This window comes from Cupressus sempervirens, chromosome 2, assembly GCF_028749045.1.
Source record: "Cupressus sempervirens isolate cs-2001-9-10 chromosome 2, ASM2874904v1, whole genome shotgun sequence".
Lineage (NCBI taxonomy): Eukaryota > Viridiplantae > Streptophyta > Pinopsida > Cupressales > Cupressaceae > Cupressus > Cupressus sempervirens.
The window spans coordinates 221,937,023-222,225,380 of NC_143119.1; the positions used below are offsets into that span (position 1 = coordinate 221,937,023).

At 36.3% G+C, this 288,358-nt stretch overlaps 1 protein-coding gene across 2 annotated transcripts; it reads right to left on the reverse strand.

Annotated features, from left to right (window-relative positions):
* Positions 1-35,545: 35,545 nt before the first annotated feature.
* On the reverse strand, positions 35,546-205,306 carry CYTC6A (Cytochrome c). 2 transcript variants are annotated; one of them, XM_089813264.1, is made up of 7 exons: positions 205,056-205,306; positions 204,907-204,967; positions 204,705-204,821; positions 192,407-192,504; positions 192,210-192,241; positions 36,189-36,252; positions 35,546-35,902 (listed from the first exon to the last, which is right to left on the reverse strand). In XM_089813264.1, the coding sequence occupies exons 1-7, from the start codon at positions 205,104-205,106 to the stop codon at positions 35,768-35,770; spliced, it is 558 nt and encodes a 185-aa protein (XP_089669390.1). In that variant the 5' UTR covers positions 205,107-205,306; the 3' UTR covers positions 35,546-35,767. The 2 variants fall into 2 exon arrangements, with proteins under 2 accessions (XP_089669390.1, XP_089669391.1); XM_089813265.1 differs by lacking the exon at positions 36,189-36,252 and having other exon boundaries at positions 205,056-205,281.
* Between the last annotated feature and the right edge of the window lie 83,052 nt (positions 205,307-288,358).

A 288,358-nucleotide genomic window follows, 5' to 3' on the forward strand; every position in this document is an offset into this window, starting at 1 on the left:
GATTCTAGGAAAGCCAGGGGGATCAGTTGCATTTCCCCCCCCGCGACCCAGGAGGAGGAGGCCATCCAAAAGGAAAGTGACGCTGCAGAAATCTTGCAGGCAATGGAGAAGAAGGGACACTAGTCTGCCTACCAGGCTCGTTTCCTGGCCTTTGTTTCCCTGGCTTCGAGCCTTTTTGATTCTGGCCTTCTGAGGCTGTTTATGTTTTTTTTGACTTTTTATGCTTTAAAGTTTTTTAATGCTGAAAAACTTTGGGTTTCAGGATCCCTGTAAAACCTGTTTTCCAAATCAAAAACTTTGAGCCAATTGAACAAAATGTGAAATTCCCTTCTCCACTACATTCTAGGAGGCAAATACTTCTGATGTTTCAAATCTGATCTCTTGATGAATCCTTTTGACTAGTTTTCAAATGTAATTCCATTTGCGATTTCTAAAGTTTTACTGGTTGGCATAATTGAAAAACTGTTGGAAGGCATGTTCGTGAGGTCATAAATTTGAAACCATCGTAGATGATCCTAAAATTATTTTAACCCTATGTTGTACACTAAACATACTCCAAGCATTCCAGTTTGAAAGTTTTGATGAATCTATCTGCACACTTTTCTAGGTGCATTCCATTTTTAAGAATCTATGTTTTACTAGTTTACTCAATTCTACAATTCTTGGAAGCCGACTTTGCATAGTTTCCAATTGCACCTAGTTATTTTTAATAAGCCAAAATCATACTTGCATACTCTCCATATAAAAGATAACCTACATCCTAAGTTGTAGATTCCCAAGTGACCATTTGACTGACTTTTGAAGTCAAATCCAAATGCAATTATTTGTTTCTGACATGTTCACTTACAAGATAAAATAAAAAGAGAAACTTTGATAGCTAATAAATTTTTACCCAATAATCATTAGTGGAAATAGTTTGCAAACAAGATCTCTATAGAATAGAGAATATATGTGCTGAAAATTGAGCTCACATCAGGTGTTTTTCTCAAATTTTAAGGTCATTTTTAGGGCCTGTAAGCACAAGTTTGGCACCTTTCAGAAGAGATGAAAAATGAGATTTCAAGAATGAACTAGTGATCAATTTTATATTCAATCAATGTGAGGAGTTCAATGGATTATTTTGAAGGGTCAAGTTAGGGAGTTTGAATTTTTTTAACTAGGCCATTATGTGACCCGACTTGCCATAATGAAATGTTGCATTTTCATTATAAATAGTAACATTCGGTTGTCTGAAATACTTTGATGTAAATGGTATGAGTGATCATTAAAGGGTCGCAAAAATAATCAAATAAGTGTAGGGATTATGCATACAATGAATGATAAAGGAAGGAAAGTATTTGGATAAAGCAGATGTGCATAGGAAAAGTATATGAGCTTGTCTATGTGCCTTGACCAATGGAGGTAAGGTCAAAATGAGAATTTGGTTGACTTAGGTGAACCTTTATAGATTTATAGTAAAGAATTCTATACAAGGAGATAAAAATGAAGAAAATGGGATTGATTATTCATTATGAGAGGGGGTGATTTTTCAACAACAAAAGCATTAAGGAAGATAGGGGCAACTAGTGTGTGGGATTATAAGTAAAATAAACAATAAAGGAGGTAATTAAACATAATAGGGAGGTCCCACGATTCATGGCATGAGTTTCACTTTAGTAGCGGCTCAATCATGTAAAACGATTGCCTAAGACATGAGACGATATGTTGTTGGCTCTTCATCAGTGGGATGAAATGTCTGTAAGATTGTGCTAAGCTTGAAAGTAGTGGAGCTACATGAAGGAGAATATATTTGTCTTAAAGGTACCATGTGTTGTCTCCAAATCAAGCAAGTGTTATAAGTATGGAGGCATTAGTCAATTGATTGGATGCACTTTTTGGGTGCATGCAGTAGCATCACCTTACATTTTGAGAATATTATTGTTTTGCATGTGACACCTTTTTGAAAAAAGGGATTATTTGAAGCATATGGGGGCTACCAGTGTAATGAGATAATGTGTTATGAACTCTTAATCAATGGAATGGAGTTTAAAGCCAGACAATAATTGTGCTTCACCCTTATCATGACAATAACTAAATGTAAAGGAATCATTTATTAAATCTCCTTTCCAATGTACTCTACACCAAAATAGGAAGGCAATTGGACTGTTTTAGTGATCTACATGATGATTTCATTAGCAGTGTCAAGCGTTTTCAGCACACTAAATGAATTAGCACCTAGAATTTGCATGTATTGTACAAGTGACATTAATGGACCCAATACTAAAATAGAAATATAGTAGGAATGTGAATTTATGCATGGGTCCATTTGATAAGGGGGCACTACTCTAATTGAATGCCTATATCATAGATCAAAGATGAATTCACAATAAAAACATTTTTCAATGAGGACTTGGACCAATGACATGAGTAATGACGTGGAATTGGAATGATGGCATGAGTAATGACGTGAACTTGGACCAATGACATGAGTGATGACATGGACTGGACAAAAAAATTGGAGATCACAACGTGGCACAAGTTTTGAGGAGGCCAGCTGGACAAGGGTTACACATGGTGATGTATTGTGATGGACTGATGACGAGTGATGTCGTGGATTGGACCAAAAGATTGGAGATCGCTACATTGCACAAGTTTCTAGGAGGTCAGATGGATAAGGGGTACACATGGTGACGTATCATGATTTTGTGAGGAAGATTATTAGAGGCCCAAAAATGTGACAAAGTGCCATGTGGCATGTGGGACCTGGATGATGATGATGTAGAGAGATGATAGGTGGTACAATTTCATATTTTTGCGAGAGTTTGACAACATCTTCTAAAAATACAAGATGTTTCCACATGACAAAGTGTGCTTGGACTAGTTGAAATGCATGCACTAAGGTGGCATCTAGTGGCACCTAAGGTCTTGTGATCAACGAGTGGAAACTTGACACATGGTGCAACCCCGTAGATGATGGCATCATCATAAGTGACAAGTGGACCAATCTCACATTTTTGCAAGATGTTGGTATCATACTCACAAAAATGTGAGGAGCTGACACATGACACGATGGGCCTGACAAGCATGTAGGCTAGGAAGTGAGGTGGTAGTGAGTGTGCCTCTTAAGAAAAGATCCAAAACCATTATTTTACTATTGTAATACTTTGGTGGGCTTTTTAGCTGAGTTTTTGTAGGCAGTTTGGTCTTTTCCAATAGGGGTTTTATCATCATCATTTGGAAAGATATTTGTGAGTTTGCTGCTGAAAGGATGAGATTTGATCTGAGTTTCCATTTGAGGAAAGAGGAGACAAGATTTGTCTTCAATGGAGATGAAGAATGAAGGTGACATGTGGCATCATCAAATCAGATATGACCCTTCTCCATTCTCCTATTTCTTCTTCTCTTATTTCTTTATGGGGGTTGGTTCCAGCTGATTGGACAAGTCTTTGTTGTTGTGTTTCCACCATTTCTATCTTTTTTGTGTGTGTGAGCAACATATTGTACATATTTCATGAGACAATATGATGAATATGGTGTTAAATCTTTGTGGGTCTTTGATTTTTGAGTTTTAATGGCATTGTAAATGAGGAGCAACAAGATTTTAATGAAAATATATTTTGGTTTGGTTCTCTCCAATGTGTTAATCAGTTGAGTTTTAGGATGAAATGAAACAAGGTTTCTTTCCTTCATTCTCTTGTTATGAGATACACACTTGTCTTTCATTCTTCAATCCAAGGGATTGATCAATTTTTTTGATAGATATTGGGGATTTGTTGATATAACACATGGATCTAATAAGTAGGATAAAGTAGAACTATTACTGTGAAGTATTTTAAGTCAGTATCTCATAGATATGAAGTCATTTTATAAGTTGTTATACAATGGTTTAATTTTTATGACTCCATGCCCACATTGATAAGGTACTGATCTTAGCTACGTGATGTGCATCCTTTGTTGTTTCATAAGTGGATCTTGCTGAAATATTTTATCAAAATGACCATTTCCCTTTCATGTATAACTTATTGTATGTTATTTCCAGCTCCATCCTCCACATGTGAAAGGCAGATATGAAGGTTCTAAGCCAAAATATTCTCATCTTTGGTGTGTTGTAGTTGAATAGTGGTGCTACCTACTTAATTTATTCCAAGAGAGAGGTGAATGCATGAAAATATTATGGAATCAAGGAATCCCCCTAGGTCTTGTAGGGCCCGAAGTGTAGAAGGTTTGTAAGAAACCTTGTTAGTTGGTCCACCCCCATTTCATTATTTTCTCATTATTGAGTTTGGCTAATTCAATGGGTTTCAACTAGAGTGTAGTGGTTTCTCTTTTGTAGTGTAAACTTGGTGCAATTTCAAGAGCCAACAACAATTATTATAAATTTGTGTCCATCCAAGGAGAGGGGAGTGATCTTAGCAATGAGGTCAAGACCACAACATGAGAAAAGCCATGGTTGTGCAATAGGTTCTAGACGTTGTGTAGGAACATGTATCATAGTAGCATGATATTGCCACGAAAGGAATTTTTTTACAAACTTGGAAGAATCCTATCCCATTGTGGGATAATAGTATCCCATCCTTAGCATCTTCTTGGCTAGGACCATACCACTCATGTGGGCACACAAAATCCCATCATGTACTTGTAGAGCCAAAGAGGCCTTATTTGAATCTAAACATATAGAGAGGATTCCATGATAGCCTCAACAATATATAGTGTTAGCTACTAGAGTATAGTAGGAAGTAATGTGACTTAGGTTCTAGCATTGTTTGTTTGTTAGGTGGGGGGTATAATGAAATTATTTAGATAAGCATGGTACATGGTACCATGGGGATTGGGGTCTAGCCAAGATGCAAACCATTTCAAAATCATGGTTCACATAGGAGGATGTGTATAGTTTCTCAACTAAGAATTCATATTGCATAGCATCCTCATGGATTTCAAGGAGTGGTCTGATGGTGGCCATAGAATTTGAAACCTTGTTATTCAACTAAGGAACCTAGGTGAACAAAATCTATAGAAAATGTTCCTTCATCTTATCAACCATCTCCATGTATGGGAACAACTTATCATCATTTTGTTTGGTATTCATCTAGGACTTTCTTGATGATGATTTGAGAGCCACTGAAGACTTGTAACTTAGTGATATTTAAGTTGATTATCATTTTAAATCCTACAATAAGGGCTTGATATTCTAATATTTTGTTGGTACACTAAAAGACAAATTCGAATGATTTGGGAATATAGTCATCTTGAGGTGTGACAAACGTTATCCCTACTCTTGATCCATTAGAAGTGTATGACCCATCAACGTATAGTTTCTAAGAAGGTTGTTCCTTTACCATGCATAGATGTTCATCTAGAAACTCCATGATTAGTGGATATGCATCAACTAAAGGAGCCTTTTCTAACTAATCTGCAATGGCTTTCCCTTTCCTTCCTATCAATATACTAGATGTAAAATTTTCTTAGAAGCATAACCCATTTAGCCATATGATCTATGAGAGTTGTGTTGAGAGCATATACTTAATTGGATCTACATTTGATATGAACTTCACTATGTGACTCTATTAGAAAGTAAGGCCCATCAATACAATTAGGTGGGAGGTGAATCAATTGTATGCTAACTATAACTTAAGTCTAACTCAATACAACTTCTATAATCAATAAAGTGAACAATTCCAAGAGCTATAACATTTACAATAACAAATTGATTTGTTAACCAGGCAAACCCTTGACCAGTGGGAAAACCCTAGTGGTGATGAATTTCAAAATATGATATACTAATATAAAAGTTCATTGTGAAAGGATATGACCCTTTTCAAAACCAAATTCAACACAACCAGTCAATATAGTCCTTGTTAGGAGACTTCAAATCTTTGTCAAAAGATTCTATCCTTGTTAGGAGCAATCAGGAAGACAACTAAACCCATTGTCCAAATTCCTTCAACACTGTTACACAAATAGATCTTTAGGATAAGACATCCAATTATTTAACTAACCAAACCTATAATTCAATTTCCAATATAGTTCCTTTGAATTTCTCAAATAAATCTCAACTTAATCCTTTGTTCTTCTTTGATCAAGTTTGCATCCTCAGACCACATCCACATCAATACAACACTATATGACACAACTACCCAAGAAAAAAATCTTTCCTTTGTACCTTGTTCAAATAACTAATTGAGTCATCCTTTTGAGATTCCCTAATGTACAAATAATTACATAGGACTTCATTGAGATATTACAATAAATTTCCACACACTACATTACACTTTACAACTTTCAAAATAAATTCCAATATGAGAGTCGATTGCCAGTGAACATATCAACAGTTAAGCTTTAGCAACCTCCATATAATGATCTCTATTATCTACTAACATGAACATAATGTCATGAACCTGTAATCAACCATGATCTAAGATCAGACACCTTAATTCTACCTCTCTTATCAATTACACCTAAAATATCAATAACTTGTTTTATGCACACTGGCTTGCAATCAATCTTCACTAAATCAACTATAATTGATCCAATCTTTCATATTACCATGAAAAAACATAGATGTGGTATCTAAACACATCCTTGAATATGAATCTAATACTAGATAGCTTAACTTGTCATATATTGACCTCGATTATCAAGCCAACCTCAACAATGTACATAAACATTTTTTGATATAAACTCAAACACATATATGTTGACATCAATAAAAAAACCCATCATGAGTACAACACATAGACATTCAATCCAAGTACCAAACACTTCCCTTAGTCCAAATAACCTCCCCATTTGGAATTGATGGAAACATATGTTGAAAAATCATAAATGCCAACTATTATTAGTGGTTCAATAAAACTTTAACAATCTCCCAAACATAAGCTGATGCAACTTTTTGAATATTGCATTAATTCTATTTTGAATACTCTCACCCATAGGTGTTACTATCTGCCATACATATACCATCCATATATAATTTTTTCACAAATTATTGTCCCCCATTGACAACAATGATAAAGGTGTTATTATGACAAACTAAGAATTTGAAGTGCTTTCATTATTTACTTGTCAAACCAAGTGCCAACAGACATTGTTGTACCAATTATTTTTACATAAGAGTTCTTGAAAGTCAGTATGAAAAACTAAGAATTTGAGGTGCTGTCCTTATTTACCTATCAAACCAAGTGCCAATAGACATTGTTGTACCAATTGTTTTTACATAAGAGTTCTTGAAATAATTTTCCTAAAACAACTACTCCCCCAAGGAGAAAGATCAAGCATCTAGTCCAAAATGAATAGTGCTATAATTATATTGGACTAATGCAATCCTTGCATCAATTACTCTAAATTAGGTGGGGAAATTACTGCAATCATGCCTCTAAGGTACTCAAATGTTCCACACACTACATTACACTTTACAACTTCCAAAAGAAATCCCAATACAAGAGTTGACTGCTAGTGAACATATCGCAAATTACACTTTAGAAACCTCCATAGAATGATCTCTAGAATCTGCTAACATGAACATAGCATCATGAACATGTCTTCAAACACAACCTAAGATTAAACACCTTAATTCTACCTCTCTTATTAGATACACCTAAAATATTAACAACTTGTTTCTTGCATAGTGGCTTGCAAACAATATTTACTGAATCAACTATAACTAATCTAATCCCTCATATTATCTTGCATAAATACACATGTAATATCTAAATACATCATTGAAAATGAATCTAATGCTACATATCTTAACTTGTCATATCCCAACCTTGTTGATCAATCCAACCTTAGTGTTGTACATAAATGTTGTTTCACATAAACTCAAACACATATATGTTGACATCAATGACAAACTTGTCATGAGTACAACACATAAGCATTCAATCTAAGTTCCAACCACTTTCATTAATTCCAACAAGGTCCCCCTTTGGCATTGATGGAAACATATGTTGAAAAATCATAAATGCCAACTGTTATTGGTAGTTCAATAAAACTTTAAACATCTCCCAAATATTAGTTGAATGTAACTTTCTGAATGCAGCATTAATTCTCTTTTGAATACTCTCCATCATAGTTGTTACTCTCTCCCATACATATTTGATGTATTAATCTCCCCCATTGACATCAAAGATAAAGGTGCTAGTATGACAATCTAAGAATCTAAGGTGTTCTCATTATTTACCTATGAAACCAAGTGCCAATAGACATCATTGTACCAAATTGTTTTACATAAGAGTTCTTGAATAGATCTTCCCAAAATAACTACTTCCCCAAGGAGAAACATCAAGCAACTAGTCCAAAATGAATAGTGCTCCAACTGTATTGGACTAATGCAATCTTTACATCAATTACTCAAAATAAAGTGGGGAAATTACTCCAAGCATGGCTCTAAGGCACTCAAAAGTTTGACACACTACATTGTAGTTTACAACTTCCAAAATAAATCTCAATACAAGAGTCAACTACAAATGAACATTCACAAGTTACACTTTAGCAACCTTCATAGAATGATCTCTAGCATATTTTAACACAAACATAGCATCAAAAATATGTCATCAACCATGATTTAAGCTCATGAACCTTAATTCTACCTCTCTTATTAGATACAAATGAAATATCAACAACTTGTTTCCTACACATTGGCTTGCAAGCAATCTTCACTACATCAATTGTAACTGATCCAATCCTTCATATTATCATGCACAAACATAGATGTAGTATATAAAAACATCCTTGAAAATGGCTATAAGCCTGCATAGCTTAACATGCCATATACCAACCTCATTTATCAATCCAACCTCAATGATGTACATAAACATTTCTAACATAAGCTCAAACATAGATATGTTGACATCAATGAAAAACTATCATAAGTACAACACATAAGAATTCAATCTAAGCTCCAACCACTTATCTTAATCCCAATATTCCCAATTTTTAATTGATGGAAACATGCATTAAAAAATCATAAATGCCAACTATTATTGATGGTTCAATAAAATTTTAACAATCTCCCAAACATCAGCTAAATGTAACTTTCTGAATACTACATTAATTCTCTTTTGAATACTCTCCTTAATAGGTGTTACTCTCTCCTATACAAATGCTATAATATTTAGAATAATTGAGGGGGGGGGGGGGGGGGGGGTTGAATTAGTTATTCAAGGTCCAGATGTACTAATTGAACAAACACACACTTAAATAATTTTAAATCTTATTATTCCGTAGCTCAGTCTCTATAGTCAACTATTAGCAACATCAACCAACTATCCACTATCCTAAATATAGAAGACTTGAAAAATGTAAACATTAATCAGTAAAACATCACCATAACATCTACAGAAGTTCAACACTAGGAATGTGGAAACCCAATTTGAGAAGAAACACTAGCAACATGTCACTAATTTTGACTCTTCTAAGTGAGCTTTGCTAGAGCCAACCTTGTTAAAGGTTACAATACACACTTTTAAATTTGACCTTGTTAAAGGATTTAATCACCCTATTAGGAGTGGCCTATTAGAGGACTTTAGAATATTCCCTTAGAATGTCACCTTATTAGAGGATTTACATATGAGTGTTAGGTCAATATGATTGTTAGGTCAACCTTGATTAAAAGATTTCAAATAATGTTTACAATGGTTAGAAAGTAACACCAAGGTTTTGCTTTGTTAAGTACAACTCACTTTGTACGTACATATCTCTATTCAGCTCATAAATTAATTCACTGTCTGGCCTCTATTGTCATCTTTTTCCTTTATTTGCTTGGCAATCCTTCAAGGAATCACACTTCACTTCTTCTCAACTCATCTCAGCCTTATGCTTTGATTCACTAATCAATAACATCAATAATTGATCCAATATTTCAAACTCTTTGGAACATTACTCTAGAACTCATCAAAACATTACCCTTGTACCTCATTAAATAGGTAATTTTGATCTTTTTCCACTTAACCATCATCGTAGATCTTAGGGTTTATGATTAGATTTGTCACATACAATGAATCTGATTGCCATCTTGTTTATCCTTTTTATTTTCTAGAAATTTCTCTTGGAATCCATCCCTTTAGTCATCTACCTAATCCTCTTCTGATATTAAATGATCCAACTCACCAATCCTTATCTTCAGCATGCTTTCCATATTCCAAGAAATCAACTTAGTCAACTAGAAATTGTGATTTCTCATAAATAGTTAAAATGTTGTTCATTAGCCAACACTATGTTCTGACACTCAGTCAACATTGGGTTACTCGATCACTACTAAATTTATTACTCAACACATACATTGTCACTTGATCGATACTAATGCTTGGTCAACATTAATTTTCCTCAGTACTTACTATGGCTCAGTTGACACTAGCATTACTTAACATGTACATCAAAAAAATTTAGTCTACTACTCTATTGCTTAAAAAGCTCGTGCATTTGATCTATCTATGTTCACACTTTCAAGACTTGAGCATTACAGTCTTCTCCACATGTAACATGATATAAACAATCACTTTATCTTGTCAAAGTCCAACTAATCAAATGTCCATTTTTAGTTTCCTCTTCATAACTCAACCTATCCTCTAGATTCTTTTGTTATGAACAACTTTTGAAATCCTCTTCATTAATCAAATAGATATGACACTTAGATCATATAAAAAATTGTCTTGTCAATAGGTTTGACATCAATGACAACATAACAATTATTTCAATTATAGTTTCCAATAATCTCCCTCTTTGGCATTGATGGAAACACTTCAAACATCTCAAGTTACCATGCAATACAAAAATTGTATTATCTCGAGCAGCACCCTCAATGTATCACATCTTCATTAATATCCTTAGTTTCATTCTGATTCTCATATATAACTCTCTTTTTATCATATCATATCTGGAAACACCTCAAGTAAGTCTTATGAACTCCCTCTAAGTAATCTCTCCCTCTTACTTAGATATCTCTACCAACTTTCATTTTCTTGTTTTTGTGATAACTAGATAATCTCTCACATAATCTCTTGTTGATTACAACATAGGTAACTGCTTCAATATTTTCCCTCTTCACAATAACTGAAATACATCTTCTCCCTCTTTGACAACAATTCCAAAGACATTATCTCTATCTCACGCATCTTGATTATGTAGATATCTTTATGTCAATTCTAAATTCTTCATTTTTCATCTTTGTATGATTGATCCGTCATTCTATCTTTCTTCCTTACTACTACCTTAGACAACTCCTAAAGTAGAACTGTCTGCATCAATTTGTATGATAATCTGATCAACGCATTTGATATAAAGCACCATCTTTTCTTAAGTTTCTTTTTCTAGGAGAATCACCCCTTATTTACCTCTAAGATATTTATGAGCATCTTTAGGTAAAGATTTTGTAAATATGTCAACAATTTTCTCTCTAGTATTTACATATTCCAATTTCACTTCTTTATCTTGAACTAGCTCTCTCGAGTAATGATACTTGATAGAAATATGCTTTATCTTTGTGTGCATTACATGATTCTTTGATATGTTAATAGCACTAGTGCTATCACAATAGATAACCACTGGATCAGTAATTTCTTCCTTCACACCTTTCAACAATTGCTTGATCGATATGATATTCAAACAATTTACTGTTGCTACCACATACTCAGCTTCAGCTATTGATTAAGAAATGCAATTTTGTTTCTTTCTTGTCCATGAAACTAGTCTCTTTTCTAGAAAGAATGACATCCACTCGATATTTTTGTGTCATTAACATTTTCTGCCCAATCAGAGTCAATGAATAACTTTAGTTCAAACCTATCATTCTTCTTGTAATACAATCCATAGTCTTATGTTCCTTTCAGTTATCTCAATATCTTTTTCACTACCATAATGTAGTTTTTTTTAGGACTTGCAAAAAATATTGCAACTATCCCAATTGCTATTGCAATATTAGGTCTTCTATGAACAACATATTGCAGTTTTCCAAACATTGATTTGTATTGTGTTTGGTTCACATAAGTAGAACCATCATTCTTAGATAACTTATGTCCACTAGACATAGGTGTACTCACTAGTCTTGAATCTTCCATCCCAAAAGTTTTTAGTATCTCCTTGATATATTTGGACTTAGTAATGAAGATACCTTGCTTCATTTGATATACTTGTAAGACAACAAAGGATTGGACCTCACATTGACATTTCAAATTCCTTCTTCATTTCATCAACAAATGATTTGCATAATGCTCCCTTGCCTCCAAATATGATATCATCAACAAAAAATTTAGATAACAATACCTTGAATTATTCTTACTAGTCTTAAAGTATAAATTGATGTTATCATTTGTTCTTGCAAAATCAATCTTCCCCAAATAGTTATGCAATCTTTCATACACTGCTCGAGGGGCTTGTTTCAAACCATATAAAGCTTTGTGCAACTTACACACCATATTTCTTGCTAGGACCCATAAATCCTTCAAGGTTCTCTATGTATACTTCTTCTTCAAGTATCCCATCCAAAAATGTAGATTTGACATCCATTTGATATAACTTAAATCCTTTATAAGAAGAATATGCAAGCAAAGTTCTAACTCCTTCCAGTCTTGCTATAGGGGCAAATGTTTCCCCATAGTCAACACCTTCTTCTTGTGCATATACTTTGCATACTAGTCAAGCCTTGTTCCTTGTGACCTCACCATTTTCATTCAACTTGTTCCTAAATACCCACTTTGTTCCAATAACATTTTTGTCTTTAGGTTTGGGTACAAGTGTCCATGTTTTATTCTTTTCAATCTGCTTAATTTCTCCATTCATTACTTGTATCCAATCTTCATTCTCCAAAGCATTTTTTTACATATTTGGGCTCAAATTCACAAAGTAAGCATCTATCACTTCTGAGTCTTTTTCTTGTCATAATACCAAATTTTTTATCTCCAATGATTTGTTTCGGTGCATGGTGTCTTCTCACATATTTTTCTAATATAGGTTTTGGTTCATGTTTTGTATGCTCAAGATTTTCTTTCTAATGTTCGGCTTCCTCTGTCTATGACTCGACATCATTTCCATATTTCTTGGCAACTATAGTCTGTAGCTCGACAATTGGTTGTTGCAACTTGACATCCCTAGTCTATCGAGGATCTATAACTTTGTTTTCTTTTTCAGATGGAGTGCTAGGAGCACTATCATTCACATATATGAATGAGTTGTAATCTTCAAGTTCTTTCTTGCATTCAAATTCATTTTTCTCTATATATTCATCAACTTTCACATTTGTACTTTCTACAACTCTATTAGTGTTAGAGTTCAAACACTTATAAGCTTTGCTCTTGGTGGGATATCCTAGGAATATATCTCCATCACTTTTAGCATCAATCTTTATCTTCTCTCATCCTTGTCTTCTTTGTCAAGACATCTAGCAGCAATATGACCAACCTTGTTGCATTCAAATAGATTATAGGAAGTTTACCTTTGTATTTTCCTTTGTCTCTTCCAAGTCTTCTAGCAATCAGTGCCTCAAGTTCATCAAGTTCATCATCAGAAGTATCACTATCACTTTTCACATGTTTTCCTTTTCCTTTCTTGCTAAGAACCAATCATGATTTAAAATCAGATTCAACAGTAGCGGAAGTGTAATTATCAAAATTAGACATCTCAAAAGTAGTAAGCCTACCAATTACACCTTCTAGATTAAGGTCATTACCCGATGTACATATCAGTTCTTGTATTGCATAAACCCTAATAGTATAGATAGGAAGTACAACTCTCAATACCTTTTTTATTACTATTTCATCCTCACTCTTTCCATCTTCTCCTCAAATAGCATTGACAACCTCTTTGATTCTTGCACAGTATTGAACAATGTTCTCATCTTATGTCATTCTCATTTCATAAAACATACCTCTCAAGATTCTTGATTTAGCTCTCAAGACATTATCATTTCCTCCATATATAGTCTTCAATTTTTCCCACATTTATTTTTCATTCTTGCACTCTTTTAGGCCATCAAACTCAGCATAGCTTAGGGCTAAAGAAATCTCTAACATTGTCGAATTCTACTCTTTCTTTTCTTTTAGTTGTGTGTTTAGAGGGACTGTTGTTATGTTCACATATGCATTGTCCATAAACTCCAATGCAACATCACCAATACCAGCTACATGTAGCCTCATCAACATTTTCCATTTAGGAAAATTCTCTTTGTAGTACATCATGATCATTAGCTTTGAGTACCTTTAAAATTTTCTCTACAAGCACCAATGCTCTGATAACAATTGTTAGAATATCTAGAATAAATGAAAGGGGGGTGAATAAGTTAGCCAAGGTTAAGATGTACCAATTGAACAAACAAACACTTAAACAACTTTAGAGCTTATCATTCCATAGCTTAGTCTCTATAGCCAACTATTAGCAACATCAACTAGTTGTGCATTGTCCTAAATAACAAACAAAAACTTAAGCAACTTCAGAGCTTATCATTCCATAGCTCGGTCTCTACAGTCAACTATTAGCAACATCAACTAGTTGTGCATTGTCCTAAATATAACAGACTTGCAAAATGTTAACATTAATTAGTAAAACGTCATAATAACATCCACATGAGTTTGACACTAGGATTTAATGTGGAAACCCAATTTGGGAAAAACCACCAACCACATGTCACTAATATTCACTCTTCTAAAGTGAGCTCTGTTAGAAGTCAACCCTGTTAAAGGTTACAATATACACTATTAAATGCGACCTTGTCAAATGATTTAATCGCTCAGTTAGGAGTGGCCTTGTTAGAGGACTTTAGAACATTCCCTTAGAATGTCAACCTATTAAAGGATTTACATATGACTATTAAGTCAATATGACTATTAAGTCAACCTTGATTAAAGAATTTCAAATACTCTTTACAAATGTTAGACAGTAACAACAAGGTTTTGATCTATTAAGTAAAACTCACTTTCCATGTATAGATCTATGTTAAGCTCATAATCTGATTCACTCTCTGGCCTCCATTGTCATCTTTGTCCTTGATTTTCTTGGAAAACCTTCAAGCAATCACACTTCACTTCTTCTCAACTCATCTCAACCTTTTCCTTAGATTTGCCAATCAATAACATCAACAACTACTCCAATCTTTCAAACTCTCTAAAACATAAGTCTAGGACTCATCTAAATTTTTCCTGAGTGCCTCCTTAAATAGGTAATTCCAATATTTTTCCACTTAACCATCATCATAGATATTAGGGTTTATGATTAGATTTGTCACATATAATGAATCTGATCACCATCTTGTTTATCCTTTTTTCTTTTCTAGAAAGTCCTATTAGAATCCATCCCTTAGGTCATTTACCTAATCCTCTCCAGATATTAAATGATCCAACTCATTGAACCTTATCTTCAACACTCTTTCCATATTCCAAGAAATAAACTTAGTTAACTTGAAATTGTGATTTCTCATAAATAGTTAAAATGTTGTTCCTTGGCCAATACTATGTTCTGACACTGGTCAACGTTGGGTTACTTAGTCACTACTAAATTTCTTACTCGACACATACACTGTCACTTAGTCGATACTGATTCTTGGTCAACACTAATTTTTCTCAGCACTTATTGTGGCTCGAATTACACTACCATCACTCGACATGTACATCAAAATTATTTACTCTTCTTCTATGTTGCTTGGTCAAGCCTATGCATTTGATCTATCCTTGTTCATACTTTCAAGACTTGAGCATTACTGAATTATCACCTTGTAACATGATTTAAACAATCACTTTATATTGTCAAAGTCCAACTTATCAAATGTCCATTTGTAGTTTACTCTTCATAACTCAACCTATATTCTAAATTCTTTTGTTATGAACATCTTTTGAAATCCTCTTCATCAATCAAATAGATATGACACTTATATTAGATAGAAAACTGTCTCACCAATAGGTTTGACATCAATGACAACATAATAATTATTTCAATTGTAGTTTCCAACAACATATACCCTCCATATATAATTTTTTCATGTATTACTCTCTCCCATACATATACCATCCACACATAAGTTTTTCATGTATTACTCTCCACCATTTACATCAATGGTAAAGGTGTTTGTATGACAATCTAAGAATATGAAGTGCTCTTTGTATATACCTATCAAACCAAGTGTCAAAAAACATTTTTGTACCAAATGTTTTTACATAGATTTCTTAAATAAATATTTCCCAAAAAAAATTTCCCCTAAGGAGAAGTATCAAGCATCTAGTCCAAAATGATTACTACTCTAATTGTATTAGGTTCATGCAATCCTTGCATCAATTACTCTAAATCCTTCTTCAAAGTCAATTTCTTGTTGCTGAGAGTATCCTTTACATACCAACCTTACCCATTTCCTTACAACTTCACCTTGTTTATTCATATTGTTCTGAATACCTATTTAAAATCAATATAATTCTTGTCTTTAGGTCTAGGAACTAACTCGATAGTGTCATTCTTCTCTATCTAATGAAGTTCTTGTCTGGTAGATTTTATCCTGTATTCATCTTTGCATGCTTCATCCGTTGTCTTTGGCTCAACTTGTGATATCAAAAAAAATTCTTCTCTTACTTGGCTTCTTTTCAATACTCCTTTGTTTGTACTTCCAATTATCTACTTCTCAGGATGATTCCTTGCAACATGCAATGATGTTCTATGTTCTAGTGTCCTTTTCTCTATCCTATTTCTTGTTTAGGTTTATCTCTAGGTTCTTCAATCTATACCTATAAATCATTATCTATATCAAGATTTAGTTCCACAACACATGCCCCATTCCCTACTAGGAATGGGGACCCCCTACTTTTTTTTTTCGGATCCCCGGACTTAGAATTAGGGATCCAAGAAAATTCAAAAAGTCAAAAAAACTAAAAAAATTAAAAAATCAGAAAATAAATAAATAAATATATATAATAAATAAAATTTGGAAAAATATAAAAATTAAAAAATAATAAAATAAAAAATATTAATAATAATAATAAAATTGAATCGACTAAATGTGCACCCACACACCTCACAAGGGCCACAGGAGAATGACCCACCTTGGGTGGGGTGCAAAGCGTAGCTGTGCATTTGCGCACCACCCAAGGTGGGTAGGGCTATATATATGCCTTGACCCCCCTCCTCTCCAACCATTTCAATTTATTTTTGGATCAATGAAGTGTTTTTTTGGTGCCTTCTGAAGTCATAGAACACATTGCACTCATCTTCAAACTCTCTGCCATGCACTCAAATAGGTGTGCAAAATGTGGACATTAAAACACGTGGACTGCACCACGCGCAATACTGTGCCATGTGCACAGATCCACCAATAGGATGCAAAATTTTATGCACACCCCACACCATGCACATCACTGCACCACACATTGTGCACACTTCAACTTCGTGAAACCCTCATGTTGCTGCACTCTGCACTGTCCATCGCACCGCATGCACTTCGCAACTCTCACATGCTGCGCATATCACCGTGCATGCACCGTAGCACTGCGGGTGCACATCATGCAGTGCTCATTTCCTAGCTCCATAGACCTAGCCTGCACCACAATCTCCACACTCATGGTGCTACATGCCCCTATGCACTACGCGCCCTTTCTGTATCACGTCCCATGTAGCACACTTCACCCCACGCTGCACGCACTCGCACCCATGCCACTGCTCTGCTCACATGTCGCTCATTACCCACGCTTTGCTCCACTTGTGCACCACACATCCTCATCCCCGCTGCGTGCGTCGTATACCCTTGCGCTGCCCCTCAAAAGCTGGTGTGTACCCATTGCATTGTGCATCCATTCACCTGCCACGCAAAACTCTGAGTGCACCCACTCATGTTGCGGCGCACACTATGCATCCGCCACTCCGTGCACACTAAAATGCACCACGTGCACTAACATGCATCATGTGCTCCACCTTCAATGCACCACACACCCCATTCAAAATTGTGTCACTTGTACCAAAATGCGTACCTCCATCTTGAAAACCCTAAAAAGTTATAAAATCAAAAAAGAAAAGAAAAAGAAAGAAAGCACCTTATTTTTAAAATTATTTTTTAATAAATAATTGTAGAATAATTGAATGCTTTTGCATTTTTTATTTTTAGGTTTTAATTAATTTTTTTGGACTAATAGATGCCTTTCTTGTGTTGTCTAGATATAATGGCATCCACATTCAGAGAGAAAATGGCACCCAAGCCTGCCGTGTTCAAATTCCAAGGCATGCCATTGAAGTCAAGATTTCAGGATGAATACACAAAAATTAAAGATATTGATTTGGGACATAAAAACATGGGAGAGTTCCTAAGAATCTGCAATAAACCCATAGAGAGATCTGCCTTGATATCTTCTTTGATCAGATCTGGGTTGGTGAGCGTAGTTTCGCATCTAGTATCAATACAGTCAGCGGAGTTGATCATTATACTGGCACAACATTTTGTTTCTGAAGAGAAAGTGGTTAGAGTGTAATTGGAGAAGTTTTACTGGACCTATGACCTAATAATATTGAAAGGGTCTTTCATCTCATAAGGACAGACCAATTCATAAGACTCTCTTATGAAGCAGTACAAAGGTGGTATAGGGAACACCTGAAAGAGGCAACAGAAATCATTCAATCATCTTACCTCATTGAGAAGCCTCCTTGGGGTAGGATAATAGGAAATGTGGACATGTCTAGGGGATACATGAAGGATGATATTGGCTATTCTATCATTCTTCTGAGCAGAGTCATGGGTCTACCAACAGCTGGCCACCTTAGTGCTTTCATGGTTAATTTCATTGAAACAATCAAGGTAGAGATGCCATTAGAATGGGCCAACACATTAAGTGAAAACTTGTGTGAGCAATTGGGGGTAGTCAAAGACAAGAAGAGGTTCTATATGAATTCTTACATGGTATATTTACTTGTAGCAAGGGCTACAAACTACCCTAGTTTGTACAAAAGAGGCAATATGTAGGATCCTAATGCCTCACCCTACATTGTCTACCCTCAGCTGGTAAGGAAGAAGCTCTTAGCATAGAGCAAGGAGTATATAATCATGAATGACGCATTCATCTTTGCAGTCATCCGATTCATAGAGGTTATTTGATGAGGCAATAGTGCATATAACAACTCTCAGGGCCTATTACATCTAGTTTAAGACATTTACATTTTTGTACGTAGCTGGTGCATCTGTCAACCCTAAGAAGCTCCCTAGATATCCAAGTGATAAACTAGTTTTGTTGGAGATTGCATGAGAGATTGAGTTTGCCTATGACAGGGTCAAGAGGCAGCGATGACCATGTTGGACATGGCCCCTAGTCATAGGACCATACCAGGTGAAACAGAAATAAGATATTTTGTCCTTTGAGTGGGAGTGGGAACATTATCCCTTAGATGAATACAACTCTCCCCGACCCTATTTTGATAACATTGGCAAAGTGGAGAGTCTGGCTAGTAAAGAATTTCATCATGAGGAGGTTGTTGAGGACCATTAGATGAATGCAACCAATGACTATGATGTCTATTTAAGGGACTATTGTAGGATGACTTTGTATTTAGCAGAGAAGGCTCTCAAATTGAACATCCTAGAGGAAATAAGGCAACAAGATTCTAAGGAGCTACTGGACCCCCTATTCAACTTGAACAAAATTGGAGAGAGACCCATCATGAATGCCAAGGTTGACAGGGAGGAGGGTGATGATATTAATCATTGGGCAAGGCATGTCATTAGAATGACAAAGGATTGGATTAGGAAGCCTTTTCAACTTGATCCAATTCTTGACATTATGATCTTTCATGCTCAAGCCCCCCTAGAGAAAGGTAGAGGGAAGAAAGTTACAATTCCTACCTTTGTAGCCTAGTCTCCCATTAGGCATGAGACAGTATACCAGCTTGACCGCCCGGTTGGATACTATCATCCTCTAGAGAGGAAAGGAAAGAAAAAAAGGAAGAGGACCTCCCCTCAAAGGATTGAAACAGAACAGGGTGAAGTGCAAGCATCTTCCCAGCAATAGGAAGAAGATGTATAAGGGTCCGAGGATACTGGAGCTACTCAAGTTAGTGATGACCCTCAATTGCCTCCTTTTGTGCCCAGCCAATCAGAAGAGGGAGAGAGTCAATAGGTTTCCATTCCTCCTTCACAAGAAAAGCCAACATCCCATTCTACCTCTACGAAACAAAAGAGGATTAAGATCCGAATGAAGAAGAGGCAAAGGGTGACTAAGAGAATGGTGCCTTTTTCGTCTATTCCCAAGACCATTCCAGAAGAAGAAGAAGAAGATGAGGAGGAACAAGTGCCCCTGTAGAGAAGAACCCACCTAGCTAGAGCCATAGAGAAAGAAAGGAGTACCACGGGCACATCATCATCCACCCAAGTAGGACCCTTGGAAGTCTCTTCTTTGGAAGATGAAGTACAATAGTGAGTGGATGAGTAGAGTGAATAGGGCGATGACATTTTCAAAATGTTAGATTTTGATTTTATGCCTGTGGGAATAGAGCTAGTTGGGGACAAGATCAAGGATACCCCTACAGGTGAACCCCAACAAGAAGACTAGACGCAAATGTCACCAGACTCACAGAGTCTCGATCTTACTCCCCCATCTCTAGCACAAGTCACGGTGGTAGATAAAGGCTTAGTTACTCCTCTACCCCAAAGTTTAGAAGAGGAACAGGTTCAGAAGAAACCATCACAAGAGAAGGAACCAGAACAAATGGCGACTGATGAAGTGTCGAAGAAGGAACAAATGGTGGAATATTTTCAACCACCTTCCCAAGACATTGAGGTGCAAGCTGCAGGGTCTACTGAAACAAAGGCCACAGAAGAAGAGCCCTCACAGAGGGAAAGTAGTCCAAGGAGGAGTGATAAGGGAAAGGAGGTAGCTGAACATACTCCTTTGTCCTCAAGAGGCAAGTCCACCAAGGAACGAGTCCCAAGGTGGCTCAAAAAAGAAATGATGAGGAGAACAAAGCCTCAATTCCATGCCAATGAGGAGGATCTGATTGAATTGGTAGAGGTCCTAAACAAACCTGAGTCCCCAACACATGAGGCAAGACCATTGGCATTTATCAACAATACACGAGACCAAGAGTTGTTCACAAAAGTGGTCGTTCCTCCTGATAATATAGTTACAGAAAGCCTTGATGCACAAGATTATTAGATCAAAGAGGTCTTGCTTGGGAAACCCACCCGGGATACAACTCGATTGATGGTGAGCAATGGAATCAAGGAAGTATTCAGGAGCATGGAACAGGAGGAGGTCAAACTTCGAACACTTCGATGAAAAAATGAGATCCTATGGGGATATTTGGCTGAAGTGGTTGGTCCTCTTGATCCTAATCACCCCTAGGATACATTGAACACCATTCTCAGAGAAGGTGGAACCGTACATGTGGATCCATTTTTGAAAGCCTATCAACAGTGGGGGGAAAGTTTTGAGGATAAAGGAATTTTGATTATTGAGGGGAACTTAAAGTTACTGCACACTACACAAGAGAACGTGAATAAAATGGTAGTGATTTTGAAGCAGTACTTTAGCATTATGGATGAGGTAAGGTCCTGGACCAAGGACTTAAAAGTTTTGTAGGCAATAAAGGGGCAAAGGTACAGAGTTTTGGTAGATGTATACATTGCGAAAGAGTTAGACTTAATTGATGATTGGATAGAAAAGATTGCTGATAGTAATAAAGTAATGGAAACATTACATGCAAAAATTCATAGGCTAAAGGACCAAGCCTGAGAGAAAATTTTGGAAGCAAAGAAGCATTACAACGATGCTTGTTTGGATATTTTTGAAGATAAGGAACGAGATAAGTTGTTGCATGTAGAGGCAGTAGTAGAGAGTTTTAAGAAGATTTTTGTGGAAGTTGCTAATGATGAAGATATCTGGCAAGCCTTCAAAACATAAGAAGCCTTGTTAGAATTGGATACCAAACTCAGGGATTTTGTTGACACCTGAATTGAGGCAAACAATTACAGAAAGAAGGTCAAGGAAAAATATGAGGCTTTAAATTTACTAGATGCGACAAAAATCACTAAGATTATAGATAAATTCAAGGAAAAAATCCAAACATAGCTTTAGGATGAAGGGGAACAAAACTCAGATGCTAGAATTTCAATTTTGACACTTAGTAAATTTTTGAGATTTTGGACCATTTTGAGCTTTGTAGGTCTGCAAGTACGCAGGTGTGCAAGTCCGCAGCTCCATAGGTGTGCATTTCCAAAAGCTCCGTCGACAGTTAACTGCTAGTTCCAAAAATAGAGCTTTTCATGCATCGAAAATGCATTTTGACGATAGTTTAACTCTGACAAACACCCAATGTAGGACCAACTTCCATTTTTAGCACTTACAAACACTTCCACTTCGACTCAAAGCTTTCTAATTCTTTCTTCTCTCATAATTCTTTTTTTTTTTAACATGTAAAGGCTCATGCATCCAATTAATGAATAAAAAATGGATGAAGTCCTGCTTAGCACTAGTTAGATTGTTAGTTTGTATATAATTAGTTTGTTTTATTAAATTAAAAGCATTTTATTGCATAAAGATATCTCTCACTCTCAATAGAAATTGAGGAGACAATTTCTTATTAATACACCATTGTAATATGTAATTGAGGCCAACATTATTTTGCAATAAAATTTATGCTTTCGGTGCTTGCATTTGGTGTGTAGTGATTCTTGCCTAAATGTGTCATATTTTTGTGAGTTTTGTTCATGGAATTGTGATTGAGCCAAAGGTTTATTTCTTTGTTTCTGGTTGTGCGATCTTTTAGTTCTAGTTATTGTTACGGTTTGACAAATTCTGCTAATATATCTATCATTGAATTGTGCTTGCATAACTCTCTGTCTCACATGAGCACACTTTTCGTGGCCTTGCAATTTGATGAAGAGTGAAATATCATATGATTACTAAGTTTCTCACTGACGATTGCATCAGGGAGATTGAGGAAGCGTTGCTCCTACTTTCATTGGTTACCTACTGATTTCTTTGAAAGCTTAACTCACAGACGTGTTGTTTTTTGGAGCTTATGTCTGCTAGGGTTTCAATTTCATGTTATTTGCTTTAAAGTTCTTGTTATTTTCTTTATTAACCCCATTGTTAGAATAGGATTTCATACTAGCTGCACCATTAGGTTGCATCATAAAAAAACATAAAAATACAAAAACATAGTTCTTTTTTTAGTGTTATTTTTGAATCAGTGTGCAGATTCTTCATTTCATCCAAAATCAAAATGAACCAGCAAAGTCCTCCTCATGAACATTCACATTTATCTTCAACTGAGCAGATTCTAGTAGGTCGCAAGATTGCCCGGAACCTTGGAGTCAATTCACAAAATCAGCTTTTCAAGAGAGGAGTTCACAAGAATGCCATTTAGCATCGTGTAAAATGATAGCTCAACATCTCATAGAATAGTTCATGTTATGCATTATGACTATTAGGTCTTTGATTTGTGTGTGCTTCATTATAATCATAATCAAGAATTCTTTGTTGGATCTTGAACTTCTCATCATCTTTCACATTTTTAGTCTCAACTACTATTTTCAATCTTTGATTATAATATCTATATGCTTTACTCTTCAACGAATAACCAAGAAATATACCTTCATCACTTCTAGGATCAAACTTTCCTATGTCATCGTCTCTCTTGTTATAATATTTCCTTCCAAATATTCTAAAGTATTTCACACTAGGTACCTTTCCAAAGTTCATAGAGTGTCTTACCAGTACCTTTCCTTATCTGAACTATGTTCATAGTGTAGATCACATTAGTATCTGCTTTTGTCCAATAGATATGTGTTATATTTCCTTCAAGCATCATCACTCTAGCTATTTCACTCATGGACTTGTTCCTTTTTTCCGCTATCCCATTTTGCTGTGGTGTTTTATGAGTTGCAAGTTGCATTTTAATTCCATTGTCTTTAAAAAAATATTTTAATTGATTTGATGTAAACTCTCCTCCTCTATTAGATCTTAAACATTTAGTTCTCAAACATGATTAATTCTCAATTTTAGCCTTTAATTTCTTAAACTCATCAAAAGCTTCAGATTTATCTCTAAGAAATGTTACCCACATCATTCTTGTAAAGTCATCAATGAAAATAATGAAATACCTTTTAACATAAAATGATATTGTCTTTGTAGGACCACACAAATCTGTATGAGCAATATCCAACTTCTCTGATGTAGTGAATAACTTTCTTAGAAATGAACTCTCCTTCTGTTAAGACATCACACATTCCTTGCATACTATGTTAGAAGGTTTCACAATCTTAGGAAAATCTCTTACTGTAATATTGTTATTGATCTTCACAATATTCTCAAAGTTTATATGACAAAATCTCCTACACCTCAACCAATTTTCATCAACTCTAGCAACCAAATAACTTACCTCAATAGGATTCAATTGTAATACATAACCTCTAGTTTTTGTGCCTTTTCCAATCTATTTACCATCTTTTTCCTTTATTGTGCACGTTTTCTCAGTGAATTGCAAAAGATATATCTTGTCAACAAGTTGTCCAACACTCAACAACTTATGTTTATATCTATAAACAAAGTAAACATCCTTAGTGCTATTTTTACCATCAAGTGTTATAGATCCTTTTCCCTTCATTAGAAATAAAGCATTATTACCAACTCTAACTACTTCACCATCATAACTCTTAAATTCAACAAATGTTTCTTTGTCAACAATAATATAATGTGAATATTCACTATCTATAATCCAATCAATATGTTTTTCTACATGTGATACAAGTGTTTTCTCCTCTTCTACAAGACTTTCTTGTTACAAGCTAGAGTTTTTGTTGCACCAAAAGATTGACCTATCAATGCTCGATACAACCACTAGACTTATAGAACACAGGAGGTGGTTAAGCCATGTCACGAATCTCGAAGGGGAATGTTGGCAGTTAGTCCAACAATCTCCTCCTTAGTGTTACCTGAGGAGATTCAAACTTGTGACCAAGCTCTAACACCAGTTGTTAAAAGCTAGAGTTTTTGTTGCACCAAAAGATCGACCTATCAATGCCCGATATAACCACTAGAGTTATAGAACACAAGAAGTGGTTAAGCCATGTCACGAATCACGAAGGGGAACATTGGCGATAAGTTCAAGATTTCTTCCTTAATTGCAACAAATCCCATTTCATCTTCATCGTAACTATTAGCATAAAAGCAATCCATTGGATTTTTTGATGTGTAAGGTTCTTTCTAAGTTTCACCTTCTTTACTCTCTTAAGACATTGATATGAAAAATGAGAAAATTCTTTGCAACACCAACAAGAAAAAAAATTCTTATCTTTAATGTTCCTTTGCAATCAATGAAAGAGCTTCATTAATCTTTTTTTCTTCTTCACATATATCTTCCCATTCTCTAGCAAAATCAGCACTGATACTTGCACTTTTGGTTAGTATTCTTTTATGCTTTTGCACACTATTTCTAAAAGCAGTCTCAGATCTAGGGTGGTTAGATTTCAATCTAGATTCATAAGCTTGCAATTTTCTAATCAATTTCTCTTTATTAAAATCCAGCATAATTGTTATAATTTCTTCAATATCTAGCACCTTAGTCTCATAAGAAAAAGTATGTGATCTCAAAATTTTGTAACATACCTCATCTTCTGTTAGAGTTCCTCCACAACCTTTAATGCTTGCAAAAATCTCAATGATCCTCTAAGAAAATGTTCTGATTAATTCATCTTCCCACATTCTTGCATTCTCAAGCATAGTTTTCCAATTATGCAACCTAGACTTCTTTGTATGTACACCTCCTTCATAAACTTTTAATAACTGTCCAAATATGATGAACAAGATGTAGCCCTTTTACCTAAACAAATTTAGATTCTAGAAGTACAAAGACCAATGCTTCTTTGACATACATATTGTGAATGAATTGTTTCTTCTTCTCAATGCTATAAGTGGAGATATCTTTTTCTTCCACCATAGTCTTCTTGTCCTTTCAGCTATCATAGTTTTGTCCATAAAACTTTTAGACTTTCCTTCTTGAATGTCATGGATCTACTTAAGCTACAAAGCTTCTTGATAAAGGATTGAATGCTCTAATACCAATTGTTAGAAAGTAAAGTCCATCAATACAAAAGAGAAAGGGGTGAGGGTTAATTAGTTGTATGCCAACTAAAAATTAAGTCCAACTTATTAAATCCAACTTCTATGACCAATAAAGTGAACAATTCCAAGAGATCGAACATACACAATAGCACAATGCTTTTTTAAACTAGTGAAAGCCTTGATCAAAGGGAAAAAACTCATCGGGATAAAACCAAAAATATAATATACTAATGTAAAATTTCCTTTTGAAAGGATATGACCCTATTAGGAGAAAAATTCAATACAATCATTACATATAGTCCCTATTAGGAGACTTTGAATCTTTGTTAGAAGATTCTAGCACTGTTAGGAGCAATAAGGAAGACAATTGAACCCACTGCCTCAAGTGTCTTAGATTGGTTTTCACCATTCAATACATGCTTTGTTTTCTCTTTTTATATAGTTGAAAAAGCACCCTAGTCACTAAAGAACTCTAATTTTTCCCTTTGTTTTATATTTATATTTTTTATTTCATTTTTGCGATTAGAAACTTCTTCCTCCCCAAAGTAGGCCTTTAGGTCTAATTTGTAGATGTAAGTAGATGTTGACTCTTTATGTTTGTGATTTAGTTCAACTCCCGTGAATCTTAGGAGCACAACCTCATCTTGGAATTTCTCCACGTGTACAATACTAAGTTTTCCACCTCAATGAGTTCAAGATGGATGAAAGGGAGGTTAAATAGGTTAATGGATAGTTCAAAAATGATTGAGATTCCTAAGTAAAATTTATACTCAAAAATACCATTGTAGGCTCTCTTTTCCTTCTCTACTGAGATGTCTTCAACTTCCATGAGTTCACCTTGGAGGTTTAAAAATAAAATGTTAGAATTGTTGGTGCCCCCAGTTGTGGGTAGGCCAAATACAAGGCCCCAATTTCTTGGTTGTATGTATGCCTTAATAGGATATCACATGCCACTTTCTTTATGGCCTAAGCTGCCTCCTTAAAAATTCCATTGTTATGTGGCTAGTCGATGTGATTTTGGATACTTTTACTTGAAGTACCCAAGGAGATCTCCATCCCTTGGTTGGGGATCTCTATACAACCAATTGTTAATGTTAGGGTCCACCTCCTTGTTGTTCATGATGTCATTCGATAAGAAGGTAGAGGAATCAAGGTGCTTAGGTTGGGGTTTCATCTCTTTTGGTGTAGCTTGATGGGTAGGACATCCTCTTGGATGTGGATTGAGGCGTACGTCACCAATTACAAAAGCATATGTTAAATTGTATTCACCACAACCATGGTTATTGTTCTTCACTAATGAAAGAGTGGATGTGAGGATAGTATGGGGATCGTGGAAGGTTCCTTGAAACTGGAGCCAGAAGTGTCAATGTCAATTCCAAGACAATGATTTGTGTGGGGGTACGAGTCTTCCAACACGACATTATGTTAAGGGTTGAGGGTTTTCCTAAATGGTGATTTTAGTGCCATGATGTGGAAACATATGCATTAGTAGATTGTGGAGGGATAAGCCTTCATCAAATGAGTCCAAGGTTTACCAAGGAGGTTGTTGTAGGGTAGGTCAAGATTAACCATCTAACAAAATATTCTTTATGTGGTTAAGCTCGCTTTGATAGGCAACATGATGGTACCTCCTAATGTTCTTTCTAAATATTCATTTGCCTTGATTGTAATGATGTCTAGCATGATGAAATCCTCAATGTACCCCATCAATTTGATGAAATTCATGGCACATAGGTTTAGGGACGAACCCTTATCTATCATTACCCTTTTGACAACAAATTTATAGACCATTACTATGATACAAAGTGGCGAGTTGTGATCTAGGTCGATGGTAGACATGTTAGCTGATTTGAAGGATAGTTTGCATGAGGTGGCTAAGTCTCGATGAGGGTTTGGAATTCAATGGTGTCAATATCAATGGGGACATGTAACTCTTGAAGAGCCTTATTCAAGATCTCCTAGTGAGCTGGGGATGTGCAGAGGACGTATAGGACAGAGATTTGAGTTGGTGTGTTCCCTATATGCTCCATTAAGTTGTAATATTCTCCCAAAGAGACAAAAATGGTAGCATCGACAACAAATATCATGCTTCTACAAGTGACAACTACACAATGTCTCTTTTCACCTTTGACACATATTGTTTGGATTGTGGGCATGACTTAGGATATGCACCCACCAATTTTTTCATAAGCAATATGTGTTGTGATATGGTTATTTCCATTAATGAAGTTTCCCTGTTTGTGTTTAGTGTCGTTGGATGTGGATGTGTTATTTTTTTCTAGAGTCTTGCATGTGTTGTGTTTAGGAAACACATTTTGATTGATTTTCATATGAGCATTCAGGGAAGTTTGTGTGGGTTGGTCCATAATTATCTCCTTGTGGTTGATGAGATTTTATACATAACGTTTTAGCATCATGCACTTGATGATTGCATGTCCTTTAATGCCGTGATGAGCACAATATTCATTTTCTTTGTACCACATTGGTTTGGGTTGACTTTTGTCAAATGGTTGCATTTGTGGTTATACCATGAGGTTTGCTTTAGCCATTCTGTCAAATATGGCATGTAATGGTTCATTGAGGGGGATAAATGTTCTCTTTCAATTGTTTTGGATCTGTGGCTTCTATCCTTGTGTCACCGATATGGAATTGTTTTGATTTATTGGGGCTAGTTCTTGAATGGTGGTGTGCTTAGTTGATAGGTTTGTTCTTGTAGTTGCTAATAGTTGGTTTGTGTTTGATAGGGCTATTGTTGTTGAAAGTGTGGTTGTTGGTAGTTTTGATTTTGTAGCCTTGGTGCAATAACTACCACATGTACATTTTTGGTGTCTATAGCACCATCTATCACAACATTCTTATTTGTATTCCAACAATGAGGCCTATCATTGTTGTTAATGTGGGCTCTTTCCAGATGGTTTTCCTTGTATAACTAATGACTCCATCTTCGATGAGTCCTTTTCCTAGGTCCATTCCCTTTTCTCCAATGTCCTTGTAGGTCTGAAGATAGTTCATGGACATATGAAAGATGAGTTTTGTGTGTGTGTGTGTTGTCTATGAACATCTTGACAAGGTGCTTCTTCACTAAATTGTTGGATACATGTGTTGTTAGGGTTTTCCACCTTTGTGAGTAGTTGGAAAGGCTTTTGCCTCATTTTTGTTTGTGCAAAGTTAGAAATAATGGAGTCCTTGTTTTGGCTAATAATAGCTCTTATGAGTTAATCATTGCTTGGTTGGTTCATAAAGGCTTCCATAGTACTTATTGATATCTCTGGGTTTCTCATTCTTGTTTATGTTGATTTGGGGTGGGTTAAACATGGCCATAACATTGTCTAGATGGTATGAACTAGATGACACATCTACCTGATTGTGATTTATGCCTTTTTTCTTCTTTAGACATGTTTGGATTGGCATAAAATGCAAATGATCCTAAGATATGATATGAATGGAGTTTCTAGAAAATCAATGTAGTTGTGAGGATGATAATGCAAGGTGGAAGTGATACTAAGGACTCTCTAAGGGTTTGAAGATCTTCTGACCATAGAGATGTGAGATTTCCTAAGATCTAAGGCTATGTAACGCAAAAGAGAGCAGAAGAAGAAGACGAAAAAGAAGAAGAAGAAGATGATGATGACGATGATGACGACTCATCATGATAATGATCATGATGATGCTTGATTGGTTCATAAAGGCTTCCATAGTGCTTACTGATAATTTTGGGTTGCTTATTCTTGTTTATGTTTGGGTTAAACATGACCATAGCAATGTCTAGATCATGGTATGAACTAGAAGACACATCTACCTAATTGTGATTTATGCCTTTTTCTTCTTTGGACATGTTTGGATTGGCATAAAATGTAAATGATCCTAAGATATGAGATGAATGTAGGTTCTAAACAATCAATGTAGTCGTGAGGATGATAATGCAAGGTGCAAGTGATACTAAGGACTCTCTAAGGGCTTGAAGATTTCTGACCACATAGATGTGAGATTTCCTAAGATCTAAGGCTATGTAACACAAAAGAGAGAAGAAGATGATGATGATGATGATGACGACAACGATGATGATGTTGGTGGTGGTGATGGTGGTGATGATGGTGTTGATGGTGCTGATGGTAGTGGTGGGGGTGGTGGTGGTGGTGGCGGTGGTGGTAGCGGGGGCAGTGGCGGTGATGGTGATGGTGATGGTGACGATGATGATGATAACGACAATGACAACAACAATGACGATGACGACAGCGGCGATGGTGGTGATGCTGATGGTGTTGATGATGGTGATGATGGTGTTGATAGTGGTGATGGTGGTGATGGTGATGATGGCAGTGACAGTGGCAGTGGTGGTGGTGGTGATGGTGGTGATGACAGTGACAATGATGTTGATGATGGTGACGACGACGATGATGCCGATGATGGCAACGATGACAACCACCTTGTAAATAGTCTAAAAGTTGTATGGGGTGATAAATGCAAGATCTTGGGATAAGGTGTCTTGAGGACCTATAGATAACTAGGTGTCAAATGATGTGAGTTATGTCCTAATTTAGATTTGGATGGGGTAAATTGTCAACCTAGGATAGACTTGTGATCTTTGGAAAAAAAAGGATGGTCAAATGTAAACCCAACCTATAAAACAAGGTTATGAGGATCACAAATTATGGGATTAGCTACCATAGACATCGTTTAGATAGAAAAAGTCATAAAAGATGGATGTGTAAGATGAAGGATAAATAGCTCAAAGGATGGTGATACCAAGTTTGGTATTGTTTTTTCTATTTTTGGATGAGGGATTGATTGGATTTAGATTAAGGTTTTGCTAAAGCATGATCTAGCTAAGGACAATGAGTCTAAAAATACCTTAAGGATGACTCTATATAATGGTCCTAAACAAAGACTCTATGACGCAAAGGTGTGTAGAAGAGAGAAGGTAGATCTAGTCATAAATCGCAAAAGTGAGCGAAGTCTAACTTCACACTTGGTCTAGTTCTGTACCAATCAACTTTTTCTTCTAAAGTGGCTTTGTCTCTAATAGATTTCAAAGGGGGTTTGTTCTCTTTCAAATTTTGTTTGTTGTTTTCTTTTCTTTGTAAGCAAGTGGTGGTTCGATTTTAATCTATTTGAACTTGGACTTGGTTTTATCTATCATGGTCTTTGAATAAAGTTTTTGGTTCACTTTTCAGCTTCTCATATTCAGTGGATATGCTAAGTATGCCCTAGTTTTGGTATTGAGACAACATGTTTTAGGGCAAGTGAACAAGTAATCCCTCAAAGGTCAAAGCAACCTTGAGGGAGACAAACAATGGATCTTTTTTGGCAAAATGATTTCAATAACCAATTTTCAATTTATACGTTCAACAAATGTTTTACACAAGGTCATGTCACAGAACACACTTCCCACACTCTTTAGCTTAAGGTCAGGTTGGTTTCAATATATTATTCATACACATAGGGAGGAGCCCAAACTTGGTATTCGTGACTCTCATACATTGTGTCCCTCTCAATCTAAGAGGTAAGCCAATGCAGAGATGAACGGCAAAAATTATATGTGATAGAATTGCCAAGGTCATGGAAAATAGAAGCCCCCTTTTTGTGGGGTTGATGACTCTTGGAGATGAAGCCCAAACAACCTTTTATGCCTACAACCAGGTGTAACAAAAATCATGAGTAACTTCATAGGACGACACAATCCTCTTGCACTATGAATGGTATACCAAGGCTAAAAGGGTGGAAACTAAGTTGGTTTGCAAGGAGATCTATATCATCTTTCCAAATGGTTTATAGGCGCATGAATCACTTAACAACCTAGTTGACTATGCTAGCTTCTTAGGGATAATTTACCCGATCCAGGTTGCTATCAAAATGCATCATTGAGCTTGGGGAGATATGATGAGAGTTTACTTAGCACCTTGCTTATATTTTAATCAAGGCGATATCAATTTGCTGTCATCCTCTAATGGGGAAACACACCTACTAAATAGGTCTCTCTAGAAGAAAACCAAACAACTTGATCTTTCTCATCACCCAAGATCCACGGAGGCTAGGCAAGATGATACACGTACAAGCTATTTGTTTTACATCACTTAAATTAATGGATCTAATTCAAAATTTAATGTAGTTCAAGAAAGTGTTGAAAACCACTCCTTCAAACACAAACATAGACTCATTCTTTCTAAATTGAAACTTGGATTTATACAAGTGTTTTCTACTCGAAAGAAAAAGACACTTGTGATTAAACATACAAGGTTCACTTTGGAAAATAAACTTCAATGGTTGAAAGGAAAACTTGTCAAAAAATACTACAACCTTTAATCATTCAAGACTTGTTTTGAGACAACATTGCTCTTTTTAAGCCCAAATCAAAATATTATGTTTTCCTTGTTTAATTCCTTAAAGCATTTAAGATTGGATTGTGTTTGTTTTAAATCTTAAATGAAATATTTGGTTGTTCGTTCGTCCAATTTGAAGTGTGATGTGAGGTTTGACATACAAGATAAGTTTTAACTCCAAAATGAAAGCGTGAGTAAATTCTTTTTAAAACAAAAATTAATAGAGTGATCTCGCAATCACAAAATTGCAATCATGCATACCTGCACAAAACCAACGGTAGAACTTCTAAAGAGGTGATCCCATAAGCCATATAGGCAAATCTATAGGCTGACAAATAAAACAGAAAAAATTGAGAATTAAAACAAGTGATAGAATACTAAAAGTTATGCCTACAATCCCGTAAGGTCAACTAGCATTCCCCCAGGATCAAACATCAATCTCACAAACACAAGTATCGATGAGAACAAACAAAGTTTCTCTCGTGATTTTTTTCAACTAGCCCTCCTGCCAGCTATGTAGAATAGAAGACAAAGTCAAGAAAAAAGAAGTTTTGGGGGGTCGAGAGGTAGAGGTTGTAGGAATGTGTTTAGCCAGATTTCATGGTTTCGTAGGTTGTTCAAAGATCCCCATAGGTGGACATTTTTGGAGCAGTGTAAAATTTGATCACAAGAATGATAGCGTCCCAACCTCACATTTAGCTTTTCAAACTGTAAACAACAAAAAACCACCTTGCAAAACACTCAAACAACAAAAGACGTAAACATTTCGCTAGCTTTACAAGAAAAATATGATTAAAAAAAGGATGGATATATGATCCTAGAAGTGGGTCCCATTGGGCGTGTCGAAATGTATGCAATACAATATAGTACTAGGAACGTAAAGCAATGCTAAACATTGAACAAAAAAAACATTAACAACATATATGAAAAGGCTATAAAAGAACTCAAAAACAATGATATGTAAACCTTGCAAACCACAATTAACTCCTTTGTTATGTAGATTTGATCCAATTGATGGTATGTGTGCTAAAAGTATGCTTATGCTTCTTCATGGACAAAGGTTTGATGAACAATGGAAATGGGTGAGGACTTTAGTTATGAGAGTGTGGAGGGATTTTGGCATATTAATGGTAATTTGGTAGTTTTTATGCTCTCAAATTGGTATTATGACTTTGCATAAGAAGGTGGATGAGTTATGAAGGAAGACGGGTTCAATTTATAGGCAAAGGGAAGGTGGAATGGACAATGTTGATGCACTCTTGGAAAAAAGATTAAGAGTGGTTAAGATGCATTTGAGATAGAGCATGTGAATTGTATTTTCTCAAATGGCTCTTAATGTGACAAGTGTCATGAGGAGAGGGCTGAAATTTGGGAAGAATGTGACCATTTTGAAAAATGTGAGCCAAAAGTGTAAGGGATGTGTGAATGCATTTAAGGTTGACATTTATTGCACCTAATTGGGGAGTGGGAAGATTTGACATGAGTTGACTTAGGTTTGGATTAAGATTTCTTAATCCTCATGCTTGGGTTGTGCAAATGATTAAGGTGAGATTAGGTTTGGATTAGGGAGTGATTAGGATGCAAGTGGGAATTTATAGAGGATGCAATTGGGCATCTTAATTAATCAAGGTTAACTAAAATTGGGCTTAGTATGGATGAATGGGTTGGTTGAGTCTAAGCCATGGTGCAAGGTTTGGTTATGGGTTAGGTTAGGGTTGGGATTGATTAAATAAGATTTATTTAAGTAAAAAATTAAGAATTAAATTAAATATGATTGTGCATTTATTTAATTTAAAGGAATGAGAATTTAATTTAGAATTAGATTATGGGTTGTCATATTGATAATTAATTGGATAATAGTTAATTAATTGAATTAATTAACTATGAGAGTGACATAAATCAATTAAATATTTAATATTTAATTAATAATGTCCTAGAAGATAACTAAATAAGGTTACTTAATTGTGTAATCAGATTTAGGTGTCTACACCTACAGTCTTCTCAATGACATCTAACTTCATGTTCAATGTTGTGCATTTACCATTTATCATGTCGCAGATTTTGCAGTAACATAGTTGTACACATCCACTCTTTTCCACAGGTTAATGGATAGTAGTTAGAAGCCCATTGGAGTTAAAAAATTATGTGACATGTCCAACTGATGTCTTCCATGTCTCTTTGATATGCTTTTACATTCAATTCTACCATTAAAATAACATCAAAATTTTCTCCCTATATGGTAGTGTTCATGCTTTCACAACTGACTTGCATCACACAATGCCTATCTCCTTTAGTAATTCATTCGATCCATGCTCATTGTCAAAATTGTTTGAATTGTATTCCCTATATCTGGGGCACCTTCTTAGTTATTTTTTCTTGATTAATCAGCCACTACATTATTTCCTCTTCGCTTATCCAAATGGGGTATTATAGAGCCCTTTTCTTTTATTGAACTACTCTCTTAATTTTTTCTCATTTCAGAATGTGATCTGCATGTCACAGTGTTGTAAATCAACTGATGGTATTGCAAAAATGAGAGAATATTCAACTTATGCATCTACAGATCAATAATCATGTGAAATTGAGATAATTAAACTAGTTACATTCATGAACTTAATTTCATATGAAGTTAAGGTCTTCATTAAGGATGTCTTGTTAGCTTCATTTGTCTCTGGAATCATCTATCACTTTAATCTACACCCTAAATCATCAATCTAATAATCAAATGATAATCTAACAAAAGAACAAAATCAACTCATGCACCATCACCCAAAGGCTTATAGCATGTTATCATGTTGCTGCAGTCCTATAAGTATGATTATGAATAATTCAATAAACTGTAAAAGATCTTTGCGAATCTGATTGGTCTCATTTTTGACAGCAGATGCAATGTCAATGTTTGGATTACTGGAAATGATGCTTTAGAAGAAGACTGTGAGCTCCTCATGGAAAATTTGTCGTCCATCCAATAAGCATTTTCCTGTTTGCAGGACAGAATTCCCCTTTTGATATATGAGTAAATTCTGTTGTGGGTGTGAATTTAGCATAAGTGGGTAGGTACACTAGAGGTGAAGTTCAAGCTTACAAGCTCAAGATTCAATTCAATTGCTTACTATAGCATTAGAATAATTAAATTCAGTCCTCCCAATTCTAAATGCTATAGATATCGATCTGAAAAGTAGGTTACTTTTAAATATTGTATTAAAAAAAGAGATTGAAAGAGAATAAACAACTCAAACATTCACATAAAGGTATAAGCTTTAATAGTCAAACTATTCCTCGGACTTCATCCAATAAAAATATATATAATGAAATAAAAAATACCAAATGGAGCGGCGAAGAATTTAAGGGGGCTATGCAGTCCTGAAAGAATAAGAAAACCACATCTCTGAACACACCAAAACATTGAATCCATTCCTAAAAGCCCAAGATGTGTCTTGCAAAGCAATATAAATGAAATGATTATGTACGCTCCAGTTTTGGCCAACCTTGATCTGCTTGTGCCTTTACATATTCAGCCAGCAACCGAATGTCTTCATCACTAAGCCGTGGACCAAATGTACACTGCCCCCTAGGTGTACACTTCTCTCCAAATCCCTGAAATGTGGTTATTGAAAAAATGCTCTGAATTATTGTGAACATAAGAAATCATAACAATTACAACTATTAATCTTATGAAAAATGCATCCTCAATCAATGGATCTCAAATGTGACAAGGAAAGGTTATTGTTGTAAGTTATAAAAAACATATTCTATATTGACATAATAAAAATGAAGTAAATTTGATTTCCTACTGCAATACCAATATTGTCATTTCTCTAATGAAAGGTACTTAAAATATTGTGCTCAGAATATACTGGAAAAAGCATAAGGTGAAACTTACAGGCATTCGACCTTTCCCATAATATGTTAAGTTGAATATGTCTTCTACTGTTGCAACGCCATTTCTACAAAACTCACATGTAAAACATTTTGGATATGGCCCAAGAACCTTGAGGGCACAAGTCAAATTCACACCAATGCATTGTATTTTACAAGAGCATAAAATGGTACAGGGTGAACAATGTTTAAAATAATGCCAGAAAATCCCAAGATATTTACCTGTGACCTCACAACAACATATAAGTAGGCTAAGAGAGCATTCCATGATGTATGATATGTCCCCACTTAATCAAACTATAAAAAAGATATTAATGATTACAAAAGACATCTGAAACCCCAAAAGCATAACTGAAATAAGAGTGCATGAACTCACAAATTCTGCATCAAAAGATAGAATAACAGTTACACACAGACACGAAAAAGGGAATTAAAATTGTTTGCAAAGATAAATTCCCACTCACTTGTCAATAAGAAATCATGATCACTTATGGGCATATTTTCTCTACATAAGACAGTTGGTGCAGCCTACAAGAAGTTGATAATATATTTATAACAGTATATATTCTCATATATATAATACTGGTAAACTGAATTGATTTTCAAGTTGTTGAACCCCTTATTAAAATGATCTCCTCAATACACTATCCGCTTGTAGATATGATAAATTGTATTTTTTCCTGGACATAGCAGCTCAATACTAAATTTTGTTAAGCTGGACTTGGTTCAGCCTGCTTTTGGGACAATTTCTCTATCTGCACATGGAGTAGTCACCCTTCTTTCAGGACCTCTGATATGGCTTCAAATACAATTCTCCTATATGTAGGTCGTAAATTGGATAGTTCTTTACATCCAACAGGTGGAAAAGGAAAAACTATGTGAGATTGTGATTCACCAACTTACTCATCAATCCAAATACTGCTTATTTATAGTGTAAGCCAATGAGGCATATCTGCATTAACCCAGGGAGTTCTGTGACGATGAATCCCGGAAATAACTCCTGTTGTAAATAAGTGCTCAACTGAGTCCATGATGTAAGAGGACTGGCTTCATTGATTTCATTGATATAAAAGAGGTGGTATATATACCAGAATAGGATCACACTCAAGATAGGAGGGTCAGTTTTCAACATGAAAAAAGAAAGATACTTTGATCTTTCAATATAGTAAGGTCACCTTCAATTTTGGGATTAAAATGCCTTTGTTTTCATTGTATAGAAAGGTTGACTTTAATTCCACAAAGATGATTAGCACAGAGGAGGGTCTAGTTGTTATCTCCTGGTCCTGATTATTCTCTATTTGGTCTCTCATATTTACTAGATTCAAATATATGCAATTTGCTTTGTAATTTGAATGAGTTGAGTGAAAGTCCAACTTCCATTCGGAATACAATGAACATTAAATCAAAATGGTGCCCATTGATGACATATTTCATATGTTTTAATGATCATCTTAGCTTCTTGCCTTCCAGATTCCATTTAAAATCCCAGAGTACATTGAATATGTAATAGTTTTGCTAGTTGCTAATCCACCATGTGCCAATTCAGATACACGGAGTGCACTTTGCAACAGAGTTAGAGCACTCTAATCGATAGAACAATGAGGAAGTTTACATGCTTATTCACTTTATACAAAAAGACTAGAAGTCAATGTACATCCTTTGGACATAAATGTTCTCACTCATGACCATACAGAAATCCATTGAAAAATTAAACACTCACTCCAAAAGCAAAACTAAAATCATGCAAATACCTAACATGTAGATTTACTAACTTATAATCCTGCATCACTGTATTTTATGCTTTTATGGTTGCTTAATTAGCATTGCTAAATTCCGAGTGTCAGTTCTCCTTTAGAGACCAATAACTTTACATCATCCCATATAAAACATAATAAGGAATGCTCTTGGAATGTACTAGGATTGTTAAGTCTCATAAACTTGTGTCTCCTTTTTCTCACGGAGTGAACACTTCAGATTCAGGCTAAGAACTGTTTTTTCTTTTTGATTCTCTGGCCCCTGATTTGGCTTCCTTCTATTTAGGCACTGCCAGTACTGGGAAGCAACTTTTCTTATACCTTGACGGTTGACCCATAGTTACCAGCATTGGAAATCTGGATTTGTTTGAGAGGGGGAAAATATTTAATTCCAACTCCAGAAAAAGTTCCAGAAGTTTGGATCCGACAAAAGTACATAATATGCCTTCAAAGTAAAAATATGCAAAAATTATTTTGTTGGGATAAGCACAGCATATTGGCTGGTGAAAAAAGTTTGAAAAGAATTAAAAAATTGGTTTTTCAAAAAAATAATAATAAGAAAATGTCTGGATCAGGCATGACCAATTATTTGTCTGGAAAAAGTAGATCAGAAGGGATCTAGAACAGACTGTAATGTTCCTGACCCCGACGTGGCTTGCTAAACACCCCTCAGGGTTCAAACTGGCCATACACTACTATTCAGGTGACTGTACGGTTGGAGAAGGTGAGCAAGTTGGCCGTATGGTCTGAGGGTGGAAGAAGTGTTGGCCATATGGCTAGTTAGAGGTTGTATGGTAGGGTGACTGATGGTCGAACGGCAGTTGGGAAAGGAAAGGCCATACAATGCTTGTAGGGTGGTCGTACGGTTACGACTTTGGAGGCCGTATGGTCAGAATGGAAGTCTGTACTGTATGGACTGGGTCGTACAATGATGATGGACAGCACAGGAAGGGCTGGAGGCCGTACAGTGGTTGTGGGATGTGGGTACGGTGATGGATTGGAGCGGAAACAATATGCCGGAGATAGTCAAATACACACATGCCAAATACACAAACAATTTTATATATATACTAAAGTAGTCCGAACATGAATATATTCCAAAAGTTTTGTAACTTGTAAACAATAATGATGCTCCGATTTGCCAGATCCGAGCCAAGAAATACAGTGACGGAATAGGGTGAGGGTTGAATCCCACCGAAACTGCAAGAGCCAAAGAGGGAAGATCTTTCACTTCCGGAATGGCAAACAATCCAAAACTCCAACAGGAATTCGTAGTACAAAGAAATAATCTAAAACGCATACCAACTACTTCCTAAATGCCATGCTTAAATACCCTTCGGAGGAACTTCCTGAGGGTTACAAATATAGCTAACGAACAAACCTACGGAAACAATAAAATAAAAAATGGGTCCGAGATAAACTAAATCAGTCGGCCTAAGAACAAGGGTTTGATTAATTAAATATTTTATGACAGGAACATTACATCTAGAAGGGTTTGGTAACAATAATTTGAGCCCTTTGTTTATTTTGTTTAAATTTTGATCAGGTTTAGATCAAATTGTGACAAACATATTGTTCTAACAAATCATCTTTGAACACTGTAGAAATGGTGAGCAAATGGCATATACAAATTACAACATTTTTACAAAATGAGAAAGCAAAGTTATATATAATATTTATTGATTCAGAATTCAGTTTTTTACAACTTGATAACACATTATTTTATCTCACCTAATATTTATTATTAATCTATAAAAACTAAACTAAGATGTAATTCAAATATTTCACCTATTATTACATCAATCCAAACGAAGGATAGAACACAACACCTCCGCCAAATCTCTACACTCACCCAAAACACACTAAACTTCACCCATCCTACAAATGTCCTGATTGTAAAACCTACACATACTCCAAACCACAAGAGACCATCCTCCATGGACTATGAGAGAACAAATCTTATTCAAAACTCCATCACTTCTTTAAATGTGTTAAAATCCCTCCTCTAGTGATATGAGAGAGCAACTCTGAAAGTGCCAATATTCCCCCTCCATAGCTATGAGAACCAAATCACTCCCCCAATAATATGATAACCAAACACCTCCTTTAATGTGCAGAAAGAACTGAATCATTGTAGATATACTACCCTAACCCTTGTTTATAGATTACACTATCCACAAACACTGCCAAAAATTGTGTTACATCCCTTCCTTTTGGACTTCTTAAATAACTGTTTCACTAGACATATGATGTCAATACTGAAATTTGTTTGTTATGAATACTATTGAATAATGATGCTTTTGAATGAATAATGTGATTACGGATGCATGAGTGGTCAACCTTGGAGGACAAAGAGTATCATAGGGGAGAGGATGTAAGTACATAAAGAAAGGTCAAAATTTCCATCCAAGTCAAAACCTATAGATAGGTATCTTGGTCAGATGACCTGGTGTTAGGGTTAGGTTGGCTGTTGGTCACCTGTGTCGGAGTGGGGATAGGAGGCCCTCTCCTTGTTCATTGTTTAAATAGAATGTATTAAATTTATCCTCAACATCTCCTTATCAATTTAAATGCAATAACCTCACAATTTGCAAATAAATATGTACATACAAATGCATACATACATACATACATACATACATACATATATATCTATATATATATATATATATATATATCTATATATATATATATATATTTGTGTATTTATATACTTATGTATGTATGTATGCATAAACTGAGTACCAATTGCCACGTGTATGCAAATGGTGAACTATACATGTACACACAAACATATTATCATGAATTAATAAGCATATATATTTATGTATCTACAATGTGTTTATACACCTATATGCAAGGGGATATGAGAATTGACAGCAAGCTTTCAAAAGCATATTCATGAGTGTTTGTGTGTGCGTGTGTCTAATCAGATATACAAGTATCAAAGAGGAAAGTGCTTACCATATCATTAAATCATAACTCAGTTAATAATATCCCTAGCCATGAGTTGGCTTATATCTTTAATAACTTAAGGTGGCAAAAGACAACTCCTTGCCACCTAAGGAGTTAGCTTCTTGCATGGAATGTTTTGGGTTGGCCACACCTTCCTTGGACAACATGCTTCTTAATAAGAATGTCAACTCTCTTTTGGGAGGTTACGATGCTTAGCTTGAACTTTGACGTTCTACAAATTACAACACCTAATACTATTTCTCTGCAGAAGGAATCTGTCTTGAGCTTGGAGTATTGTGTTTAGCTTTGCATTCTCATCATGCAAGGAATAAGGGATTTGATCCCTGTTTGCTGCCCATTCTTCATTGATTGACCAGGCAAGCAATCCTTTTGTAATAATTCTATGTAATGTTATTTTAAATAGAAGCTATGTTTCTCAATGAAATAAGTATTCAGATAAGCATGTCTTGATTGATTGGAGCAATGTATAGGATCAGTTTGTTAGCATGAATGCTGATGATATTCCTATGGGGGAGTATCCTAGCATTGTTGGAGCAATGGGAAGATTGTTAGCATGACTGTGTGTTACATTCAAGACTACTTTTGTCATTGATGTCAACATACTAATGATTCTGTGAAGACTAACAAAGCAATAAACAGAAATAGAGATTGTACAATTCAAGGATTGAAGATGAGATCAAACGAAGTTGAGGACATATTCTACACAATGTCCTGATGATGTAGCTAAGAGAGCATGCAAAAAGATGAAGACTAATAATAGTTATTCGAGATTTACAAAAGACAGTTTATAGACAGAGTTTCTGAGAAGTGGTTTCTGGTAATCAAGTCATATCTCCTAACAGGGATAGAATTTGGTTGAGCACAGTTAAACAGAGATAGAAGACATCTAGATTATGACGTCAGTGAGTGCGCAAAGTCTGAGGTCGCACATGTGAAAGATTTGTAAAGACTGTGAGTTGACAGTATTATGTAATTATGAAAAGATGTATTGTAGTGTGTATTGTTTTATCCTAATGAGGTCCCATTGTAATTGTAATTGGGAAAAGCCTCAAGGTCGACTCAATGAATTATTTTGAGGACTTTTGTATAAAGGAAGGTTTGTTTCCTTGGTTGTAGTGTGAAGTTGAGTATGCAACAAATGCGATATTAGTACATGTGAGTAAGCAATCTAAGGGATCAGTATGATGTGAGTTTCCGGATCTAGTATTGAGATCTGAGAAGTATTTGGTGCAGCAGAGGCAAAGTGAATGAGCGCAAGGAATATATTTGGTAGAGAGTGCTAGTGGACAGCTGATCAATTGCTATTGTTCTGAAAGGAATAATACAGAGTCTAGTTGGAAAGTGAGTTCGATGGTCTTGCCCCTGAAGTTGTTTGGACAATGGGTCCTTCTGCCTTCTACAACTCCTTAAAGGTTGGAATCTCCTCACAGGGATTCAACGTCTCCTAAGAGGGACTGATATGTACTAAATGTATTTCATTGTCTCCTAACAAAGAGTCCATCCTCTTACAAGAAACTTATATATTAGTACATCATTTTATGGGTACCATCCCCATCGGGGTTTTCCTTTTGATCAAGGGTTTCCCTAGTTAACATATATGGTGTTATTGTGTATAGTTATCTTCTTATGGTTGTTTATATTGATCACATGTTTGAGAATTAATAAGGTTAATAAAAGTTGTATTGATCAGATAACTGATTCACCCCCCCCTTGCCCCCACGCTCTTAGTTATCATGGTGGACTTTAATTTCTAATATGGTTGCATTATGAATGCAGTCGTTGTGTTGCATATACGAAAGGAAAACTTGTATTGCATATCTTTACTTCTGCATCACATATCTATTCTTTGCATCGCATATTTGAATTGATCCCGGATAAGTCATTATAATGCATTTGACATTTTTCAATCACAGACTCACATGTAGAGCTTATTTTGTGTTAGCAAGCTTGTTCAGTGTATCCGAATAGAAGAAATTTACCCATCTTAAGCATACTAAATGTACCTACATTCCATACATGAAACCAAATATCATTTGTAAAATCAGCAATTCTGAAAAGAATCAGCTTATCGTATGAGATTCTACAATCCAATTGTAAAACCACATATCATCTATAATCTACGACTCTAATATGAAGTTTGCATGTCTTGATGAGCTATTTTTCTATTTTGGAATCGTATATCTTAGGAAGCTGCACTTGAGATGTGACTTTTGTACATTGAATATGAACTGCATATCAACTATAAATCTTTATATCAGACATGATCTGCAATTTAGATATGAATCTGTAAACAGTCATGTCACATCCCTTTTCAATATCACTATATTTCATGTCTCATTCTGCTTTATGTCCTCATTGATTTGCTTTTTATTTTAACAATGGTTTTATAAATGTGCCCTATGCGGGTTGAAGTACTTTAACCGTGGTATCTAAGTACTAAGTGGTATTGAATTTATACTATACAGTGGTTTAACTCTTGCGCCCTAAATGGTTTATGCAGACTAACACATGGTTTTGCAGGATTGTACCCTAAGCAGATTCTGGCTTTCGGATTCAAGGACACTGTGTAATTGGGAACTACATGATTTTTAATTTTGATTCGATATGTTAATAATTGTAATTAAGTTACTAATGAATTACATTGGATCAAATGATTTAGTACCGGTTATAAACAATTATTATTTAATAAAAGTAAATCTTGACACATGGTGAAGTATTACAACTTGGATTGATCGTTAATGGTCTAACCACTCCTTCATTTTGGAATTAGATACAAGAAATATTGTGGACAATCCCGAAGGGGGGAGAGGTATCAATGGGAAAGGGGATGATAAATGATTGTGTTCAAACACACATATAAATGACTGGTAAGATTTGATGCCACGAACATATGCAACTTTGCAATCACTTTCATTAGGTCTTGACCTAGACATGTCACCCAGTCATTAGGTGCCAAAACACTTCTATTTTATTCTATTCTATGACTACCTTCTTCACTATTGGCACTGAGAATCATAATGCTTAACGTAAAAGGGAATCAGGGAAATAGATATTAGAGACCAACTATATTTAAATGAATGACTTAATTAAGGAAAATAAATAATGATGTCTTTATATTTTAGCCTCACCATGTTATCCTAATCCTTATTTCACTAAGATGTCCACCTAATCACTAGAGGTGAACCAAAATGAGTATTATAATAAATTGAAAACTATATCCTTAGTGTAGATGGAGAACTTTCTTTATCAACTTATATCTGAATTGTGTCGTATTATTAACCTTCCTTATAATACTACCTTGGGAATCCTTGGGGTCACAATTATACAATTAGAATACCCCTTAAACGTCCATGTGTTCTTGGGTTAATATTGCAAATATGTATACCTAATAAGGAAGAGTATTTTACATCTGAGATACACTACTTGGCATGACAGAAGGGTGGCAGAATTTGAGTGTAACGTCATGTCGATGAATGGCTAAGAGAATTGAAGTTGCACAAGTCGGAGTATGGAAGCGGGGGAAAGGAGTTCTGAAAGAACGAACTCTAGATGGAGATTCATTCTTTTTCCGTGCTAGATTTTTCTTGGCAAGAACCGGTATACACCTTACCAAACACATTGAATCCTTTCTCCCTCTTTGTTCCAAATGTAACACTCACAGTGTGGGGGTTTCTCTTGAGTGAGCCAGAACAATAGATAGCCTAGGTTTGAACAGGTTCAGAGGCAGTGTCTGTTAGGAAGCAAAGAGTCAGACAAAAGCAATTAGTGTTCAAGAAACTGAGCGAACTCTAGCTAACAAATTACTCATATTAAGAAATTTCCCAGGCATGTGCCCATACTCTTCCCTGAACCAGATTCGTGTGTCTATTCTCAATTGATAAATTTCATTCAGCCATCTAAAGTAAGAGTTCGTAGTTAGTTTATCTTTATTGATCTTGGCATTAGAATATTGAAGCTGTAGTTAAAAGATTTCAAGTTCTTATGTAAGAGTTTGTTGGGATGGTAGAAATATTAGAAGCCAACGTAGCAAAAAACATATGGCCACCTTCTTTTCTTATAAACACAAGATGGAAGTTTGTGTGATTTCTTGCTTTGCAAATTCCTTAAATGAAGAATAGACCAAAACATCTACAACATTGGGAACTAAATATTTTGTAGTTTTTAGTCATGGTTATGTTACCAAAAATCTATGTAGAACCAGTCTGAGAATTTAGTTGGTTAAGAATTGCTCTAACTTCTCTTATCAACTCTTCCAATACCCCCATCAACTCTTGTTGCAGACTCCAAAGAAAATAGTTCTGATATATACTGACAACTTGAGACTAGCTCCTGCCTCGAAAGATTAAGTCTTGAGAAATTGTCTTTACAGTTCCATTTCTAGCTTGCCTTATCAACCTTCCAGGCCAAATGGGAAGGGTTTCCTAATACATTGCCTTATATCTCTATTTCAAAGGAAACAAAATAATGAGTGACCAAGGACAGTACTAAGTGTTATAATAGTTTAAAGCCATCCTTGATAACTTAAGTAAACTTATTTGCATTGTAAGCATTGACTCAACCTATATGTTGATACTCTTGGATTTAACTCTATTAAACAATGCCAATTCTTGCCCAATTTTGTTACTTTCCAAGTTAAGAAGGGAGAGGTCTCTTCCTCTATCGTATTTCGTCAGCTACACTGTATGACAGAACAATTTACGGTTAGTTTTTCCTTGACTGAATGAAGCTAGTTGTTATTGGAACATTGCCTCATCTTATTTCCACAAATTGCACATATACGACAATTACATAGTAACGGATAGTAGTTTTGATTGTTCTTCATCATCTAAGTAAATTCAATCACTATTGCATGGCAACATTTTACTTTAAGAAAAAATTAAACTGCTTCCACTGGATTAGTTTAATGGATTATTTCAACTGCTTATTTACTAAACCCTTGTTGATAAGATCCTGAAATCGGTAACCTCAAAACTAAAGAGGGATTGATTTTTACCAGTTCATCAATAACATCTTTCAGTACGATCCAAATTTGTAAATTATAGTGACTCAGTAACAAAATTAAATGAACTTAATTCAATTGATTTAGAACTATATCAAGAGGTAAACAACAGTCACAGACTTGTTCCTTTGTGATGAATTACATAGGGAAGAATTCCTTAACCAAGTGTCAAGTGGGAAGGGTGAGACGTCAACTCCAACTTGATTAAATCCTTGGCCAAGGTGCATATTAAATGATAATCAAAATGAGAACACCGGATATAACTGTAGTCAGGCGTCATACCAAGTTAGTAGTTGGCCATAGGGTATGACTGACTAAGTTGTAGGTATTCTTACACCAGATCCCAGGAGTCTTGACACTACCATTTACCATTCCTCATAGAGGATCAGGTTTGCTTCAGGTAATGAAGTAGGCAAGGGGGATCAAACATGATCCATGATTGGGTGGATAAATGCCCTGGTGATACCTTTTCCCTCTTCTGCGACAAGGACAAGAACTACAAGATATACACGATATGCATGACCTACCAGACAGCCAGTCACCATTCACAACAAAAGATTGTGAGTACACTTACTCTTTTCTCTACTTCTAGTTGTATAATACAATAACATAGATAGATCTTCTAATTGGATTTACACGATTTCATTTCAATTTCCTAAAATTTATACTTGTTATTGTTTCTTTCATTGAATGGATTATTTTCATGCATGTACTTGTCATATGTGAATATTGTACTAGATAAAATCTATGATGTTAGTTACTTTTAAACAACAACAAAAATATATATATCCTTAGAAATTAGTTGTTTGTTCTTGTTTGAAAACTTGAAAATCATACGTAGAAAACTATCTAATGTTTTCATGTCAGAAAACTGTAGTTACATATGGTATCAAAGCTCCGGTTCGGCACTGGACCTAGGCTCACCCAACAGTTTTAGCAAAAATTGAGACAGGCATTTTGGATGTCTCCAGGGTGCACATCATCATTCACACTAAAAGGAAGAGAACCCGCAATCCTGCACAAATAAAGATAGCCAATGCTCTTGGCAAGGACTATGACTACTCCCAAGTTGAATCCCTGGCAGACCACGAGACTATTGTTGAAGCCCTTAAAAGAACAAGCATCAAAGACATGCAAGGGCACCTGAGGTTAGAGCTGAAGTTGAGATCACCTTACTTGCAGAAAATAAACCAACCCTGATACCTAAAACTCCAACTGAAACCCAGCATGCAACAAGCATATCAATTACGAAAGAGAAGAACCAGGAAGGGCCAATCGAAACTGTAATAAAATGATTGTCGTTGATGTCAAAGGATTTCATGGAACAAAACTACAGGTGTGAGCATCATCAATGTCAAATGCAAATGGAAGATACCAATTGACCGTTTATCATATACACAATTAGATGGAAGTCAACAAGAGGATATCATGAAAAATACATATGCCATGAGGAAGATATAAACTCCTATACCATCTATTAGGATAAGCAATAACTTGATTATCTAAAGAAAGTGACAGGCAACGATAGGTACATTATAATTATTGCAAGGATTGATGAATATACTAAGATGGAGCCCTATATTTTGAAGTCCAACGAAATGCAAAAGTTGTGGCAAGGATAACTCAATTCTTTATAAAATAAGATTTGAAGTTCCAGCGGTTATGTAATGAAATGGAAAAGAAACTTGCAGTATGAGAAGCAGATGACATTAATACCTATGTGATAAATATCAAGTTACAACAAATTCAGACCAATAAATTAAACAGGTTCTCTGCACCTAGAAATTAATGTGAAAGTTTGATGTAGACAGCCAGCAGAAGTATTAGTAATATGGAAAATCATATGCTTAAATTCAAGATTTAAACATTAAAGAAGACAAACATTATTATATATATGGAGCGAACTTCTGAAGAAACAAGACAAGATGAATATAAATACCACAAAAGACATGTTGATGCAAATCATCTTGCTTGGTCAAAGAAACAGTGATTTCATATGAGTGATGAGAACGCACTTCTTTAAAACAACATACTCGATCAGCAATAATATGTGGTTGACACTGATTTATCAGAAACCATCTATATAGGAGTAACGTGAATGGTTCCAATGTTCAAATTGAAGATAGCGATTAGAAGCATGAACAAACGTTGATCAAAATGGCAGAGATCAAATCAACAAAATACTTCTAAGTTCTCTCGACAGGAGCTCGAAGCATACAAAGGTTACAATAAAAATGTTGACGCCAGCAGTCAGGACAGTAGACAGCAAATAAAGAAATAGAATTTGCTTATGGTATGAAAGGAATCGACGTCCAGCAAGGAAAACTGCGATGTGTAATGTGGACTGTATGGAAGAAACAAATATATATTTTGTCTGATTTGAAGCAGCGGTTACTGCAAATAGAATATTGTGTGATTTGTAAAGAAGAAATAAATTATTGACTGCTGGCAATAGCAATAGGAAATTGGACAGAGAGGATTCCACATCACTATTTGAGGGAACAAGACTTAGTTTGGAATTCACATTGATAAATATTAAAAGATAATCAGCGATAAGGTTATTATTAGTCCCTGCCTATTATATAGGCAGGGTACTAATGTTTTTGTTTAACCCCCTCTTCTATTTCTTTTTTTGAAAAAACAATCATATTTCTAATTTTTTTTTTAAAGTTTTGATCAGTATATTTATAAATTCATTTATAACAACAGAAATCCTTTTTTTTTATTGGTCACATACTATTTTCCTGGCCTTAAATTTATTTTTTGAATTGAAAAATGTAAAAAAAATTCAAAAAGATAAAGATGTATTTAATGTTCTTCTCAGCCAAAAAGGATGTATTTAATGTATTTAAAGTCCTTTTCATGACTTACTGCCCACTAAGCGGCAAAAATACAAAATTACCAAGATAAATGCGGTCTGCAAGTCTGATACATCGATTTCCAAGCCGACATGCATCGGGATGACGGGGCTCACGAACTTTCTCATTATTACTTGATAAGTAGAATCCAAACAACAGGTGTTAGAATGATACCGGTTTCCCAGGGTTGAAGTCCTGACCACGGTTAAAAGGGTTGTGGTTAGAGTTAAAAAATTACACAAAACGGGAGATGGGTGAGAGACGATTCTACGGAAATAGCTTTTGTACGGGGTGCAGATGTCAGAAAAAATGATGATGATAATGAGAGAAAGGAGAGAATAAATATAGTGCTCAGGCAGAGTTTGTTGCAGGGAGATCGTAATTAGAAGCCAGGACGTTAGAACGAAATAATCATTCAAATTCAATCCCCCAATCAATTAATCCCCTCGTTTCAATCAATTCACGAGTTTCAACGCGATATAATCCTCTAGAATTGGAAGCTTCAGCGCAGTTCCAAGGATCTGATTACGAAATTTGTGGAATTTTCAGTCTGCCTAGTTTATATATAAAAGAATTTCGTCTTCCAATGAGCCTTTAATAAAAAATAAGAAATGCATGTAAATTTTGAAGAAAGATTGAAATTTTACACATTCAAGCATCTGCACAACGGCATGTTGAATTACCAGAGGCAATTTAGCCCAAACAAATTTCAATATGGTAAACAATTCTAAAATTCATTGATTCAAGTTTGAGTTTAAAATGATTTAGAATTTCGTCTTCCAATGAGCCTTTAATAAAAAATAAGAAATGCATGTAAATTTTGAAGAAAGATTGAAATTTTACACATTCAAGCATCTGCACAACGGTTGAATTAACAGAGGCAATTTAGCCCAAACAAATTTCAATATGGTAAACAATTCTAAAATTCATTGATTCAAGTTTGAGTTTAAAATGATTTACGTGAAAACAAAATTTCACCTATCCGTTCTCCCTTATATTAAAGAATTCAATTTCTTTAAAAACTACAACGCTTCTAGATTCAAGAATACGTGGCTTTTAAAACAATTATTAAAGTAATGATTAATGAAAAGAAATTAATGTAATGATTAAAGAAAAGAAATTAATTTGTATAATTTGAGTTGACTTAGAATATTTAGATTATAATTAATAAGATATTTATTAAAATTTAATAATTTAAAAAAAAAAATTATTTTATCAAATTTTTAAAAATCAAATGTTATAGTAGAAGATATTGAAATAATTTTAAATAGATAATTTTTTATTAAAATATTTTTCTTTTATTGTCACAATCATATAAGAAAATAATTGAATTTGATATTTTACATATAAGATGGAAATGCATTCGTAACTAAGAAGCTTGTTTATTGCATTTAACTATAGTACTTTTAAAATAATTTGTCATGCAATAAATTAAAATAAACACACACATATATATATATATATAATTGAATACTTTAAAATTTGACTTAAATAAAAAATTTATTCACAAGAATTAGAAATATGAAATTTTTATCTTATATGATTTTCCATTCTTTTGAGTTTTTGTATCTAATTTTCTATCATCTTCTTGATTGGGTTAGATATGATATTTTTGACTTATTGACTTTTTATGTTTTTAGTCATTGTGCAAGGACACATAAAAATATCTTCTTATGATCATTTATTAATACTAATATCATAGTATCAAGATTTACTTACAATTTTTACTTTGCAGATGTGTTAAAAGTAGAAATATAATTATATACTAATATAAACTATTTTTTACAATTATATTACAGTTGTAGAGCATCTATATAAATTTGATGATGTGGGAAGGCATATTTTAATAATCAAATAGTCATTATCTATTAGTTATTTTTCATACACTATGTTGTGATATCATAATGTCTAATAAAATTTCCACATAATTTATTTTATCAATTTAGTTTGGTCCTTCCTGCAGAAGTTATTTCACCAACATGAAATAATTTATATTCTAAAATAAAATTGTAAATATTAAAACTAAAATGTACATATGATGTAATCTTCATTATTTAACTTACAAATGTAATCTTTTTGTTCAATTTTTCATGTTTCCTTAACAAATCATTATCAATTTTATAAATTAATTAATTATAAAAATGTCAATTAAAATTATTTTTTTACAAACAAATTACGCGCCGACAACTATAACTCTATTATTAATCCAAAAGGGAAGGACTCCAGCTCACAAAGAGCTCTTGTTAGAAGATATTCTGCTCAGTGGCGAGGAAGTCACGAAGACAAACCAATACTATTTAAAGAGAAAATGGCAATAAAACAGATTATAAGGAGTGGGACGGCGAACAGAAATTAATTATTTATTGAATGCTATTAAATATCAAAGCAACTTAAAGACTATCGGCAATGAATAAAAAGAATCTACAAACTCTTATTTAGTTATCAAAGGTCACAATTTGTAATGTTTGAAAAGTCAGGATTGAAAACGTGTGATTCTTCAAAATATTTTGACTATATAAATAATAGTCGAGGGAGGAAGAAAAAATGAGGACATGTGTAGAGGTCAGCGGTGGTAAATAAAGTGTAGGAAAAAAATTGGAAACATGGGCTGTGAAAAGATCAGAGGAGTATGAAGTGGGAAATTTTATATATATATATATATATAGAAGATTAGAAATGTCAGCGGTTGAAGAATAAGAAAGAAGTAAATCAGGGAATAGAATATGCATATATTCAGATTTAATCTGATATATAAATACAAGTAAAAGCAAAAGTGTAATAAAATAATATATTATATAATCAAATTTATAATTTGTTATTTATATATATAGAGAGAGAGAGAGAAGTGAAAGTGAAGTATTAGCTGACTTCAAAGTTAGAGGAGTTTCAAAGTTTCCATCATCAGTTAGTTGTAAGAGCAACCAAACAAGGTGGAAGAAGATAAGTTTCATTAGTGTGGGAGTAGGAGCTCCCAGTAGGTCAGAGCCTACAAAACATTGTAAAAGAACAGCTTATATAAGAAATCATTTATTTGCCATGGTTTCTCTCACATTGGGTTTCCACGTAAATTCCTCTGTCATTGTGTTCATTGCATAATTCTTTATTTCAGCATTTAAAGTTATTAAAGCAATTGTTTGGATAAAAAAATTATATTGATTCACCCCTCCCTCCTTCCCCCCCCCCCCCAGTATGATCGTGTGCTCTTCAAACTGTAACAGCAATAATAACATTTGTTACCCCACAGCCAAGGTTCTGACTTGTACCTTCAGACTTTGAAGGCCAAGAAGAGCACATCACTGACAGTGAGGGCAAAGATGATTACAGGGGGTGTACCTAGAAGGACACCAGAGAAAGGAAATACAAAATGTGTGAATGCACATAAAATTTTGGATGTGACCCATTTGAAATAATAATGTAAAAGAAATTTTGTAGTACTACATGAATAAAAGAATCCAATTTTGTAGTGTAACTTTTGTCAAGCTCTATTTGCTTTCTATCTATCTATATAGTATAGAATCCTAACAAACTAAAGAAAACCTATATATAAAACAATAATTTTGTTATTCTAGGATAAATAATGGGAGGAAACCAATACAGATTATCTAACTCGCCTTCCTAGAAATTGAATCAATTATTGTTGATGATGATGGAGACTCAGAACACACTGATCATCCTTGAAGAAAAACTTCAGACTATTGAAGGGTCGGGGCATGAAGGTCAGAATCTAGACCTTGTAGCAGAACAAAATGTTCACATCATACAAACTCCTACAGAGATGAACAATACCAGAGTGAGGCTCATATCTCAAAGGGTAACCCTAGATTGGGTCTGATATTGGAAGATATAAAGTAGATCAAGCCTCCCCAATTTGACGATTTTGCATCCAGGAATGCAGTGGATGCATGGCTTACAGGCATGGAAAGTACTTTGAAATTAGAGATTATTTAGAAATTCAACAGGCAGTGTGGGGTTCATAACAACTGACCGGGGAAACCGTCAGTTGATGGGAAAGAAAAAAGGCAGAGATGAGATTAACTCCAACTACTGTTATGTGGGCTAAATATGTCTAACTGTTTAGATAGAGATGGCTTCCCTAGCAATTTTACAAGCATAAACTGAATGAGTTCCAAGAACTCAAGTAGGGGTATAAATTAGTGCATGAGTACACCAAGGTATTTAACAGACTATTGAAATATATTCTAAAACTCTAGGATAATGAGACATTTCGACTTAGGAAGTATATTAATTGGGGAAGATGTGCTCTGGCTACCCCAATGGAAGCTTATGAGAAAGTTGTTCATCTGGAACTCAAACTGAAAAAGACAACTCTGTAAGAGAGAAGAGTTGGGGAAAAGGGAAATGGAACCAAAACTCCCAATTCAACAAACGGAAAATGAATAGAGGAAAACCAGTCTAGAGGAGACAAGAAGTTTAAGGGAAAAAAATATGAAAACAAATTCAACAATAAGGAAAAAGTTGGAAAGCAAAAGAAGACGAATTCAACAACAACGACAGGGGAAAAGAAGAGACCACCAAGTGGATGTTTCACTTGCGGAGGTGGACATTACATCAACCAATGCTCCACTTGGAATTAGAATGGACCAACACAGAAGAATCCACTGCCCAATCTGCAAATCGCCTTTCAGCAAAGAATACCCGCAATAGTGAACGATAGGCAAATTGACTTCCAAATTGCACCCATTGAAGTAATAGGTATGCTCTATGGAAATTAAGTGTCTATTTTAATTGATACGGGGGCTACAAAGAACTTTTTAAGCCTGAGGGTTCTTAGTCGATTCCCTAAAAGAGCTGGATTTATGGGACATTCATGGACTGTAGAATATGCAAACCGGTATAGAGCTCGGATAGAGAAATGTCTATCCAAGGCTAAGGTAGAGTTTCCTAAGTTGATAACCGAAGTCAACCTATATGTTGCACCTCTGGGGTCATATGACATAATCCTAGGAAATAAAATGGCTATGGCAACATAGAGCTCGCATAGATTGTTTTTCCAAAAGAGTTGAATGTTTCGACGACTCGACCAATGCAGTATGCATCCAAAGAATAAAATGGGATATAAAGCTTCGAAAACTCTCTGTGTCTCAACTTAGGCACAGTAAGAAAAAGGGGTGTCAACTGTTTGTAGTTAAGATGGAGAAAATCCAAGAACCTCCAAAAAATACTCACCTTGACGACTATCTGATATTTAACATGGAAAACTTAGAAGACCAAGAATTAGAAGAGTCTTGTGGAGAAAAGTACCCTTAAAAGACTTTAAAGATGTCTTCCCTGGGGAACTACTAGATCTACTACCGAAATGGGTATTTGATTTTTCTATTGACTTGGTACCTGGAGCTGAATCAATTTCTAAGGCACTATACAAAATGACTACCATTAAGTTGGTAGAACTGAAGGCTCAACAATAGGTATTGTTAGATAAGGATTTGATCAGACCTAGTATTTCTCCTTGGGTTGCACTAGTAATATTTGTTAAGAAGGATGGAACATTGAGACTATACATCAACTACAGGATGTTGAATGAGGTAACCATAAGGAATAAATATCCCTCACCCAGCATAGACGATCTCTTCAATCAAATATGCGGGGCAGCAATCTTCTCTAAGATTGACTTGTGGTGAGGGCATCACCAGTTGAGACTGAAAGATGAAGACATCCACAAAACAGCCTTTCAAACTCGTTATGGTCCTTACGAGTTCACAGTCCTTCCGTTTGGGCTAACCAATGCACCTACTGCATTTATGACTCTGATGAACGACATCTTCTACGGCTTCTTGGATAAGTTCATCCTAGTCCTTCTCCGTGATATACTAATATATTCAAAGGATGAAGAGGAACAACTCCACTATGTCCTTCAACATCTTCAGGAACACCAGTTATATGAAAAAGTGCCCAAGTGCATCTTCTTTGAGAAAGAAATTCAGTATTTGGGAAGTAGACCCGTCAAAAATTAAAGCTATAGCAAAGTGGCTTGGGCCCATAAATGTTCAAGAGGTCAGAAGTTTCATGGGATTAGCAGGATATTATAGGAATTTCGTACTCAACTTCTCACAGATCGCCTTTCCTATTACCTCATTGCAATGTAAAGGGAAGAGGCTCAAATGGACAAGTAAATGTCAGCAAGCCTTTGATTTACTCAAAGAGAAGTTGACTTTTGTACCAATCTTGAAGGTACCTGATCCAAAGGGGCAATTTCTTGTAGTGACGAATCAATTGGAGAAGGGCTAGGGGCGGTACTTATGCAAGATGGACAAGTAATAACATATGAATCACAAAAGCTTAAAGATTACGAGGTAAATTATGTGCCTCATGAGCTAGAGTTGGCCGCAATAGTACATGCTCTACAAAATTGAATACATTACCTAATGGGAAATACTTTCAAGTAAAGGTTCAATCATCAAGGTTTGAAATCTATTTTTACCCAACCCAATTTGAATGCATGTCAACCGCGGAGGCTAGAACTGATTTCTGACTATGATTTTGAAATTAGTTACATCAAAGGGAAAAAAACCACAGATGGCATATCTTAGCAATGGCTTCCATCCAAACGAACTTTAGACAGTATTTTCTTTCAAGTTCCTTGAATGACAAAAATTATAACCAAGTTAGGGAGGCACTGCAAGAAAACCCCTAAGATCATAGATATGATGGGTTTCGTTTTGAACCGGACGGTCTACTCAGATTCGAGGGGCGAATGTACATACCTGACTCACCAGAGATGAGGAACTTAGTTTGGAAGGAGGTCCATTCAATTCCTTACTCCAAACACGGGAGTTACTAAACTCCTAGTTGATGTTAGACCTCTGTATGTTTGGAAGGGCATGAAAAGAGATGCAGCCAAGTTTGTAGCCAATTGACTTGAATGTCAACAAGTCAAAGCTGAACACCATCACCTTGTTGGATTACTTCACCCACACACTAATCCAGAATGGAAGTGGCAGGTAATTAGCATGGACTTCATCCAAGGTTTGCCCATGTCACGTAATAAGCACAATGCAACACTAGTGGTTGTCGATAAGCTCGCCAAAGTAGCACATTTTATACCAGGTATCTTACCGGATAGAGCTCCAATGATAGCACACAGATTTGTGCAAGAGGTCTTTATATTCCATGGAAATCCTAAGAAAATCATCTTTGATAGAGATGCTTGAAAGACATCCACGTTTTGGCAAGGCCTCCTCTCAAATTAGGGACACAACTAAATATTAGTTCAGCTTACCACCTTGACACCAAGGGTCAAACAAAATGGATTAATCAAATCCTCAAGGACCTACTCAAAATGTATTAAATAGATCAGCAATACAAGTAGGAGGACTATTTTCCTTTAGTAGAGTTTGCTAGTAATAATACCTACCAGCCTTCAATCAAGATGCCCCCTTTGAAACATTGTATGGTAGAAAGTGCATAACTCCTATTAGCTAGGATAAGCTGGAAGATAGGATCGTATTACGCAAAAAAATGTTGTTAGAGATGGAGGGATAAGTCAAATTGATCAAATAGAGGTTGGCAGAAGCTACTGATTGGTAGAAGAGCTATGTCGATGCTACACGAACACCTCGACACTTTGTAGTTGGGGAAAAGGTACTCTTTAGAGTGAAATCCTAGAAGAGTGTAACATACGGATATAAATAACTACCTACTTCACATGATTATGAAAGAAAAATCTGTTCAATCTAACGGTTATGAGCAAATTTAAAATTAGATCAAAAATTGGGATGTAACATACCCTCCCCCTTAAATTTTTCATTGTCCCCGATGAATATCACAACAAAACTTAAACAATATCTATTCAGATTATTTCAAGAAAGCAAAGGTTCAGGTTCTAGCCCTGGAGAAAAGTTGAGGGTATTTTTGAAAGATTTCGTGATAATCTTCACAGGTGGCATTATCTTTTGCATACTAATCCCATTGGACCTTGCATTGAGTCACCTCTTGATTTCATAAGTGTAGCTTACGCACCTCGAGTATTTTGAGTGGTTCTATTTCCACCACCCCTGGTTCTCACACCTGTAATAAGTTCCAATCAATTATATGATCATGATTAGTGATGTATTTCTGTATGACACATGGAAGACGTCATGTGTAGTGATCCTTACTATAAAGGCCACTAAAAACCCTCAATGCTGAACTGTGACAATCCGTCAAACACTTGGCATGCAACTGATTGTTTGTTTGAAATGTAGTGTTTCAGGGTTATAGTTGTTGAGCAACAAATCCACAAGATGTAATTGATATAACTATACCAATATGCAATGAAATACAATTAACAGTACCAATAACAATATTCAAAGAATTTGATTACAATATGCTATTACGGACTAATTCAAATGACTGCATTCTGAAAAGTATAATGAATTGTTACAACTATGACCATTTCAGATTTCAATACAATGCACTATGGTAATGACAAGCCCTAACAATATTCTTTAACTAGAACAATCCAATTGAAAATGATGAATAATAGTGACTGATTCAAGTAGATACTAGACTGTTATGACAAGGACTGAACATATGCAAATTTATACTATCTTTTTTTGACATCCAATCAAACAACAAGAACCTGGAAATCACTGTCTCTGTTTGCTGACAAATGCATGATGTATTGGTGTCAGTTCTGCACTCCAAACAGCAGCTCTGTTCCCTGCCGTACAGTATGGCACCTGTACTGAAATTTATGCAAGGTAATAGCTGCCGAAAATACCCTAAGCAGGGACGCCTAGGGTTGTTTAATGATCTCCCAAAGGAATAAATTTAATCTCTGAATAGTTTGTGAGATATGAGCAAACTCGTGACCCAAACCCTGGTACTGTACTGTCCTGTATGACCCTGCTATAAAATAATTTGCTTAATATTGGGTGCTGAAAATGGTATGTTCTGAAATGCCTAGGGTTAATATATAACCCCTCCAATGCATAAATTCAAACTCCAGCGGGATGTGAAGTTATGAGTGGAAATGTGAGTCCAGGCCCTGGCTTGAACTTCTCAGGAAATGCACTGAATGACCTCCAAATTTTGCTAAACTGATTCTCCAATGAGATGATGAATTCCAAACCTTTTTGCAATCAATTTCAAACCCTCAAAATCAATTCTCAGATTAATCCACCATGAAATGGCTAAATACCATCTCCAATGAGCAATCTTTCAGAAGATATTTCACTCCCTCAGTTATGCAAATCCAAGGGAGTTTTCATTCCCAAAGATCTAATGAAAATTTGCAGACCAAATGACTACAAATTGCTCCAATATGAATAGAAGTAGACTCCTCAAATCTGCCCTGTCCAAATGGATGCCCCAACCCTCAATTTATTAACTTTTCTAAGAAGTCACTAGGAACTTCTAGAAACATCCTTTATAAAATCTCATATAATGCACTTTATTATAAAATAACTTTATAAAATAGAAGTGCAATCTCAACTCAAAATTATAACATGTAGGCCCAACTCGACCAGATGTAGGCTCATCTACAACTCTCCAAGAGCAATATACGATCAACTGATCAACAAGATGACTATCTCTCCAATATCATTTGCCTACGAGAGTCGATGATAGGCAAATCTACTATAGAAATCATGTCGCTAGAAAGGGGACATGACAGTCCGCCCTTCCTAAAATTGCTTGCCCTCAAGCAATCTCAATGTTGTATGCTACAAAATCGTTTCACTCTCCCAAGTAGCATCTTCAACAGGTAGATCTCTCCACTTAACCAAATATTCTCTGATCACTCTCCAACGAAGCTGCTTCTCCCTGCTATCCAAAATGGATTTTGGCACTAAGATCGATTTCCCTTCATCATCCAAGGGAGGTAATACTACAGAAGGTCCCACATTCTGACCCAATGCCTTTTTGAGGCGCGACACATGGAACACATTGTACACTCTGCTATCTACTGGAAGCTCAAGCTCATAAGCCAATTCCCCTACACGCCTAATGATCCTGAAAGGCCCATAATACCTAGGCTTAAGCTTCTTTGATCCACTCTTCTTAAGAGTAGATTGTCGATATGGCTGAAGCATGAGGTAAACCATGTCACCAACCTCAAAGCTCCTCTTTGTCCTCTTTTGATTTGCATACTGCTTATACTGATTCTGTGCCCTGGCTATGTTATCCCGGAGAGCATCAATAATGTCCTTACTCTCCTGAATCAAATCCCCGGTACGTGGGACCCTAACATCACTCAATAGCAAATCAACAAAGCTTGGTGCATCATACCCATATAGAGCTCAAAAAGGTGTCATCTAAATAGACATGTGAAAGGTGGTATTATAACAATATTCACACAAATAAATCCATCTCACCCATGCCTTCTGCTGATCAGCCACGTAATTCCTCAAGTAGCCTTCCACCCACTTGTTCACTATTTTCGTCTGTCCATCAGTCTGCGGGTGATAACTAGTGTTGGGTGTAAGCTCAGTGGCACATAATCGGAACACCTCCTGCCAAAAATGACTCAAGAATCTACTATCTCTGTTGCTCACAATACTTCGAGGTATCCCATGTAACTTAAAAATCTCTCTAAAGAATACCTCAGCTACCTGTACTACTGTGTAAGTAGTAGTGATGGGAAAGAAGTGTGCATACTTCGTCAGTCTATCCACCACCACATAAATGCAATCACGACCCTGGGCCTTGAGCAAGCCTGTAATGAAATGCATGGATATGCATTCCCACTTCTAATCAAGAATGGGAAGTGGCTGTAGGAGTCTTGCTGGGAAGGTGTGCTCTTGTTTATTCTGCTAACAAACAAGGCATTCACGAACATACTCCAATACATCTGTCTTGAGCCCTTTCCATGTGAATCGTTCCCGCACCTGTCTATATGTTTTGAAGTACCCGAGATGACCAGCTATAGGTGAATCATGAAGAGCCCTCATAATAGACCGCTTCACCTTCGATCTTGGGACTAAAAATATCCTCTTCTTGTAGATAATCAATTCATCCACTAGTGTATACTTGGTATCAACAATTGTCCCATCAACTATCCCAGATGCCCAAGAGTCTCTAGCATACTTTGCAACAATCAAATGCTTCCAATCCTCAGAGATCTCAACCATCGCACTGAGATGTGGCCTGCCTGACAAGGCATCTGCTACCACATTCTGAGTCCCCCTCACATATGATATATCAAAATCGTAAGCCTGCAACTTACTCACCCATTTCTGCTGTCTATCATTGAGATCTCTCTGACCAAGGAAATGTCTCAAACTGTTGTGGTCAATTTTTATACAAAACTTACCACCTACTAGATACTGCCTGAACTTAGCCAATGCGTGCATAATGGCTAACATTTCCTTATCGTAAATGCTGAATGATCTCTCTGGCCCACGGAGTTTCTTGGTCTCATATGCAATAGGGTGCTTGTCTTGCATCAAAACAACACCAATACCATCTCCTGATGCGTCACACTGAAGCTCAAATGGTTTCGAGAAATCAGGCAATGCTAATACCGGACATGAAGTCATGATCTCCTTAAATCTGTCAAAACAAGCCTATGCCTCCAGTGTCCAAACAAAGGCTCCCTTCTTCAGCAAATCTGTCATAGGAGCCGCATGTCGTGAATATTCACTAACAAATCTGCGATAGAAACCACATAAACCTAGGAACCCTCTCAGCTAGGTCAGGTTCTTAGGAATAGGCCACTCCACTATAGCACGAATCTTATCAGGATCCATCCGTACTCCTCCACTGATAATATGTCCCAAGTATAATAACTCGGTCATACCCATATCACATTTGGACTCCTTGGCATACAAGGACTCTGCCTGCAAAGTATTCAATACTGTCTCCAAGTGCTCTATATGCTCATGCCATGTCCGACTGTATACCAAGATATCATCAAAGAAAACCAACACAAACTTCCTCAACTGATGATGGAAGACCTTATTCATGGTAGACTGAAAAGTAGCTGGTGCATTGGTCAAACCAAACAGCATGGCCACAAACTCAAAGTGCCCACAATGACATCTGAATGCAGTCTTCTCTATGTCCTGCTCTCTGACTCTAATTTCGTGGTAACCGGACCTCAAATCAATCTTACTAAAGTAGCATGCCCCATGTAGCTCATCTATCAACTCATCAATCCACGGAATGGGATATCTATTCTTAATGGTCTTCTTATTCAACACCCTGTAATCAATGCACATCCACAATGAACCATCCGTCTTCTTTACCAGGACTACTGAAGAAGCAAAAGGAGACTTGCTAGGTCTAATGTGCCTCATTGCAAGAAGCTCCTTGATGGTTTTCTCTATTTCATCCTTGAGCCTCTTAGGATGCCTGTATGGAGTAATCATCACTGGTTTAGCACCCTCTTCTAACTCAATGATGTGCTCAATCCCTCTATCAGGTGGAATATTGCTAAATACCTTGTGATACTTTTCTCTCAATATCTGAATGTCTGAGTGATATTCTATCTTTTGCTGTCCCTCTTGTGTGGGCATGAGAGTACACAAGGCTGCCCATCCAATATCATTATGTCTCGCCAATCTCTCCAAGCGCCTGAAAGAAATGGCTCGGATGTCACTATTCCTGATAGCTCTCAACACATGTTGTTTCCCATCTACCTCAAACTTGATCTCCATGTCCTTAAGTCTGAAAGTGACTTCACCCAATAATTGCAACCATTTCATACCCAAAACGATATCCAAGTCACCCATATTGACCACATGGTAATCTGCTTTGAACTCATAATTATTCAGTCGTAAAGGCATGTCTCTAACCATCCTGTTACACTTAAGAGTGTAACCATCAGCAACCTGTACTCAGAGACCCTCAAACTCCTCTGTCTTAATGCCACGACGCTCAACCAGTCGTGCATCAATGAAGTTGTGCATAGCACCTGTATCAACCAATGCGATCACCTTCTGTCCTGCTAGAACACCACGTAACCTAAAGGATCCCTCCTGCTAAATACTAGACAAACGTCCTTGCTGTAAATGTAACTTAGGTTCCTCCTTTTGCTCTGAAATCTCTGTCTCTCCCTCAGGCTCTGTATCACTGTGATCATCCTCATGTGCTGTATTGTCAGAATCTGATCCCTCATAATATGCCCACATAACTCTGTTGGCCTTTCCCTTAGGCCTCAAAGGACAATCATGGTCCCTATCATATGGGCCTTTGCAATAGAAGCATAGCTTCCTCTTGCGCAGGTCGTTCAGTGCCTCTGCATCCAAGGGTGTAGTGGATTTACCCTTGGTATCAACGTTCTTCCCTTTATTCTTATCAAACTTCTTATTATCTCTGAAAGAAGTACTTCTGGAAGTGAACCTGCTAGAAGGTGTTGTAAGCTCCATACTCCGTGCTTTTCTCATAGCTTCCTGTAGTGTCGGTGGATCAAATGCCTTAATCCAACCCTTGAGGGGTTCAGACAATCCCTCTGTGAACAAGATAACCAACTGCCTCTCAGACACATCCTGTACCATAACTGACAACCTCTAAAACTCACTAATATAAAGCTCCAAGCTGCCTGTCTGTCTCAACTGTGCGAGGTCACGAAAATAGATCTCCGGATCCTTCCTATCAAAACGCTCAACCAATCTATCCACAAAATCCTGGTAAGATGTCACCTGATTGTGCTGCAAAGTAACCATACCGTGTGACCACCAATCATGAGCTGTGCCCTCCAAATGCAAGGTGGCGTATCTGATGTCATCTATCTCTGACATAGGCCTCAATGCTAGGAAAGTATCCAACTTATGAATCCATGCCTGTGCTGTCATCTGACCACTGCCATCAAAAGATGGTAAAGTGAGTTTGCCAGCAGCTCGCTGCAACTCATTATCATGACCTCCTCTAGGCCTCCTGTTCTGACGACTACTCCTCATGTGCTCTCTCCTCTGGTTCAGATAGCGATCAAAGTTCAGCAACTCACGCACATGTGGTGGTAATGCCTGCCATTCTGCAATAGCAGCTCTCAGATCATCCTGAAAATCATCCGGCAAATCACTTTCTCCTGTCTCCTGAGCCTCCTTCCTGAGGAAAGTGGAACGAGTAGGCCTATCTGCTGTCCATGATCTGTGCCTAGGAGCAACCTGTGAGCCTGCCACACTCCTATTATCATGATCTGGTGTACCTCTACCATGTTCCTGAACCCTGGGCTGAACAACTCTCTCCATCATGGTAGTCAATGCTTGTAATGACTGGGCTATTTCTTGCTGTCCGGTAGTCATGGTTCTGAAAAACTCTCTAGCCTCATCATCATCATTCCTAGGAACTCTAAGTGGACTCTATGACTGTCTCTCACCCATATCTGTGAATTCTTGTTCACCCTTAAGTGTTGCTCTTCTGCGTATATAATACCTGGAATAAGGTTGCATAAAGATGTCTTACCCAACAGGATGGCAAGAACACCGCTCCGATACCACTGTAGTGACCCTTACTATAAAGGCCACTAAAAACCCTCAATGCTGAACTGTGACAATCTGTCAAACACTTGGCATGCAATTGATTGTTTGTTTGAAATGTAGTGTTTCAGGGTTATAGTTGTTGAGCAACAAATCCATAAGGTGTAATTGATATAACTATACCAATATGCAATGAAATACAATTAATAGTACCAATAACAATATTCAGAGAATCTGATTACAATATGCTATTACGGACTGATTCAAATGACTACATTCTGAAAAGTATAATGGACTATTACAACTATGACCATTTCAGATTTCAATACAATGCACTATGGTAATGATAAGCCCTAACAATATTCTTTAACTAGAACAATCCAATTGAAAATGATGAATAATAGTGACTGATTCAAGCAGATACTAGACTGTTATGACAAGAACTGAACATATGCAAATTTATACTATCTTTTTTGACATCCAATCAAACACCAAGAACCTGGAAATTGTTGTCTCTGTTTGCTGACAAATGCATGATGTATTGGTGTCAATTCTGCACCCCAAACAGTAGCTCTGTTCCCTGCCGTACAACTCCCTGGTACAGGCCATACAGTACGACACCTGTACTGAAATTTATGCAAGGTAATAGCTGCCGAAAATACCCCAAACAGGGATGCCTAGGGTTGTTTGATGATCTCCCAAAGGCATAAATTTAATCTTTGAATAGTTTGTGAGATATGAGCAAACTTGTGACCCAGACCCTGGTACTGTATTGTCCTGTACGACCCTGCTATAAAATAATTTGCTTAATATTGGGTGCCGAAAATGGTATGTTCTGAAACGCCTAGGGTCAATATATAACCCCTCCAATGCATAAATTCAAACTCCAACGGGATGTGAAGTTATGAGTGGAAATGTGAGTCCAGGCCCTGGCTTGAACTTCTCAGGAAATGCACTAAATGACCTCCAAATTTTGCTAAACTGATTCTCCAATGAGATGATGAATTCCAAACCCTTTTGCAATCAATTTCAAACCCTCAAAATCAATTCTCAGATTAATCCACCATGAAATGGCTAAATACCATCTCCAATGAGCAACCCTTCAGAAGATATTTCACTTCCTCGGTTATGCAAATCCAAGGGAGTTTTCGTTCCCAAAGATCTAATGAAAATTTGCAGACCAAATGACTACAAATTGCTCCAATATGAATAGAAGTAGAATCCTCAAATCTGCCCCGTCCAAATGGGTGCCCCAACCCTCAATTTATTAACTTTTCTAAGAAGTCACTAGGAACTTCTAGAAACATCCTTTATAAAATCTCATATAATGCACTTTATCATAAAATAACTTTATAAAATAAAAGTGCAATCTCAACTCAAAATTATAACATGTAGGCCCAACTCGACCGAATGTAGGCTCATCTACAACTCTCCAAAAGCAATATACGATCAATTGATCAACAAGATGACTCTCTCTCCAATATCATTTGCCTACGAGAGTCGATGATAGGCAAATCTACTATAGAAATCATGTCGCTAGAAAGGGGACATGACATCATGCATCCTTGCAAGGGCTAGTGGTAAGGCAATTCTGTAGGCTACTGGGTTCATAACTTCCAATATTTCAAAGGGTCCCACATACCTTGGGGCTAACTTGGTATTCTTACCAAACTTGATTGTACTCTTCTAAGGTTTTACTCTTAATAACACCTTTTCTCCTACTGAGAATTCTCTAGGTGTTCTTTTTCCATCTACATAACTTTTCAGTCTGTCATTGGCATCCTCCAATCTCTGATGAATTTGGATTATCTGATCTTCCATTTCCTTAAGCATTTCAGGTCCAACAATAATTAAATCTTCCAATTGACTCCAGCTCACAGGAGTTCTACATTTGTGGCCATATAGAGCCTCAAAGGGGTCATTTTAATGGTGGATTGATAGGAATTGTTATAAGCAAATTCTACCAAAGGTAGATACGTTTCCCACTGGTATTGTCGATCCATACAGTAAATTCTCAAAAGCTCTTCTAATACCTAGTTTACTCTTTCCATTTGACCATCTGTCTCAGGATGATAAGCTGAACTGATGTTTAGTTTAGTCCCTAATGCTGAAAATAATGTTTGCCAAAATCTAGAAGTTATCCTAGCATCCCTATTTGAGATAATTTTCTTTGGAACTCCATGCAATCGGAAAATGTCCTTTATGAATTTATGAGCGATTTGTGGTGCTCCATCGATTAGATTTCTTGGTATAAAATGAGCAACTTTTGTCAATCTGTCTACTACTACTAGAATGGTATTGTGTCCATTCTGTGTCATAGGTAATCATTGTACAAAATCCATGGAGATTATGCCATTTCCATTCTGGCACCTCATTTGGGTGCTAACGACCAACTGGATAACGATGTTCTACTTTTACTCTTTGGCATTCCAGGCATCCTACCACAAATTTTGTTATCTCCCTTTTCATTCCTTTCCAAAAATATGAAGGTTTTATATTTGACAACATTTTAGTTACTCCAAGGTGTCCTAAATATGGAGCCGAATGAGATTCTTCCAGAATCATTCTTCGAAGTTCGGTTTTGTTAGGTATATAAATTATGTCATGAAATATTAACAATCCTCTTCTATCCTAAATTCTGAATACTTGGGGTCTTGTGGGTCTCTAATGAGAGCTAGGCTGATCTCTGCATAAAATTCATCATGCTCTATATGCTGTAAAATTTGATCCTTTAATCTGAAATTTATAGTAGCCATTGCAAAAAAGTGTCTCCTCCTACTTAAGCCATCTGTCACTTTGTTTTCCTTGCCCTTGATATAACTTTGTCAAATTCATAGTCTGCTAGAAATTCCAGCCATCTCCTTTGTCTAGCATTAAGATTAGGTTGAGTAAAAATATATTTTAGGTTGTGGTGGTCGGATCGTAGATCACAAGATTTTCCAATCAAGTAATGTCTCCACATTTGAAGAGTATGAACAATAGCTGCTAATTCTAGATCATGAGGGGCGTAATTCTACTCATAATTCTTCAATTTCCTAAATTCGTATGCAATTACCTGCTCATCCTACATTAGCACCTCCTAGTCCTCCTGATGCATCAGTTATAACAACAAATTTCTTTTGTGGGTCAAGTACTCTTAGTATGGGTGTTGTGGTTAACTTTTCCTTCAAGCATTTAAGAGCCGATTGACATTTTTCCATCCATACAAACTTCCTTCCCTTTCTCTGAAGTGATGTAATCGGGTAGGCTATCTTGGAGAAATTCCTAACAAACTTCCTATAGAACCCTGCCAATCCCATGAAACTTCTAACTTTTGTCACATTTTTAGGTATAGGCCATTCCCTAATTGCTTTGATTTTTGACAGATCTACAGCTATTTCCTGAGCTGATATAATGTGTCTTAAATACTAAATTTCCTCTTGATATAAAGCACACTTAGACAATTTTCCATATAATTTATATTCTCTTAACCTTTGTAAGACTTTTTCCCGATGTTCTTTCTCGTTCTTTGAATAGATTAGAGTATCATCTATAAAGACCAGTACAAACTTATCTAGACAATCTTGGAATATGCTATTCATTAAGTTCATAAAAGCTGTTGGAGCATTAGTTAACCCAAAAGGTAACACTGTGAATTCATAATGCCCATACCTGGTTCTGAATGCAGTTTTGTGAATACCTTCATCCTTAATACGAAGCTGGTGATATCCTAGCCTCAAATCAATTTTTGAAAATATTGTTGCACTTTTCAGTTGATCAAAGAGGACGTCAATTCTAGGAAGTGGATACCGGTTCTTGATAGTAACCTTATTGAGCATTCTGTAATCTATGCATAATCTCATAGTTCCATCCTTCTTCCTAACAAATAATACTGGGGCTCCCCATGGTGATACACTGGGCTGAATCAATTTCTTGTTTAACATATCTTGTAATTGTATTTGCAATTCCATTAATTCTATGGTGGTTATTCAATATGGTGCCCGAGAAATGGGTTCTGCTCTTCGTAACAAATATATGGTAAAATCAAAGACTCGGGATGAAGATTCGGAAGTTCTTCGGAAAACACATCCTAATAATTCTTTAGGCAACGATATTTTTCTTCAAAAGATTCCTTTAGTTTTTCTCTGATTTCCCCATCTTCAAAAATGTAGTCATCTCCATATTTGGTGTTTATAGGATTTCTCATATCTTCAACTCTTACTACAAAAATCTCGTAGCCTTTTCTTCTGCATTTCTTAAGTTGCATGGTAGATATCTGTTTTGATTTAATTTCATATTTAATCCCTATAATGCTCACAGGTTTGCCTTGGTCATCCAAACAATCTACAGTTTTAGCAAGACGATCCACCTTGGCCTTATGCTCACTGAGCCAATTAATGCCTATAATAATATCGTAAGATCCAAGAGGTGCTACATACAGATTCAATTTAGTGGAAAAATTTGGAAAATCAACCCGAGCATCAAACAAACACTTCTCTATCTTAGCCCTTGAGTGGTTTGCATACTCGATTGTCCATGGTTTTGCCATAAAACTAGATCTCTTTGGAAATCTACTTAATAGCTTACGCGATATAAAACATTCAGAAGCTCCAGTATCAATTAAAATAGAGATAGGGTTCCAATAGATCTTACCCGGAGTTTCAATCGAGCCTATCTGTTGTTCTGCTTGTCTATTGTCAAGGGCTAGATGGATCCTTTGCTGATAAACATGCTGCTATTGTGGAAGAGGTGGCCAATGTGGCTGATTGGGTTTAATGGGGCATTTATCAGTATAATGATCTCCTAGGCAGTTGCAACATCTTGAAGGTGGCCCTTTCTTTTCATTGCTCTTATTATTCTTACTTGTACTGAAATTACTTTTAAAATCCTTGATTCCATTTCCTTTTGGTTCTGACTTGCTAAACTTATAATCCTTAAACTGTTTCTTCTAAGATCTAGTATCTGTACTTTCTATATTCTAGTTTGTTTTTCTTTTATTATCCCAAATGGAATTATCTCTCTTGATTTTATATTCTTGTTGGACAACCCTTTCTAAAGCTTCTTCCATAGTTTGAGGAGTGAGAACATCAACTGCTCCTCCTATTCTATTATTCAAACCCATGATGAATTTCCTCACTTTCAAATTTTTGTCTTGTTGATATGGTGGTACATACTTTAGTAATCGGGTAAATTTCTCCCAGTACTTGTGTACAGTCATATCTCCTTGCTTCAGGTTTTGGAAATCCAACAATTTTTTATCATAAAAGGTTTGGGGTAAGGGTAACCAAAAATTCCTAAAAATGGTTACAAATTTTTCCCAGGTAATTTCAGTGGTTTTAATGTTTTGCTCAACCTTGGTGTTTCCCCACAATGTAGTAGCTTCTCCAATAAAGTGGTATATTCCCCAAACCACTTTTGAGGTTTCTGAAAAGTTCCTAATTTCAAAGTATTGTTCCATTTCGGTTAACCAAGCCTTTGCATCCCTCTCCAGATTTAGAACCAACAAATTTGGGTGGTTTGATCTTCTTAAGATTTGCGGACAAATCACTCACTATTTCTTGTTTCTTTTGTTTTTCAATTTGAGTAGGTGAAGCTCATGAAGTTCTCTTGTTGTGTTCAGAGACTTTTGTCTCTGTTCTGAGAGGAGGCGAGGATTGCATTTCCTCATAGTTCTGCCCCATCTAGGCTGCCATCTCATTCATTCTTTTTTCCATATTATCCAACTTCAATTGCATTTCTTGCAAAATCTGAAGTAATAAATCAGTCGTTGATTGTGCGTTTTCTTGGACCATGTCATGATCTGCAACATTCTCATTGTTGCTCATTTTGTTTGTTTACCAGTTTAACCTAAAAATTTACAAAATCTTGTGCCAATTTATTGTATACATATTTTTAAGTATGCCTACAACAAATTAAAAGAGTTTGCGAGTGAATATAACACACGAATAAACTAATTTATTTAATTAACTTTTAATACTTTTGCTGCTGCATTCATGGCAGCCTTATTTTAAAAAAATTCCTCTACTAAGGATGTTTACATTATGGAATCTAAATTTTGCTTCTTAGCATTCAGTTCTGATTCAGATTTGTAGATATCCCGCACCATCCAAGATCTATGGAAGTGCAGAAGAGAGTTGCCCTGACGAGCATTCCAGTTTCACTAGCAGGAGTTTTGAATTAGTTTGTTTTTATATGTTGTTTTACTAGTAGGAGTCCACCTGACTCTTTCCTTCTTCATTCGTTGCAAAGCTTGGTTCAAAGTTTCATTGTCTTGGGGCATGGAGCAGCAAGTGTAGTTGTAGTTTGGCATGTTTTTAATTAAGTACAAGAAGATAGGATGTCGTGCCTTCTTGCGAAGTGTTTTACGTACTTGCATCCTATACATTTATTCTAAGAACTTTCAAGTTTACTAATAAGTAGTGTGCCCTAGGTTCAATGTTGAACCCAGTGCTCTGATAACATATGTAACATACGATTTTTCAAAACAAAACAAAGACGATTTATAAAGAGTTTTTCCCAACAAGTTGTTGCACAACCAACTAAAGACTCACTAGATAATACTTGTATGTTTTTCTCTTCTTCTTTTCATGTTAAGCATTTACTTTCCTTGTATGTTAAAAAAGATAGATAATCATTATTCCAGTTATTACAGATGATCATTGATACAGTTATTTCAATTAATCATTATTTTAGTTATTTCAGTTGATCATTGATACAGTTATTTTCAGTTAATCGTTAATATGGTTATTATAGTTGATCATTGTTTCAGTTGATCATTGATATAGTTATCTCAGTTGAACACGGTTAATTCAATTAATCGTTGGTAGTTAAAACAGTTAATGTCCTATGAAAGGTAATTTAGTTAATTGTTCAATAACTTGTTGGGAAAAACTCTTTATAAATTGTCTTTGTTTTGTTTTGAAAAACTGTATGTTACAAAGAGTACAATTACTTTTGGAAAAAATTTCAAACTTGCACCTAGATAATGTTGACGCGAGTTTTGTGTCACTACATAACATATTAGTAATTGGATGCTTGATACAGAATATCAAATACACAATTCCTCTCTTGAAAAGTTATCTCTCATGGGACATGAGTATAACTCCAATGTTCCTTACACCGTTGGATACTCGCTCAGTTTTATCAATGTGATTTGTTGGTAATCACGTAGGCGGCCTTACGTTTTCTTGTTTGAGAAAAATTTGGATCTTGGTGAGAAAATGGAGATGGTGGTTCGGTGTGAATGCTAGATGATGTTGATGGCGCGATGATGGCAATGTAGGGTGAATGGCGATGGAAGGTGAGAATGCCGATGTTTTGGTTTACTTCTCTAACTAACCTCTTCTAAGCATGAAATTTGGTTGCTCAACTACTCCTACTCCTAAGAATGGAAGGTTAGCAGATGGACGGGGATCGAATCTAATGAAGGCTAACCAGTGGCCCTACCTCCATAGATGCAACGCTTCAAAGGAAAGTAAACTAGATCACCACACAAAGCCTCCCAACCAGCCGCTAGGATGCTAGTGGCCTAGTGTTGACCCCTATCAAACATCTACCAAAGCTACCATGCAACTATCCATTTTATTTTACTCTTACTCTAACAACTTGAAATGAAATTGCTTCAACTTGAAAAGAAAATTTAACTATGTGGAAGTAGAAAACATGCAATAACACCCAATGTTCTTAGTCAACATGCAATGAAAAAAAGAGCACTTTGGTATTATTTTCGCAACAATTTCTCCAACCCCCCCCCTTTACAAATGAGAGCCAATGGCCTTATATAGAGGGCCAAAATACAATGGACGGTAGAGATCAAAACAAGATCGACGATCCAGATTGGATCCAAAAACCCTAATTAGGGTTGCCACCCCATCGGCCAATGAGAAGATGCCACCTCATCAATGGACCAATGAAAAAAGTGCAAAAGCGGCAACCAATGAGAAGGCACCAAAATGGTGGCCAATCAGAAACAAACACTTGTCCTATTCTAGAAGAAAGAGAAAGTTGCCACTTGGGCTTACATAAGATGATCTTCTAATATAATTCTTCCTTTTTCTTTTGTTCTTTTAGCTAAGGCAATGAACTTAGCTAACCTTTCGTTAACTTCTTCCATAGGAGGACAAGGTGTGTGCTTCGCTCGGAGTTCTGCTGACTTTGCCACGCTGTTTGCTGCTTGTAGTATCCTTTCGTGATCCTTCTCATATTCCTTTGTAAACCCAATAAAAGCATTGAGTGAGGAAAGGGTTTTCAGATGTTTCCTTTTGACGGCAGCCTTTCCTAACTCATCCAATCTCGATCCAAATCCTGTCTCACTGACATCCTCCTCTCTAATACCCTCAAAATCAAGCGCCACCCCAACGTCGCTCATCATGGTCGAAATGGAAGTGTCAACGCTTGGGCCGTGTTGTGCAATCTCATCATGAATTTCTTCAAGTGTTTTGAATCTGGTAGTCAATGCGACATACCAAGATTCAACTATGCTCAATCCTCTCTCATCAACCAACCGGGCTCTTTCCACATATGCCTCCGGTAGCCTAATGAACGCCTGCAGCCTAGAAATAACCAAATCCTTGATGGGAAGAAAATTCTTCCATTCCTCTTCAAATAATCTGAATTTGTTTCTAATAGTCACCAATGACTGGAATGTTGAGATGAAGGAGGGCAAGAAATTTTGCCCATCTTGGATTGTATCATAGATCCAACCCCTTACTTAATGTAACTGAGCTGATACCTCTTCTGAATTGCTCCCGCTGTCTTGAGGAAGGGCTGCCTGATGCAGCTGTTGGATTGGCTGGCAATCTCTCCAATATTTGTTTTCGGCCTCCAACTTTACTATCTTTTCGTTTGCCTTCCTCAATCTTTCTCTGATTGATGCTATGCCTTCCTGAACCTCCTCACATTCCATATCATCTGTATTTCTTCCCAAATTATGTTCTACTATTTCGTACTCCTGGGCTGCAATCTCATCCGCTGCCTTATTGACTGTTGGTATAGCAATCTGAACCCTTCGGTGACCATCACTGTCGCTTCTGATTACCCTTGCCACCGTATTTGCCATCTGTTTTTGGTTCTCGCTATCATCCTTTTCTATTAGTCCTTGGATATCATCAACTGCGTGAGCCATTACCACCTCGCCTCTCGGCATAAGCATTTGCCTTAACCATAGTGGTGCAGTGCATCTCCCCAAATCCGGATTCGGTTCGACCAACAAAGCATCACCAACGGCCTTAGACACCTAACTTATCTCTTCAATATCAATCGGCCCATCTTCTTCTCTACTAGTTTCTGCCATATTTCTTTGCTGGTTCTTCGAGAGAGGGGAGTACTCCGTACTTTCACTGTAGCCACTTGATTCCGAATCAGAGCTCACCTCCACTGCGGCCCCTTTATCACTCGAATTGACCTCTTGGCTTCTAGCCTTAGTTATACTCTCCCTTGACGGCGCTGCCCGCTGTCTCTTGGCTGGAGGTTCCGAACGTTCTTGGCTTTTCTCTACCTCCAAAGCCCTCTTCTTGCTATTTCTAACTATCTCCGATTGCCGGCCACTTCCTTCACCCTTTTGTCCGATTGATTCTACTAGACCTTCCTTCGGTTTCATCATCTCATAAATAAGGAGAACCTTTTGTCTTTGTAGCTTTCTCAACTTGGCATTATACCACGACTCGGTATGCAAATCTACTATCCTTGTGACTGCCTCCAAGGAAGGATCCTGATGATCGTCCCAATCCACTGGATTCAACTCTGTTCCAACTACTGTCTCATAGTCTTCTCTCAACACACTACGATCATCCTCCAATTGATCGGGAATATCAAGGCCTCTCCATCTGATATCTCTCATCATGTTCACCGACAATCTCGAGAAAGCTAGCTTTCTCACGTGAAAATCATCCTTTGCATTGGCCCAAAAGTCCTCTATAGTGGGAACATGCTTAAATTCGCTTCCATGAGATGCCTTGATAAGACCAACAGGGTCGAATCCTTGCCTTGCTCTGTACCATCCTAGATGATACCACTCCAATTCCTTTTCCGCAGCCTCAAAGGTGGCCCAATTTGGGCAACTATCATTGCCAATTATAATTGAGAAGGAAACGCCTGTTTTCCCCTCATTCCTCATTACTCTATCATAGTGCTCAAGCTGCCTAGCCAATTCCATCAAAACTACCTTGTCGGGCGGGTATCTTGGAAGCCTCTTGGGACAAACTGTACTTCCTGCCACTCTACTGTATGTGAATTGCGGGAATTGGATGAACCAACTCCCAAACTTCTTAATCCTTACTTCTGCTTCCGATGAAAGTCTCTTAGCAGGCGCCCCTTGTAATACCCTTACTGTCTTCATGGCGAATGCATCGCAAAACATCTTGTAATCCTTGTTATTGTGCAAATGAAGCTGCGGATAGCATTCATGCACCAAATATTGCCCCGGCCCATTACCAATCTCTCCTAAGGCCCTAAGTCCCGAACTCTCATACAATCTAGCAATTAAGTAAAACAGATAGGATCCCATGTAGAATTGCCTTTGGTTTTGAACTGTTCTAAGTTGCAACTCTAAATTTTCACTTATGATCCTAGCCCAATCAAATTTTCCTTTTCCCTTTTCAATTTCATCAATGAAGAAGTACATCCAATTTTCGAATTGCATAGCTTGAGCTAGGCCCATGATCCGGCTGAGAAGAACAATGAGATCGCCATATTCCGGCTTGAAATCTGCCACTGTAAGCCTTGTTGATTTGTTAACTCCTTTCCTTCCTTCGTGTATCCAATTCCGCTTTAGATGTGAGAAGTAGGCCTCTTGGTTATCTTGAAATGATTTGGCCGCCTGATCCACCATTACAACTGTCATGCCCTTGCTCTGGGGAATATTAAATGTCTCTTCAATTGCTTGTTCGCCAATGTTGGCCAACACTCTCTTCCCTTCGCCAAAAATGATGGATTTACTGTCTAGATCAAATCTGGATGCACACTCCATAATCAATTCCGGACAAGGCAAAGTAGGAGGAAAAGCTGCTGCATGTACAATTCCGCTCTTGTATATCCTCTTTGCCAAGGGGGATTGTCCTTCCTTTAGTCTGTCCCTCATCCGTATCATGTCCACTGTAGCGATATTAGTATCGGTTATTTTCTTCATTTTCGAGAAGAAGGAAGTTTTGGGCGTCATATCCTCTTTGTCTTTCTTAGCGTTTGCCCGCTTGGAATTCTTACTTGCACTATCATCCTCCATGCCCGTCGCCCTATTACGGGATGGTAGAGTGGTGGACCAAAAGGCAAGAAGAACCAAGTAGTGCAATTCTTAGAAAAGAGCGAAAGAATGGATGTCAGCTTAAGCACTCCTTGCAACTCTAGATGATGACTTTCACCTTAACTAATAATCTTACAGCAACTTTTCGGAACCCGGGATATGACATCAAAGAATTACAAATCCCTTTGCAAATTAGAAAACAAAGCCTCTAAGCTTATCCAACACTTGCCTTCTATGCAAAAATCAAACTTTCATATGTATCTCTTCTCCCAACAAAATTGCCCAAATCTGATATAAAAATTGCAGCCCCTCTAGAAAATCAGAATTTTGTCTTCCACAAATTTCGGCCCCCACAAAATTCAGCTCCCACAAAATTCGGCTAAGCATGAAAAAAAATCTGCCCTTCCACAAAATTCACCCAAGCAAAGAAGGAGCAAAATCTGTAAAATCTGCCACCTAGGGCACAAATCGCAGCCCACAAAGTGGAGCAAAAATCCCCAAAAACGCAAAAAATCTGGCCCTTAGACAAATCGCCCAACAATGGCAATGGAGGAATTGCCCAAAAATCACCAAAAAACTGCCTTCCACCAATTTCGCCCAAGTCTGGAAATCTGCCCTTGCTTCAAATTCGCCCAAGCATGAGGAGCAAATGAATTGATGAAAATGAAATGGGAGGGGACTCCCTTTATAGCAGCTTTCACCTTCCTCCCAGGCTGGCCGACTTGGTCCTATAGAGGAAAAAAAACCAAAATTAAAGCTAAGTTAGTGGCCCACTTTAAATACTTTGCCAAAATTTTAATTTTCTAAAATGAAAACTGCACTTTTAATTTACTAATTAACCACAAATTGCAAAACGAAATTGAATGGTGCCTTGGGGATGCTAAAAATTTCTATTTAATGAGGGTTTGCTAATTAATACATCCTTGAAGTTGAATTTTGGCTAACCAAAAGCCATTTCTTAATATTAATTTACCAATTTCATTAAATACCAAAAGCTTTCAAGGCAAATTTAATCTATTAAAGCCAATTTTTGCAATTTTCCTCTAAATCGATTTTGCTAAATAATTAAAATTTTATGACAAAAAATAAAATTGCCTCTAGAGTAAAAATCGATTTTGCAATTTAACTTTATCTTACAAAATTAAATTCTATTTCACCAAAAAAAAGAAGATTTTCCAAGAATCCTAAGTCTAACGAAAAATTTCCTTATTTGAAAATCATTCAAATTTACAATTAAATCCAAATTTTCAAAAGAAATCGTCTAAGTACAAAATTCACAATCTTATCCTGCCTAGTTGAAATCAATTTTGAACTTATTCGGCCTAAGGATAGAACTGATAGCTCTGGAAAATCAAGTTGAAACCGGGTGAAAAATACATCTAACCTTCTCCACTGGCCCTAAAAGCGATTAAAAAGGGGGTCCCCAAGATTTTGGGGCGATGTGTGAAAACCTCACAACAGATATGTTGGTCCTTTTGAAGTCTTGGAAGTTGTAAACCTAGTCACCTACAGGATTGCTCTACCTCTAGCTTTGTCCAGAATGTATAATGTAGTTCATGTATCATATCTTAAAAAGAATGTTTCAAATTTCTCGTATATGCTTAATGGGACCAATACTCTGAAGATAGTGCTACATGGGAGGACTATGATGAGATCCACCAATAGTTTCCCTATCTTTTTAATGTATATAATCAAATAATTTAGAAACAATTTTATTATTGAAATGTTGTAAATAATTACAATTTTATTTACACGATTATACTGAGAGGGCGGGTGAATCAGTATAATAACAACTTTTGCCAATTTAAAACTTTTTATCCAAACAATTGCTTTCTTTAAATGCTGAAATCAACAATTATGGACATGAACACAAATACACAATGATTTATGTGGAAACCCAATACAGGAGAAAACCACGACAAATAAATGCTTTCTTATATAAACTATTCTTTTACAATGATTTGTAGGCTACAACCTCTATGTTTACGAGTACCGACTCACTGGAAGCTCCAACTTCCACACTTCACAGGCTTCTATTAGATTGTGGTGACTGATCAGGAAAGTACTGTACATACTTCATAAATTTTTTGGGGTAAAAAAGAATTGGGCCCTATTTTATCGGAATTTTGGGCCGACATGTAATTATTAATTATAAACCTAAAGCAGTTAAAATACTTGTATAAAAGGGCTTAGGGTTAGGGATTGTTTCATAAGGTGTGATGCGAAATTGGTTCTTGCGGCGGTATTGAGTTGTAAGGGATTACGGATTGTAATCAGGTTGTAAACACTGGACATTAAAATATTGGATTTGTTGTTTGGTGGACGTAGCCCAGGGATTGGGTGAACCACGTTAAATCTTGGTGCCTTGTGTTCTTTTCTATGTGATCTATTATTTTCTGTTATTGGTTATATTTGCATGTAATTGTTATTTTTGTCCGTTGTTTAATCCTAACAAGTGGTATCAGAGCTAAGTTGTTTTTCAGTTATCCTCTGCAGGAAAGTTTCACGGTTGAGTGGGAGTCTCACAGTTGAGTGTAAGCAATAGCAGATGAAGGTAACTTGAGGGTTGATAGGTTTAATGGCCAGAACTTCCAGTTATGGAAGATGCAAATGGAAGACTATCTGTATCAGAAGGATTTATGGAAGTCATTAGAAAGCAAAGCCAAGAATCATGGATCTATGTCAAATGATGAATGGGATCTTTTGGACTGAAAGACACTTGGAAGCATTCGATTATGTCTGGCACCATCAGTGGCATTTAATATTACAAAAGCAAAGACAATAGAAGAATTGATGAAAACTTTAGCGATACTGTATGAAAAGCCTTCCGCTTCAAACAAGGTATTTCTCATAAAGTGTTTATTTAATATGAAAATGGCAGAAGGTGGATCTGTTACAGATCATTTGAATGAGTTTACTACTATTACTAGTCAGTTATCTTCTGTGGGTATCAATTTTGAAGAAGAAATTAGGGCTCTCTTGATTTTGTGTTCTTTGCTTGAAAGCTAGAATGGTTGTGAGTAATTTTGTTCTTGGATCTAGTACCCTAAAATATGATGGTGTGATCGGTGTTATTTTGAGTGAGGAAACTCGTAGGAAAACCTCAGGTGGATCTACATCAAGAAGTGTTTTGAATGCACAAAGCAGGGGCAGAACAATTGAGAGAGGAAGTAATTGACTGAGAGAAGAAGTAATTTTGGAAATCGTGGGAAATTAAGAGGAAAGTCAAAGGGAAGGAGGTCTCAATCGAGAGGACCGAATGACTGCTAGTACTGTGGGAAACCAGGGCACAAAAAGAAAGATTGCTGGAATCGAAAGAAAAATGAAGGAGATAAATCAGATGGAGATAAGGAGGCAAATGTGGTAAGTAACAAATCCGAAGAGGATGCTTTGCTTCTGTCTTTAGAAAGTGTTGATGATTCATGGGTTTTAGATTCCGGTGCTTCATTTCGTGCTACACCTCATAGAGGTTATTTTATTGATTATGTCCAACGGGATTTTGGACTTGTTTATTTGGGAGATAATGAACCCTGTCAGATTGTTGGAAAGGGCAAAATTAAGATTAAGTTGCAGAATGAGAATCATTGGCTACTACATGAGGTAAGACATGTTCCAAGGCTGAGTAGGAATTTAATTTCAGCAGAGCAACTCGGTGATGAGGGTTGTGTAGTTACTTTTAATGATAAAAATTGGAAGGTTTCAAAAGGTTCCCTTGTAGTAGCAAAAGGTGTGAAAGTAGGCACCTTATATCTTTGTACAGGTCATAGTGTTCTTTCCACTTTAATTGCTTCAGAGAAAAATGAATGTTTAGGAATAATTGTTGTAGTTGAGCAAGGAAAACAAATAGCTGCTATAGATTCTGATACAGCGTTGTGGCACAATAGACTTGGGCACACGAGTGAAAGGTATGAAAGTACTTCATTCAAAGAAAGTTTTACCAAGTTTAAAATGTGTTAATATGGATTTTTGTGAAAGTTGTGTGTATGGAAAACAAAAGAGAGAGAGTTTTGCAAGGACTGGGAAGGAAAATAAAAGGGAGAAATTAGAGCTTGTGCATACCGATGTATGGGGAGCGGCTCAGGTATCTTCCCTTGGTGGCTCTCATTACTATGTTACATTTATTGATGACGCAACTAGAAAAGTATGAGTTTATTTCCTTAGAAAGAAATCTGATGTATTTCAAACTTTTAAGAAATGGAAATGCTTAGTTGAAAATGAGATTGGTAAAAAATTAAAATGTCTTAGATCTGATAATGGTGGTGAGTATTGTAATCATAAATTTGAAAATTATTGCTCCACTAATGGTATTCGTAGACAGAAAACTATTCCAAGGACTCCACAGGAAATGGAGTGGCTGAACGCATGAACAGGACTATAATGGGACGTGCAAGGAGCATGAGGTTGCATGCTGGGTTGCTCTTACACATGTGGGCGAAGGCTGTCAATACTGCTGTATATTTGATTAATAGAGGTCCCTCTACCCCTTTGGGTTGTGGTATTCCAGAGGAGGCATGGACTAGTAAGAAGGTGAGTTATTCTTTTCTCAAAATCTTCGATTGTGAAGCATTTTCTCACATAGATTCTGAAAAATAGAACCAAGCTAGAAGCTAAGTCAAAGAAATGTGTATGTGTTGGATATAACATTAATGAGTTTGGCTATAGGCTTTGGGATTTTGAAAATCATAAAATTGTAGGAAGTAGGGATGTCATATGCAATGAAAAAGTGTTGTACAAAGATCTGTTGTAGCAGCATGAGAAGAAAGAAGATGATTATGTAGTGTTGGATGATACTCCAAAAGCTGATGTTCCAGGCATTCCTCATGATGTGCAACAACTACAACAACAAATACTACACACACCAGTGAATGTTAGACGGTCAACAAGGCAGTTTAGACCTCCACAAAGATTTTCTCCCTCTTTGTATTCTATTTTACTTACTGATACTGGTGAACCTAAAAGTTATGACGAAGCTATACAAGTAAATACTAAGATTTAGTGGGAGTCTGCAATGAAAGATGAAATGGACTCTTTGCTGAAGAATAAGACACGGGATTTGTGCAAGTTACCTACAGGTAAAAAGGCTTTACAGAATAAGTGGGTTTACAGGTTAAAAGAAGAGGATGGAGGTAAGAAAAGATTTAAAGCCAAGTTAGTTGTGAAAGGATTTGCACAGAAAAAGGGAATTAATTTTGATAAGATATTTTCTCTTGTTAAAATGACTTCTATCCATACTGTTTTAAGTCTAGTGGCTACTGAAGATTTGCATTTAGAGCAGCTAGATGTTAAAACAGCCTTCCTTCATGGTGATTTGGATGAAGATATATATGGCTCAGCCACAAGGCTTTGCAGTCAAAGGTAAGGAGAACTTAGTGTGCAAATTGAAGAAAAGTTTATATGGCTTGAAGCAAGCACCTCGGCAATGGTATCTAAAATTTGACAATTTTATGCATGAGCATGGTTACAGTAGGTGTCATTCAAATCATTGTGTCTACTTTAAGAGGTTGGATGATGATAGCTACATTATTTTATGTTTATATGTTGATGATATGCTTGTAGCTGGGTCTAACATGGATCACATTAAGGGGCTAAAAAGCCAATTAGCACATGCATTTGCTATGAAGGATTTGGGGGCAGCAAAACAAATCCTTGGTATGAAGATTTGCAGAGATAGGAAAAACAAAACATTGATGCTATCTCAGGCTGATTATGTTGAGCTGTTGCAACGTTTCTCTATGGAGAATGCTAAAGCTGTTAGCACACCTTTACCTGGTCATTTGAAATTAACTAAGGAGATGTGTCCCAAGACACAAGAAAAGGAGGCTAAGATGTCCAAAGTACCCTATGCTTCAGTTGTAGGAAGCTTGATGTATGCTATGGTATGTACCAGGCCAGATATTGCACATGCAATGGGAGTTCTTAGCAAGTATATGAGTCATCCAGGAATTGAGCATTGGAATGCAATCAAATGGATTCTCAGATATTTGAGAGGAACATCCAATAAATGTTTACACTTTGGGGGCTCTACTACTAATTTACAGGGCTATGTTGACTCAGATTTGGTAGGAGATATTGATACCAGGTGGAGTACTACAAGTTACGTCTTTACTATTGGTGGGGCAGCCGTGAGTTGGGTTTCTAGGATACAAAAGGTTAATGCTTTATCCACGACCGAGGCAGAGTATGTAGATACTACAAAGGCAGCCAAGGAGATGATATGGCTTCAGTTCTTCTTGCAAGAATTGGAACATCCTCAGAAGGATAATTATTTGTTCATAGATAGTCAGAGTGTCATTCATCTTGCAAAGAATTCAGCTCTGCATTCAAAGACCAAACACATACAATTGCGGTACCATTTCATTTAGTTAGTTTTGGAGGATGGACAGTTAAAGCCGGAGAAGATACATACCAATGACAATCCAGCAGATATGTTGACAAAGGTAGTAACAAGGGAGAAGCTAAACTCCTCTTCAACTTTGGTTGGTCTTCTAGATTGAATATGAATAAAAGAACAATAGAATCCAGGGTGGTTTGATCCAATGGGAGCCCCATGTGGTAGCGGTATTACTACAGGATCAGTCTCCAAGTGGGAGATTGTTGTTTAGTGTGGAGCCTGATCAGTCCTTAAGTGGGAGATTGTTAGATTGTGGTGATCAGGAAAGTATTGTACATACTTCATAAATTCTTTTGGGCCCTATTTTATCAAGGTTTTGGGCCGACATGTAATTATTAATTATAACCCTAAGGAGGTTAAAATACTTGTATAAAAGGGCTTAGGGTTAGGGATTGTTTCATAAGGTGTGATGCGAAATTGGTTCTTGCGGCGGTATTGAGCTGTAAGGGATTACAGATTGTAATCACTAGATCATAAAAATATTGGACTTGTTGTTTGGTGTACGTAGCCCAGGGATTGGGTGAACCACGTTAAATCTTGGTGCCTTGTGTTCTTTTCTATGTGATCTATTATTTTATGTTATTGGTTATATTTGCATGTAATTGTTATTTCTGTCCGTGGTTTAATCCTAACAGCTTCAACCTACTGAAAGCACCAACCCCCACTGCTGTCTTCGTGAGCACCAACCCACTGCGCACAAACTTCTTTTCCACCTTTGCAATGTTGCTTACTCAACTGATGATGGATAATTAAATCACTTCTTTTTATGCTTATCTTTATGTCTTTCCTTCAAATCTGCACATATGTTCCTTTATGTCTGCATTTTATTTCATTAATATATCTTGTATATCTGCCCCAATTTGAATGGTATTATTTGAACATACAAAATTCTTCTCTTATCTCATACATTCACTATATATATATCCTCTGTTTTCCTTTCAACGCCTTTTATTCCAACTTCCTTTTTCTTTTCACACATATTCCATATTCTAACTTTCATATATATATCCTTTCCTTTTCTTTATTGCAAACTCAGTCTTATCTATTACCTCATCACTTCTCACTATTCCTTTTTAAATCCATATATTTTGATCTCCATTTTTTTTATTCCTTCCACAACAAGCTTGACTCTTATATCTTTTTAAGTGAAAGTTATTCTAAGGGTCGCGTCTTCTAAAACAATTGCACCATTTCAAAAGTTAATCGCACCCTTTATAAATTGATTTGTTTGAACTACTTTAAAGGCATAACCGATACATGAATTCAATCTAACCTAAGTTGTTTATCTTCATTACTTTATTTTTCAAAACTCACGTCATTTAGAGACACCATGTCATGAACGCAATATTCCTTAACATGTCACTGTGTGGTTATGATTTTGTCTTTTATTTGACCAGCTATGACTAACACTCCTGACTATGGCAAGGGGCCCATGACATCTTCCATATAGTCCTTCATATTAAACATTGCAGTTTGCTAGATGTTGATTCCTTCCAAGCCATAAGAAAATTTTGCTAGCCGTCGAAAAACATAGAATGAGATTTCCTTTGTTTGCCAATAATTATTTTTTCTTTGATCTGAATTCCAACCAATGCTGAAGACTTCCGTCAATACTCTGTTTAGTGTTCTGCTTTTAAGATAAAGACTCGCTGGGAAACCACAATGACTTAGCAAGTTGTATCCAGTGAATATGCATTTAAAAATGGCACATGACATATAGGATTCAAACTGTGTTCTAGTGGATGATTGGGCATCTCATTTTTTAATATCATTGATTTGCTTTTGACGTATGAAATCTCCCGATGGCACATGGTTCTAATTGACTTCAGAAGTTAGTCGTTTCATCGTTGCATAACCAAGATACTCCTGTGATACGGATTTTATTGTTTGATGACTCATGGATGCTATTGCTCAGTATAAACTTTACCAATTTATGGAGTTTGGTAAACAGGGTCTATGACTAATATATCCTTTATCAAGCCTTTCAATCCATTGCTTGGCATTGCTCCTACACACTTATTGCTGTCGCTGTGTATGATTCTTCGTGTGTCCAAGTTGTGATATCGGATTGACCTGAGATTGATTGGTTGATGTTATAACATATTCCAGTATAACTTAACGTTGACTGTCTACTCCTCCATGGCTACTGAGTATATTCCTTTAAATCTCCTGAGTGTTGTTATCCTTAATCGCTAATAAATCCTTTCATTCAATACCTTTGTTTGAATATATGTCACTGCATATACAAATGTTATTGTTTCTTCTTTCCTCCATCATATCCTCGATTTCTGTTCATATTCAGTGTTGGGCAAATATCATTTCATGATGTGCTGACTGGGATAATTGTCTTGTGTATGTTATATCCTTCAATCTCATACTTTCAGTTTAATGTATACAACAGATAATTAAGTCTGTATATATAGATGCCTTTGTTCTTCCAACACCATCTTGACTTTATCCATATTGGCTGTATATTACTATTGTTTACCTCTGTCATCACATTTGAGCCCGCCTGAATAGTTTATTTCTCCATAAGATATATGGTTGATATGCATAGGATATCCATCCATCGTTGTTAATGTAATGACAGGACTTCTTGTATTTCTTGCTGACCATTTCTGCATACTTGATGATCATTGGCAATAAAGTCTTCATCAGAATCTGTCACTGTTGTATCTTCCTTTGTAACAATATATGAAAGTATATTTTCCAGATCAGTACATATGCCTTTCATATCTATATTTATTAGCTCAATAATATCATTCATTATCTTCAATATGTAGGTTTCAGTATTCTACGACATTGACTAAGTTACGTGTCCCCTTTGACATCAATGACAACATTTCCATCAATTTCCACAAATTGCAGATATGTGGCAATTACATAGTAATGGATAATAGTTTTAATTGTTCTTCGTCATCTAAGTAAATTTAGTCACTGTTGCATGACAACATTTTTGTACTTTTTGGTGCAGGGAACCTTCATATAAAAAATGGTGTAAGGGGTTAGCAAGTAGGTACCAAAGGAATAAGGGATTAGATCCAAATGGATAAACAGAAATGTAATAATGACCCAATTTGTAAGGCTAATGGGCTCTAGGTGTTCATATAAACCATGAGGCCCATGTAGTCATCATAGGGTCAATTAAGGTGTTTGATGATGTTTTAGACATAGGTTAAGTCATTGAAGGCTTAAAAGAGCGTAGGAGTTAATTTGTAAAGTTTGGAGCAAAATTTGTAACAGTTGCTAACAAAAATGAAAAGTTGTCAGGAACATTCAAAAAGTTGCAAAGCAACTTTCAAAAGTTGCTCAGCTAGTTACAAAATGCAAACCAAAGGTCACAACTTTTTGAAATTCCATTGTGGACATGGGAAAAAGGCTATTAAGCCATGTTGAATTGAAGAAGAGGGTTGGATGTTTTTGTACAAGTTTAATGGAGATTTGAAATTTGAATTAAGAACTCTGTTTTTTCTGGTTATTTTCACTGTTTTCCCTGGTTGTACAACCTTGTACAGATTGTTTAGCATGATCAATTGACATCGTTGTTTAGAGGACTGAGCTACCTGTTGAATGCAATTGGTTTGAAGGAATTCAGAGAGGTTTGGTGGAAGTTATACTTACTTTTGTGGAAACTGGTCTGAAACCCTCACTTTATAAGGGTTTTGATAAAATGTGTTAACTTGCAATTTTACTAGTCGATTTTAAAGGCCTTCAAGGAAATGCAAGTTAGGGACTTGTACTATATAATTCCAGAAGGACATGACTGAAGGAGTCGATTTAGGAATTCTACCACCAAGCCCTAGGTCAAACAAGCCCATGTATTTGACCTAAAAGTTGAGTTTTCAGTTCCACAATCAAGATAAGGAGTGTCTAAACCTGACCAAATGATGGAATTGGTTGAGATAAGTGGTATGAAGTCCATTTGAGCCTTTGATTCAATTCTATGTACCCATCCTTAAGCATTTTCTTTGTAAGCCAACCTAATTAGGCCTATTAAGCCTGCGAACTTAGTGTTTCTTGAGGGGTGCAAGGGTGGAGTTCGATCTTGGATCTTTGGAGTTTGATGAAGTCCCAAAAGGTTATTTGAATCCCTAATTTGTTTGGCAAGTGTTTTGGAACTTTCAAAAGTTATTCCCCAAAAAACAGGTTTCAAAGGGCTAGTAGGCTAGTAGGTCAAATTGTGTTTTGTGACCTTGGAGAAGTTGTGGGTTGTTGAAACCTCTTGGGAGGTTGTCATATGATGTTCTAAGATGAGATAAACCTTTGCACTTTCTTAGAAACTAGTTCTCAAGACTATGTCTAATTTGGATTTTTGATTCAAGGTACTGGGGTTGAATCACCCTAAGTGTTGAAGACAAGATCAGAGAGGGAGCCCTGTCTTGATCTCATCTTTATAGAGTGAATTGTTTAAACTCATATCAGGAAAGATTTCCATCAAGTGTGGTGCCTCTGGGTGTGTAATCATCACCTTGAGGTTAAAGGATTGGTTCATCCGAGGGTGAATCCAATATTTGGGTCTATTGGTGAAGACCAAAATAGTTTGGGTTGATTCCATTTGCTTCCACTAGACCACTCTGCATCACTATTCTTGACATTTAAGAAACATTTAAATGGCTTCCATTGAAGTAGTTTAACAGATTATGCAACCACTTATATACTGAACCCTTGTTGATAAGATCTTGAAATCAGTAACCTCGAAACCAAAGAGGGATTGATTTTTACCAGTTCATTAATAACATCTTTCAATACGATCCAAATTTGTAAATTATATTGAGAATCAAAAAAAAAATAGTTGAGCTTAAGTATTAAGATGTAAACAACAGTCACGGACTTGTTCCTTCATAATGAACTACTAAGGGAAGAATTCCTGAACCAAGTGTAAAGTGGGAAGGGTGAGACATTAACTCCAACTTGATTAAATCCTTAGCCAAGGTGCATATTAATGGCAGCAAGAATGAGATCACCAGATACAATTGTAGTCAAGCGTCATACTAGGTCAGTAGTTGGCTATAAGGTATGACTGACTAAGTTGTAGGTATTCTTATACAAGATTCTAGAAGTCTTGACATCACCATTTACCATCCCTTGCAGAAGGCTGGGTTTTCTTCAGGTAATGAAGTAGGCAAGGGGGATCAAGCATGATCCATGGTTGGGTGGATAAACGCCCTAGTGATACATTTTCTCCCTTCCAAGACGAGGACAAGAAATACAAGACATATATGACCTACCAAATAGCCAATCACCATTCACAACAAAACATTGTGAGTACTCTATATGATAACATAAATAGATCTTATGATTGGATTTACATGAGTGCATTTCAATTTCTTGAAAGTTATACTTGTTTTTGTTTCTTTCATTTAATGGATTACTCTAATGCATATGCTTACCATATGTGAATGTTGTACTAGATATGGTGCTAGTTACTTTGAAATTATATATATATATATATAACCTTAGAAATTAGCCGTCTGTTCCTGTTTGAAAACTTGAAAATGATTGGTAGAAAACTAGTTGATGTTTTCATGTCAAAAGACTATAGATGTTACATAATGTAACAACTATAATTGCCTATCATGAAATCTTCAACTAGTTTCCTAAGTATCATGTTTAAGTTCTCGAACAAGAATATAATGGCTAGTTTTCATTGTAACTTTTTTTTGTGTCTGTGTTCTTTGAAACTAACTAATTTCATAGAATTAGTTTACTACAACATTCATATATGGCAAGTACATACATGTGATTAAACCATTAAATGAAAGGAAGGCAACAAGTATCACTTTTAAGAAACTAAAATGCAATCCATATAAATCCAATCATAAAATTTATCTATGTTCTTATACGTGAAACTTGAAGCAAGGAAAAGAGTAAGAGCACTCACAATGTTCAAATGAGGTTGGTGGTTACTGACATGTAGGTCATGTGTATCAAGCATGTCTTGTAAATCTTGTCCCCATCTCAAAAGAGGGAAAAGATATCATTGGGGCAATTATCCACCCAACCATGGATCATGCTTGATCCCCCTTGCCTACTTTATAACCTAAAACAAACCCAACCCTCCGCAAGAGATGGTAAATGGTGGTGTCAAGACTTCTGGGATCTAGTGTAAGAATATCTACAACTTAATCGGTTGTGCCCTATAGCTAACAGCTACTCCAGTACAATGTTTGACTACAATTGTATCCAGTGTTCCTATTTTGACTGCCATTGATAGGCACCTTGGCCCAAGGATTTAATTAAGTTGGAATCAATGTCCCACCCTTCCCACCTGACCCTTGGTGCTTAAGGAATGCTTTCCTAAGTAGTTATCCTTGAAGGTACAAATTTGTGGTTGTAGTTCCATCTTAATAAATTTTAATTTGGTTGACTTAGTTTTAGAATTCTAAGAGATGAGTTGGTATGAATCAAATTCTCTTAATCTCAAGATTGTCTAACTTCCACGCTCTTAATTCAATGAGACATCTTCCATGTTGTTCCATATTCTCATTGTAGTTAGGAAGAGTCATCCTCCCTAAAGTTGTGAAGTTCAACTACATGAATAGTTCACTTCGAGCTAGCTCTTATAGGATACTGCTAATTTCTTGATCTCAAGTTCATAATTTATAATTAATTCAAGAGTAACCATTTGAAGTGCAAGTAGACTGAAATATTAATGGACCTTGCTTTCTTGTGATCAACTTAAATAAGTTTTTTTTGTTGAGTAACATAGATCATTTTCTGCAAATGTACTAACATTGCCAATGTAATTGACATGTTCCAAACGCAGATTTGAAGACTCATAAATATGAGAGAAGACATGTCTCCATAGTTAATCATCATTAGTTAATATATAAATAACAATATATTATATATATATTAATATATTATAAGAATATTTATCTAATGATGATTTACCATCAACAATATATCTCATGATCGAATCAATTTGACTGCAATTACAAACTTAACACTCCCTCTTAGTTAGGGAGGATTGATATAGAACCCATTATGCTCTTGAATATATGAAGAGATATCATCTCAGGATGATATTCTTGGAATGGCATTTTTAAGGATATCAACAAAAATCCATCAACTTAAATGTTATCTTTCAATATAATCCGAAGTATGAGTCAACAACAAAAATCAATCATATGATATTCATCATAGGTATATTATTTTGGTATGTACATTGGCATCAAATCCTTGACACCTACCAAAAGAATATGTTATATCCTATAAGGATGAGTTATCTGATTTCCGGTACTCCTGGACAACAATTTAATATAGTCTATCAGATAACAAGAAATCACAATGTTCTGATCTCTATCATGACAAGTATCATGATATCCAACACTCCGGGACAACAACTTAATGAAGTCTGTCATGATAATAGGTCTGCCATTTATAAGATCATCACCTTACAATGGTTACCTTTCGTTTATATATATGTTAATGAAAGATCATCACCTTTCATTACATATCATATGCGAAATAGTAACCACCATGAACCAAGTAAGAGTGTGGTACAAAGGCTTTCACCTCAATTCTTTCTTACAAAAAAGAATGCATTACAAGGAATTTCACTTAGAACTTCTCCTCATAGAGAAGATATCATTCACAAAGGATTGCACCTCAAAATTCTCCCTCTAAACAATGATCCTGGGAGGTCGAGTCTAGCAGTTACTCCCTTAGATGCTCTCTTCTCCCAAGGATTCTTGTTGGATTCACTCTGAATCTGGTATCAATCTTTCAATTTTCTAGTGATAAGTCAATACTTCCTCATGATGCACTCAAGAGTAGGCTCATCAAAATCATGCAGTCACATGCATGTATTTCTAGACTCACTCCGAGAATTAATCTTCTAAGCTCATGGGTTGCCTTCGAAGAAGTGTCATACTCCCTCTTAATGTAGAAGGATACTCATAATCTCATAATCAAAGATATTTGCTTCAAGAGCCTCACTTTATCCAAACTGATCACAACTTCTTTAAAGCTACTGTCATAAGCTGCCTAATGTGTCATTCTTCTCTTCTTGCAAAATCAACTTCAAATACAAAGGAAAATATCAAGGCAAATAACTCGTATAGTATGTGTAGAATTACAAATAAGAGAGAGACTACAATAAGCAAGTAAATATAATACTCAAGGATAATAAATACTTATCTGCACATTAATGTTCTTGATACAAGTTGCTCCAATGAAGGTCCATATGCATCAAATAAGATGATGTTTCTATATAGACATTTGTCAAACAATGGGAATGAAACACTGGTTATTATTCCCACTCATTCCATCAACATTATTGGGTGATAGTATCTATTTAGTGATACTTAGTTCTCATGAGCAATAATTTCATTTTATGCAATTACTATCTTGAGGAATGTATTGAAGTTCTGCTTCCATGACTGATCCATCATCACTATTATTCCTCATATCATAATCTCCTTGGTGAGAGTATGCAATGTTCCCTCTATACAGTTACTTTGATTCTTGTTAAGTTTCAGGATTTGCACCCTTTACTAAACTAGAAAACGTTCAGTAACCCTTACTTAACATGGGATTCACTTCACTATATGGGACTGGACAATGGGATGAAACCTCCAAATTCTAAGCCGGCTCCTATTAAATCTCTCAGTGATAGCCTCTTAAAACTTAAAGAAAACTTTGAGGAAAAAGGGGAAGAATTTACTGAAAACCTAAACCTAAACCTAAAGTTTAAACTAAGTAGGTGATGCACCAAAAAGGGGTATGGAAATGTAACCCACATGCAACAGAGAGGATTATATAGCTTTATGAAATGCAGATGAAGCACAACTTCCTGTAAAGGCTTGCACAAATGATTTATAATAAGATTCTCCACCGAAACTACAAAAAGAAAGATAAACTGATACCTCCCTTTGACTAATTTCACCTAAAAACACATGTTATAACCTGCAAACAAACTTACTGTTCTACACAGAGGTGCTGAAATGAGACAGAAGAACAAGGAATAATGAAACATTCACAAGTTAACCTATCCAATCATTTAAAATGCACACAGAAATTGTAGAAAGGAAAAGGGCTCATTGATAACTTCACCAAGCATAATCACTCTCCAGAAATGAATTACAGACTCTGTAGAATGAAGTCCAGGACTCAGAGAATAGCCACAAAACTTCCATCCACCAAATCAGAACCCCTACAAATGAGCCTTCAACTCATACTTATGCACAAAAATACCCAACTGAATTTAGAAAGTCATAAATGCTGGGTCAGATTCAGCCCTTGAGGCCAACATTGAGTCTTTTCAAAAACTTCAGAAAGGTGTACAAAATAGCCCAAAAGGCATGGTCTGATAATATCACCAACTGCCCCTCATAAATGTAGCCCAAAACTTCTGCCAGACTCCAAAAGTCCTCCAAAAGCAATAATTTCCTGCCCTGACAGAGTCATATCCGACCCAGACATATAGAACTTCCAGATTTCCAAAATATCTGACATAAGGACCACACATAGGAAAAGATGGCCTACCTCCTTTTGCATTTAATGACAGAAAACATTAAGTGATTTATAATTTTATCACCTTAATATTTTCTTTACAAGTAAGCTCATGCAAAGGAAAATAAATAATAAGCTTATTCTTGCATTTCACTATAGGAATTAACATTAATGATTTATAAAATATCATTAAATATTAATCTTTTACAACGAGTTATATTAATGCAAGAAAATAAATTAAAAGATCCCCTTGAATTTTGCATTTAGAAAAGAAAATAATATCAAATGATTTAAATTCTCATTAAACATTATTTCTTATAACAATGTATCATGCAAAAATGCAGAAAAGGAAAGCACTACTATGTTAAACCTTACCTAAGGTAAAACATAACACCGCCCCCCCCCCCCCCCATGCAACATATTTAAACAAAAATGAAAAGAGACTTAGGGATTAATATCCAAACAAAAGCTCGAATACCCTAAAGCACTCTTCACTTAGCATTTTCACTTTGCCTTTTGGAGCTTTGGAAGGTAAAATGAATAAGGGTTTCTGGTTTGAGGAGCCGCCATGTCTAGATCTTTGTTCAATCTTTGAATCATCATTACTTGCTACGACTATGCACCTTTCATTGTAGTCATGGAGGTAAGAAGCTAGACCATGCTGAATCTAGATTTATCTGATGCCACTGTGAATGATAATGAGGTCTATAGTTGTTTTTTTGGATTTTAATTTGTTTCCATATCACATCATTTGCAATGAATTTTGACAGTTGCTTTTGGTGAGAACTCGAAATGGTTGCTTTCCTGAATTTGCCATGGGTATTTGTTGTGTCTGAATTTGTTATTGTCACTCATCCTTTTGGAGTTTTGGAAGCTAAAACGACCATGGCTCCCTCTGCTTGCTTGTTGCGACACCCATTTTATGGATTCGAGTTTGTTTCCTTCCTTTGCCGGCGGCTACCGCATATTCCATTGCTGCTCCTAGAAGATGCATCTGATGTCTTATCTATCACTGCATACTGTAGATGCTGGCCGCCATAATTGAGACCTTATCTCTGTTGTATTATCAAAAAGAACTCGTTTTGGGTTTTTTTGTATTTGGATTTCATTGCTGTTCCATGAATCTACATGCATTTCATGGTCAAATGCACAATGTTAATGCTGTTGTGCAGGGTTTTCTTTATCTGAATCCGCCATGGGTTTTGCTGGAAGTTGTTTCTATGCATATTATGCTTCATGTGATCTTTTGCTTGGTGTTTTTATGCTATAACATGCTGCCATTGGTGATATGAACTGAAAATTTTACCAAAGATTACAATTTGAACATTCGATCTGCCATGATTGAGCTTGAAGGTATCCTGTTGCATATTCAAGAAACAGGTTATGATTAAGTGGCCCATCTGGATTTGAAACAGGTGCACCATGCCCATCAACATCTCCAGCTATTCAAAACCCTTGCCACACCAGCAGACCATATATGTCACAAAAATGATAAAAATTTGGACACTCTGCCAGTCTTCTACCCCATCATTAGACAAAATTACTCTGCTTCTTCTGTCCTATTATTTCTCATGGCAGTACACATGTTGTTTCTGTGTCTATAGTGCATATTCATGAAATTTTGTTGGCTGAAACAGATTGGGCGCATAGCAATGACTACAATCTAATAAAAGGTGAATATAACACACATTGATGGCTTTGTCTTCATTACTGACAGTTGCGCTTCTCCACTTAATGTAGTTGGCTTTTCTTAGACTAAAATGGACTTGTGTTGGAAGAGTTCTCCATTTCCTCAGTTCATATTGAGCAGCACATTGTCTTTTTCGTTTATTTGTGCTCTTTGCATCATAGATGATCAAAACAAAGTTGAAAAATGACTATCGTTATCACCATTGGTTTGGCATTTGTTCATGTTGTGCTCTGTTTTGGCTTGTATTGATCTTCATTTCTTTCTGCTCGGCATGTTGTTCGGACATCAGATCTGTTATTATGTTCTGCCTGTATATTTGCTGGTATCTTTATTATTGTATTGCTCTAGCACATTCCTTTTCTAAATAACAGCACCGTGACTTTTTGAAATATCTGTAAGGAAACACTCCTCTTACTATGCATGAGTAGTTCCTTTATAATTACTGAAGGTGAAGCCATCATTGTTGCCTTTTAAATGCAGCCGTAGATATAAACTTGCTGGAGCTTTATATGCTGTTTGGAACTTTCTGAAATGATTGATTTGCTAGGAACTCTTACCGAGTTACAATACCTCTGTTATTTACCACACTTTTGTCCTTCTAACTTAGAGTTGTAGTTACATAACCAAGCCGCATATCAGCGCCATGTTTTGATTGATATTTTCCCTCCATATTTCTTTTGTTGAATTAAAATCCGGAACTTGAATTACCATTTGCATGTTGCACATGTTCATAAATAAGTTCATAATACAGATTTGTTAGTCTATTCATCTTTTCAATCCTGCTGCATATCTTATGAGGTTCGAGCACGGGCTCGTGACACTCACAAATGGTTTTATTTCTTTTAGCACTAAATGTCAATATCACTGCTTGTTTTTTTTCATGACGGGATGCATTGACAGGTAGAATATGTAGTCATTGCTTAGATCCTTCGGGATCTTACATCAGTTGCCTTATGTTTTTTGTAGTTGTTGGAGAGCGTAGGGCTTGGCGCTGGACGAGTGCAGTAAGAAAAGAAACCATGACCAGTCAAAGCAACAGGCAATGACTAGTTATCTCTATTCCTATTTCTTTCATGTATATATTTATCTGTTAGTGTATTTCTTGATGAAAGAAAATTAATCAGTTTTCCTCACAGCTTGTGTGAGATTTTCTCCATTCAGCACATTAATTCATTTTATATTGTAAAAATGAAAATTGTACGTATCAGTGATGATCTATACAATGAACATTGTATCTCTTTTGCGCATGGTTTCATAAATGATTGCAAAATGATAAAAATGAATAGAAAACGAATAATTTCTTTTGCAACGTTTTCTATGATGTTATTTCAAGTAAAAAATCAGCATGTGTGAAATTTTGGTAACAATTCTATCTAATTTCCCAATTTCAAGAGGGTCCTTGTAGTTTCCTTGTAGAATATTTCTCACCTTTCACTTTGATATGTAGTACGGTTTGCCTTGATTAGGAGATCGTATATGTTTTACACTTAAGAATACATGTTTCCTCTATTTTGTGATGTAGAGAAGTCAATCTCGCGTGATCTAACATGTTATCTTCTATTTTTGTCACTGATCAATATGTCATGTCCCCACTCTAGCTCAGTCTAACAAAGACATGTGAGTCAGCTTATTATGGGGTCTTGTAGGCTGACAGGGTTGGATAGAGACCCAGTATGGTTATTCAATGTTGGGGACTTGGTTTTCTGGTGGGTATTGATCAGTTGGGTGACGTTCCTTGTTTTTAGGAGGCAGTTCCTACATTTATGGGGTTCATTCCTACTTTTTAGGAGGTATGATCATGCCCAGGTATGGGTTTCCATGAGATGACCCTTTGGGTTCAGTTTCAGAGGGATAGGGCTTGTTTCCTAAATTTTAGGAGCATCCCTAGATTTTAGGGATGAGACTGCCAGTGGATCCTTGATTTTCGACTTCAGTCACAGACAGGTGACAGGATGATTTTATGGTTTGTGATGTCAGTTGGGCAGTTTGTGGCTATTTGGGTTATATTTTTAATATTTCCTAAGTTAGCGTTTAATATTTAAATAAGGCTAAGTTAATAGTCATTTTGGAGTAATAAGGGAATTTTGGCCTCATCTGGATGCGTATCCCATGTTATGATAGCTCGTTGGAAAGGTCTTGAAATTCTCTAAATCTTCCTCTTTGGTCTCAGGGCAATTCAGTGAGCGGATTTATTACTATGGTGGAAAAGGTCATTTTCTAGTGACATGGTCACTTTAAAATAAGATTTAATTCATTTTTATAGCCAACGCCAATTGGGGGTCACTTTAGGGTTCGAATTGCTTTGCAAGGGGTTATAAGGAGATGGGCGCCATTTCTCATGATTATGCATATTTTTCAAACACTTCTTTTCAGATTTGCTCTGCTTGAGCGATTTGCATTCTGGGACACAAACCCCAGGGTAATTGCTAGCTGGGATGTAACCCTCAGCAGCATTGGGTATTGGTTTGTCAGTAGTTTCAACAGTATTCAGGAGGAAGGTAGACGCCACTTCAGCTTGGGCCTACAGTTTGTTTTGTTGGGCATGTTCTTTGGCGTATGGAAGGTGAATTCTAGCAGCCGTACACTGCCATTTCTTGCAGCCGTACTTGCAGCCGTACTGTCATTTGCAGCACTTGGATACATAGAAAAATCGGTTACTCAGCAGCAGAATCTTGCATCTTATCAGCCGGTTTTCATCAGCCAGTTGTGGCGTCATTGTTAGAGGAAATGTACTGGATCTTTTATTTGGCTCTTTAATTTAGAGATTTGCCTGGTACGATTTGTATCAACTCTGACTTTACTGCATATTGTTATTTATTTTCAGACTCTTTTCTTGCCATTTTTTACTTCTCATTTCTATGTGGAATAATCATCAAAAACACAAAAACAAACAAACTCTTTTGCATTTCCGTCTAGTTCTACAAGAAAACATTAATAAATAGGAAAAAAAAACAAAAAAAAATAAATCTACAACAGATTTGCAGCAGAGATCCATCAGGGATCTTTCGGTGGTATCAGAGCTTACATCCTACCAGCCTGTAGGGTTTGTGAGAAATTGTCACAACAGATTTTGGCATCTGGGTATTGGATAAAAGTTTTTGATAGATCATTTCAGCATCTGGGTAGTCACTAGTTGGTGAATTGAATACAAATTTATGCATCCTGGTGGAGAAATACACAGATTCTACGAGTGCAGGAGAAACCAGTGGCAAGCAGAGGCCGCCAGAGACGCACAGATACCAGCTATGGGTGAGGCACAGGGTGCTGCTAGCGACGGCATGCCTACAGAGGCAGGAGAAAGAGAGATGGTGTGGACCCTATTCACTACTCAGCCCAGGATCGCTCAGGCTCTAGACAGGTTACGGGATACCTTGGAGCGTTTGGAGATGGGTGGACACAGAGGCAAGCAAAGTAGATCAGTTTCAGTGGCTGGTAGTCAGCGCAGCCATCAGTCCCATTCTTCAGTTGGGAGCTCCCTTCATTCCAGTAGGAGGCATCGCCATCGTACACCTACTACGAATAGGCCATTGCTTCCCCAATTCATACCAGGTGAACGGCCAGCGCATGTGGAACCACCAGAAGTGGGGTTTCAAGAGTCAGTTTTGACGGCCACAGCTGAGTGGAGAGCTCTACCTCCTGAGGTTAGGGACGTCTTCCCTCTTCCCCAGTATTGTGCACAGCGTAGAGATACAACCAGGTTCAGGGGAGATCGTGGTAATAGACTACCACAACAGCAGCAGAATTATGACCTCAATAGAGCTACTCGGAAGATTACATTGGCCCCATATAATGGCTAAGGAGACACTAGTGCACGAGCTTGGGTCCACAAGCTGGACATATACCTTTCATTGAGGCCCATGCCTTAGCGTGAGGCTATTCAGTTTGCTATGTTGCATTTAGAGGGGATTGCCTATGATTGGTGGCACCATGGATTGGTCACCCAGGATCACGCCTTAGTTCACTCCTATGCTGAGTTCACCGAGCGACTCATTGCACGATTTAACCGTAAGGATACAGAACTTTATTACAGGGAGTTGGCTTACCTTAAACAAACTGGTCATGCAGAAGCCTATATTAATGAGTTCCAACATATTGCAGTTATGGTACCGAATATGCCCCAAAAACGTAGTGTGATGTTGTTCATTGAGGGTTTGCAGGATAGACTAAAAGGATTGGTACGTGCTTTCCAACCAGCTACTCTTAAGGAGGCTATTGATGTGACATTGAGATTGGATACTGTTCCCACTTCTTATCAGGCAGATAAGAAACCATTTAGAGATTCACGGCCTGCACAGAAGGCCAATACGACACAGAACAAAGGAGGGACCTCATCTAAAACTCCTTGGATGAATCAGGAGACGAGGAATGAATTGAGAAGGAAAAAGTTGTGTTTTTCCTGCAAAGAACCATGGGAACCAAGACACCGTTGCATGGGTAAAGGAAAGATTCATTTGATTGAGGTGACTTCTGAGTTAGGAGATGAGGAGGTTCCTGATACTGATATTGAGGATAATACAAAGGATGTTGAGCATTTTCCGACACAGTTGGAGTTAGACACCGCTGAGCCTGTGGCATCAGCTAAAGTAGCTATGGCTACCCTCTCCAGTTATCCTAAGTTTCATGCCTTCCGATTGAAAGGTACACTTAAGGGTAAGCGGATCACCAGTTTGGTAGACACAGGTGCTACGCATAACTTTATTGATCAAAAATTAGTTGAGAGGCATGGCTTACAGTACGAGGAGTTTGGTGGTTTTGGAGTGAAGGTGGCTGATGGTGCCATTTTGGGTTGTACCAAGCGGATTCCACAGCTTAGTATTCAGATGGGAGATTATACTTTGACTGATGACTTCTATGTGCTTCCCATAGAAGATTATGATGTGGTTTTGGGCATGCAATGGTTACAGGGTATTGGGCGTTATGTTATTGATCACCACCGTATGCAATTAGAGTTTCTTTCTGGCGGGCAGAAGGTGATTTTGAGGGCAGCGTCAGATGGTGGACCCAGGGAGGTACTTAGCATAATGGAGAGTCAATCTCTATTTGCTAAGCTTTCCAAATGTGAGTTTGGATTGGCGGAGGTGTTATATTTGGGTCATGTGATCAGTGCTGAGGGGGTGAAGGTGCATGAAGAGAAGATTCAGACGATTCAAAATTGGCCTGTCCCTCGGAACATTACTAAGTTACGAGGGTTCCTTGGATTGTGTGCTTATTATAGAAGATTTGTGAAGGGTTTCTCACAGCTGGCAGCATCTTTGACAGATCTCACAAAGAAAGGATCGTTCAGATGGACAAAACAAGCACAGAGGGTCTTTGATAGACTCAAGGAGGTTATGAGTACTTGCCCCGTTTTGGCACTACCTGATTTCTCGAAGCCATTTGTCCTGGAGTGTGATGCGTCGGGCTTGGGTATAGGAGCGGTGTTGATGCAGAATAGACACCCCATTGCCTATGAGAGCAGGAAGTTGCAAAACAATGAAAAGTTGTACTCTACCTATGATAAGGAAATGTTGGCTATTATGCATGCGTTAGCCAAGTTCAGACAGTATCTTGTTGGCAGTAAATTTGTGGTGAGAACAGACCATAACAGTCTGAAGTATTTCCTAAATCAAACAGAGCTCAATCATCGACAACAAAAATGGGTTAGCAAAATTCAGGCTTATGACTTTGATATCGAATTCATAAAGGGGAAGAATAATACTGTGGCTGATGCACTCTCTAGGAAACCTTCATTGGCTGCCCTATCTTCATTGAGCGAGATTTCAGCAGATTGGAAGGCTCAACTTTTAGTTGAATACTACAAAGATCAGCATGCTTGTGAGATTATGGAGGGATTGATAGTGGATGACAGATACAGTGTGGTAGATGATATTATCTACTATAAAGACAGGGTTTACCTTGTTCCGGGTTCTCAGTTGAAGGAACAAATTTTGCATGTTCTCCATGATATTCCTACAGCAGGACACCCAGGATATGGTAAGACTTACAGGGCGGTACGTGAGAAATTCTCTTGGAAGGGTCTCAAAGATGATGTTTTACGCCATGTCCGTGAGTGTATGACTTGTCAGCAAAACAAGTCGGAGCATACCTACCCAGCGGGATTATTGCAGCCCTTGCCTATACCGGAACAGAAGTGGACAGGGATCTCCATGGATTTCATTACAAGTCTTCCTCGAGTTCAGGGGAAAGATTGCATCTATGTTGTTGTGGATAGGCTAACGAAGTATGCCCACTTCTTTCCCATTGCATTAGATTTTACAGCATCGCAAGTGGCTGAGTTGTTCTTCAGGGAGGTGTTTAGACTTCATGGTCTTCCCAAGACCATTGTGAGTGATAGGGACAGCAGATTCATGAGTTCCTTCTGGCAGGAACTTTTTACACTAGCTGGTACTTTGTTAACACCTAGTACTAGTTACCACCCTCAAATGGATGGGCAGACAGAAATAGTTAACAAATGGGTTGAGGGATATTTGCGTAACTATGTGTCAGGGCAGCAAAAAGCATGGGTGCATTGGCTGCATTTGGGCGAGTATTGTTATAATACTACGCATCATATGTCCATTGGCATGACGCCTTTCAAAGCTCTCTATGGATATGAGGCATTATCTTTCACTGATTTGGCATTTGGTGACAGTAGAGTTCCCTTGGCTCAGGATTGGTTACAAGAGAACCAGGATGTCATGAGATCTCTTAGAGAGAATTTGCAGCAGGCCCAAAATCAGCAAAAGATGTACACTGACAGGCACAGGATTGAGAGGGCATTTGAGGTAGATGATATGGTCTTTTTGCGTTTACAACCATATCGGCAAAGCACCCTAAAAAGGGGGGGAGCTGAGAAGCTCAAACCACATTTTTATGGTCCATACAGGATACTCAGGTGAGTGGGAGAGGTTGCATATGAGGTTGAGTTACCACATGGCAGCAAAGTTCATGATGTATTTCATGTCTCTTGCCTGAAAAAGGCCCTTGGACAGCATATTATAGTTTCACCCGAATTACCTCCTATGGATGAGGAAGGTAAATTGATTTTGGTCCCTGATGAGATTCTTGAGGTGAGGGAACGACAGCTGAGAAGCCAGGTGATTCGAGAGTATTTGGTTCGATGGAGAGATCTTCCCATAGAGGATGCCACCTGGGAGGGTGAGAGCATTTTAAAGCATCCTGCATTACAGTTGCTTGTGGGCAAGCATCTCCGAGAGGGGAGGACTGTCATGTCCCCACTCTAGCTCAGTCTAACAGAGACATGTGAGTCAGCTTATTATGGGGTCTTGTAGGCTGACAGGGTTGGATAGAGACCCAGTATGGATATTCAGTGTTGGGGACTTGGTTTTCTGGTGGGTATTGATCAGTTGGGTGACGTTCCTTGTTTTTAGGAGGCAGTTCCTACATTTATGGGGTTCATTCCTACTTTTTAGGAGGTATGATAATGCCCAGGGTTGGGTTTCCATGAGATGACCCTTTGGGTTCAGTTTCAGAAGGATAGGGCCTGTTTCCTAAATTTTAGGAGCAGCCCTAGATTTTAGGGATGAGACTGCCAATGGATCCTTGATTTTCGACTTCAGTCACAGACAGGTGACAGGATGATTTTATGGTTTGTGATGTCAGTTGGGCAGTTTGTGGCTATTTGGGTTATATTTTTAATATTTCCTAAGTTAGCGTTTAATATTTAAATAAGGCTAAGTTAATAGCCATTTTGGAGTAATAAGGGAATTTTGGCCTCATCTGGATGCGTATCCCATGTTATGATAGCTCGTTGGAAAGGTCTTGAAATTCTCTAAATCTTCCTCTTTGGTCTCAGGGCAATTCGGTGAGTGGATTTATTACTATGGTGGAAAAGGTCATTTTCTAGTGACATGGTCACTTTAAAATAAGATTTAATTCATTTTTATAGCCAACGCCAATTGGGGGTCACTTTAGGGTTCAAATTGCTTTGCAAGGGGTTATAAGGAGATGGGCGCCATTTCTCATGATTATGCATATTTTTCAAACACTTCTTTTCAGATTTGCTCTACTTGAGCGATTTGCATTCTAGGACGCAAACCCCAGGGTAATTGCTGGCTGGGACGTAACCCTCAGCAGCATTGAGTATTGGTTTGTCAGTAGTTTCAACAGTATTCAGGAGGAAGGTGTCGTCGGTAGAAATTGTGCATCGGCCGACGGGTTCCTTCGGGAAAGTTCTTGTTATGTAGCCGACGGTGAATAGTTTGTAGCAGAAATGATGTATCTGGCCGACGGATACCTTCGGGAAGGTTCGTCGGAAAGTATTTATAACCCCTTCGGGAAGCATTGTATTCATCTTATCATTATCATATCATAGGAGAAAAAGCATAATGTACTGTTGGCATATGCGAATAATAATAGAAGTTCTGCTATTTGCTATTCGGTGTTCGTGTCTATTTCCTGTGTGCTTTGCTTAATTAATCCATACGGAAAACATTTGGCGCCGTTGCCCGATGGATCTGGCACGCAGGCAGGCGGAGATGAATTAAATGCCGAATCAGTTGAACAAAGACAAGAGTAAGCTAAAGGAAAAAGATGACATACGCGTTGCGCAGGAAAATTTAATTTTGGCTCAGCAGATAGAGCGTCGACGGAGGTTTCAGAAGATTTCCGACGGAAGCAAAAGTGCGGAAGGATTGTTGAAAGAGACTCGACAACGGCTTGATTTGGTGGAAGAAGCGAGGGAGGAGTTTCTGAACCTGCATACGCCACGGGAAGAGAATCCTGACGGAAGCAGATCGACTCGCACGGCTCGGAGTGCAGAAGGAGCACGAGCGTGGAGTGACCTCTTCGTCCGAGATATACTTCCGGAACGGACAGCTACGGTTGACAAACCCTCTTCTTCACCAAACAGCGCAGAAGCAGAAAACTGCGCGGGTGTTGAAAACAGCGCGGAAGCAGAAAACTGCGCGGGTGTTGAAAACAGCGCGGAAGCAGAAAACAGCGCGGGTGTTGAAAACAGCACAGAAGCAGAAAACAGTGCGTGTGTGCAAAACAGCGCAAGTGTCCAGAATAGCGCGGGTGTACAGAACAGCGCGGGTGTCCAGAACAGCGCGGGTGTTCAGAATAGCGCGGGTGCTCAAAACAGCGCGGGAGTGCCAAACAGCGCAGGTACACAACAAAACCCTCGACATCCAGTAATAATGGCAGGTCCCAAGGAAAAATTGCCTAAATTTGATGGTGATGAAGCAGCTGATCCCATTCGACATTGTAAAACATGTGAAACGATCTGGAGGGCGAATGGTATAACAGATACAAACGAATGGATTCGACAATTTCCCGCAACCCTACGGGGTGTTGCCATTGATTGGTTTACTGATGCCGATCCACAGAAATTGAATAGTTGGGATAACATTAAGAAGGAGTTCATTGCAAAATTTCAACTTTTGCGAGATGACAACGAAATTGTCGCAGAGATATTCAATACCAAGCAAAAGAAGAATGAAACTGTACGAGTCTTTGCTAGGAGGTTGAAACACTTAATCAGTAAGATGGAGAATAAACCAGCTGACGGGTTACAAAAACGATGGTTCATTGAAGGCCTTCACCCGAAGCTGCGGAAAAAGATGAAGATCGTGCCGCCATCCACATACAATGAAGCTTACAACCGAGCAATGAACCTCAAAAGTGACCAGAAGACAAAGAAGAAGAAGAAGACCAGCTCGTCCGATTCAGATGACGATGCATCCTCCGGAAATGATAGCAGCAATAACGAAGGAAGCAACAAGAAGGTTCGTGCCCTTCAGAAAGACATGCTTCGGATGATGAAGGAATTCAAGAACATGAACAAGGAACCTAAGGGCAATGACTTATGGTGCACGGAATGTAAGAAAGAAGGCCATACGAAGGGATCCTGCCCGAAAGAGCAATTTTGCGAGATCTACCAGATTATGGGACACTCAATAAAGGAATGCCCTTTCAATTTGAAAACAAGAACACCACAGCAAGTGTTCCTGACATAGGAGGCCTCTCCGTCCGGAGGGAATGGGAACACCAGTACGGAAGGTGCCACAGGCGGATATAGAAAGAACCGGCGCGGTCCAAACAACAACAGCAATAACAACAATGGTGGCAACAATAACAATGGAGGAAGAAGTCGAATTCAGTACGATGCAAATGGTCAGCCAATTGTTCAATGCCGCGCATGCAATCTGTGGGGTCACTTCGCCCGCGAATGCACAACAACAAATACACCGAAGTTACTATGCCGCTGGTGTGGACCTGGTGATCATGATGATACCAAGTGCCCAAAATCCGGAGTAAATCTGATTACTGTAGGAACCGACGAGGAAGAAGTTCTGGCCATCACTCAGAAGCAAGCGAAGCTTTATCTTGACCCAGCAGAAGAAAAGAGGAGACTGGAGGAAGCAAGGGCAGAAATCCAAAAAGCCACCCAGGCAGAAACAGCTCACCTAAAAGACACGCCAAGTACCTCCGTACGGAATTGTGCAGAACAGAACATTGTACGACAAATATTGCATACGGAGATAACTGTCAAGATAAATGATCTATTGCTCACTATGCCTCAACTCCGTACGGCTCTCACAAATATAGTTCCGAGTGTTAAGCAACCTATAGAGCAAGCCAATGACAAACAGTCGGGTACAAATACAGAAGATCCGATGTTGTTAGCCCTTTCATCTGGACGCTATCCAGCCATTGTGGAAATGGGCCTTCTCGGGACGGTGCTCACAGACACGATCGTCGACGGAGGATCCAGTGTCAATGTGCTACCGGAGGATACTTGGAAAAAGTTGGGACGGCCGACATTATGGCCACCTACCTTCCAGCTATTAACAGCCGATCAACACGGAATCAAGCCATTGGGAATACTCTCAGCGCAACCAGTAACAATCGGAACACAACCATTCCTGTTGGACTTCGTTGTGATTCCTCTCAAGCGGAAGGGGTACGATGCCATTTTGGGCCGAGGATGGCTAATACAAGCAAAAGCAAAGCACGATTGGAAGAAAAATACTTTATCACTGGAAAGCAAAGGCCGAAAGTATGTCATTGATTTGCACACTCAGATGGTCGGGGAAGAAGGCCCTTCGTCAGATTCTGAGGGAGAAGAGGATGAAAAAGGCCAAATTATGGAACCAGATCAGGAGGGAGTTTTACGGCTGGAGGGAGACGACGATTTGGATTCAGTAAATGGTCTGTACCATTGGCAGATAGAGGATTATGAATTGTTTCCAACCTGCAATGTACTGACAATAGAAGAAAACAAGATCAATGCCTTCCCAAAGGAACTTACTGAAATAAAGGAAGGAGATGCGTCACTCGATGTGACACCGGCACATCAGTTCACTGAAGGAGAACCCATCAAATATAATGAAGTCGCGTTGCAGACCATGAATTTGGGAGATGAAGCCGAACCACGGAACATATTAGTAGGGGACAATTGGGACCCAGTACTAAAGGCAGCGGCCTTCAAAATATTTTTAGAATATAAGGATGTCTTTGCATGGACATACAAGGACCTGAAGGGCGTACCACCTGAATTATGTGTGCACCGCATTCCATTGATCGAGGGAGCAATACCCATACGGAAAAGGCCCTACAGAATGAACAAAAATTATGCGGCCCGGGTTACGGAAGAAATCAATCGGATGTTAGAAGCTGGAATTATTTTCAAAGTACAAACCAGTGAATGGGTCTCTCCGATCGTGATCTCCCTGAAGGACTCCATTCAGATACGAATATGTGTTGATTTCCGATGTCTCAATGCAGTCACCATCAAGGATCCGTTCCCGATCCCATTCACGGATAGCATTCTGGAGGAGGTAGCAGGACACGAGACCTACTCATTTATGGATGGTTTTTCCGGCTACAATCAAATCTCAATCGCAGAAGAGGATAAACTGAAGACGACATTTGTCGTAGAAGATGGAGTCTATGCCTATAATCGGATGCCGTTCGGCCTATGCAATGCGCCTGCTACATTTCAGAGGATCATACTACACATTTTTAACAAGATGTCCGTCGGAAACTTCGAGGCGTTTCTGGACGACTGGTCCGTGTTCAGTACGGAGGACAAACATCTGGCAGCCCTGGGCGAATGTATGGAAAGGTGTCGTCGCGCACGTTTGGCCCTGAACCCGAAAAAGTGCAGATTTATGGTCCCCCACGGAAGGTTGCTCGGACACATCGTCTGTAAGGAGGGACTAAAGACAGATCCGGACAAAGTACGGGTCATATTGGAGATGCAACCGTCCACCAATGTGACAGAGGTAAAATCTTTCCTTGGACATATAGGGTATTACAGACGGTTCATCAAAAATTTTGCCAAAATAGCATATCCATTGGATAGATTAACTTGCAAGACAGAATCGTTCCGATGGGACAAGGAGCAGAATGAAGCCTTTGAGGGACTTAAGGTACGGCTGGCTACAGCACCTATTTTAATATATCCAGATTGGAAGGAGTTCCACGTGCATGTGGATGCATCGAACTATGCAATTGGAGCAACCCTTGCACAGACGGGAAGCCATGGGTTGGATCATCCGATCTATTTCGCCATTCGGTTGCTATCAAAAGCTGAACAAAATTATAGCACCACCGAACGGGAAGCCTTGGGGATGGTCTATGCTGTACAGAAATTCCGACATTACTTGCTGGCCACTCCATTTGTGTTCTATGTAGATCATCAAGCCCTATTGTATATGATCAACAAACCAGTCATTCAAGGCAGAATCAGCCGATGGTTACTTCTGTTGCAGGAGTTTACTTTCAAACTCATTGTCCGACCAGGAAGAAAACATGTAAGCGCGGATCATTTATCACGTATCAGAACAGGGGAACCGGCAGATGGTGTAAATGATGACTTCCCTGACGCACAGCTATTTCAGATCGCTGCATTACCAGAATGGTATACAAGCATTGGCGAATACTTGTCCACAGGACAGTTTCCCAATACCATGCCACCAAATGAAAAACGAAAGTTGGTGATCCGAAGTGGAACATTTCAACTGATTAATGGATTGTTGTATAAAATGGGACCCGATCAGATCCTGAGGCGTTGTGTCCTGAAGGAGGAGATTGCACGGATACTGCAGGAAGCGCACGAAGGACCGGCAGGAGGATACATGGGGCCGGACACAACTGCACAAAAAATACTTTTAGCAGGATTATGGTGGCCAACAGTATACAATGACGCTAGGGAATGGGTTGTCGCATGCGATACATGCCAGCGAGCTGGAAAACCCTTGAAAAGAGATTTCATGCCTCTGAATCCTTCTCATGCTCAGGAACTTTTTGAACGATGGGGTTTGGACTTTATAGGACCCCTGAAGCCCAGCCGAACCAGAAGATGCCATTACATTGTGGTTGCCACGGAGTATTTGACTAAATGGGTGGAGGCGCGTGCACTACCAGACAACTCAGCGGTAAGTACAGCACAGTTTATTTATGAGCAGATTATTACTAGGTACGGCATTCCATTACAATTAACCAGCGATAGAGGAGGACATTTTGTAAACCATGTGATCCGGCTGCTCACCACGGAGTTCAAAATTTACCATTCGCTGTCAAGTCCGTGCTACCCAAGGGCAAACGGACAGGCCGAAGCTACCAACAAAATCCTGGTATCAATTATATACAAATCCTGCGCCATCGAAGGGGAAGATTGGGAGGAGAAATTACCTTCTGCTCTGTGGGCTTACCGCACGGCATACAAAGTCACAACCAGACACACGCCGTTTCAACTGATGTTTGGACAGGAGGCCGTAGTACCAGCGGAATTTATGATACCAAGCTTGCGGATAGCACTAGAAAACAAGTTGGGCGACATGGAAAGTTTAAGAGAGCGGTTGTATAAACTGAACAAGTTAGAGGAAAAGCGATTATTGGCACAGTGGGCGACTGAAGTAACACAGAATAGGCGAAAGGCATGGCACGATAAGCACCTGAAGCTGAACAGGTTTCAGCCCGGACAGTGGGTATTAAAGTACGATGGTCGAAATGAGATCAAACCGGGTAAGTTCAAGGTTAAGTGGGTCGGGCCGTACCAAATTCGAGAAGTAGGGGACAATGGAGCAATCAAATTATGGACTTTAGATGGACATGAAGTGCCTCAAGCGGTGAATGGGTCGAAGTTGAAAATCTATTACGACCGGAAGACTTCTGCATCAAGAAATGGCCTTCGCAAGACCCCCCGTCACTGCAGAGTGATGGTGACGACGGTCGAACGGAAAATTGACTGTTTTTTATTTGCAAAAAAAAAAAAAAAAAAAGAAGAAACATCGTACGGTTTTTACACCGTATGGATTTCTTAAATGAAGTACGGTTTTTGTTAAAAAGATACCGTACGGTTTTTAGACCGTACGGCTTTCTTGGCACCGTACGGTTTTTGCACCATACGGATTTCTGGAGCACAGGTTTAAAAAGGCACCATACGGTTTCCAAGTACGGGAGTTGGGGAATGGTACGATTTTAAAGAGACCGTACGGATTTCCTAAGTGGAGTACGGTTCACAAAGCACCTTAATTCTCACCGTACGGACTTTCCTTGCACTGTACGGTTTCTAACTTTTGTATGCACAGAAATTTCCACAAATTGTACAATTTACAGACAGTGCGGATTCCATCAGAAATACATCCCTGTGGTGTACGGATTTCAAGAAGAGGGGAACTGAAGGGATTCTGCATTTTTCACAAGCGGGCAATGAATGCAACCACCGTACGGACTTGAGGAGGGAAAGTTTGGTTCGGATTTGTGAGGTACGGCTTGTTATTTCATTCTTCTTCCAACTTCTACCTTGAGCGGATTTTTCAATCTCTTCCTGCGTGTACGGATGGGGATTTTCCATATATATTTTTAAAAGAACTCTTCACCGTACGGACTAATTCTTCACTGTACGGATTTGGGGAGACCCTTAGAAAGAGATAATGGAGTCTGCAGGTAAACGGCAATGGAAAAAACAATTAGCGCAGGCCAAACTTGAGGAAGCCAGGAGGAGCATGGCAGGTACAGGCAATTTGAATGAGGGTTCGAGTAGCAACAAGGAGAAGCGTAAGGCGGTAGCACCTACAGCAGCAGAAGTCACACCACAGACTATACAATTTGAGGGATTAAATGGAACGGATTGCCGGAAATGGTGGCAAGAAACCCCTGATGACCATCCAGTTAAAGCAAGCATCAGAAAAGCGCAGGTGGAATGGGCCATTCAGATGCCTGTTTTTTGCATTTGAGATTATGAAGGGTATCTGCGTACCATGATTGAAACATATGGCAGAACCTCTCGCAGAAGCACATTTCAGTATCTGGGACGGAACTTAGTGGTATCATTCAAAGCAACAGATTTCACACGGGTTTTTGGCATTCCAGGGCAGCAGGGCAGGAAGATTCAGCCGAAAAAAATTCAAAAGGATGGAAAGCTATTTTTAATCAGGTTAGTTTGTGGGGATTTGACTGAAGCAGAACAGGCGGCATTAGCCGAGACATCCAAGGGAAGGGGTTTAAAGAAAACCGACATTCAGGAAGGGCCATGGCGGTGTTTAATGGACTTGGTTAAAAGCAGGCTCACGGGATCCTCTAGGGCATCGGATATCACATTTCCGCAAGTATCTATGGTGAACGGCATAATGACCGGAAAAGTGTATGATTGGGCGTCTGTGCTAGCTGAACGGATGCATGAATTCATGACTCTCTAGCACAAGACATTCTATATGCCTCATTACGCCATTGGTCTATTTTTGGATGCTATAGCACGGGTGATTCCATCAGAAGAGTTAGAGGCGAAGTCTGGACCATTGGCTCCAGGAGAACCTCCTATCATGCAATGGAAGCACTTGGACACAATCTCTAGGCAGAAGGGTTCAGCAGGTCAAAAGAGGCCACGGGTAGACATGGCAGGAGATAGTGATAGCGGCCGACAGGAGACATCTTCTGAGCAGGACAGTATGGAAGAAGACGAAGGGGAGGGCGAGGATGATGAAGAGGTTCAGATCGTCACGGCTACTCCCTTGCTATTTCCGCGTACTACAGTCCCTATGACTCCCGAATTGACACCCCGGGGTCTGCACATGGCTCACATTCCAGGGTTTGGACAAACTCGGCAACCGATATTGATGACTGGAGGATCCCACCAGGCAGTTACACTAGCCGTACCATGGCAACATGGGGTACGGCCTTCTCCTGTCCGACCAGGGGCAGGATTTGCGGTCGGCTTTGCCCACCTGGCCGCACCCGTGGACCGAGAGACTTCGTCAACTCCTGAAGCACTTCCGGTAGCAGCTTCCGGGGCGTCTGCCCTAAGTCAGCCAGCAGCAGTTGTTACAGTAGCACCGTCAGCAGAAACCCAGACACTCCCAGTAGAGAACGTATCAGACGGACGAGCACAGGAGTGTACGGACCCAGCATAGCCAGAGGTTATGGATAGAGCCAGTGTTTTTCTGAGGCAACAGTTCCAACTCGTCCCTGACAAGCGTGGCCCATCCATTCAGTCCCCCAGCTATTCTGAAGTAACACCTGTACCACAGCCCCAGTCTCAGGAGGAGGGAACGCCACATGCCGTGATTGCACCAACAGCAGAGGAGGTGGCACCGGATGTGGGCGTGGCTCCCGCTGATAAGGAGGACAATAGTGACCCCGAATGGTCATTCGAGGACTTCGCCAAGGAGGATTATGGGTCAGATGAGGACAGGTGCAGGGACTACCTCAGGACCATGAAGTTTGCATTGAAGAAGGGGCATGATGTGGCCATTCAGGCTCTCACTCGGCGAAGGGAGTGGTGAGTATTCCCGCCTGTCACGCGGGTGACCCGGGTTCGTTCCCCGGCAACGGCGCCAAATGTTTTCCGTATGGATTAATTAAGCAAAGCACACAGGAAATAGACACGAACATCGAACAGCAAATAGCAGAACTTCTATTATTATTCGCATATGCCAACAGTACATTATGCTTTTTCTCCTATGATATGATAATGATAAGATGAATACAATGCTTCCCGAAGGGGTTATAAATACTTTCCGACGAACCTTCCCGAAGGTATCCGTCGGCCAGATACATCATTTCCGCTACAAACTATTCACCGTCGGCTACATAACAAGAACTTTCCCGAAGGAACCCGTCGGCCAATGCACAATTTCTACCGACAACAGAAGGTAGATGCCACTTCAGCTTGGGCCTACAATTTGTTTTGTTGGGCATGTTCTTTGGCATATGGAAGGTGAACTCTAGCAGCCGTACACTGCCATTTCTTGCAGCCATACTATGTCATTTGCAGCACTTGGATACATAGAAAAATCGGTTACTCAGCAGCAAAATCTTGCATCTTATCAGCCAGTTGTGGCGTCATTGTTAGAGGAAATGTACTGGATCTTTTATTTGGCTCTTTAATTTAGAGATCTGCCTGGTACGATTTGTATCAACTCTGACTTTACTACATATTGTTATTTATTTTCAGACTCTTTTCTTGCCATTGTTACTTCTCATTTCTATGTGGAATAATCATCAAAAACACAAAAACAAACAAACTCTTCTGCATTTCCGTCTAGTTCTACAAGAAAACATTAATAAACAGGAAAAAAAAACAAAAATAAAGTAAATCTACAGCAGATTTGCAGCAGAGATCCATCAGGGATCTTTCACAATACTTTTTTCTTTTATTTTATGACTTGTAGTCAAGATGGTTTGGATAATCTTATCTTCAACAAGATATCATGGAGTGTCCTTAATAGTTGTCAATGCCACTCCTACTCAACTCCTCTTCACCAAGTTTATGCAGTCTATATGAATGGTAGATCAAATTGTAGGACATAAACTTGAGTTGATCTAAGCCATATCATGTAGATGGTCAGAACTTATTTATTCCATTCAAGAGACTTTATATCTATGTACTTCTATGTATATCATGACATTTGTTTATGATATACTAGATATCCAAATATATCAAGAATTATATACATATCTTTGTGAAACCATTAATATATAAACTCAATATATTGAGATTGAGATTTTACTAGTACAATTATGATCCCTGATATCTCAAAAAAGAATAAATAATCTGGAATGCTATCTATAGTATACCAAATTTATGGCTTTGAGAGTTCTAGTATGCAGGGTAACTTTTGATTCTTCAATGATCTATTCATATTTATCCTCTATCACTGTCTAACTGGACATTTTCATACTATGTCGATACCCATAAGAAATTCATTTTCGTTACTATAATTCTTTCTATGATGGTTCCATAAGCCTATTATGAGTATCTATTTACCTTCTGTGATCAATGCTCCACCAATCCTTATGGCTCAAAACATGTCACATAAATTTGTACGTGTTGACCCACCTTAAAGAAATGAAGTATTGATTGCTTAGAAGCTATATACATGCCGATGATGTGTCTTATAACTCGATGGTGTTTTGTATGTATAGGGAGTCGTGTGGTTGATCATTGTCTTGGGTGGGATCACACTCATTAAGCTAACGTAATACATCATAGGGCATGTATCCTTGTGCCTTGTATTCCATGCTTTATTTCCTGCTCTTTTTAAGAGAATGTTGTTTATGATACTTCATTGTGCTAGCAAGGTGAACCCACAATAGTGGATTACACTTAATTGGAGGAAAGAATTCCTCCAAAATCGCAAAAGACAGATTTTTGGCACAAAAACTTTTGATAGAAAGTAATCATATAGTTTCGATCAAAACTACTTTTGAAGGTAGTTTCGATTGAAACTAATTAAACAAAATTTAAATGGGTCCTAAATAGTTTCGAAACTAAGCACAAAAAAATCAACCTATTTAGTTTCTATCCAAACTAAATACAAATAGTTTCTATCGAAACTATCTAAGAGCTTTCAATAGAAAGTTAGTTTCTATCGAAACTAGAAAACTAGATGGCTTTTACAAAGTCTATAATAATTTCAATTGTTTTCATGGCTTCCAGGCTCAATTGCTAGGTTCAGATGGAGCACTAAAGACATGTCATTACAAGTACTTGGAATGAGCTTTCTAATAACCATGGATTTGATACATTTTGAATTTTTTAAGTATACGTTTTTTTACGTTAATTGAATAGAGGTTCGTTATAAAAAATAAACCTATATATTGAACGCTCATGGAAAAATAGTAACTAAGAAAACAAAAATTTTGAAAAATAACTATGGTCCCCATATTTGAGTCCTCTTTCAATCAAACAAGGAAATTTTGAAATCAGGTAAATATATAATAAGTTACATGTGTCAAAAGCCATGTATACTTAGTTTCGATCGAAACTAATTAAACAAAATTTAAATGGGTCCTAAATAGTTTCGATATTTAGTTTTGACTGAAACTAACTAAGCACAAAAACATTAATGTTTTATAGCTTCTGTCAGATAAAATATGAGATGTAATCTTAAAGAATAAACTCTTTGATTATATATATATATATATATATATATATATATATATATATATATATATATATATATATATATATATATATATATAATTGTGTGGATTTATATATAATCTCATAATATCTATATCTATAAATGTTCTATAATGTATTAATAATATATATCTTATAATGTTTATAACTATGATGTTCTCATATATATATTTAATATATAAAATGTTTAGATGTATATATAATCAATCATAATTATAAATCATGTACTCACCATCGATCTATTACCTTGTCCATCAAATACTAATGGCATTAAATCGGGCATAATGCACAGTATTACTTGTGATTGCCGACTGCATTATGTTTAAGATTACATTGTGTTAACAAGGCAGTTATTGGTCATGCCATTGTAGAGGCATGACTCTTCGTGGTCAAAGGCAACGTAGAGCCATGACTCTATGGGGGTCATGACCCTTCGCTATTATATATATATATATATATATATATATATATATATATATATATATATATATATATATATATATATATATATATATATATATATATATATATATATATTCGGGTAATCAAATCACTGTAGAACAACATCAATATACGACATCTTGGACTTAGCGATCTGCATTCAAAAAATCATTAGCACTTTTCTTTAGTATCTAATCTACAAGGTCATTATTACATACAATATATATCTCACATTATCAGCAATATTCGAAAAAGTAGATTCTGCATACAAAATCAGAGATCATCAGTATTTGGAGGGCAACTCTGCTCTACAGTAACACAAGTAAGAGTTCTATTGTTCCCATATTTATTGTAACAGTTTTATCTATCAGAGATCCATAAAACTTAACAAAAAAAATCGGCCTAAATAGTTTCAATAGAAACTATTTAGTTTCTATCCAAACTAAATACAAATACTTTCTATCAAAACTATCTAAGAACTTTTCTATCAAAACTAGCAAACTAGATGGCTTTTACAAAGTCTATAATATTTTCAGTTGTTTTCATCATAGTTGAAAAATTTGGAATCAGCAATATCTTGGCCAGCCCAATTTTTTTGAAAAACTCGAAATCGGCAAAAACTTGACAAAAAAATTGGCAATAAATTGACACTTTTATCGAACATTTGAAAATATACAATTTCTTAAAATATTCTTAAAAACGCATACATATACACCAAATTTGTATAATATATAATAATTTGAGATATCCACCATATAACAATCAAAGTTTTTAGTTAAACAGTAATTCATAGCAAGTAGAACTTAGTTGATTAACATAGTGCTAGAATCATATACCAAAAAAAAGTACATCTAAATATAAATAAGTTCAATACATATAGAAGTCAAACTCCATAAAACTACTACTTCTGAATACATATTAAGTTCAAGTTTTAGTATCAATGAAAACTAAAAGAGGTAATCATAAATTGCGTCTACGAGTAAAACTCAAAAGAGATCGTTGTTGCTAGGTGGGTGGTGTTGAAGTGGTTGTTGTGGCAACATCCTCAACAGTTGCCCTAATAAGTGCCTCACGCTTGACAAAAGCCTCTGATGGATAACCAAACTCATGTTCCTCCTTACGTGCTGCCACATTTGCATCCCAGACATCTGCTTCTCTCTCAAACTCAACTAGATGCTCATCTATCAATAAAGGTTCAACCACATCCACATCTGCATCCTCACCATCAAGAGGAGCAACCCAATTTGTTGAATATGGATCAATACCATCCAAGTCTAGTGCTTCATACGAAGCTTGACCTTTCACCTTCTTCTCCTACAAGAGAAGGTTGTACTTCACATAAACCAAAGCATTCAGGCGCTTTTGAGTCAACCTATTACATTTCTTTGTGTGTATATTTTGAAAAGTACTCCAATTTCTCTTGCAGCCAGAAGCACTACAAGGCTGCGATAAAATTCAGATGGCAAGCTGTTGAAGATTAGGTGTTGTGGCACCATAATCTTCCCACCACAGATCTCCAATGATTAAAAAAATCATTTATGATGTGGTAAAACTTCCAATTAACTTCACGAGCGAAATAAACGGTATGATAAAACTAAACACATGTTCTTAATTACCTGGCTGCAAGGTGTATCTCCTACGTTTGCAATTAGGAGAAGAAAACAATGGCCCCTCTTCTCTCTTGCAGCTTTGCAACTCATCAAGTATCAGGTCTCAGAGGTTCGTATTAGCAACCAATCTTTGAATAGATGTGTCTAAGCCAATTTGAACCTCTGTATCTGCTTTAAAAGTGTTGGAGAAATAGTACTTGGGGTTCAAGAAGTAGGCAGTTGCATGAATGTGTTGGTGGAGTTGTCGGTTCCACCTACGATCAATGATGTTCCATATGGGTCTATATTTAGTCTCATTTGACCTATACAAGTGTTGAATGACCTCTTTTGCCTTATCCATGGCCTCATATAGAAACCCCATGGGGTTTTTATCCCCATCCACTATTCATAGAACCTTCACCAACGGTTCTGACACCTCGACATAACAAAACATACAAAAATCAGCCAATGAAAAGATTTCAAAGTTTAATACTAAATCATCAATGAAGACTTGAAAACTTACTTTGAGGGTCTCCTCCATTAGCTTTTCAAAGCTAGCATCAAACACAATCCTCACAATCTTCTCTGCTTCAGGCTTCCTAGCATAAAGACTCTCTAACCATTAACATGCGCCTAAGGTCTAACAATGTCTCAGATATGCTTTGCAAGTTTAGAAAATTAGTAGCAAAGCGTGTGACCCCTACTTGTACAAGATCCTTACCGCTAGTGTGTTGTCTCATAAGACTCAAGACCCATGTATGATTGTACATGTACTTTGCAATATTCCTTCCATCTTCAACCACCTTCTCCACCCAACTCAATTTCCCTAAGTCCTCAAGGAGCAAGTCAAGACAATGGGTAGCACAAGAGTTCCAAAATAATGTGAGATGCTTCTCCATCAAAATTCTACCTACTGCCACATACGCTGCTGCATTATTAGTAACAATCTGGATGACTTTAGCCACTCCCATTTCTATTACCACCTCATCCAACATGTTGCACTATTTTTTTCCATTTTTTACTTGATTAGAGGCATCAACTGATTTTAGAAATACTAACTGTCCCCCTAAAGCAACTATAAAGTTGATGAGCGTCCTATTCCTACCTTCTATCCACACATCGAATATAATGGTGCAGCCTTTCTGTTCCCAAACTTTTCTTTGCTCTTCCACAAGTTGATGAATGTTTTTTACCTCAACGTCTAACAACGGTCCACTCACCTCATAATGAGTTGGGGGCTTGAACCCTTTACCAGATAAAGAAATATAAGTGACCACTTGATCCCAGTACGGACTACATAAAGCATTGAAGGAAATATCATTGCGGATCCAAAATCTTGTAATTGCCCACCTTTGTCTTCTCATGCATCTCCTTGTTCCATGCAATACCTAGCAAGCTAGGTTGAGCACCAAGAGTGTTACGTGGAACCCAAAAGTTTGATAAAGGCCCACCCACACTACTTGATGCCCGTATTCGAGGACCAATAGAAGAAGAATCCTCTCCACCTGTTTGTGATGCTGTAGAACTAAAAGTCCCCATTGGGGTTGCCATGGCCTCAAATGTCCTTTTTTTATCTATATTACTTTGTGCATATTTTTGAAGACTTTTCAAAGCCTCTCTCGTAGCCTCCTCTGGACACATCTCACACGGTGTAATATCATTGCATGGAATCTTGGCAAGATGATGTTTCAATCGACTGATGCCTGAACTCATCTCGTTAAGGCAATGGATACATTGGATGTCTCCTTTGTTTGCCCTTGCGATCCTATGTATCCATAAAGGGTCTTTCTTTCTTCCACCAGCCATTTCGTACAATTACAAATTGGCACTGCAAGTTTGCAAATTGAAAGATAAAGAATTATCAAATACATGGAAATAGAAGATTATAAATTAAAATTTAATCACAATTAGTATAAATTTATAAGAGTTACAAACTTACAATTATTGATACATGTTATTACTATTTTAATTTTTTTTAATATTTATTAAATTATTATAGTAAATAAATAATTTGGTATAGCAAAAATGGAAGACTGTTATTGATTATTAGTAGACTGTTAATGATTATCAAAAAATAGTTACAGACTTACTAATTTACTATTATATGCTACTAAAATGTAATTAAAACAATTTTTATTTAACTAAATATAATAAATTATATTAATATAATATGAAATCAGAAAAAAAATATATATAAGCAGGAAAACAAGACAAAAATGGAATCTCAACCTGGCCAAAAAAACTTCGCTCTGCAAAGAATGGAATCACGAGCTCGCAAAAGTTCAAAACAACTTCTCTCTGTCGTCAGTCACCTCTCTGGCAAACAAACTTCCCACTGTTTTGAAAGCTTGGAAACAATGGTGAATGGTGTGGTCACTGCATCCAACGATCCAAGAAACAATGGCGAATGGTGCGTCCAAGACTCCAGTTGTTCCAACTTCTGACTGGTCAAAGAATCTTTCATGTATTCCTCAGCAACATCCTATTTTTTCCAACAGCGAAAATATCTTCTCTTTCGCTTTTGTCTTTCCCACGCAGCAGATGTAATAAAAAAATTTAACATTCAACCTAAAACAAACTCATCTTGACCCAGTCAATGATTTAAATGGCGGGTTTTTTGTTTTATGCACAATATTAACTCAGCGAATATATTTGAGATCGTTAGTTAATATATAAATACCAATATGTATAATATATATATATATATATATATATATATATATATATATATATATCTAATGATGATTTACCATCAACAATGTATCTCATGATCGAATCAATCTGACTGCAACTACAAACTTAACACTTTCTAAGGAGGATCTTAAAGGAGTCCTCAACTATGTAAGAAAGAACACCAGAGTTAAAAGAATTTCTGAGAATAAGGTGACTACAGACGAGCTGAACTAAAAAAATTCTTAGACTTCATCCAATAGGTGTCAGTAAGGAGTTTTCAAGAAGTTCTGAACCAAACTAGCGTACAGACTAGTTTACACAGTTTTCTGTTAAGGCAATCAAGAATAAAAATTCCAGAATATCAGTTTCCTAAATAGAGTATGTCTTATGCAGAGGTTTATCTTTTCTGCTGCTATAAAGCTTCAACAGCATGGAATCTGCACTGATCTACATTGATATTTCCAACTCATGTCGTTTGATTTATCAATTAGGTATTGAAAGAATATTTTCATAGTTTTATGGAAGAATTGTTATCGTTATTAGACTTTTAACAGAGTTCACCACTTAAAGAAAACTTCACATTCTACTGACAACATTGATTCTAAAGGAAGAAGATTGACTTACTCCTGAACTCGAGTTTATTGCAGAGCAATTCCTGACAACTCCCAGGCGGACAACATAGTTTTTGTTTCAGATTTCATCTGTATTCCATTGCTTTAGACACCATTGGTCATAGATGGTAGAGATAATCCACATAGATTTCAATTTATAGGAGGGTTTGAAGTTACATAGTACGTTCTTACACTAAGCATTTGTCATCGTGCTCTTACTCTAGAAATGTAGCCATAGTCAAGACAGTAATTGCTAGACAATAAATGGAAAACAACAGACTAAAAGTTCTTTTCAAACATTCAATTCAAAAGAATGGTCTTTCTGAAGCGCAAATATGCATTCGAGCAGTATTAAAGCATGAAAGAATGATAAAGGTTCAATGAAGGAGACAACACTAGCTTGGAAGTCTACTTATAAGTTCTATATTTGTCTGTTGTTGCTGCACAACTCTATTTGCACTGGTGATTCCTGTTTGTCCGCAACATCTACTATTTTCGACTCTGCAACTTATTCTAAATTGGAATGCTAAGGTTTCCAATTTGCTCAGAAGGAATTATTCTAGGCGTCTTATGTCTGGAACAAATCAAGAATCGATGAAGCAATTTAATGTTTTGATTCCGGTGGTATCCCCATTCTTGCTGAGAATGAAAAGATGATGAGGAATGCCCCCCATCATCTTGAATTGGTTCCTCTTAACTTCCCTGCACCGACCAATTCGCACCTGTTCACATGGGCATGACACAACATTCACATCCTGTCATCTCCTGTTGTGCTCAGAGCTATATCTTTGCTGCAAGAATTTATGCATATACTAAGTCGATTTCCCAACCAATGGAACAAAACATGAAAAAAATAATGTGTCCTAAGTTGTCTCGTGATATCAGAATTCCTTAGGTATAATTTTAGGAAGATCACTAACACATCACAATTCAGATATAAGTCCAGATAAAATTTCGCAATCTTCACTGCGGAATATAGTTATCAATTAAGACAAAGTCTCAAACACCTCCCCCTTGAATTTTAAGTGAAATAAAAATTAGGACACGAATATAGGGAAGGTTGAATAAGGTAATTAACCTGTATTTTACATTTTCTTTAATGAAGTCATTTGTTTAGATATAACTTATTTCCCTCATTTAGTTTCCCAAGTTCCTTTTACGTCTTGATGCCAATGGTCAAGAAGATAATAATTGAATAGGATAGGATAAAATCAAAGTATCTCAACACCTAGTGAGAGGGTAACATGTCTACGTCAAGACCTAGTGAAAGTGGACGCAAGGTTGCATATGTCTGTGGCATCAGAACTTACTAGTTATGTTATTTTGTGTCTCTGAACACTACCATTTATCATCCCCTTTTTCCTGGTGATACCTCTTCTCCCTTCAGTATTGACAACGATATTTCTAGCATCCAATTTCAGAACAAAGGTGGTTAGACCAATAACGATCAATCTAAGTAGTCAAAACTTAAACATGTATCAAGATTTTCTTTTACTAGATAGGAATTGTTTTTAACCAGTATCAAATCATTTGATCAAATCTAGTTCATTAATATCCTCAATGACAATTATTACATATCAAAATCAAGTTAAAATCATGTAATTTCCAATCACACAATATCCTTGGCTCCAACAACCCAAATCTGCCTAGGGCACAACTTGCAAAACCATTGTTTAGTCCATATAAAACCATTTAGGGCATAATTGTTAAACCATTGTATAGTATAATTCCATTACCACCTAGGGCATAAAAACTATGGTTTAGTTTATTCAACCCTCTTAGGGCACATTACAAAACCACTGTAAAAGCAAAAGTGAATCAACTAGGGCATATAACAGTATGAACCAAAGTAACGTGAATCGGAATTGTATCGGAATCGGCACGGCCGAATCGAATCGTGAATCGGGGGTGAATCGGCGATGAATCGGCAAATTTGAAAAAACCTTTTAAATGTAAAGATTTTAACAATTTAAGACTTATTTCATGCACCCTTTATTGAATATAACTTAAAAATACTATAACATCATCAAATAGAATCTAACATACATAAACATGAAACATAAAATCCATCACATACGTAACTATGTTATCATTATGTACTAAAATGTAAATTGTATGCTAGCTGAAGTAAATAAAAATCAAATATTCATAATGATTCAAATCATAGAATCAGTAAGATGAAATCATGAAGATCTATAAGACATCAAATCATAAATGTATGTATAAATCTAAGATGAAGATCCATGAAAGTTTGAAAAATATGTCTATCAGTGATTCAGTATCAATATCAATATCTATACAATGTAAACAAAATATAAAAACAAGGCTCTAGCTCAAGCCTCATCATCCTCATCATCATCCTCTAGCTCTGCTGTAGCCTCAACCTCAGCCTCTGAGTATCCAGTTTGCCTATGAGAAAGGCGTGTAAGGTAGGTCCTAGAGGACCACCGAGCCATGTCCCCTGCATGGGCAATGGGCTCATGAATAACGTCGCTAGGGTCTGCATCTGTGCGTGCACGTGTGCGTCTACCAATGCCTGAACGTGCTCTAGCTGTTTTCTCTGCCCTAGCCACAGCCTCAGCCTCTACATCCACCTAGTCAACCCATGCACGGTCTTCCTCAGTAAAGACCGGGTCCACGGTCTCTATGATCCACTCTGATTCTGGATCAATCTCCTCCAGAATGATCGAAGAGGAGTCAGCGCCCAAAACTTGTCTGATCCTAAGACGAAGGTTGTAATGAACAAAGACAAGATCATTCAACCTCTGCACTGTCAACCTGTTTCTCCTCTTCGAGTGGATGTGCTCGAACATGGACCAACTGCGCTCACATCCAGAAGCGCTGCTCGACTGACTCAGAATGCGGATGGCAATTTTTTGAAGGTTTGGAGTTTTGCCGGTTGGAAACTTATGGCTTTTCTTTTCTCTTCTTCTCTCTCACTTTTCCTCTCTTCTACTCATGCTTAACAAATAGAAGGCCCTTTAAGGTTATAACAAAAAGAATAGGTCAAAAACAAAGTGAAAAAAACAAGTAATTTTTTAAAAAAATTCAACTTCCCTTTTTACATGCCGCAGGTGATTCATGGCCGATTTTAAAGGCGATTTTTGGCAATTTTTACATGAATCGCCCGAATCGGCGATTCAGGCGATTCATGGCCCAAAAATTGGTGATACCAATTTGCGATGCAAAAAAAATCGCCCAGCATGAATCTGGTCGTGAAATCGCCGATTCAGGCGATTTTTGGGCGATTCTCGTTACTATGGTATGAACCATGCAATATAGAAGTATCAAAAAGGGGTGTGAAATGCCCTTCCCTTAACTAGTCATCGTCCTCGATGACACAAATCAAAAATATAAATATTTACAATATTTCAGCATTAAATGTTCTTTCTAAACTATCTGACTATAAACATTAAAAAGATAGGAAAATTGTTGATGGATCCAATCATAGGCCTCCCATGTAGCATTGTCTTATGGGTATTGGTCTCATTAGACCTTACACTACTTCACTTCCTTATTACACAAACGAAGCTTACATGCCTTGACCACCTTGACGGGCTTGACCACGACCACCCCTAGTTCTCGGATCTGCAAGGAGTTCCAATCAATCATATGTGAGAAATCTAAAATATGCTTTTTAAGATATGACACATGAAATACTTTATACATTTTGGAAAGAACTGGAGGTAGAGCAATCATGTATGCGACTGAGTTAACAACTTCCAAGACTTCAAAGGGGTCGATGTATCTAGGCACACACTTGGAGGATTTCCAGAAGTAATTGCACTCTTTTGGGGTTTCACCCTTAAGAGTACTTTTTCCCCAACTACAAAGTGTCGAGGTATTCATTTAGCATTGACATAGCTCTTCTGTCGATCAGTAGCCGCTGTTAACCCTTCTCTGATAAATCTAACCTGTCCCTCCATCTTTGATAACATATTTGAGTCTAGTACGATCCTATCTTCCAGCTTATCCCTACTGATAGGAGTTCTACACTTTCTGCCATACAATGCTTCTAAGGGGGTCATCTTGATTGAAGACTGGTAGGTATTATTGTAGGCAAACTCTACTAAAGACAAATAGTCCTCCCACTTTGTATTGCTAATCCGTATAATACATTTTGAGTAGATCCTCCAGCATTTGATTAACTCGTTTCGTTTGACCATCGGTCTCAAGGTGATAGGTTGAACTAATATTTAATTGTAGGCTCTTCCAAAACCTAGATGTCATACGAGCATCCCTATCGAAAATTATTTTCTCGGGAATGTCATGGAGTCTAAAGAATTATTGCACAGACTTGTGTGCTATCACTGGAGCCCCATCTATTAGGTTACCTAGAATAAAGTGTGCTACTTTGGTGAGCTTATCCACAACTACCAATATTGCATTGTACTTATTGCACGACATGGGTAAACCTTGGATGAAGTCCATTCTAATCACCTGTCACTTCCATTCTAGAATAGCGTGTGGGGTGTTCATCTTTGACCCACTAACATTCAAGGTAGTTGGCTACATACTTGGTTGCATCTCACTTCATGCCCTTCCAACAATATAAAGGGTTACATTTGCTAGGAGTTTAGTAACACGTGGGTGCCCAAAATAAGGAGTTGAATGGACCTCCTTCAATACTTAATTCTGGTAGGCCAAGTATATACATTCGCCCCTCGAATCTAAGTAGACTGTCTGGATCAAAACGGAAACCATCGTATCTATGACCTTGAGGGTCTGCTTGCAGTGCCTCCCTAACTTGGTTATATAATATTTATCACTCACGAAACTTGAAAGAAACTATTGTTTCAAGTTTGTTTGAATGGAAACCACCGCCAAAATATGTCTACAGCTTAAGGTATCAGCTAACTTGTTTTCTTTCCCTTTAATGTAACTAATTTCAAAATCATAGTCAAAAGTCAATTCTAGCGACTGCCATTGACCTGCATTCAAATTGGGTTGGGTAAAATTGTATTTCAATCCTTGACAACCGGATCTCAACTTAAATGTCTTCCCCATCAAATAATGCCTCTACTTTTGTAAAGCATGCATTATGGTGGCCAACTCTATATCATGAGGTGCATAGTTTACCTCATAGTTTTTAGGTTTTTGTGATTTGTATGCTATCACTTGTCCATCCTACATAAGTATTGCCCGTAGCTCTTCTCCACATGCATCTGTTACCACAAGGAACTGCCCCTCTTGATCTGGTACCTTTAAGATTGGTGCAAAAGTCAATTTTTCCTTAAGTAAATCAAAAACTTGTTGACATTTACTCGTCCATTTGAATCTCTTCCCTTTACGTTGTAAGAAGGTAATGGGAAAAGCAATTCATGAGAAATTGAGAACGAACTTCATGTAATATCCCACCAATCCCATGAAGCTTCTGACCTCTTGAAAATTCCTAGGCACAGGCCACAATATAGCCTTTATTTTTTATAGGTCTATTGCTTTGATATTGCAATCAAGATTTACCTGTGTGATTTTTGAGTCAAAATCATTGACCCATATTTCATAAGTAGTGGTTGACCGAACCCATCTCTCATGAGAATGAAAGGAGCACTTAACACTCATTGGATCTAGGTGATGCCCCAAATATGGGTCTACTACTATTTCAACACTCATTGGAGCTAGGTGATGCCAAATATGTATTTCAATCCTTGACAATCGGGTCTCAACTCAATTGTCTTCCCCGTCAAATAATGCCTCCACTTTTGTAAAAGCATGCATTATGGCGGCCAACTCCATATCATGAGGTGCATAATTTACCTTGTAGTTCTCAGTTTTTTGTGATTCGTATGATATCACTTGTCCATCCTACACAAGTATTGCCCCTAGCCCTTCTCCACATGCATTTGTTACCACAAGGAACTGCCCCTCTTGATCTGATACCTTTAAGATAGGTGAAAAAGTCAATTTTTCCTTAAGTAAATCAAAAACTTGTTGACATTTACTCGTCCTTTCAAACCTCTTCCCTTTATGTTGTAAGGAGGTAATGGGAAAAGCGATTTGTGAGAAGTTTAGAACAAACTTCTTGTAATATCTCGCCAATCCCATGAAGCTTCTGACCTCTTGAACATTCTTGGGCATAGACCACGCTATAGCCTTAATTTTTGACAAGTCTTCTGCTTTGATATTGCTATCAGGATTTAACTGCGTGATTTTTGAGTCAAACTCACTGACCCATATTTCGTAAGTAGTGGTTGACCGAACCCATCTCTCATGAGAATGAATGGAGCACTTAACACTCATTGGATCTAGGTGATGCCCCAAGTATGGGTCCACTCTTATTTCATCCTTAGAAATTATATGCCCCAAATACTAAATTTTTTTCTGGAAGAAGTTGCATTCGGACAACTTTCAATATAACTAGTGTTCCCGAAGACATTGAAGTAAGAAGTGGAGATGTTGCAAATGTTCCACTTCATCCTTCAAATATATTAATACGACATCGAGAAAGACAAGGGAAAAATTATCCAACAAATCGTGAACAACGTTGTTCATCGAATTCATAAATGCAGCAGGTGCACTGGTTAGTCCAAAGGGAAGGACAGTGAACTCATAATGACCATAACGAGTTTGAAACACTATTTTGTAGATGTCATTGTCTTTTAGTCTCAACTGGTCATACCCCGATCACATGTCAATCTTAGAGAAGACCACTGCCTCACATATCTGATTGAAAAGATCATCTATGCGGAGTAAAGAATATTTATTCCTTATTATTACCTTATTCAACATCCTGTAGTCAATGCATAATCTCAATGTTCCATCCTTCTTCTTAACAAATATCACTGGTACCCCCTAGGGAGAAACATTGGGCCTAATCAAACCCTTATCTAATAACTCTTGTAATTGAGCCTCAAGTTTTAACAATTCCACGATAGTCATTCTATAAGGTGCCTTAGAAATTGGTTCAGCTCCAAGTACCAAGTCATTAAGAAAAATAAATACCTGTTTTGGGGGTAGACTTTGTAGTTTCTTAGGGAGGTGTTATATCCTGCATACTCGTCCCTACTTTTTGTGAGCAAAACATTGGGTCCTCTCTTTTTGCTTTTTGCCTTGTCTCATTTAAGACAACTCCTTTGTGTTTGTTTCAGTTTTTGGTGTTTGGGTCCCCATATACCTATCCAGATTGCAATTCCCTTGTGTGTGGGAGAAGAAAGTAAGGATCCCCGGCCTCGTGCTAAGGGTCTATGGCCTATGAGAAGAGCAATTTCGGGATCTAACAAGAACTCGTTCTTGTGTCTTCCATGGCGAGAGAAGGTTTCTATAGTCTTGAGGTTGAATACAAGACAAAGTTAATTAATGAAGGACAAGTAAAATTAATGCACCCTTTAATTACTGTTATAGATGGGTTATTTAAGATGCCTAAAGGGATTAATTGTCACTTTGTTCAATAATCACAATTGTGCTCCGCAAGCGAAAATTTTTGTTTGGGTCACCACCCTGCTGCAAGTGATCATTTCTCGAGCCTGCAAGTGCTCTGGTGGGACAGGCTAGTTTTGGTTCATGTTCAAATGAGGGCGGGTCCTAGCGTTATGGCACCTCTGCAAGTTAGTGTTCCAGGTCGGTGTTTTGCCCTTTGCTTTATTTTCCATTTGCAATTCGCATCTTCTCATTTTTCTCATCACTTGTCCTCTTTCTTCGCCTCGCTAGTGTTGTTTTGGTTTTCATCTCACTTGTTGTGCTCCCTTGGGTGGGTTTTTGGCAGTCATCAATCGACTTTTCTTTTGTCATGTTCCTCTTCTGTTTTCTTTGGTCGTGTATTGCAAGGCGGAGCTTTTCGGCTCCACCCTCTTTGTTAGTAGAACTAGTTGGCATTCCTCCAACAAAATGTATTCTATAGCTTGAGTTTGGACCACTGGTTAGTGGTTTAAGTTCATGATACAGGATGCATTCCATCGTAAGAAAGTGGGCTTGGTTCTATTGTTTTTCCGTTTGGGTCATGTGGATTGGTGGTGCAAGTTCGTGTCTTTTGGTTTTTTTGGGTGTTGGCCCTACCGACAAAGTGATTTTGCATCCTGGGTGCCCTTAGGTGCCCGTCTTTCATCCTTGCTTTTGCGTGCGGTCAAATCCCACCAGTTGAGTTGGTCTGCTTGGCTCGACTAAGAAGTTGCAAGCATTCTTTCATAGGTGCCTAGTTGGTGGCTTTGGCTCTGTAAGTTAGAGTGTGAGATATGTTGTCATCGTTAAAAGTACACGTACAACCTCAGTACTAGTGGGTTAGTGGTGGCTTCTTGGCGTCGACTAGCAGTCCTGTTCATGTTCTTGGGTGGCTATAAGAGGTGGGCTTTGGCCTCTGATTGTCTAACAAGATGCATTCTTCATTCTCGGGTTGAATGCCTTGCGTCATTAACAATAAGTTGGCTGGTATTTCGAATTCAGATGGCTGTCACATCCAAAGTACACAGCATTTATTGGTCTCATGTGTAACACGAGTGAATGTTCAATAGTAGTCTTGTCGTTCGTGTAAGGACAACTCAACATTGTAAGCCACATCGTCAAAGTCTTTGTCCGGACAACATACTTTGGGATTCCAGTGAAGAAATAATCGATATTTTGTTAGTTCAAGAGTATCTATTCTTGTGCTCACAAGTTCTAATTCTAGGGTTTGGGGATTTTGTCTCCTATGACCAGTGAGAGATAGCTTTCATGCTTCCAAGGTATGGCTTCCAGATACCATCTTTTGTCTTTTACCGAAAGTTACTTTGCTTGTTTCAGTTTTCAAGCTTTGTGCTCCCTCTCAAATGACATATTTGTCTTCAAGAAAAGGATGAGAGGGTACAAAGTCCTAGAAACCCTAAATTGTAAGCCAAGTAAAAGTAGGGTTTTTTTAATAGATCATGGTATTAATGTGTGTCCTATCTTCACAAGTGCTAATGGAGCATGACTCCGGAGGATCAGCAAAATTATTCGGGAAACGGGACGGGACAAGAAGTGTGAATTCTAGAAGATGGTATTTGCCTTGTAATATAGGTATCTCTAAACAAAGGAGGGAAGACAATTGCCCAAGGATTCTAGATCTGTTGGGTCTCGAGATCCTAACCATGGAAGGACCAATTGCCAACACAGGACTCGAGGCTTCCAAGCAAGGAAAGCCTAGGAAGCAACGAATTAACAAAAGGAAGGGTGCTTACATGTTTGGAACCCTACGATAGCAGGTCCGAAATGTTTATCTTTCGGGATCGATAAGGCTTCCACTTCTATGTCTGATGCACCTCATATCATGACATAGAAGGATACATGACAAGGACCCCACTACAAGCAAAATTTTCAGCATTGGGGGATCCTTTTGATTTAATTCAGTACCTATCGGCTTCACTTGTTCTCAGAAGCACGGCAACTCCACAAGGTAAGGGTCTGGGTCCAGGATTCTTCCTTCCCTATGACCTAGTCGAGTGAGCTTGCATTACATGGTGGTTGGTGTTCAAGAATCTGAGCCCCAATGTCTTGGAACTCAAGTCCTTCCACAACGCAATCAGATGACCATCCGCTGTCGTTGTTGGCTGACAAACTTATTAATAAAGCGGTAGGCAATTAATGATGGCAGATAATTCCTTTTTGCTTGCTTATTTCCCCTAGTAATCGGTGCATTTAAGATTTTCAAAGAAGTGCAGTGTGTTGCCCCACTTTTCATCCTCTAACCGATTAGTAAAAGTGATTGCTTGTGTTTTAGTGAGTTCCTAGTTGTGTTTGAATCTAAGTCTAAGCCCCCTTAGGTGGAACAAGTCTCCATCGGATTTCTCATTTTCGCCTTCACATTTCATAACCGGGTGGTTCTCCATTTTGTCAAAGGGATCGTACAGGTAGGTTAGGACCTAGTCCGATGGAGATTCATGTTGCTCATACAATGATCATTTACAAGTTATATCCACTCTCAATCTATCACTTCATCAATAAAAACAGAAGCTTGCGAAAATTCGAAATTTGTCTTCTCCTCGGCGGGTTTCTAACCCATGGAGACGATTTCCCGCGAAGGTCACCAAATGATACATATGGATCAAAAACATGAACATAGCAAGGTACCCTATGGTGAATCCATGTTCCCTTTCCTATTGTTACCTTAGAAAATGTTAAAGATTCATCACAGATTTCATAATCAGTCACAACGGAGGACTTAGAATGAACTTCTCCTCGGTGGGCTTTCAACCCATGACGTTGGTTTTCCACAAAAGCCAATTCTGAAGGGAAAGAAACAATAAGTGGGCCCCTATAGAATTTTTGCACCTTACTTAGACATTTCCGAAACCAAAAAGGACAATGTTCTAAAGGTCAAATAAAAGGGAAGCAGTGGCGGAAAATACAAATTGTCTTCTCCTTGGCGGGTTTTCAACCCATGAAGACAATTTCCTAGATTTTAAATAATATCAAGCTAGCAAGCAAATTGGACCCACAATTTGTACACAAAACGTCTCAAGATGATAATAAAAAGAATCTAACCATTACGGGAAAGAGTTAATGAGCAGAATTCAACCCAGCGGATATTTTCCCACAAAGTACTCTATTGTTAGCTTCCCGAAACTTAAAGGAAAATGGGAGAGTATCGAGAGATAGAAAGTTACCATTGGGCCAACGGAACAGTGAAAAGACCTCGAGATATCCATTAAAACCATGCATTTACTGTTTCAACGGATCTCTCCTTTAATTCATTCGTGTGGCACAAATTTTGAAGATCAACGGATCAATCGGGACTCCCATATATATGGAAACATGAACAGCTGAACAAACTACCACTCTTTCTTGAACTGTTATTCTGTTAATGCGCATAACTTTTTCAAAAAGCCAATATCTGTTGCGTTAGCTATTCCTCTCATTTTCTTAATTCAAAATTCATTTTCAAAAAGAATGGCAACTAGATTTGCAGGTTTTGATGGGTTGAACAGAATCAAGTCTCCGTTGCAGAATTTCACGGATACCTCTCTCTTTCTACAACATGCAAGATTTTCAAAAGAGAGTGAGGTCTGAGCGGATTCATCCCATCACTGAGAAGCTCCGAGGATGTGGATTGGTCGAGGCAGCTGGTTTTCCAGTTGCAGTTCAGGCCTCAGAGTTGATTTATGAGTGTATAAATCATTACAATCCAGACACAAGGCAAATTGTGCTACTAGATGACATGGTGCTGATTTCAATCGATAGAAAACCTATGGTGAATTGCCTGCGAGTTCCGAAACAAGAGGAATTCTCATATTTGACATTCGGAGGAGCCAATTCCAAGTTCTCCGCAAAGAAGATGATCTGGAGGAAGGAAATCATGCAGACATGGTTCCAGAAACCACGAAGTGCCAAAAGTAAGGTTCCTAAGACTCTGTATGGGACTAATCTCAAACCCGAGATTATCAACATCTTGGTCCTCTTACACAAATTGAAAGGTGAGGTAGAAGCTTTGAATTTCGTTGAGCAATATTTCTTTCTAGTGCAAGTCATCTGCTCTAACACCCAATATATTGATTGGGCTCACGAGGTAAGCGAGATTCTGTCCAATGCTCTCTGTGCCGCAAAGTTCTACAATACATTCTATATGTCCTCTTTCCTCATTTATATGTTGGCTTCTTTGCAACAATGGCCAGACCTCCCAAGAGTTGAAAATTTTCTTGATGATGTGAAATCTTATGAGTTTTACCCATGCTTACAATTGGAAAATAGTTATGCAGAGTATGTGAATGATGCATTCACTATGAGAATTTGCAGGGAGCTTCAAGGATATCCAGAAAGGAGATTTAGTCTTGAAGCCATGGAAGCCATCAGCCAATTTGGGAGTTATTTCATCCAATTCTCATCCTTTCCTTATTTGCGTCTTGCAGCTTTTGATGGTTTCCCCTTGAAGTTGTCGAGATATCCCAGTGATATGATCGTGTTGATCGAGATCGTGCGACAAGCTACTCAAGTGAATGTGTTGAGCGAGAGTCTGAAGAAGAAAAGGTACGAGTTTCCCATGAAGGTAGGAGCCTTTAGTTGTGAAACCAGTTCTAATGCCAAGAATATGTTGAAGGTGTTTGAAATGAAGTATAAATTGGTGATGTATGAAGTCTTGAGGCCCATGTTCTATCCGAATGGGTATGCAAGGGAGGTTTTGCAGATTGGAAGTGTTATCAAGCACATCACTACCATTGAAGACTACTAGAACGATTGCAAAGATGAGTTCGAGAGCCGTGATCGCGCTTTTGCCAGATTAACAGTTGATCAAGTGAAAATGTATAAAATCGATATTGCTGTAGAAGGAATAGAAGATGATGGTCAAAACATGTACAGTAATACTTATCTGACCAAGTTAAGAGGCACTCCAATAAGCTCGGAACCTTATGAGGATATAGGAGAAGAGCTAGATATAATGATGGCTCGGATTATCAAAAGGACCGGAAAATGGGTCGAATAGACCACAACCAAAAGGAGTCGAAGTAAAAGTACATTTGCTCAAGCTTCTCCAACGGTTGTAGTGGCTTCCTCCTCTCAAGATAGCACATCAGGTGCAACCTTGGCCATTACTCAAGGACCAACACAACCATCAAGTGGAGGTGATCAACCTCTCGACAAAAGTATTCCTTTGGCTAAGACTTGCTAGGACGGCTCCCTCCCGATGATCGGAACCCAACCAGAAGCTTAGAAAAAGATGGCAGATGAACCAAAAGATGTTGCGGTCACTCTTGCCATCTCACCTAATAGTAGTCCAATCCCATCTGTAAGTGTTGCACTTCACCTTCCGAGTAGTCCCCAAGTGCAAGTAGTAGATCTTGGAGATGGTGGGAGCAATGAGAGTGAGTGAGATGGTGGGAGCAGTGAGAGTGAGTCGACTGAATCTGACGAGGCAACGAAGAAGACTTCAGAGGCAGAGAAAGGCCAAGATTCTTCAAAGCTCGTTTCACAGGCCCCAAAGAATCCTTTCTCTTTAGCCGCGAAAGCAATCACTCCAGACAAGAGAAAGATGTTTAGCATAGACTCTCTCGGGACTGCCTCCAAGGTGATCAGCACGGATTCATGGCTGGAAGACACCCTAGACAAAAAGAGAAAGCGGAGAGATGAAGGAGCTCCCAACAAAGATACTTTATCTCCTGCTATCCACTCTGGATCAGCACTGAGCAAGGTCAAAAAGAAGAAGACCTTGTCCATCCTCGGACTAGATCCTGAAATAGGGCATCTGACAATGGAGATTGCAAAGCCTACCAAAGAAGGAAGAATCGAGGATATGTCTACAGATGATTTTGCCTTACTCTATGGATCTCGGGGAGGCCAGACATGACACTAAGGTTGGCTTGTGGAAGTCAACAAACGAGGTAGTAGAGGGACAACTTGAAAGTCTCAAATTATCAAAGGTCAGAATGAAGGCAGAAATCCAAGAACTAAACGGCTTCATCAGGCAATTGGTCACCCCATTGGCGAGCATCTCTAGAATGCCTATCAGTGATCCTATTGCTGCCCATGTCCAAGCACTCATCTCCCAGCTCCAAGAAGATAAACACTTCCGACAAATCGGTAGAGAATGGAGCGCGAAACTCACACTGGAGGGACTCGCTATCATAGAACAGATTGGCAATGTTACTGAGGCTAGAAATGGAGAAAGACAACATTTCAGCTAATAGAGCTACCCTGGCAGCAGAAAAGGTTAAAAGTGAAGATTATGTCTCTTTGCTGAAGATGATTACCCATATGAAGACTAAGAAGTCGTCGAAGCAAAGATTTTTCCTAAAGGAGATGAACCTTTATTTGAGTGGCATCAAAGTATGCAGTTCAAGTCTAAGATGATCATCGCAGCAGAGGAAGGGTTTAAGGAAATTGAAGCTAAAGTGAAGAAGGATCAGGATAGAGACCATGAACTCCTAAGAGGTCTATATACAAATCCCCAGACTAATGGACAGGGGAAGGGAATCATTGGGATAATTTCATGCAAACTAACTTCTCCAACTTCATAGATAGTTTGATGGGGATATCTTTCAGTCACCAGAATAGAGTTTCCAGGGCGGGTGTGTATACGTGGCTATGGAAGAGATACAAGATCAGTTAAATGTTGTTAAGGATTTAGCCAGAGAGCATTCTAAATGGCTCTTAAGATATACTAATGTACATGTACATAGGCATGAGGAATTGATTGCAATTATTGTGGCCGCTTATGCCTATAGGTCAAAATCAGAAAAGGGAAAGAAGGCGAAGTGATTTTTATTCCGCCTCTTTCATATTTTGATGTAATCATTGTAATGGACAAACTGGCTCCTTGCCATTTGTCATTTTTTTTGAAGAGATGAACCAATTTAAATTCCTTAGTAATTGTCATCTCGAAATGCTATATGTACTAGAATGAAAGATTAATAAAAGGTTGGCTACTTTTTGGTGTGAGATACTTGATGTTGCAGAGACAATTGAATGGTATTTTGTGTCAATTATTGTCTGTTCCATTCTGTTTTATGTTAATTGTATGTTTTCTCTTTCATTTGAATTAAATCAAGAAATGAACAGAGCTTCACTCCCCTATTTTGAGATAGTGAACTGAAGATGATAGTATTGTCATCATAGGTTCAAGAGAAATCCTTTTTATGTTTTCATTCAAGTTAGTCCTTCTTTCTCTGTAGTTAGTTTCCTACAGAATCAATTTAGTATTAGTTAGTATGCACTTTTGAAGCGTTAAGCCTTGTGGGTTCATAAGATGTGTGAATTCATAAACTTAATCAATCTTAAAATACCATTTCTTGCCTGAGTTGGTTCCTGTTTAGACCTAGCTCAGTTTACCTCTCCTATTCTCGGGTTAAGAACACACCACATTTTAAATTTAGAAGCAAACATAATTCATTGCAAATCATACTGCAAAAGGGAGCTGTACCTAGGAATTCAGAGGAAGGTTAGCCTTTTCAGAAGCAACTTTCCAGCTGTTGTAACCAGAGATTGTTCATAAATTTGGGCATCTAAGTGTTAAATCAAAAGAACAACCTGTTTACCAACACAGTGCTCTTATCAGCTAGTGGGCATCTTTAGGAGATAATAGGAAAAGATTTGACAGGAATAGTGTGTAAAGATCGTCGTTTGGATCGGATCTCCCTTTGGTATTCCCCTCTTTCTCTTCCATGCTTCTTTCTACCCCTTCCATGGTTGTAATATAACATATTTTATTCCGCAAGTGTCTCTGTGTAAAGATAGCAGTAGATAAAATTAAACTAAGGCAATAGGTGAGTTAGTTGGGGCCGGGAGTTGTTTTCTTGCCCAAAGTGAGAATGTTTGTCTATAAATAAGAAGAATGCCAACTGTTCCTGGGTCTGTAAAATTGATGATTTTATCGTCCATAGCATTGTAACACTTTACTTCATGAATGAAAGCAGTTTCATCTTTTTTTGGAATATCCTTGTTTCACCCAGTGCTTGTTGATATTTATAAATTGTGTTTAGATAGAAGAATCTTGGAGTGCTTGCTATGGGATTCATTTATCTTCAAAACACTGAGATCTTTCTATTTTGTAGCTATTATCTTCTTTGGCTTGGATAAAATTAAATGGTTTTGTTTACTTCTATACCAGTCTCTGTAATGTCCCCGTTTTGGTTGGCATCGTTTTGCGTGCCAAATCAGTCTATCACGGACTTTCATAGATGGGTGGTTGTGATGAGAGAGTCATTTTGGCGTTTATTTGGTTATTAGATGGCTCATTGTGCTCTTGGAGATATTATTTATATTTTATCATTACTTCTTATATTGGGCCTACATGTTCTAATTCTAAGTTGAGTTGCACTTTTTATTTTACAAAGTTATTTATTATAAAAAGTGCATTATAATGGGATTTAATAATGGATGTTTCTAGAAGTTCTTAGTAACTTCTTAGAAAAGGATGTTTCTAGAAATTCTTAGTAACTTCTTAGGAAAGTAGAAAAATAGAGGGCTTGGGCTCCCATTTGGATAGACGAGATTTGGTAACTCAACTACATCTTCTATGAGCATTTGTGGAGCTTTATAGTCTGCAAATATTCAGCATAATCCTTGAGAACGATACCTCTCAAGAGATTGCATAACTGAGGAAGTGAAAGACATTCTGAAGGGTTCACTTTGGAAGTGGTATTCAGCCATTTCAAGTTGAGCTTAATTTGTATACTCAGACTACCTGAGGGTTTGAGTTTTTGGAAGCAGCTCCAAAAAAGCAGATCCGAAAAAGCAGTCCAAAAAAGTAGTTCAAAAATGCAAAACAAAAAAGCATATCCGAAAAAAAAGCAAGTGAAAAAAGCAGATTGGAAAAAGCAAAGCAGAAAGGGCAGCATTGGAAAAAATTATTACAGCCATCTACAACCAGGTTCCTTTGTTAGTGTTAGTAAACAGTTTTGTCCTTCCAAAATTAAATACAAAAAATAACTCAAAACACCCAAATAGAAGAACAATTGCCACAAACAATGGGAAATACTATCATGAGATTGATAGCTTTCCTCTGAATTGAGAGGTACAGCTCCCTCTTAGAAAGATATTCAGAGAATTTAAATAACTAGTTAACAGAAAGGTTTTCTAGCATTTACCCATCACTATGGGATAAATACGATTATAAGATTTAAAAGCTGTACAATGAAGAAAGATAATGAACAAATAGCCACAAGACTACATATCCAGTTTCTCATATCACAGGGAAAGTACAAAGAAGCATTATTTTATTTTGCTGAATATGAATGATAATGCAAAACTGCACCTAAAACATGAAAGAAATGACTATAAAATCATTTTCAATCTAAGAAAACCATATTTAGACTTCAAAATCTGATGTATGAAACTCTCTTTTATTTTAAATGCATAACAAAACAATAATAATATTATTTTATCTCTGTCATTACAGTCAAGTTGCAAAAAAATAGAAATAACACTGCTATTCCCCTCCCTGTTACAATCACTGCACATAAAAATGTATTCTCCCTCTTCTATAGCTGTAGAACTCTCGGTGAAGAGAAGAACCCTCACCACATCTAAATCTTGCAATAAATAACATTTTGGGTTGTCTTTTGGTTTCCATAACCGTTTCTTGAAAAATCAGTTTAATCATTCTCATGACTCATCTTCTTCCTAGCCCTTTGGAATTTTAATAGCTGAGCCACTTTAAAGTTTCATAAATTATAACAAATCTTTTTACCAAATTTAAAATGAATCCCTTGTGCATTCTTGGACAGATAGCATGTGCTGGTTACAGATTGCAATCATGATCCTGTAACTATCATTAATATACTGTTGCACTTAAACAGTCATAACTTTTGATCCATCAAGAATCTTGCAAAACGGCTTGGAGAGAATTTAGATAATTAGGTTTCCTCAAACATATCCGGAATTCAGCTCAATCCAACAGTCGGATTAAAAGTTGTGGGCCCCACAACATGACTGTTTTTCTGACTGCAGAATATTTGCATTGGCTGGTATGTTGACAGACCTGCATACAGTCCATTATAACTTTTGACCTTGGTCAAATTTTGAAGATCGCTTCGGTGAAGATTTAAAAAACTTGATTTTGGGCAACATATCCAAAATTCAATCAGATCCAAAAGTGGAGCTAAAAGTTATGCTCCCCGCATTGTTACTGTTATTTTAATGCTGTCAGAAATCTGTGGTTACAGGCTGTATTAAAACTTATAATAGTATATACACCAATACCTGAACATAAATCACATGTTGGAATATAATTGTAAGTTGCATAAGAGCATGCTAATGCTAAGATGCCCGTGCATGACACAACTTCAGGATAATCAACTTCAACTGCATCTTTTATTATTTAAATAATCTCCAGTGCCGCCTCTCTTATTGTTAGGTTTGGAGTGTCTTCAAGCTCACGCAAAGATCTATGACCTCACAGTCACTAGCATATACAAATTCGTGTCAACTTGCCTATTATGTCTCCATCGTAAATGCCCATATTCATTTACGAATTTATCAAGTGCTGGGAAAGCCAAAACATATTACTTATAATGAAATAAGGCCCAATTTCGAATTCATATCCTCCATTATCATCAATGCATCTTTCATGGCAGATAACAATGATTTCCTTTGACTTCCATCTCAACTCATTATCCACCATCCTCTTCTGTTCTTGGGTCTTAGACTTGGAACCTTGAAATAGGATCTGAGTTTGATTTTCAATTTGAGCCACAAATTCCAACTGTTGAATCTGGGCCATTGATCTTTGAACTGCATACTTGAAACTGTCCATGAGCTTTGAACTTAAGAATGGTGGATTCTTTTCAGGCTTCACCATTTCAAATATAATTTTGAAGATCCTAATCTTGATTGAATCATAATGATTCTCGAACTTTTGATTGCCAGGGCTAAAACTGAAACTTCGAACTGAACACTGCATTTTGCACCGATTCCAACATGAACTTGAAGTTGAAGTTGAAGTTGAACTGACCTGAAACTTCAACTTCAACTTCAACCTCCCCATATGTGAATAGGAATGCTGATGAATAGGAGAATGACTGGTCTTTTTTAACATTTTGTGCTAATGATAGAACTTGAAGTTGAACTTGAATTGGCTAGAAGCTTCAACTTCGACTTCGACACTCAAAAGTATATTATGAAATCACTGAACTTGAAGTTGAACTGACCCGAAGGTTCAACTTCAACTTCAACTTCAACTTGGGCACTCCCATGACTTAAATGTTTGACTTTAAGGCTGAAGAAAAATATAAGTGTAACAGTTAGCATTGCTTTTTAGGTGTTATAAGTTTCAGCTGTAGTGTGCATTATACCAACATTATCATTTTTGTAATCCATGTAAATGCCAAAAGTCTTGGCCATATTTCATGAGCATTGTATTAGAAATTTCATTGCAATTAAGGAGATAATAGTTGCTGGTGTCATTTGAGCAATTCAATATCATTATTTATCAGCTAGTTAGTTTGCATACCAACTATTTGTAAAAATGTCAGTTGGCTGTAGGTGTTCATTTCTCATGCTTAGATCATATATATGCATTGAATATTGCCAAAATTAGTTGCACATTCATGATAGGTCATTGTTTAGTCAATTCAAAATCCTCTTGCAAGCATTCTTATTGATGCTAAGTGAAAGAAAGAGCCATAAAAGCAAACTGAAATTTTATATCAGTCATATGACCCTTGTATGCAAAGTGTTTTCTTGAACCTTTATCAGCATTTTGGGATCAGATTTGAGCAAGGTCATTACAGTGGTATCAGCACTTGTTTGCAAAGTGTTTAACGAAATGTCAAACAACTAAAGTATAAAGAACTTTGGTGTTTAAAGAAGTTATAACTTGTTTGGGTCATTACAGTGGTATCAGAGCTATAAGTCCTGCCATCCTGTGGAGGTCTTATTGGGAATTTGGAATAGCTAGATAGAGAGAAAAATGTTTGACAAAATGTATATCAGTCTAGATTAGGAAAATATAATGTTCAGGTTACTGGATACATTAGAGGAGCAAAATAGGCGAATGGATATGATGCAACATGAGCAGAATAGGCAAATGGATATGATGTTGCAGCTTATGGCTAGACAGATGGGCATCAATATTGATGATTTGTATGTTGCTCCAATGCAGGAAGTAGTTGATTCCTCAAGTGGGATCAAAACACGTATAGAGCCACCCAGCTATGATGTTGGTGTTTTAGCGGAGTCAGTCAATGTGGGTTTACGCTCTAGTATAATTGATCCACAATCTAGCATTGAGTCATATGTGCAGAGTCAGGAGTCCACATATGAAGCTTTGTCAGCAGATGACGATGCAACAATAGTGGGACTAGGAGAATGCAAGGATACTGTCATATCAGCAGCCACTTCTACGTCAGTTGAACCATCCAATGAGGAGTCTAGTAGTATGCATGCAGTGGTTGATGTGTGTTCTAATGATGGCACACATGTTGATTACGAGATTTCATCAACTCCAGATTCGGTTAAGTTTTCTATTGCAGTTGTTAGTGTTGTTCCTCTATCCATATATTTTGATACGGCTACACCTATTGTTGATACAATTAGCATGAGTGCATATGGTTCGCCTATAGCTACATCTTTTTCAATGCATGTTGGTGATGACTAGGATTCCAATCCAATATATATTATGTGGGTGGATACAAGGAAGAAGAGATTTCTTAAATCTTCTACGAAGTTGCCTTTTGGTGTCATTCTGACTTCTACATCACCCACACAAGTTTTGGGTGCTATGTTACAGGACATGTGGTTGGTCTTGATGATGTTGATTTGCAGTTGATTTAATATCCACAAGGATGTCACATACTACTACATTTGGGATCCAGGTGGATTGACTGGTGTGTTGTTCGGCTATTGCTTGGGGACAAGCAATTTCAGGAGGGGCGGACTGTAATGTCCTCTCTTTAGAACGACATGGCTTTGTTCGTGGATTTGCCTACTACAATCTCTCGTAGGCAGATGGGATTGATGAGAGAGTCATTTTGGCGTTTATTTGGTGATTAGATAGCTCATTGTTCTCTTGGAGATATTATTTTATTTATATTTTATCATCACTTCTTATACGGAGCCTACATGTTATAATTCTAAGTTGAGTTGCACTTTTATTTTACAAAATTATTTATTATAGAAAAATGCATTATAATGGGATTTTATAATGGATGTTTCTAGAAGTTCTTAGTAACTTCTTAGAAAGGGATGTTTCTAGAAGTCCATAATAACTTCTTAGGAGAGTAGATAAATAGAGGGCTTGGGCTCCCATTTGGATAGATGGGATTTGGTAACTCAACTACATCTTCTATGAGCATTTGTGGAGCTTGATAGTCTACAAATATTCAGCATAATCTTTGAGAAGGATACCTCTCAAGAGATTGCATGACTGAGGAAGTGAAAGACCTTCTAAAAGATTGCACTTTGGAAGTGGTATTCAGCGATTTCAAGTTGAACTTAATTTGTATACTTAGACTACCTGAGGGTTTGAGTTTTTGGAAGCAGTCCGAAAAAGAAGCTCCGAAAAAGCAGATCCGAAAAAGCAGTTCGAAGAAACAAAGCGAAAAAGTAGATCCGAAAAAAAAGCAAGTGAAAAAAGCAGATCAGAAAAAGCAAAGCAGAAAGAGCAGCATTGGAAAAAATTATTACAGCCATCTACAACCAGGTTCCTTTGTTAGCATTGCACTTTGCATACAAGGGTCATATGATTGAGATAAAATTTCAGTTGGCTTTTATGGCTCTTTCCTTCACTTAGCATCAATAAGAATGCTTGCAAGCAGACTCTGAATTCACTAAACAATGACCTATCATGAATGTGCAACTAATTTTGGCAATATTCAATGCATATATATGATCTAAGCATGAGAAATGAACACCTACAGCCAACTGACATTTTTACAAATAGTTGGTATGCAAACTAACTAGCTGATAAATAATGATATTGAATTGCTCAAATGACACCAACAACTATTATCTCCTTAATTGCAATGAGATTTCTAATACAATGCTCATAAAATATGGCCAAGACTTTTGGCATTTACATGGATTACAAAAATGATAATGTTGGTATAATGCACACTTACAGCAGAAACTTATAACACCTAAAAAGCAATGCTAACAAAGGAACCTGGTTGTAGATGGTTGTAATAATTTTCTCCAATGCTACCCTTTCTGCTTTGCTTTTTTCACTTGCTTTTTTTTCAGATCTGCTTTTTCGCTTTGTTTTTTCGAACTACTTTTTCGGATCTATTTTTTCGGACTGCTTTTTTGGATTTTCTTTTTAGACTGCTTCCAAAAATTCAAACCCTCAAGTAGTCTGAGTATACAAATTAAGTTCAACTTGAAATGGCTGAATACCACTTCCAAAGTGGAACCCTTCAGAAGGTCTTTCACTTCCTCAGTTATGCAATCTCTTGAGAGGTATCGTTCTCAAGGATTATGCTGAATATTTGCAAACTACCGAGCTCCACAAATGCTCATAGAAGATGTAGTTGAGTTACCAAATCTCGTCTATCCAAATGGGAGCCCAAGCCCTCTATTTATCTACTCTCCTAAGAAGTTACTAAGAACTTCTAGAAACATCCATTTCTAAGAAGTTACTAAGAACTTCTAGAAACATCCATTATAAAATCCCATCATAATGCACTTTTTTATAATAAATAACTTTGTAAAATAAAAGTGCAACTCAACTTAGAATTATAACATGCAGGCACCGTATAAGAAGTGATGATAAAATATAAATAAAATAATATCTCCAAGAGCACAATGAGCCATCTAATCACCAAATAAATGCCAAAATGACTCTCTCATCAATCCGATCTGCCTATGAGAGTCTGTAATAGGCAAATTCACGAACAATGCCATGTTGTACTAAAGAGGGGACATTACAATCTCATTTGTAGCACTTGTATGTGTTAGATTGACTAATCAAGCATGTATCTTATCCTACCATTCAAGCATGTATTGTTGAAAATAATAACACAAAAGTAAACTATAAGTAGATTAGATTTCTAACTCTGTAGGCCCTTTCATTTTTGTTATTTGCTTTCCTTGCATTCCCTAGTTCCATCCTGAGATAATTGCCTTAACCTCGTCCAAGTGATACATTGCCTAACCAAACGTAGAGGGAAACAATGAAGCTTCAACCCGCCTTATTATAAATCAGTCACCTCCTTATCCAACTTTTCTTATTCTTGCACGACCGAGAACTGGTCTACAGAGAGCTTGGGAGTGGAAAGTTTTTGCTTCCCATTCTTTCAGGCAATATTGGCCGAACATTCCAGTCTAGTGGCAACTGTTACTCTATTGGTTGGACATGAAACAAAGTCATGTCAATAGGAAGACATCTTTAAAGTCTTCTAAGGGTACTTTTCTTCAAAAGACTCTTCTAACTATTTCAGGTTTTCCATGTTAAATATCAAATAGTCTGTTGATATGTGGTGATTGATCATGGAAGTTAACTTGTCAAAATTATCTAGTCCCGATTTTTGTAAGCAGCAAAAGTTTGTATAAAATGGCTTAGGGTTAGGGATTTGATAACATGTGATGTGATAGTAGCTTCTTGCCGCGATATTGAGTTGTAACCCAGTTGTAATCACTACATAATAAGAATATTGGACTTATTGTTTGGTGGACAAAACCCAAGGATTGGGTAAACCATGTTAATTTTGTTTATATGTTAAATCTGTTTCTTGTGATCTCTTCTACGTGCTTTATCTTTTTCCTAATATCAGATAGATTTGCATGTAATTGTTATTTCTGTCTCGTTAATCCTAACAAGTAGTATCAGAGCAAGGTTGTTTTCAGTTATCCTTTGCAGGAAGGTCTCACGGTTGAGTGGGACCAATGGCAAATGAAGGTAACCTGAAGGTTGAGAAGTTTAATGGGCAGCCTTACTCAAATCAAGGACTACTTGGCCAAACCACCTATCTTCATGCCTCCTATTCCTAGGAAGCCCTTGATACTATACATCTCAACTAAGAACATTTCTCTAGGAGCTTTGCTAGCAAAACATGATGACAATGGGAAAGAGTGAGCTATCTACTATATCAGCCAAATATTAATTGCTTATTAGATCAACTACAATAATATATAGAAGGCTTATTTTGTTGTAGTATTTGCATCACAAAACCTCCATCACTACATGCTTGCACACACTATACACCTAATTGCTAATACAGATCCTCTAAAGTATCTTTTAAGTAAAGATGTGCTTATGAGAAGACTACCTAAATGGATGATGATTCTATCTGAACTTGACATTCAGTATATCTAATGTAAGGCCATCAAAGGGAAAGCCATATGTAGATCACTTATGTAGATTCTTGTTAAATGGTTGGGATCTATCAACCAACTGAGAGATGAACCTCCTAATAGACTGCAAACATTCTTGTAGACTTCTTAATTGATTACTATTCCTAAGAGCTGGCATGTCCATTATTGCTTGCACCTTTTTGGGGTCAACATCTATGCCTTTAGCTGATATGATGTGGCCTAAGAGTTTGCCTAATGTAACACCAAAAGCACATTTCTTGTGGTGGGTCTCTAATTTTGTATGGGCCAATCAATGAGATCGGGGTGTACGAGTGACAACGATGAGGAAGTTTCATTGAGACGGCCTTGAGGTTTTACCAATTAATTATAATGGGATCTCATTAAGATATTACAAAATATTACATTTTTTCATAATTACAAGTCACTATTGACTCACAATCTTTACAACTTCTCATACATGAGGCCTCTAACCTTGCTCACTTACTAACGTCATCATCAGGCTATTTACTATCAATTAAGATTTAATACTTCGTACAATTGTCATTTATGTGGTGAATATGATCATGTTGCAACAAATTGTATTATGACACATTTCAAAGGTAAATCCAACAATTGGCTGAATGACAGTCTAGTTTGTTATAGCTGTCATAAGATTGGTCACTTGAGCAGAAACTGCAGGACCCGAGCAACAACACCTAACAATGAACTGAACAAAGGAAAAGAAGTTGTGAATGTTGAACAAGTGAGAAACCAGATGAATCAAACATGGAGAAAGAAGGAGAAAGGTCATAACAATGGAGCTAATGATGTCGACATCACCTAGTTGAAATTGTTCCATCTGGTCCAATATCAAGCTCAAGTCAGCTAGATGAGTGCTTCTTTGTTTGGATTTAGCAAGGGTATCATCAACATAATCTTCCATATTCTTGTGCATCATATCATGGAAAATTGTACTCATATCCCTGTGATAAGTAGAACTTGCGTTCTTAAGACCAAAAGGCATGACGTTCCAACAAAAGGTACCCCAAGCACATGTAAAAGTTGTTGTCTCTTGATCCTCGAGAGCTATTTTTATCTGATTATAACCCGAGCAATCATCCATAAGAGAGTACATTTCATAATCCACGGTCATATCCACTATTATGACAATATTCGGGAGTGAAAAGTCATCCTTTGGACAAGCTTTGTTAAGGTCTCAACAATCAGTAGAAACTCGAATGGATTTGTCATGTTTAGAAACATGGACAATGTTGGAGATCCATTTAGCATAGTTAATAGCTCTAATGAATTTTGCACTCAGAATTTTTTCTAACTCATCTTTCACAAGCAGGGCCACATGTGGGTGCATCTTCCTTAATTTATGTTTAACACGCTTAACCCCAAGAGCTATAGAAAGATGATGTATAATAAGGTCTGTATCAAGACTAGGCATATCAGCATATGTCCAAGCACAATTTAATTTCTTTTCTTTGAAGAACTGAGTGAACTGTTCTCTCTTTAGCTGACAGGGATTGAGCTAGCTGTATGATTTGAGGAGATTTGTTGGCACCAAGATTAATACGCTGCGTAGCTTCAATTAGAACCAATTATCTATCATGGAAATAACTAGGCAGGCTACCAAGTACCTCATCTTTGGGCGGCTCAAAGAGGTTTTCACCATCAGATACATCTTTCTTTTTACTATTTTTTGGCTCAGACATTGCCACAAAGTGGTTTTTTCCATCTGAGATTCTCTTTTTCATTTTCTCTTTAACTTATGACTAAGGTACTTGATGTCTGACTAAGTCATATTAATCGTTGGTTTATTGGTGGAAAAGACTACTGGTTCAAAAGCATTTAAATAGCAAGCAATCTCATAGTCATTTTAGAAGGATGGAAGTTTGGGTCTTTGATTTTGTATGGACCAATCAATGAATGTTGATGGTATTCCTTTGGGGGAGTATCCTAAGTATTTGAGAGACTGTTTACATGACTGACATGTTACATTCATGACTATGTTTGTCATTAATGTTAACATTGCATTGTTTCTTACAACTGGCAGAGTAGCAGATAGAGAACGAGTTCGTACAGACCGTGTATTGATGATTAGGTCAAGCACAGTTAAGGATGTATTCTACATTGTGTCCTAGTTCTATGGACAAATGCACGTACAGAGAGTCGAAGACATGCTGAAGTTATTCATGAATTACAAAAGACAGTAAGTAGACATAGTACCTGATAAGTGGTTTTTGATGATTGATTTGTATCTCTTAACTGGGATAAAATCGTAATGAGCGTAGTTAGACAGTGATAGTAGACAGCCTGATTATGATGTCACTAAGTGCACAAGGTTAGAGGTCAAACATATGAGAAGCTGTAAAGACTGTGAACCGACAATGAGTCATAATTACAAAAAGATGTAATATTTTGTAATATCTTAATGAGGTCCTAATATAATTAAATGGAAAGCCTCAAGACTGACTGAAGGAATCATTTTGAGAATATGGTATAAAAGAAGGTTAATTTCCTTGTGATGAAGTGTGTGATTCAATTATGAAGTGCGAATTGTACAAGTGATAAGAAAAGTTGATAAATGCGAGAAAGCGATCCAAGGGATTATTTGGATGCAAAGTTGGTGATCTCGTATTGATATCAAAAGAGCTTTGGTCTAGTCAAGAGGACAAAGCATTTAAAGATCATTCATTTCTATTATTTTGCAAGGAATAATATAGAGATCAGTTGAACAGTGATTTTAGTGATCTTACTCCTGAAGTTGTTTGGATAGTGAGACCGTTTTCCTTCTCCAACTCCTAATAGGGTTGGAATCTCCTAACAGGGATTCAAAGTCTCCTAACAAGGACTGATATGTACTAAATGTATTTCATTGGCTCCTAACAAAGTCCATCCTCTAACAAGGAACTTTTATATTAGTATTGTGAGATTTTCACACCATTGCCCCAAAAAATTTTGGGGACCCCCTTTTTCGAGCAAGCCTTGGCAATTTTTGTAGATTTTGGGAATTTTTTGGTTGTCTTAGCAAAATTTGGAGTTGTCCAAAGTTTTTGAATTGGCGATTTTACACCTTGGATGTCTCGATCTCTAGGAGGGATTTGGTTTGTTTTCACCCAGTGCGAAACTTGATTTTTCGAAACATGTAATTTTGTCCTTAGGCCAAACGGAATTCAACAACAACATTTTTCAATGGTTAGAACGATATTTGGCAGGATAAAATTGCAAATTTTGGACTTAGATAGATTTTTGAAAATTTGATATAATTGTATAAGATTGAGCATTTTCAAAATGAATTTTAGATTTAGTCGTTTTGGAAAACCATGAAATTTTTCGGTGAAAAGAAATTTTGATAGTGAAATTGGATTTAGAGTTTGAATTTCGAGTGCCAGGAAAAGGATTTATTTTGTTAAAAATTGAAATTGGATTAAATTGCAAAATCTCATTAATTTGGTTGAAATTTTGCCTAGAGGATTTTAAAAATGTTAAAGGAAATTGGTAATTTGGAATTGAAAATTGATTTTGGCTTGCTAGATTCGATTTTAATGATATTTTAATTACCAAAATGTTGTTAAATGAAAATTTTGACATCCCTAGGCTTACCTTGTTTCTATTTTGCAATTTTGGATCAAACTGGCAATTAAATGGGCCAATTTTGCTATACGACTTAGTTATTTTAATGTTTCATTTAAAACTAGGCCATCTTGGGGGGTTTTACTTAATTTTTTGTTTCCCTCTAGGTAGGTCGGCCCACTCTAGAGATCAACTGGAGGATATAAGAAGGGGCTTCCCCTCTCTTATTTCCTCATTCTTTCCACTTCCTTTGTTAGAGCTTGAGCAATTTTCTTCCAAAGGAGCAAATTTCTGCCCTAAGGCAATTTTTGGAGTCTAGGGTTTTTCTCCTTGGCAGCGATTTCTTCCTTGGCTGGGCAATTTCTGTCCCAAGGCGATATTTGGAGGAGAAGATTTGATTTTTTTTGCAAGATTGGCATCGATTTTGGGGTCTAATTTTTCATTCTTTGGCAGCGAATTTTTCCTCCAGCTATGTCGATTTTATTTGGTGAAGAGGCAGGGCGATTTGAGATCTGATTTTTGGCAATTTTGGGTGAATTTAGAGAAGCGAAATTCTGATTTGGAGCAGATTTTTCTGCCCTAGGGCAGCGATTTTCTTCAAATTGGGTGATTTTGGCAAGGAGGTCAAAATTCAATGGAAAGGAGTAGATTTTTGCAAGCAATTCATTTGCTAGGGCATCACATTTTGGAGGAGGATTGAAATTCCTGAGATCAGATCTGAATTTGAAGAGGCCCGATTTTTGGTATAAGGCAGATTTAAGGTAAGATTTTCGTTCATTTTTAGAGGTGAAGATTGGTTTTAAAGGTGAATTTTATTCCTTGTCCTTGCTTGGTTCGTTTCCCTTATCTTCTTCTTGCACTTTTCATCCTCCACTTCATCATTTCTATTGATAGGCTGAAGTTGGGAGATATAAGTGTAAATTTCATGATAGGACAATTGGAGAGGCAGAAATAAGCTAGACCACCCTAAGATTGAAGTTGGGAGATATAAGTATAGTCCATCCTAAGGTAACGAAGAGGCAGAAATAAGTGGTAGTCCCACCCTTAGGATTGAAGTTTGGAGATTGATAAGTGCAGAGATAGGATTTGGAGAAGTAGAAATAAGCTAGATTCCATCGATAGAATGAAGTTTGGAGATTGATAAGTGTAGTCCATATCATTTAGAACGAAGAGGCAGAAATAAATGTTTAGGATGGTAGATGTTAATGCAAGCAAGAACCCAAAGGGAACGAATACCAAAAAAGACAAAGAAAACATGATGTCTAAGACCACCTTCTTCTCGAAAGTGAGGCGAATAAGTGATACCAATATTGGCACGGTGAACATGATACAGTTGAAGGATAGATTGAAGGAAGGGCAATCCCCCATGGTGAAGAAGATCTACAAGAGCGGAATTGTGCATGCGGCGGCTTTCCCTCCTACCTTGCCTTGTCCGGAATTGGTAATAGAGTGTGCATCCCAGTTTGATATTGTGACCCAGTCCATTTTTTATGAAGGGAAGAGAGTGTTAGCTAACATCAGCGGACAAGTGGTTGAAGAAGTATTCAATATTCCCCAACATAAAGGCATGACAATGGTGATGATGGATCAAACAACCAAGTTCTTTCAAGATAATTAGGATGTTTTACTTCATTCATCTAAAGCAGAATTGATTACACGAAAGCAAGAAGGGAGTTATCAAGTCATCAAAGCTCACCAAGTCAGATTTCAAGTCAAAGTATGGCGACCTTATCGTGCTTCTTAGCCGAATCATGGGCGTGGCTCAAGGTATGCAATTCGAGAACTGGATGTACTATTTTATTGATAAAACTGAAAATGGAAAGAGAAAATTTGATTGGGCTAGAATTATAAGTGAAAATTTAGATTTGTAACTAAAGACAATACAAATTCAAAAGCAATTCTACATGGGATCTTATCTTTTTTATCTAATTGCGAGACTATATGAAAATCTTGGACTTAAGGCCTTAGAAGTGATTGGCAATGAGTCGGGGCAATGTTTGGTACATGAGTGCTATCCACAGCTTCATTTGCACAACACCAAAGACTATAAGATGTTTTATGACGCCTTTGCCATGAAGATGGTAAGGATATTACAAGGGACACCTGTTAGGAGGCTCTCATCAAAAGTGGAAGCAAAAGTTAAGAAGTATGGGAGTTGGTTCATCCAATTTCTGCAATTCACATATATTAGAGTGGCAGGAAGTGTAGTTTATCCCAAGAAACTTCCAAGGTACCCACCCAACAAGATAATTTTGATAGAGTTAGCTAGGCAACTTGAGCATTGTGACAAGATGATGAAACTTAAAGGTGAGACAGGGATTACCTTCTCATTTGGAATAGGCAATGATACTTGCCCCAGTCCTGTCGCCTTTGTAGCTGCGGAGAAAGAATGGTATCATCTAGGATGGTATAGAGCAAGACAGGGATTCAATCCTAATGGTCTTATCAAGGCATCTCACGAAAAACACATTCAAACATATTCCTACTATAGAAGATTTTTTGGGCCAATGCACAAGATGACTTTCATGTGAGAAAGTTGGCTTTCTCATGATTGTCAGTGGGTATGATGAGGGCAATCAAATGGAGAGGCCTTGATATTCCCAATCAGCTGGAAGATGATGAAAATGTGCTAAGGGAAGATTATGATATAGTGGATGGAGCAGAATTGGGTCCTGTGGATTAGGATGATCATCAAGATCCTTCCTTAGAGTCAGTTACAAGGACAGTTGATCTACACACTGAGTCATGGCATAGTGAGAAGTTAAGGCAATTACAAAGTTGAAAGGTACGCCCGCCTTATGAGAAGATGAAATTGGAGGAAGAAGGTCCAGCAAAGTCAATCGAACAGAAAGGTGGGGGCAGTAGCCAGCAACAAAGAGCAGTTAAGAGCAAGAAGAGAAATTTGAAGGTTAAGAAAAGTAAAGAACATCAGGAGCCTCCAGCAAAGAGACAGAATGCAACACTATTAAGGAGAGCATAATTGAGGCTAGGAGCCAAGGGATTAATATAAGTAGACAAAGGTTCTCGGTAGAGGTCAGCTCTGATTCGAAATAAAGTGGTTATAGTGACAATCACGAATACTCTCCTCTCTCGGAGAACCAACACGGAGATGGTGTGACAATTGCTAGTGAAGAAGAGGATAGGCCAATTGATATTGAGGAAATAAGCCAAGCGCCTGAGGTTGTTGGTGATGCTTTGCTAGTCGAACTGAATCTGGATTTGGGGAGATGCACTGCACCACTATGGTTAAGGCAAATGCTTATGCCAAGGGGCGAGGTGGTGGTTGTCTGAACAGTTGAAGATATTCAGGGGTTAGTGGAAAAGGAAGATAGTGAGAAACAAAAACAAATTGCAAATACGGTGGCAAAAGGTAATTAGGAGCGATGATGAGGGTCACCAAAACGTTCAGATTGCTATACCAAAGGTTAGCAAGGCAGTGGATGAGATTTTAACCCAGGAGTATAAGATAGTAGAGCATAACTTGGGAAGAGTCACATGTGACATGGAATGTGAGGAGATCCAGGAAGGAATGGTTTCAATTAGAGAAAGGTTGAGGAAGGCAAACAAGAGGATTGTAAAGTTGGAGGCCGAAAACAAGTATTGGAGAGATTGCCAGATAAACAGTTGCATTAGGCAGCCATTCTACAAGACAGTAGGAGCAACATAGAAGAAATATCGGCTCAACTGCATGAAATCAAAGATTGCATTAGTGTTATGATTCAAGATGGGCAAAATTTCTTGCATTCCTTTATCTCGACATTGAGGTCATTAGTGGCTATTAGAGACAAATTCAGAACATTTGAAGGAGATTGGAAGTATTTCCTTCCAGTCAAGGACTTAGCCATTCCCAGGCTACGAGCATTTGTTGGGCTACCGGAGAGATATTTGGAGAGAACAAGTTGGTGGATGGAGGAGAAATGAGTACAGTGGAGTCTTGGTATATTGCCTTGACCATCAAATTGAGGATACTTGAAGAGATACAGAATGAAATTGCACAGCATAGCCCAGGCGTTGACACTTCCATTTTAACCATGTTGGGCGACGTTGGGGTCGCACTTGATTTTGAAGATATCAAAGAGGAGAGCGTCAATAAGACAGAGTTTGGATCGAGATTGGATAAGTTGGGGAAGGTTGCCATCAAGAAGAAGCATTTGGGCACCCTTGCCTCCCTTAATGCCTTTATCGGATATGTGGAAGAATATGAGAAGGATCATGAGAAGACACTGCAAGCAGCGAGCAACATGATGAATTAAGTTGAGCTCAAGATGAAGCACGTGCCTTGCCCTCCCATGAAGGAAGTCAACGACAAGCTAACCATGTTTATTGCCTTGGCTAAGAAGATTAAAGAAAAAGGTAGAATTATATTAGAGAAACATTTGATGTAAGCCCAAGTGGCAAATTCTCCTTTCTTCTTGGGTAGGATAGGTGTCTGATTCTGATTGGCTACCATTTTGGTGCCTTCTTATCGGTTTCCAATTTTCCTTTTTCTTCATTGGTTCATTGATGAGGTGGTGTCTTCTCATTGGTTAGGGTTTCTGGAATTTGCTCTAGATCGTTGATTTTGCCTCTTAATCTCCACTGTTGGTTGTATTTTTGGCCCCTATATAAGGCCATTTGTTCTCATTTGTAAAGGGTTGAAGAAAATTGTTGCTTAAGATTATACCAAAATTGCTTCTCCTATCATTGTTGTGTCTTGCATGGTGATTAAGAACACTTGGTGTTATTGCATGGTTTCTACTTCCCATGGTTGAAGAAAATTGTTGCTTAAGATAATACCAAAATTGCATGTTTATAATTGTTGTGTCTTGCATGGTGATTAAGAACACTTGGTGTTATTGCATGGTTTCTACTTCCAATAGTTAGAGTTAAATTCCATTGAAATTGTTAAAGTAGATTTTATTTCAAGAAAGTTGTTAAGCAAGAGTAAGAATAGATGGATAGTTCCATAGTGATATTAGAGGATGTTTGATAGGGATCCATAAACTAGGCCACTAGCATCCTAGCGGCTTGTTAGGAAGCCCTGTGTGGTAATCTAGTCTTTTTCCCTTGAATCATTGAATCTATAGAGGTAAAACTGCTGGTAAGCTTTATCAGATTTGATCCCCGTTCATTTGCTAATCTTTCCATTCATAGTAGTAGAAGTAAAGCAGCAAGTAGCAAGTAGTTCAGTAGTTGGATTTCATTCTTGGAGCAACTTTGAAAATTAGAAGGATCATCAAAGGTATAAGTCATTTGAACACGCACCCTCCATCATCATCACCATCAACATCATTTGACACTAGTATGCATTGCAAAGCTAGATTTTGTCATCATCACAGCAAAGTGCAACAACCTTGAATGAATAACGTAAGCCCACCTACGTGATTAACCAGCAAATCACATTAATATAACTGAGTTAGTATCCACAAGTGTAAGGAACCTTGGAGTTTTTCACATGTTCTTCATGAGTATTTACTTTTCAAGAGAGGGATTGAGTGTTTGATATTCCATATCAAGTATTCAATTGCTATATGTTATGCATCAACAAATACATCATTTTGGTTGCTGATTATATGAAAGCAAACTTCAGGATTGCAATGAAGCTAAAAGAGATCTATTTATATGTCATATACTTGCCAGAGAAGCATTATTGTTAGCTCTTCCTGAAAATGAATAGACTCAGGTAAAATCCTTAGACACATCTCATGAAATTTGGAAAGCCTTAGAATCTACTTTTGAGGGTGATAAGCATGCTAAAAGAATCCGACTACAGAATTGGATATGTCTGTTTCAAGATGCTAAATAATGGAAGATGAATCTATGAGAAGCTATATTGGTAGAATACCATAAATTGTTGCAGGAATTAAGTCCTGTCAAGGATCTAAAGATGAAGATGAGATTGTATGAAAGGTTTTGAAAACCTTGACACCACCATTTAGACAGACATTGTAGATGATTGAGCAAGTGATATCTTGTACTGAGAGGTTTACCAGAGAAACTCTACTTGGAAGATTGGAAGTGGCAAAAGTGATCTTAAAGCAATCTAGAGAATATCCTAGAATGGAAACAACTTTTAGTGCATTGAGTATTTGTCCTTTTTTATGAAGAAGTGTAAGCACCAGTGGAGACTATGCTAGCAGCAGCAGATCCAGATCTAAGGAGGATAGAAGAATTGAAGGAATTGCCTTACTTGTAAGAAGAGAACCAGATCGTAAGAGAATTTTTAAATGTTGGAATTGCAATGAATTTGGTCATTATGCTTCTAAGTGCCCTAAAATAGAGAAAAATACAAGAAGAATTTCAAGTCTAGAAGACCTAGAGAGTGTTTGTATGCAAATGAAGATGATGAGCCCGAAGAAAGAGTTCAGAGTGAAAGTGATGATGAATTAGGATTTGTAGCTGTAAAAGAAGAAAAATCTTGAAAAAGAAATTAGAGAAGAAAAACCCCTAGTTTTGCAAGTTGAAAAGAAATCTGATTGGATTATAGATAGTGGATGTTCACATCATATGATTGGAGTTATGAATAACTTTGTTAAGTTTAGGAATCATTATGGAGGAATTGGCAGAGTTGGTAACAATGCAGCTTGTCATATCAAGGGAATAGGATCTATTACTCTTGATAGAAAGACTAACACTAATGATGTCTATTTTGTTGATGGATTAAAGCATAACCTATTGAGTGTTGGACAGTTGGTTGATACAGGTTATCAGTTGCAATTCACAGAAAAGACATGCATTATCAAGGACAAAGATGATAAGTTGATTGGCACTAGTACAAGATCCAGAGGTAACGTGTTTCAATTGAACCCTACAAACATGATTTGTTTGGCTGCAAAGGTGGATAATAGTTGGCATAGAAGATTTTATCATATAAACTTTGATAACCTTGTGAAAGCTAGTAGTACATTTGCTGTCAGAGATCTCCCTAGAATTGTGAAACCTACTAATGTTGTTTATAAAGAAAGTGTTATGGCTAAGCAGAAGAAAGTTTCTTTTCTTAGCAAGAAGATTACTACCACAACAAAATTGGAGGTTGTTCATGAGGCTATGGTATAAAGGAAGGTTATTTTCCTTGTGATGAAGTGTGTGATTCAAGTATGAAGTGCAAATTGTACAAGTTATAAGGGAAGTTGATAAATGCGAGTAAGCAATCCAAGGGATTATTTGGATGCAAAGTTGGTGATCTGGTATTGAGATTAGAAGAGGTTTCGTCCGATCAAGAGGACAAAGGAGTTTGAGATCATTCACTACTATTATTCTACAAGGAATAATACAGAGATTAGTTGGACAGTGAGTTTGGTGATCTTACTCCTGAAGTTGTTTGGACAATGGGTCCATCTACCTTCCACAACTCCTAACAGGGTTGGAATCTCCTAATAAGGATTCAAAGTCTCCTAACAAGGACTGATATGTATTGAATGTATTTCATTGGCTCCTAATAGAGTCCATCCTCTTACAAGGAACTTTTATATTAGTACATCATTTTGTGGGTACCATCCCCACCAGGGTTTTTCCTCTAATCAAGGGTTTCCCTGATTAACATATATGGTGTTATTGTGTACGTATATCTTCTTATAGTTTCTGATTATATTGCTCACATGGTTAAGGAATAATAAGGTTGATAAATGTTTTAATAGTTGGATAACTGACTCACCCCCCCCCCCCCCCCCCTCCTCAGTTATCTTGGTGGACTTTACTTTCTAACAGTTTTCAACCTCAGATGTCTTTCTTTTTACAATTTTTTGGCTCTAACACTGCCACAAAGTGGTTTTCTCCATCTGAGACTCTCTCTTTCATTTTTTGTTTAACTTATGACTAAGGTACTTCATTTTTGGCTCAATCATATTAATCGTCGGTTCATTGGTGGTAGAGACTACTAGTTCAAAAGCGTTCAAATAGCAAGTGATCTCATAGTCATTTTGGCAAAATTTTCAATTATGGAAAATGCAAATGGAGGACTATCTTTATCAGAAGGATTTATGGCAGCCATTGCAAGGAAAATCCAAGAAACCGACAACTATGACATATGAGGATTGGGATATTTTGAATAGAAAGACACTTGGAAGTATTTGATTATGTCTAGCACAATCAGTGGCATTTAATATTACCAAAGCAAAGACGACTTAAGAATTGTTGCAAAATCTAGCAAAGTTGTATTAAAAACCCTTTGCTTCAAACAAGGTATTTCACATGAAGCATTTATTTAATATGAAGATGGTAGAAGGTGGATCGGTTGGTAATCATTTGAATGAGTTTAACACGGTTACTAGTCAGTTATCTTCTGTAAATGTCAATTTTGATGAAGAAATTAGAGCTCTCTTGATTTTGTGTTCTTTGCCTTTAAAGTTGGAATGACTCGGTAACACCTGTGAGTAATTATGTTTCTCGTTCTAATACCCTAAAATTTGATGATGTTATTGGTGCTATTTTGAGTGAGGAAACTCATAGGAAAAGCTCAAGTGGATCTACATCTGGAAGTGTCTTGAATGCACAAAGCAGAGGTAGAACAAATGAGAGACGAAACAATTCTAGAAATTGTGAGAAATCAAGAGGAAAATCAAAGGAAAAGAGGTCTCAATCCAAATGACCAAGAGATTGTTGGTACTGTGGAAAATCAGGGCATAAGGAGAAAGATTGTTGGACTCAAAAGAACAGTGAAGGAGACAAAAAGAAGGAAACAAGGCAGCAAATGTGGTAGGTAATAAATCCGAAGAGGATACTTTCCTTCTTTCTTTAAAAAATGTTGATGATTCATGGGTTTTAGATTCAAGGGCTTCATTTCATGCTATGCCTCATGGAGGTTATTTTCTTGATTATGTCCAAGGAGATTTTTGGCTAGTTTATTTGGGAGATAATGAACCCTGTCTAATTGTTGGAAAGGAGAAAATTAAGATTAAGTTGCAGAATGGAAATCATTGGCTACTACAAGGGGTAAGACATGTTCCAACGCATAGTAGGAATTTAATTTCAGCAAGGCAACTGGGTGATGAGGGTTGCACAATTACTTTTAATGATAAAAATTGGAAGGTTTCAAAAGTTTCCCTAGTAGTAGCAAAAGGTGTGAAAGTAGACACCTTATATCTTTGTATAGGTCAAATTATTCCTTCTACTTTAATTGTTTAAGAGAAAAAAGAAAGTTCGAGAACAACTGTTGTGGTTGAGCAGGGAGAACAAATAGTTGTTGTAGATTTTGAAATAGTGCTATGGCACAATAGACTTGGGCACACAAGTGAGAAAGGTATAAAATTAATTCATTCAAATAAAGTTTTACTAGGTCTAAAATGTGTCAATATGGATCTTTGTGAAAGTTGTGTACGGAAAACAAAAGAGAGTTTTGTGAAGAGTGGGAAGCAAAAGAAAAATAAGAAATTAGAGCTTGTGCCATACTGATGTACGTGGACCAACTTAGGTATCTTACCTTGGTGGCTCTCATTACTATGTTACATTAATTGATGATGAAACTAGAAAAGTATGAGTTTATTTCCTTAGACAGAAATCTAATGTATTTGTAAATTTTAAGAAATGGAAATGCTTAGTTGAAAATGACACTGGAAAACGGCTAAAATGTCTCTGATCTAATAATAATGGTGAGTATTCCAGCAATGGGTTTGAAGAATATTGTTCCACTAATGGTGAAAACTGTTCCAAGGACTACACAAGAAAATTGAGGGGATGAACACATCAACATGATAATAATGGAACGTGCAAGGAGCATGAGGGTGCATGCTTGGCTGTCCTTAAACATGTAGGCGGAGGCTATCAATATTGTTGTATATTTGATCAATAGAGGTCCCTCTACTCCTTTTGATTGTAGTCTTCCAGAGGCAGCATGGACTAGTAAAAATGTGAGTTATTCTTTTCTCAGAACCTTTGATTGTGAACCATTTGTATATATAGATTCTGAAAATAGAACCAAACTAGAAGCTAAGTCAGAGAAATGTATATTTGTTGGATATGGCATTGATGAATTTGGTTATAGGCTTTGGGATTTTGAAAATCATAAAATTATAAGAAGCAAGGATGTCATATTCAATTAGAAAGTGTTGTACAAAAATTTGTTGCAGAACATCGAGAAGAAAAAAAATAATTGTGTAATAATGGATAATACTCCAAAAGATGATGTTTCAGTAGTTTATCATGCTCCACAACAACAAATACCACATGCACCAGTGAATATTAGACAATCAACAAGGCTAAGTAGACCTCCAAAAAGATTTTCTCCCTTTTTGTACTCTATTTTATTAACAGATGCTGGTGAATTTGAGTATTATGATGAAGTTTTACAGTTGGATACAAAGCTTCAATGGGAGTCTGCAGTGATAGAAGAAATGGACTCCTTGCTGAAAAACCAAACTTGGGATTTATGCAAGTTGTTCGTGTAAAGTTTAATAGATCTTTATTGGTGGAGACTAAGTAACTATATTTTCAATCTTGATATTATTTAATTCTAGAGATCTTTTGGTTTCTTGTGTGATTGCTTGACTTCTTATTCAATATGTTTGTTAAAGTAGTATTCTAGTATAATCTGAGATCAATATGCCAATGTGATTGATATGATCTGCAGATAGAAAATGGAACAAGTATATATATGTTGAAACATAACCATGTAGGGGCATGACCCTACGTGGTCATGCGTCAACATATATATAATTGCACCTGTTCATAATTTAATCATAACTCACCCGATACTAATCGGTGATGATAAGACAAAGTCTGGAAACTAATAACCAAGTGGTGTGTTAAGACACCCAATGAAGACTCCTGATTTATTAACTGGTATGAACAAAATAACACCCAATAGCAATCGGTGTTAAGCGTGATGACACCCGATAACAATCAAAGTGTAGAACAATAACACCCAATGTTATCGATGGTGAAGTAAACCATCTCAGATGTAATTTATATCTTCAATATGGAAGATCGATACCATGCAAGAATGACAAATCAAGACACTCACGAAACTGGTTTTTTGCAGTACAATTATAATGACAGCTTTGTGTGTGTGTGTGTGTAAAATGTCAACCACTAAGATTAAACAGGAGATGTTTCAATACACTAAATGCTAACATGCTTAACATTCCCTTTTTAGCAATGAGGGTTTGAAACACATATATATACAAGTCTAAATACCACTCAACTGTAGCTTAACAATTATGGTGCCGGCAAAATCTGGCTGGAATAACCATAACAATAATTTTCATGGTGTCCAACAAAATCTGCTTCGAAGAACCATGGTGGTTATCAATGAGTTTGACAAAATCCGGCCCGAAGAACAATGATAACACTTTCCTTCACCACTTTTGGTGTCAAAAGGTTGGTCAACTATTGATAAGATCGTCACCTTACAATAGTGACCTTAAACACATATGAAAGATCGTCAACTTTCATTTTACAAGTTTGCAAACAATCTAATTTTCAATATTCATGAATATATATAGATTTACAAATGTAATTACAAATTTGTCATACCAAGTTTACCTCTGAAGTACTCTATTTTCATCCTTGCAAGAGGCTTGGTGAAAATATCAATATTTTGATCATTAGTGCTAATGTAGATTAGCTTGATCACATTCTTGTCAACCATGTCTCTGATATAATGGTATGGAGTTTCGATGTGCTTTGATCGATTGTGAAACACCGGATTAGCGAAAAGCTTGATGCAGCTTTGGTTATCACAATGAATCATTGTGGGATCTAATTTCTTTCCAAATAATCCAAATAATAGCTTTATCAGCCATACTGCTTCGCGTGCTCCCATGGAGGCTGCCATGTATTCAACTTCAATTGTAGGTTGTTTTCTAATAAACTACGATATCATCACTGACCCAAGACTGAAGCAACATCCTATTGTACTCTTGCAGTTTATGAAACAACCAGCCCAATCAAAATCAATATAACCTTCAAGTTTGATTTCAACATTTTTGTACTTTAATCCAAGACTAATAGTGCCACATAGATATCTCAAGATATGTTTTGCAGCCATTAAATGTATCTTCTTTGGCTCACACATAAAGTGACTTAAGACATTTGTGGCATAGCAAATATCGAGCCTAGTATTTACCAAATACATGAATGATTCAATGATTTGTCTGTAGAGAGTAGGATCAATAGATTTAGAATGTACTACTTCCTCCTTTAGTTTGTGTAGATTAGTTTCCATTAGTGTTGCAAGTGGTTTGCTATCCATTATTCCAAATCTAGTCAAGATGTCCTAAGTGTATTTTCCTTGAATTAGAAAGATATGATCTTTCTTTTGACATACTTCTAGATCCAAAATATAGTGTAGTAGGCCTAGATCCTTCATTTCAAATTCAGCTACAAGATCTTGTTTGCATCTTTCAATTAGGTGATCATTTCCTGTTATCAATAGACCATCAAAATATAAAACAAGTATTAACATACCATCATTAGAGATTTTGAAATATATGTTAGGATCAGCTTCGTTCTTTGAGTATCCTAATTTGGTGAGGTAGCTATCTATCCTTTCATACCAAGCTCGAGGTGCTTGTTTGAGGCCATAAAGAGCTTTCTTGAGTTTACACACATATAGATTCTTATCTTTTATAACAAAACCTTCAAGTTGTTCAATATATACTTCTTCATTAATGACCCCATTTCAAAATGCAATCTTCACATTCATTTGATGTATCTTCCATCCTTTAGCTGCTGCAATTGCAATATTAGTTCTTACCGAAGTGTATTGAGCAACACGGGCAAAATTTTCTTCATAATCAATGCCTGCCTTCTGAGAAAAACCTCGAGCTATAAACCTTGTTTTATGTTTTTCAATGCTACTATCTAAAGCACATTTGATTTTATATAACCACTTTGAAGAAACAACTAATTTGTCTTTTGGTCTAGGTACAATATCCCAAACATCATTTTGTAGTATGGATTGATATTCTTCAACCATAGCATCTTTCCAAGCTTGACAAGTTAGGACTTCTTCAACAGTTGATGGTTTAGATTTGGTAAGCATAGTTACTAATGCAGTATAACAATATTTGTTTCTAGTTTTCTTGCTTTCCCCGAAAATTTCATCTGGCTCAACATTATTTTCTTCAATCATTTTTCTTGCTCATAATGGCCTTTTCTTGATATTAAAGATGTCTCTATCTTTTGTATCTGGTCATAGTTCATCCTTTTCTGATATGTTCTCCCTCTGAATTTCAATTTGTATATTTTCATCTAAGTCTGTAATGGGCTTATCTTCTGTATTTGTTGATAGTTTTAACACAGTGTTTTCCTCGAATATGACATCTCTACTTATTTCAACTAATCTTTGTTCAAGTACATAAACTTTATACCCTTTCGAGTTTTCATTGTACCCAACAAATATCTCTTTCTTCCCAGATGGTTCTAACTTGGTTCTTCTTTCTTTGGGTATGTGAATATAAACAGGGCAGCCAAAAATTCTAAGATGACATAAGTCAGGTTTAGTTCCTGAAAGACCTCTTCAGGTGTTATGTTTGCTAGTATTGAGTGAGGGCATCTTTTTTAAATGTATACAGCAATATTGGTGGCTTCCGCCTAAAATGAGAAGTGTAGGTTTTGATCATGAAGCATGGTTTTTGCTGCTTCAACAATGGTTCTATTTTTCCTTTCTGCTGCCCCATTCTGTTGAGGATTATAAGGCATTGTATACTCCCTCTTAATCCCAACAAAGGTACAAAAAGCTTTGAAATTTTCAGAAGTATATTCTCCCCCATTGTCTGATCTTAGGGTTTTAATTCTTTTTTATGTTTGAATTTTCACAATTTCTTTAAATTCTTTAAATTCTGATAGAACCTCATTTGATTCTTTGACCTTTAGAAAATTAATCCAAGTTTTCCTAGAGTAATCATCAATGAATATTATGTAGTAAGAGCAACCTCTTAGAGAAAGTGTTGGCATAGGCCCACATATGTCAAAGTGCACTAGTTCCAGAACTGATTTAGACTTGTGTTCACAAGGAGGAAAAGGTCTTTTAATGTTCTTTCCTAGAGCACATCCTTTACAGGTGCCTATATGCTTTGAATTTAGGCTAGGTGTTCTAGTGGTGATTTTCTCTACATTTGGAAGTCAACTAAATCCAATATGTCCGAGTCTTCTATGCCATACATCATTAGAATTTATGACTTCATGTGTAAGAGCTTGCTTTTGAATGTTGCATAGTTTATATAGGGTCCCATCTCTAGTTCCTATGGTGATAGCATTTTTTAGATTTGAGTTTTTAGGGCAATACAAAACTTTGTCTTCATTGAAGGTGACTTGAAAACCTTCATCAACTAGTCCAAAAATTGATATTAGATTTCTTTTTACGCCTGGTACAAAGAGAACATCTTTTAATTTTAGTGTGCCTCCAATCTTTAGTTGTATAGAACAGGTCCCAATTCCTTTAACTAAATAGGTAGAGTTGTCTCCAATGGTGACTCCTTCAATGAGATAATTTCCGAAAATTTCAAACTTATCTCTGAATCTTGTTATATTTTGGGAAGCACCACTATCTATTATCCACACATTTTCATTTGATTTCATCTCACTTGATAAGGCGGAGTAGAATAATAGATTTTCATCTTTGTTTGTTTCGACTAAAGAAGCTAAGATTTTTTCCCTTTCTGGAGAATTTCTAAAAGTATGTCTAAATTTCTCACACTTATAACATTTAACTTTGGAAAAATCATTTCTTTTGAAATTATTATTCTCTTTCCTTTTGTCATATTTCTTTCCTTTGAATTTCCTCTTTTTCCCTTTGTTGTTAGAGACTGAGAAGAGAGCTTGATTTTCTCCCTCTTGATTTGAGATGATCCCTCTAGAGATTAGTCTCGATTCTTCTGATGTGCAATCATTTTTTAGTTGATCAATAACTGGTATTGAAGGTCTCCTGACGACTTGGATGAATGCTTCCCAAGATAAGGGTAATCCTCTAAGTGTTATTATCGATAGTTCTTGGTCTTCTACTTTGCTTCCACTAGAAGATAGATGGTTTTTAATTTCGGAAATCTTTCCAAAGTAGGATGAGATTGTTTCTGCTTTATTCATTGTAGTATTCATTAGTTGATTTTTTTATGTAATCAATCTACTTCAATTGTTGATTTCAAATGTATCCTTAATTGTCTTGAATACTTCAAATGCCTTTTTTAGATTTGAGATGGATAGAAGAATATGATCTTTTACTGAATCCACAATAATTTTCCTAGCTTTATTATTTTGTCTTTTCCAGGTGGCTTTTTCTGCCTCATCTTCAAGTATCAAAATGTCTAATTCAATAAAAGATTCTAGTTCTAATTCTTCAAGAATTGTAATAATCCGAATTTTCCAAGAAAAGGAATTTGCTGTTCCTTCAAGTTTGTCCTCTACTCCGACATTATTTGACATATTGTCACCTTTTGATTCAAGATTAAGTTTGAGAGTCTTTCTACCAATTTGGCTCTGATACCATGTAAAGTTTAATAGATCTTTATTGGTGGAGACTACGTAATTTTATTTTCAGTCTTGATATTATTTAATTCTAGAGATCTTTTGGTTTCTTTGTGATTGTTTGACTTCTTATTCAATGTGTTTGTTGAAGTAGTATTTTGATATAATTTGAGATCGATATGCCAATATGATTAATATGATCTGCAAATAGAAAATGAAACAAGTATATATATGTTGAAACATAACCATGTAGGGGCATGACCCTACGTGGTCGTGCCTCAACATATATATAATTGCACCTATTCAAAATTCAATCATAACTCACCCGATACTGATTGGTAATGATAAGACAAGTCTGAAAACTAATAACCAAGCAGTGTGTAAGACACCCGATGAAGACTCCCAATTTATTTAACCGGTATGAACAAAATAACACCCGATAGCAATCGGTGTTAAGCATGATGACACCCGATAACAATCGGAGTGTAGAACAATAACACCTGATGTTATCGGTGATGAAGTAAACCATCTCAGATGTAATTTATATCTTCAATAGGGAAGATCGATACCATGCAAGAATGACAAATCAAGACACTCATGAAATTGGTATTCTGCAGTACAATTTTAATGACAGATTTGTATACATACATACATATGTATATATAATGTCAACTACTAAGACTAAAAAGTAGATGTTTCAATACACTAAATGCTAACATTCTTAAGACACTGTAGGTAAAAGGGCTTTACAGAATAATGGATTTACACACTGAATGAAGAGCATGGAAGTAAGAAAATATTTAAAGTTAAGTTAGTTGTAAAAGGATTTGGACAGAAAAAGGGCATTGATTTTGATGAGATATTTTCTCCAGTTGTTAAAATAACTTCTATTCGTACTTCTTTAAGTATTGTGGCTACTGAAAATTTGCATTTGAAGCAGCTTGATGTTAAAATATTTTTTCTTCACTGTGAATTGGATGAAGAAATATATATAGCACAGCCATAGGGACTTGAGGTCAAAGGTAAGGAGAATTTAGTGTGCAGATTGAAGAAAAGTTTGTATGGCTTGAAGCAAGCACCTCGGCAATGGTATCTTAAATTTGACATTTTTATGCATGAGCATGATTATACTACGTGTCATTCAGAACATTGTGTTTATTTTAAGAGGTTGGATGATGGCAGCTATATTATTTTATGTTTATATGTTTCTAATATGCTTGTAGCTGAGTCTAACATAAATCACATTAAGGAATTGAAAAAGCAATTAGCACACTCATTTGCTATAAAGGATTTGGGGGCAGCAAAACAAATCCTTGGTATGAAAATTCGCAGAGATAGGAAAAACATGAAATTGACTTTATCTTAGGTTGATTATCATTATATTAAGAAGGTGTTGCAGCATTTTTATATGGAAAATGCCAAAGCTGTCAGCACACCTTTGCATGGTCATTTTAAATTAACTAAGAAGATGTATCCAAAGACACGAGAAGAGGAGGTAAAAATATCCAAGGTACCTTATCCTTTAGTTATAAGAAGTTTAATGTATGCTATGGTATCGACTAGGCCAGATATTGCACATGCAATGGGAGTTGTTGGTAAGTATATGAGTCATTCTGGGATTGAGCATTGGAATGAAGTCAAATGGATTCTCATCTATTCGAGAGCAACATCTAGTAAATGTTTACATTTTGGGGGTTCTACTACTAATTTACAATGTTATGTTGACTCAGATTTGGCAGGGGATCTTGATACCAGGCAGGGTACAAGAAGTTATGTATTTAATGTTGGTGGGACAGCAGCAAGCTAGGTTTCTCGGTTACAAAAGGTGAATGTTTTATCCACTACAGAGGCAAAGTATGTTGTTGCTACGAAGGCAGCCAAGGAGATGATATGGCTTCAATTCTTCATGGAAGAATTAAGACATCCACAGAGGGATAATTATCTATCTACAAATAGTCAGAGTGCCACTCATCTTGCCATAAATTCTACTCTGCATTCAAAGACAAAACACATATAGTTGCATTACCATTTCATTTAGTCAGTTCTGGATGATGGTCAATTAAAGTTGGACAAGATACATACAGATGATAATCCAACAGATATGTTTACAAAGGTAGTAACATGGGAGAAGTTGAACTCCTCTTCAGCTTCAGTTGGTCTTCTAGACTGACTAGAATAAAGGAACAGCTGAGTCCAAGGTGGTTCAATCCAGTAGGAGGCTCATGTGGTAGTTGTACTGCTACAAGGTCAATCTCCAAGTGGGAGGTAGTTTAGTGTGGAGCCTGATCAGTCCCCAAGTGGGAGATTGTTGATATGTGGTAACTAATTAGGGAAGTACCGCACACTTTCATAAATTCTTGATAGGTACCAAATGGCTGAATCTCATTCTCGTTTCATTGACCCAAAGGGTTTTAATGATATTTTTAAAGATAGGACCAAAGCTAAATCCTATGCACATTTTATTTACTTTCCTGATGATATTATTAGAAATGAATTTTCATTACAAGAACAGGAAATAAAAATGAAAAAATAGAAAGTATGTAGTGTAATTCTAGAGTTTATTATGCATTAGATAAGAAATATGATCCCCTTGTTGATATCAAATATTGGGGTAATAAAATTAATAAACTTATGAATAATTTTGCTAGGTTCATGCAAACCCTAAATAAGAAAAAGGCAATTTTGATACAAGCCTACCCAGACCTGGCCATAAAAATTGAGAAGAGGCTAGCAAGAAGAAGAATTATAAGCCCAAGGCAGTATACCTTGTAGAAGAAGCCAGGATATGTTGTGGCAAAAAGTGTAAACATATAGCATGTTCCTTTATACAAGAGGATTCTTTTAGAAAGCCCCCACTCAACACCAACTGCCAAAAAGAGAAAATTGCCCCAAAAAAAAAAAATCTGGTTGACTTGTCAGGATTTTTGAGCTGACTCATTGACCATTTCCCAAGGTTGACTCGTCAAGGGTTTTTTAGGTTAACTTGTCAAAATTATCTAGCCCTAATTTTTGTAAGCAACAAAAGCTTTTATAAAATGACTTAGGGTTAGGGATTTCATACTATGTGATGTGATAGTAGCTTCTTGCGGTGGTATTGAACTATAAGGGATTACAAATTGTAATCACTAGATAATAATAATATTGGACTCATCATTTGGTGGACATAGCCCATGGATTGGGTGAACCACGTTAAATCTTTGTGTCTTGTGTTCTCTTTTATGTACTTTATCTTTTTTCTGATATTGGATATATTTGCATGTAATTGTTATTTTTCTCGTTCATCCTAACATACTTGTCCTGATGAGTATTTTCTATAGGCTCTTGGATTTCCTTCATCTTAACCACATATAGTTGATACCCTTTTTTATCGATGTACCTAAGTTGGGATGTAGAGAGTTGTCAAAGCTTTATATCTCGTCTAATTCCTAGGATGCACATTGTGTTGCCTGAGTTGTCTAAACATTTGACTCTTTTGGAGAAGAAATCTACACGAGCTCTATGCTTCCATAATCACTTCATTCCTAGGATGATGTCATATGATCCCAAAGGTGAAACAAACAAGTTGACTACAATTGTGAACTCAAGAAGCTCTACCCTAGCCTCGAACAAACATTGCTCTACCTGAGCTCTAGACCGGTTTGCATATTCTACGTTCCATGAATTTCCCATAAACCTAGTTCTTTTAGAGAAATGACTAATAATCCTCAGGTTTATAAAGTTGTTTGTAGACCCTATATCAATTAAAAAAGACACAATTTCCATAGAGCATACATGTCACTTCTATGGGCACAATTTGAAAGTCTGTCTACGTATCATTCACTGCTGGATGTATTCTTTGTTGAAAGGTGGTTTGTTGATTGGGCAGTGGATTCTTCTGCATCGGTCCATTTTGGATTCGAGTGGGGCATTGGTTGGCTTAATGTCCAACTCTACAAATGAAGCATCCACCTAGTGGTCCCTTTTTATCCCACGTCTTTGTTGTCGGTTTTGTCATCTTTCAGTTTTCAACCTAATCTTTATTATTATATTTGTTTTCATGTTTGTTTCCTTTAAACTTTTTGGCTCCCCTAGACTGGCTTTCCTATATGTCCAATTTCCATTTGTTGAATTGGGAATTTTGGTTCCATTTCCCTTTTCACTGACTCTTCTCTTTGATAGAGTCATACTTTTTCAATTTGAGTTCCTACTGAACAACTGTTTCATTGGCTTCCGTTGTGGTAGCCAAAGCTAGTACGTCTACGAGTCCCCCAATTCTATTATTGAGACCCATGACATATTTTCTAAGTTTGAATGTCTTCATTATCTTGGAGTTCCAGACTATATTTCAATAGTTTGTTAAATTTCTCGATGTACTCATGCACCAATTTATCCCCTACTTGAGTTCTTGGAACTGCCAGTTTCTGTTTGTAGAATAACTAGGGCAATCACCTTTGTCTAAACAATTGTACAAATTTAGCCTACATAACAGTAGTCCAAGTTAATCTCATCTTTGCCTTTTTACTTTCTCACTGACTAGCGAATTCCGCAATCAGTGGACATAAACCCCATGCTACCTTTTTGAATTTTTGGCATATGTCTAATTTCAATGTACTTTTCCATGCCTGCAAGCTACACCTCTACCGCATCCTTGAATATAAAGCCGTCGAATTGGGAAGGCTTGACCTTCTTCATATCTTCTACTATCAGACCCAATCCAAGGTTACCCTCTGAGTTATAAGCATCGCTTTGGTATTGCTCATCTCTATAAGAGTTTGTATGATGTGAATGTTTTGTTTTGCTACGGGGTCTGGATTCTAACCCCTCATACCCCAACCCTTCAATAGTCTTAAGTTTGTCTCCAAGGGTTTTCAGTCTATTCTAAGTCTCCCTCATCATGAACACTAATTGATCCAATTTTTAGGAAGATGAATTAGGTAATCTATCTTGGTTTTCTCCCATTATTTATGTTGTAATAACAAAATTATTATAATATTTCTTTACTAATTTGCTAGGATTTTATACTATATAGATAGTCAAAAAGACAATAGAGCTTGGCAAAAGTTACACACAACAAAATTGTTCTTTTATTCATGTAGCAGTCCAAAATTTCTTTTACATTTTCCCCAAGTGGGTCACATTCAAAATTTTATTTACATTCACATTTCATTTTGAGATGCTTTGCTCTGGTATCCTTTCTAAGTACACCCCCTTGCAATCATTCTCGCCCTCATTGTCAATGAGGGGCTCTTCTTGGCCTTCAAGTCTGAAGATATGAGTCGGAACCCCGGTCATGCGTTACAGTAGTTGTTATTGTAGTTGCGATTTGGGTTGGCCTATCATGGTTGTCCCCTTTAGTAATTGATATGCTTGTTGCATGTTGGGTTTCAATTAGAGTCTTAGGTACCCGAGTTGGTTTATATTCTAAAAGGTAGCCTTGACTTCTGCTTTGACCTCAGGTGTCCATGCACGTCTTTGACGTTTGATTCTTTAAGGGCTTCAGCCATGGTCTTGTGGTCTGCTAGGGGTTCAAATTGGGAGCAGTCATAACCCTTGCTTACAGCATTGGCTATCTTTACTTGTGTAGCATCTTTAGTTCTCTTTCTTTTAGTGTAAATGATGATGGACATTTTAGAAACATTCAAAATGTCATGTCAGTTTGCTAAAAAAATTGGGTGAGCCTAGCTTGACTGTCGAACCCAATGCTCTGATACCATATGTAACAACTATAATTGTCTATTATGAAATCTTCAACTAGTTTCCTAAGTATCATATTTTAAGTACTCCAACAAGAATAAAACAACTAGTTTTCATTGTTTTTTTTTTTTTTTTAATGTGTTGTTTCAAAATAACTATCATCATAGACTTAGTCTAGTACAACATTCATATATGACAAGTACATCTATGTAATTAAACCATTAAACAAAAGGAAGGAAAACTTTTAAAACCTGCTTTTACTTAATCAAAACAAGTATCACTTTTAAAGAAACTAAAATGCAATCCATTTAAATCCAATCATAAAATTTATCTATGATCTTAGATTATAAAACTTGAAGCAAGGAAAAGGGTAAGAGCACCCACAATGTTCAGATGGGATTGGTGGGAGCTGACATATAGGTCACATCTATCAAGTATGTCTTGTAAATCTTGTCCCTATTGTTGTGAGGTTCTCACACCATCACCCCAAATTCTTTGGGGACCCCCTTTTTTGATCGCCTCGGCAAATTTTTGGGTTGTCCAAAAAAATTGTGTTTTGAAAATTTCACGCCTTAGCACCTTCGGACCAAATGTGGGAGAGACTTAGCTTATTTTTCACCCGGTTTCAACTCAATTTTCCAAAGCCACCAATTTCATCCTTAGGCCTGACAAAATTTTAAAGAGCAATATTTGGCAGGATAAAATTGTAAATTTGTACTTAGACGTTTTCTTTTGAAAATCCGGATATAATTGTGAAAATTTGAATAATTTTTCAAAAGGAAAAAATTTTGTTAGACTTGGGTTTTGAAAAATCTCAAATTTTTCTTTGGTGAAAATTTTAATTTTGTTGAAATGGGGCTAAATTGCAAAAATCGATTTTTGGTTCTAGGAGCAATTTTATTTTATTTTTGTCAAAAATTTCTAATTGGCATAACAAAATCGATTTGGAGAAAAATTGCAAAAAATTGGCTTTAATAGAATAATTGCCTTGAAAAACTTTTTGCCTTTAATGAAATTGGTAATTTAATATTGAAAAATGGCTTTTGGATTAGCCAAAATCCAATTTTAATGACGTATTAATTACTAAATCCTCATTAAATGGAAATATTTAACATCTCCAAGGCATCATTTAATTTCTTTTGCAATTTGGAGCTAAATGGCAATTTAAAAATGCAATTTTCCTTTGGGCAAAATTAAATTTTAAGCTAAGTATTTAATTGTGGGCCTTAATTTTGTTTTTATTTTATTTTTTCTCTCCTCCAGGACCAAGTCGGCTGGCTTAGAGGGAGTGGGAAGTTGGGTATAAGAGGAGGCCTCTCTCCCATTTCTTCCCCACATTTCATTTCTTCCTCTCCATGCCTAGGCGAATTTTTACTGAGGAGCAGATTTTTGGTGATTGGCGAATTTGTTCAAAGCAGATCTCTCCACTCCTTGGCAATTTTTCTCTTGGGACAGAATTCTCATCATTTGAAGACTTTGCAAGGGGGCAGATTTTCTCCATTGTTTGGCGATTTCTGCTAGCGCAAACCTGATTTGTGTGCCATGGGCGATTTGTGTGAAGGTCTGATTTTCTCCATTTAGGACTGCACTCTTAAAAATCAGACTTAGGCAATTTTTTCTTGGGAAGGGGATACATTAGAAAGTCTGATTTTTGCTTTGTGGACAACTGGTGGATAGCTTTATATGTTTAATTTGCAAAGGATTTGGAGTTCTTGAGGTCAAGTCCTAGTTCCGAAAAGTCGCTGTAAGATTATTGGTTAAGGTGAATTTTCATCATTTAGAGTTGCAAGGGGTCCTTAAGCTGACATCCTTCTTTCGTTCTAGTCTAAGGATTGCTTCCCTTGGTTCTACTTGCCTTCTAATCCACCGCTCTACCATCCCGTAATAGGTCGACGAGTATGGAGGATGTTAGTGCAAGTAAGAATCCCAAGCTGACAAACACTAAGAAAGACAGAGGATATGATGCCCAAAATACCCTTCTCGAAAATGAAGAGAATAACCGACACCAATATCGGTATAGTGGACATGATACAGATGAAGGAAAGACTAAAGGAAGGACAATCCCCCTTGGCAAAGAGGATATACAAAAGTGGAATTGTACATGCGACAGCTTTTCCCCCTACATTGCCGTGTTCGGAATTGATTATGGAATGTGCATCCAGATTTGATCTAAATAGTAAATCCATCATTTTTGGTGAAGGGAAGAGAATGTTGGCCAACATTGGCGAACAAGCAATCGAACAAACATTCAACACTCCCTAGTACAAAGGCATGACAGTTGTGATGATGGATCAGGCAACCAAATCATTTCAAGATAACCAAGAGGCCTATTTCACGCATCTAAAATTGAACTAGATTCACAAGGGAAAGAAAGGTGTTAGCAGATCATCAAGGTTCACAATGGCAGATTTCAAACCAGAATATGGTGATCTCGTTGTTCTTCTCAGCCGGATCATGGGCCTAGCTCAAGGAATGCAATTTGAAAACTAGATGTACTTCATTGATAAGATTGAAAAGGGGAAAAGAAGATTTGATTGGGCTAAGATCATAAGCGAGAACTTAGAATTGCAACTCAAAACCGTACAAAACCAAAGGCAGTTCTACATGGGCTCCTATCTGTTCTACCTAATTGCTAGATTGTACAAGAGTCCGAGACTAAAGGCCTTAGGAGAAGTTGGTAGTGGGCCGGGACAATATTTGGTACATGAATGCTATCCGCAACTCCATTTGCATAACAACAAGGATTACGAGATATTTTGTGATGCCTTCGCCATGAAGACAGTAAGGGTATTGCAAGGGACACTTGCTAAGAGACTTTCACCAGAAGCAGAAGCAAGAATTAGAAAGTATGGGAGTTGGTTCATCCAATTTCCACAATTTAATACATACATTAGAGTGGCAGGGAGTACAGTTTGTCCCAAGAGGCTTCCAAGGTACCCACCCAACAAGGTAGTTTTAATGGAATTGGCTAGGCAACTTGAGCACTATGATAGAATGATGAGAAATGAAGGGAAAACAGGGGTTACATTCTCAATAATAATTGGCAATGATAGTTGCCCAAATCGGGCCTCCTTTGAAGCTGTGGGGAAGGAATTGGAATGGTATCATCTAGGATGGTACAGACCAAGGCAAGGATTTGATCTTAAGGGTCTTATCAAGGTATCTCATGGAAATGAATTCAAGCATGTTCCCACCATAGAAGACTTTTGGACCAACGCCAAAGATGACTTTCATGTGAGAAAGCTAACTTTCTCAAGGCTGTCAGTGAACATGATGAGAGCTATCAAATGGAGAGGCTTAGATATTCCGAATCAACTGGAGGATGATGGAAATGTGCTAAGAGAATATTACGATACAATAGAAGGAACAGAATTGAATCCAATGGATTGGGATGACCATCAGGATCCTTCCTTGGAGGCAGTTACAAGGGCAATAGATTTACATACTAAGTCGTGGTATAATGAAAGACTAAAGAAGCTGCAAAGGCAAAGGATTCCCCTTACCTATGAGATGATGAGCCCAAAGGAGAGACAAACAGAATCAGTCGGACAAAGGAATGAAGGAAGTGGCCGGCAACAGGAGATGGTTAGAAATGGCAAGAAGAAAGTTTTGGAGGTAGAGAAGACCAAAGAACATCCAGAACCTTCAGCCAAGAGACAGTACGCAGCGCCATCAAGAGAGAGTATAATTGAGGTTAGAAGCCAAGAGGTAAATTCAAGTGATAAAGGGGTTGCCGCGGAGGTGAGCTTTGATTTGGAATCAAGTTGCTATAGTGAGAGCACCGAGTACTCCCCTCTCTCGGAGAACCAACAAGGAAATGATATGGTAGAAACTAGTAGAGAAAAAGATGGGCCAATCGACATTGAGGCAACAAGTCAGGCACCCGAGACTGTTGGTGATGCCTTGTTAGTCGAACCGAATCTAGATTTGGGGAGATGCACTACACCACTATGGTTAAGGCAAATGCTTATGCCAAGAGGCGAGGTGGTAACGGCCCATACAGTTGAGGACATCCAAGGGTTAATGGAAAAGGGTGATAGCGAGAACCAAAACCAAATGGAAAAAACGGTGGCAAGGGTAATCAGGAGCGACAGTGATGGTCACCGAAAGGTTTAGATTGCTATTCCAACAGTCAACAAGGTAGTGGATAAGATTGTGGCCCAGGAATATGAGATGGTGGAACATAACTTGGGCAGGAATACAGATGATATGGAGTGTGAGGAGGTCTAGGAAGGTATAGCATCAATCAAAGAAAGGTTAAGGAAGGCAAATGAAAGAATAGTAAAGTTGGAGGCCGAGAACAAATATTGGAGAGATTGCCAACCCATCCAACAGCTGCACCAGCCAACCCTTCCTCAAGATAGTGGGAGCAATTCAGAAGAGATATCAGCCCAGCTACATGAAGTCAGGGATTGGATCCATGATACAATCCAAGATGGGCAAAGTTTCCTGCCTTCCTTTATCTCGACATTCTAGTCATTAGTGGCTGTTAGAGACAAGTTCAGATTATTCGAAGAGGGGTGGAAAGATTTCCTTCCCATCAAAGATTTGGCTATTCCTAGGCTACAAGCGTTCATTGGGCTACCAGAGGCATATCTACAAAGGGCCAGGTTGGTTGATCAGAGAGGATTGAGTATAGTTGAATCTTGGTTTGTTGCATTGACCACTAGATTTAGAACACTTGAAGAAATACATAATGAGATTGCACAACACAGCCCAAGCATCGACACTTCTATTTCAACCATGATGAGCGATGTTGGGGTGGCACTTGATTTTGAGGATATCAAAGAAGAGGATGTCAACGAGATAGATTTTGGATCGAGGTTGGATGGGTTGGGAAAGATTGCTATCAAGCAAAAGCATTTGGGCACCATTTCCTCTCTCAATGCTTTTAATGGATTTGCGAAGGAATATGAGAAGAATCACGAAAAGATACTACAAACAGCAAGCGGCATGACGAAATCAGTGGAACTCAAGGCGAAGCACACACCTTGTCTTCCTATGGAAGAAGTTAACGAAAGGCTAGCTAAGTTCATTTCCTTAGCTAAGAAGATGAAAGAAAAGGGAAGAGTTATATTAGAAGATCATTTGATGTAAGCCCGAGTGGCAAATTTCTCTTTCTTCTAGAATAGGACAAGTGTCTATTTCTGATTGGCCACCATTTTGGTGCCTTCTCATTGGTTGCCACTTTTTGCACTCTTTTCATTGGTCCATTGATGAGGTGGCAACTTCTCATTGGCTAATGGGGTGGCAACCTTAATTAGGGTTTTGAGGATCCAATCTAAATCGTTGATCTTGTTTTGATCTCCACCGTCCGTTGTATTTTTGGCTCCTATAAAAGGCCATTTGCTCTCTCATTTGTAAAGTGTTGGAGAAATTGCTGCGAAGATAACACCAAAATTGCACTCTTTTTCATTGTTGTGACTTGCATGGTGATTAAGAACATTGGGTGTTATTGCATGTTTTCTACTTCCACATAGTTAGATTTCCTTTCAAGTTGTTGAAGCAAATTCCATTTCAAGTTGTTTAAGTGAGGTTAAAGTAGATGAATAGTTGTGTGGTAGCATTGGTAGATGTTTGATAGGGATCAATACTAGACCACTAGCATCCTAGCGGCTGGTTGGAAAGCTTTGTGTGGCAAACTAGTTTATTATTCCTTCGAATCATTACACCTGTGGAAGTGAGGCCGCTGGTCAGCTCTCATTAGGTTCGATCCCCGTCCATTTGCTAACCTTCCATTCGTAGGAGTAGGAGTAGAATAGTGAGTAGCTGGGTAGTCGAAGCTTAGAGAAGGAAGTTAGAGAAGTAAGTCAAGTATCAGAACACACCTATTCACCTTCCACAACCATCGCTTTCCCATCAACATCATCACTGACAGACCCATCCTACATCATCACCACCATCAACATTATCTGCCCCCGCACATTTCATAAATCGAACCACTAGCACCTTCATCCCACCGAAGTCCAAGTCATCCTCAACAATTTGCGTAATGTCGCCTACGTGATTACTAGTGAATTACATCGATAAAACTGAGCGAGTATCCACAAGTGTAAGGAACATTGGAGTTATTCTCATATCCCATGAGCAATAACTTTTCAAGAGAGGAATTGTATGTTTGATATTCTGTATCAGATATCCAATTACTAATATGTTATGTAAGTGATACAAAACTCGCATCAACACCTATCTCAAAAGGGGGAAAAGGTATCACCGAGGCATTTATCCACCCAACCATGGATCATGCTTGATCCCCCTTGCCTACTTCATAACCTGAAGCAGACCCAACCCTCCACAACAGATGGTAAATGATGGTGTCAAGACTTTTGGAATCTGGTGTAAGAATACCTACAACTTAGTCGGTTGTACCCTATAGCTAACTGCTACTCCATTATGATGCTTGACTACAGTTGTATCTGGTGTTCTTGTTTTGACTACCATTAATATGCAACTTGGCCAAGGATTTAAGTAAGTTTCAGTCAACATCTCACCCTTCCCACTTGATCCTTGGTGGTTAAGGAATTATTTCCTATGTAGTTATATTTTAAGGTACAAGTTTGTGGTTGTAGTCCCATCTTAATAAAAATTAATTTGGTTGAATTAGTTTCAGAATTCTGAGAGATGAGCTGGTATTAATCAAATTCTCTTAATCTTGGGATTGTTTAACTTCCAAGCTCTTAATTCAATGAGACATCTTCCATGTTGTTCCATATTCTCATTGTAGTTAGGAAGAGTCATCCTCCCAAGAGTTGTAAGGTTCAACTACATGAATAATTTACTACAAGCTATCTCTTATTGGATAATGATAATTTCCTGATATAAGGCTCATAAGTTTTAGTTAATTCAAGAGTAACCATTCGAAGTGCAAGTAGACTGAAATCTTAATGGACCTTGCTTTCTTGTGATCAACTTGGATACATTCTTTCTGATGAGGAACTTAAGGAGTCCTCAACCATATAAAAAAAAGTACCAGAATTAAAAGAATTTATGAGAATAAGGTGACTACAGATAAGCTGAATCAAACAATTTCTTAGACGTCATCTGATAGGTGTCAGCAAGGAGTTTTCAAGTAGTTCTGAACCGAACTAGCGCATAGACTATTTTACACAGTTTTTGGGTAGGGCAATCATGAATAAAAGTTCCAAAATATCAGTTTGCCGAATAGAGTATGTCTTATGCAGAGGTATATCTTTTCTGCTTCTATGAAGCTTCAATCGCATGAAAGCTGCACTAATCTACATTGATATTTCCAACTCATGTCATTTGATTTATCGATTAGGTATTGAAAGGATATTTTTGTAGCTTTACGGAAGAACCGTTATCATTGTTAGACTTTTAACAGAGTTCACCACAGAAGGCAACTTCATAGTCTACCAACACTAACGTTGATTCTAAAGGAAGAAGACTGAGTTACTCTTGAACTCGGGCTTATTGCAGAGTAGTTTCTAATAACTCCCAGGAACACAACATGGTTATTGTTTCAAATTTCATTTGTATTCCATTTTAGACACCAATGGTCACAGACGGTAGAGACAATCCATATAGATTTCAATTTATAGGAGGGTCTAAAGAAAAGTAACAAGAATCGAAATCGGATTGAAATCGGCAAGACTGAATCAAATCGTGAATCGGCTAGGAATCGACAAATTTAAAAAATCCTTGAAATGTAGTAACTTATTTCATAAACCCTTTATCACTGATTCGATTCATTGATTCACAAAAAATCGTTTGGCTTGAGTCGAATTGTCGAATCGCATGAATCACGTGAATCGTTGTAATTCTTGGAACTATGGTCTAAAGTGATAGAGTATTGTCACCCCTTTTGATACTATTGTGTTTGTTGCCTCATACTATTTTATGCCTAGATTTATTGTTTTTACTTTAGCAGTGTTTTTGTAAATGTTCCCTAAGCGGGTAGAAATTATTAAAACCATGGTTTTCAATGCCCTATATGGTATTCAAGTTATAATATACAATGGTTTTAACTTTTGTGCCCTAAATGGTTTTATATGGACTAAACCTTAGTTTTGTAGGTTGTGCCCTGGGCAAACTCTGATTTCCGGATCCAAGACATTGCGTAGTTAGGGAACTACATGAATTTAACTTCTTAAACATTTACAAGTGTTACATATGGTATAAGAGCGACCAAGTTCGACACTGGACCTAGGTTCAACCCAAAACTATTGGTAAAACTGACACGGGTATTTTGGATGTTTCTAGGATGCCCATCATCATTCACACAAAAAAGAAGAGGACCCACGATCCTACACAAATAAAGATAGCCAACGCCATCAGTAAAGATTATGACTACTCCTAGGTGGAACCTCTAGCAAATTACGAGACTATGACCGATGCCCTTTAGAGGATCAAGCACCAAAGACATAGATGGAAACCTGATGTTAGAGTCGAAGTTAAGGCCACCATAATTGTTGAAGGTAAACCATCCCAGATGCTTCAAACACCAACTCTAAACCAGCATGCCTCAAGCATATCACTTACCAAAGAGGAGAACTAGGAAAGGCCACCTCAAACTACAGCTATAGTAACTGCTCCTATTACTCCATGGCCTAGGTTCTGTCTTATACCTTCGGACTTCCCAGACCAAGCAGAGCCCATCACAAATAGTGAGGGCGAGGATGATTGCAAGGGGTGTACCTAGGACACCCAAAGCAAGGATACTCAAAATTAAATGAGAATCTAAACAAAATTTTGGATGTGACCCTCTTTGGGAAAGATGTAAAAGGCAATTATGCAAGTGTGATATGGATAAAGGAAACCAATTTTGTTGTGTATAACTTTTCTCACATTCTACTATCTTCTTATTATCTTCATTGTATAGATCTTAGTAAATTAGAAAAATAAAATAATAATAATATTTATTTATTTACAAGATAGTAATGGGAGAAAATCAAAACAGATTACCTAATTTGTCATCACAAAAATTAGATCAATTATTGTTCATGACGATGGAGACTCAAAACCAACTAAACACCCTTGAAGACAAACTTAAGACTAATGAAGGGTCGGGATATAAAGGATCAAATTCCATACACCAAGTAGAGCAAAATGTTCACATCATACAAAATCCCACAAAGATGAGCAACATGTGAGTGAGGCTCATAGTGCGGAAGGTAACCCTAGATTGGGTCTGATGAAGGATGAGATATGAAGAAGGTCAAACCCACACAATTTGACGGTTCTATTTTAAGGGAAATAACGGAAGCATGGTTAATGGGCATGGAGAAGTATTTTGAAATCCAAGACTTTATGAAAGTTCAAAAGGCAGTATGGGGCTCATACCAACTGACAAGAGTCGCTGCTGCCAATTGGTGGGAAAGTGAAAAGGCAAAAATGAGGCTGACCCGAACAATTGTTACTCTGACAAGGTTTGTTCAACTATTTAGATAGAGATGGCTACCATAGCTATTTTACAAATAGAAACTGGCCGAATTCCAAGAACTCAAGCAGGGGGATAAATCAATGCATGAATACACCGAGAAATTTAATAGAATGTTGAGATATATCCCTGAACTACAGGATAACGAAACTTTTCAGCTCATGAAGTACATCATGGGCCTCAATAACAGGATTGGGGGACCCGTAGATGCGTTGTGTCTAGCTACCACAATAAAAGCTTATGAAAAAGTTGTGCGTCAGAAACCTAAATTGAAGAAAGATGACTCCATCGAAGAAAAGATAAATGGAACAAGAACATCCATTTCAGAAAACAAAAAACAGACAAAGAGGAAAATCAGCCTTGAACAAATAAAAAGGTCAAAGGAAACAATTATGATAGCAAATATAACAAGAAAGATCAGGTTGGGGATCGAAGGACCAAATAGTTGATGGTCAAGACAAGGAAGAAAAAGGGATCACCAGGTGAATGTTTCACATGAGGAGGTGGGCATTATGCCAACCAATGTCCCACCAAAACTTAGTATGTTCCACTGCAGAAAAAACCCACTGTCCAATCAGTAAACTGCCTTTCAACAAAGAATCCATGCAGCAGTAAACAATTGACAGGCAGACTTCCAGATTGTGGTAGGTATGCTTTTTGGGAATTCAATATCTATTCTTATTGATATAGGGACAACCGAGAACTTTATAAACCCTAGGATTTTTAGGTGTTTCCCTAAAAGGATTGAGTTTATGAGAAACTCAAACTATAAAATATGTGAACCAGTCCAGAGCTCAAGTAGAGCAATGTTTGTTCTAGGCTAGGTTAGCAAATCCTGAGTTCACAACCGAGGTCAACTTATATGTTGCACCTCTGGGATCATATGATATAATCCTAGGAACGAAATGGTTGTGGCAACATAGGACCCATGTGGATTGTTTTTCAAAAGAGTTGAGTGTTTAGATGACTTGCGCAATTCAGTATCTATCCAAGGAGTTAGAGGTGATATAAAGCTTCGACAATTCTGTGCATCCCAGCTGAGACGCAATGATAAGAAAGGATGTCAACTATATGTGGTTAAGATGGAGGAAATCCAAGAGCTTACAGAAAATACCTACCCGATGATTACCTGATATTTTATATGGAATCCCTAGAGGGTCAGGAACTAAAAGAGTCATTTGAAAAGAAGTACCCTTATCTAAAGGACTTTAAAGATGTTTTCTTGAGGAACTCCCAGGGCTGCCCCCAAGAAGGGTATTCGATTTTTATATTGACTTAATCCCTAGAGCCAAACCTATATCTAAGGCACCTTACAGGATGACTAGTAGAATTGGTGGAGCTTAAGGCACACTTACATGAGTTATTAGACAAGGATTTGATCATGCCCGATGTTTCTCCCTAGGGACTGCCACTGATATTCGTTAAAGGGTATGTCACACCCCTTTTGATACTACTATGCTTGTTGCCTCATAATATTTTATGCCTAGATTTAATTGTTTTTTACTTTAACAGTGGTTTTGTAAATGTGTCCTAAATGGGTAGAAATTATTAAAACCATAGTTTTAAATGCCCTGGGCAGTATTGGAGTTACAATATACAATGGTTTAACTTTTGTGCCCTAAATGGTTTTATATGGACTAATCCCTAATTTTGCAGGTTGTGCCCTAGGCGAACTCTGATTTCCGAATTCAAGACATTGCATGGTTAGAGAACTACATGACTTTAACTTTGTTTTGTTAAGTGAGTAATTGTAATTAAGGTTATTAAAAGATTAGTTATGATCTAATTATCTGATATTGGATTAGAAACAAAATCTTATTTGGTAATAGTAAATCTAGATACATGTTGAAGTTTTTACCACTACAGTTGATCATCGATGTTTGAACCACTTTTATTCTAAGTTTGGATGTTGGAAATATTGTGACCAATCCCGAAGAGCGAAAAGGTATCACCAAAAAAAGGGATGTTGGATCGTTGAGACCAAGACAATCTGTGGGCGATAAGATCTAACTACATAAAAGTGAACCTAGGTGGCCAAGGTGATTAAGCTTTAGGATTGTTCGATATGTCTTTCTTCCTAGCGAACTTGATGATTCACCGTCTCAACCTTTTCTCCCTGTCAATCTAGTTTCATGAAGATTGAAAATTAACCTTGCATATGACGCTCCTTCAACGACCTGTTGTGAGGTTTTCACACATCGCCCCAAATCTTGGGGACCCCCTTTTTTTTCAATTGCCTCGGCAAATTTTTGGATTGCCCAGAATTTTTTGAGTTTTGAAAATTTCATGCCTTGGCACCTTCAGGACAAATGTGGGGAGGCTTAGCTTATTTTCACCCAATTTCAACTTGATTTTCCAGAGCTATCAATTCTATCCCTAGGCCGAATAATTTTCTAAGTTAATTTCAACTTGGTAGGATAAAATTGTGAATTTTGTACTTAGACGATTTCTTTTGAAAATTTGGTTTTAATTGTGTAAATTTGGATGATTTTCAAAAGGGAAATTTTAATTAGACTTAAGTTTTAGAAAATCTCAAATTTTTCTTTGGTGAAAATTTTAATTTTGTTGAAATAGGGCTAAATTGCAAAAAATCGATTTTTGGTTCTAGATGCAATTTTATTTTATTTTTATTGGCATAGCAAAATCGATTTAGGTAGAAAGTTGCAAAATATTGGCTTTAATTGGATTAATTTGCCTTGAAAACTTTTTAGTTTTTAATGAATTTGGTAATTTAATATTGAAAAAATGGCTTTTGGTTAGCCAAAATCCAAATTTAATGACGTATTAATTACTAAACCCTCATTAAATGGAAATATTTAACACCCTCAAGGCACCATTTAATTTCGTTTTGCAATTTGGAGCTAATTGGCAAATTTAAAAATGCAATTTTCTTTTGGGCAAAATTAAATTCTTGAGCTAAGCACTTAATTATGGGCCATGACTTGGAGTTAATTTTTGTTTTTTTCCTCCTCCAGGACCAGGTCGACCAACTTAGAGGGAAAAGAAATTGGGTATAAAGGAGACCTCTTCCCATTTCTTCTTCACAATTCATTCCTTCCTCTCCATGCTTGGGCAAATTTCCTTGGGAGCAGATTTTGATGCTTAGGCGATTTTGTTCTAAGGCAGATTCCTCCCCATTGTTGGGCGAATTTCTCTTGAGGACCAAATTTCAGGCCTTGGCGATTTTTCTTGTGGGCAGATTTTTGCAATTTTTTGGTGATTTGTTCTCCTTCTATGTGCTGCGATTTGTGCCCTAGGTAACATTTTTGGGCAAATTGAGGACTTCCATGCTTGTGCGAATTAAGACAAGGGTAGAACTTTCCACTCTCGGCATTTTCTTAAGGCAGATCTGATTTGGTGACATGGGCAATTCATGATGAAGGTCTGACTTTTCCCTATTTAGGACTGCATTTTTTATATCAGAATTGACGATTTTGTTGGGAGAAGGGATGCATATGAAGGTTTGATTTTTGTTTGTTGGACAAGTGTTGGATAGTTTTAGAAGTTTAAATTTCTAATTTGCAAAGGGATTTGAAATTCTTGAGGTCATATCCTAGATTCTGAAAAGTCACTGTAAGATTATTGGTTAAGGTGAATTTTCATCATCTAGAGTTGCAAGGGGTCCTTAAGCTGACATCCATCTTTTGTTCTAGTCTAAGGATTGCTCCTCTTGGTTCTTCTCGCCTTCTGATCCACCACTCTACCATCCCGTAATAGGGCGACGAGCATGGAGGATGGTAATGCAAGTAAGAATCCCAAGTGGGCAAACACTAAGAAAGACAAAGAGGATATGATGCCCAAAACTCCCTTCTCAAAAATGAAGAGAATAACTAACACCAATATCGGTACAATGGACATGATACGGATGAGGGACAGACTAAAGGAAGGACAATCCCCCTTGGCAAAAAGGATATAAAAGAGCGGAATTGTACATGCAGCGGCTTTTCCCCCCACATTGTCTTGTCCAGAAATTGATTATGGAATGTGCATCCATATTTGATCTAAATAGTAAATCCATCATTTTTGGTGAAGGGAAGAGAGTGTTGGCCAGCACTGGCGAACAAGCAATCGAAGAAACATTCAACATTCCCCAATACAAGGGCATGACAGTTGTGATGATGGACCAAGCAACTAAATCATTTCAAGATAACCAAGAGGCCTATTACACGCATCTAAAGCAGAATTGGATACGCGAGGGAAAGAAAGGAGTTAACGCGAGGGAAAGAAAGGAGTTAACAAATCATCGAGGCTCACAATGGCAGATTTCAAACCAAAATATGGTGATCTCGTTGTTCTGCTCAGCCGGATCATGGGCCTAGCTCAAGGGATGCAATTTGAAAACTGGATGTACTTCTTCATTGATGATATCGAGAAAGGGAAATGAAGGTTTGATTGGGCCAAGATCATAAGCAAGAACTTAGAATTGCAACTCAGAACCGTGCAAAACCAAAGGCAATTCTACATGGGCTCCTATCTGTTCTACCTAATTGCTAGATTGTACAAGAGTCCAGGACTTAAGGCCTTAGGAGAAGTTGGTAGCAGACCGGGAAAATATTTGGTACATGAATGCTATCCGCAGCTCCATTTGCATAACAACAAGGATTACAAGATTTTTTGTGATGCCTCCGCTATGAAGACAGTAAGGGTACTACAAGGGACACCTGCTAAGAAACTTTCACTAGAAGCAAAAGCAAAGATAAAGAAATATGGGAGTTGGTCCATCCAATTTTCGCAGTTTACATACATTAGAGTGGCAGGAAGTACAGTTTGTCCTAAGAGGCTTCCAAGGTACCCACCCAACAAGGTAGTTTTGTTAGAATTGGCTAGGCAACTTGAGCACTATGATAGAATAATGAGAAACGAAGGGAAAACAGGCATTTCGTTCTCAATTGTAATTGGCAATGATAGTTGCCCAAATCGGGCCTCCTTTGAAGCCGCAGAGAAGGAATTGGAATGGTATCATCTAGGATGGTACAAAGCAAGGCAAGGATTCGATCCTAATGGTCTTATCAAGGTATCTCATGGAAATGAATTCAAGCATGTTCCCACCATAGAAGACTTTTGGGCCAACGCCAAAGATGACTTTCATGTGAGAAAGCTAGCTTTCTCAAGGCTGTCGGTGAACATGATGAGGGCTATTAGATGGAGAGGCCTCGGTATTCCGGATCAACTAGAGGATGATGGAAATGTGTTGAGAGAAGACTATGATACAATAGAAGGAATAGAATTGAATCCAGTGGATTGGGATGACCATCAAGATCCTTCCTTGGAAGCAGTCACAAGGGTAGTGGATTTACATACCGAGTCGTCGTATAATGAAGGACTAAGGAAGCTACAAAGACAAAGGACTCCCCTCACTTATGAGATGATGAAATCAAAAGAGAGACAAGCAGAATCAATCGGACAAAGGAATCAAGGAAATAGCCGGCAACAGGAAATGATTAGAAATAGCAAGAAGAAAGTTTTGGAGCTAGAGAAGGGCAAAGAACATCTAGAGCCTCTAGCCAAGAGACAGCATGCAGCGCCATCAAGAGAGAGTATAATTGAGGCTAGAAGCCAAGAGGTCAATTCAAATGCTAAAGGGGCTGCGGTGGAGGTGAGCTTTGATTCGGAATCAAGTGGCTATAGTGAAAGCACCGAGTACTCCCGTCTCTCGGAGAACCAGCAAGGAAATGATATGGAAGAAAGTAGTAGAGAAGAAGATGGACCAATCGACATCGAGGCAATAAGTCAGGAACCCGAGGCCGTTGGTGATGCTTGGTTAGTCGAACCAAATCCAGATTTGGGGAGATGCACTGCACCACTATGGTTAAGACAAATGCTTATGCCAAGAGGCGAGGTGATAACGGCCCATACAGCTGAGGAAATCCAAGGGTTAATGGAAAAGGGTGATGGCAAGAACCAAAAACAAATGGCAAGAACGGTGGCAAGGGTAATCATGAGCGACAATGATGATCATCAAAAGGTTCAGATTGCTATTCCAACAGTCAACAAGGAAATGAATGAGATTGCAGCCCAGGAATACGAAATAGTAGAACACAACTTGGGAAGGAATACAGATGATATGGAGTGTGAGGAGAGCTAGGAAGGTATGGCATCAATCAAAGAAAGGTTAAGGAAGGCAAATGAAAGGATAGTAAAGTTGGAGGCCAAGAACAAATATTGGAGAGATAGCCAGCCCATCCAACAGCTGCACCAGGCAGCCCTTCCTCAAGACAGCGGGAGCAATTCAAGAGAGATATCAGCTCAGCTACACAAAGTCAGGGATTGGATCCATGATACAATCCAAGATGGGCGAAATTTCTTGCCTTCCTTCATCTCGACATTCCAGTCACTAGTGGCTGTTAGAGACAAGTTCAGCTTATTCGAAGAAGAGTGGAAAGGTTTCCTTCCCATCAGAGATTTGGCTATTCCTAGGCTACAGGCATTCATTGGGCTACCAAAGGCATATTTGCAAAGGGCCAGGTTGGCTGATGAGAGAGGATTGAGTATAGTTGAATCTTGGTTTGTTGCATTAACTACCAGATTTAGAACACTTGAGGAAATACATAATGAGATTGCACGACACAGTCCAAGCGTCAACACTTCTATTTCAACCATGATGAGCGACATTGGCGTGGCACTTGATTTTGAGGATATTAGAGAAGAGGATATCAATGAGACAGATTTTGAATCGAGATTGGATGAGTTGGGAAAGGTTGCTATCAAGAAAAAGCATTTGGGCACCCTTTTCTCTCTCGGTGCTTTTATTGGATTTGCGAAAGAATATGAGAAGGATCACGAAAGGATACTACAAGCAGCATGGCGAAGTCAACGGAACTCAAGGCGAAGCACACACCTTGTCCTCCTATGGAAGAAGTTAACAAAAGGCTAGCTAAGTTCATTGCCCTAGCTAAGAAAATGAAAGAAAAGGGAAGATTTATATTAGAAGATCATTTGATGTAAGCCTTAGTGGCAATTTCCCTTTCTTCCAGAATAGGACAAGTGTCTATTTCTGATTGGCCACCATTTTGGTGTCTTCTCATTGGTTGCCACTTTTTGCACTTTTTTCATTGGTCCATTGATGAGGTGGCGGCTTCTCATTGGCCGATGGGGTGGCAACCCTAATTAGGGTTTTGAGGATCCAATCTGGATCGTTGATCTTGTTTTGATCTCCACCGTCCGTTGTATTTCTGGCCCCTATAAAAGGCCATTTGCTCTCATTTGTAGAGTGTTGGAGAAATTGTTGCGAAGATAATACCAAAATTGCTCTCTTTTTCATTGTTGCGATTTGCATGTTGATTAAGAACATTGGGTATTATTGCATGTTTTCTACTTCCACTTAGTTAGATTTCTTTTCAAGTTGTTAAAGTTGGTTTCATTTCAAGTTGTTTAAGTGAGGTTAAAGCAGATGGATAGTTGTATGGTAGCATTGGTAAATGTTTGATAGGGATCAATACTAGACCACTTGCATCCTAGCGGCTGGTTGGGAAGCTTTGTGTGGTAAACTAGTTTATTATTCCTTTGAATCATTGCACCTGTGGAAGTGAGGCCGCTGCTCAACTTTCATTAGGTTCAATCAGTGTCCATTTGCTAACCTTCCATTCATAGGGTAGGAGTAGACTAGTGAGTAGCTGGGTAGTCGAAGTTTAGGGAAAGAAGTTAGAGTAGGTCGAGTATTAGAACACATCCATTCACCTTCCACCACCATCACTTTCCCATCAACATCACCATTGGTAGACACATCCTCCATCATCATTACCATCAACATTATCTGTCATCCGCACATTTCACAAACCGAGCCACCATCACCTTCATCCCACCAAAGTCCAAGTCATCCTCGAAAGAATAAGCATAAGGCCGCCTACGTGATTATCAGCAAATCACATCGATAAAACTGAGCGAGTATCCAACAGTGTAAGGAACATTGGAGCTATTGCTTATGTCTTCATAGGTAATAACTTTTCAAGAGAGGAGTTGCATGTTTGATATCCCATATTGAATATTCAAATCCTAATATGTTATGTAAGTGATACAAAACTCGCATCAATACGACCTCATTCTCATAATTCTTCCGAACTTCATGTTACCATGCCCAAATAAATTCTAATATTAAGTAGAAAACAAAATTATAATATAAATTAAGACAATTAAAAGTTATGGTATCAGAATTCATCCTTAACCTTTAAGAAGAGCCTTATTACACTTATATTTTAACATCTTATCAATCTCCTCCTTACAAGGAACATTCCATATACCTTAGAAAAGAAAGAGCAATTTTAATCCTCAAAGATGGTCCAAACTTCTTGAGGATCGACTCCACTCCTGTGAAATTCACTTTATGATCCGACATTTTATTATATCTCCGTATTCCTTCTAATCAAATAGGTTCTTACCCCAAGATAAAATTATAAATCTCAAACCTTAGAAACGGGAAAGAAGAGCCTCTACGTTGAAATGCCACAAGCTCCCGCAGGAGGGGAGGTTGGCAGAATAGACAGGCCACCTCATTAAACCAAAGGAGAAGATCAATAGAGCTCCTTTGTTGTTCAAGTTGGAGGGAATTAGTTTTGAAAGGAGATTTCCTTAAGAAGTTTTTGGTTCTTGAATTCAGAAGGATCTTTTCTTTCCCCACTTTTTGTCCAAGAAGATGGTAGTTGCAAAATTCTTCTATTTTACCAACTTTGTCCAATACAAACACTTGAGAAACTGGATCAGATGGAGATACAGGCTCTGAAGCTGGTGAATCACTTCAGGAAAGCGTACAGATGGTCATTGGGCCTCCTTATCTGTAGTGGTCTTTATACACTTAAGGAGCTATGTAGTGTATAACAACCAGAATGTGACCTCCTGAGGGCAGAACATCTTAATCTAGAAACTCAACTTTGACGTAAACTATAGGCAAGTATTTCTGTTGACAATAGTAGTTTACATGAATGTCCCTGCAATCATTCTTACAAATAAGAACCGTCGTAAAATTTACCAGCTGATACTATGATATTTATTACAACCATATTGCTTCCTGAGTATTTTTCTATCTTGCTTATAGATTTTATTATTAAAAACTGAAGAGCTTTGAGTTGTGGTTATGCCGCCAAGACACTTGAATAGGATTGGTAGAAGAATACAATTGATAATGTAAACTCTTACAATTCCTTGGGCATTGAAAGAATTGGTCTTAGTCCAACAAGTATATATTCTTTGGGTCCTATTCGAGTTGCAACCATGGTTAGAAGTGAAAAGAATAATAAAGTCTAACTGATTTAGGAACAAGCTTGTACATATCATAATAAAGTTTTTGTAGAGGAAACTCTTCCTTCAAAATATATGTGTGTTTGGTAACGTAAGTTCTCTCTCATACTTGCAGGAAATGCTAAGAGACCCATATAACAGTAGGCTAAATGATAGACATTTTAGCATGTACTGCATGATATACCAAAGAAGTACAATGAATCAGGATAACCATTAAGATCATGGAAGACAGGTTTACTCTAGACTAGTAGCTACATATGCTAAATCATGTATATAAACGTAACAGCAACACTCAAATAGCAGCAGTTGTAGCTTTCTCTCCCAAATCAAAATGCATCCAAACAAGGGATAGGAGACTGGGAATCACTTACTGGATATAATTTAGTAAAAAGGAAAACAGATGTGTCTGGATGGGGCACATCTAGCAATCCGTCTCATGAGTTTTGTTCATATTTATATGAGAACTCTCAGATACCAGTATTCACAATGAACATTCACTTCATGAATTCAAACAACATTCTGCTAAGTTGGACATTGGGAAACAAATCCATTAAGATATCATTGTACTTACATCACTAACCTTATTAATATGAAATATTAACCTCGGATAAGGAGATTGACATCATCCAATGGGAAGACAATTCGAAATAAACTATTTGTAGTGTTGAACCCTACAACTACAAAAGGATTGCCTCTGTTCAATCTCAGCAATAAACTAAATAACATAGAAGGTGTCTCATTTAATTAAAAGCATGGCTTGTTAAACTCAAAATTTTGAATTGTATCACACCAGCACATAAGTTACATTATCCAGTATTATTTGAACAGATGAAGGCAATGGGAGGCGAACTGAGATCATAACTAGCATCTACAAGATAAATGCCTTAGGACAGCAATCCTTAACCAAGAGTCAAGCGAGAAAGGTGAGATGTTGACTCCAATTTAATTAAATCCTTGGCCAAGGTACATATTAATGGCAGTCAAAATGAGGACACCAGATACAATTGTAGTCAAGTATTGTACCAGACTGGCAATTAGTTATAGGGTACGACCGACTGAGTTGTAGGTATCCTTACACCAGATCCCAGAAGTCTTGACACTACCAACTACCATCGCTCACAAAGGGTCGGATCTGCTTCAGGTAATGAAGTAAGCAAGGGGGATCAAGTGCGATCTATGGTTGGGTGGATAAATGCCCCAGTGATACTTTTTCCCCCTATTCGAGACAAGAAGAAGATTTACAAGACACACTTGATACTCAGGACCTTCATAACAGACAGCCACCAACCACATCTAAATATTGTGAGTATTCTTAATCAGTTCTTGCTTCAAGATTTATAATTTAAATACATAATTAGCTTGAGTTTGAAAATTATATTTCCGTTTCTTAAAAGTCATACTTGTTACTTCTTTCATTTCATTAAAAATATACATGTGTAAATATGTCATTTATCAAACAGAATTAGAATAAAATCTGAGATACTTTTTACCTTGAAAACTTCTTGCAAAAAAAGGAATTGCATTGGAAAAGTAGCCATTTTACTTTGAACTCGCAAACTCAAACAATTACATAAAGGAAACTAGTTGAACTTTAAATTCTTAGACATTTTCAGTTGTTACAAGCATGCTCTTACACTAAGTGTTTCTCATCGTGCTCTTACTCTACAAATGTAGCCATAGTCAAGACAGTAAATGGAAAATAATTGACAAAAAGTTCTTTTCAAGCATTCAATTCAAAAGAATGATCTTTTTGAAGCGGAAATATGCATTCGAGCAATATTAAAGTACAAAAGAGTGATAAAGGTTCAATGAAGGAGACGGTACTAGCCTGGAAGTTTTCTTATAAGTAATGTATTTGTTTGTTGTTGCTGCACAGTTCTATTCGCGCTGGTGATTCTTGTTTGTCCACTCCTACTATTGTCGACTCAGCAACTTATTCGAAATTGGAATGCTAAGGTCTCCAATTGGCTCAGAAGGAATCATTTTGGGTGTGTTATGTCTAGAACAAATCAAGAATCAAAGAGGCAATTTAATGTTTTGATTCTGATGGTATCCCCGTTCTTGTCGAGAATGAAAAGATGATAAGGAGGAATGCCCCCCATCATCTTAAATCGGTTACTCTTAACTTCCCTGCCCTGACCAATGTGCACCTGCTCGTACGCACAGTCAGTCATGGGCATGACACGACGCTCACATCCTGTCATCTCCCGTCGTGCTCAGATCTATATATTTGTTGCAAGAATTTACGCATATACTAAGTCGATTTCTCAACAAATGAAACAAAACATGAAATAATGAATTTTCCCTAAGCTGTCTTGTGATTCCAAAATTCCTAAGCTATAATTTTAGGAAGATCACTAACACGTCAAAATTCAAATATAAGTCAATAAAGAATTTTTCAATCTTCACCACAAAATATAGTTATCGGTTATGACAAAGTCTCAATTAACTCCCCCTTGAATAATAGGCCGTAATTGAAGTGAAATAAGATTAGGATATGATTATAGGGAAGGTTGAATAAGGCGATTAACTCATATTTTACATTTTCCTTTAATTAAGTCATTTGTTTAAATATAACTTGTTTCCCTCACTTAGTTTCCTAAGTTCCTTTTACGATAATCATAATAGATTTGATTATCGATGCCAATGGTCAAGAAGATAATAATTGAATAGGATAGGATACAATCAAAGTGTCTCGGGACCTAGTGACATGTCTAGTTCAAGACCTAATGAAAGTGGTCACAAGGTCGCATATGTCGATTGCATCAAATCTTACCAATTATTTTATTGTGTCTCTAGACACTACTATTTATCATCCCCTTTTCCCTAGTGATACCTCTTCCCATTTGGGATTGCCCATGATATTTCCTACATCCAATTTCAGAACAAAGGTGGTTAGACCATTAATGACCAATCTAAGTAGTAAAAGCTTCAACATGCATCCAAATTTTCTTTTACTCAATAAGAATCGTTTTTAACCAATATTAAATCATTTGATCAAAATCTAGTTCATTAAATCCTTAATTACAATTATTACATATCAAAATGAAGTTAAAATCATGTAATTCCCAATCACACAATATCCTTGGCTCCAAAAACCAGAATCTGCCTAGGGTACAACCTACAAAACCATGGTTTAGTCCATATAAAACCATTTAGCCTAAAAGAGTTAAACCATTGTACAATATAATTCCATTACCACCTAGGGCATTAAAACTATGGTTTTAGTTACTTCAACCTACTTAGGGCACATTACAAAACCAATGTCAAAGTAAAAGCAAATCAACTAGGGCATATAACAATGTGAAGCATGCAATATAGAAGTATCACAAAGGGGTGTGACATATAGTTGTTACATATGGTATTAAAGCTTTCGGTTAGACACTAAACCTAGGCTCACCCAAAAAATTTAGCAAAAACTAACATGGGCATTTTGGATGTTTCCAAGATGCCCAACATCATTCACACTAAAACGAAGAGAGCCCGCGATCCTACACATGTTAAGATAGCCAATGCTCTCAGCAAGGAGTAGTCAACTAATCCTTGGATAAACATGGTGACAATAACAACCTAACCTTTCTTTATTGAAGCATAATATATAATTGCTCAAGGGTTGTCTCAATTGTGAAGGAGAACTTAATCACAACCTAATATGCATTGATAACAATTAAAAAATAAGAAAATCCTCATGAATAACAAATGATCTCTTAGCTAAGTAAATCTATGACATCATAGAAATATGACAGCATGTCATCAACTGGAAAGTTGAATCATCTTCTTGAATTAGTGGATCAACCCTAATTAGATAAGTTATAAAACAAGATATGAAAACATAACAATGATTGGGAAGGAACTCCCCTTGGTCTAGAATCATTAAGAACCATATATGTTATAGAAAATGCCAATGAGTCACCACTCTTTCAGGTATTTAATTGTATTGCCTAAAATGGACATCAAGTTCAAGATAGGTCGTGTAGACCCAAAGAAGTCTTAAGAACCCAATTATGCAAGTAAGCTAATGATGCCGACAACACGAAGTACAATAAGTGCATTTATAAAGCTTGGCCAAGGTGGCGCTATGCAATAACATGTGACCATCAGTCACATGAACTAGAAGTAGACATCTACTTAGGGAGGTCATACTCATAGGTGTGGGGTCTAAAGGGTGTGATTGACTAAGATTATTGTAGGTTCTAAACTCCAAAGACTTGGGTGGCAACAATATGACTGGATCTTGTTTGTACACCTTCATGTAGGGCTCGGCCACTTTTGAAAGGAAATTGTGTGGGAAACCAATGATCAATGGGTGGGAGGTAAAGCCTTTATTGATGGTCTCCAACTCTGAGGAAAACGTGAAAGATACAAATTTACTAGAAAGGAATCCAGCATAGTTACTCCTCTTTCAAGTTCATGTTAATTCTTGAATGTAATTAGTTAAATGTGGTGCTTCAATTATATACTATTTTCTAAGAATTCAATTATAGACTACTAGTTATTCTCTTGTCACATGAAAGCAATTCTTCTATTAATAATTTATTCCTTTTATTTAAAGGTAGTTAATTTAGTTGTTGGAAAGGTTTCACGTTCATGTGAAAAGAAAATAGTTTCTTTGTATGAACTGTCGATAAATGCTTGAAGTTTATTTTGTTATAATTTAGCATGTTACAAAATGCCTAGCTCTCCTTGCTCCATAAAGGGACATAAATTGAAACTTGCACTTCTTATGCAAAATATCACTTTTACGCGAGTAGGAAGCAAGAGATCATTAGAACTACTCATGTTGAACAATCTGAATAGTTGAGACGAGGGGTGAATCAACTATCATAAAATAATTTTCTTAATCTTAACTGATTTGGACCAACCTTAATTCAATCAAATAAATAAAACAGATGAGCACCAATTTTGTACGTGGAAACCCTAAGATGGGAAAAACCATGGAGAATGCTAATTCTCAATTATGAAACACAGGTTAAGGTGATTTTTACAAAGGCTAGGTCACTAACAAGTTGCTCACTATAGGTGGGCTCACTCCCTAGTTATCACAGCCAACAAAAAAAGGCTCATTGCCAAATAATGAAAGGGAATCCACCATTGAAATAGCTATCACAACTACTAAACCAAAAGAACCGTATGGTCTGCTTCCTCTGGACACACACTTTTGCATACTTAACAATATCTAGTTTTCTCCTTTCAAATTTCACATTCTTCAACACTTATGAAGATTGAATAGATCATCTTTTACTTATACCATTCTGTGTCTTCTAATCTTCTAAGTCAACCAAACACAATTTGAATTATGTCACCACAAAACATTCTCGGGGTGGATAAATATGAAATGTGGACCACCCAAAAACTCCTCATTCAAAATAACGCGCTACCCGTTTACCATAATATCAAGAGCCAAAGAAAAGAATTTACACGTTACAATGCATACTATGTTTCTAAAGCACATTAACCACTTTACAGGTTGGATCGGACTCAAAAGAGTATATATCATTATGTTACAATACAAATGGGAGTAGGATAAACATGGCCAAAGATCATTACATCACAAAATTGAAGCGTGCCAATTGCGATCACTAAAGCATCAAACCTAAACCTCATCCAATCAGCCAAGTATGTTGACATCAATGACAATCATTAGTAACAACACCATCACATTCACGAAAATCTCTCCCTTTGTCATTAATGGTAACATTCATCAATGACAAACCAAACAACTCAATATCAACATCAAGACCTCTTTTCTTCTCCCCCTTTGACATCAAAGTCAAAGGGCAAAACTCCCCCTGAAAACAGACTCCACTCCCCCTAAGAGGAAGCGACCAAGCATTGATCCAGATTAGAGTGATCATTTAATAACCTAGACCAATGCACACCCCGTTGCATATTAGTATTAACTAGGAGGGGTGGAACTCCTAACTTCTGCCAGAGATACTCAAAAGTATCTTTGCATAATGGTTTTGTGAAGATATATGTGATCTGCTCTTTTGTAGGTACATATTCAAATCTTGTCTTATTGTCCAATACCTTCTCTCTCAAAAACTGATATTTGATGGATATATGCTTCATTTTGGAGTATTGTACCGGATTTTTTAAAATGTTTATTGAACCAGTATTATCATACATAATTGAGATCAGTTCATCAAATGATTTGCCAACATCCTTCAAAATTTGCTTCATCCAAAGTACCTGAGTACAACATGAGGATGTTGTAATGTATTCAGCTTCAGCAGTAAATAATGATATAAAATCATATTTCTTACTGGACCATAAAACCAAACAGAAGCCTAGGAAATAAGATCCACCACTTGTAGTTCACATGTTATCAATACATCCAATCCAATCAGCATCAATATAAGTTGTCAATCTGAAATCTGAAAGCTTGAGATACCATAATCTGAAATGTTTTGTGCCCTTCAAATATCTGAAGATCCTTTTTACTGCAATAACATGTGATTCTTTTGGTTGTTGAAATTTGGTTGCTAAACAAACAGCATACATAATGTTCAGTCTAGTAGCAATCAAATATAACAACCCTTCAATCATTGACTTGTATTTACTCAGATCAGCTTTGGGTGAATCCCATCTCTTGCCAACTTACATCTAGTAACAATAAGTGTACAAACTGGTTTAGCATTCTCCAATCCAAAATTTTTCAATAATTCTCTGGGATACTTGGACTGAAAAATGAAAATTGCTTTGTTATCTGATTTACTTGAATCCAAGGAAGAAATTTAACTCACCAATCATTGACATTCCGTATTCCTTTTGCATTTCATCTGCAAATTTTCTGCACAAATCATCATTTCCTCCAAAATTTATGTCATCAACATAAACTATAATAATCAAAATCTGATTTAACTCCATAGTATAAGTTGCTGTCAAAAGATCCCTTTTGAAATCCTTGTCCAATTAGATACTTCCAGGCTCTAGGTGTATGCTTCAATCCATACAATGGTTTCTTCAATCTGCAAACAACATCTGGATCACTTCCTGACTTAATTCCTTATAGTTGCCCATTCAAGAACGCTGATTTTATATCTATTTGATAAACTTTGAAACTTCTAAAGGCTGCAAAAGCTGAGAATATCCTGATCGCTTCCATCCAAGCAATAAGGGCATATGTTTCTCCAAAATCAATACTTTCAATTTGAGTGTAACCTTTGCAAACCAGCCTTCTCTTGTTTCTTATTACCTTTCCATTTTCATCTAGACTGCTAGTTTATTCCGCAATACCCACTTTATTCCAATAACATTTTTGTCTATTGGTCTGGGCACAAGTTCCCAAGTCTAATTTTTCTCTATTTGATCAATCTCTTCTTCCATTGCCTCACCCAATTCTAATCATTGCATGCTTCTTCCACAGTCTTGGGTTTAGCTTTTATAACACTTGTTCTTGAGCAGCTCTACTTCTTCTAATAATTTTTTTATCCTTATCTCCAATAATCTGATTTTCTGAGTGGTATCTCTATACATATTTTGGAGTTTTAGTTGTAGATGCTAAAGCCTCCTTGGTCTTTTCTTTTCTTATCTTCTTTTGAATAAACCTTTGGCCATTAAAAAAATTGAAATTCTTCACCATTACTTGACACATGTTTGCAAACTCTCCAAGTACTCTATGAGTTGCCAATTGGGCGAGTACTCGAGTCATAAGTTTAACTGTCATGTTTTTATAGACACAAAAAAACATGGGTAAAAATGTCGATGTAGGTAAAACGCTGATTAAAATGTGTTTTCCACGTGCTGTTTTTGCTTTATAACCATGCATTTTCTCTTTCAAGATGTCAAATTTTAATTTAATACATTTTGTAATTAAATTTTACAATAAAAATATGTTTCTTTAAGAGATTTTAATTTTTAGTTTTTTTCTAAGTCGTCGAGTTTTCTTCGATTTTTATCTGAGAGTTTTGCCAAGTTGGAAATTTTGGGCTTACCAAGTGCTCTCCAAGTTCGAGTCTACAAACTATGACCTGAGAGACTTTGTATGCAGCAAGCATTATTCATATGCAAACTCAATATAAAATCATGCATACACATTCGACTAGCAACAAAATAAATTTGTCCCTTAATAAGTTCTCTATTCCTTGTATCACACTATCTTCTACGTCAAACTGCTTGTTAACTACAAATAGTATCTTCAACATATTTCTGGACTATGTTCTCTTCATAACCTTTTCAATTTCAAATTTTGTTAAATTAATGAAAGAGATATTGCAGTTTTAGTGAGTCTATGTTAGGTTGGTATTAAAACAAAACCAATGTAAAATTAAACCAATCTACAAACAAAAAAATGATGCTGCACTTCTCAGAATTATAGGAAGGATAGGTACTTTGATACTATATAGAAATGGTGAAAAATATGGCGTATACAAATTACACCATTTTCAAAAAGAACAAAATATCTAATTTTATATAGAATATTATGGAATCAATTTTTCTTTTACAACTTGATAATATATTTCATTTCAATATGGCAAATATAACCTCCAATACTGACCTAGAGGAATAACTACATAAAAAGTAACATTTATTTTATTTAGTAAATATCAAATAATCTAACATTTATTTATTATTTTTATTTTATCTCACCGAATAGTTATATTAATCTATATAAACTATACTAAGATGTAATAATTCCAACAAACACTACAAAAGGGAGATATCAGAAAAGAGAGAAAATAGATGTGTTGTGAGATTATGTTTGCCAAAGAGAGAGAAAAATGAAAAAAGAAAAACTATACTAGAATGAGGGCAGTCCAAATGTGGGCTAACCTTTCCAGGTCTCTTATTGTTAAAGTTGCACCCTGCAATCACAATAGCATCTTAGATAATTAAACAGAAGACAGTTTGGATGACCTTAGTTTGTATCCGGTTCATCCCTCAAGTGCTTTATTCTGTTGTATTTTATTTAACATAATAATGAGCTGTACATCCTGAAATTTGCAGATAGAAAAGCAAGAACAACTTACAGACTGCAAAATATTGCCACCTTCATAGTGACAGCCAATGCATGCTTTCTCAAATATGGCTCCTCCCTTTTGACTGCCTAACATCTGCGCCAATGATTCTAACACGACCAAAGAAAGAAATCCATACACATATTTCAGAATATTAGCTCTTTTTCTCCTCTAAAGTTTTACATAGTAAAATTTAAAACACCCTTTATATTTTCCATTCTTCATCAATAAACATTTGTTAAAAGTTGCAAATAACAGGGCAAGAATTTATTTGATCACACTATCTGTCTTAATGCAAGCAGTAATGAGAATTTGATTTCAATAAAAGAGTTGTTGATTGAAGGTAAATTAGGTTTTAAAGGGACCCAAAACCATGTACAAATGGATTTTTGCTAAACACTGCAGAAAGATGTAACATAGAGAAACAATAGTGAACCAACATCAAAAACAAGTTTTGAAGGGCACTCAAAACGGTTTACAAAAAACTGAAGGACAACCAAAGAAAAGGAAACTAAGCAACTCTTGAAGCCTTCCAACCACCACAAGCACCCTTGACAAAAGATTGAAAGGTGTGGTTATGCTTATGAAAAACTCTCTTCGTGCTTTACACAACCATCCAAGAAAGATCATCCTCCAAAGATAAAGTGCAAGTGAAGGCAAGAGGGCAAGCTGCTAAGGGCTCCCAAGGTAGAGATACTGAAGCAGCATACGTAGCCAAATCTTCATGTTTTCTGGTCACAATAGGCTCTACAAGTAAAGTCGAACAAACCTACTGCTCTATAGTTCCCAATTAGGGTTTGGATTGCACTTGGAAATTGTAGCTTGTAACATCCCTCACTAGGAGAATGCCAATTCCCAATGACTAACATACAACACTATGCATTTAAATCAGATTATATTAAGAACAATTACCAATCCATAATACATACTTAAACCCTAATTCCTCACTTCTTTCCTAAACCTCATGTAGTATGGGGAGTCACTATAAGAGAGCACTGAAACCACCTTGATAATTAAGCCAAAGGGTTCCATGAACATCCGTGAATACCACCACTTGGCCCAAGGGTTTCATAAACATCCGTCAATACCAATCCTTGGGAGTTACCAAAATTGTGATGGTATTACTTGCCCCTCCCTATATAAGCCGACCTTTCCTTCCAAAGGTATTAATGAAATATTTAAGATTAGGTCATTCTAATAGTCTTTTATATGTTATAAATATATGGTTTTTATATATTTATATTAATGTCTTACACACACACATAGAATATAACTCTAATTTGATTTTTTTAGCAAAACAAAGGTCCCTTATCCCTAATAAGAGATATAATCAACTGTATAGCAATTTCATTCATTAGATACTTGCCAGTGTTATATAATTCAATTCCTTTCTCATATTTTCTCGGTAAAGAAATATCAATTATAATTTGTACTCTCTAATTGTTCCATTTAATCTGTATCAGTGACCAATATATATTTTTTATAAACTCTAATTCCTTGATATTCTCTTATTCTTCCTTATGATCAGTATTCCCTATTTGATGCTTTTAGGAATGAGGAAGAGTGTCTTCATATACCTTGTTGCCGGGTTGGAAAGTCGTATGCATAGGACGTGACTCGTGTCTTTTCATTAACACCACTCTTCTAAACTATTTATAATTGATAGTTGTGTTTGCTAAGGAAATTCAGATCAGAGATTGAGTTTTGATAACTTGAAATTACTTGACTTGATTCTTTACTGTTTCTACAGTTCTGCAACTGTATTATACTCACTGCTATTTATATATAATTCACTGTGTATTGAGGAATGTAAAACCTTTATTATTACATAGCAGAGATGACAGTACTGATATTTACTTACGTTATGAACTTATGACTGTGGGTATATTGGAAGAATATGATCGAAGTGCTGGTAGTTATATGTATTTGTGATTGATATGTTTCCAGACTTCAATCAGGGTCTTTATTAATCCACATGTGAATAGTCATACCCAGTGTAGGGTCATGACCCTACACAGGTTATGACCCCCGATTATAAACAAACAAACCACAGCAATATAAGATGTTGTTTCAGTTGCAAACACTAATTGGAGATTATGATAAATGCAGATTTGTGTGTTAGGATATGTGCGATCAGATTGGAATTGCAATATATTTATTTTGACATAATCAGATGTAATTATGTGTGTGTGTGTGTGTGTGTGTGTGTGATTGCAATATATTTATTTTGACATAATCAGATGTAATTGTGTGTGTGTGTGTGTGTGTGATTGCAATATATTTATTTTGACATAATCAGATGTAATTGTGTGTGTGTGTGTGTGTGTGTGTGTGTGTGTATGTATATATATGTGTGTGTGGGGGTAATTATGTCAATCAAACAATCAGAATCCGACTGATGCTATATCTTCAACACTCCCTCATAGCGAGGGAGGATTTAAATAACACGACCACCTCATAATGATAATCTGAATTTGTATAGAGTTTGCAACTAGTAATATCATCCATATGATATTTATCAATCTCATATTCTTGTGGTATGTGCACTAGCATCAAGTTCATGATGCCTACCAAAAGAATATGTTATATCCTAGAAGGATATGTGTTATTTGATCTCCATGACAACAACTGAATGTAGTCCATCAGATTAACAACAGGCTATCATGATCTTCGGGGCAGCAACTTAATGTAGTCCATGAACAGTAATAAGGTTGTCATGATCTTCGGGATAGTAACTTAATGTAGTCTATCATGACAAGTATGTTATCATGATCTCCGGGATAGCAACTTAATGTAGTCCATTATGATAACAGGTCAAGCCATTGTTAAGATCGTCACCTTACAATAGCAACCTCAAAAAAAATCAATGAAAGATCGTCACATTTCATGATATTTTACACATGCAAAAATAATAACTTATTCAAAATTAAAAAAATAAGACTCAATCTTAGGATTTACAATTAAATTTTGAATATACCAAGTTTACCTCTAAAGAATTCCACTTTTAGTTTTGAGAGAGGGTTTGGTAACATGTTAGCAATTTGCTCATCAATGCTAATGTATACCAACTTTATGACATTTCTATCCACCATATCCCTGATGTAATGATAGGGAATCCCAATGTGCTTTGATCTGTTGTTAAAGACTGGATTTACTGATAGTTTTATGCAACATTAATTGTCGCAATATGATTGTAGGGTTCAAGGATAATCCAACCTGCAACTTCCTTAACCAAACTGCGTCTCGAGCTCCCATAGAGGCTGCGATGTATTCTACTTCAGGAGAACTCTGTGCAACTGAGGATTGCTTCCTGTTGAACCAAGATATCATTGTGGATCCTAGGCTGAAACAACATCTTGTGGTGCTTTTACAATTAACAAAGCTATCAGCCTAGTCCGAATATGAATACCCTTGAAGTTGTATTTCAACATTGTCATACTTTAGACCAAGTCCAATGGTTCTACGTAAGTATCTCAAAATGTGTTTAGCTGCCATAAGATGAATTTTCTTGGGTTCACACATGAATTGACTCAATGCATTTGTTGCATAGCAAATGTAAGGACAAGTATTCACCAAATACATTAATGAACCAGTTATATGTCTATAGTCTGTAGGATCTATAGATTCAGACTCAGATGCATCAATTCTAAGCTTGTGAAGGTTTGTCTCTATTTGTGTAAATAAGGGTTTACAATCCATCACTCCAAATTTGTTCAAAATATTAATAGTATATTTTCCTTGATTTAGGAAAATATAGTTCTCGTTTTGCCATATTTCTAGTCCCAAAAAATAGTGCAAGAGACCTAGATCTTTCATATCAAATTCAGACGCAAGGTCTTGTTTACGTTTTGCAATGAGATGATCTTCCCCTATTATTAGTAAATCATCAACATAGAGAACAAGTATTAACATGTCACCACCCAATACTTCGAAGTATATATTTGGATCCGCTTCATTTTTGGAGTATCCTAGTGTGGTAAGGTAGCTATCTATCCTTTCATACCATGCCCTAGGGGCTTGTTTAAGGCCATAGAGAGCTTTCTTCAATTTACACACATGGGAATTCTTGTCATAGAGGACAAAACATTTTGGTTGCTCTAGATATACTTCTTCATCAATAACACCATCTAAGAATGCAGTCTTCACATCCATTTGATATATCTTCCATCCTTTAGATGCGGCAATGGCAACTATAGTTCTTATGAAGGTATATCGAGCTAAAGGGGTGAATGTTTCTTCATAGTCTATGCCAATCTTCTTCGAGAACCCTCTGGCAACGAATCTAGCCTTGTGTTTTTCAATACTTCCATCCGATGCATGTTTAATTTTGAATAGCCATTGACAAGAGACAACTGATTTGTGCTTAAATCTATGTACGATGTCCCAGACATCATTATTCAAGATAGATTGGTATTCCTCAATCATAGTGTCTTTTTAGGCCTGGCATGTTAGGGCTTCATCAACATTTAATGGTTGAGATTTGATGAGTTCACTTATAAGTGCAAAATAGCATGAGTGACTTCTTGTTTTCTTACTTTCTCTAAAAAATTCTTCAAGGGCTACATTATTTTCTTCAATCATCTTCCTTGCCCATAGTGGTATTTTCCTGTTGAATGGAATTTTAGCATTTTCAAGATTTGATTGTATAGGTTCGTGATCTTCTAAACAATTCTCCCCCAGAATCTCAACAGTGTGATTTTCATCTAATTATGTGCTTGGTTCATCATTTGGTTCTTCAATATTTTTAGAAATCTTATATGCAACATTTCCTTCAAATTTAACACCTTTGCAGATTTCAATTGTTCTTTGTCCTAGAATTTGTAGGCTTTAGAGGAATGTATCGGTTCTAGTTTGGACCTCTTTTCTTTGGGAACATGAATAAATATAGGGCAACCGAAAATTCTTAAGTGACTTAAGTCTAGTTTGTTTTCTGTGAAAGCTTCTTCAGGTGTTATATTCTCCATAATTGAATGAGGGCATCTTTTTGAATATATACTGTCGTATTTGAGGCTTCAGCCCAGTATGTTGTGTGAAGGCTCTGGTTGTACATCATGGCTTTAGTAGCTTCAATAATGGTTATGTTTTTCCTTTCTGCTACTCCATTCTATTGTGGATTATAAAGTACTGTATACTCCCTCTTAATCCCAACAAAAGTGCAGAATTCTTTAAATTTTTTAGTGATTAGTCTCTTTAGTATTACACTGAAGGATTATCGCACCCCTTTCATTATGGACATACTTCAAGTAATCTTTCATTTATTAATGCTATTCAATGTCCATATTCTTCAGCTAGATGAAGCCTTACGAGTTAAATATGTATGCTAGTGTTGGTTTGACTCTGTTGATTTATTTCCTTCACCAATATCTTGACCATCATCGTCTTCCACTAATAACTTAATCATTGCATATCTGATCTATTGATAAAAGATTTTGAAGCGTCAAGAATATGGATGTTCATTTACTCGTTATTGTGTAAGCAGTGTAATAAATACATCATTTCATCTTCATTTCTTTCACTCTATAGTAATGGTCGATACTTGGTTAACACCCATTCAGAATCATTGTTCTTCAGAATCAATATTAATTATGTGCCTGTTTCTGTATAGAAGCATAAATTATGTGATTGAGTGCTATTATTATTTAATCAAATCTTCATAAGTCCTCGCTTTCATGCTTGCCAGATGTTTATCGATGTTTTCTTGTATGTAATTACTTAATAGGCATCCTATCGTTGTTTTAATCATCGATAGATTCTTTCTTTATATGAGAGATGTGATGCCAATACTCATTTCATTCACTTATTACTATAATATTATTTTTTATCTTTTTATTATAATTTTCTCATTTTTATTTAGTACTCAATCTTATTAATTATTATAAAATCTTATTTAAGTATAATATCACACAATAGGGCCATCATGACACACAGAGTAGCGACAAGTTTAGAAATAAGTTCCTTATCCCCAAAATCATCCTCAAAATTCATTAAACTCTCCATAGTGAGATGCTCACGAAGAGCATTTTTCCACCATGTCACATCACTAAGGCAAGATTTCTAACGATTTGTGGCCAAATGACTAGTGGCAAAATATCGCCTACAGAAAAAATAAAGACTCTCATAATCAAGACTGTAAGACATGTTGGTGTTACACTTATGTTCTCATACAAATTTACAGTGACCTTTTGTTACTTTCAGCTCAAAACTGTGATTTGCAGATCTGACTCGTCATTCCCTCTTATGAACCGATACATTCCTTTCTTTGCATGTGAAGGGTGATCTCAGTTATGCGCTAAGTCTAATTAAAGGAGAAGTGTTGTTTATTTGACAGTTCTTCCTCGTGATTTATTATTCCATGTGGTGGCTGATTTTGTATAAATCATGCATCTTATGCATATTGTAAAGCAATCAATGATTAATTGAATTCATCGTTAAACAGTTTTGTGTTTCTCTATTTTTTATTTATGCATGTATTATTTTTCCTTTCCTAGCTATATCTACGCAGCCATAGCTATAAAATTTTGCATGGTATCAAAGCTTAAGAGCTAGGAAAGAGAGTATTTCTTTTTGCAAGCATTGACGATCAGATTTGTTGGACAGAATGAAATTTCAGCCTCTATTTTTCTTACCCCATACAACTATTTTGAATGGAAGCCCAAGATTCAGCTTTAGCTTAGAAGTAAAGGCTCGTATCAAATAGTCGTGGCGACAAAGGCTAAACCCAATTCAGCTGTTGAAAAGTCTAAATACTTCAATCGCATGGATGAGGCTTTTGGTCTTTTATGTGTATCCATGTCTCCAGAATTGTTGTTTCATTTCGAAGCATGCACAACTCCAAACCAAGTTTGGACTACATTGGAGGCTCTTTTTGGGAAACAAGATGAGATGCAGGGCCACATCCTTGAAAATGAGCTCAACTCATCAAATCCGAGTGCTTTTAAGTATATTCAAGACTTCTTCACTAAGTTCAAGGCTTTATTACTTCATTTGAAAGAATTTGGAATTGGCAAATCCACACAAGAAAGCAAATTTATCCTTTCTATTTTGTCAAAATTGGGTCCAATATATGTTGTGTTTGTCTATGCTTTTCACACAATCAAGCTTACAAGAGGGAAAAGTTGGAAGATGCGCTCTCTTGATGCTTTCAACGAGTCTTTGCTACATGAGCAGGATAAGCTCATAAAGAAGGATACTTTAAAAAGTTCCAAAGATCATGCTTTTGTTGTGTGTACAAGTGAGAAGAAAAATTCATAATCCAATCAACAATCCAAGACAAATAATTTGGATGAGCCTTGCAGTTTTTGTGGTATGGCGGGACATGCAGTCAACAGATGTTGGATGAGACTAGAGGCCTTAGAGAAGGCTATGCGACACCATCAAATTTCAGCACCTAAATCTTCTTCATCACAGACAAGCCAAGGTCATGCTCTTACTGCATGGGCCTTACCTTCATTTCCTCTTTAGTGACACCTGTTTCAATGGACCTGTCATGCCTCTTTGTGCTAATGCTTCCTTGGTTAAATATTTGATCAGTTTTCTTTTTTTGACATTTGGCACCTATATTTTCAATCAACAATTCATTCTTGCATTGTTGACTAGTGTCATTAGGGTCTCTCGTACAAATTCATGTGTCATTTGCATCCTTGAATGATAGATGTTTTGCCTCTATTTGTCATCTATTCATTGTTTGGGAGCACATATGCCGATTATTGTCTTATGTATCTTTGATTGACAGATATTTTACCTTTGTTTGTCATTGGCTCATTGTTTGAGTAGTGTTGTTGAGGGCACTCATGCAGATGGATCCTAATCTTCATCTTGGTTTCTAAGGATTCTTTTCATTCAGCACCTTGGTGGTTATGATTCGACAAATGTCCACAATTTTTCTTGTCACAAAAGATTTTCTTTCTATAGATTTTGAGGGGGGGGTTTGATCCCAATGAGTTTCCCCTCTTTCCTCTTTGCTTTCATTAGTTTTTTTATTCTCCTTAGTTAAGACTTATGTTCTCATACAAATTTACAGTGACCTTCTGTTACCTTTAGCTCAATATCGTGATTTATAGATCTGACCCATCATTTCCTCCTATAAACTGGTACATTCCTTTCGTTGCATGCAAAGGGTGATCTCAGTTTTGCACTAAGTCTAATTAAAGGAAAAGTGTTGTTTATTTAACAGTTCTTCGTCATGATTTATTATTTCATGCAGTGGCTGATTTTGTATAAATTATGCATCTTATGCATAATATAAAGCAATCAATGATTGTCCAAGGGGTTTAGCTTAGTTGGTTGAAGCAATGAGTTTTCATTGTGGACAGCCTAGTTCAAATCCCACGAGGGGCATCTCTGTGGAATTTTAAGTTGCGACTCTTGATCTATTGGTTGTACTTGTCTCATTGTAAAAAGTGGATTCTAAGTTGTGACTCTTGGTCTTCCAATTGTTGTTTCTAGTGTTATTGCTCATAAGGAGCACCCGATTTGTAAACGATCTTAATATAAAGCAATCAATAATTAATTGAATTCATTGTTCAACAGCTCTGTGTTTCTCTATTCTATATTTCTGCATGTATTATTTTCCCTTTCCTAACTAGACCTATGCAGCCATAGCTGAGATAACCCTTCGCGTGCAAAGAAAGGAATGTATCAGTTCATAGGAGGAAATGACGGGTCAGATCCGCAAGGTCACGATTTTGAGTTGAAGGTAACAAAAGGTCACTATACATTCCTTTCTTTGCATATGAAGGGTGATCTCAGTTATGCACTAAGTCTAATTAAAGGAGAAGTGTTGTTTATTTGACAGTTCTTCACAGTGATTTATTATTTCATGTGGTGGCTGATTTTGTATAAATTATGCATCATATGCATATTAAAAAGCAATCAATGATTAATTGAATTCATTTTTCTACAGTTCTGTGTTCCTCTATTTTCAGTTTTTGCATGTATTATTTTCCCTTTCCTAGTTAGCATGTATTATTTTCCCTTTCCTAGCTAGATCTATGCAGCCATAGCTGCAAAATTCTACAAGACCGTGATCCATCCTCAACAATCAAAAAAACCTCTCCAGACAAATCTTTTGAGGTATCAATATCCACAAGAATGTGGACAAGGGTAGAATGATCATAGATAAAACTAGAAGGATCGGCCATAAGAAACCTTCCAATAGATTCAAAGCAAGACTTAGCCCAAAAAATGAAAAGGCGGATTAAAAAGTCTAATACAAGTAGGAAAAACACTAATAGATTCAAAAAGAGGATAGGGAAGGGAACAAAGGCCTTACAGAAAGTAAGTGCTTACTCCACAACCAAACAACAATCAACACCTTCTAATACCTAAGCCCTATCATTCTCAGATTGAAAAGCAGCCACAAAAAAAGCCCCTGGTAGAAGGATAAAGTTCAAATATATCCTCAGTGATGGGCCTCTCAAATTCCAAAACCCATCTATTCAAATTTGAAAGGTAAGGCCATAAACCATTGAGCCTACATAATAGAGCAAGACGGAAGAAGTGCTCTTCTTTCTCCAACACCGCCTGTCCACAAATAATAGTAGGGACAAAAGAAAAACAATGCAAGGGTTTACCCCTATGAAAGGTATAAGCAAGATCAGAACAACAATTTTTACTACTAGAAGAACCAACTGCCATAGCATAGGAAAGAGACGCTAGGAAGAAGCAAGATCTTCCACAACAATGAACCAGACACTAAAGGTGGGAAATCAATCGCAACATGGATGTCACTATTCGCAGGTAGCAAACCAGCAAGCAGTGAACTAGGAGGGGGCAAACGTTATTTATGGTGAACAAGCAACTAGCTGCAAACCAGGTGCAAATGGCAAACCTGTAAACACCAGGCCAATAACAGACGGCAGCCCTATTAGAGTGGGGTTGTCGTTGCACCAAAAGCTCGATCTATCAATGTCTGAAACAACCACTCAACTAATAGTACACAAGAGGTGGTTAAGCCCTTGTCACAAATCCTGAGGGGAGCGTTGAACATTTTGCCAACAATCTCCCCCTCAATGTTACCCGAGGGTCTGAGGATTTGACCTTGTGACCAAGCTCTGATACCACTTGTTAGAGTGGGGTTTTCGTTGCACCAAAAGCTCAATCTATCAAAGCCCGATACAACCACTCAACTTATAGTACACAAGAGGCGTTAAGACCTTGCGTTAAGACCTTGTCACAAAACCCAAGGGGAGCACTAAACATTTTGCCAACAAGCCCAACAACAAAACTCGAAAGGATTTCAACAGAGTAGGAATGCCTTTTCAAATTCTATCAATAAAAGACTTACCAGTCACTTGTCATTAAAAAAGAATTACAAATTTCGAACATAGGAACAAGGCACGATCAGTCTTTCAAATAAAAATGGTACACCTTTGCCTAAGCTTGTTGTTCACAAGCTTTACAGCTATTTGCAGAACCTGTGGCCATCAGGAACTGTATTGCAACTGATGGTCCCACGGAATAATGCGTAATTAGAAATTAAAAAGGGTCGTTGCAATTGGGGGCCTAACTCCAGACATCCAAATCATGTGAACTATATGTCCCAAGGGAAAAGAATATCTAGCAAGCAAGCTGCATTACAGCAGCGGTACAAATCCATTCCCACAAGTATGGAGAAAATCAATATCCATGTTGATGAAGGGTGCTCCCCTTAATACCACAACAAAGAACAGAAACAGAGAACAACACAAACTAAGAGAACAAAATATGGGTTTCTTATTATCACCACAAATGTAGAATTACTGAATTACAAAACCTACACAGGCACCTTCCTTATAACAATCTGCAAGACAAGACTGCAAATATCACCCAGAGTTGCCCTAGACAACCTACAGGCCTTCCTTATATAGGCACTTTTAACTGCCCAAGAAGGTTCTAGACACTACGCCCTAACCTTTGAGGCTGACCAACCTCATATTATATCATTTCATTACACTTTATTACATAAGATTGACTCGAAACAATTTACAAATTACATTTTCAGATGGGTCCACCTCTGGAGACCATAAGTAGCAAACCGTTGACCCGATGGGCTATTATAACCCCATTCCGGAATGCTCGACTAGCAATCTACGGCAACTTAAAACGCAAGTGTCCATCAGCCAAGGTTTCACCTTGTTTCAAAGTCATTAAGGCCTCTTCATCGCAGGACCTAAAGTTGGGATAGCCAAAATTCATACCGAAAATCTGCAATAACTGCACCAATACATATGATATGACAATAAAACTCATCTAGCAAGCTGATATGTCAAAGATGAACCTCCACATATGAGATTACAACAATCTGAGCACATAATACCAACTTACTAAAATTAGCAAGCTCCCTCAAATAGCAACTCTGTACAAGAATGGCCCTTTTAAAAACACAAAAACTGGAAAACTCGAAATAGAAATATTTTTGGGTGATGCAAGATTGCCCTTCCACCCAGGATGCTCCAGCATCACATGATTCGGTGCACTTTGTACCATTTGTATTTGATTTCTGAGCTTGAGCCAGTGATTCATGTTTGTTAGGATGGCAGAGTTCAAAGTTTAGCCATGAAGACACTATCCAGCAAAAAATCTGCATAGTTCACTTGAGGCCAGATAATTTCAGCAAGAAATACATCTCATTGTCGAAGGAGTCATCTTTACGTTGTCAATAATGGTAAAAGTTTGAAGACTCTAAAGTCTCATAGAGATTACCGAATTAGAACGCTAGTAATTGTTATACTGTACCTACTTACTTTCACGGCAAATGTTTACAGACATAAAAGCAATGAACAAGCATAGTCATTTCATGGTGGAAGCAAACCTCGGCAGAAGCAATGGTACCTCCTCCAAGACAGAAATTAAAGCCTTCAAAATATATTTTATAGGAAAAGGCAATGTAATTTTAAGGGTTTGGGGTGTAAATGCAAAAGTGAGGATAACCTTAAGATCATATATGAGGTCAAAAATTCTCCTCGCCTCAATAACTGTACATGAGACTAGAGGATACGTAACAAGAGTGTTGCAGTGTCACTGTGATGCAGAGCACTTGAAAGAGGAAGGCCTAAGTTCAAATCCTCCTTACAGAGCCATAACTCTAGTGAACATGTGGTAAGATTGTGGTCCAAGCTTACCATGCGCCATATTAAAGTAACCGATACTAATACCCAAGATCTACCCAGCTTTATAAGGAAATAATCAAAGCTACCTTATAACTTTCAAGTTGCTCATTACCCAGGATTGACCAGGGCAAAATATTGTTTTAGTACCTACATGCATGAAATTGAATTCGCTTTAAAGCGTCAATACATTTTTGAGATTGTATCCAAAGTTCAAATGTGACCTTCAGTTGCACTGATGGCTGTTATACTGATAATGCCAGCCACCAACATAGAACTAAGTTTGCGGGTCCTTTGCTCCGTGTGAAATCCTTTTCCTTTGTCAAAACAAGCTCCATTCCCTGATACAAAAACCCCATATGTGCTTGACCCAGCAATTACGGTAACTGCATTTCGAAACAAACCGGGCCACAACATATTTCTTACCTTGACAGCTATGCACAGGGTGAGGTCTGGAAATAAGAGTGGAAAACCGGGATGTTGGATTCTGTTAACAAAATCTAAAGTAAGAATAGTATTGCCATTTGATCCAATGAGACATGCAATGAATTGATGAAGCAGACAAGAAAGCACACCTTGAACGGCTGACAAGGATATTTTAGAACAAAGCAAGTAATAGTGACCATTGTATTCAATTTGCTTTCCCAACAAGATGACGATTTCGTGCTTAATTCAGGGTAGCAATCAGAAACAAATTGTTGGATAGATTCTTAAAGAACATCTGAGAGTCTTCTAATTTGAATGCAGGAAGTGTGCGTTTCAGATTTTCGCTCAGATATATCGTGAAGATATTAAATGTGAACAGTACACAAATCTCTATCGTGGGCCCATAATGAAACCGTACTTTCCGTATCATTTTATTACCGATTCAATTTAACTTGATCTTTTATTTAAAATATATATACGACCGGAAGCCACTGATCCTCCTGCTGCTGCTATTGTCACTGAAGATCGCTGAACTGTTCCTAGCCCACCCCAGGTTGCCATATGTATTTTTTTTATGAATGGTGTATGATTCTGGTTGTGGCCGTATTTTTTAGCTCTGGCTAGGGCCGTGTGAACTCAGTCACAGGGTGATCTTGTATCCCCAAGCTTTTTTTTGTGAATTGTATTCTTAGCATTTCTTTTTTACTAAAAAAGTACTATTCATCAAATATATATATACCAAATTTTTAACTTAATGATTTGTATATATTGTTTTTCCTTTTTTTTAATTGGATGATCAATTGTATATATTGTTTTTTTTTTCTTTAAATTAGATGAATCAATTGAAATTTTATATAGGGATTTGTGAGATATGATATTTTTATAAAATAAATTTTTAACTCATACTTAGGCATGAAATAAGGGTACTTTAAGTCACCAAAAACCCTACCTAGAGCTTTGGAACTCAACTCAAAAACATGTATCTTTTCCTAACTCTTAAGCACAATTAATGATATATGTCAAGTATTGACTTGCACTTAAGTGCCACAACCACCATCTAAAATAACTTTAAACCATCCTAAAGCTCCATCAAGGTTTCTTTGACTTTTCTTTCTTTGGAGTACAATTAGAACAAAGTCAAATAGATGCTCGAAGCTCCTAAAATCCTCTTCAGGTTGACTTGCACTTTTAGGGTCAAAAGGGTGCTTTTGCGAAGCAGGGTACCTTTTTTCAACAAATATGCACTTTTTTTCTCTAGAAGGATGATTTTACTTACTAGGAGGTGGATTTTCTGAGAGCATTTTGGAAATTTTGAAAGGTGGACCAATTTACCTTAAACTAATTAAATTAATTCTTAACAAACTTAACTATGCTCCAATCAATCGGTAACTCATTGGGAGACTTGCAACAATTTCTGAATAGTCCTAAATGGACTTGAAATGGCTTGATCACACTCCAATGCCACTTGGATTCACTTGAATTTATTTAAATTTTCAAGAAAAGGAAGAGGTGAGACTAGGACACCCTCAAGATACCACATGAAAATAATTGGATTTATTTTAATTGCCAAATCAAGTGTTCCTATCAAACAAACCCATGATTATATGCATCAAATAATAGATAACAATATGGGTATACATAGTACCGAAATTGGTATACATATCCTAATATAAATATGCATCAATAACATCTAATTACATCAACATCCTCATGGATTGTTCAATAATATAATTACATGAGCATCACCTCGATCCAATGAGTGCTAAGTGTTCCATTTATTCTCATGAGAGATGGATTCATGTTGAATCACTACTCATGAAACATGGGCCAATGAGTTTGACTCAAAATCACATAGTTAAATCCTGATAGCAATATCACAATTTGACTTGTTGTGGAAATTATCTCCTACTTATCAATATAATTACAACCAAACATAGCTTATAAATCCAATACATTATTTTTATTGTGTCATGAAATAAGAGAACAGGAATTACAATTATAGAAGAGATGACAACTCTTGGAATAAATCCACACACCTGAACTTCCACTAGTCCTTATTGGTGATTTGAAATTCCACTCAACCATTTGGAGCTCATAGGTCCACCCCACTATGTGTCCAAAGATATTCAAATGATCCAAATAGTTAGATAAGAAGGCATAAAGGATAAAACTTACACAAATAGCAAACATGAGCATACATTCAACATCAAGTAAGAATTATCCTCATTATGGAGCAAAATCAAATAAAACACTTAATGAAATATTAAGCCCATATCAAAAGAATAGGAATCATCCTAAAATAGCAACACTAAAGACATGTAGGCACCATCAATGAGAAACACTAAATTTTCCATAAGGCACAATATCACAATGTAATAATAAAACATATTAAGCAATTCAATAAATCACTTGAAACTTGACTATTAGGAATTAGATACTATAGTATTAAGTGTCACGGGTGTCATCATGTGCGATAGTGAGGATGAACCACATAGAACCAAGAATTATCTAATATGAACGAGAATGACTATTATGCAAGTCTCAAAACTACATGAGTGGGCACATTTATCTATAAAAGTCTCAACACTCCATGTGTGGGCATGCTTTTCCAAACATTTGTTTCCTCGTAATAATTCTCAAAGAATGTTTGGGACATGGTGTCGCAAAAGTTTGCACCTTGGTCTAAAGTTTTTACCTAAGGACAACCTTATGAAACATGGAACAACCTCCAAGTTGTGCAACTTGAACTATGGGGTTGAGTCTCTGGAGAAGGTCAACTTCCTCTGCTATCAGGATGCACTTAAACTACACTTGAAGAGAAAAGGGAGAAGTAAAACATGAAAGTAACTACCTAATCTATTCTAACAAAGTGATGCACCAAAATAGGGTGTTCAAACCAATCTCTATCCATATATGCACAATACAATTATCATGACAATCCAAAGATATATGGATTCAAACTTGCTTTAATCCATTAGCCACATACAGATCAAACAACCAAATGAGTGACACGAGGAAAAATGGCTTCACTTCTTATCATTCATAGGTCAAAAGAGATACAGAAATGTAGGTTATAGATATCCACAGTACATCAAAGAGAGGCAAACAAAGCTTGCATAGTACATCAATGGCTGAAGGAGATAAGACGGGATGTCATATAATTCAAAGGCAAAAGATGGAATTTACAATAGTATGCCAAGGCAATACCAAAGAAATAGAGAAGATCTGACCCTAAGAAAGATTACAAAATCTACTTTTATAGTGTAAGCATAACTTAGATAGCTTCCACCCTAAGATAAAACTCAATAACTACATTCAAATTTGCAAAGAATAATTACTACAAAAATTGGAAAAGATCTTATGACAACACAAATCTAGACACGAGAAGATCACTTATCCACCAAACAATCACTAAGAGGATAGGAATGATGGCCATTAATCTTCTGACTAAGTAGATGGATCAACAAGCGGCGATGGAGTGTTCTTTTGCATTTATCAGGCCTGGGGAATGATGAAAGTGGTTGTAGGAGATCGAAAAGATTAGATCTATCATCAAGGAGTCACTTCCTTTGTCATCAATCTTTCTAAATCAAATAGAAAAGCACAGGTCAACCGTATTCAACTGTCACTATGTACCTTTCCTACTACCTAATTGGTTGGGAACTCCTCTTTTTCCAGTTTGGCGAGTGAAAACTCCCTATTTATTTTTGGTCAACACTAAAACTCACGATCCTACGAGCATCAACTATGGTCAAAACCCTTCATGTCACCTTTTGTTCATAACCCTAACTTCTATGATCTTGTGATCCCCTATACCTCATAGCATCGAGCCCATCCTTCATTCTCTTTACGATCCTTTGACAACAACAAGACCTATGATCTCTCGACATAACAACAACATGATAACACTCCTAGTGTAAGGTCACAGTACCATTATTCTCCCTTTGCAATGTCATGACTATGATTGATTTGACCTTCACGATCTTACGATCGCAGTTCATCATGATATTGGAAGTCATGGCAATAACCCCTGTGATCCTACGATCGTGGTTTAACTATCTTTTGTCATGACCTCGGGAGGCATCCTTGCTTGTGCTTGTGACCTTACAACTCTAAGATCATATGACCAACCTTTCCCATTCATAGCCTCAACAACCTTGGAAGTCAACCCCGTGATCCTATGATTGTTGACCCTTGTGGCATCAGAACACATCCTTACGACACCTACAATCTCATGATCGTTTACTGTCGTATCATCGGGCAAGACCCTTCTTTGGCTTACAATCCCTCAATTATTTTTGATGTCAAGACAACTCGACCACTCGACCAATAGGAGCCTCGTAGCATCTTATCACTACTTGATTTGCCTAATGATCCTCCAATACATGAGTTATTGTAAGATCAGGACCATATCATTCCATCGCAGCCCCGGGACTATAACATGAAATTGGATTTTGTGACGGTTGGATGGGTTTAAATATTTTGAATTCAATCCTTTGCAGGAGGACACCTTTGGCCAACATTTCTAGCGACTCAAGGGGGATGCAAGCTTGCTTGGCATATGATCAGTGACCATTAAAAGATCCATTGGGCTATGGAGTCTCTGAAATCGTGAAAACTCATCAAATTCATCACTTTTGTTGCATCCTAAGCCATAAAACATGCCCTTCTATCTCTACAACTCTACAAAACTTGGGACCAAAACTCTCTACAACAAAACATATGCTTGACACTTCTTGGAAAGTAGGAACAAATAGAAAGCAACTACTCTAACTATGTACAGGAAACATCATCTTTTCTTTGAAACAGGGCTTAAGATATATTCCATTTACTGGAATAGGCAGAATTTCACCGTTAGGTCTGCTTAACTGGAAAGCATTGGCATGTTTACAATTGATAATCACATAGGGACCACTCCATAAGGCATCAAATTTTGAGTGTCTCCCTACTTTTTCTCTATCGGCATCCCATTTGAGAACAAGATCACCTTCTTTGAAATTCTTGGCCTTAGCTTTCTTATCAAAGCTTTTCTTCACCTGTTGTTGATGTGCTTCCAAGGTCTGTATTTCTTGATGTCTCTTCTCTTCCAACTCCATCAGTTTTGCCATTCTTATAGACATAGCATCATTTTCAATTAGTTCCAACCGATGAGCCAGCTGAAGAGCGGGAAACTCTAATGAGATAGGAAGCCTTGCTTCTCTACCATATACCAACATAAAAGGAGAGCTCCCAATAGCCCTTTTAGGTGTTATTCTGTCAACTCATAGGGACATCTTCAATTTCTACTACCAACACCTTTGATTATCTTCAATAGTCCTCTTAATGATTTTGATCAATTTTTTGTTGGAGGACTCAGCCAAACCATTACCTTGAGGGTAGTAATTAGAAGATGTGCTCAATTATATACTATGATCTACTGCCCATGCACATATATGAGCTCCTATAAATGGCTTGGCATTATTTGATATTATAGTGGAAGGAACACCAAACCTGGTAACAATTCCATTAAGGAATTCCACTACTGAAGCCTTTGTAGAATCTTTAAAGGCTATTGTCTTTGTCCACCTTGTAAATTAATTTGTTATAGCCAAAATCCACTTGTGACCAAAGCTAGAAGGCAAATTAATAGGACATATGAAATATAATCCCCACTGAGCAAAGGGTTGATTGACTTGGATGGGATGAAGTGGAAGGGCTGCAAGTCTCTGTTTACCTAAGAAGAAGGCACACTTTTCCCACTTCCTTACATGTCTATGGCAATCATGGAATAAAGATAGGCTATAGTAACCGGCTCTCATGATCTTTATTGTAGTGGTTCTTGTTGAGAAGTGGCCACCATCAGGACCATCATGAAGCTTTTTAATCATTCTCTTTGCTTGATCTGTACCAATACATCTTAACGAAGCTCCATTGAAGTCCTTCCTAAACAAAATACCATCGACTATGGTATAAGGAATGGATTGCAATTTGAATTGTCTTCTTTTTTCCCTATCTAATCCTTGAGGGTATCCATTTCCTGATAAGAAGGTCATCATGTCATCTATACAACTCCTTAGATTATCATCTCTCACCTCTTGTTGTTCTGTCAATATCATAGCAACTTCCTCATCTGATTCCTGAGATGAGATCATCTATTTGCACAATCCTTTTCCTCTTACCAACTTGGTAATATGGATGTCCACATCATATTCCATCACCTTAGTGATCCAACTTTCTCTTTTCTCACTAATATCCTTGCTTAAAAGGAAATCCTTCACACTAGCATGGGGCACTAAAAAATGGATCTTGTTGTGTGATAAAAGGTGCCTAAATTTCTTCAAAGCTCTTATGACTTCAAGGTCTTGCTTCTCTACATAATTGTATTTATCTTCATATTCTTTCAGTCCTTCACTAAAGAAAGCAATAGGTTGCTCTTCATTCTTATCATTTAATTGAGTCAAAACAACAAAAATACTTGACTCACCTCCTAAGGTGTAAAGAATGAAATCCTTATCAAAATTTAGATTGATGAGAGTAGGGGTTGAGGCTATAGCTGCTTTGATCTCTTCAAAACTTGCTTTCCCTTCCTTGGTCCATGAAAATTCCATATTCTTTTTAAGCATAGTTGTAAGAGGTTTCACCATGGTAGCTAAATTAGGAATAAATCTCCTCACAAAATTTATTCTGCTAAGAAAACTTTGTAGACCTTTCTTGTGACTAGGAAGGGAAAGAGAAAGTATTGCCTTTGTTCTTTCTAGACCAATGGTCAGACCATCCTTAGATACAATGTGTCCTAATAATTTCACTTGATTAGTGGCAGAGACACACTTGTTTGGATTGAAAGATACTCCATACACTCTACAACTTATAAATACTTGTTTGAGATGACCAAAATGATCTGCTACATTCTTTGAATACATTGAGATATCATCAAGGTAGACCAACACAAAACTTTCAATCATGTTTTTGAAGGCCATCTCCATCACCTTTTGGAATGTGACACCTGCATTTGTTAGTCCAAAAGACATTTTATTATAGGCATACGTGCCCCACTTGGTGGTGAAAGCAACCTTATATTTGTCAGCCTCTTTGACTAACACTTGGTTATAACCTATGAATCCATCCAAGAAACAAGATGTCTTTGAACCACTAACCTTAGAAAATATATGTTCCATAGAAGGGAGAGGGTGATGATCCTTAAGGGAGGCTTGGTTAAGATCCCTAAAATCTACACATAGTCTGATTTCTCCACTCTTCTTCCTAATAGGAACAAATTTTGCCACCCAAGAGGAATGCTTAATAGGAAAAATGATATTGGCCTCAATCAATTTGGATAGCTCTTTTCTCATTAATGACTCAATCTTGGGATTCACTAGCCTCTTCTTTTGCCTAACAGGTTTGACATTATCAACTAAATCTATGGTATGTTGAAACAAACTGGGGTCAAAACCCTTTAAGTCATCATATGTCCAAGAAAATACATCATTAAATTCTTGACATAGATGAACACAACTTTCTCGTTCAATTTTAGAACATACCTTCCCCATGTTTAGCGTCCTTCCATCAGCACCTACAATTAGCATATATTCATCTTTCTTTTGTAGCAAGGGTCATGCCTTTATCCCTTACTTGGTCATTAGGATTGAAGACACTCTTTAAGGTAATGAGACCCTTAGGTAACTTATTAGAGCTAAGGTTGATGATTTGATCACCATACTGGTCATGCAATCTTGATTGATTTCTTTCTGAGAATTCTACCTCATTCTACAAGAAAATCATAATTTGTGCATCAAACAAAGACCTACCAATTGATATTATTATCAAGGAGAGTGGGTCTAACCACCATTTTAATATTTTGTCTCTTCTTGTCTTCAAGACTCCTTGGGACATCATAAGATGCACCAATTGTTGCAAGTCTGTCAGCATGTCTATTCTCTCTCCTAAAGATGCTTTGAATATTAAATGCATTGGAGTTTTCAAGAAAATCCCATACTCTATGTTTATAAAACTTGAGCAAACCTTTCTTGGTGATATTTTGATTCCTCACCTGATTAACCACCATCTTGCTATCTCCATATACACTTAAGATTTGAATTCCTCTTTTTTGAGCAAGTAGGAGACCTTGAATTAATGTGTCATACTCAACAAAATTATTGGTACAACTAAATTGAAGCCTAAAAGAGAAGTTGTATATTTCTAGTGCAGAAGAAACCAACATCACACGAGCCCCTGATCCATTTCTATTCCTAGATCCATCAAAGTACATGCTCTATATCCCATTGATATCTTCTTTGATCTTTATTAGGTTGGAACAAGAGCATCCTTGTCTGAAATACAATAAGTTCCAAGGCTTATTTCCAAGGTTTCTGACATAGGATCAAATTGATATGCATTAGCCCATTCATCTAAGAGCAAATCAGTTATCTCTGCTAGAGAAGTGGCAGGCTCATTTGCTGTGTCATTCTCATCTATCTCTAGGATGGTGTAGTTCATATTGATGAGATTAGGAGTTTAGGGTTCAGTATGATAGAGGGCTAATGGTTCTGCTATGATCGAACCTTTGGTTCCATACCTTGTTTTAAAAAATATGTATGACCAATCAAAGGATATGTAACAACCTATTTGGGTAGTAAAATCCCTAGAAAGATAGATAGCAAAGTGGGGTTTGACCTTAGCAACTAATATATCTTGGATTATAGTACAGCCAGGGCATGCATGTAGGGCCATTTCAACACTCCTAAGGATTCCCATAGTCTTGACAATGCTACCATCTAGCTGCAATACATCCTTAACAACGGGCTCATAATACATTCTTACAATATCAGTAATGCATTTGGGCATTACTAAAATACTAGCCCCTAAATCAATCATGCAGTTATGGACTAGCTTATCTCCTATAATCAAAGAAACATAAAATGGAGGAGGTCTAGTTTTCTTACTTGTTTCTCCTTCTTTACTTGGTTGTACCAAACTTGTCACACTCTCCTCTCTAGGTAGTTGATCTCTGAGTTCAATGCTTTCCAATTCCTATTGCAATAGCCTCTTCTGTGATGGTATGGTAGCCACAACATCCCACATAGAAATGTTTAAATTGGTCTTCCTCATTTGATCTACCACACTAAAAGATTCATTAGATGCCTTAGTAGAAACACTAGATGTAGAAGGTTGAGATAGAACAACTTGAGGGTCATTCACATCTCCTCTGCTATCATTTCATTTTTGCTATCGAGAGCATTAGTAGGTTGACTAGCATTGTGTTGCTAGGAAATTGTATGTACATTAGGCACTGCACTTGATGTTGACACCTGATCTAGAGGAGGAGGGATAACACCTTCAATGACTCTTCTCTTGCTCCTAGTATTGTAAGCACAAGAATCCTGGTTTACATTATAATGCTCTTCCACCAGATGGTTCATGAAAGAACAACCATCCTACTGAAAAGTATCAGCAAGTTGATTAGCATTATGTTGTTGGGCAACTGCTCTCTCTAGTACAATTAATGCCAAGTAAGATTTTTCCTTTTGACACATGCAATATCCATAGGAGTAGTTACAAGAAGGGAAAAAATCTTGATCTTGGGCAAGATTGTTCTTAAGGACTAAAGCCCTATTTAGGTTGGTATTCGTAGCATGGGAACTGTAGATAGATATATTCTGATTGTAAGGGGCATGGCTCTAGTTTGGGGATCTACCATGAATGGGACCTTGACTCTGGAGTTGGAGAGGCCTATTATTTTGAGCTTCTTGTCTCTTCATAGTCACCAACTCATTGCCCATTTTTTGCACTACTGCACTGTTGTCCTCCATCTTGTTTTCTTGATCATGCATCCTCCTATCCACATTCTACATCAATGTTTGCATCATGATCTCAATCCTATCAACTCCATTAGAGGATGTGGAGGATATTGGGATCATAGCAAGAGGCTGAGTTGCAGAGGAAGTATGAATGGGGGCTACAGTAGGTTGATGATTGGGCATGTTAGGGAAGAAAGGCATTGGGGTCCTTGGAGCTAACTTCCCTCCTTGTATCAAGATATTTTCTTCTCTTATGGAAACCTCATAAACATTTGGTAGATTGTCCCCTCCCATAGATTGCAGAGTGGTAGCAATATCACTATTAAAGGCTCTGAGATAATACAATAATGCATTACCAAGGGAGGGCTTCACTGCAGTAGATATTCTATCTCATGTCTTCTAAAATCTATTATTAAAATCAGTCATACATTCATGGGGTGCCCTCTTGATAGTTGTCAGTTGTTGTAAAAGTGATAGGTGATCACTTTTGTCCTCAAAATGTTTGCATAGGGCTGCTCCTAACCCATCCCAATCAGCAATAGAGTTATGAGGAAAACCTCTATACCATTGTAGCACTTTCCATTTTAAGGATGAGGCTAGAAGCATGACTGCTACATCATCTTCAGTGATGCCATAAATATTGTAGACAATAGACACCTCTTGACTATGCTTGACAGGGAGAATGGAGGTTTCACTAGTAAACTCGGGTATACTTTTAACAGTTGATACTAGTATATCATGTCTTTGGGCTAATAGGAGGGGAATTCCACCATTAAAAGTGGTGAAAGCATGAGTTCTAGCCATGTAAGCAAGTGATCTATTGATATGAACAAATGGTATTCTAGGCTGAGATCTAAAAACAAGAGGAGTGGAGATGGATCTCACAGAGGTATGTGTTACTGCTACACTCCTAACAGGTGATAGAGATATCCTGGCCTTTCTTCTGGGACTAGAAAAAAAAGCTCTTGGTACTGGCACTTAGCTCTGGAAGATGCCCTTGTGTGTGTCTTGGGCACGAATCACAACAACTCTTGTCTGGAAACTAGATTATGCTAGGAGCTTGGAGTTGCCAAGTACTTTGAACAAATGAGCCTCTTGAAGGCTTTAATACTAAAGGCAATACTATCTCCTCAGCATGAACATGAAGTCTGTCTTTGATGCTAGTGTTTTAAAAATGTTTAATATGAGAGTCCCACCAAGCCTGCCAAAAATTGTTGTCACAAAAGTTTGCACCCTGGTCCAAATTTTTTACCTAAGGACAACCTTTTGAAACATGGAGACAACCTCCAAGCTGTGGGACTTGAACTATGAGGTTGAGTTTCCAGAGAAGGCCTACTTCCTCTACTATCAGGATGCACTTAAACTACACTTGAAGAGAAAAGGGAGAAGGAAAACATGAAAGTAACTATCTAATCTATTCTAAGGAGGTGATGCACCAAAATAGGGTGTTCAGACCAATCTCTACCCATATATGCACAATACAATTATCATGATAATCTAAAGATATACAGATTCAGACTTGCTTTAATCCATTAGCCACATATCTATCAAACAACCAAATGAGTGACATGAGTAAAAAGACCTTCACTTCTTATCATTCATAGGTCAAAAGAGATACAAAAATGTAGGTTATAGATATCCACAGTACATTGAAGAGAGGTGGACAAAGCTTGCGCAATACATCGGTGGCTGAAGGAGACAAGACAGGATGTCATATAATTTAGAGGCAAAAGAGGGAATTTACAATAGTATTTCAGGGCAATACTAGAGAAATAGAGAAGATCCTACCCTAAGAAATATAACAAAATCTAATTTTATAGTGTAAGCATAACTTAGATAGCTTCCACCCTAAGATAAAACTCAACAACTACATTCAAATTTGTAGAGAATAATTACTGCAAAATTTGGAAAAGACCTAATCACAGTGCAAATCCAGATGTGAGAAGATCACTTATCCACCAAACAACCAGTGAGAGGATAGGAACATCGACCATTAATCTTTTGACTAAGCAGATGGATCTATAAGCAACAATGGAGTGTTCTTTTGCATTTATCATGCCTGGAGAATGATGAAAGTGGTTGTAGGAGATTGAAAAGATTGGATCTATCATCAAGGAGTAACTTTCCTCTATCACCAATCTTGCTAAATCAGATAGAAAAGCACAGGTCAACCGTATTCAATTGTTGCTATGAACCTTTCCTGCTACTTGATTAGTTAGGAACTCCTCTTTTTCTAGCTTGGCAGTTGAAAACTTCCTATATACTTTTGGTCAACACTAAAACTTACGATCCTACGAGCATCAACTATGGTCAAAACCCTTCATGTCACCTTTTGTTCATAACCCTGACTTTTATGATCTTACGATTGCCTATACCTTGTAGCATTGAGCCCATCCTTCATTCTCTTTATAATCGTTTGACAATAATAAGACCTACGATCTCTTGACATAACGATGACATGATAATAATCTTGGCATAAGGTCGTGATACCATTATTTTCCCTTTGTGATGTCATGACTATAGTTGATTTAACCTTCACAATCTTACGATCGCAATCCATCGTGATATCAATAGCCATGGCAATAACCCCTGTGATTCTATGATCATGGTTTAACTATCTTTTGTCGTGACCTCGGGAGGCATTCTTGCTTGTACTTGCAACCTTATGACTCTAAGATCATACAACCAACCTTTCCCTTTCATAGGCTCAACAACCTAGGAAATTAACCTCGCGATCCTACAATCATTGACCCTCGTGGCATTGTAACACATCCTTGCGGCACCTACGATCGCATGATTGTTTACTGTTGTAGCATCAGGCAAGACCCTTCTTTGGCTTATGATCCCTTCACTATTTTCGATGTCATGACAACCTGACCACTTAACCAATAGTAGCCTCATAGCATCTTATCACTACTTGATTCACCCAACGAACCTCCAATACATGAGTTATCATAAGATCAGGACCATATCATTATGTTGCGATCATAGGACTATAACATGAAATTGAATCTTGTGACCGTTGGGTTGGTTTAAGTATTTTGAATTCAATCCTTGGCGGGAGGACTCCTTTGGCCAACAAGACACTAATATTGCCTTATTAATGTTTTAACCCACCAAGATTTAACTATGTTATCATTTGATTAAGAGACTCCCAACAATGTGACTAAACCTACAAGCCACTTTTGGGTCAAGGACACATTGGGAGTCACTTCCTATACCCACTTCAATACATAATCTAAGGCTCATTCTATTCTATTAAATGTGGAAACAAACAAAACACAATGCCACATTAACTTGTGAAATTCTACATATTTTCAAATCTATGTCAAAGGTGCAATTGCCCCATATCCCATCTTTATTTAAAATGTTTTATAAATGTCTAATTGGCCAATCCAATGTGCTAACAAATCCAATTTAATCTACAAATAAAACTTAAAATATTTTTTCCAGTATGCCACAAAAGTCTATTATAGCAAGTATTGTCAAAATATAATTTTGCATCCAGTCATAAAATTTCGTAATAACCAAGCTTATGGTCATGCAACCATTTATTACCTTCAAAAAATTGAAAATTTAAAATAAATAAAATAAAATGTAAGAATATCCTTTTTTATCTAAATACAAGGAAAAATACATTCCAATAATAAAATTTCAATTTCAAGCAGTCTATATCAAATTCTGTTAGTGTAAATAATTAATTATTCTTACACTTTACTTAAGTTTACTTAGGTTAATGCATTATTTTATTATTTATAGGTTAGATACCTAGGAGTATGTGTACTCATATGAGTTGTGTTGTTAACAACACAAGAGTTAGCAACTCTAATTCAGCACATGGTATCTCGAACACTACAGTTTTCAAAATCATCTGAGTTGTCATGTAGACAACACATTTGTGCGCACTACAATTAAGCACATGGTGTCTACAACATCTTTTTATGTGACATGCCTATGTAAGCTTATCCTCTCATCATCGTACTAACTTCTGTGCTCAATGGAGGATAATCGACTCTTGGTGCACATGTGCTTAGTTGTGAGACTTATCACTTTGTTGACTCCTAGTCATTCTAGAGGCCTTTATATTCAGGCACTCCTAGTGTGTATGAACATCAAGAATTTCATATTTTTATTTTGATCATACTTTATTGGTCTATATTGTGCTAGTGCTTGAGCTCCTTGATCTTGAGTGATTTTTTCCTAAGGCAAATTCTTACATGGTATCAGAATTGAGGGAGCATCTCTTCACATAGCCATTGGAGACCATTTTTGCTTCACCTCTCGGAGGGCCATGATTTAGATCTAGAGTATCTATAGCTGTTTGGAGTGTCTAGAGCCAAAGCAAACCTCACCATTACGTTTGGAGCATCGATTCAGTGAAATTTGATTATAAATTTGCCTACCCTAGGCCATAGTCAAATTTGAGGCAATTTTTTTTTACAAATCGAAATCCGAAGGCCCGATTTGTAGAATTGGTATGATCTCTTCAAATTTGTGCAATTAATTTTTAGATCTTCATTTTTATTGGCTTCTCCACACTTGTTTTATTTGGATCTGCATTTCAGATTTGCATTTTATTTCTGAAATTTTGTGAAAAATTTGGTCTTTTAGGCCAATAGGAGAGATTTTTTTTGCAGGACAAGATTGGAGCTTGCTAGTGCAAATTAGATATTGGTATCATATTCAAAAGGTCAAAAAAACCCCAAATTGATTTTTGTTTCATTAAGATCGGACATCTAAGGTGAAATCTAGAGTCAATTTCTTTTTGGAGGTGCGATGGTGGCGATTTAGGAAAAATAATTACAAAGGTGATTTTCAAAAAATGATATCTCCCTCATATGGACTCCTTTTTTCCAAGCAATTATTTTTTGTTTTGGGGTAGAATTTCATGATCTACACATTGGTGGAGGATGTTTGAGATCGTTGTTCTTGAATTTTTCTGCAAATCACAAACCCTGATTTTTGCAACTTCAAAGGCTTAGTTCAGGCTCATTTGGACACATTTTCAAGTTCTATTTTTTTTGAAAGTGCTTAATTTTTTGTATACTTTCCATATCTGCAATTAGATTATAGGCTTGTGTGGACATAAATACCACTTTCAGAATTAGGTCCTTTTTTGCATTATATTGCTTTGATTAAACCACAAAAGTGTTTTACATATGAGCTACATTGCTAAGTACCAAATTTGAACTCCAAGAGGAGCTTGTAACAACAAAATCAGAAGCCCCCTTTTGTCCATTTTGACAAGTGGCCTATTGTAAACACATTGCATATAAAGTGCCAAAAGCATCAATTTTTTTTCTTTTTCTTTTTGGAAGAGGGGGGGGTGTTGTTCTTTGATTAAGTGAATAGGGGGTGTATGTCTTGTGTTCTTATGTCTCTCTTGCTCTCTAGTGCTATTTTAATTCTTTGCATCATGGGTTCACCTAAAAATCCACTTTTAACTTCATACAATTATACTGCATGGAAAGATATTGTATGGAGTAGCCTAATGGAAAAAGGTTTAAATCTATATGTTGATTGTACAATTGTAAAATCCACTGATGTTGATGCACAAGTTGATTGGCAAGTTAAAGACAATCAAGATTTAGGAATTATTAGGAGTTGTGTTCATAGAGATCTCCTCTTCCACATTTCCAGCTTTAAGGATGCCAAGGGTGTTTGGGAAAAGCTTGAAGGGTTGTATGGTAAGGTGGATGAGGAAACGGGATTCCAAATTGAGGATGATCTACTTCTATTGAATCCTAAGAATTTTGACACAATTCAAGACTATGTTAACAAAGCCAATGAATTGAGAGCACTACTAAGGATTGTGGTAATCTCATGAAGGATGATAGATTGATTCATCACATCTTGAAGAGGCTACCTTCAGAGTATGCATCTTTTGTTTCGAGTTACAACACTCACAGGTTGACCATGGGAAGTGCCTTCACTAAGCCTTCATTTGATGCATTCACAAAAATGTTGATGTTGGAACAATCCAAGTTGATAGATATGGGAATTCTCAAGTCATCCAAGTCTACAACATTGGTGAATAGTAATGAGAACCAATCAAATCAAGGTGGAAATAGCTTTACCAACAACAAGAAAAAGAAGTGGAAGCAAAAATCACAATCAAAGACACAACAATCTTCCTCCTTAGAACAAGGCAATTCTTCTTCCAATAAGAAGGGAAACAACAATGAGAAGGATAAACTATTTTGTGCATATTGCAACAATCCAAATCATGATGAGAATCATTGCAAGACTAAGAGAATAGATGAGTTGGAAAACTTAGTTGGGAAGGACAAAATCAATGTGTCACAAGGATTCAAATCCATCCACTTCACAAGGAAAAGGGCAAGCATTTATGGCAAGTTCAAGTTCTTTAGGGGAATGGATTCTTGACTTAGGTGCCTCACATCATATGGGTTCTTCAAAAGGACACTTTTCTTCATTGAAGCAGTCTAAGGTACCTCACATATTTGTAGGGAATGATACACAAGTGGAAGTTGAAGGGAAAGGACAAGTTGATGGAAAATGGAGAGTTCAAAGATGTTCTCTACTCTTTCAATTTACCAAATCACTCACTATGGAGGTGGCAATATAGTTGAGCTCCTTCCTGATTCAATAATGGTGCACAATCCTAAAGATTATTCATTGGTTGCAGTGGATAAAGTTAATCATGACACAAGGTTTTATTCTTTCTCCCACTTTGTGCCTAAATCTCCTTCACATGCCTTGTTGACTCAATCTCAATCACAAAGTAAATTATGGCATGAGTGGTATGGACATCTTTCCTTCCACTATCTTCATCAAATCAACTAAAAAAAAAGGTCAAACGTCTATCTAGAATAAAAATTTCTATAGGTCCATGTTCAACTTGCTCAACGGATATGCATCTAGAAGAGAAGTATGATAAAGGGAAGTCTTCGAGAGCATCAGTTGTTCTTGAGTTAGTTCACATGGTTCTAGCAAGACCTTTTTTAGTGACATCAATTGGCAAGGGTCACTATGTCCTCAGTTTCATTGATGACTTTTCATGCTACACATGGGTCTACTTTCTTAATCACAATAATGAAGTGTTTGATAAGTTTATAGCCTTCAAGAGTCATGTTGAAAAGAAATCAAGGAAATCCATCAAGGTTCTTCATATGGACAATGAAAGTAGATATGTGAACTGAAGACTTAGAGACTTTTGTGAACTTGAGGGTATTGATCTTCAGAATTCAATAGAATTTAGTCCACAAAAGACAAGTGTTGCAACAATGAGGATTAGAACTCCTAAGTCAATGGAAAGTTGCATTATTCAAGCTAAGTCTCTTGATTCATCACTTGAAGTCAAAGCTATAAGCAATTCCAATCACATCCTTAATAGGTCTCCTCATAATGTCTTAGATGGAATGACTCCTTTTGAAGCATGGTGCAGAAGAAAACCAGTTGTGAAACACTTCAAAGTTTTTTGTTCTCCAGCATGGGCACACATATCTTCAAGGGAATGCAAGGCACCACCACCATGGCCTTGTACTTTCATTGGATATGAAGAAAGTGTTAAGGCATATATACTTAAGGATCTTGAGACTCATTAAATATTCATAGAGAGGAATGTTGACTTTGAGGAAAGTTCACCTAGCTTATCCTCTAATCTTCTCCATACTTCATACATTGTGGAAACTGATAGTGACAATAGCGATAGTGATTCAACAAGTTTAGATATGGGCAATCCTATTGAAAAATGCAGGAATAGGTCACAACATCAGAAAATTCCACATGCATACATTGCTACAGTGATAGGTCCATGTAATTTAGTATAGTTGGGTACACCTTGTCTTCCAATTATAGAATCAGGGGATGACTACATAACAAATATTTTAGGTTTGTTTGTAGAGTCATACATAGAAAATTTGGGAGATATCATTAATGATAGACATCTTCTCTTTGATGAAGAAGATCTTTCTTCAGTTGTTGCAAGGGAACACTCTGACCCTCTTGTGCATTCTCTACATGATCAGACTTACCAGGCTGCTATGATTGTGGATCCTTATGTACACCAGTTGCAGGAGGTCTCTTTATCATTCAAGGAGACAATTGGTTCTTTGGGATATGTTCTACATCAATCCTTGCTAGATAAATATGTTCTTTTCAATAGTGTTGGAAGGGGTGATCGTCAGTATTGACACATGGACAATTGAGCAGGTTTTAGAGACATCATTCATGTTCAGGATTCTTTCTACACATTGGGGAAGCATCTCATGTGTACTTATGATATTGTTTCTTCCTAAAGGGAGGAACATTATTCAACACTCATGGATCAACTTCTACATTCATCTTGGAGCAACTATCATTGATTGACATTCTACATTGGGGGGGGACTACCTTGTCTCCTTTCTTCTTCTTCTTCTTCTCTCTTATGGGGGGGACCTTTTCCTCTTTGAGGGTTTTGTCCTTCTCGTACTTCTCTATTGTGTATGCATGATGTATTTCATAATGGGGGGGTCTAAATTAATCCATCCTTCCATGCATCTTGTTTTTTCATCTCTCTTTTTGGGAGAGGGTTTTTCCCATGAGGTTTTTCCTCTTTCTCCATTTTTAGAGAGATTGCATTGCAATTTTACATGGGTACCTAACATGGCCTAGTATTCAGGACCCATCATGCATTTTAATCATAGCTTTTGTGAACTTAAGTGCATTCTCCTAAGTTGCACTTAAGGGGGGGTGTTAGTGTAAATAATTAATTATTATTACACTTTATTTAAGTTTACTTAGGTTAATGCATTATTTTATTTTTTGTAGGTTAGACACCTAGGAGTATGCATACTCATATGAGTTGTCTTGTTGACAACACAAGAGTTAGCAACTCTAATTCAACACATGGTGTCTACAATACTGCAGTTTGCATAATCATCTAAGTTTTCATGTAGACAACACAGTTGTTCACACTCTAATTAATAACATGTTGTCTACAACATCATTTTATGTGATACACCTATGTAAGCTCATCCTCTCATCATCGCACTAACTTCTGTGCTATATGGAGGATAATCCACTCTTGGTGGACATGTACTTAGTTGTGAGACTTATCACTTTGTTGACTCCTAGTCATTCTAGAGGCCTTTATATTTAGGCACTCCTAGTGTGTATGAACATCAATAGAATTTCATATTGTTATTCTAATCATACTTTATTGGTCTATATTGTGCTAGTGTTTGAGCTTCTTGATCTTGGGTGATTTTTCCCTAAGGTAAATTCTTACAAATTTAATAAGTAACCCTTACCTAGGGCATCATTTGGTTTTTTCAAAAAAAACAATGATATGGAGTGTGAATTCAGTTCTAAACATATAAAGCATTATAAATTTGATTATTAACCAAAAAAAAAAAAACTTGGATTGAAAAGACTGGGTACATGAGGCAAAATCATCAAAAGAATACCTTAACTTAAGCAAAACCACAAACTCAAAGAAAAACAAGTACACACAAAATGGAAGTCTAATTCTTTTGGACATCAAAAAGAATGTCCGCATAGGATTTCAATGAGCCATTGCCCACTCCCACAAGCAAAAAACCAAGGTAGTGTGGTTTTTTAGGATAGCCAAAACATGAAATTAAAACCAAGTTTTGAAAAATTATTCTATTTTCCCATTATATAAAACTAACTTTTACCCAAATGAACAAAAAATAAGAATAACGTGATTCACAAACTAAATCTTTCAAACAACCCCAAATATTCAAATCATGCAATCGCCTTTATTTTAAATAAAAATAAGGCATGTTAAAATATTTTGTTATAAAATTACCATGATTAATACAAAATACATTAGCATATTGAGATATGGTGATAAATTGCAAATAAGTCAAAGTATTCAAACACTCTTTATGAGTTGGCTACATATGGAAACTATGTATTTGAATGCTAACAACTATAATAGTTGGGGCTTAGATAGTAAAATAGTGGGAAATCATTTCTATTAAGGAATGTTGAGTTTGGCTAGTAAATATTTTGGCCATTATGGTATCCCTTATTGTTAGAATTCTTTAGAATAATTGAGAGAGAGAGGGGGGGTGAATCAGTTATCCAAGGTCCAAATGTCCTAATAATACTTTTTCACAACTTATAATGAGCCTATAAACTTTTCATTCATCCAACTTAAATTAATCATCCTAGCAAATTACAGTAAATCAATATGCAGAAATAAAACATGCAAGATCAACACATGACACAGTGATTTACGTGGAAACCCAATTTGGAAAAAACCACCAGTAACATGCTACTTGATTTTCACTCTTCAAAAGTGATGCCCTGTTAAAAGCCTACCCTATTAAAGGCTTACAACACACTGTTAAATGTGACCTTGTTAGAGGATTTCACCATACTGTTAGGAATGGGCCTAATCAAAGGATTTTAGAACATTCACTTGGAATGTCACCTTGTTAAAGGATTTTTAACATGGCTATTAAACCAACCTAAGTCCATAGGATTTAAACTATCTGTTACAATTGCTAGAGAGTAACAATAATGGATTTTTGATTTGATACAACTTACAACATATCTTGCAAATTTCATATCACTCTTCAGTTCAGTCCTTTTGCTTGGCTTTTAATCACTTCAGTTCTTATAGCTTGTCATCTCAAGCTTCGTCTCCTTGAGTCTTCTTACTCATCATATCAATACATCCATATTTGTGGTCATCTATTGAAGCAAAGTAACTGTGCTTTCTTACTCCTTAGCACCTCCTTCAACAATTATGCTTTCATGCTTGACCTACTCTCTCTCTCTCTCTCTCTATTGCTTTGTGACCTTATGACTCCTTAAATAGAAATCTGGTTTGCCACTCGATTCTCCCTTTCCAACTTTAGGGTTTCAAATGGATTAGGTAGGATATAATGTATCTACCCCATATCTTGCTCTTATCTAGAAAACTTCATCTAGAGTCCAGTTGTATTCTCCAAAAATGTTCTACATGGTGTTCTGTGCCACCAGCTCATCACTCTTATCTTCTATTTAATTCACAAACTTCTAGATAACAACCTTGTCAACTTAGATTTGGCGAATCTTCAATTTTTGAAATAATGCAGCAACTCGGCACTATTGGTTTACTGATGCTCGGCATCTCTGTGTTACTCGGCACTTGTATTTTCTTGGCACTTGATTCTGCTTGGCACTCAACGCTTGATTCTGCTCGGCACCCATTTTTACTCGGCACTTGATTTTACTCGGCACTTGCTCGGCTTCAACTAGGAATCTGTTCAACACCTTAATGAACTTAGTTAGTCTTTTACAAATGACTTAGCTAAAACCTTACGTCTTTGATATGTTTCAGTGTGCCCATTCTTTGTGTCTTATAGTATGCGTTCAATACACTTTTTCATCAATGGCTTAACTGATCCTTGTATTTCATTACAACATAATAACTTCAACCTTTCTCTAGGTGTTCTAGTTACATCTTATTGATTACCTCCTCCTTGTCAATCAACCAATTGATAGTATTTGGATCACTAAAGAAATTGTCATTCCTGCAAGTAGCAAATTTGACATCAATGACAAAAAAATGATTGAGAACATTCTTTACCAGTTCCATATGATCATTCCAACAATTTTCCTAATGATCTTTTCAATCATTTCCAACAATCTCCCTCTTTGGCATTGATGGCAAAACTAAACTGATCAATTGATCAACTTAGTTACCATCAAGATTGTATACGTTATCTGCTACTTTTCTTGGTTGCTGCATCCTTACTACTAATCTCATATATCTCCATCTTTCATATATATCTCCCTCTTGCTTTGTATTGATCAGGTTTCTGCATATTTCTCCCTCTTTGACATAAATGCCAAAGATGTAACATCTTTAACATGTAAAGTATAAGCTTTGGCTTCTTGATGTCTTCTCCCTCTGTCACCATGCTTGTGATTGATTTGGAGTTTCTGCTCCTGCTGTCATCCTCTGCACCATTCTTCTGATATTTCAATAATTTGTTCCTGTTGATGCAGGGCATCATCCTTGTTGCTTTAAACTGCTTGAGTTAGGGGTATTATCCCCAACTTGCCTCTAAGATATTCATAAGCATCCTTGGGCAATGGTTTGGTGAAGATGTCTATAGTTTGTTCCTTTGTGTGAATGTATTCCAACTCCACTTGTTTGTCTTCTACCAATTCTCTGACATAATGATACTTGATTGCAATATGCTTGGTTTTTGCATGCATTACTGGATTTTTGGATATGTTTATAGCACTTGTATTATCACAATACAATATCATAGGTTTTGTTACCTCTTCTTTCATTCTTTTCAATAGATGTGTGAGCCACACAATATTTGTGCAATTGACTGCAGCTGCCACATACTCTGATTCTGCAGTGGACTAGGATTTGCATGTTTGTTTCTTGCTAGTCCAAGTAACTAGTCTTTTACCTAAAAATAATGCACCTCCACTTGTGCTTTTTCTATCATCAATGTTGCCTCCCCAATCTACATCTATAAATGCATTGAGTTCAAACTTCTCATTCTTTTTGTAATATAGACCAAAGTTATCAGTTCCTTTGAGATACCTCATTATTCTTTTTACTGCTACAAGATGATTTTCTTTGGGATTAGTAGAGAATCTAGCTACTATTCCAACTGCTAATGCTATGTATGGTCTGCTATGTACAACATATTGTATTTTTCCAATCATGGATCTGTACATTGCTTGATTGACTTCAACTGATTCATCATTTTTGGATAACTTATTTCCTGTTGCCATTGGTGTGTTGATTGGTTTGGACTCCTCCAATGCAAATGTTTTAAGTATCTCTTTGATGTACTTTGATTATTTCACAAATATACCATGTTTTAGTTGATGTACTTGCAATCCAACAAAAAATTTGATTTCTCCAAACATAGACATTTCAAACTCATGTTTCATTTTGTCAGCAAAGCCTTTGCAAAGCATTTCCTTTCCTCAAAACACTATGTCATGCACAAAGATTTTAGATACAATAATATCCTTACCTTCTTCTGATTTGATGTACATGTTGCTGTTATCATCAGTTCTTTCAAATCCTATTTGCACTAGATACTTGTGAAGTCTCTCATACCATGCTCTGGGTGCTTGTTTCAGGCCATAGAGTGCTTTATGTAGTTTACAAACCATATCCCTATTGTTCTCATCAACAAATCCCTCTGGTTGTTCAATGTAGACTTCCTCTTCTAGTATACCATTTAAAAAAGCAGACTTTACATCCATCTGATAAACTTTGAAATCTTTATATGCAGCATATGCAAGTAAAGTTCTTACTCCTTCCATTCTAGCAATAGGGGCGAATGTTTCCCCATAGTCTAATCCTTCTTCTTGAGCATAACCCTTGCATACTAGTCTAGCTTTGTTTTTAGTAATCTCACCATTCTCATCTAGCTTGTTTCTAAATACCCACTTGGTGCCAATCACATTCTTGTCAACTGGTCTGGGAACCAAACTCCAGGTTTTGTTCTTCTTTATTTGATCAATTTCTTCTTCCATAGCTTTATACCAGTCATCATCTTGTAATGCACCATATACTGTTTTAGGTTCAGATTTGCTAATCAGACATGATTCATGTCTTAGTCTATTCCTTTTCATTGGTCTTGCATCTTTGTCACCAATAATCTATTCAGTAGGGTGATGTCTTTTTACATATTTGGATAATCTTGGTTCTGTCCTTGTTTCCATGTTTGATATTTTTGATTCAGGGTCACTATGCACTGAGTTGTTAGGTTGTTCTTCATTTATTTCATGTGTACTGACTTCAGTATCAGATTGTGCATTTTCTTCATTCTACAACTCGGCTTCTGAATGTAACTCAACATTTATTAGTTGTGTCTCGGCTGAGACTGAAATTTGTTGTTGAGTTTCAATTTGATTGACAGTATCCTCATCAACAGACATTCCTTCATAAGAATACACAAAGGTTCTGTATTCATTCATTATCTTTGGTTCTTCAGTTTGGACTTCTTTATGCTCATCAAAGTTTACATTTGCACTTTTCACAATTTTGTTAGTGTTAGTATTCAAACACTTGTATGCTTTACTACTAGTGGAGTAACCAAGGAGTATGCCTTCATCACTCTTAGCATCAAATTTTTCATTTCTAGCATCTTTAATGATAAAGCATTTGCAACCAAATACTTTGATGACCATACCATAATTCAAAAGGTGTTGTATTTGTACCTTTCTTGACTTGTACTCGGTTCATTGTATGAACAACTACACTTACAGCTTCTCTCCAATATTTTAGAGCAACAGTCTATTCCATCATTAATGTTCTGACACAGTCAATCAAAGATCTATTTCTTCTTTCAACAATTCCATTCTGTGGGGGAGTTCTAGGAGCTGACGTTTGTCTTTTGATTCCTTTGTCATTACAAAATATCTCGAATTCATTTGATGTGAATTCACCACCCCTGTCTGATCTCAAGCATTTTAAGCTTTTTCCTATTTCCTTTTCAACTCTAGCCACATACCACTTAAACATTTGAAAAGCATCAGATTTTTGTTTTAGGAACATAATAGTCATCATCCTAGAATAGTCATCAACAAACACCATTATGTACTTATCTCCTCTATAGCTTTGTATTTCCATTAAACCACATAATTCAGTATGAACTAACTCAAGTACTTCTTTAGATGTATAGTTTTTGCTTTTGAAACTTGACTTTGTCATCTTTCCTAGCTGACATTGTTTGCACATGATATTATCAAGCTTCTTCAATTTTGGTAAACCTCTGACTTTCTTCATTTTACTGATATTGACTAGATTGTCAAAGTTGACATGACATAGCCTTTTGTGCCATAACCGTTCATCATCAAATTTTGCAACAAAACAAGAGACATCATCCATATCAAGGTAAAATAGATTACTTCTTGTTTGATCTCCTTTTCCTATCAATTTACCATTGATACCATAGATTTTTTTTAGTTTTGTTTCCAAATTCTACTTTGCATCCTATATTGCCTAACTATCAGACACTCAACAAATTGTAGTTTAATCCTTCAACATAGTATGCGTTATCATATGAAATTTGCTATGAGCTTAATGGAGCCTTTTCCTTTTATTTGACATGGAGCATCATTACCAAATCTAACACTATTTCCATCATACTGAGTAAAGTTAACAAATTTACTTTTGTCTCCTGTCATGTAATGTGAGCATCCACTGTCTATGATCCATTAGTCATTTTTATTCATACATGTTACCAGTGCTGTAGGTTTTTCTTCATCAAGTTAGTCCTTCATGGCTACATAAACAACTTCATCATCATTATCATCAAAATTCTCTTCAGCAATATAACACTTCTTGCCTTTGTCTTTGTAATCTCTCTTATCATCTTCTCTTCTATATTTGTATTTGTTGCCTTCCTTGTAATCCTTTTTCTGTGTACACCTTGCAGCAATATGTCCTACTTCATTACAATTGAAACAAATGATAGGCATCTTACCTTTGAATTTTCCTTTGCCTTTGTGAAATCTTCTAGCTAGCAAAGCTTCCAATTGTTCCACATCTTCCTCATTAGTGCTACTATTGTTGGATACATATTTCATCTTTCTTCCCTTCTTTGATATCACTTGTTCAACATCTTTCAGTGATAGCTTGGCTTTGAAAGCGGATTCAACATTCTCAAGTCTATAGTTGTCAAAGTTAGATAACTCAAATGTAGTGAGTCTACCCACTATACCTTCAAAACTTTGATTGTTTCCTGGTACACATCTTAGTTCTTGTATTGTTGATACTGTAATAGCATAGATAGGGAGAAAGGTTCTTAAGAACTTACTATTAACAGTATCTTCATCCAATTGACCACTCAAACATCTTATTGCACTTACCACTTCCTTTATTCTTGCGCCATACTGAGCAACATTCTCATTTTCCTCCATTTTCATATCATCAAACTTTCCTCTGAGGCTTTCTCTTTTTGCTCTTTGGACATTCTGATCTCCTCCATAGATGTCTGATAGGGCTTTCCACATTTTGAATGCAGTGTCACATCTTTTGATATCATCAAATTCAACATAGTTGAGAGCAAAAGCAATTTCTAGCATTGTCTGATTGTGTTCCTGTTTATTTTTCAAATCTTCTGTAGTAAGAGTACCAGTTGGATCAACATGTTCAGTAACAATTGAATTTTGGGCATAATCTCCTATGGATCCAAGATGTAGCTTCATCAAACTTTGTCATGCAACAAAGTTGTCTTTGTTGAGCTTGGGGACTTCTCTCTTAGGCATTCTAATTTTTTCTGCTTATAGTCCCTTTAAACTGAATCAACAGTTTGGCTTTGATACCAATTGTTAGAATTCTTTAGAATAACTGAGCGAGGGGGGGGTGTGAATCAGTTATCTAAGGTCCAAATGTCCTAATAATACTTTTTCACAACTTATAATGAGCCTATAAACTTTTCATTCATCCAACTTAAATTAATCATCCTAGCAAATTATAGTAAATCAATATGCAGAAATAAAACATGCAAGATCAACACATGACACAGTGATTTAAGTGGAAACCCAATTTGGGAAAAACCACCAGTAACATGCTACTTGATTTTCACTCTTCTAAAGTGATGCCATGTTAAAAGCCTGCCCTATTAAAGGCTTACAACACACTGTTAAATGTGACCTTGTTAGAGGATTTCACCATACTGTTAGGAATGGGCCTAATCAAAGGACTTAAAAAAATTCACTTGGAACGTCACCCTGTTAAAGGATTTTTAACATAGCTAGTAAACCAGCCTAAGTCCATAGGATTTAAACTATCTGTTACAATTGCTAGAGAGTAACAATAATGGCTTTTTGATCTGATACAACTTACAACATATCTTGTAGATTTTAGATCACTCTTCAGTTCAGTCTTTTTGCTTGGCTTTTAATCACTTCAATTCTTACAGCTTGTCATCTCAAGCTTCGTCTCCTTGAGTCTTCTTACTCATCATATCAATACATCCATATCTATGGTCATCTGTTAAAGCAGAGTAACTATGCTTTCTTACTTCTTAGCACCTCCTTCAGCAATTATGCTTTCATGCTTGACCTACTCTCTCTCTTTATTGTTTTGTGACCTTATGACTCCTTAAATAGAAATCTAGTTTGTCGCTCGATTCTCCCTTTCCAACTTTAGGGTTTCAAATGGATTAGGTAGGATACAATGTATCTACCCAATATCTTGCTCTTATCTAGAAAAATTCGTCTAGAGTCCAGTTGTATTCTTCAAAAATGTTCTACATGGTGTTCTATGCTGCCAGCTCATCACTCTTATCTTCTATTTAATTCACAGATTTCTAGATAACAACGTTGTCGGCTTAGATCTGGCGAATCTTTGATTTTTGAAATAATGCAGCAACTTGACACTATTGGTTTACTGATGCTCGACATCTCTGTGTTATTTAGCACTTGTATTTGGTCAGCACTTGATTCTGCTCAGCACTCGACACTTGATTCTGCTTAGCACTCGATTCTGCTTGGCACTTGATTTTACTCGGCACTTGCTCAGCTTCAACTAGGAATCTGTTCAACACCTTAATGAACTTAGTTAGTCTTTTAAAAATGACTTAGTTAAAACCTTACATCTTTGATATGTTTCAATGTGCCCATTCTTTGTGTCTTATAGTATGCATTCAATACACTTTTTCATCAATGGCTTAACTAATCCTTGTATTTCATTACAACATCATAACTTCAACCTTTCTCTAGGTGTTCTAGTTACATCTTATTGATTACCTCCTCCTTGTCAATCAACCAATTGATAGTATTTGGATCACTAAAGCAATTGTCATTCCTGCAAGTAGCAAGTTTGACATCAATGACAAAATAATGATTGAGAACATTCTTTACCAGTTCCATATGATCATTCCAACAATTTTCCTCATGATCTTTTCCATCATTTCCAACACTTATTAATCACTATTAGGGAAGGGTATGCTCAGACCTATGGAGTCAGGTGTAATTGATGCTTAGTACCTACAACCACTCTATAAACATCATATATATGTGCATAACATGTTCCTCAATCTAGGTTTTAAAAAAAAAACATCATTAGTATATATAATAATCTCAACATGCATTTAATAATAGTTGAGTCTAACATACATATCCAACTATGTGCATAAGCGTTTAATCTATTAAATAGAATTACATAGCATAAAATATTACTTATCACATTGTAACTAACTTATCATATTAAAATTACATTTTAATAGTAATAATTATATCTCAAATTATGACAAGACATTCTCACCTTGACTATATGTCTCAATATGCACCATAATGCCAAATCATAGTTATTTTGCGTTCAACCAATAGATAAATATCAATAGATTAAACATCCAATCACATCAAATATCAATTTTCAAAAATTTCAAGGGAGTGATTATCCACAACACATACATTATTACACCTAGGCAAAAGGAAGTATGCAAGTGTCTCAATGTAATAACACAATAAAAATCACCATAGAACAATCCATACTCATCAATAGGCCATCGTGATCACATTACACATAGAAAAGTGAAATAATTAATAAATATAGAAGGGAAATAAGTAGTAGATAAAACATCCAAAGGCACAATGCCAAGGCCAAAACATAAATAAGTAGATCAAAAAGTTTTAGATTAGAGACACTACATAGGTGGTCCACCTCTAACACAACCTTTCTTTCTTGAAATTGAACCTAAAACATAACATTATTATAAAGAGAGGCTTTAGTAAAAGTATCATCATCTGTGCATGTGTGTGTGTGTGTACAATATATTCCTCTATTTGGGTCAACAACAAAACATCATTAGTAAATCATAATATGAACATGCATGTAACTGTAGTTGAGTCTAATATACATATTAAGGATTTTTTTTAGTGGCGAGTGTCTCACGTATATGGATACAGATTTGGAAAATAAAGCTATTAAATGGGGCTAGTTATGTCACCATAGTTTTAAAATTATTGGGTCAAATACTCAAGCCAATCGCCCATTGGTTTATCCATATGGGGTTGAATGGCTGGTCCAATTACCATTGGAATCTATTTTTTGGACACATTTAATTCAATTTCCTTTCCCATATTTCTCAGTGTTTCTTATTGGACAAAATTAATTTTCCCTTAGTATTACAAATAAATTCGGGAGGAGGTAACCAATTCTCTTTGCAATTTTTAGATGCATGTCTCAAATCATAGCCATTTCACCTACTCTTTTGACCATAGCAAAATATTGGACAACCCATACTTGCCTCATAAATTTCATATGACGTGCTATGACTATGTGGCCTTCACCAAATATTTGTATACCATATAATATTCTAGCCAAATTCATAAAAAAATGTCAAAGGATTGGTATAAATACATTCACAAATCAGTATTAGTTTACACAATTTACTCAATGGTGATATCTCACGTCTGGTTGATAGCAGAGTCTCATACTCTTGAGTGCATTGGTGAGTCGTGGTAAAGGTAAGTGATTATTTTATGAAACATTATAATATTATTCAAAACTTATACAATTTTGAGTTCATTATTATTGAAATTCGAGTGTGGACCCCTTAGTAAGTAGTAACTTAGTAGTTAGTGGTCACTCAAAATACCTCAAACATCATTCAAGATTTCATATTGGAGGTCGTAGGGACAAATCATAGTGGTATTATACGTAGTCTATATTGTGTTATCACTTCTTCAACAAGTTCATATTTTTTAGTAGCATTTGTCTAGTTGGAGATGTCAATCAAGAAAAAGGGTAGGAACGCTACATGTGGGGAAAGTTAAGAGAGGTTAACTAAAAGGAATACCTTATCATCATACTTTGGTGGTGGAAAATATTGTAGTAAGAACCAGGAAGGCACATCATCACAAGTTTGACTACATTTACAAGATTCACAACATATACGACATACTGAGGAAGGAGGTAAAGATAATTCATATGACAATGAGCTTGAGGATGATTTATAGGGAGATACCCAAACTAGCTAGAATAATATAATGGACTTGGAGTTGAGTGAGGGTGCTAGAGATGATGATGTTGCATGGAAGGAGAAAAGAAAATCTATGGCATGAACCATCAATAGTTTGTGTGTTTTTTTGTGTGTGTATGCATGTGCGTGCGCGCGCACATGTGTGTGTGCATGTGCGGGTGCGTGCGTGCATGTGTGTGTGTGTGCGTGTGTGTGTGTGGTGCATGTGCATGTGTGTGCGTGTGTGCGTGTGCGTGCGTGCGTGCATGTGTGTCTCCACTTGTCTAATTATTGTAAATATAATCTTGAATGAATTGATTAAAAGCACCATCAATGCAAAAAATAATAATTAATAGATAATGTATCTATTTGATTATGTTTAATTAATCATACAATAAGAATCAATTCATGTAACGACTTAATAAGAATAAATTATAATGAATTACTACTAATATTAATAATAGTCAACCATATATAGTCCCAATCAATATATAATTAAACAAAGGAATTACTAATATTAACACACTGATAATATGGTCATCTTAGTAGCTGGTTAAGTCAAAACATTAAAAATTATAACATGATCAAATTAATAGGTCATGAACCATGACCCAAATCCTATGACATGTATAAATAAATAAATAAAAACCTAAATCATGATAAAAAGGGGAGGAGAATTTAAGATATGTTAGAGTGAAAAAATGGAAAGTAAAACAACGAAAGACATGTCCATCGTGGCATGGCATATATGTGGGAAACACAAAATGGGAATATTCCTTCATTGGAATGTGGTCAAACATCGACCAAGGTACAAAAACAATGCCTTGTTATTATCAATTCTTATTTAGCATATATAACATATTGCATAGAAATAACATTTTGTTGCATGGAAATATAGTAATTTTAAATAAGGGATATTTGTTTAACTATGACTCCATACACAATTTAATAAATTAATTTAATCTTTGAAATCTGAATTAAAATATTAACCATATAAAATCTCATTCTAATAGATCTAGAACCATATCTAATTCTATAATTAGATAGGGAGTTTGTGAGGGGAGTGGCAAAGTAATTGAGTCATAAGTTGGGAGGGTCTCAAATTAGCGAGACCGCTTGTAGATTTTTTATGTGTCATGCTTATGGTAATTCTTCCATCCTCTCTTGGGCTTAGTAAGGGGAGATAGATCCATGGATTTGGGGATATGTAAGGTCAAGTATGGCATTTGTTAATTTTCCAAATGATATGCATTCACTAGTAAAATCTACTTATGAATTGATTAATGGTGAATTGTAATAATTGTTTAAGGCATATATATGATAATCCTATGCTTAATGTTTCTAGATCAAAATAAAATAATTAAAATTAGGGACCATCACAATCCAATCCCAAAAAATGATTAGAGCTAGAATCGGTCAAGGAATTTTCAGTTAGATTGGGCCTCAAAGTATTAGTTCATTAAACCAATGACCAATCCAATTAAAGACGAGCCTTCCTTGGGATGTAGATGTAAGATTTACACCATCATAAATATGAAGGAAAATAGGTTGCAGCTAAAAATTGATAACATAGAAAAACACATAGGTAAACTTTACCAAAGAGAAATAATAGATGAATTTGAATGATCAACGGTAGTTTGGAAAGTAATGCAAAAACGTTAACATTTTTGAAATGCTAAAATATGATTATTAGGAGAAAATACAAAGGAAGTTTGTTGAAGTCAAATGCTTTATTGAATCTTATCTTGGAAAATTAATGGAAATAGAACAAATGGGAAAAGTTGTTCAAATACGTGTTGTCTTTCATATTTTGCATAGAGGGCATGTTATGACAGACTACCGATAAATGAGTTCTTTATTACACTTTTTGAAAGTTTGTAACTATCTTAACAATCACTAGATTATAAATAACATATGGGAATGAGAAAGTTATCTTGTTGAGGATGAAAAAGATAAAAAAACAAGATGTAAAATAAAAAATAAAAGAGTGAAATTTTATTGCACTATCTCTAAACAAAGTTACAACTATGGATAATACTTCCTGGATATGCATGCATGTTTATAATGCAGACAATCTTGTTCGCCAACCTCATCTACCAGATATTTCTAAAATGGAGGTAGTGTGACAATGATTTTTTTTTTTTGAACTAGTATATAATAATATAATTGAATACAAAAGTTTCAATACCATGAAAATTGCCAACAAGTTGGTGTGCATTGGAGCAAATGAAACTTCAATAATGCAAGGTCATATATTAAACAATCTTTAAGCAAAGATACAAAGTTATTGTGCATCCTACGTTATTAGCATTCACTGCATGGTCCACCAAATAAATAGCCTTTAGAATTGTAAGAAAGCATGCTCTAGTAAAAAGTATTGAAGTTTTAAGAAAAGAGATCAAAAAATACTTGTGTGGAGGTCTAAAGCAATTCAGGGAATTTTAACACTTTGCCAATGGAATAACTAATGGGAACAATCTTCTTAAGAATAATGATACTATAAGGATGTTGGAAACTTACAATTGGAAAAATTGTTGTTTTGTCATTGATGTCAAATCTATCTATGAGACATATTGCTACCTAATCTAAATATCATATCTATTCGATTGATGAAGAGGATTTAAGAGTTACTCACAACTATAACACCTAGAGGAAAGGTTGAAGTTATCAAAAGGAAGTTACAATGGACATTTGATTAGATAAACTTTGATAAATTAAAGTAATTATTTATGTCAAGGAAGCTAAGATTAGTTGAGAAAAAAAGTAAAATACTAAGGAGTGTCAAGTAATGCTAGTGTCAATTGAGCCACAGTTAGTGCTCAAAAAATTTAGTGTCAATCGAGCATTAGCATCAACTAAGAAAGTTAGTTGATGCCAAGCCAGAAAGCTGTTTAGAAATCGAGTATTTTAGTATTGATCGAGTATCATAACTCAGTGATTGTCAAGTGATAGTAAAAGATCAAATTAAAAGAAATTGTAAGATCTATTGGAAATATAAGAGGAATAACTAAGAGGGGAGGGGTGAATTAGTTATTACTAAAAAAAATCCAAATCCCTTAGATGTCAATACAATCTTTCTTTTAACTCACACCTTAGCTAGAACTAGATATTTACTGTAACTCAGTTAACAAAGCAATCTTAAAATAATGATGTGTATTAACCTTTAGTAACTTAGTTTCAAAAAGATAAAGCAATAAGAAAATAACATGAACACATGAAACACCAAGATTTAACATGGAAATCCAATTTGGGAAAACCACCAGTGCAACTAGTTACAACTTTTTACTCTTTTGAAGTGAGCCCTGTTAGGAGCAAACACTATTAAAGGTTAATAAACACATTGGTAGGTGTGACCCTATTAAAGGATTTGAATCACCCTGTTAGGAGTGGCCTTGTTAGAAAGACACTTCAATATAGAAACGTCATTGTTGGCCAAAGGTGTCCTCCCACCAAGAATTGAATTCAAAATATTTAAACCCACCCAACGGTCACAAGATTCAATTTCATATTATAGTCTCAGGGCTATGATAAAATGATATGGTCCCAATCTTACAATAACTCATGTATCGAAGGATCGTTGGGTTAATCAAGTAGTGATAAGATGCTACGAGGCTCTTGTTGGTCGAGTTGTTGTGACATCGTAAATAGTTGAGGGATCATAAGACAAAGAAGGGTCTTTCCCAATGTTACAATAGTAAATGATCATGGGATCACAGGTGCCACAAGGATGTGTTCCAACACCACGAGGGTCAACAATTCTAGGATCATGGGGTTGACTTCCCATGTTTCCGAGGCTACAAAGGGGAAAGTTTGGTTGTATGATCTTAGAGTCATAAGGTCAGAAGCACAAGTAAGGATGCCTCCTAAGGTCATGACAAAAGATAGTTAAACCGTGATCATAGGATTGCAGGGGTTATTGCTACGACTTCGATATCACGATGGACTGTAATCCTAAGATTGTGAAGGTCAAATCAATTGTAGTTGTGACATTGCAAAGGAAGAATAGTAATACCATGACCTTATGCCAAGAGTATTATTGTGTCATCATTATATTGAGAGATTATAGGTCTTGTTGTTGTTGAAGGATCATAAAGAGAACTAAGGATGGGCTCGATGCTACGAGGTATGGTGATCGTAAGATCATAGAAGTCAAGGTTATGAAAAAAAGGTGAGATGAAGGATTTTGACCACAATTGACGCTTGAAGGATTATGCATTTAAGTGTTGACCAAAAATATATAGGGAGATTTCACCTACCAAGTTGGAAATAGAGGATTTCTCGACCAATTAGGTAGCAGGAAATGTACAGAGAGATAGTTGAATACAGCTGACTTGTTCTTTTCTATCTGATTTAGCAAGATTGATGATAGAGGAAGTGACTCCTTGATGATAGATCCAATCTTTTCAATCTCTTACAACCACATTCATCATTCTCCAAGCCTGATAAATACCAAAGAACACTCCATTACTACCTATTGATCCATCTACTTAGTCAAAAGATTAATAGCCATCATTCCTATCCTCTCAGTGATTATTTGGTGAATAAGTGATCTTCTCACGTCTAGATTTGTGCTATGATCAGATCTTTTCCAATTTTTGTAGTAATTATCCTCTGCAAATTTGAATGCAGTTGTTGAGTTTTATCTTAGGGTGGAAGATATCTAAGTTATGCTTACACTATAAAAGAAGATTTTGTAATCTTTCTTAAGGTGAGATCTTCTCTATTTCTCTGGTATTGTCCTGGCATACTATTGTAAATTCCCTCTTTTGCCTCTAAATTATATGACATTCTGTCTTATCTCCTTCAACCACCAATGTATTGTGCAAACTTTGTCTACCTCTCTTCAATGTACTATGGATATCTATAACCTACATTTTGGTATCTCTTTTGACCTATGAATGATAATAAGTGAAGCTCTTTTTCCTCATGTCACTCATTTTGTTGTCTGACTTGTATGTGGCTAATGGATTAAAGCAAGTATGAATTCGTATATCTTTGGATTGTCATGATAATTGTACTATGCATATATGGGAAAAGATTGGTCTGAACACCCTATTTTGGTGCATCACCTCCTTAGAATAGATTAGATAGTTACTTTCATGTTTTCATTTTCCCTTTTCTCTTCAAGTGTAGTTTATGTGCATCCTGATAGCAGAGGAAACCAACCTTCTTCGGAGACTCAACCTCATAGTTCAAGTCCCACAACTTGGAGGTTATTTCCATGTTTCACAAGGTTGTCATTAGGTAAAAAATTTGGACTAGGGTGAAAATTTTTGTGACAATAGTCACCTTGTTAGAGGATTTACAAAATGACTGTTAAGTTAACTCCGTTAAGAGATTTCTTCACTACTACAGTTGTTAGAGTGTAACAATGATTGACTTGATCAAAAAAGCAACTGGATTGTAGATTTAGATCACTATTCTAGCTTATCCTCTAGATCTTCCCTGATCAAAATATTCTTTGTAGCTTGTTGGATACTCTGTCCTTAATAAGATATACTTCGTTATTCACATATTATCTTCTTTGACATTTTCTCATTTTTCAATCCACATCTTGACCTTTCATATATATGAAACTCAATGTCAAGTTGGCTTGAATACCATTTCAAATAAACAAATAACATCCACTAAGATGGATTGCATAAACCAACTAATAAATAAATATAATCTAATGCAAGTTAGCTAAAACTAAAAATCGGGTCACTTGATTACTAGTAATTGACTTGACTTAGTTTGCACTTAACTCCTTTGGTAACTGACCTGACTCAATTCACTCTAGATCACCGAGCTTTTTCTTTGGCTAAAAATGGAATCTTCTCAATTTGGTTCCAACTGGCAGTGCTTAGTTAGAGTATAACATTTTTGTAACATCAATGACAATATACAGTTGAATAATTGTTATCAACAATCTCCCTCTTTGAAATTGATGGCAACATAACATATCATTAAGAAAATAAAACTTTAGAGCAATAAAAATGATTTATAAGATTTCATAATATCCTTAGTTGCATTCTAATTCTCCATCCATCCATGAGGACTCCCTCTGAGATTCTCCCTCTGCTATCTTATTATCAGACTCCAATAGATCAAGTTTTCCCTCTTACAGATTATTGCCTTTGATTCTTCTCTGATTACATTAATTTCCCCCTCAATGAATATATGACATAATTCTCTCCCTCTTTGACATCAAATGCCAAATACTTGACACAATGATTTTGCAATTTGCTTGATGTATTGATTCATATGCAATAAGCCCTAACTTCTTTGCATCAACTTGATAGATCTTCAAAGCAGTTTGGTTGATGCATCGCTAATCTGTACTCTAGTGAGAATCAGATAGGGGAACGACCTCTAGCTTTCCTCTTAGATATAAAAATGCATCCTTAGGTAATGGTTTTGTAAATATGTTAGAAAATTTCTCCTTTGTGTTGACATATTCCAATCTAACCTCTTTATCTTGAACTAATTCTTTCATAAAATGATACTTGATTGCAATGTGTTTTGTCTTGGTATGCATCACTAGATTTTTTGATATATTGATTGAACTTCTGTTATCACAATAGATAACCATTGGATCCTTGATTTCTTCCTTCATTCCTAATAACAGTTGCTTGATCCACATGATGTTGGAACAATTAACTACTGCAACAACATATTCTGCTTCTCTTGTAGATTGAGAGATGTAATTTTTCTTTTTGCTTGTCCAAGATACTAGCCTCTTTCCAAGAAATAATGCTCCTCCATTGGTGCTCTTCCTATCATCAATGCTTCTAGCCCAATCAACATCAGTAAAGGAATTCAACGCAAAGTTTCCTCCTTTCTTGTACCATAAACCATAGTCATGAGTGCCTTATAGATATCTCATAATTCATTTGATTGTCATCATATGATTTTCTCTGGGACTTGTAGAAAATCTTGTAACTATACCAAGTACTAATGTAATATTAGGTCTTGTATGAACAACATACTAAAGTTTCCCAATCATAGATCTGTAGGTAGTCTAATTTACCTCTTTCGAATCATCATCCTTAGATAGTTTATGTCTAGTAGATATAGGTATTCCAACTTGTTTGGAATCTTCCATTCCAAATGTGTTCGGTATCTCCTTGACATAATTTGACTAAGTAATGTAAATGTCATTCTTCATTTGAGGAGCTTTTAAACTAACAAAGAATTTTATTTCTCCAAAAATTGACATTTCAAATTCTTTCATTATTTCTTTAGAGAATGACTTGCATAAGTCATCAGGACCTATAAATAGGATATCATCCACAAATATTTCTATTGAAAAAATATTGTTTTGTGGTCCCTCTTTAATATACATATTGTTGTTATCATTGGTTTTTAAAAAACCAACCTTTATTAGATATCCATGTAGTCTCTCATACCATGCTCTAGGAGCTCGCTCAGACCATGTAAGGCTTTGTGTAACTTACATACCATGTATCTTTTATTTGGATCAATGAAACCTTTAGGATGATCAATGTAAACTTCCTCTTCTAGAATTCCATTCAAGAAATTTGATTTTACATACATTTTGAATCCTTTAAATGTGGTAAATGCAAGAAGTGTTCTAATTCCTTTGAGTCTAGCAACAAGAACAAATGTTTCTCCATAGTCTATGCCTTCTTCTTAAGCATATCCTTTACACACTAGTCTTGGCTTGTTCCTTGATACTTCACAATTTCATTCAATTTGTTTATGAATATGCACTTTGTACCAATTAAATTTTTGTCCTTGGGTCTAGGAACAAGATTCCAAGTATTGTTCCTTTCAATTTGTTCAATTTCTTCATTCATTGCCTCAATCCAAATTTCATTATTTAATGCATTTTTAATAGTTCTAGGTTCAAATTTAGTAAGAAAATGTGTACCTTTTAGTTTATTCCCTTCCATTGTGCCTCTTGTCTAATCTCCAATTATTTTCTTAGGTGCATGATGCCTTTAACATATCTAGCAAGTACATGTATCTTACTTCAAGATTATGGACTCGATTCATTTGGTTCACCATGCTCAAAGGTTCTGTGAATCTTCAAACTTTGCTCTATTCCTATTGTCTGAGACTCAGTTCCCATAGACTGTGACTCAGGTTCCTGGGACTTGGTCTGAACTATCTCCAACTTGGGTTACACTAGCTATAACTCGGTTGACAATAGATGTAGCTTGGTTGACACTCCAGACTTGGGTGACTTGGGTGGGGTGATCTATTGGACCTTGGGTAAAGTATCAGGCTCAAAGTAGACAAAGTTTATGTAATCTTTAGGTTCCTTGCTACTTTTTTCTTCATTCTTTTCTAAAAACTCATCAATTTTTACATATACACTTTCTATAACCTTGTGAGTAGCAATATTCAAACATTTATATGCATTGCTCTTATTGGAGTACCTTAGGAATATACCTTCATCACTTTTTACATCAAACATTCCTTTCCTTGTCTCTTTCAAGATATAACATTTTCTTCCAAATACTTTGAAATAATAGACATTAGGTTTGTAACTATAACATAATTCATAAGGTGTTTGATCTATAACTTTCTTTAGTTGAACTCAGTTCAACATATGAATTGTTGTGTTGATTACTTCCTTCCAATATTTGGTTGCAATAATTTTCTCTATCATCAGTGTTCTTGCACAATCCATGATGGATCTCTTTCTTCTTTCAGCTATTTCATTCCACTAAGGTGTACCAGGTGCAGATACCTATCTTTTGATATCTCTTTCATTATAGAATTCATTGAATTCATTTGAGATGAGTTCTCCTCCTCTATCTAACCTTAGGCATTTTAACTTCTTACTTGTTTCTTTCTCGACTCTAGCCAGATACCACTTGAATTTTTGAAAAGCTTTAGATTTATCCTTTAAGTACATTACTGTCATCATACTAGAATAATCATTTGCAAAAAAAATGAAATATTTGTCTCCACTATAGCTTTTAGTACCTATTGGTCCACAAAGATCTGTGTGAACTAGTTCTAAGACTTCTTCAGTATTGAAATTCTTACTTTTGAACTAGTCTTACCCATTTTTCCAATCTGACAATGTTTGCATATGGTCATTTCAAGTTTCTTTAGATTTGGAGTACTTGTTACTCTTATGTTCTTCCTTATAGTAACCAAATTATCAAAGTTTACATGACACATCCTTTTATGCCATAACCAACTTTACTCTACTTGTGCCAAAAAGCATGAACTGTTAGTGAGAGATAGATATAATAGATTACCTTTTGTCTTATTGCCAGTTCCAACTAGGTTTCCTTTACCATCTAGAAGCCTGGCCATCCCATTCATGAATTCTACCTTGAATCCAATGTTGTTCAATTGTGCCACACTTAGAAGATTATGTCTCAGTCCTTCAACCTAGTAGGCATTATCACATTTGATTCCATCAGTCAATGCAATGCAACCTTTTCCCTTCACCTAACATGGCTCATTATTTCCAAATTTGACACTTCCACCATCATAGTGCTTCAAGTGTTCAAACTTAGTTTTATCATTAGTGATGTGATGAGAATAATCACTATCTATTATCCATGTGTCATTCTTGATAACATGAGAAATAAGTGCCTTATTTTCATTTTCCTCATCATCTAATTCATCTTTAATAGCTATATACACCATTTCTTCTTCATTATCATTATCAGAATATTTAGTAATATAACAAGATTTCTTACCTTTGTCTTTGTAGTCTTTGTAGCTTTTGAAATCTTTATTGCCTTTGAACTTGCTAGATTTTCTGTCATCTTTTTTTCCTTGTTTGGACACCTTGCAACAATGTGACCAACCTCCTCACAAGAAAGAAAATCAATGGAATTTTGCCTTTATATTTACATTTTTCTTTTGGTAACCTTCTTGCAAGTAGGGCTTCAATGGCTTCAAGGTCATCATCAGATTCTTCTTCTTCTTCACTGCCAAGCTGATTTTCTTTTGAGTTTCCTCCCTTTCTACCAAGAGTTAGTTTAGCTTTGAATGTTGATTCTATGTTGTGAGATCCAAGAAGATAGTTATCAAAGTTTTCAAACTCAAAAGCTATCAACCTTTCCACTAGTGCATCCAAAGTTATATCATTTTTGAGATCACATCTCATCTCTTGAATAGCTAAAACTCTAATTGCATAAATAGGAAGAAGAGTTCTTAATGCCTTGCTAACTATTATCAGATTATCTATTGTTCCTCCTGAAGCTCTAATTGCACTCACACTTGCTTTGATTCTCTCACTATATTTTGTAATGTTTTCATATTTCTCATCTTCATCTGATCAAATTGACCTCTTAGACTTTATGTTTTGACTCTTCTTACATTGTCATCTCCTCCATAGATATTTTGTAGCTTATTCCATATTCCATGAGTAGTAGCATAATCTTTGACTTCATCAAATTTAGAATAATTGAGAGTAAAAGCAATGTCAATCATCATTGTGTTGTGATTCTTTTTATCTACCATCTACTCCACAAAAAAAGGATTAGGAGGTGACACATACTAGTTCTCTAGGAATCTTAAACTTGTATCTCCAATGGTTCCCAAATGCAACTTCATGAGTTCCTGCCATGCTTTGAAGTTATCTCGGTTCAACTTAGGAATCTTTCTTCTATAAGACATCTTGATCTTTAGCTTAGGTCCTTGAAACCTTTCTTGTAAGCATCAACAAATCTGATTCCAATTGTTGAAAATATAAGAGAATTAACTAAGAGGGGAGGGGTGAATAGGTTACCACTAAAACATTTCCAAATCCCTTAGATTTCAATACAAACTTCCTTTTAACTCACATGTTGGTTAGAACTAGATATTCACTGTAACTTAATTAACAAAGCAATTTTATGATAATGATGTGTATTAACCTCTGGTAACTTAGTTGCAAAAAGATAAAACAATAAAAAAATAACATGAACACATGAGACACCAAGAATTAGCATGGAAACCCAATTTGGGAAAACCAATAATGCAACTAGTTACAAATTTTCACTCTTCTAAAGTGAGCCCTTTTAGGAGCCAACCCTGTTAAAGGTTGCAAAAAACATTGTTAATTGTGACCTTGTTAAAGGATTTGAATCACCCTATTAGGAGTAGCCTTGTTAGAGGTCTTCAAGACACTTCAATATAGAAATACCACCTTGTTAGAGGATTTACTAAATGACTATTAAGTCAACTCCATTAAGAGATTTCTTCACTGCTACAATTGTTAGAGAGTAACAATGATTGACCTAATTGACGAAACAACTAGATTGTAGATTTAGATCATTGTTTTGGCTTATTCTCTAGATCCTCCCTGATTAGAATATTATTTGTAGCTCCTTGGATACTCTACCCTTAATCAAATGTCCTTTATTCACATCTTATCTTCTTTCACACTTTCTTATATTTCAATCCACATCTTGACCTTTCATAAATATGAAACTCAATGTCAAGTTGGCTTGAATAGCCTTTCAAATAAAAAAATAACATCCACTGAGTTAGCTTACATAAACCAACTAATAAATAAAACTAATTTGCTGCAAATCAGCTAAAATTGAAAAATGGGTCACTTGAGTACCACTGAGTTCCTTGGTAATTGACTTGACTTGGTTTGTACTAATTTCCTTTGGTAACTGACTTGACTCGGTTTAGTCTGGATTAGTGAACTTTTTTTTTTTTGGCTAAAATTGAAATCATCTAAGCTTAGTTCCAACTGACAGTGCTCGATTATATTATAACATTTGTGTAACATCAATGACAATATAGAATTGAATAATTATTATCAACAAGATCAAGCTGGCTCAGTTGATTTCTTGGGAGGTGTAAATGTTGGAAATAGAGATGGAGTAACTGAGAGGGGAGGGGTGAATCAGTTACCACAAAAATAAATCCATAGATCCTTAAATGTCTTTAAAATATAGTTACTGCTAACACTCGGTAACCACACAAATAAATGCTGAAACTTGATAGATGTTCTGTTAACTTATTAAGCATTTAAAGTGATTAACATGCATGCATAAAGGAAATAACATGAACACAAGAGACACCAGATTTAACGTGGAAATCCAATTTGGAAAAAACCACCAAGTAACTAGTCACCAATTTTCACTCTTCTGAAGTGAGCCCTATTAGGAGCCAACCCTGTTAAAAGTTACAAAACACACTGTTAGATGTGACCCTGTTAGAGGATTTAATCACCCTGTAAGGAGTGGCCTTGTCAGAGGTCTTTAAAAAAATTCAATTGAATTTTCACCTTGTTAGAGGATTTACAAAATGGCTATTAAACCAACTTTGTTAAGAGATTTTAAATCACTGTTACAATGATTAGAAAGCAACAATGAAGTGATCTGAAATTTATGCAACTTATCTTTGCTAAAGACAGATCTCTGTTCTGTTTCACTAGATCCTCACTGATCAAATACAACTTTGCAGCTCCATAAGGATATCTAATCTTTTCACAACATTCACTCATATATTCAATATTCGCTCATTCCATTTACATCCATACATTTGCACTCTTATGAATCCACACTCTTACATATTCATGAATTCACAACTTGACCTTTCATATATACCTTACAGATTGTCAAGTTGGCTCAATTAAGTGTTATAACAATTGAAAAATCTTAAATCAGTTGGCTGCAAACATTGCACAAAACTTAATTCCTTAGAACAATAAAATTCTTCACTGCCCGACCCAGCTTGGTGACCACTGCTCCAGAATGGTTTCCCCAGTGTTAACCATGTGAAGCTCAGTAAACACTGCAAACCTTGCAACTTCCTTCAGAGACTGAGTTAACTCGATAAACACTGACCTTCCTTCACTTATCGAGTGAGCTCAGTAAAAGCTAACTTTCTCTTCGATGACCAAGTGAACTCGGTAGTCATTGACTTTCCCTTTGTTAACTTTGGGAGCTCGGTTAACATTAACTTTCTGCTACAAAATCTTTTGATGCCCGAGTGAGCTCGGTAAGGGCTAACTTACTGTGTAATGTTCAGGAACACTCGGTAGTCACTATAAATTGCTTTGCTAACCATCTGAGCTCGATAGACTCTGTCTGATGGCTGATATGACATTTGTGTAACATCAAAGACAATACACAATTAACAATTGTATCCAACAATGTCCCTCTTTGGCATTAATGGAAACACAACATGTCATACCAGAATGAAATTTGAAAACAAGTCTTTCTCTTATATGGCAACACAACATGTCAACATAACAATTCTCCTTCTAAGGTAGAAAAATCTCCCTCTTATAGTAATCTCCCTCTGTGAAGGAATTACATAGCAAACTCTTTATCTTAAACAAATTTCAGAGAGATATGACAGTAAAACTCTCCCTCCTTGAACACATGTCAAAGACAAATCAACTCAAATGAATTTAAGTGTACCTTTAGTATTGATTCATATGCAATATTTCCTGATTATGCTGCATCAAATGATAGATCTTCAACCTGGTATGAGTTGATGCATCACTAAAACTTCATTTTAGTAAACTTGAGATAGGGGAGTGACCCCTAACTTACCTCTTAGATACAAGAATGCATCCTTAGGTAATGGTTTTGTGAATATGTCAACAATTTATTTCTTTGTATGAACATATTCCAACATGATCTCCTTATCTTGCACCAATTCTCTGACAAAATGATATTTTATTGCAATGTGCTTGGTTTTGGAATGCATCACTAGATTCTTAGATATGTTGATTGCACTTGTATTATCATAGAACATAACAACTGGTTCTTTGATTTCCACCTTCATGCCTTCCAACAATTGTTTAAACCAAACAATATTAGAACAGTTTACTGCTGCAGCAACATACTCTGCCTCTGTTGTAGATTGGGATGTACAATTCTACTTTTTGCTTTTCCAAGAAACCAACCTCTTTCCAAGGAAGAATGCACCTCCACTTGTACTTTTTCTGTCACCAAGGTTTCCTACCCAATCAGCATTAGTAAACACTTTCAAATCTAGATTACCTCCAAATTTGTACCATAAACCATAATCCTAAGTTCCTTTCAAATATCTCATTATTCTTTTTATTGTCATTATGTGATTTTCTCTTAGTTTTGCTAAAAATCTTGCTACAATACCAACTGCAAGGGAAATATCTGGCCTAGTATGAAGTACATACTACAACTTTTTAATCATAGATCTATACAATGTTTGATCTACTTCTTTCGATTCATCTTCCTTGGTAAGTTTTAATCCAGTACACATAAGAGTCCCAACTGGTTTACAATCCTCCATTCCAAACTTTTTAAATATCTCCTTTATGTATTTTGATTGAGTGATGTAGATACTATTTTTATTCTATTGAATTTGAAGGCCAACAAAGAATTTGATCTCTCCAAACATAGACATTTCAAATTCTTTGTTCATTTGTTCTGAGAATTCTTTGCAAAGATCATCATTCCCTGTGAAAGCAGTATCATCTACAAATATTTCTACCAAGACAATCTTATTATTTGGTCCCTATTTTATATACAAGCTACTGTTATCATTAGTTCTTTGAAAACCAATTTGAATAAGATAGTTATGCAATCTTTCATACCATGCTCTAGGGGATTGTTTTAGACCGTACAATGCCTTATGTAATTTGCAAACCATGTTCTTCTTATCTAGATCAACAAAAATTTCAGGTTGTTCAATGTAAACCTCTTCATCCAGTATACCATTGAGGAATGCTGACTTGACATCCATCTGATAAACTTTGAATCCTTTGTGAGCAGCATATGCTAGTAAGGTTCTGACTCCTTCCAATCTTGCAATAGGAGCAAAAGTTTCTCCATAGTCTATTCCTTCTTCTTGAGCATATCCTTTGCATACTAGTCTAGCTTTGTTTCTTGATACCTTACCATCTTCATCCAACTTCTTTTTGAATACCCACTTAGTTCCAATCACTTTTTTGTCTTTAGGTCTAGGTACAAGAGTTCATGTCTTGTTTTTTTCTATTTGTTCTATCTCTTCATTCATAGCTTCAATCCAACTATCATTTCCCAATGCATCTTTGATATTTTTAGGTTCAAAATCAGCAAGTAAACAAGTACCTTTCAACTTATTTCTTGTCATGGTTCCTTCAGATTTATCTCCAATGATCTGATCTGCTAAATGATCTCTCTTGACATACTTAGCTAATACAGGTTCCTTGTCTTTTGAATGAATTTCATTATTATCTTCTTGCATTTCAATTTTAGGTTCTGTCTATTTTGGCTCAATAGATATTTTCTCGGTAGATGTTGGCTCGAGTCCTTTAGACTTGGTAGACACTTGCTCGATAGATGTTGGTTTGGGTCCTTTAGACTCGGTAGACACTTGCTTGGTAGATGTTGGCTCGGGTCCTTCAGACTCGGTAGTAGAAGATTCTTGATTCTCTAATGTAACTGGTACTGTATCAGGTTCAATGAAGACAAACCTTTTATAATCTTCTGGTTCCCTTTTGCTTTCTTCTTCAGTCCTTTATGCAAACTCATCAACTTTCACATGTGCACTTTCTATGACTTTGTGAGTAGACAAGTTCAAACATCTATATGCCTTACTTTTGCATGAGTATCGAAGGAATATACCTTCATCACCTTTCACATCAAATTTGCCTTTTCTAGATTCTTTCAAAATGTAACATTTACTTCCAAATACTTTAAGGTAACTTACATTAGGTTTATAGCCATACCATAACTCATAGGGGATTTTGAATGAGTCTTTCTTCAGCTGTACTCGGTTCAGGTTATGAACTGTAGTGCTGATAGCTTCCCTCCAGTATTTGATAGCAATGCTCTTTTCAATCATTAAAGTTCTTGCACAATCAATGATGGATCTGTTCCTTCTTTCAGGTATTCCATTTTGCTGGGGTGTTTCGGGGGTTGATACCTATCTTTTGATTCCTCTTTCAATGCAAAAGTTATTAAACTCATGTGAAATGAATTCTCCACCTCTATCTAACCTCAAGCATTTTAATCTTTTCCCTGTTTTCTTTTCTACTCTGGCCAAATACCATTTGAACTTTTCAAATGCTTCTGATTTGTTTCTTAGATACATGACTGTCATCATTCTTGAGTAATCATCAACAAAAAGAATGAAGAACTTTTCTCCAGTATAGCTTTCAATTCCAATGGGTCCACATAAATCAGTATGCACAATTTTTAATATATCTTCAGATTGATAGTTTTTACTTTTAAAACTAGTCTTTCCCATTTTACTAATCTGACAATTTTTGCATAGACCGACCTCAGGTTTCTTTATGTTAACAATGCCTCTTACTTTCTTGAATTTTCTTATCTCTACCAAATTATCAAAATTTACATGACACAACCTTTTATGCCATAACCAACTTTCTTCAACTTAAGCAATGAAACATGAACATTCACCTAGTTCAAGATAGAAAAAGTTACCTTTAGTTTGAGTACCTGATCCAATCAGCTTTCCTTTGCCATCCAAAAGTCTTTCTTTACCATGCATGAATTCTACTTTGAATCCATTATTGAGTAGTTGTGCCACACTTCACAAATTATGCTTTAGTCCTTCTACCCAATAGGCATTATCACATTTAAGTTCTTTGGTTAGAGAGATTCTCCCTCTTCTTTTTATACAACAAGGTTCATTGTTACCAAATCTTACACTGCCACCATCGTAGTCTTCAAAGTATTCAGAATTAGTTTTGTCACCAGTCATGTGATGAGAACAACCACTATCTATGATCCATGTATCATTTTTGCTCATATGAGAAATGAGTGCCATTTCCTTATCATTATCAGACTCATCTTTCACAACAATGTAGACAGTTTCATCTTCTTCTTCATCATTAGAATCATTAGAATCTTTAGCCATAAAACATGTTTTCTTACCTTTATCCTTGAATGATCTAAAGTCTTTCTTGCCATTGAACTTGTATCCTTTCTTCTCATCTTTATTCTGTTTGTTTGGACACCTAGCAACAATATGACCAACTTCTTCACATGAAAAATAGATTAGAGGTACTTTACCTTTGTATTTTCCTCTGCCTCTAGAATATTTCCTTGCTAGAAGGACTTCTATTATTTCAAGATCACTGTCTAAACTTTGGTTTGATTCATCTTCACTTTCTAACTAAGATTCCTTTTTCTTTTTGCCTTTCTCCTTCAGTGAAAGCTTGACTTCAAATGCTGATTCAATGTTCTTGGAAGCTGGAACATAGTTGTCAAAGTTGTCTAGTTCAAATGCAGTTAATCTTCCAACTATGGCCTCTAAGTTTATTTTATGATTTGCTTCACATCTTCTTTCTTGAATTGCAAAAATTCTGATTACATAAATGGGAAGTAGAGTTCTAAGAACTTTACTTATAGTTGTCTCTTCCTTGATATCTCCTCCAGATGCTTTGATTGCACTAACACATGTTTTGACTCTTTCAACATATTTTGCAACGTTTTCATCATCTCTCATTCTCATTTGATCAAATTGTCCTCTCAAACTTTCTACTTTGGCTCTTCTAACATTATTATCTCCTTCATAGATCTCTTTCAGCTTTTCCCACATTTCAAAAGCAGATTTGCAGTCCTTGATATCATCAAATTCTTCATAACTCAGAGAAGATGCTATATCTATCATCATAATGTTGTGGGTCTTCTTTTTAGCAATATCATTGATAGATAGTGTACCAACTAGTTCTGTATATTTTTCATCGAGGTATTTTAGTCCTGTGTCTCCAACAGAAGCTAGATGAAGTCTCATCAACCCTTGCCATGTTGAGAAGTTGTTCCTGTTAAGTCTTGGAATTTCCCTTTTATAAGACATCCTGATCTTTGGCTTAGATCCTTTAAATCTTATCCTACAAGCACCAAAAGCTCTAATACCAATTGTTGGAAATAGAGATGGAGTAACTGAGAGGGGAGTGGTGAATCAGTTACCACAAAAATAAATCTATAGATCCTTAGATGTCTTTAAAATATAGTTATTGCTGATACACGGTAACCACACAAATAAATGCTGAAACTTGATAGATGTTCTATTAACTTATTAAGAATTTAAAGTGATTAACATGCATCCATAAAGGAAATAACATGAACACAAGAGACACCATATTTAACGTGGAAACCCAATTTGGAAAAAACCACCAAGTAACTAGTCACCAATTTTCACTCTTCTGAAGTGAGCCCTATTAGGAGCCAACCCTGTTAAAGGTTACAAAACACACTGTTAGGTGTGACCTTGTTAGAGGATTTAATCAGCCTGAAAGGAGTGGCCTTGTTAGAGGTCTTTAGAACAATTCAACTGAATTGTCACCTTGTTAGAGGATTTACAAAATGGCTGTTAAACCAACTCTGTTAAGAGATTTTAAATCACTTTTACAATGATTAGAAAGCAACAATGAAGTGATCTGAAATTTATGCAACTTATCTTTGCTGAATACAGATCTCTGTTCTGCTTCACTAGATCCTCACTGATCGAATACAACTTTGCAGCTCCATAAGGATATCTAATCCTTCCACAACATTCGCTCATATATTCAATATTCGCTCATTCCATTTACATCCATACATTTGCACTCTTATGCATCCACACTCTTACATATTCATGAATTCACAACTTGACCTTTCATATATACCTTACAGATTGTCAAGTCGGCTCAATTACAAGTTATAACAACTGAAAAATATTAAATTAGTCGGCTACAAACATTGCACAAAACTTAATTCTTTAGAACAATACAATTCTTTGCTGCCTGACCCAACTCGGTGACCACTGCTCCAGAATGGTTTCCCCAGTGTTAACCAAGTGAAGCTCGATAAATACTACAAACCTTGCAACTTCCTTCAGAGATCAAGTTAACTCGGTAAACACTAACCTTCCTTCACTTACCGAGTGAGCTCGGTAAAAGCTAACTTTCTCTTCGATGATCGAGTGAACTTGGTAGTCATTGACTTTCTCTTTGTTAACCTTGGGAGCTTGGTTAACATTAACTTTCTGCTACAAAATCCTTTGATGCCCGAGTGAGCTTAGTAAGAGCTAACTTACTATGTAATGTTGAAGAATGCTCGGTAGTCACTATAAATTGCTTTACTAACCATCTGAGCTTAGTAGACTCTGTCTAATGGCTGATGTGACATTTGTGTAACATCAAAGACAATACACAATTAACGATTGTATCCAACATTAAAATGTGTTGAAGATAAGATTGATGAGTTGGATCATTAAATTCAAGGTTATTATCAGGTAAAGACCTAACAAAAGGATTCTAAAGAAGTCTCTAAAGGATGATCAAGAAAATGTAGAGATACATTGAATCGAGTTGGATCTAATCATAAACCCTAAGATCTATGGTGGATGTAGAAAAAGGTAGAGCATAGATTGTCTATTTAAGATGATATAGAACCAAAAATTTGGTGCCCAGTCCAACCCCAACTAGTGTGTGTGTGATTTTGTATGTGAAGGAATTCATACAAAGCAAGGTTGATCAAAAACACACAAGTGAGTGGATGTGAAGCTAAAAGAGAAAAGCTTGCAAATGTGATGTTGTTGTTAATAAGCGCATTTGATTAGAAGGCTTAAGTGTTGATGAGAAGAAGTGGAATGATTACTTGAAGGGTGTCCAAGAAGATCAAGATCAGAGATGACAATGAAAGGCTTATCAGTGAACCAACATAAGGACCGAACAAAGATCTGAACTAGCAAAAGTGAGTTGTAATCACACAAATCAAAACCTATTGTTTTCTTTATTATCATTGTAAATAGTTTGTATTGAAATCCTAGTGTCAAACTGTGATGAATGTCTTATGAATATTTTACATGTGATGATGTTTTTATTATGCAATGCAAGTTAAAGTTTATGATAGTTTTACAATAGAGACTGGGCAACAACATGATATGCAAGATAAGTAGAACAATGATGTGTTTAATGTTTAATTTTTCAAGGGGTACATATAGACCTTGAGTAAATGATTCATCCCTCCTCTTAGTTATTCTAAACATTTCTTATAATGGATCTCTTTGGATGAACCAACCCATTGTATTTTTGTAGAACATTCATCATTTCTTAGACTCACCAACTCAAAACATGATACGCAAGGCAACTAAAATATCTTGTCCTACTTCAGATGTTAACTAATGTAGATATGCTCTTAACTTTAGCATCTTTTATAACTATGCTAGAGGAAATGAGGGATATAATAAAAAAGGCCCAACAAAGAGCTATGGATATTGTAGAATATTCTAGAATGCATAAAAGGACATGCTTGACCCTTGATAATATCTATCAATCTAAAAGAACATTATTTGATGTAAAATTTGATAAGTAGTGGACAATCAGATACTTGGATAGTCCTGATAATTGTTTACATATAAATATGAATGGGGAGTTACGTATCAGTGTCCATAGAGTTAACATGCCAATGAACTACTATTCCAAGGTGGAGACCAAGGGCAAGGAAACATGAAGTGAATGTGATGTGTACCAAGGGAAGACTTTACCAAGATCATTGAGTCTATAATTGATTTTGCAAAATTAATTACATCTAGTCTTTCATCACAAATTAGAATTATATTCCCTCAAGACAAACTATTTGAATCTACAACTATTGTATTTCTGCAATATTAAAGTCTCAATAGTTTGACCTTTTTGAGATAAGCTACTAACTTTGGTAAAGTATTTTTGCAAAATTGAAGAAATAAATGGAGTATCAATAAATGGAATTCTAGATGAAACTCGTTTGACAGAGAAATCTTGTCATATTTCACACACAACGAGGGAACAATATAAATTGAGAGATTCAATATCATTTTTTTTCAGGCTTACTAATTTATGTCTCACTGTGATATTGAATTTAGTGTTGGATGAGAGAATTTTCAATGCTTTTGGGTTTCTAAAGTCAAATATAAGAAACAAATCATACAAGAATTCAGAAACTTTCTTGAGGGTCTATACATCTAGGTATGATATCTATACTTTTCCTTATGATATGAGAGTGGTGTTAGTTTGTGGTGATTGATCAGGGAAGTATTGTACATACTCAATAATTCCTTGGCAGGGTTCAGGGTTGGGCTATTTTATCGACATTTTATGGCCGACATGTTGTAACTCATTTTAACCCTAAAGTAGAAAAAATACTTGTATAGAAGGGGCTTAGGGTTAGGTATTTTCTATAAGGTGTGATGTGATAATTTCTTTTTGTGGTAGTATTGAATTGTAAGGGATTACAACTTGTAATCACTAGATAATAATAATATTGGACTCACTATTTGGTGGACGTAGCCCAGGGATTGGGTGAAACATGTTAGATCTTGGTTTCTTGTGTTCTTTTTTGTGTGATTTATTATTTTTTGATATTGGTTATATTTGCATGTAATTGTTATTTATGTCCGTGGTTAATCTTAACTGTTAGAATCTGATAAGATTAATAACCCAGAAAACTAGTGCAAAGAATAAATATCTAAACTATGAATGCAAATGATACAAAATCAAAATAGCATCATAGAGTTAGTCTCCAAGAGAGTAATGCAAATGCTGGAAGCAAAATAGCATTAAAAGGATGCAAAAACAAAAGATACAAATACAAGTCAGGTAGCATGTTTATATAGGCTAGGAAAAGGGAGGAGGTGGCAACACCGACCAATTAGGAGCAACCATCTATCGGACTAAAGATAGCAAAGTATCTTTCCAAGATAGCTAATGGATGCTCACATGTAGGAAGGTGACACCTAACAACCATTCACCTAATAAGACATGCTTTATTAACCTAAGCAAGATTATTAAAAGTGTAGGAAAAACCTAGCAAAATAGGAAAAATAAAAAACTAAACTAACACCCCCCCATAAGCGAAGCTTAGGTGGATGCTAGCCTAGCAAAGCTATGAAAGCAGGAAAATGGGTCCCGACAACAAGGCCTGATCAGGTACCCAATACAAGAAAAAGAACTAGATGAAGGAAACTAAGCCTTCAATCTAGGAAATTTCCCAAAGAGAGGAACAAAAAAGAGCATGAAGCATCTCCGAAGCATGAAGCTACAAACACTGTCAGAAGAAATTGCTGGAACCCCCACTGAAATAGTGCATGACCAGGTAGAGAAGAAAAAGTCTAAAGAGTTCATCAATCGAAGAGGTGACCTACAAAGGTAGGAATGAATGAGTGTCTATATAGTAGATGAACCATCTCATCAAAATGCATAGGTGCCTAGCCACTGCATCCGCCTAGTACATAGGAACAAAAACTGAATACATAGATCACTCAACTGAACCAAGGAAGCAATAGAGCCAACAGGTGAACCCCCCCATAATGCTGAACAGGGAGAGGGATGACAGGAACACTGAAATGCAATGACAAAAACATCTGCAAGAAGAAGAATCAGGAACACCAACAGTGCAATAGAAGTACAAGCATAGGATAAAAGGCTGTGTCACCGACACACTGCATGGGCTAATATCGTGGAAGAAAAATTCACTTGACAAAGGTGGATGAGCACAAAATGGCAAAACATCATGACCCGCCATGGCACTTTATAACTGAGTGCGAGTACAAACAAACACAAGGTGTACAAGATCCCAGATATGTAAAAGCAGGCACTTTATCTTAGTGCGTCTACAAAAAAAGGAATGCAATAGAATAGAAGCATACAATGCTCAGAAGTCAGAAAGAAGAGTGAGCCAAAAGAACATAAGAAGAGATTCTAGGACCTGTAGAATCCAAGTAATCTGCCAGAGTGTGAAAGTGCAAAACTTGAAGGAGAAAGAACTTGGAGCAAAATCTGGATAAAAGACCTCTGCAACTTAATAAATCATAGAACCAGCTTTCCAACGATATCTGGCGAGCCTAGAAAAGAGTCTAAATGAGCGAGATATGGCTCTTGAAAGGCAAAATAGAACATCTGGCTTTGACTGCCAAAATAGGCAACCAGATTGTAGTAAAAATTAAAAAAACTGTACTATCATCTCCGTCTCAGAACCAACTTTGTGACAAATTTTTTGGATCAAAAAAATACGTTCGTATGCTCAAGTTACAGAAGAAAAAATTACAGGGCCTCTTCATGAAGAGCATATGCTAAAAGTGAAACTTGGGCACAATAATCAAGGAAACAAATAGCACCACTGCGATCTACTCAAAAAATCATGCACTTTCAAAAAAAGAATCGCCTCGATACGATGTCGTATGAAAAAGTTACGATCCTCCGAATTTTCCAAACGAGAACTGTGCACAGTCACAGTTGAGAATCTGCAATTTCTGAAGAATTCATGCATGAAAATAAAATAAAAACTTCACTAGTGGATAAAGCACAAAAAAATAGCCAAGTTCATAACAAGAATCATCAAAATCGAAGTCCGTATGAGCAAGAACGAGACATTTGAAAATTGCATTCAAATCTGTGATTGCCAACGGAGAGGGGTATGGCTGTAGCCTTTCATGCTCGATTCTGAAAAATATACAGCTTGCATGCAAAATCTAAAAGATACCCAGATGGTTTTTCGGGGCTGCGAACAAAACTTAGAAAGCATTTTTCTTTTTGATGTACAGAAGATGTTGCTGTAGTGTAAATTGGACGCCTTTAATAGTAAAAAATGGCTCCAAAAATTAAAAAATGACCCTAGCAACCAAAATATGACATGCAAATGCTGGATAGCTTCCTAAGTCCATCAATGGTATGTTGGAACCTGCAATACTGATTGAAAACTTCAAATATGCAAGTTGGTTGTCAGATTTGAGATTGAAACCCCAGAGAAAAACCCTTTTTGTCAAAACTTTTCTGATTCTCAGGATCATCCAAAGATGCAAGAGAAGAGCATACTTTGTTTTTCAAAAAACTACAATAAAGTTTATTTGCACCTATCGAATCTCTCAAATAAGGAAACTAAAATCTACTCTTGCACATAAAAAAGCTCTGATACCATGTTAGAATCTGATAAGATTAATAACCTAGAAAACTAGTGCAAAGAATAAATATCTAAACTATGAATGAAAATGATACAAAATCAAAATAGCATCATAGAGTTAGTCTCCAAGAGAGTAATGCAAATGCTGGAAGCAAAATAGCATTAAGAGGATGCAAAAACAAGAGATACAAATACAAGCCAGGTAGCATGCTTATATAGGCTAGGAAGAGGGAGGAGGTGGCAACACCGACCAATGAGGAGCAACCATCTATCAGACTAAAGATAGCAAAGTATCTTTCCAAGATAGCTAATGGATGCTCACATGTAGGAAGGTGACACCTCACAGACATTCACCTAATAAGACATGCTTTATTAACCTAATCGAGATTATTAAAAGTGTAGGAAAAACCTAGCAAAATAGGAAAAATAAAAAACTACACTAACATTAACGAGTGGAAATCTAGAGGAAGAAATGACAAAGAATAAGGTTGGGCAATATTTCAAACCAAAGTGGGAGGAGAATTGCCAAAAATAATAATAGTGACTCATCTTGGTGCTAGTACTGGTATTGAAAGTGGATCTATTGGTAGCATGGAACTTAAGATGTAGACTAAGAGTGGAGAAAATACAACTCAAGTAATCTAGATAACTATGAACTTGATGGCAAGCAATCTGAGGATGTTGATGATGAGATGATATGGCAACTTGATTTGTTTTAGTAGTCGAAGGTCCTAAGAAGTAGGTACTTATTAATAATTAAACTTGTTACTGTAATATGTTTCTCATCACCAATCATGCATGTTATAGAATCATGAATATTGAATGTGCATAAGTATTGATCATTGTGGTTGAAACTTGGTAACTTGATGACATTTTTTGTGCAAATATACTTTGAATATTAATATTGATTTTTAATTGTATTGTTAAACTCATGTGATCTGATACAATTATTTGAGATTTTCATTAATTCTTTGAAAATATAGCAATTGAAATGATACAATTCATAGATATTCTAATTTCTCATTAAATAAAAGTACACAAATGATATAATCCATTGAGTGGAAGTACAATTCAACTATGTGTGATTATGTTTGTAAAAGTCAATACCCATGTAGACACCTAAAAATGGCCATCAACCCTTTCTTCTATTTTTCATCCTCTTTTGTATCATTGGTCAATTTTAGCAAATTGTGATCAATATTGATTGATTTTAATTATGTTTCATTTATCATTCATTATTGTCTTTTCATTTATATTTATTAATTTGTCATTTTATGTTAAGTTTAATTAAATAATTTTTATAATTGTTTAATTAAATGGCCTTATGTGCTTATGTCCACTTTCGCATAAATAAACTTCATTTATCTATGTTTTATTGTCTTTTTTATTTTACCTTTAATTTCAAATGACTTTTTATTTTGGATTGGTAATGGGCCAAAGCTTATATTAATTATTATTTGTTGAGATTGGTTATATTTATGTGTTAAACTTGAGTATATTCGTACCCAAGACCTCTTCGATGAGAGTCACAAATTACCATTGTGTTATAGGCTCTTGCCTAATTTCAAATGTCTTTATTATCTTATTCAATTTTTTATTTAAATATTTTATTATCTAAATGGCCTTTGGCCTTTTTGGAGGAAATCAATAAATTGAGTTTATTATTGAGCTTTTATTATTGACTATTGGCCCTTCCTTTCCTTTGGTTGTTCATTTTTTTATTTTTATTTTGTGACTATTCATTTTCAAGTTAGTTTTCTATTCAATGGCCTTCTTCATCCATTTTCGGTTAACCACACATTGAGTATCCTTGCACTGTTATTTTCATTGTTGCTTTCCAAATCCGTGTTAGTGCACTTGTCATTAAAGAGAAACATCAAATTAATTAGGAGAAGAAAGAACAATGGAGCATAAAGGGATGTTTTCATAATTTGAATGCATTTATTTTATTTATATATGCAAAAATCTGGTTTTAAAGCTTCATTGAGTGATTTGGGAGATTTGAATATGTTTTGAGTGCCTTCTTTTCTTGTGGTTGCATGTTTCATATTGTCAAAACTAATTTTCCCTATCTATAACCCAAATTCGTAACCCTTAGCAAAGGATCATGAATTCCCTTTTATAGAAAGAAAGAAGCAATAACAACTTCAGCTCAACTTATATAATGTGAAGACTCAAAATCAAAATTAATATCCTACTCTCTCTACAATTGTACATTTTTGCATTTGACATATAAATTCACTAAATAAGCATTTGCTACATTTATCTTATTCAAGAAACAAAGTTCAAAATTTGAACTCAATTCAATCCATTAGAAATAAAATTTAGAGATAATTTAAGGTACTTTCACATACTATGACTGATTAATTATAAGATGATTTTGCTAGTTTTTCTAGGGTGCTCCATTCTACTTCACTTGGAAGGATAATATTTGTCATGTTATAATACATGACCTGCATCCTCATTAGAATTCTATACTTGGAAGAGTAACTTGAAATAATAATCCATCCGATACCAAATTCAAATTTGTCTATGGTTTGATACAATTTACAATGCCTTCAAGAGTTGTGTTCTAAGAAAACTTTCTTGATGTAGACTTCATTGTGTCCTCCAACTTTTTTTTGTAAGATTCTCTTCCAATAAATTTCATTGATGAGATAATAGGACCATAATTCAACAAACCAATACTTATCATTTTGGTTGTTATTTTATTCATCTTGTTGATCTTTCTCCCATATGAGGTCAAATTTTGTCTCCTTCCCTCATTTTCTGACATTTTTGAAAGATAGATGTTGTATTTATTGTTGCATAAATACAATCATGAATTCTTTTGCTTTCCAAATGCTTATCACTAGTTGTGTTGATTTGGTTCATAATATCTTATGCAATATTCTCTGTCTAATAAATATTTTTGTTCTTTTCACCATTTTATTTGAGCTTCCAAAAAATATATGCAAGACTTTGATTCAATTCAAACCAATCACACAACTTATCACCATTTGCCTTTATTTGTTGCCAAATGTTTTCTTTAATTCGATTGATTGTATTTTTAAGTTTGTCATCCAAGCTATTTTTTATAATTTTTAATTGTTTTATGTGTCTTCTATATATCTTCCTTTAATTCTGACAACTGATGTTCTCCAATTTTTTCAAAAAATTTCCTTTGCTTTCTCTTTCCATTGATTTGATTTTAGCCTCTCATTCTCCAATTCCTAATTTAATTTTGTGTTTGGCTTCTTCTTAGTCTCCATTTGTTTGAATAAACTTAGTGAAGAGATTTTTTATCCTCACATTTTTTATTGCTTTCTTTCAATTTTTCCCTCGTAACTTTCAGTTCTACCTCTATACATTCTTGTTGTGCAGTTGCTTCTTGAGATGAAGATTTTTTTATCCTTTTCTCTAATTCTTTGCACCTTTTATCTATTACTTTCTCCTTTGCCTTTTTGTTTTCTAGGTCTACTTCTAACTTTTTTGTTTTTTCCATAAGCTTTCCCCTCTCTTTCTCCAACTTCATTAGTGAAATGCAGACCACTTGCTTGGTCTTTTTCAACACAATGATTTTGTCTACATTTTTTACTTCGGATAAATCCATTTATAGAGTGCTCACATGAAATTATAATGGATCTAATTGACTATCTAGTGGATTATTATCTATAGGATGGGGCACAACAACCATGAACTCCATTATTTCTTTGTTTGGCTATGGGATTTTTGGTTTTCATAGATCATTATAGAGTTAGTATTGACATTTCTTCCATATTTATAGCCTCATTGTTGTTAATATTATTGTAGCTATGGTGGATCTACCCTCTAGGAGTAGCCTTGATGAAGCTCATGTGAGAAACTATTAGAATGATTAGAATAACTAAGAGAGGGGGAGTGGTGAATCAGTTATCCTCAGGTCTAGATGTACCAATTCAACTTTTAACAACTTCAAACAACTTAATCAATCTCATAAATCCACTCGGCCAATATAGCAATTCAACTTATTCATCCAACACTCATCTCTATGTTTAGTATATGTTGAATATAATATATATATATATATATATATATATATATATATATATATATATAATAGTAAATAGCATGAAATATGAAAACAACATTCACATAAGTATGACACTAGGATTTAACAGGGAAACTCAATTTGGCAAAAACCACCAAGTAACATGCTACCACTTTTTCACTCTTCTCAAGTGAGCTCGGTTAAGAGCCAACCCCATTAAAGATTACAAAACACACTATTAGGTGTGACCTTTTTAAAGGATTTAATCACTCTATTAGGAGTGGCCTTGTTAGATGTCTTTATAACATTCCATTAGAATGTCACATTAATTAAAGGATTAACAATATGACTGTTAGGTCAACCTTGATTAAAGGATTTTATTTCCATAATGGTTAGAAAGTAACAACTAGGTTTGATTTGATAAAATACAACTCACTTTTCAAATTTAGATCTCCATTCGACTCATTCTTGGTTTATTGACAAGACTTCATCACATTCTCCATCACTCACTAACTTCACACTTTGCCTATGCAACTCCATTCTTACCTTGTCATTCACATATTTGTCAGTCTAATAACCACAAATCATATCCTATGTCTCCTTGAATAAACAAGTTTGATCCTTTTGTACTTAAACATCACCGTAGATCTTAGGGTTTAATCAAATTCATTGAATTTGTTCATCATTTTGTCCTTCTTCTCCTTCCTTTAAAATTTTGGAAACTTCTCATTAAATCCTCATCTCAAACCACTTAACAAAATCAATTCATGCATTAAGTAAAAAAAATCATCAATCCTTATCATTTACACATTTTGACCAATTCATAAATTTAACTATGTTAGCCTCAAATCTTGATTCTTTGGTCATCACTATGTAGCTCGGTCTCTACTGATCTATCTTGCTCGACTTAGACTTTCTTTCTCAACCTTCACTGCACTTTATTGTTACTATAGTATTCTCCTTCATCTTTCTTAGTCATTACCAACACTCAGATAATATTGTTTGCTCGACCATAACTTAAGTTACTTAATCTTCTACTTCAACTTCTTCATTGACCTAGTAACCTGCTACTCAGTCAAGCTTAGTGTTTTACTCAACTTCTTGTCTTTCGTCAAACTTCTCTTCGATACTTCAACTCATCTTTATTCTTCACTTCATACAATGATCAAACAACACATTATCTTGTCAAAGACTAACTGATCAAGTGACCATTGTTATTCTATCGCACTTACACCTCTTTACTCATAAACTTTAATAGTTCACCTTGTTATCTCTCCTTTCAAATACTCCTCATCAATCAACTAATATGACACTCTACACTATTAGAAAATGTCTTACCAGTAAGGTTTGGCATTAATGACAACATAACAATTGTTCCAATTGTAGTTTTCAAAAATCTCCTTGTTTGGCATTGATGGCAACACCTTTAGTTAACACACAATGGAAAAATCTTTCTCATGATTTCTATGTTCAACTCTCTATGTGTTATGTATCAAATCTTTATTAGTATCCTTAGTTTCATTTGGGTTCTCATCCATACAACCTCTAATATGCTCCTCCTTTTCTTCTTTATAAATTTCCCTCCATGATACCAATTGTGATGACTCCCTCTTTGATATATCTCCATGCAAATTGACATACTTCTCCCTTACACATCTTCAAATATTAAATTAATATTTTCCCTCTTGATTTACAACTTGTATTGGATGGTAACTTGACATATTTCTCTCTTTGACAACAATGCCAAACACATCATCCACTATACATAAATTCTCTCTTTATCACTTTCTGCATTGACTAATATTTGAACAATCTCTTCCTCTTTCATGTTTGACTTGCAACCCTATCAACTTATACTATTGTCCTCCTTTTCATTGCTTTAGGTAGCTCCTAAAGTGTGACTTCCTACATCAATCTGTAAGATATTCTGATAAAAAAAAATTGATGCAATGTTTCATCTCTTCTTATTTTTCTTTAGATAGGGGAATGACCCATAACTTACCTCTTAGATACACAAATGAATCCTTAGGTAGTGCCTTAGTGAATATATCAGCTATAGGTTCCTTTGTGTTCACAAATTCTAGTCTTACGTCTTTGTCTTGCACTAATTCCCTCAAGAAATGATACTTATTGAAATATGCTTGGTCTTTATGTGCACCATAGGATTCATAGATATGTTTACAACACTTGTGTTATCACAATATATCACCATAGGTTCAATTGCTGAGCATAAAGTTCAATTGTAGGAATACATACAACATACCATAGAACTAATTTAGAAAGTACAACATTTTTACAATATTTTATGTGATGTGCTAAGATCCACGAGTGATCTTCAGAAAAACATCCAACAGATTCATGTTGATATGAAGACAACAAGCAACACTATTTTGTAGTCAGCTGAATCTAGCTCCCAACACTATAATAAGTTATTGAATGCTCAAGGAAAATTAACCAAGCTTTATGTAGGTGAAAGCAACATGAGATTATAGTTGATATCCATTCAATTCAAGTTGATACCTCATTTGGAGGTTATGCAGAAAGCAATTAAATCAACCCAAGATCTTGTCAATAAAGATCATAATCTTTCAGTAGCCAAAAATTTGATTGATTTGGCAGCTAGGTTATAGTTACAAAATCACACTTTGGAATTAGTAAGAACCACTTTGGATCATGCGCTTTCTATGATTACCCAAGAACACAAACATTTTATTGAAAATTATGGTTTGATTCCACCCATTCAACCCCAACAACAGACATAGGTGACAAGAATTGTAATAATGATTACATATTTTGAATGGAGATAAGAAGAACAAAACAAGGGGAGTGAAATGATGATAATGATGTTAAGAAGCAATCAAAGTTCAAAAGGAAATCAAAATGAAGAAGGAAAATAGGGTATGGCACTGAAACAATCATACTACTTAGAGTCATGTGTATATATTATTCATTATTTGTTTATTCGATATAAGTCAAAGTTTTTGTAGTTCTATGTGAACTAAGTCATAGGCTTAGGGTAAGTACTCATATTTGTAATGATGTAATCATGACAAAGTGTTTTTCCCACTAATGTCAAAGGGGAAAATTGTTGGTCTCTCTAACCGTTGTTGTCTATTAGTGTCAAACATTTAGTCATTTACTAGGCAGAGTCATATGGTCATCACTTTGACCAAGCTACTCTATATAGGCCAAGATATGTAAAGACTTATATATAAACTTGTGTATACCGAGCTGTATAGGAGTTGAATAAGTTTATGGTCACCGATTATTCTCAATGTAAGTTGAGTCTAATGTTAACCAAGTAGTTCGAGCATATGGAAGCCAAGTGACATGGAAGGTACCAGACATAATAGAGACCAAGAATCAACACCATATATAGTGAGTATCGAGTGTCAAAAATAGTAAGTACCGAGCAATGCATAATTTGCATTCCAATCAAGAATGATACAAACATTGAGGTAAACTATTTCAGGTTGACATGGACAAGATATTTAATATTTGTAGATTTTGTTACAAAGATTTTTACACATTTTATGTTGTGGATCATAGATCCCTATGTTTTGTGATGAATGAATTAGAAGGAGAGGTGAAATAGGGGAGCATCTAGAAAAATATTTATGAAATCTTTAAATAGGGAAAAACTTAACACAAATTTTTATGATATAGAATGGTATGGTGATACAAAGGAGTGAATAATCTATTCATGTGATTCAAGTGTGAATATGTGAACATTGCAGAAGAGGCAAAGAGCTTTTTTATTCTAGAAATGAGAAAGCAACCTAGTCAAGTAGTAAAGAAATGAAGAGACATATTAGATCAAGAGATTAGATCAGATTGGGAAGAGGAGATCCAACATCAACTTATTAGAGAAGACTGAGGATCAGGTACTAAATTGGTTTTAATAGATTGAGTTAGGGTAAATATCTTAATAGAGTGGTCTTAATAGATCTTTGTAAAATCTCCTAACAAAGTCCTTACTTTGTTGTAAGTGTAAAATCCCCTGACAATGTGAGATCTAATAGTCTCAAAAGATTTTAACAGGAAAGACCCCTCACAAGGTAGATCATTAGCAATAGTCAAACATTGTAATCCTAATAGGTTAGCTTTATTACTGTAGTAGTGAAGATTTGTGGGTGTCATCCCCACCCAAATTTTATTTTCATTTTGAAATGTTTATAAGTAACCAAAATATTTCTATCATGTGATTACTTTTCATGCATATGAATGATAGATTACATCCATATGCTATTATAGTTTCATTTTATAAGTTATTCATGCATAATAAATTGGATATGTGATGGTAAATGTGGTGAATGCATTATAGAATTGTAAAAAAGGTTAAAGAGTTACAGATCTTGATTCACCCCCCCACCTCCCTCTTAGCATCTTGGTTTCCAATTTAGATTTCCAACAAGGTTTAGTAATCTCTTCCTTCATACCTTCCAACAACAACTACTTGATCCAAACAATATTTGAACAATTAGCTGTTGCTACAACATATTGAACTTCTATTGTAGATTGAGAAATACATTTTTTTCTTCTTACTTGTCCATGAAATCAATCTCTTTCATAGAAAGAGAGCACCTCCACTTGTACTCTTTATGTCATCAATGTTTCTAGCTCAATCAACACGTGCGTAAACTTTCAGCTCAAACTTGTCATTCTTCTTATACCACAAACCATAGTCTTCTATTAGTTTAAGATATCTCAATATCCTTTTCACAACTATCAAGTGATTCTCCTTAGGAATAGTGGAAATCTTGCAAAAATACCAACAAATAATGTAATGTTAGGTCTTCTATGAACAACATATTGGAATTTGCCAATCATTGACCTATATAATGTCTGATTTACTTCAGCAAAATCATTATTCTTTGAAAGTTTATGTCCAGTAGCCATAGTTCCAACTAGTCTTGAATATTTCATTCCAAAGGTCTTCAATATCTCCTTGATATAGTTTGATTGTGTAATGTATATACCTCATTTCATTTGATAAAGTTGCAAACCAACAAAGAATTTAATTTCTCCAAACATTGACATCTCAAATTCTTTCTTCATCTCATTAGCAAATGATTTGCACAATATATTATGTCCTCTAAATATGATATCATGAACAAATATTTCAGCTAGAAATTGTTTAGTGGTAAAATGGAAGCACTTTAATAGGATGTAGGCCTCCACTTTATACGATGCCAAGCCATTCAAATATATGTGTGTGAGAGAAAGAGGGAGATTTCCAAGTATTATTCCACTTATGATCTGAATTATATTTGCTAGGACCCAAAGAAGAAGGATGCTAATACTAAATCCGGGTTGTAAAGAGGAATGCAATACCAAGAAATACACTCTCTTGGCCCTTAATATGATGATGTGAATGTGAAATTGAACTAATTTCTTAGGAAATGTAAATCTAGAAGTTATGTAAAGACAATTAGCCAAATTAAGATGCAAATCTAGGGTAAAGATATGAAATAAAATGAAATATAAAAGACTTGCCTTGAAATGCATAGAGGAAGATATGCTTTCACTTGATATATTTTCGATCTGAATCTTTTTTGAACTTTTATCTGCAAATCTTGGAATGAAATGACAAAATGAACAAAATCCAAAAATATCCCCAGAATCCAAGACTAAAGGACTAGGTTGACATTGAAGGACGTCCTACAACTAGGTTGACGTAGTCCACGACTCCAAAACTAATGAATCCAGAAATCTTATGAACTGTAGGTTCTAGATCTGCAATTCTTTTCACTCCCAACTTGCAAAATCACCACAAAAAGAAAGGTTTAAGGGTTTGGGTTTGATGAGGGCTTGCCTTTGTCAAGCCCTAGGTTAAGGAATTAACCATTAATGAGAAATGTAAATGTAAATGACTACAAAGAAGAAGATAAATATTAGGATTCACCTTGTCCACGTGTATGTACTATGTATGTAATGTAGATATCAAATTAGGGAAGTAGGATATCTCCACACTTTGCAATGGATATATCATAAGTCCACCATGGTGCCATGGATATGGATATGCATCAATGAAGAGGATGAATGCTTCAATTTGGATCTTCTCCCTTGATGGCCAACAATATGCTAGATCTTGAAGAGGAAATACTCACAAAGGATTCTCCAATGCTAGATAAAATCTCCTCGCTTGAATGCTTGAATACTTGAACTCCTTGAATGCAAAAGGCTGAAAATCTTCACTAGAGAGTAGAGCTTGACAATGAGATGCTTTAGATATGAATTACTCAATGAGATGCGGATGAGATATGAAAATGAATTGTCCATGTCTCCTTATATATGAGTTTTCTAGTGGGAAAATAATACATGTCGACTTGATAACAAACATTAACTAATTAAACCCTCGATGACTTTCAGGCCCCGAGAACTAGAACTGTCAGGGACTAGGTCAACTTGGGTCAACCTAGTCTAGGACTATGTTGACCTGTGAGGACTAGGTCAACCTAGGTCAACCTAGTCCAAGAGGACATGTCTTGGGTGCCAAAGAGAGCTAGGGAAGATGCTAGAGAGATAAGGTGGAAATATGGAAGAAAGAAGAGAAAAAGGAGTAAAGAAGAGTGAGCATGAACATATCCATGGTCCAAAGAGGGAATCATGAAGAGGAGGGAGTTCAATAGTCTTAAAAGGAAAGTGTGTCCATTTTAAGTTAGTACATTAAGCCCTGAATTTAGCAAGAGTATGAGTTTCCTCAAACTCACGATAAAGTAGACCAAGAGAAAAAGAGAAAATCTTATTATGACTAAAGAAGAAAGAAATCATCAAGCCCCCAATAGACTTGGGTGTTATCACATCTAGAGTCAAAACAAGAGAGATAAGTGCTACAAAAAAAAGGGGTATAGTTTCTTTCCCAATAAGGTTTGTGTGCCTCATTGTGAACAACACAAGGAAAAAGAAAGAACCAGGGGAAAAGGTGTTTGCAAAAGGGGATGACGTTGAATAGTCTAGCAAGTGTGTGTAGCATGCTAGTCAGTCCATCAAGGGATTCAACTTCAAGGGAACTCCATGTCCCAAAAAGAAGAATTGAAAGGCAGTCTGGGCATAAGGATGTGTGTGTCCTTATGGGATCAAAATCAGGCTTCTCAAACTGTTAGTAGTCAAAAGAAAGGTAAAACACAATGATTGGGCCTCCGAAATTATCAAATTTTGGAGAGAGATCCAAAAAGAGACCAAGACCCCAGGAACTATCCAAAGTTCTTGGAAACTAAAAAGGAAAAACCAAAAAGAGAAAGGATTAAATGTATGAAATAACAATGCATAGATTTGGGTATACCTTAGAAACCATACCAAGCACTAAGGCTAAAGTACTCCAAGATATCATAGAATTTGTATTTGTATTCCATGGAAAAAGGATGAGTGGAGTGTATGCCCCCATGTTAAAGTGATTACCAATTCCTTAATGGTAGTAATAGCTTTAACGTAAGCATACATGCATCCATGAAAGAATGTTTTTTTAGAATGGGGTTGTCATTACACCAAAATATTGATATGTCAATGCCTAATACAATCACTCAACTTATAGTAAATAGGAGGTGGTTAAGGCTTTGTCACAAATCTTGAGGGGAGCATTGAAAAAAATTCTAACAATCTCCCCCTTAGTGTTACCTAAGGGTTTGAGGATTCAAACCTGTGACCAAGCTCTGATACCACTTGTTAGAATGGGATTTTCGTTGCACCAAAAGACCGATCTATCAATGCCTAATACAACCACTCAACTTATAGTACATAGGAGGTGGTTAAGCCCTTGTCACAAATCTTGAGGGGAGCACTGAACAAATTTCTAACATGTTTCCACTATGATATGCCCCCAAGAAGAGAAAGATATCAAGGAAAATGAGCACAACAAAAAGATAGAGCACAAAAGGGATATGCTAACTAAGGGATTAGTAAGATCATATGATAAGATGTAATGTCATGTCAAGTATGAAAATATCTTCATTCCCCAAAGGAAGTAGAACTATGACACAATGGAGGAAAAGATACAAAAGATAGATACAAAGAAGAGTATTTTTGGGCCAATAACATGGAGACCAAAAAGAATTAGTTGTACCATATCATAATCAACCAAGAAGACTAAAAAAGACCATAGGTATGAACAATAGAACATGCACAACATGACATATAGAAGAATATATATACAAATAAAAGAATGTAGATGACATAATGATCACTTTATCCCCTTGTGCTCAACAAAGCAACAAGTATAATCTAAAGAAATGAAAAAGAAAAGAAAAAATAGAAGCATAACTCGAGAGAAACACAAAATAAGAACACTGAAAACTACCAATATGGATGAAGTTCACATCAAGCATTCTGCATGTCCCCCATCTTGGTCCAAAATGCTAAGGGAAGGATGATGACTCACGAGAGGAACCATATCCATAGTAGGAGGAATCACAATGAGTTCTAAGCAAGGACTTTGAGAGTCACTATGCTCATTACTAGGAGTGACTGTAAGATGTGTAGAAAACATGTTAGGTAAATTATTATCTACAATAATTGAATCATCATCAGTAATATCATCTAAAGTATCCTCCATATCTAGATAAACATAATCTAAAATAAAAACATAATCATCATGCTTATCCAAATTCATAGTGTTACCTTGTCAAACCTCATCCAAAGATGCATGTAGGGTGTGATCAAAGGAAGGTAAAGTTTTAGATGAAGATTTAAGCTAAGAAACAAGAGAATGAGCTTGAGCCTTAGCTCTATCTTTATGGTTCTTTCTATTTTGACAAGGATTTTGATTACAAGCAATTTTATGAGGGATAGCAGAAAAATTAGGATCAACTACCAAAGGTTCCACAAAAGGAACATCAATAGGTTGAGATGCAATAGTAGAAGGAATAGATGTAGAAGATAAAATAGGTGTAGAAGGTGTAGATGAAGTAGGAGAGATAGGCAGAAGTAAACAACCCTTATGAAGACTAAGCTCCATAATCTTAGCTACTTTATGTTGTTGATAGTTTCTATAAAGATGATCAGGATGAGTAGGTGGTTTTTCAGGATGAGATGGGCAATCAAAATTAGTCTCAACACAATCTCTAGGATGTGATGGTTTATAAAGATAATGATTAACAATAAAAATGACTCCATCACGAGAAAATTTAACACATTTATGAATAGAAGAAGCAATAAATTGCATGATAGAAATCTATGGAATACCCTCCTTAACTTAAAATTGATCAAAAGTAGGAATAACCACAAAGGCAGTAAAAATAGTTTTCTTTAAAATAGTAATAAATAAAGTGATAGAACCTTGAGGTTGATAAAGAGAACCATTAAAAGTTTGAATCCATACCAGAGTTGAATCATACGTATCTCTATGCAACTCTTTATTAAAAAGGTGTTCTTGAGTGATAACATTCACAACAAAGAAAGGTTAAACCAAAGTACCATGAGAAGGAATATGAGCCACTCTAGCAGTGATGTAAAGAGGGTCTTTAGGTCCCTTAAACATATCAAATTGACTAAAGATAATAATAGGTGGTGTTTTTTGAGGATCATGTAGAGAAGAAATTAAAGGTTGAGACTCTAACTCAACATGAGTAACCACATGATCCCTTTCTTCTATCTTCTGATCATAAGAAATATGGAAATCAGAAGAAGGTTGACTAGTGACATTCATTGAGTATGAAGGAAAAGGACTAGTGTAAATATGAAAATTCTAATGAGGAAAAACACTAGACTTATTTGTATGATTAACTTGAGCATCAATATAAATAGCCTAAAATTCAATAAGATATTGAATAACATTCTTCAAACCATAACACTTTTGTGTATCACGACCTAATTGATGGTGATATTGACAGAAAGCTTTAAAATTAAAAGACTTAGGCAAAGGTTTACTAGAATCAATAGGACAAATAACAAGAAGATTAAGAACATGAGTGTGAATCAACTTAGTCATCACCTCACACAAAGGCTTAGATAAGTAAGTATATTGATGATTAGGAAAAAATATAGAGGAAAAAGTAGTCGTACCTTGAGATGTAGTAGCCACTTGATCACCATGAATATGTAGAGATTTGAGTTTTACAAAGTTTTTAGATTTAGAGAACTTGTTTTAATGTCCACCAACATCACATGTATCACTAGAAACAAGAGGTATCAGAGTAGAGCTCTCGAGTTGACTCACTTGTAACTAGTAATGGTGAAACACTGCACATAAGTGTGAAAATGAGGTATACTCAACAAAGAGAATCTTATCCCTAATTTCTTTTTGTAAATTAGAAATAAAAATGTGTTGAAAATAATGATTAGGTACAAGATGAGAAATCTAAGCATACAGATGTTTAAATCTACTAATAAAATCAATAACTTTCTCTATAACATTTTGCTTACAATGTATTAAATTAGTTAAAGAAACTTGTGGACCAATATTATTTTGAAACTATTGAATGAAAGCATTAGAAGAGCTTGAAAAGAATCAATAGAATAAGGAGGTAGAGATCAATACCATTTCAAGGATCTATCCCTAAAGGTGCACGTAATCAACTTAGCTATAAGCCTATAGTCATGAAAAAAATCACTACATATAGTTTGGAATGCTTTAACATGAATCACGGGATCTCCCTTACCATTATAAGTCTCAAGATGAGGTACCTCAACATTTGTGGGATAAAAACACGAAGGATATCTAAGGAAAGGGGATTCACCACATCACATGTAGGAATATTATACTTATATTGGGTTAAATGAGCAAGTTTTTACTATAAAGAAGAGATGGTTTAACCAAGGTAGTAATAGTAGGGTCAAAAGACACACTAGTAACCATAGGTATACTAGATGTATTAGGAAAGGTATAAGAAGTAGAAGGAATATGTAAGGATGTTAGAAAATAATTAGAAGGAATGGGTAAAGGGTTTGAATAAGTAAAAGGAACCGCATTATACAAAGGCAATGAAGAAGGAATGGAAGTAGGAGGAACACTAATAGGAAGTGAAAGACTAGGAAGACTAATGCTTAAAGGAGTGGAAACTTGTGTAGAAGTAGTCATAAGAGGCTAAGAATATGTAGGTATGTTAGAAAGAGTGGTAGAAATCGGGATAGAAGGTTCAATGGTGGTGGAATAAGGAGGATGGTATCTTAAATCTTGAGCACATTTTGTCAAAGACTTAGCATGAGTATTAATAAGGTGAGATATACCACACAAGATATAAATGTTGTTGTCATCATTATTAGCAAGATTTTTAAGAGCTTCAACAATATAAATGCTATTAGGATTTTGATTTTCTTGAGCAAGCCAAGTTTCCAATTTATCAAATTCACTAGGAATCTTATCAAATTGTGGAGTAGGAAATCTTAAAGCATAATCCTCATCATGAGATGAGTGAGAAGAGTTATGCTCCATGATAGGATTAAGATCATGAGAAAAAATGTGAGAATCATTAAAAAAACCCTTGAGTCTATGGCTTTGCCTAATGGGAATGCTATAGGTAGGACTTTGTATAATTAGGCTCATAAGAATAGGAGATCACAAAAGGAAAACATATTGAGATATTAAAAAAGAAAAGAACACCAAATATAAGAGGAAAAGACATGCAAAATAATCCAACACCAAAAAGACAGGGGGTTTACGTTGGGCTCACCAAAATGTTTGGTCATAAAATGGAAGCACTTTAATAGGATGTAGGCCACCGAGTCATTCAAATATATGTATCAAAGGGAAAGAGAGGGATTTCCAAGTATGATTACACTTATGATCTGATTTAGATTAGTTAGGACCCAAATGAAGAAGGGTGTTAATACTAAATTTAGGCTGTAAAGATGAATGTAATACCAAGAAATACACTCTCTTAGGCCCTTAATAGGATAATGTGAATGTGAAATTAAACTAATTTCTTAGGAAATATAAATCTAGATGCTATGTAAAGACAATTATCCCAATTTATTGGAAACTACAATTAAAACAATTGTTATGTTGTCATTGATGTCAGACCTATTGGTGAGACAATTTGCTATCTGATCTAAGTGTCATATCTGTCTGATTGATCAAGAGGATTTGAGAAGTTTTTCATAAGAAAGGTATCTAGAGAAAAGGTTGAGTTTTGAAGAGAAAATTATAAATGGAAATTTGATTTGTTGGAATCTGACAAGATAAAGTGATTGTTTAAATCATGTTACAAGTAGAGAAGACAATAATGCTCAAGTTTTGAAGGTGTGATCACAAACAGATAAAATGCATAGGCTTCACTGAGTAATAGAGTAGAAGGTTAACAAATTTGAAGTGCATGTCAAGTGATGCTAGTGTCAACCAATCACCATAACAAGCTGAGAAAAATTAGTGTTGACCAAGAATAAATATTGACTGAGTGATAGTTTATGCATTGAGCAAGAAATTTAGTAGTGACCGAGTAACCCAGTGATGATCGAGTGCAAGAATATAGTGTTGGCCAAGGAACAATATTTTAACTATTTATGAGAAATCATAACTTCCAACTAAATAAGTTGATTTCTTGGAATATGGAAAGCATGTTGAAGATAAGGATCAATGAGTTGGATCATTTAATAATAGAAGAGGATTAGGTAAATGACCCAAGGGTTGGATTCAAAGAGAAGTTTCTAGAAAAGAAGAGGATAAATAAGATGATGATTAGATACATTGTATGTGATGGATCTAATTGTAAATCCTAAGATCTACGATGATGTTTAAGTGCCAAAAGAACATAATTAACTATTTAAGGAGGTACAAGGGAAAAATTTCAATATGTTCTAGAGAGATTATTGTTGAAAGTTGGAGTAGTTTTTTATGTTATTGATTGACGAATCTAAGCAGAAGGATAAGATGAGTTGAGAAGAAGTGAAAAGTGATTGCATGAATCCTTACCAAGCAAATTAAAACTAGGATGAAAATGGAGGCCAGACAGTGAATCAGTTTATGAGTTGAAAAAAGATCTATACATGCAAAGTGAGTTGTACTTAAGAGATCAAAACATATTGTTACTTTCTAACATTGTAAATAGTATTTGGAATCCTTTAATCAAGGTTGAACTAACAGTCATATGTAAATCCTTTAGTAGGATGATGTTCTATTAGAATGTTCTAAAGTCATCTAACAGGGCCACTCCAAAAAGGGTGATTAAATACTTTAACAAGGTCACATTTAACATTGTGTTTTGTAACCTTTAATAGGGTTGTCTCCTTACAAAGTTAACTATAGAAAAGTAAAAATTAGTGACATGTCGCTGGTGGTTTTTCCCAAATTGGGTTTCCATGTTAAATCCTAGTCTCAAACTTTTGCGGATGTTATTTATGGTGTTTTATGATTAATGTTTACATTCTACAAGTCTATTATATTTAGGATAGTGGACAACTAGTTGATGTTACGAAAAGTTGGTTGTAGAGAATGAGCTATGGAATGATAAAATTTGAAGTTATTTCAGTTATTGTTTGTTTGAATGGTACGTTTGGACCTTGGATAACTTATTCTCCCCCCCCCCCCCCCCTCAACTATTATAAATATTCTAACAATTGGTACTAGAGCATTGGTGCTTGTAGAGAGAAGTTTGAAGGTACTCAAAGCTAAAGATCATGATGTACAAAAAGGAGGTACCAAAGTCAAACAAAGAAAACTTTCCTACATGGAAAATGTTGATGAGGCTACATATAGCTAGTATTGGTGATGTCGCACTGGTGTTTCTAGACAATGCATATGTGAATATCACAACAATCCCTCTGACTTCACAACAACTGAAAGAAAAGCAAGAGCACAATCATGCAATGTTGGAGATTGCTTCAACCTTAAGCTATGATGAGTTTGATGACATAAAAGAGTTCAAGAATGAAAAGGAAATGTGGGATAAATGGAAGACCATATATAGAGGAGATGATAATGTCTTGAGAGCCAAATCCAAAAGTTTGAGAGGAAGGTTTGATGAAATGAGAATGACAGAAGGTGAGAACATAGTTCACTACTGTGAAAGAATCAATGAGGTTTTTAATTCTAATCGAGGTGCTAATGTAAAGATTAAGGATGAAATAGTAATAAGAAAGGTATTGAGAACTCTACTTCCTATCTATGCTATTACGATTTATGCAATACAAAAACTGAGATATACACCAGGTAATGACCTAACTCTAGAAGGTGTAATTGGTAGGCTTACTGCTTTTGAGATGTCTAATTTTGATAATTACACTCTTGCTACTATTGAATCTTCTTTTAAATAACAATTGGTACTTAGAAAGAAAGGAAAAGGTAAACATGTGAAAAGTGACAATGATACTTCTGATGATGAAGTTGATGAAGTTGAGGCATTGATGGCTAGAAGACTTGGAAGAGGCAAAATAAAATACAAAAGTAAACTTCCTATAATATGTTTTTCATGCAACAATGTTGGTCATATTTCTACTAGATGTCTTGATAGAGAAGACAAGGATGAGAGAAAAGAGAGCAAGTACAAAGGAAGAAGAAATTATCGAGACTACAAGAAGAACAAGGACTACAAAGACAAAGGTAAAAAATATTGTTATATTGTTGAAGAAGAGACTGATACTAAATCTAAAAGTAGTGACGAAGAAGTAGTTTATGTTACTATGAAAGAAGATTCTTATGAAGATGAGAAAACTTATTTAATCTCTTATGTGAATAAAAGTGATAGATGGATAATTGACAGTGGTTGTTCTAATCACATGACTAGTGATAGAAGTAAATTTGGGAACATTGGACCATATAAGGGTAGCTGTGTTAAATTTGGAAATGATGTTCCATGTCTTGTGAAAGGTAAAGGATCAATATGACTATCTAATAAGATGAAATGTGACAATATTTATTGGGTTGAAGGACTTAACTATAATTTGTTGAGTGTTTCACAGTTAAAAAAATTAGGTTACAAAGTTGAATTCCATCACAAAAGGGCCGAAATATTTGATATTAATGGTAAACAAATTGAAAGTGGTGACCAAACAAGAGGTAACTTGTTCTATTTAGATTTATCTAATGAGACATGTTTTTTAACACAACATGAAGATATTTGGTTATGATACAAGAGGTTATGTCATATAAATTTTGAAAATTTGGTTAGAATTAGTAAAATGAAAAGAGTAAGAGATTTGCCAAAATTGAAGAAACTTGATAATGCTATGTGTAAACAATGGCAATTGGGAAAAATGACAGAGTCTAGTTTCAAGAGGAAAACATATTCACCTGATGATATTTTAGAATTGGTTCATACAGACTTATGTAGACCTATTGGTGTTGAAAACTATTATGGAGACAAATATTTTATTCTATTTGTTGATGACTACTCTAGAATGATGACTATGATATTTCTTAAAGATAAATCTGATGCTTTTTAGTTATTAAAGTGGTATTTGGCCAGAGTTGAAAAGGAGACAGGGAAGAGTCTGAAATGCTTTAGATTTGACAAAGGTGGTCAATTTATTTGCAATGAATTTAACATATTCTACAATAACAGAGAAATCAAAAGATAGATGTCAACACTTAGGACCCATCCTCAAAATGAAATAGATGAAGGGAGAAATAGATCAATCATGGAATATGATAAAACATTTATGATAGAGAAAAATGTGTTACCAAAATACTAGAGAGAAGCTGAAAGTACAACTTTTATATTTAGAATAGAGTGCAAATCAAGAAAGGTACAAATACCACACCTTTTGAATTATTGTATGGATATGCTCCTAATGTGAGGTATTTGAAAGTTTCTGGAGCAAATTTTACATACTTAAATATAATAGAAATAGAAAACTTGATGCTAAAAGTGATGAAGGCATATTCCTAAGGTATTCCAGTAAGAGAAAAGCTTATAAGTGTTTGAACTCTAACACTAACAAAGTTTTGGATGGTGTAAATGTGAAAGTTGATGAGTATACATAAAAGAATGAAGTTGAATGCAAAAATAGAACCTAAAGATTATAGTTCATTCATATATGTGAATGATAGTCCTCCTAGCACCCCACCTAAGCAAAAGAAAAAATCTACAGATCCATAAAAGACTAGGAATGCCGAGTTGCAATAAGCAATTGCTGAGCAGTAGACTATGGGTGTTGAGAAATAGGCAAATGATATCGAGTCATAGATAAAGGAAGTCAAACATTAGGAAGACAATGTCAAGCATGAAAAAATTGAATGAGAATGTGAAAGAGAGAGAGAGTGAATGAGATTGAAATCATTTTTCAAGATGAACCTGTTGAAGAACAAAGAAGAAAAGGCCTTGTATTAGAAAAATATTTGAAAAGACATCATGCACTTGAACAAATCATTGGAGATAAATAATTTTTCATTATGACAAGGAAAAGACTTAGAAGTGATACATGCTTACTTTGTGAGTTTGAGCCCAAATCTATAAAAGATACTTTCGAGAATGAGGATTGGATACACACTATGGATGAAGAAATTGAAAAGAATAAAACATGGACATTAGTACCTAGACCAAAAGACAAAAATGTTACTGTAACAAAGTGGGTATTCATAAAAAAGTTGAATGAAAAAGGTGAGGTCACAAGGAACAATGCTAGATTGGTCTGAAATGGATATGCACAAGAAGGTGTTGACTATGGGGAAACAATTTCCCCTGTAGCAAGACTAGAGGAGTTAGAACACTACTTGCATTTTATGATTATAAAGGATGTAAGGTGTATCAAATGGATGTCAAATCTACATTTCTAAATGGGATACTTAAAGAAGAAGTATACATAGATCAACCTAAATGATATGTGGATCCTAGCAAGAAAAATATGGTGTGTAAGTTGCACAAAGCTTTATATGGGTTGAAATAAGCCCCTAGAGCAAGGTATGAAAGATTGCATAACTACTTTGAGGAGATTAGTTTTGCAAGAACAAATGATAACATTAATTCTTACTTGAAGATTGACAATAACAATGAGGTATTGTTATATAATTTTTTTGTTGATGATATCATATTTGGAGGCAAGGAAGCATTATGCAATCATTTGCTGATGAAATGAAGAAGAATTTGAAATGTTAGTGTTTGGTGAGATCAAATTCTTTGCTTGATTACAAGTATGTCAAATGAAGAAATGTATCTTCATTACCCAATCCAAATATATCAAGGAGATACTAAATTTTTTTGGAATGGAAGATTCAAGACCGGTTACTACACCTATGCCTACTGGACACAAACTATCTAAGAATGATGATTCTACTGATGTGAAATAGACACAATACATATCAATATTTGGAAAATTGCAATATGTTGTTCATAACAAACTAGATATTGCATTAGTAGTTGGGATAGTTACAAGATTTTTTGGAAGTCCTAAAGAAAATCACATGATGGTAGTGAAAAGACTAGTGAGATATCTAAAAGGAACACAAGACTACGAATTGTATTACAAGAAGAATGATTGGTTTGAACTAAAGGTATTTACTAATTCTGATTGGATAGAAAATGTTAGTGATAGAAAAAGTACAAGTGGAGGTGCACTATTTCTAGGAAAGAGATTGATTTCATGGACAAGATAGAAGCAAAACTACATTTCCCAATCAATAGTTGAAGCTAAGTATGTGGCAACAGCAGTGAATTGTTCAAATATCATATGGATCAAGAAATTGTTGAAAGGTATGAAGGAAGAGATCACAAATTCAGTGGTTATCTATTGTGATAGCACTAGTGCTATTAATATATCAAAGAATCCTATAATGCACACAAAGAAAAATCATATTGTTATCAAGTATCATTACTTGAGAGAACTAATTCAAGACAAAGAAGTGAAATTGAATCATGTGAATACTAAAGAGAAAATAGTTGACATATTCACTAAAGATTTACCTAAATATTCTCATGAATATCTTAGAGGTAAACTAGGGGTGATTCCCCTAGACAAATTTTTTAAAGAAAAGATGGTGCTTTGCTTCAAATGTGCTGATGTAGATAGTTCTACTTTAGGTGTTTCGTAAGGTGGTAGTGAGGAAGAAGAGAAAAATGATGGATTAGTCATACAAGATGATAGAAGATGAACTTAGAACTGAAATGAAGGTATCTACATTAAAAATATGCATGAGTTAAAGATGTCTTTGGAATTGTTGTCAAAGAGGGAGATATTATGATTATCTAGTTACCACAAGAAAATGAAGGAGGTAGATAGTGAAAGCTGACATAGATATCTACATTAGAGGGAGAGATTACTAAGAGGGTGTTTATAAGACGAAGACTTACTTGAGGTGTTTCCATCAATGACAAGGATGGAGATTGTTGGAAACTATAATTGAAACAATTGTTATCTTATCATTGATGTGAAACCTATTAGTGAGACAATTTTCTATCTAATCTAGTCATATCTATTTGATTGATGAAGAGGTTTTAAGAAGATTTTCATAACAAATGTATCTAGAAGAAAGGTCAAGTTATGAAGAGGAAAATATAAATGGAATTTGATTAGTTAGACTTTGACAAGATAAAGTGATTGTTTAAATCATGTTACAAGTAGAGAAGACAACAATGCTCAAGTTTTGAAGGTGTGATAACATACATATCAAATGCATAAGCTTGATTGAGTAATAGAGTAGAAGGTTAACAAATTTGAAGTACATGTCGAGTAATGCTAGTGTTGACCAAGCGCCTAAACAAACTAAGAAGAATTAGTGTTGACTAAGCATCAATATCGACTAAGTGGCAGTTTATGTGCCAAGCATGAAATTTATTAGCGATCGAGTAACTTAGTTATGACTAAGTGTTATAATATAGTTTTGGTTGAGGAACAACATTTTAATTGTTTATGAGAAATTGTAACTTCTAACCGACTAAGTTGATTTCTTGGAATATGGAAAGCATGTTGAAGATAAGTGATGGGGAGTCCTAGCTAACTCTCATTCCTAAGACCTATTTCCTTGGTCTTTCTAGGGTAATTATCCTTATCCTATTTGGAGATCACTTCTAAGATCCATATCTCCCTTGGAACTCTCCACCAATTTCAAACATCATCCATACCTCAAACTCAACTATACACTCATGTGCTTAATTCAACCACCTTTCTTCCCAATGGCTCCTAGTGCTAGGAATAGGTGTTCTTTCTATCCCTAACTTGTCGTTAATCTATTTTGATCCATTTTGATGGATTATTTTTTGAGTATCCTATTGAGCTCTAACCTTGCTAGAATTTAGGCCTTGTAGCCTTTTTTGGCCCAATTAGGCCTCCTAGAAACTAGGTTTCTTTAATTTATCAAAAATTACCTTAACAACCCCCTGAATAAACTATGGATTCTTTGTACCATCAATCAAGACTCAAATATTTCTTTGGTATTAGGTCATGACACTGGCTTTCTTAGAAACCCCTATTTTTAAGGGTTTTAGGAGCATGCATGTTAGTTTGACTTCTATGCTTCCATTGGTTTCTCAAGAAAACTCCACTGCTTCTCTCCTTAAATAAACACAACAAGAACACATCCCTATACATTCTCCAACCATTTTTTGGTTGAGTCCAATCTATTTAGCATGTCCTCTTGCTACTGTTCTACACAAACCACTAGCCAAAATGCCACTGCACTCGCCTAGGGCTTGGTAGTAAAAATAGTTCTTCTACAAGAAATGACTCCACACTTCATATATAAACTATTTACATATTTCTTTACTTGATTCCAAGTGGCGATGAATTTTGAACCACTGGAACTCAAGGTAAAGCCATTATTTACATGACTAGTTTAGAATTGGACAACGAACCAATGAAACTTGAATAATTTAAAAAATGACCAGTGAATGGACCCAACTACTAAAATAATGCCACAAAGATTTAAGACATAACTATAGTCAAAGTATCAATGCATTAATTTAGTTCCTTCAATCCATTCAATGTCTGGATCAAGGCTTTGTTACAAAAACTCAGTTCAAAATCTTTATTCTTAGTCCTTAGATTAGGGTTTTATTTCTCTTAAGTATCCTATTCCCACATTTCTAGACCCTTAGGTTGGGATTTTGGACACCATTAAATCCATTTCCTAGTTTTTAGGAAATGTTGTCATGACAACTTTGCAAAGTTGCAAAGTTGTCATGAGCAACTTTTACAATATCTTTTGCAATTTTGTCAAACCACTAACCTCAATGGTTAACCTCGACTTCAAACCATTACATATGATCTTAAAAAAACTAAAAAACATAAAAATCTTAGAAGCCACTCCATTTTGGATTCTTGGTCAAAGTTTGACCCTTTTTTGATTTTCTAGGACTTAAACACCTAGATCCTAAATGACCACTCGAAAAACTTGACTCAACTTAACCCTATAAATATCCACAGACACAAAACAACTTGGGACTTCATAACTTAGTCCTTATTATCTTGTGGTTGGATAAACCAACCTACAAGCCAAAATGTTTTAAAGATCTTCAAAAGACCTTCAGATGCTCTTGCACCAGTCTCCCCCTGTAACAAACAAGTTATGGAACCTATGGTGTTTAGAACTCTTCATTGATTCCGTGCTTCTTGAAGTCACTCTTAGTTATCCAATTAGTCTCTGACTCTAGTTGATGTCTCCATTTCACTAAGTCTTCCATGTATATCTTATTCCTAGACTTCTTCTTCACTCTTGAATTTGGAATCTTATCAACCTCTGGTTTGATCTAATCATGTACCTTGAGTTCTTCCACATCCTTACTCACCTTAGTATTGTACTTTTCATCATCCTTTTTTGGTCTTTTGTATTTGATCAAGTCCTTCACATTTAATATAGGAGAGATGTACATCTCCTTGGGTAATTCCACCTTGTAGGTATTTGGCCCATATTTAGCCAACACTCTACATGGCCCAATCATTTTCATCTATATCTTACATGGTATGCCCTTCTATAATCTATCCTTGTTCAAGAATACCATCACCAAATCTCCTACTTCAAAATGTAGGTCTCTTCTCCCTTCATCTCTCTTAACTTTCAACTTTTGATTTGCCTCCATTAGTATCTTCTTTACTTTCTCATGAACCTCTCTCATTGATTGAGAAAAGTCATCAGCATGACCATTGATTCCTTCATAACCCTTCAAGTCTCTAATCTCAAGAACACCTCTTGGACATAATCCATACACCACTTCAAATGGACTTCTACCAATAGTCCTATTTGTATTGTCATTATACAAAAATTTTGATTGAGGAATGACTTGCTCCCATCGTTGTCCATACTCTTTAGTCAAACACTTCAACTAGTTACCAAGTACCCTATTGAATACCTCTGTCTAGTCATCCATTTGGGGATGATAGGAAGAGCTATGAGACAAGTTGATTCCTAGTCTCTTTTAAAGGGTCTTCTAGAAATGGCCCATGAATTTTACATATTTGTTTGCCACTATTCTCATGGGTAAGCCATGTATCCTGACTATCTCTTTGAAGAAAAGGTGGGCAATGTGACTGACATCATGTGTTATTTTACATGGAATAAAATGATTCATCTCATTGAACCTGTCCACCACCACAAACACACTTTCCAAACCAGTTTGAGTTCTAGGTGACCCTACTACAAAGTCCATGTTGATGCACTCCCAAGGCCCATTTGGGATGGATAATGGCTGATAGAGACCTACATTTGATGATTTCCCCTTTTCCTTGTGACACACTCCACACTACTCCACATATCTCCTTACATCTATTTTCATCTTAGGCCAATAGTAAAACCTCTCTACTAAGTCTAGGGTCTTGTTCAACTCAAAGTGTCCACTCAACCTCCCATTGTGTTTTTCTTGAATAAGGTTCTCCCTCATAGAGAATCTTGGGACACACAACTTCTTACCCTTAAACAGTAAACTATTTTGTAATGTATAGTCAGTATATTCACTATGAAATTGGTTATCAAATTCAATGCATACCTTGTGAATCTCTGAGAAGTTTGCATCTCCTTTGTAGACATATTTGAATTCCTCAACTCCAATGCTTTACAATTGGATCTCCTAAATAGTGAGCAACCTTCTGCTAAGTGCATCTACAACCTTATTATTAACTCCCTTCTTGTGCTTAATGGTGAAGGTGTAGGACTATAGTAGTTGCATCCACTTGATATGCCCCAAACTCAGTTTGTCTTGAGTGTTGATGTAACTTAGGGCTTGATTATCAGTGTAAATCACAAACTCCTTAGGCAATAGGTAATGCATCAAAATTTTAAGGGATTATACTAAATCAAATAGTTCTAAGTCATAGGATGAAAACCTAGACTTGGCCTGATTTAACTTTTCACTAAAGAATACCACTAGCCCGCCCTCTTGGCTTAGGACTGCACCCACTACAATGTTACTTGCATCACATTTTACTATGAATGGCTTATCAAAAATTGGAAAGACCAATATATGTTGGGTACCACTTGCTTATTCAACCTTTCAAAGCCTTCATTGGCTTCCTTGGTCCACACAAACTTTGTCTTGAGTTCTCCTTTTATGGTGTCAAGGGTTGGTACAAAAATTTCACCAAATCTCCTTATAAACTTCCTATAAAACATAGCCAACCCATGCAAAATTCTGACTTTAGTCCCTATCCTAGGAGTAGGCCAACTTAAAATGGCCTCAACCTTGCTCGTGTTCATCTTCAAGTTACCTTGTGATACTACAAAACTTAGGTAGACTAGCCCTTGCTTCACGAACTTACTCTTTTCAAGGTTTATGGTGAGCTTTTCTTCTTGGAGTATCCTCAACACAAGTTTTAAATGTTTCATGTGTTCTTCTTTTGTTTTACTAAAGATGAGGATATCATCTAGGTAGACTACTATAAAGACTCCTATATAGTCCTTTAGAATGTCATTCATCACCATCATAAAGGTGCTACGTACATTTGTAAGCCCAAGTGGCACTACTAGCCACTCATATAACCCTTTGTGGTCTTAAAGGCTGACTTCTAGTCATCTCCCTCTTTCATTATAATCTAATATTAGCCACTTTTTAAATCAATCTTGGAGAAGTATTTAGAAATCCCTAAGCAATCCATTAAATCTTCTATTCTAGGAATAGGAAACCTATATCTAATAGTTATCCTATTTAATGTCCTAAAACCAATACACATTCTCCATTTACCTCCTATCAACACCATTGGGAACACACATGGGCTTATACTCTTCCTGATTAGACCTTGATCCAAAAGTACTTGGAGTTTCCTTTCTATCTATTTGTTCTTCTCTTGTGTCATCTTGTATGCAACCTTGTTAGGCAGTGATGCCCCTGGCACAAAATTAATTTGATGGCTGATTGCTCTCTTTGGGGGTAGTGTAGTTGGTGTACCTTCATAAATGATGTCTTTGAACTGATCTAGTAGTTGTTTCACCTCTTCTGGTATAGGTGATTGTTTAGGTGCCTCCTCTTCCCTTAGTTTCACCAATATGGCATAGCCAACTCCTTCTTCCTTCTTCATATCTTTTAGGAACTCCTTCCCACTCATCAAAAGTCTATTAGATTCTTCCTTCTCCACTGCTTCTTATATCAAAGGCTAAATCTTATAAGTTACTCTAATCTTCTTGAATGAGTACTTGTTCTCCTTGCCATGGTGTACTGCCTCCCTATCATATTTCCATGCTCCACTAAGGAATAGATGGCACACATCCTTTGGTAGCACATCACAAAGTATTCTATCTTGATACTTGCCTATGGTGAACTCAACCCACACTTTCTCATTAACCAATATGTTTTTCCCCTTATTCAATTGGGTGACTTTATATATGGACATTCATGGGGTATCTTGGTGAGTTTTAACTTCTGGACTACCTCCTCTGAAATGACATTATTAGTATATCTTGAATCAATTATGACCCTACATACCTTGCCTAATATATTGTACTTGACCCTAAAAAGAGCCCTCCTTTTCTTGTGCTCATCCTTGGTAGGTTCTTTGATCAATATCCTTCTCAGCATCAAATTTTCACCTTTCTTTGAATCTAGACTCACCTCTAAGTGTTTAAGACAATCCTCCTCTTTCACATATGCTATCTTTTTCTCCCCTTGTGAAGGTGATGGCTTATCAAGGAACCTATAAGCTCGGTAACCCAACTGTCCATAATTGTAACACTTCATGGAAGCAAAGTGAGAACTTCTTCCAAATCCACTCGATCTTCCTCTTCCACCACTGGGAAAATTCCTTCCTCTACCATAACCTCTATTATTAGGTTCATGTTCTTCTTCAACAAACTTGGAGTCTCTTTGGCCTCTTTTCTCATTGCTTCTTCTACTAGAACCTCCTCTATGTCCACCTCTAGAGCCTCTACCTCTTCCTCTACCTTTAGTACTTGAGTATTGTTTCTTTTTTGAAATTTCTTCCACTTTAATAGCCATTTGATAATAGCTATGGATGGTAGTGAGTGTAAAGAGACTTAGTTCTTGTTGTGTACTCCATCTAAGACCATTTAGATACCTGGCAACCTTGATTCTTTCACTTTCTTTCACTCTAGACCTAATGCTTAGTTTTTGAAACTCTTCAATATAGGAAACTATTTCTAGGTCTCTTTGTTTGAGATTTTGTCTTTTCTTGTGTAATTGGATGTCATAATCCTCCGAAAAATAGTTTTCTTTTACCTTAGCCACCATAGTCTTCCAATTGACAATTGGATTTTTGCCTTCCTTCTCTCTCTCTTCCTACGAGAATTTCCACCAAGTTAATTCTTGTCCTCTTAACCTTGATTTGGCTATCTTCACCTTTTTGCCTCTATTATTCCATCACATGCAAAGTGATTTTCCATACCCTCAATCCATTCCATAACTAATTCTGCATCCATTCTTCTAGTAAAGATGGGAATGCCTTATAGTGTTTTCCACTTAATGCTTTTAATGCTTTGAGAAAAGGTTCCTCTACCAATGGAGGGTCTGGTTCTGGTTCTATTTCCTCTTCTACTTGATTCTTTCCCTTGTCCTTATCCACTTCTAACTACTCTTTCATCTTGCCTGCAATTTCAACAACTTCCTCTAGTTTTTTCTTCATCTCTTCCACAACTTTCTCAAGAAGCCTGTTCTTCTCTTTTTGTTCTATCAAATCTCTTTCCAAGTTTTCATTGGTCAGCATGGTGCTTTCTACTATAGATTCACTTACCTCTAACATGCACTCTACACTGCCCAAGCCTTTTAATGGCTCTAATACCACTTTGATGGGAAGTCCTAACTAACTCTCAAGTGCCCTTCTAGCTCTTCTTAAGACTTATTTCCTTGGTCTTTCTAGGGTACTTATCCTTACCCTATTTGGAGATAACTTCTAAGATCCCTATCTACTTTAGAAATCTCCACCAATTTCAAACATCAACCATACCTCAAACTCAACTATGCACTCATGGGCTCGATTCAGCCACCTTTCTTCCCAAACGGCTCCTAGTGCTAGGGATAGGTGTTCTTTCTATCTTTGACTTGTCTTCAATCCATTTTGATGGATTATTTCTTGAGTCTCCTATCGAGTTCTAAGACTGCTAGGCTTTAGGCCTTGTAGCCTTTTTTGCCCCAATTAGGCCTCCTAGAAACTAGGTTTCTTGAATTTTTCACAAATTCCCTTAACAACCCCTTGAATAAACTATGGATTCTTTCTACCACCAATCAAGACTCAAATATTTCTTGTATGTTAGGTCCTGACATTGTCCGCACACTGGCTTTCTTAGAAACCCCTACTTTCAAGGGTTTTAGGAGCATGAATACCTGTCTGACTTATATGCTTCCATTGGTTTCTCAAAATAGCTCCATTACTCCTATCCTTGCATACACATATCAAGCACACACCCCTCTACATTCTCCCACCATTTATTGGTTTAGTCCAATCCATTTAGCAATTCCTCTTGCTACTGTTATGCACAAACCACTAGCCAAAATACCACTATACTCCCCTAGGGCTTGGTAGTAAAAATAGTTCCCCTACAAGAAATGAATCCAAACTTCATATATACACTATTTACACAACTCTCTACTTGATTCCAAGTGACCATGAACTTTAAACCATGGGAACTCAAGGTGAAGTCATTATTTACATGACTGGTTCAGAATTGGACAATGAACCAATGAAACTTGAATAATTTACAAAATGACCAATAAATGTACACAACTACTAAATTAATGC

Coding starts and splice junctions, on each gene's coding strand:
- CYTC6A (XM_089813264.1), bottom strand. CDS start 205,106: ATGGTCACTATTACTTGCTTTGTTCTAAAATATCCTTGTCAGCCGTTC. Junction 204,968..205,055: donor ATCCTTGTCAGCCGTTCAAG/GTGTGCTTTCTT, acceptor TTTTGTTAACAG/AATCCAACATCCCGGTTTTC. Junction 36,253..192,209: donor ACAATAAGAGACCTGGAAAG/GTTAGCCCACAT, acceptor TGAGTTTTGTAG/AAATGGCGTTGCAACAGTAG.